Source organism: Sebastes fasciatus, chromosome 23, assembly GCF_043250625.1.
Source record: "Sebastes fasciatus isolate fSebFas1 chromosome 23, fSebFas1.pri, whole genome shotgun sequence".
Taxonomy (NCBI): Eukaryota; Metazoa; Chordata; class Actinopteri; order Perciformes; family Sebastidae; genus Sebastes; species Sebastes fasciatus.
Genome location: NC_133817.1, coordinates 23,028,280 through 23,316,637, shown reverse-complemented (window position 1 = coordinate 23,316,637; position 288,358 = coordinate 23,028,280). Strand labels below are relative to the sequence as shown.

General features: G+C 40.9%; 2 protein-coding genes across 8 annotated transcripts; one reads left to right on the top strand and one right to left on the bottom strand.

The window, feature by feature from the left end:
• The first annotated feature begins 49,253 nt into the window (after positions 1–49,253).
• LOC141761967 (uncharacterized) lies at positions 49,254–96,111 on the top strand. 6 transcript variants are annotated; one of them, XR_012592676.1, is made up of 8 exons: positions 49,516–49,649; positions 50,354–50,520; positions 54,515–54,667; positions 61,169–61,264; positions 64,129–64,197; positions 75,727–75,878; positions 88,241–88,332; positions 95,891–96,111. XR_012592676.1 is itself a non-coding variant. In XM_074625670.1 (7 exons), the coding sequence occupies exons 1-7, from the start codon at positions 49,548–49,550 to the stop codon at positions 90,585–90,587; spliced, it is 729 nt and encodes a 242-aa protein (XP_074481771.1). In that variant the 5' UTR covers positions 49,515–49,547; the 3' UTR covers positions 90,588–90,665. The 6 variants fall into 6 exon arrangements, 3 of the variants coding, with proteins under 3 accessions (XP_074481771.1, XP_074481770.1, XP_074481772.1); XR_012592677.1 differs by lacking the exon at positions 95,891–96,111 and adding an exon at positions 90,538–90,665; XM_074625670.1 differs by lacking the exons at positions 75,727–75,878; positions 95,891–96,111 and adding an exon at positions 90,538–90,665 and having other exon boundaries at positions 49,515–49,649.
• Positions 90,602–285,246, bottom strand: tafa5a (TAFA chemokine like family member 5a). 2 transcript variants are annotated; one of them, XM_074625673.1, is made up of 5 exons: positions 284,464–285,246; positions 163,896–164,045; positions 110,216–110,343; positions 98,209–98,419; positions 90,602–91,950 (listed from the first exon to the last, which is right to left on the bottom strand). In XM_074625673.1, the coding sequence occupies exons 1-4, from the start codon at positions 284,573–284,575 to the stop codon at positions 98,411–98,413; spliced, it is 399 nt and encodes a 132-aa protein (XP_074481774.1). In that variant the 5' UTR covers positions 284,576–285,246; the 3' UTR covers positions 90,602–91,950; positions 98,209–98,410. The 2 variants fall into 2 exon arrangements, with proteins under 2 accessions (XP_074481774.1, XP_074481775.1); XM_074625674.1 differs by lacking the exon at positions 284,464–285,246 and adding an exon at positions 211,065–211,854.
• Between the last annotated feature and the right edge of the window lie 3,112 nt (positions 285,247–288,358).

Genomic DNA, 288,358 nt, shown 5'->3' with positions numbered 1-288,358 from the left:
CTGCGCTGGGCTGCGGCGCTCCTGGGGGGATGAGACAGACCCAGAAAGGCATTATCACCTTTCTGCCAAAGCATAGGAATTCAATGAATTATTTACGTTACAGCAGGCGGGCCCCTAGACAGCTCAGAGACTGAACAACACAGGATTCAGTTAGGGAACCTGGAGGCCAGGGGCCAGCTGGAGAACCGGGGGGAATCAGTGGGGATCCCGAGGTAACGAGCGAGGGGAAATTAAATGACAAAAAACAGAAAGGAGGTGTAGAAGCTAGGGAACGGAGCGTACATTCATACACAGATTTGTTGAATGTGTGTATGTTCATGCAAGCATTTACCGTGGATACACACACATGCACAGATAAACTCACGTAGGAATACACATTTAACTTCTCACTGATCCATGTAAACATACACACCTAACACACATAAAGAGATATCTAAGAATACATATAATAAGTTGCTGGATTCCACACACACTCGTACACACGCACACCCCAACTATCATCAATCTCAGGCTTCAGAGCCGCTCCCCCCTTGAGTCCATGGCTCTGTTTTTGGCTCTGTCTCCATGCAGGTAGGAGGTCTCCTGATACTCACCACTGGGTTAGCTCACTGCACATTAATGCAACACACTACCCCATTAAGAACCCTATATGTGCCTCTGTTCCTTCTCTTCAGCACCACAGAGTCCGCCTATAAAACTAAATCTAATCTCTGCTTGTACAAGTACACCTAAAAGACTGATGGTGAATCACGGTTCGAGCCGACTTATCTTTTTTATTTGAATAAGACATCAGATGTATTGTTTGTGACTGCGCTGTGTTTTCATCTAAATGTGTACCGACTCAGAAGCCAGTGGAAGCAGATTCCATGTTCAAGGACCACACTCCATATCCCTGTGGAGTTTTTCAAGGGGTTTCTTTTTCTTTCTGTGTGCAGGGTTTTTACACTGCTGGCCAATGTTCAAAGCTCTCGCAGCCAAAACAAATATGAGGAATTCAAATAGGGGGCCATGGATGGGGGTTGCGCCATTTCCTATCAAAGTAAAATAGAGAGGAACATGTGATAACCTATTTGGGTTTCTACCAAAAGCTCCCGTTTTTTTCCCAAGCGTCTCTCAAAAACAAGGTGACCTGTGTTGTTTGCTGGTAGTGAAATCAGGACATGAAACAGCATCCAAATGTTTGTGAGAGATACACACTGAAGGATATTTTGTGCCAAATTAATTCTAAGTAATTAAAAGCAGCAAAAAAAGAAAACTATTTAGAAATTGACTCTGTGCCAAGTTCATCAGACGGCTAAATGAGCAACATTTCTGCCTCCTCAGATTAATTACACAAAAGTCTGTCCACAACATGTAGCAGCAGATCGATGCGGTAAACATTCATGTTAATCAGGCAAGTCAATAAATACCTTATAGGATATGTAGTGGACCTGTTTTGAGTTTTTTTTCAACATAGGGCTGGGCAATATGGCCAGAATCTCCATATAGGTCATTTCATATCTCGATAACAATATATATCAGGATATAGCGTGTTTTCTATAGATAGTCTGTATAACCACATGATGAAGCCTCTTTTTGTATATTCCTGTGTGAATTATATACTTGACAAACGTGCTGAGCATTTTGTGATTTTAAGAACTTGTCGTGCAAAATGAACATAACAGTAAGTGAAATATATATTATATAGATTAGGCCTTCCTAAAATATAATTTTGAGGATATACAGTATATTGTCATATTACCCAGCTATAGTTCTATTTTAAAACACATGATGCATTATTACAGATTAAAGGCCCTGAATACTCACACCGCTGTTTTCACTGATTGTGGCTGATCAGACCTGCTCAGGTTGGAGCTGCTATGCCATGATTTATGAAACTCTGTGTACCAATAAGAATATTTAAATTGTAACAGAAGTGGCGCCCTGGTGGCCATGGGACTGAGACATTTGTTTATTGTACAAGTTGATGTCTTACTACATACGTACGTACGTACGTACAAGTACAAGATATAAAAAAAGAATCTTTCAGCACTTCGGGGGCTCCGTAATTTAACATTCTGATTCGGGCTGGACAATAAGACCATATGCAGTATATCATCAAGACAATAAAAAATGTCTTATCGTATATATTTTTCTATATGGTTTCTATCACAATACAGGCTATATGCATATATCCATTTTTTCTCTATAATTTCACTTAAAACTGTTCATTTTGCACTCAAGTTCTTAAAATGAGAAAACACTTAGTACTTTTCATTTGTCAAGTGTTTAATTCACACAGGAGTTAACAAAAATAAGCTTTACAATGTGAATATTTCATATAGACTGTTTATTTATTGAATTACCATAAAACACACTATATCCTGATATATATCGTTATGGAGATATAAAATGACCTATATGGTGATTATGGTGATTTTGGCTGTATTGCCCAGCCCTAGTTCTGATACTACTACTAATACTTTTCTTTTACTCAAGTAGAATTATCAATGCAGGACTTTTACTTGTAACAGAGTATTTTTACATTGTGGTATTGCTACTTTTACTGAAGTAAATGATCTTCTTCAACCCCTTTATTACTTCAAAACATTTATTACTGTAGTTTTAGTTTTGTATTCTTGAACTTATAGTTAGTAGCAAGTAGCAAATACGAAGCAAAAAACAGTTAGTAAAATGATATTTTTGACTTTATTATAGAGCACTATACAAAGATGTAACATGTAATTGTTAACCAAATTGTTAAAAAAATGACTAGTAAGTTCAAATGGCACAGCTCTGTGCAGCAGGTGGCCTCATTTGCATTGTGGCAACATTTTTTAATGCAAAATGTTGAAGCACACTTTGTATCTCTATTTTTAACATTAAAAGTAGCATGTTAAATGAAGTAGGTTGTTAAATTCACCACACCTGTTCCAAACACATTATACCACTTTCTTCTTCTAATGTCTGGATGTTTAATACTGTTTTATGCTGTCATTTTTTTCTGAAGAAAAAGAAATCAAAGCAAGTTTCCTCTCCCTGATGAGTGATGAGAGAAGAAATATGACCAGTAATTTAAATTCATATATATGTATTTCCCTGTCTGACTCGTCATATGGGGACATTTCCTTTTCATAGATCTTCTTTTCAGTAATAAGAAAATGTGTCAAAAGGGAACTGAGTTTCTGTAATATTGTTGGTACCACAAATGCACACAAATGAATTGATACCAATGTTGAATGTCTCTTGTCAGCACCCAGCCTCTATAGGAAGGTCATGGAAGAGGTAAACACCGCAGTAGGGCAGGTGTTTGCCAACCTGAACACCTGAACCCCAGAACACTCCATTCAAAGCTGCTCTCATACTCACTGCACGACTGCATTTTTTTTCTTTTTCTTCACCTTCAGAGTAAAACAAGGTCCAGAGGAAATGGGGCCGGTGAATAGTAAAGGGTGTAGTACAAGCCTGGCACTTTGTTCTCCACAGCTGAGGCTTTCGTCCTGCTTTCAGGAGCCTATTCCCAGATCAGCTCCGTAGTCTCCGCTGCACTTCCCTGTCCAACTACTGACACAAAGAAACTTTCCTTTTACACTAAGGTTTTACTGACTTAAATGGCATAATATATATGCTGCAAGATAACCGTTATTTGTAATGTGAAAGTAAAATTCATATAATTAACTATAACTTAACTGTAATATATACATATACTGTACGTATATGGAAGTTATAATTACCAAGTAGTTGAAATTGAAGACAGATTGAGACCAATCTTGTGTCAGCCCCATCAAATAGATGATTTATTGTAACTGAAATATTCCAGGGTCTTTATCTGATTTCCTCACACGTTCTTTTTTGTTAATTTATTGTTTTTACTTTATTACTTTTTATAATGTTCAAGTTTACATTTTACATTCAAACTAATAATGTTTTAAGTGCTTCATGTGGCAAAGCAAAGACATTTGATGATATCACTTCACTTATTCATGAAAACAATTAAATAATTTTGTCAATCAACTCTCGTCACTGGTTTACCACCTGCACTGGTATCCTGTCGGTCTGTTAATTAGTACTAACCAAATAGTTTTATTACTCTTTTACAAAGATTCTGCCTTATCTATCTATGAGCAAGTCCTAATTTCATCTGTAATAATCTCACACTTCATTTGAACCTTCTATGCAGCATTTATAAAGAGCATATAAACAATAAATAGATGTTTTATAATAAATAAATACATTTTTGGTTATATTAATATTTCCAAGGTCAATAACTAACCTTCACACTCCACATGCCTTCAGGAGTTTTGAACACACTTTTTAACTGTTTTAAATCCGTCCGTGAATGATTTGTACAGGTATATAAAGGGTTAATAACTGATCACTAAATATGGTTACAGCTTTTATCAACGTTTTATCAGTCATTTATTAACTACTTATACAACAGTTACAGATGGGTCATATTTATGTCATAATTGATGTAAAAGGAGATGTCTTATTTTTGAGGAAGTAGGGAGTCAAATGTGGACTGAAGTCAGTGAAGCAACACAGATGTTGTAAATAGTTTTAATATGTTAGGGGCTCAATCTGGAATTATATTATTAGTAACTTTAAATATAATCGCAAAGACTGAGTAAACATTTAAAACTACCTTATGTCATCCAAACCACAGTTTAAATGTATTTTGTTAATAATTTCCATATATTATGGAAGGTGTGGCATGTTTCACATTAAATCTGTCGAAAACATATATATATACTGCTATACAAACATTGTATTTATACATTTCTTTGTACTTCATAATTTCTGTAACCCTCAACTTAAAATCAATGTGTAAGTGTGGCCTGTGAAACTGGGGCTGGTGAGCAGGGAGAGGCAGCGAGTAGTACAAGCTCTGCATTTTGTTCACTACAGCTGAGTCTCCGTCCTGCTTTCAGGCTATTCCCAGGCCAGGCCTGCCTACTGCGCTGCACTCCCCTGCCTGCCTATGATTTGTGGAGCCCACTGGGGAAGAAGCGAGCTCTCCCATAGGTTAAAATCTGCAAACAATGAGTCCTGTGTCCGTGACGGATGGCCTACATCCCTCCCCATTTGTCTGCGCTTTATCCCCATCTCCGAATCAATTGTTAAACCCCAAAGTTTGCTTAACATGCACTCCCTACTATGCCGTAGAAAGGAGAAAAAAAAGCTGGGGGGGGGGGCAGAAAATAGAGGCGAGAAGGAGAAAGAGATCAATGTTGTCCCGAAGTAGAGGAGTGGATGAGAGGGACTTTCAGTGTGACTTTCAGGGTCCTAATTAGGGACAGGACAGCGAGCTACCTCTCTCTGTGACATTTAGCTGGACATACTTGATAAATGTCACACTGCTGGATACAGCCACGACAAATGGATGCATCAACAACGGCTTAATAACCTTTACTGATAGTCCTGCCAGGAATTCAAATTCTTTATCTGCTCTCCCTTGCATCCCTAAAACACTGGGCTCTAATAACCAACACTGTGTATGGAGTGTGGGGGTGGATGTGCTTGCGTGTTTGCGGATTTGCCCGTGTTTGTTAAGCCAAATTAAGTGTACCGGGAGGCTGCCGGCATGTACCCTCGCGCCGCATCAGTGTGTGCGGCTACGTGCTCGTACGCAGTTGTGTGCGAATGCCAAATTATCTTGGCCAAGTATCTTGGCCAGGATAGCGGCAGTGAGAGGGAGACCTTTGTAAGCAATCAGAGAAAATGGAGAGTTGTAGACCTCCCTCGTATCTTTCTAAACTTGTATCTCTGCTAGACATGGAGAGGCCAGCTGAATTAATCAGCTCCCAAGACAGTAACAATCGGAAAAAGAAGAAGCAGAAGATTGAGCCATTTCTCAGTAATAAGATCATTCAGGAAATAAATGTCATGTACGTCATGTGTTCAAAATTCATAATGTAATAATTAAAACATTGCTTAAATGGGACAAACAATGCTGCTTGGGACTAACAGAGTCTCAGAAATCCTCAGAGGTGTTTTTAAGACTTATTACCAACGCGAGCCTGTCAGAGCTTTCACTCCGTTTGCTTCATTTTTAATGAAGAACACAGTGAAACTTCCACTGTGGCGTGTCACTGTTTACTGGATCTGTTTGGTCCCATTTGGAACTTGTAATTGGCCTCTGATTAGAAGTGACATCCCAGCAAGTAGCTGGGAGACTTGATAAGCGCTGAGTGTTTACGCCAGGCCCGGGCCAGTTGCGAGTCAACTGACAACTACATGACACATTTAGAGCAAAACACAAATAAGTTGCCATCGGTCTTTTGGTCCATTGTCTCGGAGAGCAACTGAGTCGGCACTACAAAACTTCCGCAATAAGAAGTCGGCAGCTTTTACACAATGAAGCACTTTCTTGTGTCTTTTCTCTTTTCCTTTGTGATACTTCTGCTTAGGCCAGTTCTTATTTTTAAAAGAACAAACCCCAAATGGACATGCTAAGGTTGTCTTTTCTTTTGAAGTCTGTCTTTGATATGGAGAATAAGTACACAGATTTATATTTATGGTTCTCTCTGCATATGAAATAAAAACATTTATCTGATTAAATTAAGCGTCTAAATATACACTCCTTGGTTGTTTCTCAGATTCTTTTATCTGTGTGCACTGCTCTCCCTGGACCTACGCTCCTGACTGATTATGCATGGTATGTGCATGCCCTCATGTACCGTATGTGTGTGTTAGCGTGCCTTAAGTGCATTCACACGCACCCAAGTCTTTGCGCATACCTGCGTTTGCATGTATGCGTGTATGTGTGTAGTGTTCTTCACATCATGCAGCCTTAGTGCTGCGTGGTGGCTAATTGCCTCTCCTGAGGAATAATTATGTGACAAAAGCAAACGTAATGGTGCCTCGGCTGCAGAGAAAGATGTATGTTATGTCTTGTGTGTGGTTCAGCGTGCGCAGCCATTTGTTTGCCGGTGGTAAGGATAGGGGGAGAGGACGTGGCAGAGGCCGTACATTTGGAGGCCAAAACCTGGAGAAACAAAGATGGTGCAACAATTAATTACGGCTAATTAGATGTATCCGTTATATTTACTGGGCCAACAATAAATCAAACGGTCAAGCTATTTTTGTCCTAAAAGACTTTTAACTAACGCCCAGCCAGTGTGTGTGTGAATATGCTGATGAGGGGATGCTTGTGTTTATGCACTGTGTGTGTGTGTGTGTGTGTGTGTGTGTGTGTGTGTGTGTAAACTGCTATTTACTGTTTGCTTTCCAGGTGTGTTCAGAGCTGGGTCGCCGCAGACTCCCTCCTCTTAGATTAATAATCCATTAGTAATCCATTTCACTAATGAGCACTCAGCGGAGAGTCGGGACCGAGGGGGACACAGAGACGGTCAAGGGAAGCCAAGTGAATAATTAATGTCTCAGCCAATCAGATGTGCTATTACAGTCGCTCCCCGCTGGAATGAGATGTCATCTGTCCAATGAAATATGCGTGTTTATGATCTTTTTCTATTGAGTGAAAATATTAGATTATGAGATAAAGTATATTGTCATTTCTGAAACGATGAATATTATTCGTGTGAAGAGGCAGAAACACAGCACAGAGTGATCTCCTTTTCACAGTCGGACTGAAGTTTGAATTCCACACTTTCTTTGTAAGGAAATATAATCTAAAATGATACTGCAGCTATTGGGCATAATTGTCCATAAGTTTACGATGGCAGTGTTTGACTGACATTTGAGGGCCGGCGTTGCTAGGATACATGTTGTCAATTTGTGTGGTGCACTACTGGCTGGAGCACGTCAAAGCCCTGTTACCTGTCAGCGTTGGTACAGACAGGTTTCCCCTTTTCAACAAGCCCATATAGCGTTGGTTATGTATCCTCAGTGATTAGAACATTAAACATGTGGGATGGCACATCGTTCTGTTCAGTCTGTATTGCACTCAAAGTGGTGGTTAAATGCTACAACGGGACTAACAGCAAACAATGTTGACCCCCCCCAGCTGACTAACACGCCTGTGTGGCTGTTGAAACTTAGTTAATGATATAAAACCATATTATTAGCTTTTTTAGTTCCCATCTACACAGATATTGGACCAATCAAATTATAGTATTGAAATCTTTATTCAGGATCAAAGAATCCCTCCACCTGGAGAACACTAACATAGAGGCATACAGCAGGAACATTAAGAAATAAAGTATTCCTGTCAACACAAACACCAAGGATGTATGTTCTAATTCTTTTCATTTTAGTTGGACTAAAAGTCTGTGTGAAAGCAGTGGATTTAGAGGTGACTTTTTAATGATTCTCAGGCTCAGCTCCTCCACTCAGGGTATGCAGACTTGATAAGTGTGTGGCTGTCACGCCGTGAAGAGCAAAGCGCTGTTGTGTGTTTTTTAATATAGTTCCGGTGGAGAGGGGGGGAGGGCTGTGGCACCTAAAAGCTGTTACAAGGTCTGGCACATCAAAATGAGCTGGTAAACACAGAAGATTCTTCACAGCCACCGCCAATCCAGCACGACTACACCAATCTAGATCCTGTGTTTCAAGCCTAAACAGAAGATTTCCCCAGCGCTCCACCTGGCTTCCCCACGGATCTCCTCTCTGCTGCTTAGCAGTCAGAACATGATGGAGCCTGACAAAAGAGGCCGTTCAAAATTGAACACCTTAAGTGGGAAAATATGGTAGGCGGGCCCATTGTTACCTCCACCCACATGCACGGGTGAAATGTGACACCCTGTTCTCCTCTCACTCCCTCTCCATCTCCTCTGTGCTGTTCTCCGGGCCCTCCCCGGGGGAAGCCCTGGATCCCATTCATTCAATTGCCCTACATGATGGATGTGCAGTGTGAGGAATGGGCGGTCCCGGGGGCCATGGCGTCGTTTCTGGGTTAAACAGCATCCTATATCAAACCCATCTATACCTTCACAAGCAGGAAGCCTGTTTACTGGGGCGGGAAAGCACCACAATCCATTTCTTGTCAGGGCGTCTCGCAGATGCAACAAAAACTTGGACAGCCACGGCTTTGGGGAGTGTTGTAAGACGGAGGTGGTGATAAATATGTGCTGTGGTCTGGGGAGCTGTGAAGCTTAGGAGCAACACACACATCTGCAACGTCACTGCTAACATCATTTCAATTAACCTTCTGTCAAACTGTCCAGGGAGTGTTCAGGATCAAATGTTGCCATTTCATTTGACTTGATTAGCATTTTATATATCCATTTTATATTTACATTTTATATATGCATTTATATCTACATTTATATTTACATTTATATCTACATTTATATCTACATTTATATCTACATTTATATCTACATTTTAACACTAAATCTGGGAGGGTAAAGCTTCATACCAGTATTTTTGCACCTTTGACCTCAACTCGTTACTTTCCAGTAGCTTTATTTCTGTTGTAGCGATAGCTCGATGTTTCCACTCTGATGCTTAACCTCCAATGATGTAGATTATTAAGTTATTGACATAATTTGCATTATTCACAAACAATAAACTAGCAGATTTTTTGCTTTTTTTTGGTCTGAAAACTATAAATATATAAAAATAACTTACCCAAGTAGGCCAATATAATATATATTTAGATTTATGGATGTATCTTTTCTTACATCCCAGCCATTGATTTCCATCAATATTCTTACAAAACTATTAGCAGCCTCTTGAAACTTGCTTGAGTCAGTCTGCACATTAATGATATTACTATGAAACAATAATGTAACTTTTACAAAAATGAGTACCGACTTGGCAATCACTGTGATGGTTCATTTTAATATTGCAAATGAAAACAACTGCTTCCTGGAGCGATGGGAAAGAGAGGAAGTATATGGGATCTGTTGAAGTCAGTCTTGTCTAGAAAGGTCATATTTATTAAAACAATGGGAAAATAATGCATTGCAATGCAAATTTTACATTTTAAGATTTCTTTCTAAATTGTAATTCAGAGACCGACCTTGTTCTTTCTTTTTTCAACATGTAGACACTCATTCCTTAAAACCAATGAAACAAGTTGAGTCCTCATTTATTGTCTAAAAATAAGATTCAAATATTAATTTAATCTATCTATCTATCCATCTGTCTATCTGATAGACTGTATAAAATATGGACGTCACCCACAGGTCTCTGAAGAGCTGTTATGAAGCTCAGAGTGGGGGGGGGGCTCCGGCCGTCGCCATCTTGGCACCAGCTAGCGGCTGGCGACCTGGTACGGCATCCACCTGTCACTCAAAGTGGCCACGCCCTCAATTAGGCACTAGCCTTTATATAATTCAAACGGGTGAATTATATAAACCCCCCCCCCCTCCCCTTTCTGTACCAGGCTGTAAACATTATTTCTGCTGTAAAGTTGGGCATTGTAACACGGGGGTCTGTGGGGATTAACAGACTCAAGTGGCCATTTATTTGAAGAACTGCAGTTTTTGGCTCTTCTGTTTAGGCTTCATGTTTCAACTCCGGAGGCTGCCTTCATTCTATCTCATTCTGCAGTACAGTTGCTACAGTATCTAATATTTGGTTGTGTAATTCTTCTGTGTCCTAATTGATAAGCCATTGGCAATTCCACCAGGTGCTGCGTCATCATTTGAAAAACGGAACCAATTGTTGTGTTGCTGATGGTTCTCTCCGTTGAAACCTCACTAATTAAATCGTGTCTGGATACCCAGTGGCTGAACACTGTGAACGTCCCCTCTGTTATCAACACATTTTCAATAACTTATGTAAACCAAAATGGAAATCAAGTCATGCCTTGTTATGCTAGTATATATTACTAAGATCTTTTTCTTTGGATCTTTTGATATCCTGCAGCAGCCTGGGAAATAAATTTAGGAATCACTTCTTTCAAAATCTTCCCAACAATGGCAGCCCAGGGATCCGTAGCGTATCATATTATTGGTAGCGTATAATATTATTTGAATACTTGAGATAACTCAGTACAAAGCGTGAGTGCTGCCTGTATATATATCCACCTCCCTTTGAAATGCTGAATACACTCAACCTTTCTATGTGTGTGTGTGTGTGTGTGTGTGTGTGTGCATCCTGGAAGATTCACATGTGCATGTATGTAGTCGAGTGTGTGCACATGTGTTTATGTGAGTCACTGTGGCATGTTTCCTAGAGATAAGACTGCAGTGCCTGGCCCTCTGCAGCCTTCACCCCGGGCAAACAGTGATTAGAGGAATCTTTGATTCTCTGCAGGGCATCCCTCTGCAGTCACAGCCAGCAGCATGACACCCTTAATGTTCACACCCAGCTACAAAGGGCCTGTGGTTGCTGATTTCATCTTGATTTAAAATATGATTTTGAGCAACTCCCTTACTGTTAGAAAAGTGTTATGAACATCATTTTGCCATTACTAGTGTTTGGAGTGATAGGATTAAAGAGTGATGATCAAAAGAGAGCATGCATCCCAGCTCTAATTTGCCTCTTTTCAATTTCCCGTGTGTCTAGTCCTCTTTATCCCGCCAATAGAGGGGAAGACCTGAGAATTTAAGATGATATTCCACTCCATATTGTGCGTTAAATCCAAGCTAATGCAGTGTGGGCTCACCTGTGCGCTGTGGGAAGATCAGGAGTCAATTAGTGGGATTGGTGGGCAGCCTCGGCCGAGCCGTCCGAGCCGGTGACAGTCTGTGGCGGACCACCACACGGCGTGAGCCAGGTGAGGAGCAGGGGAGCCTAAATGAAATGCTAATACAGGCCGCATAAGTCAGGGCTCTCTAATTGGAACACAGCTGCTGCAGGGACCGAGTATCCCATGAAGCGCCGCAGAAGCAGAGGAAGCAGTGGGTCACCGTGATCAGGTCAGGTTCCCTCTCTGTGTGCAGCTAGAAATACTTCGCCTGAAATGGCTGGTGGAAACCTCAGGAAGGGAAACACTGAAAGAACAAAGAAACTTACAGGAAATGTTGCTCGGCATTCACATCTGTATCATAATATATCAAATTAAATGTCCGATAAATCAGGATATTTACATTAATGTCCGTTTTATATTTTTCAAACTACCAGTTAAAGGTAGTGTTGTTGCTGTATTTGTTATTTCTCCCAGCAGCTGCTAGCTTGACAGCTGTGAGTACGAACAGTAGCCATGTTGGTTGTTTAAGTTCATAATGATCATGTTGGGGGAGTGTCTTTGGAGGGAGGCCTGAAGAGACGGGCGGCTACTTTCATTGGAAAAGAGTTGTCAACACTGGGCTGGGTTTATAGGTTAGATCATTTTCAAATCTAGTGTACTCTTGCTAGTTTCTCAACATTACCGACCCTACCTTTAAAGAATTGTTTGACATTTTTCGGAATATTCTTATGTACTTTCTCGCTGAGAGTTCATATCTGTCCGTTCCGTTAGTTTAGCTTAGCTTAGCTGCCTGGCTGTGTCTAAAGGGAAAGAGATCGGCCTACCAGCATCTCTGAAGCACAAACACTGCTGTTTGACCCAAACCTGTCATGTTTGCATTTTCCTTTTCATTTCATTTTTGTACGGATTAAACAAATTATGAATTACTTGCAGATGAAATTACAGATTAAAAATAGCCTTTTGGGAATCTGGTGTATTTAGAGTGCTGCGCTCTCTCCTAGCTTTAGCACCATATTGAACTGACAGATATGAACTCCCAGCAAGAAAGAACCAAATGTCAAACTATTCCTATTTGTTTGTGAAGCACTGATCACTACTCTGATTTATTTGACATTTAAATTGAGATTTTGTGATACAGCATTTATCACAAGTTCATTGTTCTTGTTGTTCAGTGTATTCCTTTCTCAGGTTTCCATTATCGACTTTAGACAAAGTAGTTTGAATTAGTTTAGTGTAGTTTAGTTTATTTGAAAAGGGACAGTGCAAATTATGAAATACACATTGTATAACAAATGCCAGAATGAACCAAAAGGCTATTGTTCATCTGTTGTCCCTGGCCAAGATGTTACAGAAGGCTTCCTAAAATACATTAAAACAAAAAAACATAAAATCGGACGTGCAGTTTAAATGTTGTAAAAGGAACACAGTTAAAAGCCGTAGACACATTAGTGACATTTATACATATGAAAGACATGCAGACAAGCAGGACGCATAGATAGAAGCAACAAAAAGAGAGTTTAGTGCTGACGTGTATGTATTAATCATTCATTGTGTTGATTGCTACTGACAGATTTAAAGGCGTTTAGTTTGATGTGAATCTGTGATCTTAACTTTAGACACATCCAGGCTAACTGTGTGTCCAACCTTCGTGCTAAGCTAAGCTAACTGTCTCGTGGTTGTAGCTTCATATTTAGAGCACAGATATGAGTGGTATTAATCTTCTCATGTAACTCTCAACAAGGAAGTGAATACGCACATTCCCAAAAATGTTGATTTGGCCCTTTAAGCTAAATATTGTCATTTTTCAGTCTACACTACTTAAGCTCACAAATGACAAAGGTGATTAGCAACAATTTATGGGAGGTAATTTGGCTCATGGGGATGTGCTAACACAGAGACAGATGTGCTTTTAAAAACCGTCAGCTACTTTCAAAAGATTTACACAAAAAGGAAAAAGAAGCCTTTCCTTTCAGGCTATGGCTCTGCAGCATGTACTCCCATATCTATTCTTCTTCGCTCGGAGGAGAGGATGTTGATGAATCACAAGCCAAGCTTGAGAAAACCTTTTCTTAGATTTTAAGCTTCTTTTTCATTACAAGTGCTGATATCAATGCTGCATGGCACCACGTAAATTCATATGAAGACACGATTAGCTGAAAAGAGAGTGTACAGGATGGCATAAGTCAAGCTGAGGGGGAACTAAAATGCACACTGGGAGGAACAGAGGAAGAAATAAAAAAAGACAGACTTCGAGAGAAGTTGAAAATTCAATAGTCAGTCATCTCTCGCTGCATTTCACGTGCACCAGACTCTATCCACGAGCTGTCTTCTTCATGTTTCAAGGCCTCCACCCTTCTCTTCAAACGGAAAGGGAATTTGCGGAAGAATAATGCATGAGCTCGTCGTGGGCGATGGACAGGAGGCTTCTGCCTCAGAAGTCTGCCTATCTTATAGACGGCGGGGCGATTGACATGAGCCACCCAAGAGGGAACCTCAGGTGGCGAGGTGTCTAAAGCCCTCGCCTGTAATAATGAGGCCATCTCCCACAGTCACATAAGCTTAGACACTGAGAGAATTAATTTTTTTAGATTGAAAATCCTAAATGAAAGCTTAAACTGTCGGTTAGCGCTGGTAAAAATCAATAACGCGCTCCTATTTTTGGACGACACCTAACACATGCCTGCTTTTCTTCGAAGACATCACACCAGCCATACGCAGCCTGGAGTGAGACTAATGTGGAAGCACCAGTACGCCTACAAGACTCGCAGTTGTCCTCCGCCTTGAGCTATTCCTACTGATTCAGATTCCGTCTCCTGAGGGGAAGAGTTGCTGATCGGCTTTTACTCACATTCATCCCTGAAATTCTTGAAAATGCTTTTCTTGTAAATAGAAAAAAAACAAAATCATGAAGCGATGCTAGAATAGACGTAGAGAACAAATGTAATGTGTTTCACAGAAAAGCTGTCTTTCTCGTTTTCTCTATCTAACGTACACAGCATGAGTTGTCCTACAAAAACTGTCCCTCACTGTCATTTTCCTCTCAACTCAATAATTTCGCTGTCTTCCCCGCTGTCAGCGTTTATCAGCCACTTCCAGCCCCTCAATGTACCCTGCCTGGACACCTCTATACGCAGGACACAAAAAACATGCGGCAGCGGCTGACAGATAGAAAACTGATTCTTTACAAGTGAGGTCAGAGGACTGTATCCAAACCGTCTGGCAGAGTACACTAATATCCCCGTGCTGAGCAGCGTGGTGCTATTGAGCGCGACCATGCGCGTCCGTCTCACTCCGCTGCACCCAATGAGCCGAACCCGTGGAATTGATGGGCAATGGGAGGGAAATAGGAGAAAGGAGGAGAGGGAGCGAATGATGTGCCGCACTCGCTAATGCGCATTATTCCGTCACATAAACATCGCGATTTTTTGAAAAGGAGGGGGTGAGAGATTTTGGCTTTATTGGACAATTCTCCGGGCCTGGATAGGAGATGTGAAAACTGTCGAGCTGAAAGAAAACACGTCTCCTGGCTGTCAGCTGGAGCTCCTTCTACCTGCTAGAGCTGGTTCATTATAGCAACAGCCCCGACCACTGCATTACTACACTCTCCCTCTCCTGGCCACACAAACATCCTACCTTTCTCTTTTTTCAAGGCGCCCTCTTCTAGCTTTGAAAACCATAAAAGTCTGCTGTGTTGTATCGTCAGCCTCCAGTGACGTTTGATGGACTGTTGGATTAAAAGCGCCTGCAAGTGTCTGCGGGGAGAAAATAGCAGCGGCAGGAGTGGGAAGTCAGTGTACCCAGTGATGATGCGATGTTCTCTCTCCTTCCACATTATCTAGTCCGCCTGACTTACATGCAGTAAAAATGCAGCGCTGCAGCTTTCATTAGTGCACAAAGATTATGGCTCAATGCAGGGCTATGAATTATGCATGGGCTATGCACTGTGGTACGGCGTGCAGCAGCCCTGCTCATCCTAATATGAGGAACACACCCACAGAGTATTGCTCAATCACACACACAGTGAGTGCACAAACATTCAAATTAGCGTCGGCTCGCGAACGAGTGAAAAGACGTGTTTCAGCCCCGGAAAGAGCAACGAAGGCAGTCGCTGAGTCACTCCCACAGGCCCTTTCTGTCAGTGCAGGAGCTGCTCAGTTATACTGCCGACTCTCACTTCACCTCCTGCACCTTTTGATGACGTAAACCTTCATTCTTCCTTGAGTCATCTCACTCAGGTAGAAGAATCCATAGAGGTAGCATCACTTGGTATGCAGCGGTAGGGCAAGGTTAGCACAGCCTCACTCCAGTCTGTCTGCATTTACAGAGGCTTTGCAGTTGACTGACAAATTTGATTGACATCAACGAACAACAGCAACATTAAATATGTACACCTCAGATAGTGTTAGTATAAAAATCAATTCACTAACATGAAGGGAAGAAAAAACTTGGTAGCAACCCAGGGATTAGCCCCTTAGGTCAGACCGTCATACCGTCTCTCCACAGCACCGAGCTTTACCCACTTTAGAATATTTATGTGAAATAAAGTTAGTCAAATGTTTTCAGCTCTTAAAGGATTATGTGGAGGGGATAGGATTAACAAGAGAAGGATCATGGATGATTAACATTTGCTTTTCCGTTTGATTCCCATCTCATTCTGAATTGCATTAACTTTATGGCTATTAAAGACAAAACTTGTAACAGGAATATGATCTCAAAGGTTGTCCAACTGCTGTTGAATACAATGCTGCGAGCCAAAGGCAGAGGATATTTACTGTCGCTGGAGGTCTGTCTGTTTAATGACATTTAGACCTCCACAGCAGATGGTGGACGTAACAGAAGCAGTGATATTAGTGAATCCAAAACAAAGACAACACCAGCCACACTGATGAAGTTACACAAATGATTATATTATATTATATTATAATATAATATATTATATTATATTGTAATATATTATAATATATTATATATTATATTACGACAAATAATACAGAAAAAGGAAGATTTTAACAGCAATGACAAACAAAACGCCCACTCAGCCGCTGCAAAAAGCAAAGTAAGCTAGCTAATCAAAGCTAATCAATAAGGTTATGAATAATGTGAATGCTAGCACTAGCTGTGCTAAGTTTGGACCTAGGGTTAGTTGAAAACATTTTTGAAGTGGGGTTGTACGCATAGTCCCATGTCCGGCGAGGTCAAATCATTGCTTTTGTGAACGGAGTCTGGTGGCTGAAGACCGCAATATAACGGATTCAGTTCCTCGTCGGAAAGGGTTGTCTGACAGCGAGGTGAAGCGGCTGTGGACGGGAGCAGCAGAAAAACATATTAATCGTATATCAATATCATATTAAATGTACGCTATATTTAGAGTGTTTTCACCGCTTTACCTCGCCATCAGACAGCCCTTTCCGACGGGGGACTGAAGCCGTCATATCGCTGTCTTCACCAGACCAGACTCCATCCACTAAAACAGTCATTTTACCTTGCAGAACGTGGAGACGCTGGTCTACCGCTGCATCCATCGGTTAGTTAGTGTGACTTTTGGATCCAAACTAACGTGGCGTCCACACAGCGGTACAGTGCTTAGCGTCTGTGCCAGTACTCCTGTCTGCTTCTCCAAACTGGGAGCACGCCAACCGCCATCTAAATTACTGTATATAACGTTAATACACACTGACTATAAGGATGTCTATACATATGCTGTACATGCAGCAGTGTTATCATGCAGAAACCTACGTCACGTCAAGTGGGAAAAAGTTTGTAGAAGGGCTTTGGGAAATAGCATTTTGACAGTAAAACATACAGACTTTGACCAAAATTTGAGTGTTGGGATTTGAATACATGAGGAACACCCCTGAGATGCTACAGAATTATATACAAATAAAAAAGAGCAAAAATATTGGACACACCCTTTAAGTTTCATGCAACAGATGAGGGAGGAGGATGATGATGAGGAGGAGGTTCACTTCTCCTATTAATAAATGTGTGACCTCTTTCATTAAACATGCCCCACACACAATAATCCACCAAAGAGCGACTAAACTGAATAAAACCATAATCCTAAAAAATACGCTTAAATACCTGCATGAACCTTTCAGGTTAATAGAGGGAGAGGATTATCAGCAGTCCCATTTAGCATGTATAGAATCAGTGGTGACTCAGGCATGTCATGGCTAGAACTAAACCCTAACCAGGCACTGCTGGTTCCCTTCAAACCAACGGCAATGCCCCTGAGCAATACTTGTACTTAGAGAGAACTGTATGAAAAAAAAAAAAGAAATGTGCAAATCACTCCAAATTCAAAGAAAATAGCAGTTTTAAAGCAAGCTATCATTTTCAAATTGCATCCTCTATTACCTCACTCTTGACTCTTCCTGTGCAAATATTGTTTATGTAAGCAGAGCATGGCTTTGAATGATAAGTGCTTCCTTTAATCAGTCTCTCTGTAAACTATCAGCGACTTGTTTACCCGCCTTCTCAGCCCTTTATGCTAAATCAAAAGCTGGTTGTATGTTTTTTCCTTGCGACTCCTGCAAAGCTCTTTGTCCGTCAGTCTCGTAGCAACCCTGAGCATGTGCACCTTCCTCTCTGGCCGTAACACACATGTAGAAACACACATGAGTCTGCTTAGATAACCTAAAGGCTCCAGGCTGCTCACAATATTGCTGCCACCATCGTTTTCCCATCGCATATCAGCCTGATCTTCAAAAAGCCCTGACAGCCTCCCTCAAATTTATGACTCAGTCTGTTTACATCGAGGTTTTCTCATTTTCAGCAAATTTCCCTGTGTGTTTTATGCCAGCAGTTATGAGGTGGCGATAAAGAATAAAGTGAAGGGAAGAAACAACAACATTACTTCAAGATTTATTTTTTTCCTCCCCATTTCCTAAGTTGCGTCCCGTTGACCCCTGAGCTCTTGGCAGGCTGGTCGGTGTTGATTTTAGCCCACAATCAATTCATTTTAATCACAATGGGCAGCACGGGGAGCGGCGCGCTAATTGATTGGCAGGTATTTGCATATACAGTATGCAACAAAATGTCACGACCGGCCTTGGTGGTGACCTGTGTGGGCTGCTGGCAAAACAAACTGATGAGGGTAATTTATCATGCGGCTTGCGCTTTGCTGAGCGGGGGGGGACGGCTGCACCCACTATTGTTAACAACGCCAGTCACCTGTCACGCCACGGCGGGCACGAGGAGAGGAGAGACAGGAGAGGAGAGAGGGAGGAGGAGCTGAGGATGGAGACGTAAATATGGAGAGGGGAGAGATGAAGCGCCGAGGGGAGAGGCAGATGAGGACGATACTGTCGGTGGAATGTCAGACATTCACTGCGGCTGCCGATCAGTGGATGGAGCACGCATGGATGCTCCGCCGTGAAAATATGTGGTTGTGTTACAGATTCATGGCTGGTTGAATGGAAGGATATATGGATAAATACAGTAGTTTGACCATGAACAACATCAGTCCACCTCAGTTATTTTGATTTCAAATAGAGCTGAGACAAACGATTATTTTCTCATTTAATCGATTATTTATTTGGTCTATAAAATGTCAGAAATAGGTGAAAAATGTCGATCAGTGTTTCCCAAAGCCCAAGGTGACGTCCTCTAATGTCTTATTTTGTCCACAACTCAAAGATATTCAGTTTACTGTCAGAGAGGAGGAAAGAAACCAGAAAATATTCACATTTAAGAAGCTGGAATCGGAGAATTTTTAGCTCTTTTCTTAAAAAAATGACTCAAACCTATTATCAAAATAGTTGCCGATTATTGATTATTAATATTTGATATGATAGTTGACAACTAATCGTTTAAGTGATAAATCTGTGCAGCTCTAAAATAAAATACAAGGTTCAGCCTCGCTCTCCACACAAATCATTCTCCTACAGTCCCAAATGACTCAAACTGATTGATCGATTATCAAAATAGTTGGCGATTACTTTAATAGTTGACAACTAATCGATTAATCGTTGCAGCTATAATTTAAAATATCCTCAAGACAAGAAGCAATATCTTCATGTTTCTCGACTAAAATTAGGATCCTAATGGAGAATTAAAATAAAGATTTTCAGGGACACATTTAATAAACATATTTACAGTATATCCATATTGTCTTCATGCAAACACAACAAACAAAATGTCTTGCACCTTTTGAATGTTTCCCTACATGCATACAATTAAAAAAAAATAATCTAAAACTAAAACTAACTAACAACGTACCTATATCCAGATGTAACCTGTGGAACTAAAGCACTGATACCTAGTCCAGTTAGGACGGGAGACAGCTTTCCCAGTGTTTGATCCATTGTTGTTAACAGCAGCAGGTCTGACCCTCCTCACAGAGAATCCAGTCTGCAGGTTCAGGCTGTTCATGATGAAGTCACGACTGATACCAACAGGCTCATAGTTCAGCTTGATCATGAATCTGAAGTGGCCTCAATTTTTGCATTCCTGCCTCGACTGCTGCTCGACACATAAAGCGAGACTATGTAACCTTTGACAGAAGAAATAACACAACAGGCTTCATGCAGCAACATTCTTTTAAATCTTTGATATTTTCTTCATTTTCTGTTAAGAGAAAAAATCCAACTCCAGATGCACCCAACATTCTTAACCATCCAGATTTGCTCTCACACAGGTGTGCTGAATGATGAATCCCACTCCATCAATAACTGGAGGCGTGTGGCCGATGGAAGAAGAAGAACTTCAGCAGCAGTGAAATCAAGTAACACTTAAATAAACTTAAACAAAGTAAAGGTGATTTTCCAGAGCGTCAGCACTGGCCTTACAGGAAAATCAAAAAGCCTTGAAGAGCTGTATGTAAACCATTCAGAGGCTCACATGCAATAGCATCTAAGGTGTTTTATAGTCTTAATTGGAATCAGTGGACCAATAGTATTTATTTAGCCCACAAATGTAATAATCAAATCGTACTAATTTCTCTAAATCATATCATAATCTAAATTTGATTATATGATATTTATGTCTTTTTTATGTTCCTCAAATTTAAAACAAATGTGTCTTTGCTTTGGACAAACAACTATGAAAACTGTAACTGGAATGTGAAAACAACATGTTTTTTCTTATCTTGGTGAGAGTGCTCTCGACCACATGTAAAATGTTCTTTTCACTAAGAGAAGAGCAACAATAAGGAAACATTAGTGCGTGGATACAACAAAAATAAGAGGACATTTGATCTCATCTGGCTTCCTGCATGAGGCCCGTTGTTCCTCTCAGGGCCCAGACACACAACAACCTGACATCAGAGAACTAGCAGCGATGAAGGCCACCAGTTGAGCCGCCTCACGTCGCCTTTGTCTTGGCCAGAAAGTTGCACTTAAACACACCGCAGAGACTACAGCTGACAGCCAACTACCACGAACGTTCTGCGTCTGCATGAGATGAAATAACACTCCCTACCAGCAGGTGGCGGTAGTCTGTATTTGTCATTCAAAAAGGGAAAACGGAAGAACGAGCCGTTGTTATGATACGTACATGAAACAAAGCGATCATTTTCACACCACTCTCACTCACCACTTAGCTTCATTCCAGATGTTCATGTTGATGTGAAAATATCCGTGTGTTGGAATGATCAGATGAGATGAAGATGAAAAATGAGAAGAGCCTTCTGTGTTTGTCTTCTTGACTTTACTCGTTGGCTTGCTTTCCTCACGTCTGTTTCTCTTCTCGTGCTGGTTGGTTTAAGCTGAACAGCCAATCAGAGTGATTTCTCTCACCGACGAGCTCAACATGCTGAATCGGCCAAAAAAACTCCCGACACGGGCAGACTAGAGCCGACGGTGCGGGACACACCAAAAAAGCTAGGTCGACAGATGCTCAACGACCGCCCCAAACTGTCCGACAGCCATCCGTCAGCTTGGTGTGTCGGGACCTTTACTAATGGAAAGTTGAATTCATAAGCAGTATAATGCATCCTTGCTCATTTCAAATCACTGAGGGATTTTACTGCTACTGCCTTACTTGGTTTGGCCACTCACTTTTATGGTAGATAATGTTAGCAAAATGAAGCTAGATATTGTTTTATAACTAGCTCTTCTTGACACATTTTGCCTCACCAGTAACGTCATTAGTTAATACAGCTTAGGGATATATTGGGAGCGTTTGGTTTCGGAAATGAGATCTCACAGATACTTGAATCAAGATGTGCAGCTCTATTCTGCACAAAAAATGCACCTGCATATCAAAGTCATATTCTGGCGCTGTAGCTCAATATATGTAAAGTGACATTGACAGGGTTAAAGCTGAAGTACGCAGATTGGAGCAAATATGATTAAAAAAAAGTTATTTCTATAAAACGGTCGCTATATCGTGACAGTAGAACATGAAACAAGTAACCTGCACAAAATCATGTTCCTCTGTGTCCTCCGATGTCCTCCAGTGTCCTCCGGTGCTCCTAACGGCATCTGCAAGATTTCACAGACCGGAGGAAAACAAGCAGTAAGGGCTGATCTGTGGTCTGCTGTCCATCTGCCGTCTATGAGAGCCGGCAAATATATACTACCTCCTTCCACTTTCAGGCTTTGATTCCCTTTAGCAGCGTCATGTCCAGCAAACACAACATATTGTTGGCCCTACTGAACTGAAACCCAATGGGATCAGAAAATCCTTCCCACTAGATTTCCTTTAAATCTCTTTATAGGTATAGGTGAACGCGGATCAATAAAAGTGTTGGATGTTCTGCTGTGAAATAAGTGAGCAGCTGAGGCTGGGTGGCTGCATCATTACTCTCACTGTTAATACTACTGTACAGAGTGTGCAGGAACCCTCCTGTGTACAGACTCTACTTAGAAGGTAAACATTTGGTCATCATCACCATAATTATGCCCAAGTACAAGTCCCCATGCACAGCCGGAGCAGAAATATAGTTAGGGGGCTAAAGGGAGCCAATGCAACTCATTAATAGTGTGCCAGACTCCCCGCGATAACATTGGATCCAATTCCTGAGAGAGGTTTTATTTTTTGACCAATTAGCTGACTGAACAACCTATTGGCCATGAAGTGATCTCTGCTGGGACTTTATCAGACCATGCTCTATTAAATCAGCTCTCTGGCTGAGCAGTTCTGTACCATCACAGTGCTTAGAATGGCTGGCTCTGATTGATGTCACTGCCAAATGCCAAGTAATAGCGGCTGTTATTGTATGTTTCCATGCTGCTGTTTCCTTATGGATGCTTTGTGTGTGTATATGTGTACTTTCAGATACAGACATAATGGCTGATTTTGTGTGTGTGTGTGTGTGTGAGATCGCCCATTTTCAGCGATATGGCTGGTTGAAAAGATTATGATAATACTGAAGGGTGGGAGCTGTTCTGAATGTGAAATCCAGTGTTCCAGTATTCACAGTATGTCTCCAGGTGGGTCAAAAGGCCTGGCAATAGGTGCTGTATAATTTAGGCATGTGGGAAGTAATCGTAATGATTTTGGAAACTCTGCATGAATGCACCCCCCCGACACGCCTGAGTAACTCCAGGTTTGGGGAATTACTTAATGAAGCATGATAATTGTGGAGAACTTATGAATGCAGTAGCTATTTTAGTTGTGGGTCAGTTGCATCATTAGTTGGTGTTCAGACTGAAAAAATGCAAGGTGCTCTGCTGGTTTTGTTGGTACAAGTAACAGGTCCAGAAAGGCCAGTTTGAGTGCAACGATGCCAGAACTCTGCACTGCAGTTTGTTTATAATACCAGACAGGATTTTATATAGTTTCTTTTACTTTTTTATCCATTAGTTAACTTTTCAATTCAAAATAGAGATCACTGATGTCGGCAGGGTTATAAAACCTTCTCCACACTGCCAGGAATACAACTCTGGTGGAGGAAGCCTTCATTTACAGTATGTATTATTTTGTTGGCTTAAAGGTCCCATATTGTAAAAAGTAAGATTTGTATGTCTTTTATATTATAAAGCAGGTTTAAGTGCTTTATAAATACTGTGAAAGTATCGAAGCGCTCAATATACAGAGAAACACACACAGCATGTATTCAGAAATTGTGCGTTTAAAACAAGCCGTTAGGATTTCTGTCCATTTGTGATGTCACAAATATACAATATTTAGACCATTACACAGTTTTAAATGTAAACATTCTAAATGTGTCCCAGTTTATTCCTGTTTGCAGTGTATGTTAATAACATCAGCTGACAGGAAGTAAACATGGACCCAAACTGTTGCCAGGCAACGCATTTCCGTTGCAATTCCGTTGAAATGCACTAAAACGGAGCGTTTCAGACAGAGGGTAAATACAGGTATATTCAGGCAGACAGTATGTGGAAAATAAAGTTTTTTTTTAACATTACAGCATGTAAACATGTTCTAGTAGAAACACTAAATACAAGTATGAACCTGAAAAATGAGCACAATGTGGGACCTTTAAAACTAGTCAAATGTTAACACATTGAGTCAACCCGTTCTCACTCCAAACTCATCAAATAGTGCACTCGGTCAGTGCCCCTCAGCATCAGAAACCGACGCACGGAGGCACCCTTTAGCGACTGTATGCGACGCACCGGGCTTTCAAGTAACTCCAATACTAACCCACCCCTGACATTTTTTGACGGTTGGAGCAACTGATGTTGTATAAGGAGCGTGATAGTCAGCTTAGGGCGGTAGGAGGGGTGGATAGGTCAAACAAACACAAGACTCTCAACCAGGAGACTGCTGTTCGTGGCCCGTGTGAAACTAACAATACACTTTTGTTATACATTTGTTAGTCATGTCACTCGTTAGTATCGTGAGTCACGTGAGTCGTTAGTCACGTTAATCACGTTAACGTCAACCACAATTTTTTCCTAACCCTAACTAAGTGGTTGTGTTGCACAAACCTAATTTCCTGTGAAAACGGAAGTTTATTTTGAAAAGACACTATTTATGCATGTAAGAAGCATATATTGGCACGCCGTCTCTGACACGTCCAAAACTAACGCTAGAGGGGTACCTGGAGCATTCTAGTTCAAAGCGTAGGGCAACTGACCAAACTCTGGTATCTGACCAGTCGGAGTGAGAATGTGTTGGTTAAATCTAAAGATACTGGAATCAGCTTCTAGAATAATGTCTAGGATTTTCATTATAGAATGTGAACTCCCCCCAATTACTAGAAAGCCATGCACAGATTCACAGTGCTACAGCCCTGAAAAGTACTCTAGCAGGAATGAGTGTTTTTTTTTATGTATCGCTATTGACGGTCCAAGCCTCAGTCCAAACCTCTAGTCATATTTTGGTCATCCAGTTCCTGTGTTGCATTTCTGGGTTTCTCCCTCCGTCTGAACCACCTCAGCTCTTTGCTCCTAATCTGAAGCCAAGACCAAAGCCAGCCCTTCTGGCTATACAGACAGCAAGCAAGCCTTGATCCTTCCATATGAAACACGATGAGAGGTGGCTGGCAATAGAGGGGTTGGACGGGGTAAACATTTTAACCCCGAAACATAAATCACACCGAGCGGTGAGCAATACAGAGTCCTTATATAACGCACCTCGAATAGTGTCTTCTTGTCTGCATGTTCATTACCTTCGCCCTCTCTGTGCTCCGTGTCATGTGTAAGGTTGGCACTTCTAAGTGCAGGCAGTTCTAAACTGCTATCATTGTTGTGTTGGCAGTGTGAAGGCACTGATCCCTTTGAGCAGGATGATAAAAATCTGTCACAGTCCCCTGCATGGAGGAGCCCATTGTTTTGGGGATTAAGGAGGATTAAGGGCGGATGCTGGCGACCGAGGGGTTTGAGCAGTGTGACCCTTTCACTAATCATTATTAGACAGATACAGAGCACTCAAACTCTTAAAGCCCGAGATTGCATTGGATTATCAATTATTCATGGCTGACAGGAGCAGAGTGCGTATGGAAGAGAGGCAGAGAGTATGGGAATGTGGTGACAACTGAAAAGGTCCCAGAGTGAAGTGCAAGAAGTGGCCAGAAATAAGATTTATAAATCAGTTTATAAATGGGGCTCCTAGTTGGCTCATACTGTATGTGCATCATTACGTTAAGTTTTTAATCTGATCAACATGCTGAGTTATAAAAATAAAAATGCTCAGTGCAACAGCCCTCCTAAAGGGTCAGCATGCTCTCATGTTCAGCTGTAAACTGGGCTAGTCCCTTTAGGTGAAGTGAGGGAAATAACTTCAGTGATTAGAAAGAATCTCAAACACAGCTGATTGAATACTGTAAATGATGAGGAAAAGATATTCTTATATTTTCATATTAACAATGGAACAAATGACTATATGGTATGTGTTGCTACAAACCCACATCAGTATTATCACTCTGCAGTTCCCCTCTGCTCTACGGAGCTTTTTAGCATCTTTCAGCTCATTGTTTTGGTTTTACTGGCTACAACTTTACATTTTTGGTTCACTCTCACCGCTCTCATTCATTTCTTTGCAACTACAGCAATAAAGCTCTGATAAACCCACTGTAGGCCACATGCCCAGCACCAAACCACAGACAGACAAGGTTAGCGACTAGCTGGTGAACATAGTGGAGCATTTAGCAGCTAAAGAGACAGATATGGTGGAGAAAAAAACTAGAGCTAAAAGGAGAGGGAATATTGGACTTGCATTCGTTGAACAGCCAGAAAAGCATCTCCAGATGAATGCTAAAGTTGCTCCATGTCGGCTGGATGAGTGCTAACGCATTAGCCATAACAACTTTATTAGGTGATAATATGTCAGTGTTGTGTTTCCTTCTTGTACTGCCTGTTCACAAATTGGCCAACAAAAAACAAATGAAATGAAATATAAAGCAACATGTATCATAATCAGATGTTTGAATAATATGGCAGCCAAACATCAACATAATGTGTGATTTGAGTCAGATGCTGTGGCCTTCACAGTCACCAGATCTCCACCCAGCTGAACACCTATGAGGTGACTAAATGAGGGAACAATAATCTTCATCCCTCCAGTAGAGTTAAGGAGACTTTGAAAATCTAGGACAAATTCATTTTAACACCACTAATTTCTTTAACGCATTAACGCAATCGATCTTTTGGAAGTTGTAGCGGGCTCAGTTTTAAGCTAGAGTGAAGATACCGGTATCATATGAAACTAGAAAATTTAAGGAATCCATTGGTACCAATCATGTCACACTAGCCACATTTACGCTAAATGTTGGTGAGGAAAAACTGGCATGACTATTTTCAAAGGGGTCCCTTGACCTCTGACCTCCAGATCAGTGAATGTAAATGGGTTCTATGGGTACCCACGAGTCTCCCCTTTACAGACATGCCCACTTTATGATCATCACATGCAGTTTGGGTCAAGTCATAGTCAAGTCAGCACACTGACACACTGACAGCTGTTGTTGCCTGTTGGGCTGCAGTTTGCCATGTTATGATTTGAGCATATTGTTTTTTGCTAAATGCAGTACCTGTGAGGGTTTCTGGATCAATATCTGTCATTGTTTTGTGTTGTTAATTGTTTTCCAATAATAACTATATGCATAAATTTGCATAAAGTATGAATATGTATCCACTCCCATGTTGATAAGAGTATTAAATACTTGATACTTGATATAAATCTTGATATAAATCTCCCTTTAAAGTACATTTTGAAAAGATAAAAATGTGCGATTCATTTGCGATTCATTTATATTTATATTCCATATATTAAAATCAGGTTGAAAATCAGGTTACCCCTATTAGAATACAGATAATGTGCTGCTTAAAAGAAAATAACATGACAAAAGCCCTGTTCAGACCTGGAGATCCTCAGTGATTGGATCACAAGTGGACAGCTCTAAGTACAGGTGTGAACGCACTCAAGTGCACATGGAGACGCATTCTAATGCCAGGTGTTATCTAATGCCACTTGTGATCCCATCACTCAGGACGCATGTTAATGCCAGGTGTGAACCGGGCCAAAGAGTCTACAGCCTTGTGAGCGGCTCTAGGAAGCTGTACTTTGTGCTAAATGCTAATGTCAGCACATGTTCACTATTACAATGCTAACATGCAGATGTTTAGTAGGTATGTCCGCCGTGTTTACCATCTCAGGCATCTTGGCATGTTAGAATGCAAACATTTGCTAATTAGCACTAAGTCCAAAGTACAGCTGAGGCCGATGGGAATGTCATAGTGTCATAGTTGTCATAGTGTTTTTTACTCAAACACAAAAAGAAAAGCCAGCGAGACAGACCCTCACTGCTCTCCTTCAGTATCGTACAGCACGTACCTAGTTCCCCTCCCACAGGGGACATTTGTTCTATGCATAGCCTCCAGATATGCATTTCCTTACCACTAGTGATTACATGAAGTAAACACATCTCTCATGCCGTAGGGGAAAGAAAACATCATGACATGCCTCTCTTTGGCATCACTGTATGTCTTAATTGAGACGAATGTTTTCAGTGTCTGTCAGCGATGGCAGGTGGGTGACAGCGGTTGCTGAACGAGCCAAATGAAGTTCATGGTTTTGCGGTTTCTTGGGTGGGTGTGAAGACTTGAATAGCATGCTGCAGTCTCTCCCGTTGTGAATATCGCTTTTGATTCCATCCTAAACCGTTAGCTAACAGTGTCTCAGCGGTCTGCACGCTTTCAGCTTCAGTACAGTGTTTTACAGTACAGTCAGCAGGGTGGGATAGGAGACACACGGCTAATCACAAGCTGCACCCGACCTTCAGGCAAGGCCTTACTGGTATACTCAGTAAGGTAAAACCTTTGCATTTGAAATGTTTCTTTTCAGCCCACAGCTTTAGATAAATGTTACTGACCGCTGTTTTCACGGCTTTGAAGAAATAATGTTAATACCAGTAAGGCAGAGTGTGCTTTCCTATAATTAACGGCGGACGGACTCTCACAAACACAGAACTGTAACTGTTATCCACAATTGCTTGCTGGCTGTATGAAGGCCTCTCCATTCAGCTGACTCAATCGCTGCATCTGGAGGTGGCACAACAGGCCTTTGTGTTCTTTAATTAAAGCACAGGCAATAACTCATCAAATTAGTTGTTTGAACGTGGTAGTCTACCTGTCATAATTGAAAAAATATTTAAAGTTGTTTGTATTCCATTCTATATATTCTCCTCCAAATAGGTTGTTACCAGCGTGAAGCCACAATCATCATGTCCGTCTTGGAGATGAACTCACAGATTATAAAACGAATTAAAGGCAACAAGCAAAAATAATGTAGCTGTTAAACGACTTTTATTGTGCTCATTTTATTGAACTACAGAGACACTGTCTGCAAAATAAAAGCACACATCATCCCTAGTGAAAAACATGGCACCTCACCTGGATTTATGGTGCCATAAATATTTGTGTCTTGCCACTTTATACCTCCTGGTTATCAATGTTATTTTTCTCTTCTTTCATTATGTGTCACAGTGATTGACATGGCTGTTACAGAACAGTAAGACATGACTAATGTGACTAAGGACATAATGATTAAACACAACAATAGTTGTTTATATTCCATTTGACCTGCCCTTTCATGCATAGTGTGCATAGATGCCTGCTGCACGTACGTTACAGATAATAGCTCCTTATTGCTCTGCTTGTTGAGATTAAAATAGAGCCTGCTGTTCTTACACAAAGTTCAGATTCTTTAGACGCACCTTCACCTCTTGTTCGAGGGCATCAAGTCCTTCATAAAGGTGTCAGGGTGCCACGGCACCAGCAGCAGCCGTGCTGTGAATTGTGTTGTTGGTGGGGGGTCACGCCCTCCTCCTTTCAGTCTCCTCCCTGAGAGAATTCCCCTCCTACTTGTGTGAAACTGTTAGTGTGCTAATTGCTACGGCCCCACTCCATTATCAAGGTGCCGTGTGCCTCGGGGAAGTGCAGTCCCTCACTTCTCACCTGCTCTGTTGGGAACAGTTTGAATAAGTCGATGAGGGCTGCAGGAAGATATAGAAGAGATGTGACCGTCTTATCACAACCTGCCCAATCATCCACGTTGTGCTTATGAACCGCAACAACCTGCTAATCATTTTAATAAGAAGAATATGTTTTGCTTTGTCTCAGTGGAATAAATATAGTGTTGCATCAGTTTGCTTTGTGTATCGCATTAAATGATATGTTCACAAATGTTCACGTCTGTCAGCAGTCAGGTGCCCATACAGTATGAACACTGAAACAGTTCATGCTTGCTAAAGTTGTCACTGCTTCAACAGTCTTTTGAGTTTTTCACTAAAGTCTTTTAGCCATGCTAGTAGCGCGGCTCAAGGGATGGCGATGTTGGTCTGTGTGTCAATCCACCACCTTAGTCCAGACTGAAATATCTCAACAACTGTTGGATTACTGGTGGATTATGATTACATTTTGCACCAACATTCATGGTGCTGAGATGATGAATCCTAGTGATGCCCTGGCTTTTCCTCTATTGCCAACATGAGGTCATTTGTGCTTTTGAGAGAAATAACTATTTGTTACAGACATTCATCTTCCCCTCAGTATGAGTTGTAACGGCTTTGGTGATCCATTAACTTTTCATGTATCACCATAATCAGTTTAAAATTTAAATTTACCAACACTTTGGTTTTTAACCAAATAACTGCAAAACTAATGACAATCAGCCTTGGCTGTACTTTGTATTTAGTGCTAATTAGCACTAAAGGTAGCATGCTTAGATGCTAAACTAAAATGGTGAACATTGTGAACATTACACCTACTTAAGTCTATTTTATTGTGCGAATGCTGATTCAGCATTCCCAGTATTGTTCTTTGAATCTTTACTGTGGGAATGCTGATCACAGAATCCTTAATCAACTTCAACTTCTTCTATTTCTTCCGTAAATCTTTTGGACTTTAACTACTCCTGCATACTTTCAGCTACATAAACAGTTCAACTATCAAAATATTCAGATCTTTAAGGACATTGGTGCTATATATTTTCTTGTTTCAACTATTTATACTTTTTAAAATATTGAGCTTTTTCCAAATTGTGTTCTCTCTCTCTCTCTCTCTCTCTCTCTCTCTCTCTCTCTTTTAGTGTCTCCCTTCCTCTGTGTCTCTCTCTCACATAATTTTTTTTTGGTGGTGTCGTTCCAATATTTGATATAATTTTCTTTTTGTTTTGAGATGTAAACTTTCAAATCTTCAGTAAATGGAAGCCATAACACATTACAGGCTATGTCTATAAATAATCACATTTAATCAGATTTTCCAAGCTAAATATAGCCTACATCAGAGAGAAGAAACATGGTGGAGGGAACGGAGAGTTTAGGGGTGACCATAAGTGAAGCAAAGGACATAATTGACTGTGGGGAAAGTGGACCAGGCAGAAAGTGTCTGGTCAGTTTCCTCCCTAAAACAAGACTGATGAAAAGAATATGAAAGCTGGATAATGTAGGAGTTAACTAACTCTGAGGGCGGCAGATATGCAACATCACAAATGCAAGCTGCCGTTAAACACAAAAGAAGATTTTCCAAGCTTTTTGCGCTTGACACCAGAATTTCCGAGTGCCCCTGAACACCTTAATCAAATCTAACTGCGCTACACCAGCTGTGTCAGTTTGTCCTGAAGTCTTTTCTGGTAAATGGCAGTGAGACTCTGCTAAATGTTAACGTTTTCAATATGTGAAATACACGTTTAGAGTTTTAAAAATGCATTGAAATTGGTTTGTAACTCATACAGAACTCAAACATGAATGAAGGATCAGACAAAGGACTTGTCTCTGTACTTGTCTTGTTAGATCTTAGTGCTGCTTTGGACACCATTGACCATCACATCCTATTACACCTTATATATGCTTCCCTTAGCCAATATTATTAGAAAACACTCCATAAACTTTCATTGTTATGCAGATGATACCCAATTATATATATCGATCAAGCCAGACGAAACAACCCAGTTAACTAAACTTCAAGCATGCCTTAAGAACCTAAAAACCTGGATGACCTGCAATTTCCTGATGTTAAACTCAGACAAAACTGAAGTTATTGTACTTGGCCCTGAGCGCCTCCAAAACAAAATATCTAATGATATAGTTACTCTAGATGGCATTGCCCTGGCCTCCAGCACCACCGTAAGGAATCTGGGAGTTATCTTTGATCAGGATATGTCCTTTAACTCTCACATAAAACAAACCTCAAGGACTTCCTTCTTTCATCTACGTAACATTGTGAAGATCAGACACATCCTGTGTCAAAATGATGCAGAAAAATTAGTCCATGCATTTGTTACCTCTAGACTCGATTACTGCAATTCCTTATTATCAGGCTGCTCCAATAAGTCTCTTAAGACTCTCCAGTTGATCCAGAATGCTGCAGCACGTGTACTGACAAGAACTAGAAAAAGAGATCATATTACTCCTGTATTAGCTTCTCTACACTGGCTCCCTGTAAAATCCAGAATAGAATACAAAATCGTCCTCCTCACCTACAAAGCGCTAAACGGTCAGGCCCCATCATTTCTTAAGGAGCTCATAGTACCCTATTACCCCACTAGAGCACTGCGCTCCCAGAATGCAGGGTTACTTGAGGTTCCTAGAGTCTCCAAAAGTAGAATGGGAGCGAGAGCCTTCAGCTATCAAGCTCCTCTTTGGAACCAGCTCCCAGTTTCAGTCCGGGAGGCAGACACCGTCTCTACATTTAAGAGTAGGCTAAAAACTTTCCTCTTTGATAACGCTTATAGTTAGGGCTGTCTTTGAACAGCCCCTAGTTCTGCTGCTATAGGCCTAGACTGCCGGGGGACTTCCTATGACACACTGAGCTCCTCTCTCCTTCTATATATATTCATGTCCCATTCATTGTTACTAACTTCATTTCTTCCCCGGACTCTTTGTGCTTTCTCCTCTCGCAGGTAACCATGGATCGGGGTTACACCTGGATCAGGGTTACACCTGGATCTGGATTACACCTGGATAGGGGTTACACCTGGATCTGGATTACACCTGGATCGGCTTTACACCTGGATATGGATTACACCTGGATTGCGGTTGCATCTGCTCCCGTGTCTGCTGCCTGCTTGACACCAACTGCTACCATCATTATTATCAGCCTTTTTATTATTAGTAGTATTAGTTATGTTTCTATTATTATTACAGCTATTAATTCCGATAGTTGTATTATCACTCTTTTACATCCACTGCTATTGATTATTAGTCTTACTTGATCTCTAAACTATAGAATACGGTCTAGACCTGCTCTATATAAAAAGCATCTCAGGAAATCCTGTTATGATTTGACACTATATAAAAATATAGATTTTGTTTTTCAGGAAATTATTCAACATACAATAGTAAGACTTCTTTCAGAAAATTTTTCAACATGCTATATTATGACTTTTTTCACTAAATGTTTTGACATACTATAATATGAATTTTTCGACATGCAAAAAAATTACTATACTAATAAATTAGTATACTATGATTTTTTCACTAACTTTTTTGACATACTATACTATGACTTTTTTTCCATGAAATTATTACTTTTTTGCAACAAAGTTTTTGATATACCAATCTATGACTTTTTTTCAGGAAATTTTTCAACAGATAACATAGCATGACTTTTTTCTAAAAAAAATGTTGACATATGCTTTTTTTTCAGGAATTTTTTTTGACATATTTATACTATGACTTTTTTTCAATACATTTTTGGACATACTATATTATTACTTTTTTTAATGACATTTTTGGTCATACTATTGTACAACTTTTTTTAATGAAATTTTTTGACATACAATATTAGGACTTTTTTTCAGGAAATTGTTCGACATGCTATACTATGACTTTTTTTCACGCAATTTTTTGACATGCTATGACTTTTTTGCCGGAAAGTTTTTGACATACTAAACTATGACTTTTTTCATTAAATTTTTTTACATTCTTTATAATGACTTTTGCAGTTTGCCATGTTATGATTGGAGTATACATTTTATGCTAAATGCAGTACCTGTGAGGGTTTCTGGACAATATCTGTCATTGTTTTGTGTTGTTAATTGATTTACAATAATAAATATATATATACATTTGCATAAAGCAAGAATATTAGTCCACTCCTATGTTAATAAGAGTATTACATACTTGACAAATCTCCCTTTAAGGTACATTTTCAACAGATAAAAAAAAATGTGTGATTAATTTGCGATTCATCGCAATTAACTATAGACAATCATGTGATTAATCACAATTAAATATTTTAATCGATTGACAGCCCTAATAAAAATATAGTATGTCAAAAAAATATCAATGTAGTATGGCATAAAAAGTCAGAAAAAATGTTGTGAACATGACATGAAATGCATGCATTATATTTAATCATCTGAGGTCCGTTTCATCACTTCCAGTAGATTACATTTAATACACTACTCGGCTACTGCGTCAAACTGTGCCACCCTAACAAACGTCTGTCAGGTTAGGAATGACAACTTGTAGAAAGCTACTGGTTGCATGGCAACTAGAGGCATCTCCAGTGTTGCAGGAACTTGGCAGTTTAATGCGGAAGTGAGATGGAAAGATGTTTTGTTCTATGTGTTCACTTTTCCTATATGGCCCTCAATCAAAACACTGACAACCCCTGATTTAGAATTATCTTAGTTATTATATTACTATAGTAACGAAGACAATAGATATTATAACTGAAAAATGAACATTTGATGTTCATCACAGTGGACCAGTGGTATAGGAAGTAAAAACATTAATACCACACAGCAAAAATACTTACTTCAAGGGACTGTTTGTAACTTCTTACTCCTATAAATCATTGTGGGTCGGTGTCCCATGTGCGCTTGCGTGTGTCTACGCTGTTCAGACTCAGACTCCAACACAAACTACACGGAAGCACCAAAACCTCTTGGTTGTATCTAGTGAAGCCCGTCTGTTAAACAGTGTTGGCCGCGGTCGGAGGACGCGGGGGAGACCGTAGCTTTGGTCTCCAGGACCGAAGTCTCTGCTGTACTCTGCTCCTCTGCCTGCCTTCACTCACACACCGCGCTCGTTCTCGCGCTTTCGCTCCACCTCTCACGTGCATGTGTGCACACTCCACACTGCAGGAGAGTTAGTGTAGCTCTGAGAATATCTAGTGAATGTACAGTGACGTTTGTGAATGCACAGTGGACGTTTGTGCAGAAATAACTGCTGCAGCTCCTCCAGACCAACAGAGGTTTCCCGTGTCTTGTGAAGTGACGGGGCTCCGCAGAGAGAAACGTTATCGTCTCCGACCAAAACTCCGGTGTCTCCCGTTCCCTCCGGCCGCGGTCGGGTGGCTGAGGCAGGAAAAGCCAACACTAGGATCAGCATTGATTCATGGAGAGACCTTCGTCTGGTCAGCTAACATTACTGCCAAGCAGCTGAAATATAGAGTGATATTGTGCTTTTAGCTGACGTGTGTCTCCTCACTGTGTTGAGCGATGCTCCTTCATGTCTATGTAGAGCGAGCACAAGCACAAGCGCCAGCAACAGGACGCTGACTTTAGTTGACTTAACGACCACAGGTGTCGCTGTTAACAAGACATTTCTGATTCTTACAAACAGTCCTTTTAAAGGGGAACAACGGCCATTTGTAAAACATTGATATTATTCTGGAGGCTATATAACATGATGGATAAAATACTGCAGCTTGCTCATGTACTGTATGCGCATATTGCGAGGGTGCGGTGGGAAACCACAAGGTGGCAGCGTCATCACGGTAAACAGTAACTGCCTGTCAGTGTCGATATGAATGGAGTATAGAAATTCAACAACATTTGCAATCTAAATAAACATGCTGTCACTTTCTGAATTTGTTTTATGTTAACAATAAACATACATACATTTGTATAAAGCAGCATATTTGTCCACTCCCATGTTGATAAGAGTATTAAATACTTTACAAATCTCCCTTTAAGGTACATTTTGAACAGAAAAAAAAAAATTGTGATTCATTTGCGATTCATCTCAATTAACTATGGACAATCATGTGATTAATCACAATTACATATTTTAATCCATTGACAGGGAGACTGTGTCATACCTGTCTGACATCTTTTGTTTTCCAGTGGTTATAGTTTATGCAGGTGCTGTCCACTGGAACGGAGAGATCCATGAGAGGATGTCAGCACATGTTGTGATGGTCATCCCGCGGATAGCCACCATGCTAGCAACAGGCACAGCATATTAGTAGCTAGCTAGTTAGATAGTAGATAGTAGACTGCTGCTGGCCAGTGGCTAATGCTGTGATGCTAATGTGACGGACAAGAAGAATTCATTTTCAGGCTTAATTCTTCGTTGTAGAGTCCGTCTGTTCCGATGTCGTTGACATTGAAGCTAGGAACTGTTACATTCATATCTGTGTATGCAGTTGTTGATTTTATAACTGTTGGAGGTGTACATGAAAATACATTTCATAAGAGACTCTTAATAAGTCTTGTATTAGAATTAAGAACATTTAGAAACAGTTAAAAACATAATTTAAATGGTTTAGAGGAAGTTAAAAATGTAATTGAGTCATGATCACTGTGGTCCTGAAACTGATTTGTGATGTCTAAATGGATGAGTTTGGTTTACGTTGCATTACATTTCAAATGTAATTTAATACAGAGACGAATGAAGGCAAGAGCTTCATCCTTCTCAATATTCCCCCTGTTTAAGGTCACAACACTAACACACGCTAACTACTATCGGTCACACCGGAGGAGCGGACAGGCCAAGGCTCCCATGTTTGGAATGTGGACTGCAGTACCCATTTTAAAACGCTAGCTGTCAGTACTACATATTGCCCCTTTAAATGTGTATTTATGTAAAGTACTTGAGTAAATGCACTTAATTACATTCCACCACTGCAGTGGACACAGGGTCTGAGTGGGGTTAACTAACATTACATATGGTGCCTTCAAATGAAACTTGTGAGCCTGTGTTTACACGATGGGAAGTCGTGTACACAATATACTTGGCATTCAAGTGGTTAAAGGGGACATATCATGCTGATTTTCAGGTTCATACTTGTATTTTGTGTTTCTACTAGAACATGTTTACATACTTTGATGTTTAAAAAACCCTTCATATTCCTCATGCTGTCTGCCTGAATATACCAGTATTTATCCTCTGTCTGAAACGCTCCGTTTTAGTACATTTCAATGGAATTGCAACAGAATTGCTTTGTTAGGCAACAGCTTGGGTCCATGTTTACTTCCTGTCAGCTGATGTCATTCACATTCACTGCAACAGGAAATAAACTGGGACACATTTAGAATGTTTACGTTTAAAACTTTGAAATGGTCTAAATATTGTAGATTTGTGACATCACAAATGGACAGAAATCCTGACGGCTTGTTTCAAAAGCTCAGTTTCTGAATACGGGATGTGTGTATTTCTCTGTGGATTAAGTGTTTCAATACTTTCACAGTATTTATATAGAACTGAAACCTGCTTTATAGTATAACAGTCATGAAAATTTCTCTTTTTACAATATGGGACCTTTAAGTTGTGAGAACACTGCTGCTAAGCAACAGCAATATTAACGTTACTGTTAACTTAAAAATGAACTTCCATTGCCTCTGCCGTTTCTGACAATGTCAACAGACATGTCACAACTCGTGGACTCAGAGCTTTCAGAAACGTTCCACTCACAAGGTTATGAATACCACAAGAGGGGGGTGTTCACATGGACTCTTCTCTTGAACACGGTAAACACAACAACATTTGAAGGCACCAATACAGTACGGGGTCAGGATGGTAGCATCACTTTTGAGTACAATTGGCGACGCAGATGCACAGTGGATAAAACTAGCTTTTGTCAAGCTACTTTGTGATGTCTGCCAGGTCAAAGAGACGGAACAGACAACTTCAAACACTGAGGACCAAGCTACTTTGTGCACAGTATCTTTACTATAGTGAAGCGATGTTGGAGCGGATATACACATCGGTGGTTCTTCAGAAGTAACTATACACACTGCACACTGGAGAAGAAAAAGACTATAGGCACATAGGTAGGTATATGCAAGTATTTGCCACAGGTATTTGTTATATCCTACATTACACCGATGGGAATATGTGTGAGCCTCCTCAAACAAGAAGCAGAAATCCATCTGAATCCCTTCTGACTTCAAGCAGGAAACAAAGTCTTTTGATTCCACTATAAACACAGAGAAGCAAAGGTCTTAACCCCGGCTTCTCTCGCTAAATCCTGGTTTGAACCATTATGCTCACCCACACTTGACTTTTACTCTGAGAGCTAACACAGCGATCTCGCCGGATCATTGTGTGCACTATAACTCTGTCTACAGAGGAAAATCTGACCTCAAAGTAACCGAGGGTTGTTATTTTTTCTCTCCGTAAGAGCCCGGTTGTCGGGCAGGAGTGTTTAATTACATCAGATTGAATTCCAATAATCTGTTCTATATCCTTGAGGTTTTTCTGACAGCGTTTGGAGTCATGCTTCTACACGTTTTAATTTGATTAGGACAGGACAGTGTGGGGTTTCCTGGAGCCACGACTGCACGAAGCAGGTGCAGTCAAAAAGGAGCCCTGCAGAGTATGACGACACAATTGGGGATTGAGATTGGGGGAAGCTATTATGGAGTGAGTAGATTGGTGCCTTAGGTGGGTTTTTTCTCCTTTTTTTAAGCTTCAAAGCCTCGTGTATCTGCATATTTCTAGGGAAAGATGGGAGAGCACGCCTGTGTGTTTGCATTCCGGCACGCTTCTGTTTATTTGTCGGTCGATGTTGCCTGTCAAAGAGCACCGCCTGCAGAGAGTACACAGGCTGCACGCAGCTCTACAGCCTGCAGTAAACCCTGAGGGGAAAAGATTCTCCCTCCGTTTACAGCCCAGATAAATCTCACAAATACCAATACTGCATCACACTGCACAAAATATTATTATTTGCTTTGATGGATAGCATTTATCTGCTAATTCAAATTTCATACTGTGAGTCTTTGTTTACAATATAAATCTAATTAAGTGCAGCCATCACGGCACAAGGTGGATCGATACACAATATGGCCAGCACAGCTGCTTACCTCACAACGATGCCTTCCCCTGCCAATATTTTCAACCTATAAAACGGTTCGGGTTTTCTCAGCGCGGCCAATAATCTGTCAAGGTTAGGGCAATGGTAAAACATTACCTCAGTGGGTGACACGCTGGCTACATGAGAACAAATGACTAAACCAGAGTGGTGTGCTTTTAAGACGGGGTTTATCTATCATTTCTTCTCCTTTAATGGCAGTTAATGAAGACTTCACCTGCGTTTTCATGTTGTTTTTACACTGTGATTGAGAAGGCATGCTAATTAACAGAAACATTTAATGTTTTAAAGCTGCTATAATCAATATTTTTTATTACCAAATAAATGCAAGTAATGTGAAAGGGGTCGCTTGTATAGGCAATCCCACAGATAATTATCACCCAACTCTGCACTTCTCTTCACCTCTACTGAGGGTTGTAGCTTCTTTCACTTTATTGCTTTGTTTTGGTTTTATAACCAGCAGCTTTACGGTGTTGGTTCACTCTCACCGTTCTCTGGGATTCTGGGTATTCTGTGTAATGTTTGGTTGGCCATCTAGTGATTGTTTTGTGAATGTTTTGGCCATCCTTTTGACGGTTATTTCAGTGCCATCCTCATTTCTGTCAATCCCTAACACAGCATTGTTTGTAAAATGTATTATTTATCGCAGTACTTTCCTTAGTTTCAGGATATTTACGTGATGAAGCATTCTCAGTTATTGTCTCAGCATGTAGCTGTTTGTTAGCGATATTGGCTCCCTAGTGATGTCAGCTAAGCAGCTAATATGGCTATATTATAGCTTGCTAGTGTGATTGTGCTAGCAATGTGTATTCTTTGAATATTCATGAACTCATTATTAAGTGTATGTTTATGCTCTGTTTTGCAGTTTCACACTTTACTCCATGAAACTCTCAAAATGCACCACTGCCTGTTCCTTTGGAGGGCGATGGATGGAGAGTTTAACTTCACTGAATAGCTGAGCAGCCCGTGATCAGTGAAGGCAGCACGACGTCCAAAGCAGCTGTTGCGTTACCTGCCCAGCACCAAACAGCAGACAGACAATGCTAGACGCTTGATGCTAGCCGCTAATTGAGTTTGCCAGATCAACTTAAAAGGTAAGTTAAAAGGTGTCAGTGTTGCGTTCACAGCTTTGCCCCCAAGTGGACACGGAAGCAGGTTAACATCTTCATTTTTATTTTACATGCAATTTATCTATGGGCATTTTTTTTGTGTGCATGCTAACACTCACAATTTCCAGTGATGAGGTTCTATCTGTGATCTGGGAGTTTTGAGATATTGAGGCTCAAAGTTTTCACATCCTAGATATGAAAACTGGCATGCAGTAAAAATTATCTTTCATTCGTCGAAATAACCGACACCCTAAAGGTTCTCTAAATATATAATATCAAAATTCACAATCACACATTTTTAAATTGGGTTTTTGAGAGAATCAAGTTAAAGAATGGCTTTGGAGATACAACCTTTGTGTCCAAATTATAGGTCCATTAAAGGGTCGGTAATGCTGAGGAACTAGCCAGAGTACAAAAAATGATTCAACTGGGAAAGCAAGCCGAGTGTCGTCAACTCTTTACCAATGACGGTAGCGAGCAGCACTAGCTAGTCAACTCACAATTTGGAGCTCCAAAAGTGCCTAAATCTAGCAAGAAAGCAGCCAAGTGGGCAACACTGACAGCCCGTCCCGTCAGGTCACTCCCACAAAATGATCATAATAAACGTAAACAATGACCATGGCTATTGTTCGTACTCACAGCTGTCAAGCTAGCAGCTGGTGGAAGACTCCAGTGACGCGCAAATGAATCATTTAATTCGGGCCGAATAAAATGATTGGACAAGTTTATTACATCCTGTGACAGCCAAAGATACCAAATTGTTTTAATCTTTTTTTGCAGAGCATTTGATTTATTGATTGCTGTCAGGATGTAATGACAATTTCAACTAATATAACAAAAAAAAGTCTCAAATCTTCACCAACCCTACCTTTAATGCATGAAACTAAATATAAACGCACAGTATACTAAATGTTAATAATCTGACAAAGAATAGTGTTGTGTGACTAACTAATGTTACAATTTGTTTTCACGTGCACGATCTTCAGCAAGAACATCATGTATGCTGCAAATACAAATCATTATCATATTCATCTAAATTTCTTTTATCAAACATACAATTAAAGGGACTCTATGTAAGAATCAGAATTGTCTTGTTAACAGCGACACCTGTGGCCGTTAAGTCAACGAAAGTCAGCGTCCTGTGCTCGCTCTACATAGACATGAACAAGCATCGATCAACACAGTGAGGCGACACACGTCAGCTAAAAGCACAATATCACTCTATATTTCAGCTGCTTGGCAGTAATGTTAGCTGACCAGACTAAGGTCTCTCCATGAATCAATGCTGATCCTAGTGTTGGCTTTTCCTGGGAACAGGGGAGACAACGTAGTTTTGGTCGGAGACGAGAACGTTTCTCTCTGCGGAGCCCCGTCACTTCACAAGACACGGGAAACCTCTGTTAGTCTGGAGGAGCTGCAGCAGTTATTTCTGTACAAACGTCCACTGTACATTCACTAGATATTCTCAGAGCTAAACTAACTCTTCTGCAGTGTGGAGTGTGCGCGCATGCACGTGAGAGTGAAGGCAGGCAGAGGAGCAGAGTACAGCAGAGACTCCGGTCCTGGAGACCAAAGCTACGGTCTCCCCCGCGTCCTCCGACCGCGGCCAACACTGTTTAACAGACGGGCTTCACTAGATACAACCAAGAGGTTTTGGTGCTTCTGTGTAGTTTGTGTTGGAGTCTGAGTCTGAACAGCGTAGCCACACGCGAGCGCGCATGGGAAACCGACCCGGATTGATTTATACGTGAAAGAAGTTACAAACAGTCCCTTTAAAATACTATATGGTGGTTTATCAACAACAGTATTTAAAACCGAGCCTGAAACACTATCGGTATCAGAAGCTTCATTAGTGTATATCTATCCAGCTGTAGTGCTGTCCTCACCTTTTGCTCCATCGAGCGCCTCGCTGCTGTGTGGAGTTTGACACGTGAAGCCTCAGGTTAAGCTCCAGAGCTCCAGGCCCGAGCTCTGCCTTTACTCCCCCCGATCAACCACTCTGTGGTAGATGTTTCATTGTCAGCTGGGTGTTCAAGCTCCATTTAACTCTAACTAACTGCCTTTAGTCATTATCGCTGCTCATTAATGCTGCACTGGTACTGCTGAGCAGCCCTGAGAGCATCTGAGTGAGGTGACTGCACCATGTATAACTGTTAAGACCATGCAGGGGCTGTGTATTCCTTTTTAATCATTTCATTGTTACACAATTAATGGCATAAACATAATCCTATAGTGTGTTATATTGAGGTTATTTGCCAACATTACCTTTATTATAATGTGGACTCCTGTAATCATCTTAAGAGCTAATGTTTATTTGTGCATGCATTTCATGTCGCGCACTTTGACAAAAATATGTATTATACCATGATGATATGATGAAATATTTTATGACCGTACAAAAAAATACTCTGATGTTTTCTGACATATTTATATTATGACATTTTATCACTTTTATTACTTTTTTTAATGGCATACATATATATTATGAATTTATGATTTTTTAATTGCATACTGTACTATGACTTTTTTATGACACACTATAACATTTTTTTTATCACATTTTTAAAGGCATGCTATACTATGACTTTTTAATTCGTTTTTTTAAGGCATACTATACTTTGACTTTTTTCAATGACATTATATATACAATGACATTTTACCATGTATTTTTATGTAATTTTTATGACAATTTTATGGCATATTAAAGTATGACTTTTTTCTGACATTTTAAAGGGACTGTTTGTAACTTCTTCTACATATAAATCATTGCGGGTCGGTGTCCCATGCGCGCTCACGTGTGTCTACGCTGTTCAGACTCAGACTCCAACACAAACTACAGTGAAGCACCAAAACCTCTTGGTTGTATCTAGTGAAGCCCGTCTGTTAAACAATGTTGGCCGCGGTCGGAGGACGCGGAGGAGACCGTAGCTTTGGTCTCCAGGACCGGAGTCTCTGCTGTACTCTGCTCCTCTGCTCCTCTGCTTGCCTTCACTCACACACCACGCTCGTTCTCGCTCTTTCGCTCCACCTCTCACGTGCATGTGTGCACACTCCACACTGCAGAAGAGTTAGTTTAGCTCTGAGAATATCTAGTGAATGTACAGTGGACGTTTGTGTAGAAATAACTGCTGCAGCTCCTCCAGACCAACAGAGGTTTCCCGTGTCTTGTGAAGTGACGGGGCTCCGCAGAGAGAAACGTTCTCGTCTCCGACCAAAACTACGTTGACTCCCCTGTTCCCTCCGGCCGCGGTCGGGAGGCTGAGGCAGGAAAAGCCAACACTAGGATCAGCATTGATTCATGGAGAAACCTTGGTCTGGTCAGCTAACATTACTGCCAAGCAGCTGAAATATAGAGTGATATTGTGCTTTTAGCTGACGTGTGTCTCCTCACTGTTTTGAGCGATGCTCGTTCATGTCTATGTAGAACGAGCACAAGCGCCAGCATCAGGACGCTGACTTTCATTGACTTAACGGCCACAGGTGTCGCTGTTAACAAGACATTTCTGATTCTTACATAGAGTCCCTTTAACTGTATACGAAACCATCAAATTTTTTTATGACATAAGATACTATGTTTTTTTAAATAACTTTAAATGGGACATACTATACTATGTGTATTTTATGACAATTTTTATGACATACTATAGTTGAAGCTAAACGTAATGGATAAAGAGTTTATACAACTAGATAAAAGTAATGAATAAAGAGTTTATAAACTTAGCTAAGTAGTGGTGATACAGTTGGAGTAGTTCAGTAAAAGTAATGGATAAATGGTTGTATGTTGGTTATATAAAAAAAGTTGTATTAATATACACTTTTAAATAATTAACAGTGTTAAATAATATCCATACAATCCGTTCATAAGAGCAAGTTTGAGTGGTGTTGAAGGGTTACTTTAATTCAAATGTACCTATACATCATACAAAAAAGGTTGGAAACCCCCGTTCTATACTACCTTCTACTCAATACAGAGGAACAGGAAAGAAAATAAATAATGAATGACCAAAGAAAAAGACATAGAGAGACAGTCTTTATGTAATCTGAAGACTGTCTAATCCTTATATGGCATTAGTAATCAAGGTTTGCTACTGTACGCTGAGTGCCCCTCCATATCCCCGGGAAAGGCAGGGATGCAGGGTGACAGCTGGGGACCAGGCCAACACACTGGACCACTAAATGAGAAAAATGACCAGCTTTCACCAGCTCTTTTAAAAACTCATTTACATCCTGTCAGATTCCATTATGGTCGGGGACCTGCATCGGAGTTGCAGGACAGGACTGAGCCTGAGTGCACCGACCGTGCCGTCCAAGCTCCTATCAGCCTGACCCGGCTCACCGGTCCAGTAAACGGCTGATTCTCCTGTGTCAAGGTTTTTTGGCTTCTCTCCTCCTTTTTTTTCTCTGACTCTATTTTCCACAATACCTTTGGTGTGCTCTTGGCAAAGAGTAGGTGATTATCAGAGTGCCTGAAACCCCACTTTTGCTCTTTTATGCAATTACTGTACAGTATGTGCACCTAAAAGCATCAGCAGAGAGGATTAGGCCTGCTAAATGCTGAGCCTTGAATAAATTATCTGCTGGGGGGGTTAGCATTAAAAGAAAGAAGGAAAGTGAGGGAATGTGAAAAGAAAGTGGATGCAGCTTCTCAAAATACTGTACATTAAAATTACACTTCAATTTCAGCTCATTTTACTAAACACAAGTGAAAGTGTGTCTCATTATCATGCCCGTGAGTTGTTTCAGCATCAATTTGTGCATACTTCAATTTTAAAAAAGCTGACACTAAAGCAGCTTCAGGAGTTTGCTCTTGACGTTACTGATTTACTTTCCCTATCACTGCACGTATTCCACATTTACCAATGAGCCGCAGAGCTGAAATCTCTGCGTCATCTGCACACATTAACAATACATACAACACAGCATGCTACAACAGCAGCTCATAATTCAAAAAAATATGGCTATTCAAACATTCTACAAGTGCACTTTGGGTGCAAGAGCCTTAACAGCAGTTGAACTCACAGGGGTCACAGTCTGTGGTCATGCACTAAGCCACTTGTGTGTCTCATTCAAACTCCAAGCATGTATGCAGCCCTGTGATCTGACGCATACATCAAAGCCATGGAGAGTACCTCAGCACACACTAGGAGCTCCATCAATCCCCTCCGGCCTGCAGAAGCTGCCTTTTCCTACACAGTCGGCCATCAAGGGTGACATCCTCGAGGAGGCGATACAAACAGCGTCTAATGAATTTTTAACGACGAGCGTTGCGAGCGGCAAAGAGAAGGGGAGCGGGGAACCAGGGGCGGGCGAGAGAGACCCCTGCTGAATGCATTACAGTGATTTGTGGGCTCACCTTTGAGCAGGGAGTGAGAGGCCACCCGCCTCAGATCATCGGGGTGTTAAGTGTGCTTGGTGGGGGAGCCTCTCGGCACCGCATTGCGGGCCAAATGATGTTTGAAATGTTTTAATCAAATCCTGTCTGTTCATTAGACTAACAATAGGCTTCATGGGGTGAGCACTCAGTGGTTCAGCTTCTTATTGCCCCCAGGGGAACCCTCCTGATAGAGTAACTCCCCTAACCTCCCGGCGACAAATTTCAACATGACGCCCCTCTATACATTTAAATGGGCCTTTATCAGTGGTGGCTGCTTGTCATGCAGGGTGATTTATCTGAAAAAAAACTCTCGGGTTCCAGTTGCAATCTGTCTTCTTGAGCGGCATTTACATCTACGTGAGATTATGTGTCAACGCAATGTCGCCTGGATATGTATATGTTGAACTGATCAAGTAGACATAGGTGACAGACAGCTGGCTGCTAATGGCAGCAGACTACCTCCTCAAATAATCTCCAGGGCTTTCTGTCACATAGGAAAGGCTTTGTCAAGTGCGACACTCAAGAATATTGTTTGTGGGATTGTTTAGGATTAAGCTAGAATATCAATCTAAGTGTCTTAAAGCCCTATGACTTTCCTGTAGTACTTTTGCTCAAATCCCATGTGTTTCAAGGAGGTTTAAGTAACATATAGCTTTGACAGGTTAGTTTTTTAACTGTGGGATGCCCCTGTCATTGCATGTCTTGGTGCCATGTCTTTGGAAAATTAATTTGAGGCATCCTTATCAAAAATGTTTAAAGAGGACCTATTATCTTTTTGTGCTTTTTCCCTTTCCTTTAGAGTGCTATTTACAGTATTTTTTGTGCATGTAAAAGGTCTTAAAGGTCACAAAGCCCAAAGTCCAAAGTGAGTTACTCTCCCCAAAACACTGCTCCTAAACTGCCTGAAGTCCCGCCTTTTCTTACGCAATGTGGTGATGTCACCAAGTAACACATTTTTATATTACCTGCGTAGCGGCTAGTTTGGCACACCTTCAAACAAAGCTAGTTAGAGCGGAGCTGGAGCAGAGTCCGAAGAGTTTGGTTCAATTGACCAATCGCTACAGAGTGGGCTAGCCGATCATAACATCGTCTAGTAAAAACAAAATACAAGTATGCACCTGAAAATAAGCATAATAGGTCGTCTTTAAGTACATTTTATATGTATGTATAACATACTAGTGGTTGGGCATATTATAGGCATCTAAAATTTATAAGCCATTGAGCATTTATTTCCCTGTTTACATCCCTGTTTACATCCTTTGGTCAACCATTTTCGGAATAAATACACAGTCACTCTATAGATTATCATTGATGTTGTATGTATAGTATACACCCCTGAAGACAAATGGTCCTCGATAAGCGCCTCTTTCACTTGAGCATCTTCTCCGACGGAATATGAAAATTGATTGTTTTTTTTGTGCTTTTGTGCTTTTTAATACATAAGTGTATTTATTTTCATTTTTCATTAGCATATTCACCAGCAATTATTTAAAAAAAACTAAATGAAAGTCTATTGGAAAAAATAAACTTTTTTCCCGTTCATTTCTTTTGGGGAAACAATACGCGGAAATAATTTCTTACATGTTTGGTTTTGCCTGCACGAAGATGGTTGGATGTGGTGGATCATGTAGGATGGACCCACACTCATTAGTGCCCACAGGATTTTATCTAAAGAAGAAAGAAGGAGGACAAACCGCACATCATTTTTGGCCTTTTTTGGGATATGTCTGTGCCCAGATGTAGGCCAGCGTATTCATGCCATTGTAGGAAAAAAAATTGTTATTACGGAGCCGGGGGAAAGGGGTAATATTCCAAGAAAAAAAATCAGAATGTCTGAGATCAAAGTCATAAATTTACAAGAAAAAAACGTGGCTATTCTATGAGATTAAAGTGGCAAATTTAAGAGAAAAAACTCACACATTTGCAAGATTGTAAAGTCATAAATACACAAGAAAAAAGTTTTCTCTCATGTTCTTAATGTGTTCTTTTATGAACATAAGTTCTAATATTGTAGAATTTATGTAGAGATGAACAACTTCTATCTTTGAATACACAAAGTAGCATGTGTCTTTTATTTCAGAAAATGCCCCTTCGGTCCGGCCAGTTTCCTCTCTGATCAACCCAAGTGGTGTGACCACGGGGCAACAACATAATCTTACCCTCACCTTGCCTGTCCACTACTAAACACATCCATGTTGTGCCTGTCCAGAATAACTGACAGCCACACTGCCGATAGATTCATTTAATTTGATTTCTACCAGAGAAGTATGTATTAATTACTTGAGGTGCCTAAAATGATCACACACCCTCCATCCACTTCTTCTTCTTTAATATTAGATTCATTATTTAGTTAAAGAACATCCTGCATCATATTTTTCTAAGGTGGGACATGTGAAACGGTCTAATTCAGGATGCTCTCGATAGCAGTGACAGTGTTTTACTTCTTCTTTCAGAACACAATGCAGCAGCCTTTAATCTGAAGTATGAAATGTCCCCACATTGCTAGACCACTAAATCTACTTTATTGTGTTATTTCAACCTGTCAGACCTATCGATCAGTGGATTAAGACAAAGATGATGTTTTAAAGCTTTGACTGAGGGTTTCATGGCTGTCCTGAAATCCAATACCAATAGGGGTTCATAGATCCTGGCCAGGATTTACTGCTATAGGCAGGATTGATGACATGGAGGCCGGGCGTAATAGTGGTGGTGCACGAGCCCCATCCTTCAACATAACTCAAGATAACAGCCGGCTTTTTATTTGGTTATTAGAGTCATTCAGTTGTCCAGTTATTTAAAACATCTAGCATGGCACGTCACAGTGTGTGTCTCTGTGGTAAATAATGTCATGGTGTCGGCTCTTCTCGCGGGGAGAATGGATTTGTTCTGAAACTACTGTATTAGCCTACTGATTACTGCAAAACTGCAACCAGTTTTCAACCAAGCCATATTACTCAAAGTCAGTGATGTAATCAAATTCGATTATTTTATAGGCTCGAGACAAGGTTTGTCAGTGGCACCAGCACAGGATTTATCACCACTGTAAACTCGGTAAAGCCACCTACAGCTTTTCAATATACGCAATATTAAATTTCAAGATGAGCGTGGCTTCTTCGTTTGGTCTTTCAACTGTAATCAATTGTTACTGTAATATACGATAGAAACTAGAAATGCAACATTCACAAATGGCAAAAAAGTAGCAGAAATCAGACCAATATTGCTGGACTGCCATTTCAACTTTCATCCAATAAATACCAACAACACAAAAGAGTATTGGGAAAACAAAACAATAGAAAAATGAAATAAAAGCAATAAAAGCTGCCTGACGAATCTCCTGCCGCACACTAAAGTGGATAAAAACTTACAGCCCAGACTCTGCTTGATTTTAGGACTGGGCAGCCATCTTTGACTCTCTGAGTGTTTTATCATAGTTGAGGCTAATCAGGGCTGAAAAAGAGATAGTCAACAGCTATTTTACCCCAAAACAACACTGTTGACTTCACTCTCAAGATAGTCTCTTTATTGAAGCTGCTGGCTGCTTTTTGTTTGACCTGTTTATTAGTGCTGGTCCACACTTTACCTGCTGTAAATACTGCATGTTATAAATAAGGTGTACAGACTAAGACTGCGATTCATATACCATCCAACTGTTTAAATGGTCTGACCGTTTTTTTTGTGTCAAAATATAGATTTCTTCAGTAAGTAGCCGTGTAATAAGCGGGATAATGTACAGCGAGCCGGTCATTGTTGTGAAAGAATCCCCTTCAGGGCGATGAGAGACCCCTCCGCGAGCAGCATCGCCCTGTCTGGGATTCTTTCACAACAATGACCGGCTCGCTGTACATTATCCCTTACTTATTACACTGCTTTGCTGAATACTCGATTCTGATTGGTCAATGATGGCATTCTATGGTCTGTTATTTCTTTATAGCAGACCGTTGCTATGGACACAGCAAGAGAACTCTTTTTTTTTTTAGTGGAAGAAATAAAATCATTTTTAAATCAATATGTTGTGTCAAATTATTGATTCAGGTGTTCATTTTGCAATAATGGGTTAGGGTTAGGGTTGTACTCACTGTACATTATCCCTTGGTTAGCAAACTGTAGTTAACATTTGACCTTAATAATAATGTAACATCAGTAATGGCCTTTGGGTTTACCCTGATGCCTCAGAGCCTGCCAGTTAAGTTCTGTAGCTGAATATGACATTAAAATCAAGTTTTTAGTCTTAAGAAGAGCCTGCAGTCCTCTGTTGTCTTGGTATAATTAGGCAAATCTAAAACCACGGTTACAACAATATAAAGTTAAATCTACCAACTCTTTCGGCTAACATAAAAATCCTTCACTTGTATGAACAGATATGTCTATGGTCAGTTATTAGTCACTGAGTGTTGATCATATTGAGAGGATGAAAACATCACAACAAGCAAAACCACGCAAATTGTACAAAAAGTATCACAAGCCAACAGAAACCATTTTTGTCAGCCCAATTAAATAAAAAGTAGGCCAGTGGCAGTGACAATGAATGTAGCTTTATGCTAGGGAGATGGTTAGTAATATTGCTACTGACTACAAGCTAGGTATTGCTAAGTATTTTAGGCCTTCTAAAAGGGTTGAAGCAGCTTGATGAATCCACATATTCATGTGTTGTTATGTTGTTTTCACTCTTTGATAATTGGCTTTATTTAAATTGCTGTTTGGAACATTCCATTCCACGATATGATAAAATGGCTCACTGCTCAAGTGACGACATGGTAAGTTCATTCATTTGGTGGATTTGTTTGTAAAAACAAAAACAAATGCAGTCTCTTTTTTTCTAGTTTGTAGAAGTTATCATACTAATAAAAGTATATGTATCTATTGTCTGACAACGTACAACAGCATTTGAACAGGAAGTTAGAAATGTCAGTGTCAGTTTAGGTTTCTTAGTTTACTGTATGCTTTTGTTAGTTTTTGTTAAAGGTCCCATATCGTGCTCATTTCAGGTTCATACTTGTATTTTGTGTTTCCACTAGAACATGTTTACATGCTGTAATGTTCATAGAACCCTTTATTTTCCTCATACTGTCTGCCTGAATATACCTGTATTTACTCTCTGTCTGAAATGCTCCGTTTTAGTGCATTTCAATGGAATTGCAGTTTGGGTCCATGTTTACTTCCTGTCAGCTGTTGTTATTCACATACACTGCAACAGGAAATAAACTGGGACACATTTAGAATGTTTACGTTTAAAACCGTGAAATAGTCTAAATATTTTATATTTGTGACATCACAAATGGACAGAAATCCTAACGGCTTGTTTCAAACGCACAATTTCTGAATACAAATTAAATATTTACTTTTGTTACTTTTACTTCTACTCACTTATCATATTTTATACAGTGATAATATTTCAATTCACTTGTATTTAGTTCTTTATGGTAAAATGACCTAATATCCAAACCTCCTCTCTTTGTAGGATTGGGATGATGTAGATGATCCTATTGAAGAATGTTCGTCTACCTTGGCCAGACTGTCCATAAGTGGACAGCAGTGTCCAACTCTACATGCAGCCCACAAGAAAGATCGTAAAATAACCCAGAAAGCCCGTCTGTCCAGGCTCCCTGGAAACATTGAGGATATTGGGTAGGTGTCCCATCACTTCCCTTTACCGACGATTAATGATTAGGGTTTAAGTTTGGAGGGAAACATATTTTGTTGTGGATAATGTCGTATTTGACGTATCACAAATACGTTTGTAATGAAAGTCCGCGGAAGGCCGCAGCAAGTGACGTAGAGTGACGCGCAGAGCAGGTGACATAGTATAATGCGACCGTTTATGAAAGTTATGTGGAGTAATAACGTTATTGAAAGTTACTTGGTGGTTGGAGTATAAGAAGCGAGAAAGTCCACTACTGGTGGTGGTGGGGGGGGGGGGGGGTGGACGGGTCAAACAAACACAGGCCTTTCCCCGAGGAGACAGCTGTTCGTGTCCTGTGTGAAACTAAAAGTTAACGTTCACTGACGTTCATTTTAAGCCAAACGATGAGGATGTTTTTTACTAAACCTGATCAAGTTGTTTTGTTGCAGTTTTGTTTTGTTTCATTTACAACATTAACCACGTGTTTAAAATAGTTTCAAACTGTGTCCCCAAATATTGTACAGAGCAGTGGTTCTCAAACTGTGGGGCGCATCCTGCTTTCTCTCAAACACACAGAGCGAGCAACGTGGCGCTTCATCCGTCTCTGTAGTTGGCTTCAGTCCAAAAGTCCAAATTTATTGAAAAACGAGAAAAATTTATTTCCAAATTCCCTACATGTTTTTATTAACGAAATATTCAGCTTCAGTCCATATTTTCTGTCGTTCAGCCTTTCAAAAAAACAGTTTCACAGCAGTTAAAAACTGTTTTCTCTCCCACACGCACCTGTAACGGGGCGGTCTAGTAGCAATCCAGCAGCAACATAAATTACATTTATAGAAATATAAATAATAATAATGAAAGCGGTGGGAGATGAGGAGAGAAAAGTGTGTATTTCATGTCTGAAAACTCTGGCAGTTGACAGTATGAGACCCAACAATTTAAGAAGACATTTAGAAACATTACATCCCAGTCACGTCAGTTTAACCTTCATCCTACCAACCGATTTAACATACAAGGACTACCGACTGGGAGGGCGTGAACATATTTATTCCTCCAAAGGAGTGAATGACAGAAAAGTTTGACAATCACTGGTATAAAGTAACCAAGCTGACGTCACCAAGTGACAACACGGCGTTGCTGGTAGGTCAAACACAGGCAGCGCCAATAACTATACTATAAAAACTCACCCTGATCAGCCTTGAATCCCCATACAAGACGCCCTATAAATGGACTTGCATTTATATAGCGCTTTTCTAGTCTTCTGACCACTCAAAGCCAGTATCCAGAATGAAGCAAGGTCTACTTGTGTGAGCTGAAGCTTCAGGCTGCTGTCTGCTGATAGTTCCATCAGTTCATTTTCCAACACAGTGGAAAATATATTGAGCTGATATATATCTGATAAGTAGGCCAGTTTTGCACAAAAGTTACCATCAGTGTAATGCTCAGCAAGAGGGGAGTGCTGCTCTTCCAGAAATATGTGCACTTCTCATATTTCCTCACCACACGCTTCGGAGCTTTTACTGGCGCAGGGTTGTCTCCCACATCACTTTTCGCTTTAAAAACCGATCCATTTTGTCTCACTGCATCCGAGAACGTTAGCTAGCTAACAGTGGCAAACACGTTTGTCTCTACCTGATGATGTTTGGTGTTTTTACACAAGGCCTATTGAAGGAGGTTGGGTCACACTTAATCAACGCGTCTTCGGGGTACCGCACATGCGCAGTAATATCTGCTCTGCACTCGCCGAAATTGAGCCGATCGCAACGCACGACCGCAGCTCCAGTTACACTGCGCATGTGTTATACCCAATACAAGACCCGTGTCCGCCCGTGTCTCAGCCTCCTTCAATAGGCTTTGGTTTTACGGCAGCTGGCATCTTACCTCCTTTAGGTTTTACCTGTTCACTTTGCTAAATAATAATAAAAAAATAATCTAGTACCACTGCCTCCGCGGCACACTAGATGGTGCTCTGCGGCACACCGGTGTGCCGCGGCACACTGGTTGAGAATGGCTGCTTTAGACTACATGTCAGTATTCACCCATTCACACACACATTCATACACTGATGGCAGAGGCTGCTAAGGTGCCAACTTTGCCCATCAGGATCTAATCTAAAGACTCATTCACACACCGATGGCTATGCCTCCGGGAGCAATTTGGGGTTAAGTGTCTTGCTCAAGGACACATCGACATGTGACCCGGAGCAGCCGGGGATCGAACCACCGACCTTCCGATTGGTGGAAGACCTGCTCTAAATATCATTATCATGACTTATTAGTATGAGATTAGTTTATTATTATCACCTGTTATGAAATGGGTAGATCATCTATAGGTGTGATTTGACTTGGGGGGCCAAGGTCTGTGGTAGTTAACACTCCTGTTGGAGTTTAAGTCATTTGAGCCCACTTAATGGCTGTCGCTACACCCGTTTCACTTCAATTCCTCAGCTGGCAGAACATCAAACTGGAGACTTTGATGTTTGGTATGTTATTAGTAACACTAGTCACACATTAGCTCTTTGTATGTTGATGTCACGAAGAAAATGATTTTAATTTGCCGCTTTCCGAGCAGTTCTTTGCACTGCAACAGTTTATTGTTTCTACCTTGAACTAACACGCATCATTAAGGTGAGACAGGATAACAGTTAAGTTACATTGCAGTTTAAATACATTTAAGGCTAATCATGACATCTCCCCTTCCCCGCGAAGACGGAAGATATAGGGGCAGGTATACACGAGACCTCTCACAGCTCTAATAGTTAACGAGCAAACAGCAAGCTGCTAGCCCTAGGTCGAAAACGTAACGCCAAAAGTCAATACAATATTGCAGATTATTATGTTCTCTTTATACATCCATGGATATGTCCAACTGAAAACAAATGTTAGCTTGCATGTAACGCTTGTTGCTGTGACCTCGGGGGGAGTAACGTTGCGGCATACCGGAGTGAGCTTTCCCCCACGCCGTAATCTCCTACAACAATTTAAAGCCTAAACTAAGTCTTGCATCACTTTATTCTATTTTCTTAAGAGTATGGGTTTTTCACCCTTTTGTTGATCAGTTCAATTCCATCAATCTGTGGAGCACGACACCTCGTCATGACCACCCGCTGCTTTGCTAGCTCTGTATTTTGTGTGGAGAGAATGACACTTTTGCCCACCAGAGGCCTGGACTACGAAGCAGGATTTGGGGTAATCGAGGTAACTTCAGAGTTAACCCTGCCGGGTTTTCCGTCCTACAACGGTGGTTCTCTTCTTACCGGGGTAGATCGCCATGGTAACTTATGCTGAACAGCTAACCTGCTCCAGAGCAGGTTATGTTCCAGATAAGAGATCAACTGGAATACAGTAAAAGCACCGCCTACTGACCAATCAGAGCTGAGTGCGGTGACTGTATGGTAATATTACACACATATGAAGAAGTTACAGTCATAATCCAGACTAAAAACAACACAGTTTAAACTGACAAATACAGGAAGGACAGCTGGATTTATGCTATGGGTGTTTATCGCCTTGAATTATTTTTTATATTTATGTTTTTACTTGCTTTTGAGTCCGTTTCACACCGCCGGAGACGGGACGCACCTGAGAGAAGGTTGAAATAGTCATACACGTTGCGTTGTTGTTGCTTGATTAGGTGTGATCGGCCTGTCTGTCTGCCTATCAGTAGACTTGTCCATGTCTGTGATTGGTCAGTAGACTTGTCCATGTCTGTGATTGGTCAGATGCTGCAAACACCGCCCCGTTCATTTGAGCGCGCTCATAACGAGATTGAGAAACCCTGGGTTGATTTACCCAGTTGATAACCAGCGTCGTAGGACCGCTTAGCGTGATCTTGTTTGTTAGGGTTAGTGAAGTCAGATAAGGAGAAGATACCCTGGGTATGTTGAACTGGCTTCGTAGTACAGGCCTCAGTGCTATGCGTGTGCGTGTTACTCCTATACGTTTACCTTGAAACCTAATTGAGAATGCAGTCTAGTTGTATGGGAATGTCATTTTGTAGGAGACGGGGTTGGAGCAAAAGGAAACTAGCGCTCTTGAGCATCATCCCAGAAGAGCCTGAGCCCATCGACCTACAAGAGGAGGAGAACACTGAATGTCAGAGGACACTGAAGGCAGAGAAGTCAAAGCTCAGACGGGGTGGAGTAATACACAAGTAGGTTCTCTAACCGCAACAATCATACTTAGCGTGAATTTATTTTGAATAAGCTCCTCAGAGGGTGTCTTTATCGAGTGAATTACAGCTTGAGTTCACTTGTGTATATGAAATGGAATTGACCAACAGCAGGAAGAATATTTGCTGCCCCGCCCTGCCATCAAGTCGCTCTCTGCCACTGAGCCACAGGGACCTGCAGATGGAGGACATCCATGCCGCCGGGTGTTCCCTCTGCCCCAGATCCTATTAGATGTAAAGGCTCAAGCCACCACTGCAGAAACGTCATTGTACCAAATAAATGACTAATAATCAGAATCACTGATGTTATTGCCACGGCTGTTGACCAGGCTACCATTGAATGTCTTCAGTGTTAACAGGACGGTTTACAGGTGCTTTTATGATGACTTAATGATACTTCATTGATTAACTTGCAAAGAGTGTGTATGCATATATTGTACAGTTGAATATAAACAGAACTGATCCCAGAACTGCAGGCAGGTTGGGACATAGGCTATATAAAATTAAGATTAAGTGATTTGCGTTTTTAAATGTTAAACTTCTTGATAAATCAACAGAGAAACGGTCTTTTTTTAATTTAATGTGTGTGCAGTGGATATCTTCTCCATAGTTACAATAAAACAACAACACACAAGTAATGTTATCATATATTTCTAAATTGCGTGTTTGGTGTCTCCTCTGAAATAATTAACTTGGCATATAAACTTTATTAATATTTTGAGAATGGTCACACGAGCAATTTACTCAAGCAGCGTGATTAAATATATATCTTTGAGTTACTTTACTTGACTTCATTTTATGCTACTTTATATTTCTGCTCCACTAATTTGCAGTTACTTTTCACTCCCCTAACTATATCTGACATCATCAGTTACTAGTAACTTTGAAGTGTACAATTGATTTACATACACCAAATGATGGTCATCTGATGAACGATGTATCACCTCCCCAGCAGTGTAAAGTAGGCTGTCACAGCCTAATTAGCACCACTAGAACCAGCTAAACATGAAAATGCTGCTTACACAGTAAAAATAATCTAACAATATGAACCCTCTCACATGTGCCATTCTGCTGCATTATGAGTACTTTTATTTGATACTTTAAGTACTGCTTATACTTTTGTGCTACAAATAAAGGACTTTTGCTTGAGTATTGTTTAAAAATTAAACACTATTATTTTTGTGTGTGATATTGCTACTTTTAAGTAAAAGATCTCAATACTTCTTGCACCATTGCTGGCCCAAAAATCAACAACAACGTCACTGAAGAGCATACAGAACATAACAGAGCGCTGGTCTGTATTACTAACATACAGAGTTCAACATGAAGGTGAAAACATGCAGTCAGTTCAGACAACATCAGCTTCTATTGCTTCCTACCTAGTTTCAGTCTACATTTACACATAGGCTGTCAGTGATGCTATGTGTAGGTTCTCAGTTTACATGATGATAGGAAAACAAAATGTATACAAATTTACAGTGAATATAATAAAAAATGTAATTATATATATTTTTCAAAAAAAGAGAGAGAGAAGGAGAGAGAAATCAGCACAACCCCTCCTGGCGATCACACATTCCAGGTGTTTCCCCGTTCCAGCCATCAGGTGACGCACACATAGGCTACTGTATACATAATGATTCAATTGAGGGTCATAAAAGCTAGCATAAATTCCTGCATAGCTGCTCTGACACCCTTAATCAAATATGTTATCATCCGTGCAGTCATCTGATAACAGACACTTTTTTATTGGTGACCTGATTAGGCATTGTTCTAATTGGATCGCATTAGGTGACATGAATAGTTGAAATGTCTCACTGGAAAACCTCTGTAGCTGATTGTATTGTTTCTTTGAGATTACTGCAACACTGTTAACTTTGTTTTTACTCCTTTATAATGGAATTGGACATGGTGGGAAGATGAGATATTTACATTATTTGCAGGTACAGACACTGGGGATTGCATACATGGCTGCACAAGTCACACTCACTCACTCACTCACACACACACACACACACACACACACACACACACAGACCTTTACACAGTTTTTATGACCTAATGTTACTTTACACAAGAGAGCAACATCAATGTGAAAATGGAAGGACTAGCGCAATAAAAGCCGACCTGGAGCTACAGCATGAGCCCTTTACTTCAATAGAAGTCTGTAAATTCAAGCTTCAACCACTGTCAATAGTCCCCATGAGCAAGGGCAAAGCGTTCTAAATCACATTGTCATTCCTCAGTGTTTCAAAGGGATTAAAGTTTGTTAAGAAATTCCAAGCCATAATGGGGTCAGGAGCTTGACAGCTCTATTTCGGCATTGTCAAACCACCATAATTACTTCAAAGCGCGTCCTCGCATCAAGTTGTCATACACAGCATGTGTCACCGCGCTGAAGAGAATCTCTGCATTATGTCTTTGTAATGGCTTATGGAAAAGAACGGTCCATCAGCGCGGCTGTTTTCAGTCTTCGGCGAGAGCGACAGGCAGTCCGTGTTCCTCTCTGCCTCTGTAATCTCAGTAATTCCATATACGTTTCTTCATGCAGGAAATTTCATATCAGACTTTAATTCACTCAGTTGTCGTGACGGTTTGTGCGAAGCCTCGAGGCTCTCCGCCCTCTGGACGTTTGATAGCTAACTGCTCATTCAACACAATATATGTTTTTCAGCCTAATTTGATAGGAGAACGCCACGGGGTTTATAGTATTCATTTGACACAATAACAGAGTACAGAGATCCAATATCATTATTATCATCATCATCATCATCTCCCTCTCTGCTGGAGACTGGCAGCAATATAGGAAAACAGAGGCCTATATGTTAAACTATTTTCATACCCATCCTGAAATGTACTTTTTCAATCACTTTCACTTCTGATTGCTTTCCTCTTTAATGGTTATATGACTGTAATTCCATTTGGTAAAATGATAAAGCAGAGTTGAGCTGCATGTTCTTTAAATGTCATTTTATGGTATTTTGAGATTCCAAGTTATGCAGACCCTTGCCTCGCTTTTTGAATTAATCTTCCCCGACATGCAATATGGTACAAGTAGAGGGAAGAGGGTGTCAAAGGATAGAGTCAAAGTTTTAAGACAGTACTCACATGTCCGTATGTACAGCGTTTGCTTGCTGTAGTTATAAATCTGTTCATATTGGCAATTAATTTTTTCCTAAAATTCACATTCTGTGGAAAAAATGTATTGAAAAGTTTATCTGAAGTTAATGCTAATGGCTTTAGAAGTTTGAGTTAATGAAATAAAGTGAGTGTGTTCCAAATTGTTTAGTATGGTATTTTGAATTTTGTGCATCAAAACGTATGGAAGAATGCGTGTGAATGCTGACAGCTGAATTAATTGCAAGGCATTGCTGAAAATGCAGAAATGTGAAATGACTTGCCTAAAAATGTTTAAGACCAAATGCATTGCACTGCACTGCTGAAAACCCTAGAAGTTGAAATGTACAACTGGCAGAGTTGGAAGCTGAACTGCATCAGCTAAAGAAGCTAAGAGCTGAAATACATTGCTAGAAAAGCTGGAAGCTAAACTTTAATACTGTCAAAAGTGGTACATTTGAATTTTCCTGAATAGGCGGAAAGAAGAAATGCTTTGAATGTATATCAGACAGATGAATTGCATTGCTAAACACAAAGAGAGACAGAGAGAGAGAGATGGAGACAGAGAGAGAGACGACAGACAGACAGATAGACAGAGAGACAGACAGACAGAGTAGTATTAGTAAACCTTTAAAACTACAAGTCATTAGACATAAAGTAGTATTTGGGTGAAATAAACCTTTTAAACTACAAGTCTAGAGAGAGCTCCATCAGGCAGAGACTGATTAGAGAATCAGCCAAACAGAAACACCTGCTTGTGTCTGAAAGTGCTGAGTCATGCAATGACTGGTGAAAACACAGAGAAGGTACTACCTGAAAAAGAGACCCTTAGTTAAAAACTGCAAATTGTATAGCTGAAATCTCTTCAGTTTAAGCACCTCGAGACTTTGATGAAGATGTTGATGTGCCATTTGTGTGGATAAAGTTAAACATGACTGAGAACTTTCAGTTTAAAAAGTCTCCGTATTTTAGTTTTTGTTCAACTTTCAGAGATGAATTAACATTGCAGCGGGTGAGAGAGAGGAACGGATCTCTTGGTGCTTTATAGCAGATAATTCCCAGACTGTAAGACCTATTGCTTAAATGGGCACATCCTATGAAAGAAGACAAAAATATCTAAGTGTTGATGTATTAATTGTGTATGAGGATTGGAAGTTATGGAACCTACAAGGTTTTTTGCCAAACGATTTTGAAAAAAGAAAAAACGCAGAGAGGGTTAGAGTGTGAGTGATGTCATCACTGTAAAGCAGCAGTGCTTTGGAGATTTTCTCCGTTGAGTTACATTGTAAAAATAAAATGTGGAAAAAGCTTAATATTTTAAAAAGTATAAATAGTTTAAACAAGCCAAGTCATAGCACTAATGTCCTTAAAGAGCTGAATATTTTGATAGTTGAACGGTTTCTGTAGCTGAAAGTATGCAGGAGTAGTTAAAGTCCAAAAAAATGTACGGAAGAAATAGAAGAAGTTGAAGTTGATTACAGATTCGAAAAACAATGCTGGTTGTTAATCTAATCATACACCTAAAAGCTTGCAATAAAACAAATAACCAATAAAAAAAAATAAAAAAGAACATAGAAAATACACAAAAACGGTACTTGCAATAACAAAACCCAGAGTGCCTAAGCAGTCATTTTTTCAAATAGTTTTATAAGGCAGGCAGGGCTCAACAATATATCTTCACCATCAGTCGTAAGAGGTATCTTTAAAAGATGCATTGTTGGGTAACTGAAATCTGTCCACACAACCTTCTTTCACCCATAATTTTCGCCCTATTTTTTGTTTTGTTTTATGATAAGCACAGTACACAAATGATAGTGTGTTGCTCAAGAGCTTTAGTCAAGATTCATGGGTAAATATTAAAGGGATGCATTGTGTGAGGATTGGGCAATGACACCATTTAACATATTTCATGCCTAAAAACACTCCAGAGGCCTGGACTAGGAAGCAGGATTTGGCGTTAGCGAGGTAACTTCAGGGTTAACCCTTCAGAGTTTTCCGTCCTACGAAGGTGGAAGTTGATCTCTTATCTGGAACATAACCTGCTCCGGAGAAGGTTATATTCCAGATAAGAGGTGCAGCTGAAAGAAGGTTCAAATAGTCATACACGCCACATCTTAACCACAGGGTATATAAAAAGTGTAATCCATTCATCCATTACACCTCTCAAAGATATTTATATCTACACGACTATATGACTTTTGAGTGTTCCATTTAATTAATAAGTCTGTTAATTTACGTATTCACACATCGGGAGTTTTTTCTTTTACCAGCTGTCCTTCCTGCATTTGGCAGCTTCAATTGTGCAAATTTTATGCCTGGATTAAGTGTTTAATTTCTTTGAATTTGTCTAATATAGTTTCATCCTTTGTTAAATGTGTCTCTCTGCTTGTCTGTCTGTAGTCTGTAGACTTGTCCATGTCTGTGATTGGTCATATACTGCAAACACCGCCCCGTTCATGTGAACGCGCTCGTAGCCAGACTGGGAAACCCTGGGTTGATTTACCGAGTTGATAACCAGCTTCGTAGGACCGCTTAGCGTGATCTCGGTTGTTAGGGTTAGTTGAACCAGATAAGGAGAAGATACCCTGGGTATGTTGAACTGGCTTCATAGTACAGACCTCTGGACTGACAGCCATGTCAACACTGTCATATCATTTAATTCAGTTTACTGAGGTTCACTTAAATGAAGGGTTATTGGCTTTTAAGAAACATTAGAGTCACTTGTGTGACTTCAGGTTAGAAGACGAGCTTGGGAACAGATTTCTCAATCAAATCGTTTGACAAGGCTCATTGAACCAAGTCATGTTGTTGTTGTGGGCATACTGAAGACCTTTAACCTTCAGCTTGGATTCCACAGTTGGAACACTGGGCTTATATACAGTCTATGATAGCTTTTCAATAAGGTTTAGATTAGAGTGTACACATGTGAAAGCATTTAATATACCTACCAGCTGAAACCCCACACTAATGATTTATTTTTTCTGTCCTGTTTTCCAGGTTAATTAGTCATGATGCATGTAGCAACTGAAGTAACTGGCATATGTATCCCTTCATCTGTCACTTATCTGTGAGAAAATATACAGATAGAATGGGAAGGATGACGTGAAACATAAATAAATGAAATAAATGATATAAATTGTGATCAAATATAAAATAAACATACATTGTTGGATCATATAAGGTGGAGATCAATAAAAATAATAATACAAAAAATAAATTGTTGTTCAGAAAGGCTGTCATTCTGTCCATGGGTCAGTAGTGTATGTTGCTGTTTGTTGAATCTGTCCAATGTTGGCATAAACCAAAAATGTCAACGGAGCACAATGTCAGTGTAAAAGGCTGTAACGTTATGACCTTTGATATTTCCAGTGGCTGTAGAACTGCTGCTTCCAGTTATCTCAGTTATTGGTGTGAGGACAGCATCCCTGTAGCGACATGGAGGAGGAGAGGCTTTAAAAAGAAACAGTAAGAAACTTTATTTCTCATATTCCTGAAGTTGTTAATGCAAATATAATAATATAATATAAATATCACACGCAAACCGTAAAGCCAAAAGTGTTTTTTTAGTTACGGTCAAAGAGAGATTTTGTATTAAGAGAGTAAGAAAAATGTTACGTTTACAACTCGTTTAGGGAGGGGCTTGATGCTGAACGAGGAGGACAGAAAAAACTGTTTTTTTTTGGTTACATTTTTCCTTATCCGATGTGAGGGTCGTACTGTAAAGGACAGAGAGTGTCGTATCCTGTACAGATTGTAAAGCCCCCTGAGGTAAATTTGTGATTTGTGATAAATTTGTGATTTGTGATATTGAGCTATACAAATAAAATTGACTTGACTTGAATCAAGGCTGAAGCTTTTCTGTTTGCTGCTGCCTTTTATTAAATCAAATCATTAGTTTCTTATACTGTACTGTAACCTGCATTACCTCCGCCAAGGCCGAAGGCCTAGGAAGGAGGTAATACAGGTTGGTTTGTTGGTTTGTTGGTTTGTTGGTTTGTTGGTTTGTCCGCTTGGATGATTACTCCAAAAGTCTACGATGGATTTGAACAGTGGCGGCCGGCCAATAGAGGGCCACGGGGCCTGGCCCCACCCACCTTGAGCCACCAAAAAAAAAAAAAAATTATTAAAATTATAAATTATAAAAATTATAAAAATTATAAAAATTGTCAATATGTGTGTTTTTGACCTATGGAATATACCCGTAATATTTGTAAAATAGGATAACTGCGCCAAATATCTGCTTTCCTCCTTGAACTCTCTGCTAGTGCACCTCTCAGCTGCTCTGCTGCACGTGCACTTTCTGGGGCCAAATGGATTTGGCCCAAGGAAGGCGGGTCTAATAAGCAGTACAGCCAATCACTGATTAAAGATATATGATTACAAGCATGAATGACATACAATTCATCCAATCAGCGCCGTAAAAAAGACTTCTGGGAGGGCCAAACTGATTTGGCCCATGGTGTGCGCGCGCACGTTCACGTGTGTCTCTCTCTGTTCTCGTCAGGGCTCATGTCAGTTCTCGCGTGATCTTGTCTTCTCGTCTCTCGCTTCTCTCCACTTCTCTTCTCTCACAGCCCATTTTAACGGCATGACAATGGAACAGCCAAGCACTAGTAGCGCTACTCTTGCAAGACTCAACCCTAACTCGATCAAATCTCTCCTCCAAGACCCGTTTGAGAGAAGGACTTTGGCGGAGAAACTCCTGGTGAAACAACTGGGCCCAGATCAACCTCCTGGACTCAGCATAAAACAACAGACCGGTGTTTGTTGAAATTGATTGGCCCTACCCAAAAAAAAATCCACCAGCCGCCACTGGATTTGAATGACATTTTTTGGAGGGGTGGAGTGTGGCACAATAAACAATCCAGCAGATGTTGATGGTGATCCGGATCATGATCCGGTTTTGGGATTTTTTTTTTAATAACTCTGCTCAGCCTGTGAATTAACACCCCAGGCTTTAAGACATGCGTATTGTAACTGATGACGCGTTCATGACGCGTCACCCTGCCTCTTTTCTTCTGCCTGCAGAGAGAGGGACAGACAGAGAGCAGAGGGTGGAGGGAGGGGGGAACAACTGTAGATTCTGTGTTTTTTTCACATTAAACTAGGTGAAATCACAGTTGAGTTGGACCAGAGCACACTTGGTGATTGTTGGAAAGAGTAACGACGATGGTTTAGGTGAGTTTTACTTTGTTTCTGTCCAGTTTGAATGAAGTGTTTTACGATGCTCCGCTACATACAGCTGATCTCAACATAGACAAACATACACGTGGATGATGGCGAAAGCTGCACGGAGAGGTGGGTTGGGGGGGTGGTCTGCGCTCTCCGAGTACCATTCTAGTTAGTGTATGTTATACCTGCCTTATTCTATTTTAGCTTGTTTTTATTTATATTATCTTGGTCTTAAAAGCAGTTTACCGATTAGGCAATGTATAACTTAAAGATGGAGTGATTTGTAATTCAAAACACTTTTTGTTGAATTCAGTGAATATCTCTTTACGGTCAGCTGGTTGTCCGTTCTCTGCATGTACTGAAAAAAAATCGGATCCACAGGCCTGGTTCTGTAAATGGGAAACAAAGAAAGTGGCTCAGACCGAGCCACTAGGGCTGAACGAAATTTTCTTTTATTCAGAAATTGTTTTCTACATTCAAAGCTTCTGTTGAGGTTTTTGGATGAATGTCTGTTAACACAGGTGCCAACCTTCCTTTCTTTGCTTGTGGCAGCAAGTGAGAGAGCAAACAGTTTTTGACCAAAGTGAGAATGTTGTTTTTGAGAGGCTAAATGCCAACAAGGATGAAGCAGAATATTTTGTTAGATAAAAACATGCCAGCGCATATTGAGGAGATATTCGCTGAATTTGACAAAAAGTGTATTGGATTAGAATCACTCCTTAAGTGCTAGAGATAAACAGAAAAAGTAAATGAATTACAAGGAAATATCCTAAACAAATAAAAATGAAATAGGCATAAATCCCATAATTTGTTCTCAGATCATTGCTAACAAACTAGGTTAACTATCAATTCAACAAACATTGACAATAATAATTAGACTGAAGTGAATCTACTCTTAAGCAGATTTATCTCTCTCCATCTGTCCATTGTTCACACTGAATCTTCCATCATTTGTCAGACAAACAGAAGCACATGGCTACGTATTATGCAGAATGATGTCATCGGACCTTCCCGGAGCAACTACTGTTGGACCTCGTTGTAGAATATTTAATCTAACATTCTTGGTTGGCATCGTGTAGCATTCCATGCAGCAGTGATATGAGCGAGGGCTATACTCAATATAAGTCAATAATATAACATCCTTGATTTTACTTTAGGTCCTCTGGCTACGGACTTTTTGAAAGTCCTTCCCTCGGATCCTTTCACGTCAGTCAGGCAGTCAGTCGGTAAGACAACAGATCTCAGTCAGCTGCTAAGAAAAACGTTTTGTTTTTTTCTCTCTCTCCTGGCAGGTTGTGTCAGAGTAAAAAACACCACCGCCGTTGCGTCTTTACGCATGGAGCCTCCCGTTGCGTGGAGTAAAATACACCATGGAGCATCCCGTTGGCCTGTGAATTCTATTTTTATTTTCCTTCCCCCGGGGGCTTGAGCCCTGGTTAGCCCGTGCATTAAGACAACGGTGCAGGGAGAGTGTGTATTGTCGGAACAACGGGATTTTGGAACAATGGGTGTTTTTTTTCGGGATAATGGGCTGTCGGTCTAATGGCCTTTGGGTCCAGTGGGGCATTTGTTGGAGTATTGGGTTGTCGGAATAACGGGTTGTCGGAACAATGACATGACACCGAACAGGATCCGTGTGAAAGGAAAGTCAGATGAGTTGTCTGAAGCAGACCGAGCTTTGCTGTCACAGAAGGCTGCATGATGCTCAGCTTCTTTTACATGTTTAGCTCTCTGTGCAGTCCTGAGTGTCTCCTCTGTGAAGTGAAGCGATCACAGTGGAGGAAGATCTGGAGGAAGAAGTTGATGTAAATGACAATGTTATACTCCTAGTTGTAACATCAGTGTTATCAAAATTGTTGAATTATTATAAAGTGAATACATGAATGAACACACAATTAAAGCAAAAAGTTGAATTAGAAAACAATTGTGAAGAAACCTCGGCATTGAGACACAGGTGTCCCGTCCAGGTAAAAGTAAACTTAACATTACAGACGACACAGGAGAGCTGTGTCTCCCATCCAGGGGAAAGTAAACTTGAGTTATACTCTCTAGCAATGCCACCCTCCCTGCTAGAGTGCATAGTGGGAAATTAGGTGGGAGACAGAAATGTGGGATTTCAGCTGGTAGGTATTCCAGTACACCAGAAAGTATGTGTTACATTTAGAACACATGCTTTCTGATGTATTGCAGCTCCTGTACACAGCTGCTAATATTTTTGGCCTGTGCATTTATCAACCCTGACCCAAACCCACCCTGATAAATGCACAGAGATATGATATACAGACGTAGGCAAAGTTGTTGGTACCCTTCCGTTAAAGAGAGAAAAACCCACAATGGTCACTGAAATAACTTGAAACTGACAAAAGTAATAATAAATAAAAATTTACTGAAAATGAACTGATGAAAATCAGACATTGTTTTTGAATTGTGGTTCAACAGAATCATTTTAAAAAACAAACTAATGAAACTGGCCTGGACAAAAAATGATGGTACCCCTAGAAAAGATGTAAAATAATGTGACCATAGGGACATGTTAAACTAAGGTGTGTCCTGTAAATAGCATCACAGGTATCTTCAAACTTGTAATCAGTCAGTCTGCCTATTTAAAGGGTGAAAAGTAGTCACTGTGCTGTTTGGTATCATGGTGTGTAACACACTGAACATGGATCACAGAAAGCTAAGGAGAGAGTTGTCTCAGGAGATCAGAAAGAACATTATAGACCTTCATGTTAAAGGTAAAGGCTATAAGACCATCTCCAAGCAGCTTGATGTTCCTGTGACTACAGCTGCACATATTATTCAGAAGTTTAAGGTCCATGGGACTGTAGCCAACCTCCCTGGACGTGGCCGCAAGAGGAAAATTTATGACATATTGAAGAGACGGATAATACGAATGGTAACCAAAGAGCCCAGAACAACTTCCAAAGAGATTAGAGGTGAACTCCAAGGTCAAGGTACATCAGTGTCAGATCGCACCATCCGTCACTGTTTGAGCCAAAGTGGACTTAATGGAAGACAACCGAGGAGTACACCAAATCATAAAAAAGCGAGATTGGAATTTTCCAAAATGCATATTGACAAGCCACAAAGCTTCTGGGAGAATGTCCTTTGGACAGATGAGACAAAACTGGAGCTTTTTGGCAAGTCAAATCAGCTCTATGTTCACAGACGCAAAAATGAAGCATACAAAGAAAAGAACACTGTACCTAATGTGAAACATGGAGGAGGCTCGGTTATGTTATGGGGCTGCTTTGTTGCATCTGGCACAGGGTGTCTTGAATCTGTGCAGGGTGCAATGAAATCTCAAGACTATCAAGGCATTCTGGAGCGAAATGTGCTGCCCAGTGTCAGAAAGCTTGGTCTCAGTTGCAGGTCATGGGTCCTCAAACAGGATAATGACCCAAAACACAGCTAAAAACACCCAAGAATGGCTAGTGAAGTGGCCTTCTATGAGCCCTGATCTAAATCCTATTGAACATCTGTGGAAGGAGCTGAAACATGCAGTCTGGAGAAGGCACCCTTCAAACCTGAGACAGCTGGAGCAGTTTGCTCACGAGGAGTGGGCCAACATACCTGTCGACAGGTGCAGAAGTCTCATTGAGAGTTACAGAAATCACTTGATTGCAGTGATTGCCTCAAAAGGTTGTGCAACAAAATATTAAGTTAAGGGTACCATCATTTTTGTCTATGCCAGTTTCATTAGTTTGTTTTTTTAAATGATTCTGCTGAACCATAATTCAAAAACAATATCTGATTTTCATTAGTTAATTTTCAGTGAATTTTTATTTATTATTACTTTTGTCAGTTTCAAGTTATTTCAGTGACCATTGTGGGTTTTTCTTTCTTTAACGGAAGGGTACCAACGATTTTGCCTACGTCTGTATGACCCATAATATTATCCAATACTGTCAATAGTTAAGATTACCAAACAAAATGCCATTCTACTTATTAAATCAAGTCCAACAATATGTCGCATGACCGTATAACTAGGTTTTCTTTACATAGACAGTTAAATAAACCGAGACCAACACAAATGTAGTAACCTAAATATGATGCTCAGTGGATTTTTGAGACCTTTGGAGGAATGTAGACAGAAAACATGATTTTGACAACTGATACCAGAATGGAGACATTGCTGTGGTGGAGAAATACAAATGGGGTCCAGCAGTGTGTTATTCTCTCAGCAAAAAAAGAGGCCTTGCATGTCAGTTCTATTTCGTTCTTCCTGACTGCCAGAGGCAGTGTTTAACACTGGATGTTATCCATCTCGCGCACGCGCAGGTCGAGTATTTAATATCAACAAAGTCACATGTGACCTGGGATGACGTAGTTTATATAAGCCCACGTCATCATCAGATATGTCCCTTGAATCTTCTCGCGGCAGGTAATCCGCGAATGCAGGTTGATTAAAAGAGATAAGCCGTTGACTTTTCGCTGGAAGCCCTGCAACCGCATGGTTGGAGCTACGGTTTCGTCCTCCAAGGGCTGCGATTAGTTAATCACGGCTACACTCTAACACTTTAGACGCTGTAACACCGGTGTTTTCGCCGGTTCAATTCAGCGAGGCTAACGACAGGTGAGCTAGTATCACAAGGTGAGTATATCCTCCCGTCGTTAGAGTTTAAGTTACGTTTGTTGATAGGAGTCTGTTTTCGGTCTCCTTTATTGTTTATGGCCGCCGAGCTAAGTGTTTGCGCTACAGTATCGGCGAGCCTCCGTCGGACAACGAGCCCGTTGGGCTGTTGTCGGCTAATTCATTTCCTTTTACTGTTGCTCAGCAGCGAGTGATTTCGCTCGTTAAAGCAGACATCTCCTTTGTTGATAGATAGAGCGACCGCTCCCCAGTAAGTGATTTCGCTTGTGGGTTAACTTATTTTGTGGCTGCTGTTAAAGGGGAAGTTATTATCTTCCCTGTCTTTTGTATAATAACAGTCCTAGTTCAAAGCTAGTGTCTAGTTACTGAGACAGTTTCCTGTTAAGCAACTTGATGTAATTTTTTCTCTCTGTTACTAGAGAGTGCTTTCACTCCAGTGTAACCAATGAGTTGCATAACAAAGTAAACACATTATATAAGTAAGATAAATACATTATTTAATTAAATATAAGAGTATAAAATTCATACTACGAATTATTATAAATATCAGCAGCACCATGTTAGGTGAGCATGTTTGCCGTGCCTGCATGGCTCCACTGCTAGCTACTGATGGCCATGATGAATGCCCCACATGCCTCGGTGTTGTACACCTGAGGGAGGGGCTGTCCGACAGTCAGTGCATGAATTGTAGTTTTATGCCACGGGAGCTGAAGATAGCTCGATTAGCTGAGCTAGAAGAGCAGCTCGAGTGCCAGTTGCCCCTATCGGGTGTACCTTCACGGAGTGGGCGGAGACGCGCCCCACCTGAGGGGGCCCCACCTACAAAAAAGGCACGGAAAGTGGACTGTTTGGCAACTAAGGTCGACACGCTAACATCAGAGTTTGCTGAGATTAAAGCGCTGCTCCTTAACCTTCAGCCAGGCAGGGTGAACGCAACCCAGCCTACCCCACCGGGATGGGATGAGGATGCCCTGTCTACGAGGGCTTCCTGTAGCCAGTTCTGTGAGGACCGGCCTGGACAGGGAGAGCTGGTAGCCTCCTCCCACGCTTCTGACACCTGTTCCCAGCAGTCAGGAAGTGGGTCCAGGGCAGGCTCAGAGTCTGCTCCAGCGACAGTTAAGCCAGTGGTCCGTATGGCTCTGGCACGCTTAGGCGTGGATGAGGCCCCGACTGCGGGCACCTCATCCAGTGCATTTTTTAGGTGGGCCCCGCCCCTGGCGGGTTTCTCTGTTCCACCCTCCCAGCCATACATTGAGGAGCTCCACAAATGCTGGCCAGACCCGAAATCGCTTTCCCACCACACCACTGACGGCAGGGCCTTAGCTTCAATGCAGAACGCTGACACTTACGGACTGGGTAAGATGCCAGCAGTGGAGCCATCTATTGCCGCCCTTATTGTGTCTCCCAATGAGGTCTTGAGGCCTGATGCTCGCTGTCCCAGGCCCCAGTGTCGCATCACAGACGACTTTCTAGTCAAGGCTTATGAAACAGCGGCACGCATGGGCCGTCTTGGAAACTCTCTTTCCCACCTGATACTATCCTTGTCCCAGTCCCTGCAAACTGCTGGCGTGGATGCTTCCGTCCAGAGCCTCAGTGATGCATCCCTGCAGGCGTTCGGTCTTATCACAAGGGAGCTTGGCAGACTACTGTCGACCCTTACGCTGACTCGCCGGCAGGTATGGCTGGCCCAATCTCCGCTTTCGGAGCCGGGCCGGAGGGCCCTCCGCACTCTCCCCGTGGTTCCGGGGGAGCTGTTTGGCCCAGCAGCACAGCAGGCCTTGGAGCGTGGAATCCAGGCGAACCAGACTCGGCAGCAGTTTGCTAGCTTCCGGGAACCTACGCCTTTATGGCGACAGCGGCCCCCACAGGGTGGTGGTACCAGTCGCCCTCGGCTTCCAGCTCGTCCTGATACGTACCCGAGGACCACGCAGGCTCCGGCACAGCCGGTGCCTCAAGCGAGAAGGGGTCGGGGGTCAGGGTATCGCCCCCCCAGGTACCCAAAGGGCCAGAGGGGAAGATCCTGATGCCCCGGGGCCGGCAGTCGGACGCTTCTCCCAGCAGCAACTCAGCTGCTGGGAAAGCAGCACTTCAGACCCTTGGGTGGTGGCTACGCTTTCCCAAGGGTACAATCTCCAATTCCGACGCCGGCCCCCAGTTTTCAGTGGGATCAGACTGTCCACGGTCAGAGATCCCACAAAGTCCCAGGCACTCAGACAAGAAGTAGCCACCCTCCTGGGGAAGGGTGCCATCGAAGAGCTGGGGCTAGAGACACAGCAAGGTGGGTTTTACTCAGTTTATTTTCTGATTCCAAAGAGAGAGGGTGGGTTTCGCCCTATACTGGACTTACGAGGGCTGAACACATTTCTGAAGGTGTTGCCCTTCCACATGCTGAGTACAGCAGATGTGCTCCAAAACGTGACACGGCACAGTTGGTTCACATCCATCGATTTAAAGGACGCATACTTTCACGTCCCAATAGCACTACCTCACAGGCAGTACCTGCGCTTCGCATTCGAAGGCAAGGCCTTCCAATTCAAGGTGCTCCCATTTGGTCTTTTCCTTGCCCCACGGGTCTTCACAAGGTGCATGAGGGCGGCACTCGCCCCGATGCAAGCCAGGGGTATACTTATCCTCCCATACCTGGACGATTGGCTAATTTGTGCTCTGACCAGGGAACAGGCAGAACGGGACACTGCGTCCCTTCTGCATCACATGACGAGGTTGGGCCTTACCGTCAACCATGCCAAGAGTTGTCTCATACCCAGCCAACGGGTAGTGTTCATTGGTTTAACTCTGGACTCCCGCCATATGCTGGCCTTCCCAACACCAAGACGAGTAAACGCCATACTCCAGCTCCTCCTCCGGTTCCGGAAGAACAGGAGGTTGAGGTACAGCCTGTTTCTCAGGCTGTTAGGTATGTTGACGTCAGTAACATCAGTAGTGCCACTGGGCCTCCTGTACTTACGGCCATTCCAAATTTGGATCAATGGTCTCCAATTAGATCCAAAGTCCCACAGATCCAAGAGAGTCAGGGTGTCCTGCCGATGCCTCCTTGCTTTGCAGCCATGGAGAGCCGGGGCATATCTGGCCAGGGGCATCTCATTGGGTTCGATTCCCTCACGTCGCGAGGTGGTGGTGACCGATGCTTCGCCCTCCGGCTGGGGGGCAGTATGGCAGCACAGAGCGATAAGGGGGCTCTGGACAGCACAGGAAGCGGCGGAGCACATAAATGTGCTCGAGCTCCGTGCTATATATTTGGCACTTCGCAAATTCCTACCACAGTTGAGAGGCAGGCATGTTATTGTACGGTCCGACAACAAGTCAGCTGTCTACCATGTGAACCGGCAAGGGGGCACCAGATCAACCCGGTTGCTACAGGTGGCACGGAGACTTCTGGTATGGGCTTTCCCTTGTTTTTCCAGCCTCAGGGCCATGTATCTGCCAGGGCCACAGAATGTGGTGGCAGACTTTCTCTCCCGCCAGAAACCCCCTGCGGGCGAGTGGAGGCTCCACCCAGAGGTGGTAGAGGAGATATGGCGCAAATATGGCGCAGCAGAGGTGGACCTGTTTGCCTCAGAAGCCTCAACGCACTGCCCTCTTTGGTTCTCCCTGACGGAGACAGCAAGCCCGTTGGGACAGGAGGCCCTGGCACACCCATGGCCAGATTGCCTCCTCTATGCCTTCCCACCATTCCCACTGATAGCAGTAACGCTACACAGAATACAGCACGGCAACAACAGACTCCTGTTGGTCGCCCCAAACTGGCCGGGGAGACCCTGGTTTCCGGGGATGCACAGGCTTCTGGACGGAGTACCATGGTGCCTGCCCAAGAGGCAAGACTTGCTCTCACAACTGGGGGGCCGCATCTGGCATCCGAACCCGGATCGCCTACAGCTTTGGGTATGGCCCCTGAGGAGCCGGACCCACTCCTAAGGGTATGTGACCGGGCGGTAATTCAAACCATTTCTGACTCAAGAGCACCCTCCACCAGGGCACTGTATGCCAACAGGTGGAAAATATTCTCAGAGTGGTGTAAAGTGCATGAGGAGGTACCTCAGAGTGCCTCTGTGCCAATAATACTGAGTTTTTTGCAGTCTTTGCTGGAGAAGAAACTCTCTCCTTCTACCTTGAAGGTTTATGTAGCTGCTATTTCAGCCGGGCATGTCAGAGTGGATAACCAGACCGTGGGGTCTCACACTCTGGTGACCCGATTTCTTAAAGGAGCCCAGCGGCGGAACCCCCCGCAGGCTGTCAAGGTTCCCTCGTGGGAACTGCATCTGGTGCTAGAAGCCCTTTGTCTCCCCCCCTTCGAGCCTCTGGAGCAGTCGGGGCTGGAGTGGTCTTCAGTAAAGGTTGCTTTCCTTTTGGCGATGGCATCAGCAAAACGTGTGAGTGAACTTCACGCCTTGTCAGTGAGTGAAACGTGTATTCGCTGGAACTCAGATGGCACAGGGGTAGCACTTTGGCCTAACCCATCATTTTTCCCGAAGAGGTTGGCTCCGACCCACTCTAATCAGGTCATTGAGCTGGCAGCTTATGACCCTTCATGCCTACAGGGGGAAGATGCTAAGTCAGCGGAACTGCTCTGCCCAGTGAGGGCCTTAAGGCATTATATACAGGTGACTGCGAGCTTTCGCCGCTCTGATAGTCTGTTTGTCTGCTATGGGGGCCATAGGAAAGGGCACACCCTGTCCAAGCAGAGGCTTTCCAGGTGGATTGTTCAGGCCATTGAGGAAGCATACAGGTCAAAAGGACTGCCTTTACCTCTTAATATCAGAGGCCACTCCACCAGGAGTGTCTCCACTTCCTGGGCAGCGCTACGGGGGATCCCCCTAAGTGATATCTGCGCTGCGGCCAGCTGGGCTACTCCATGCACCTTTGCCCGTTTTTACAGGGTCAATGTTGCTGCTCCCCATGCAATAGCATCGGTGGTCTTTCAGGAATCCACAGGCCGTTCCCGGTGAGGTGGGTTTTCCTCGTGACTACGTTGGTAGTAGTCATCCAGTGTTAAACACTGCCTCTGGCAGTCAGGAAGAACGAAATAGAACGATAGTTACGTATGTAACTACGGTTCTATGAGTTCTGGATGACTGCCAGAGTTGGCTGTCACTCGGAATCTTGGCGAGAAGATTCTGGAGGGACATATCTGATGATGACGTGGGCTTATATAAACTACGTCATCCCAGGTCACATGTGACTTTGTTGATATTAAATACTCGACCTGCGCGTGCGCGAGATGGATAACATCCAGTGTTAAACACTGCCTCTGGCAGTCATCCAGAACTCATAGAACCGTAGTTACATACGTAACTATCGTTTCTCTTATGTTCATTACATCAGTAATACATTATAAAGTTATGAAGAGGGGATGACCTGGTCCTCCTCAGGCAGACTGAGGCAGCCTGGCAAGGTGTTGAAGCCTGGCTGCACAGGGGATACCCCTCCTCTGGAGAATTGTAGACCATTGTATTTGTAATTTAAATCTCTGTAAGGGGTTTGTCATATTCTCTACACCGTTCTCAGTAAACATATTCATCACAATATACTCTGATTTTATCATTGTGTTGTGCCCCTTAAACAGGGGAAATAGTGAGAGAGAAGGATGAATAAATCACACGCAGCTCTTCCCTTCACTCGTCTCTGTATTGAGTCACATTTGAAATGTAATGCAATGTAAACAAAACTCATACATTTAAACATCAGAACTCAGTTTCTGGACCACAGTAATCATGGCTTAATTACATTTTTAACTTTCTCTAAAACATTTAAATTATCTTTTTAACTGCTTCTAAATGTTCTTAATTCAAATACAGCATGAAGTCTCTCTTATGAAATGTATTTAAACTTTTAGCTTTTTAACTTTTTTAGACACATGAATTCACCTTTAAATGTTATAAAATCAACAACTGCATACACATATATGAACGTAACAGCCTAGCTTAAATGCCGCCGACAAAGTAAACAGACGACGGGACCACGATGCATCCGACAGCTAGCTTACATAGCAACAGCATTAGCTAGAAACTTTTAAACATAATACAGAGTACAAAATGTACACTTTTCCTCTACAATGAACAACAACAACGTGTAACGAATTCTTAATAACATGTATTTACAACGTTATAGTGTTTTGTGGACGTTATTTACCTTAAACAGGGGAAATAGTGAGAGAGAAGGATGAATAAATCACACGCAGCTCTTCCCTTCACTCGTCTCTGTATTGAGTGAGGAAGAGGAGCGCGATCCCCCTACTGGAACCCCGAGGCATTACCAACAGATCAACGCACAATCAACCCACACACACAAGGATCTGCATCACCTATCTGCATTATTCCTCTTTCTGGTTCACTGCATATGTGCTGCATAGTCTCTACAGTGACCAGTTTTTATGCATATTTACATCCAAAAATTAAATGACATGTCCTGAAAATGATACAGTAATAACTGAGACAACAAAGAAATTAGCTTTTCTCTAAATAAATGAATAATGCCTGAAAAATTAATTATTCTTGCATTATTCTTGCCTGTCACAATTGCACGTTTCAATAGTTATTATATAGTCAATCAATCAACATTTATTTGTATAGCCCTTTACAATAACCAAAAGGTACCCAAAGTGCTTCTCACATTAACATCAAGAAATAACAGGAATAAAAAACATAACATATCATAAAATCATAAGAAAATGTACATAAAAAGCACAGGGAAAATGGCATAACGCTACTAAGTACTAAAAGCCAATCTAAATAAAAAAGTCTAGAGCTTAGATTTAAAAAGTACTAGGTCAGTGATATCAGTGATATAGTGCGTATATTCAGGGGGTAACTGGTTCCATAGTTTAGGAGCAACGACAGCAAAAACACAATCACCCCACAGCTTATACCTCGACCTCGGGACTTCTAAAAAAAAAAAGTTGACCACATGACCGCAAAGCCCTGCCGATTGAGGAAGAGCTTTACTTTAGCCAGAAGACGAAGCTGGAAAAAGCTCCTTTGAACAAGAGTCAATCTGTTTATGAAATTTCAAACAGCTGTCAAATGTCATCCCCCCAGATTAATTACAGTTGGTTTGAAGAAGCCAAAGCACCAAAGCTTGAGACTGCAACATTAGTCATGCACGACATACCAAACATAATGCATTCAGTTTTACCTTCATTTAAATGAAGGGCATTTTGTGACAGCCACTGCTTTATGTCACTAATACAGTTCAACAGAGAGTTCAGTGCATCACTTCCATCAGGCTTCATAGGTAGATAGATTTGTAAATCATCCGCATAACAATGAAAAGACAGATTGTGCTTGGCTATAATTGACCCTAGAGGCAGCATATATAATGAATAGAGAATAGGTCCTAGAATAGTACCCTGTGGCACCCCACAAGAGAGAGAAGTATGTGATGAGGAGAAGTCACCAATCATCACAGAAAAGCTCCTGTCGGCCAAATAAGAGCTAAACCACTTAAGTGCGGTGCCGCGGATGCCTACATGTTGATTAAGGCGAGAGATAAGGACTGCATGGTCCACCGTATCAAAAGCAGCTGTGAGGTCCAACAGCACCAGCACAGCAGGATTCCCAGCATCAACAGTTAAGGCGATGTCATTGTGCACTTTTAACAGTGCTGACTCAGTGCTATGTCGTGATCTGAACCCAGATTGGAATTTTTCAAGAACAGAGTTATTTTCTAAGAAGGACTAACTGTATAAAAACCTTTTCCAAAACCTTAGAAAGAAATGGCAGATGGGAGACAGGTCTAAAATTGGCCAATACTGAACGGACGGATAGATTTATCTATCTATCATTCACTTTTTTCCTACATAATTAGTCTATACTTAATTGTGGTATGCTTTATTAAAATAAACTTTTATGCTGTACTTTTTTTAGACAAAGTTTTAACAAAGTATTTTCTTAATCTCTGCACTGAAGGTATTAGTTTAAGTTTAGTCACATTTGCATTGTTCTTCATCTTTAAAACTCAGCTGACAGCATTATGTACTGTTAGAGGACATGACGCAGTATACTGTTGAGAGATGGAAATGAGGTCCAGCAGTGTGTTCTTCTCTGTGGTTGCAGCAGTGATGAGTTGTGCATATCCCCTGGACTGAAACAGCTCAAGTATTGGCTTACTTGCGTTGGATAAGAGATTCTCATTGAAATCACCACAGACAATGATGGGGTGACAATCCATGATCTCCAATGAGTCCAGAAGGCTTCCCAGGTGTGACAGGAATGATCTCACATTGTAGTCTGGAGGTCTGTCTACAGCTGCAATCAGTGCACTCACCAGGGCTTCAACCGTCAGAGCCAAAAACTCAAGGTCAGTTACATTACTACTACTGACTACTAGTTACTACTGTTTTACACGCACTTGAATGTTGCTTTTCACATAAATAGCAACTCCACCACCACCTCTGTTGGCCATTTGTGGAACATTAGTGTAGGACAGGTGTCTGTTGCATTTAAACATATTGTAGCCCTCTAAATGGAGACTGTCTGCAACAAAGGAGCCTTGTAGGTGAGTTTCTGCAAGACACAGTTCATGGTGGCTCTTGATGTCTTTGACATGAGATGGCAATCCTTCTGTGTTATGATGAACAATGGTCAGAGTGTCATATCTGCTCAATGTTTGTTTGATATGAAGTAGAGGCTTCATGTTGTCCAAGCTGACTTGTCTCATGGTCTCTAGGGCTCCAGGGATTTCTGGGTTGGCATATATTTTACTCTCATCTAGATCCAGCATGTGCAGTCCACTGAGAGAGGTCACTCTACTGACAGCTACATAAGCCATGCCAGGTTCAAAAATGTGTTTCAGAGAGACTACAGCTGATGTCCTTGTCATACCTTGAACCTTATGTATTGTACAAGCAAAGGCAAGTTTAATAGGAAACTGTCTGCATACCACTCCTTTCTGTTTCAGATTCTCCTCTGCTCTCTCTATGTACACTACATCGTCATGTCCTCCTGGTGCTCTATTACGGTAATTCCTTCCAGCTGTTTTATCATCCATCTTGAGCCCAAGCATAGTGACCTGTGCAAAACCATTTTGTTCAGAGGTTAGTACCCTGACTAATGTACAGAATGATCCATTCACCAAACCTTGAGACACATCAATGTTTCTGGTGAGCATGGCACAAGCACCCTCAGCAACATTTAGAGTATCTGGTAACTCATTTCTGCCTCCTTTACATGGATTGCCTTGTCGTGCCATTCTTCCAGTTCATGGGTCCTTTTTGTAGTCATCTGCATCAATGTTGGTGTTATGAGAATGGAGCAGAGCTGAGTTGTGGGAATCAACTTGTTTATTAGTTGCAAAAATGTACATGACATCAGTTGGACAAAGTGCTAGTTCAGTGATGGTCTATGACAGCAAAGATTGGTCTGCTTCAGACAACTCATCTCACTTTTCTTTCACACGGATCCTGTTAGGTGCCTTGTCATTGTTCCGACAACCCGTTATTCCGACAACCCAATAGTCCGACAAATGCCCCACTGGACCCAAAACCTGTTAGACCGACAGCCCGTTATCCCAAAAACAAACACCCAGTGTTCTGAAATCCTGTTGTTCTGACAATACACACTCTCCCTGCACCGCCGTCCTAATCAGTGGCGGCACCAGAGATTTTCTTTTGCTGGTGCTATGGGGTTGCTCGACTCTCAAGAGAAGGTGCTCTGAAAATTGGGGATTTCATGTCGGTCGTATCGGAACACCCAAGGCCCACGTTCACACTTCTGCGCAGTACCCGTTCCGCAACTATTACTCCTAATGTTTTATGAAAGATCATCACATAGAGATGACTATAAGGAGCCAGAATTTCTGCTTCTTCAACCACCAAATGAATTAAATTTATAATAGACAACAGAGGGGGAAAATCATGCACTTACCATTAGACGTCTTCACGACAAAACAATACGTCTGTTGTTGTGATGAGTGCGAAGGCATCAATGATTTTGAAGCTGTCCAGGGTCCTTGTTCTCAGTGTTTATAGCCAACGGTGCCAGGTTACTAGTCCGAGTGTCCCCACTGCTGTTCCTCAAGTAGTTTTTCAAACGGCGCAGACAAGAAAAACTGTGCTCACAGCTCACTGATGTGACAGGAAGTGTCAGGGATATGCATATCAGTTTGTACAGGTCCATAAATGCATTTTTGTATGGCCTCATGAGGGATAGGAACTCCTGTTTGCTGTGGATGGTATGTCCCTGTTCTTCTTTCCTTTGCAGTAGCCGGTGCACCTGGTAGAGCTCTGCTGCTAAGTTTTCCTCACTTACACCATAATGTCAGGCCATGGGCAGTATACGTTGTTTGTCCAGAAAAGATGTGTGTTTTGGGCTTAGAGCTGGCACACCTCGCAGTACATCATTTGTCTCTGTTGAAAAGCGCCGCTTCAACTCCATTAACAACCTGTCTATAACAGGATAGAAAGAGGGCATTTTCAGGTCATCAATGTTGTCTATGCGTGCTCTTTCTATCGGGGCCTCCATAACAAAACCCTCCAGATGTCGGGCTGTTTGGGCCTGCCTTTTCTCACTTAATGGAGTCTGTGTTGCAATTCCTGTGTTTGCACACAGGCTCTCTGCTTGCTGTCGGATTTCTTTCCACTTGTCGTCTGTGCGCTTCTCTGAGAGGGCAGTGATTACAGACTGGGCCAGATAATCTGCCGCAACAAGGTCAAAATTGGGAACCTGTAGCTGATCCGACAAGAATTTTGTTGTTCTGAACACATCCTTAAAAATAATGACATGCAAACCAAACTTCTCATCAATGATGGCAATGATGGCTCTTGCCTCTGCCCTCCAGTGCGGGTTTGAATGATCGATAACGTCACGCAGGGTATCCCGGACTGCAGGGAGTTTTCTGATGGCTTGATTGCATTATACCGGCAAGCCTATCGCGTGTCACACAGCCTCTTCAGTTCCACGTGCTGTGCTGTTGGCTCAAGCTCTTTTTGATTTTTCATGAAAAGGTCGTGCAACACAAAAAAACTTGTAGAGAATTTGTAGTATCTCAAAAAACTGCTGCAGAGTTGACATTATGCACACAGTCCACCAACACCAAGTTGAGCTTATGTGCATGGCAATGTATATATATATCCTGCGGCACCTCTTTCCTGAATTTTTCATCAGTGATATAAAGTTATGAGGAGGGGATGCCCTGGTCCGCCCTCCCTCCCTCTCAGCCTCAGAGAGACTGAGGCAGCCTGGCTGCACAGGGGATACCCCTCAACTGGTACCGATTTATCCTCAAACTTAGGAACCTTAGAAACAGCTATACAACCTGATATATATTTAGACTGCTTTTCTCCCATCGACCTCCACAAATTGACTTCAGTGATCTCTTCATCTAAACCATCTACCTGTCTCCTAGACCCTATCCCAACTAGACTGCTCTACCCTTAGTTAGCACCTCTTTACTGGATATGATCAATGTGTCTTTACTAACAGGCTATGTACCACAGTCCTTTAAAGTAGCTGTAATTAAACCTCTTCTTAAAAAGCCCACTCTTGATCCAGAGGTCCTAGACAACTATAGACCTATAGTTAACCTTCCCTTCCTCTCTAAAGTCCTCGAGAAAGCAGTTGCCAGTCAGCTGTGTGACTTTCTACAGACAAATCATTTATTTGTGGATTATCAGTCAGGATTTAGAGTGCAGATGAAGTGAAAATTACAAATGACCTTCTAATGGCATCGGACAAAGGACTTGTCTCTGTACTTGTCTTGCTAGATCTCAGTGCTGCTTTCGACACCATTGACCATCACATCCTATTACAGAGACTGGAACATTTAATTGGCATTAAAGGAACTGCACTAAGTTGGTTTAAGTCCTATTTATCAGATCGATCTCAGTTTGTACATGTTAACGATGAGTCCTCCATGCACGCCAAAGTTAGTCACGGAGTTCCACAGGGTTCTGTTCTTGGACCAATTCTATTTACCTTATATATGCTTCCCTTAGGCAATGTTATTAGAAAACACTCCATAAACTTTCATTGTTATGCAGATGATACCCAATTATATCTATCGATCAAGCCAGACGAAACCAACCAGTTAACTAAACTTCAAGCATGCCTTAAGGACATAAAAACCTGGATGACCTGCAATTTCCTGATGTTAAACTCAGACAAAATTGGAGATTTTGTACTTGGCCCTGAGCGCCTCCGAAATAAATGATCTAATGATATAGTTACTCTAGATGGCATTGCCCTGGCCTCCAGCACCACCGTAAGAAATCTGGGAGTTATCTTTGATCACATAAAACAAACCTCAAGGACTGCCTTCTTTCATCTACGTAACATTGCAAAGATCAGACACATCCTGTCTCAAAACGATGCAGGAAAATGAGTCCATGCATTTGTTACCTCTAGACTAGATTACTGCAACTCCTTATTATCAGGCTGCTCCAATAAGTCTCTTACAACTTTCCAGTTAATCCAGAATGCTGCAGCACGTGTACTGACAAGAACTAGAAGAAGAGATCATATTACGCCTGTATTAGCTTCTCTACACTGGCTTCCTGTAAAATCCAGAATAGATTTTAAAATCGTCCTCCTCACCTACAAAGCGCTAAACGGTCAGGCCCCATCATATCTTAAAGAGCTCATAGTACCCTACTACCCCACTAGAGCACTGCGCTCCCAGAATGCAGGGTTACTTGAGGTTCCTAGAGTCTCCAAAAGTAGAATGGGAGCGAGAGCCTTCAGCTATCAAGCTCCTCTTCTGTGGAACCAGCTCCCAGTTTCAGTCCGGGAGGCAGACACCCTCTCCACATTTAAGAGTAGGCTAAAGACTTTCCACTTTGATAACGCTTATAGTTAGGGCTGTCTTGGACCAGCCCCTAGTTAAGCTGCTATAGGCCTAGACTGCCGGGGGACTTCCTATGACACACTGAGCTCCTCTCTCCTTCTGTATATATTCATGTCCCATTCATTGTTACTAACTTCATTTCTTCCCATCCATGGATCGGGGTTATACCTGGAGCAGGGTTACACCTGGAGCAGGGTTATACCTGGATTGTGGCTGCATCTGCTGCCACGTCTGCTGCCTGCTTGACACCAACTGCTAACATCATTAATTAATTCTGTCTGTACGAGGGACTACCAAGGCTAACGAGGGACTACCAAGGCTTGGTGACAATGTGGCAGCCTGGAGAATGAGACTTGTCGGTCACTGCCAAAGACATCTAGAACTCCCAGCAAGCATGCTGATGATGCAGGAACCAACGTACGGTCATCGATCACGGGGACGTCCCACACCAACATACATGGACGTCCTGAGGAGAGATGCTGGACAGTGCTGGCGGGCTAGCCAGTTGTATGGAGGACCGAGATAGCTGGAAGCTCCACTGGAAAGCCCGTCTGAGGACGACCCAATGATATCAATTCCGATAGTTGTATTATCACTCTTTTACATCCACTACTATTGGTTTTGTGTTATTAGTCCTACTCTCTCTCTCTCTCTCTCTCTCTCTCTCTCTCTCTCTCTCTCAACCCAACTGGTCTCGGCAGATGGCCGCCCACCCAGAGCCCGGTTCTGCTCTAGGTTTCTTCCCGCTAAACGGGGAGTTTTTCCTGGCCACAGCGCATTGCAATGTTCTTGGTGGGATCTCTTGTTGAGTTTCTAAACTATAGAGTACGGTCTAAGACCTGCTCTATATATAAAGTGTCTCGAGATAACTTCTGTTATGATTTGACACTATATAAAAATAAATTGAATTGAATTGAATTGGATAATTGTAGACCATTCTATGTGTAATTTAAATCACTGTAAGTGGTTTGTCATATTCTCTACACTGTTCTCAGTAAACATATTCATCACAATATACTCTGATTTTATCATTGCACGTTTCAATAGTTATTATATAGTGTTATTAATACATCTATCACTCACTTTTTTTCTTCTCAATTAGTTTATTGTGGTAAACTTTATTAAAATAATCTTTTATGCTGTGACAACAGCGATTTAGATCTACTGTATATTACACTGACTGAGTGTGTGTTTGATACTGGCTAGTAGTGAGCCTGCATCTAATACATCTGCTGGGGTGAAATGCAAAAAATCCTCATGCACTTTTCCCTCTGACTCTGGCTGCAAATACCGCACGATTACAGAAATCTGCTCCTTTTTACTAACATCTTTACTTTCATCCACCAAAACAGCAAAGTGCTCTGCATCTCTCACATCATCACTCATCTCCTTTCGTATCATATCAGCCATTACAGTAAATATCTCATTTTGTATGTCATGGTGAGTGTATTTGGCATTTGATGGGTTGCTGGCTAACTTCTTGTCCACAGCATGGCATTCACCGTGTATCCTCGTGAGAAATGAATGCTTTCAAGAGGAAGAAACTTTTAATTTCCTCCACGGGTAATACCAAGGAAGAGAGCGTCCATTTTCCTGACTTGACACAGTAAACGCCATGTTGGTGCAAGTTTATAGAGATGATACTCTGACGTCCTGTTCCATTGAAGGCAGCATATGGAGCAGCTACAGAAAGCTGACAGAAACACTGAAGTAAAGAGTCGTTCCTGTGGAAATGATACACCGTCTCATCTAGTTGCATTGGTGTAAACTGGCAGGTTTTCTAATGTTGCAGACCACATTCTATTGCAAGTAGTTACAAGTTTTAACTCGTCTTGCCATGAATTTTTGGTGTAAAGTTCAAAGGCCCCCCAAGAACACGTCAACGCCCCCCTTACAAAAATATTGCTTGCAGCGCCCCCAGGATTCTGGGGGTCGGTACCGCCCCCGTTGAGAAACGCTGGTCTATACTATGGAGGTTTCCCTTTCTGGACAAATTAACTAAGCTAGTGGACTCCAGAACCGCACTAGCTATCGATTTAGCAGGCTCTCTTATCACCTGCGACCTGCCGAGCGCTGAGTCTCTAGTGTTAAACTCGCTGTAAGCACCTGTCTATATTCCTAGACAGAATAGCGGCGCCTGCTCCAGTTGGAGGCAGGCCGTCCGCTCTCAGCAGCTCGGGGCGCCCCCCAGAAGGAAGGCCAGTTATCAACAAAACCTAATCCCTGCTCCCTACAGTAGCACGCCAGCCAGCGGTTCATTGCAGTAAGCCTACTGTACATCTCATCATTCCCCCGCACAGGCAAGGGACCAGAGACAATTACTCGATGCCGACCCATCTTTCTAGCGCAGTCCAGTATCCTACCTATGCTATCAGGTATGCTACGCTAGACAGGGCTAATAGGAACAGCAGTAGCTGACGTTACCGCCAATGCTAGACGTTTCAGAACAAATAGCAAATCAAGAATGATATGAACTAAATACAGATTCAAGTTAGCACAGAGAAAAAGTGGGCAGCAGTGTACAATCTCACGGAAATTTTGGGAAGCTGTGTGACAGGAAGCTGCGTCACAGGAAGCTGCTTCACAGGAAGCTGCTTCACAGGAAGCTGCATCACAGGAAGCTGGTCATCTTCAGGATTCTCTTGGTCCTGGTCTGTGACCACGAGCAGTCAGTATCGTTTCCGGGTTCCACACGTGGACGTTTAGGAAGCAAAAAACGATCCATATTGATAAATTCACTTTGCTAATGCTATCTTGCTCAAATTTTGCGGTCTGGTTACCAGTAAGCCGACATAAGGACAATAGTTCAAAGCGTCCATTGGGCGAAGCTGATCACCTGTTTTGGCTTTATGTTTTTAGTCTAAAAACAAACTTTTTAAAAAATGTATTTATTTCCTAATGGTTAAAATTATAAATAAGACTATTCACACATAAAAAATTAAAATATATATACAGTATTAACCACAGTAATTTCTTGGGGTTGCTGATGGGGTGCTCTGGCTATCCCAGGGGTAGCTACAGCACCACCAAGCCCCTCCATGGTGCCGCCTATGATGAAAGGGAACATGGTTTTATCAGATTTCACATTAGAACTGGCCCCCAAGCATCAAATCTTCATTCTGAGCTCAATTTCTGTAGTGTAAAACTGTAGTGTTCATCACTGAATTAGCTTGAACTGTCTTTTTCTCCGTAATCCTCCCAGAATCGAAACACTGAAAAGTGGATTCATATGAAAAAGCTGTCATTTCGTCATTAAACCTCACAAAAACACATGTGATCTTCATTCTGAGCTCAACTTCATGTAAAACTCTACATTTCATCAATGAAAACTGTCTTTTTCTCCCAAAACGACCCAGAAACGCATTTCTCCTCAAGAAACAATGAAAAGTGGATTCATATGAAAAAGCTGTAATTTCGTCACAAAACCTCAAAAAAACACATCTGATTTTCAGTCTGAGCTCAACTTCATGTACATTTTTACATTTTATGACTTGTTTTAGTTTTTTTGACATACTATTCAGTGACTTTTTTGACATACTATACTATGACTGTCGAAAAAAAGTCATTGTATAGTATGTCGTAAAAAATCATATTATGTTGAAAAAATGAAAAAAAGTCACAGTATACTATGCAGAAAAAAGTAATTGTATAGTATGTCGAAAAAGTAAAAAAAAGTCATAGCATAATATGCTGAAAAAATAAAAAAGTCATAGTATAGTATGTCAAAAAAGGTCATAGTATAGTATGTCGAAAAAAATTAAAAAGTCATAGTATAGTATGTCAAAAAAAAGCCACAACATAGTATGTTGAAAAAATAAAATAAAGTCCTAGTAAAGTATTTTGAAAAAAAGTCATAGTATAGTATGTCAAAAAAGGTCATAGTTTCTGCGTTGGTCTTCTCCGTCGGTTTGGTAAAAAGAGACTGTCGTCTTTTAAGCGTTGTTTTCAGCTCCTTTACCTTCTCTGTTCGTAGACTGCTACCAGCTGCAAAGTCCCCTGAAGTGTTGCCGTGGACTTTGGTGAAATGAAAGACACACACCTGTCATTCACATTTGTGTTAAAGAAACTCTGTTTCCCATTCCTCATGAAAAAAGTATGTTTTTTGCCTTTTCTTGGCCTGGCTATTTTCCGTGGTCATATCTAGTGTGTGCTTGCTAGCCGTAACATTGCCTAATGTTAAGGCGTCCCTGATGTAACCAAACTTGGCAGCAGCGTAACTCGTTTAATTAACAGCTGATTGGCAAATAATCAGATGGATCAGAAGGGGGCGGGATGTCTGTGAATTGGATTGGATAGAAATTTAGGTTTACCAAGTGACTTTGTCTTATCAAATTGTGTACATATTCTTTGAACCTTTTGCAAGCAACTCAGAAATTAGTTGCGAGCTACTGCTCGCTCGCGAGCGACGTGTTTGGAGACCCCCGGTATAGCATGTCGGAAAATTTCCTGAAGAAAAATCTTAGTATCGCATGTCGAAAAATTTCCTGAATAAAAGTCAAAGTATAGTATGTCGAAAAAAATCATAGTGTAGTATGTCAAAATAAAAAGTTATTGCATAATAATGTTGAAAAAATAAAAAAAAGTCATAGTGCAATATGTAGAAATAAAGTCATATAATAGTCTGTAAAAAAAATAAAAAAGTCATAGTATAGTATGTCAAAAAAAAGCCATAATATAGTATGTCGAAAAAATAAAAAAAAGTCATAGTATAATATATACAAAAAAAGTCATAGTAAAGTATGTCAAAAAATAAAAAAGTCATAGTAATGTATGTCGAAAAATAAAAAAGTCATGGTCTAGTATGATGAATAAAGTCATAGTATTGTATATCAAAACATTTTAAAAAGTCACAGTATAGTATGTTGAAAAAAAGGCATAGTACAGGACATACTATACTATGTCTAATTTAGTGAAAAAAAGTATAGTATGTTGAAAATTTCCTAAAAAAAAGTCATGGTATAGTATGTCGAAAAAATTCATGGCAAAATTCAGTATTGTATGTCAAAAAATTTCCTGAAAAAAAGTCATACTATAGTATCTCAAAAGATGTGGTGAAAAAGTCATAGTATAGGGTGTCGAAAAAATTGGTAAAAAAAAATTGATTGGTATAGCATGTCAAAACATTTTCTGAAAAAAAATCATAGTATGTCGAAAACTTTTGTGAAAAAAAGTCATAGTATAGTATGTTGAAAAATTAAAAAAAAAAAATAGTATAGTATGTTGCAAAAATGTCATAGTATGTCGAAAAAATTGAAAGGTCATAGTATAGTATGTTGAAAAAAGTCACAGACTTTTTTGACATACTATACTATGACTGTTGAAAAAAAGTCAAAGTATAGTATGACAAAAAATAAAAAGTCATAGTATATATATAGTATATTTTAATTTTTTTGACACATATATATATATATATATATGTGTCAAAAAAATTAAAAGTAATTTCGAAAATTTCATGAAAAATAGTCATAGTATTTTATGTCAAATCATTTCCTGAAAAAAAAGCATAGTATGTCGAAAAAAGTCATTGTCTAGTATGTCAATAAAAAGATATAGTATAGTGTGACGAAAAATTAAAAGTCATAGTATAGTATGTTCAAAAAATTTAGGAAGTCATTAAATAGTATGTCGAAAAAATCATAGTATATTATGTAGAAAAAAAGCCATATTATAGTACGTCTGAAAAAAAAAGTCAGTACAATATATACAAAAAAAGCCATAGTAAAGTATGTCGAAAAAATAAAGTCATAGAAAAGCATGTCAAAATATTTCATGACAAATAGTCATACTTTAGTATGTCAAAAAATTTGGTGAAAAAAGGTCATGGTATTGCGTGTCGAAACATTTCATGAAAAAAAGTCATAGTATAGTATGTCGAAAAATGTCATGAAAAAAAGTCAAATAAATTCATGAAAAAAAGTCATAGTATAGCATGTTGAAAAAATAAAAAAAGTTATAGTGTAGTATGTTGAAAAATGTCATTAAAAATATTCATATTATTGTATGTCTAAATATTTGATGAACAAAAAAATCATACTTTAGTATGTACAAAAATTTCCTGAAAAATAGTCAAGGTATAGCATGTCAAATAATTTCCTGAAAAAAAGTCATAGTATAGCATGTGGAGAAATTTCCTGACAAAAGCCATACTATTGTATGTCAAAACATTTAATCACAGTATAGTATGTCAAAAAATGTCCTGAAACAAAGTCACAGTGTAGCATGTCGAAAAGTTTCCTGAAAAAAATTAATAATGTAGTATGTCGAAAAATTCCATGAAAAATAGTTATAGTATAGCATGTAAAAAAAACACGAAAATTTCATGAAAAAAAAGTCAAAGTATAGCTTTGTTGAAAAATTGAATGAAAAAAAGTCATACTATGGTTTATCGAAAAAGTCCCTGAAAAATAGTCACAGTATTGTCTGTCGACAAATTGAATGAAAAAAAGTCATACGTATGTCCAAAAAAAAAAAAAGTCATAGTAAAGTATGTTGAAAAAGTCATAAAAACGCTATAGTATAGTATGTCGTAAAAAGTTACAAAAAAATCATTCTATAGTATATCGAAAGTCATAAAAAAGTCATCATATGGTATGTCAAAAAAAGTCAAATTATAGTATGTCTAAAAAAAGTCAAAGTATAGTATGTTGAAAAAAAAAAAGTAATAAAAAAGCCATAGTAGAGTATGTCCTAAAAAGTCACAAAAAAGTCATACTTCCGTATGTCGAAAAAAGTCATAGTATAGTATGTCATAAAAAATCACAAAAAAGTCATACTTTAGTATGTCGAAATAAGTCATCCTATAGTATGTTGTAAAAAGTAAAATATAAAGTGATAGTATAGTATTTCGAAAAAAAGTCATTGTATAGTATGTCGAAAAAGTCATCATGTAGTATGTTCTAAAAAGTAAAAAAAAGTCATAGTATAGCATGTCAAAAAAAGTCAAAGTATAGTATTTCGAAAAGTCATAATAGTATGTCGAAAAAAAAAAAAAGTGATAGTATAGTATGTCGAAAAAGGTCATAGTATACTTTGTAGAGAAAGTCATACAAAAGCCATAGCATAGTATGTCGAAAAAGTCAAGAAAATGTCATAGTATAGCATCATAAAAAAGTCATAGTATAGTATGTCGAAAAACATACTATACTATGCCTTTTTTATTCTTTCAACATACTATACTATGCCTTTTTTATTCTTTCAACATACTATACTATGGCTTTTTTTTTGACATATTATACTGACTTTTTTATTTTTTTGACATACTATACTGACTTTTTTATTTTTTCGTCATACTTTACTATGACTTCTTTCGACATACTATGACTTTTTGACTTCACTTCGTTTCTACCTTAGCTTCCAATGCCTTTCGTTGGTCGCTTCCGCTCACATCAAGATCCAATTCTCTATACTACAACTTTTTATAACATTTACCATGACTGTTTTTATGGCATTTTTTAAGTGTCACTGAAAGCGATAATGAGCTTGACTCAACTATGTAGCCTATTCTGTAGCAATACAGTCATTGCTGCAAGTGCCATCCACTGAAGTCTACTCACTGAACTAAACTTGTACAAAACACTTTTGTAGAATGCAAAATAGCATAATTATATCGCTTATTGCTTTCAACTGACTTCTTTCTTATTATTCTTACCTGTTATTGTGTTGAAGTCCTCTCAAGCTTGTGTCAGTCATGATAGGGGCCACTTTGTCTCAGGAGGTAGAGTGGGTCATTTACCATGTATTCATATTTATAGGACAGGATTTTCATACTTTAATCACTTATTTTGATTGTGTTGGGTCAGGAGTCACTGTTGATGCAGACCTGTAAAGCTTATCAAACATTAATGAGATATTTAATGTGCATGTATACTCTTTCTGTCCAGGTGTCGCTGTCAGTGCTGTGATTGGCTGAAGTCTCCCGTGACCCACGACAGGATGAATCATTCAACCCTCCGACGGTCTTCTCTGCTGTTTCGTAAGGCACAGTTTTTAACACCTTATTTGAAAAAATTAACTCAGCCTAACTGAGCCACCTGTACCAGTCTGTTTAACTATATTAGGCCCAAAACCAGAAGCAGGCTTTTTCATGTGGTGTGTTTATGATGACATTATGATGGGTAATCAGAGGTTTTTGGTGTAGTTTAGTTTCAGAAGGTTTACAGAACAGAATTATGTATACCCCTCAAAGAAGCCCGATGACTTTGTAATTTTAAAAACATGCTCTCCTCATTGGTTGAGACGCCTATACTACACTATCATACTATACCATACTATACAATCGTTTTTTTTTTTTTGACAATACGGTAACTAATTAGACGAATCCAGGGAGATACGGATACTGGTAAAAATGATCCCTTTTTGGTAACACTTTATAATCATTTATAAATGGTACATAAATAGTTAATTTACTTAATTTTACTGGTAACAAACAATAAAATGATAATTAATAATGTTTACTAATTAGTAATCCTATAATTTATGTTATGTTGACAGTTTATTGTTGCACATATAACATTTTATATATTATATATACAAGTATCTGTTAATGATTAAGATATTATTTGTAAACCTTAAAGAAATTCTCTGTAAAGGTTCTATGAACAGTATTTAAATAGTTAACACTTTGTCAATGGTTAATAATTAGTTTCTATGTAATGGTTATAGATGTTTTTACAAACAATGTCTTAGAGGTTTACACATCATTTAATAATTAACAATTACTCAATATAGTATACAAAATGTTATGTGTGCAACAATAAACTGATAAATACTTTACTAATGTAATTAGATTATTGTTATCGTCTCTTATCAGCTATGATACAATATATAATTTATAAACTAATTATTTCATTACGCATTACACAAAGTAATAAAGTAAAGCATTACTAATAACTAGTAAACATGAATTATCATTTTGCTATTTATAAATGATGGTTATTATAAAGTGTTACCGTTTTCTTACTGAGCTTCTAAGGACGTTGAGTCAGAAATCATTGTGTCATACACCGACCTGAGGTCTGTACTACGAAGAGAGTTCAACATAGCCAAGATATCTTCTCTTTATCTGGTTCAACTAACTCTAACAACAGTGATCACGCTGAGCGGTCCTATGACGCTGGTTATTAACTCGGTAAATCAACCCAGGGTTTCTCAGTCTGGCTGTGAGCGCATTCACATTAAAGGGGCGGTGTTTGCAGCATATGACCAATCACAGACATGGACAAGTCTACCGTCAGCAGAGCCAATAGCAAACTAGAATATTAGACAAATACAAAGAAGTTAAACACATAATCCAGACTAAAAGTAACACAGTTGAAGCTGCCAAAAGAAAAAGTTCCTGATGAGTGAATGTGTAAATTAACAGACTTATTAACTTAACGGAATACTCAAAAGTCAGATATAGTCATCTAGACTGGGCAGTGATATATAAATAACTTTCAAAATAGAATGGATGAATAGATTACACTTCATTATGCCCTTTGGTAAGGATGTGGCGTGTGTGTGACTATTTCAGCCTTCTTTCAGCTGCGTCCCCGACTCTGGCGGTGTGAAACGGACGTAAGAGCAAGTAAAGAAATAAATATAAAAACATAATTCAAAGCGGTCATCACCCACAGCATAAATCCAGCTGTCCTTCCTGCATCTGTCAGTTTAAACTGTGTTGTTTTTAGCCTGGATTATAATTTATACTTCTTCGTCTTTGTGTAATATTATCATACAAACCTCGCACCGAGCTCTGATTGGTCAGTAGGCGGTGCTTTTATACCAGTTGATCTCTTATATGAGCAGGTAAGGCATGCAGCATAAGTTACCATGGCGATCTACCTCGGTAAGAAGTGAACCACCGTCGTAACACTGAAAACCCTGAAGGTTAACCCCGCAGTTACCTCGCTAACCCTAAATCCTGCTTCGTAGTACAGACCTCTGATCACCTGGGGAAGAAAAGGAAACTTTGAGAACACAGTCATTAAAAGTAAAACCAGAATAAGATCATTTGAATTTTCCTTTGACGACCTTGAACATCAAGACCATCTAAATTTGCCGGGGACATTTCTTTTCATGTATTTAATTTATTCTTAAAATATTTCATGATAAAAAATGTATGTAAATGACTCTAATACTTCTGCAATGCTTTCTCTTTTTCTCTCTCTCTCTCTCTACTCGTATCCGTCGCCGTCAGAGAGACGCCGGATTTGTGCGAGAACAAACACAAGCACAAAAATAAATTAAGAGATCAAAACCCATAGAGAGGAAATGAGTCAGTATTCCACACCGTGTACAATACAATATCATAGCAAATTAGCAGATATCAATGGCTTCCACTGACTACCATAGATTTACAATGTTCAGTTGGCTGCAGATCAGTCCTCAATAAATTGTCACTTTCCTTTTTTTTTCATTAATGGTTCTGATAGACAGTGACTTGTAGATGACCATGAAAAGAAAGCGGCTACTGAGGTGTGAACAGAAAACCTGGGACTACGAGCTAGCAGTAATGAGAACAACAGCATTTGTTCACATTCTACTAAACTGCCATTGTGACCACATTTTAAGTCCAATAAGCTTCTCTACAAAGGTACAACATATAAAACTGTTAAATATATAACTTTTTAGGGCCTTTCAAAATACATTTAATGACATTTCTTTACTCCTTCTTTTCAGACTCGATAGCATTTATACTCTCTGTAGATCTCTTCATCTCTTTGATATGATTTGCAGTCCTGATCCGTGACCAACTCGACGATGCTTCCTGCCAACTGTCCCAACCGTAGCTACTGAAAAATGCAAATCAGATTATTTTTTTTTTGATACACAGTTATACGTATGTAGTACCTATATCTCCAGTTCCAAAATACAGTGGTGGGCTTAGTCTGAGAAAAAATGTCTGGAAAGTTTTAAAAGTACTCCTTCGGTTGTGTCCGGTACGTGTGCCACCGGACGCAAGGTTCGGTTTGTGTCGGTCCGTTTGTGCACCGTATCTCTGTGGGGGGGCAGTCGTTGGTCGGCGGCGACACAAACAGTAAGTTCACTAAGTCTCTGCGTTTCTTTGCCACATGGTCCACTCTGTCATAATGATCGTATTTGTTGTTTTGCTCTTTGGTCTATAAAAATATGGGAGGTTTACTCCAGCAGAAGGCCTATTCACAGCAGAGAGCGCTCAGTTCGGTTTCTAACGGCCTCACGAGGTGGTCCGAGAAGCAACAGGGTCCGGTCTGTAATGATCCCGTCTTTGCTCTGGAACTCTAGAGGCTAAGAGAGAGATGTGGAGAAATCCCTTTTTCAAAGCCGTTTCAAACACAGTACTTCCAATGAGGCAAAAAAACATTCATGGGATTTCCAAGGTGTCCGATTCTCCGTGGCACGAGCAGGCGCTGCTAATTTCACAGAGCAGGCAGATAGAGTGGAGAGGAGGTGGACGCAACATTTTGACCCAACGACAGTTAGCAGGAGGGAGCAGTCACAAACCTGGAGGGGCCGGTCACAGGAAATGGAAAGTGTTTTACAGCGAGTAGTTTGTCCAGCGTCCAGGGGAGAGTTCGCTCCCTCAAACAGTCACTCCCTGGTTCTCCTGTCTCTGGCTGTGTTAGGAGACCTGTGGAGAACAGAGCAAACATTAGATGATTGTTTTAGCACAGTCTTCTCAGCTCCTGGAAGAAGTTTAATCACTTCTGAAGGTGTATTTATGCAAAAAAAATAAGCATTTTTATAATTACATTATCTTGATGCATACATGTAGAAGCAAAGTAGATCTTTTGTTCAACAATTCAGAAATCAGAAGTCTTTGGAATTGCAGGAGCGTCTTCAGGCTGTATGCTAAGCCCCCCCTCCCCACTGTCTCCCTCTCTCTCGCTCTCTCTCTCTCTCTCTGGTACCTGATTGTTTGCACACCTGCAATATTATTTATGTGTTTATACTATGTTATATTATGTTTTGTTTATATCTTATATTGTATATTATATATTGGTAGCATTTTTTTATTCTTCTTTTATTCTAACGTTTTAATTATTTGATTGTTGTTTTTACTGCTTATTTGCACCAGCGGACAAAAGCAAATTCCAAGTGTACACCTGATACACCTGGCAATAAACAAAGATTCTGATTCCTTATGCTAAACTAAGTGGCTGCAGCTTAATATTTCACAGACAGATATAATGTTAAAGCAAAATGTTGAACTATTGTTTTAAAAGAAATGAACAACTACTTTTTCGGGGAGAATCAGTGCATCCTCTGTGTGTTGCCTTGAATATACCCATTTCTCCCTACCAAACGGAGGTGTTAATTACAGCACTCTGGTAGAATCATAAAAATAAAAACTCAACAGCTTACTCTCTGTCAAAGTAAGTTGTTTTGCCAGTCAAATATTTAGAGTTCTTCAGCGGGTGTAACCCAATAACAAAGCGAGTCTCGCAGTGCAGACACTGAGAAACAATAAATCTACCAACAGAAAGACAAATCTGGAAGCATCCTCACCATCTGGCCCCCGCCAGTCACACAGCCAACTTGATGGAGGCGCCGACGCCTTCCAAGACTGCTGAAGTTTAATTCATAATAATGAACTCTTGATGATTTAACAGGGTGCAAATTGCCATGAAAGGGGCAGGTGTTGGACGGAGTACTAGCATGTATCACAGATGACAATGTCTGATGCTCCGGGAATAATAAACATCTCAATGAGCTCGGGGCTTAATAGAGATAATGTCATGGTTTTTGTTGGTGCTGGGCATGAAATGACCCAGAAGTATAACAGCTTAAAGCAGGGGCGTGACTGTGTTAACTCCTCGGCTGTGACCGCGGCCCAAACAGCTGTTTAATCCCTATCTGGACGCCTCCTAGTGGGCACACTGAGATTACAGTGGCACCGAATGGTCAAAGAGCCACAGATCAAATGGAAGCAGGACAGAATCACTGCATAGAAACATTGTTGTAGAAATCTCAAGAGGAATGGAAATGCAAATGAATTTAAATAGACGCACATGCATAGGCGGTACAAGGTAATTTTCTTATATTCTGTCTTCTATGTTCCTCTTCCTTTTTCTCACACCCACACTGTGGCAAATGGTTCCCCATAAATCTCGCACACAAATCTCATCTCAGGGAAATGCAAGCCTTCTATTAAAAAGAGGAACGAATGTCAGATGAATATGAGATGAATTTGCCCTATGAATAAAATTCACAGGCCCTAGGTGATTATTACTTCGGGTTTATCAGGAAACGACCATATTACTGTATTTTATATCTTATAAAATCAAGAGAATATTTTACATTCTTGCGGCAGAGGAATGCAGAGATGAATGAAATGCGATGCAGAGCCCGTGGTGGACAAACTGTGAGTACGGTGGGGTCTGGCTATCCAAACAAGACCAGAAACACAATTAGACGTTTCAAGTGAGACTGAGAACTGCTGCAGGTGTCATAGGAACAGATGTGGACAGAATCCATCTGTGGTAATCTGTGCAGACTTCTCTTGTTATGGAGCTAGCAGCCAATCCACTCAATACATATTGATATGTACCCAGCAGCATTCAATTGTGGACAAGGAAAACATTAAACATTAGAGTTCAGGGGCGTTACTGAAAGCTTCCTGTCTCCGGGCAAAGCTGAAATGCTTTGATGTATAAATGAGCATGCATTTGCGCTGGCTTTCATATGCATTTTGCATGTGCAGTCAAGCGAAGGCGCATGCAGCCACATATGTCGGAGCTAAAGGAAATTATACACAATACATATGGTGTCGCTCTCCAGCTGGGAGTTAAAGCGAATGCACCCGAACACATGGCCCCGGCTTGACATTTCCTCTCGCCTTGAACTCTCGCTGACTCTCTTCAAAATGTCACAGCGGTGTGACCCACGGTGAACGTGTGAATGGGCCACGCATGAGGGGAAATTGATCTGCTTTGCCTCTCCAAACTCTTTATCGAGAACCTGATGGATGTGAATAATGCACCATGTCAGGAGTATACGGTTGATGAATCGATTTATGATTGATTGGATGATTTTGCTCATTCGCTGGAAGCTTTTGCTACACTCCGAAGAGGGCGAGGTGCTGCCCAAACATCAGCTAGTGGAATAGCACCTTTTACTGTCATTCTAAAGTGCTCCTGCTTTTCGCATCAACTGCCTGTTTCTAATACTTGCTCCTGCCCTCGCTGTTTAATGCTCAGCCTCGTGCAGCCGAGCACGCTTCCTTTCGGATCGGAGCGCGCAAGCAGCACAATAGCCCCGCCAGATGAATATTCATAAGTGAACTTGTAGGTTAGGAATGATCCACAGGTTAATAAGGGATGGGAAATCGCTCATTACATGCTGTGAAGTCGGATAATGCCTGAAGCAGACGCTGAGATCAAAATACATGAACATGTATGCACGGGCCTCCAGACACTAGGCCTCATTCCACATTAAGAGAGAGTTCAAAGCTATCTGGGGTTTTATGTCATTATCAACCCTTTCATACTGCATTTCTTCAGAACATCAAAGCAAACACAGCGCACTATCTGCATTCTACAATATGATCACAACTTTAATGCTCCAGAGGGAACATTAGAACAGATTTAACATCGCACTCCGACCAGAAAGGAAGAACAAAATGTCGCTGATTTGTTTTAGATACAAACAACTTGAAATGTTCCCCCCTGTGCCTCAATACACTGTAATGTGTAGATTATATCTGGTCATGCAATGTAATGCATGCCACAGTATGGGGCCAGATGATTGCCGGCGATATAGTATTGTTTGCCTTTATAGAGCACATTATGGGATCAAATCTAAGATAGCCTTCTCCCTCAGTAAATAGACAATAATCTTCTATATGATGCTCTGTGAGGGATGTGAGTTCACAGCATGCAACCCACCCTGCGTCTATTTATAGTTTTAAATCTACTGAAGACTTGCTGTCTGGCCCGAAAAGCAGCCGGATCAGATTTTTTTCTCTCAAAGTGAATCACAACATGGGCCATAAATGCTGACAATATTGACCGAGAGAAGAGCCTGGTTTTTAGAAACTCTATGAGAGCGGGCATTTTTATGACTTTGGCCTCATCCATTTTATGGCACTGTACACTAAATTTACTACATGGTTGCTCTCTGTTTCCCAATCACATGCATTAATATCTGTCTGGCGCCTTGTTTTATTCCAGAGCACAGACGCCATCTGACACAATACTTTAAACGACAATATACAAGGCATGCCAGCGAAGCAGAGCAAAAACAAGCTGGAAATAAACCGATGGCTTTTACTGGTATAGCTGCACACATAGATTTTTTTGTGGTTGAACACACACTGGGGACCTTGTGAGCTTATGGAAAAAATGAGCGAGCCAAATGAAGACTTCACGGTTGTTTAAATTGTATCTGGATTTATGTGTTTGACTGCGCTTCCTGTTGTTTGCATGTTCTGCTAAAGCCGGAGGATGATGTGCTTGTGGACTAATAAAACTATAATATTGGTTTTAATGATTTTCATCAGATTCTGAAAAAATACAAAACTACCAGAGGGATCAAATCCAATCACTCATTTGATCTTGTTTTCTTTGCAGGTTTGGTGATCCCCTGGATGTTATCAGGGAGGGCTTCACGGTGACGCTTAGTGCCTCCTTTACACAGTCCTTTACCTCCTTTGATTTTTTTAAAAACAAAAATCTTTATTGAGTTTAACAATTATAAATGTACAAAAACAGTTCAGTGCATAAATATAAACATAGTGTCAAAATATGCAAAGTGCATAATAAAGTCCTATGTGATACAGTGCTTCAGAGATATTGGTGTCATGTATTTCCTTATCAAATGTGCAGTATGCGCCAGGGGAGACGCTGACATTTATCTAAACTTCTCCTCCTCCAAAGGTCAGCTAGTATGTATTTAACCACCATGTTGCTGTCTATCAGGATTCTATCTGGATTTCCACATTTCTGTACAAAGTAGGCTGATTATTAGATGGTAAAGGAGACTAAGGAAAACAGAGGAGACCTAAAAGTGGTCCAGCTGGATTTGGCAGGTACAGATCAATCCCTCCTCCGTGCAGCAACAAACTACCACCACATTCCTCATAACATTCAGGGGATGATCACCAGCTACTTCGGCGGAATCGAGCAACATTTCAAATCAGGCCAGTTCACAACTCAGTGGCAAGACCTGGAAAAAGGGACTGGGAAGGGCTCTACAATCTCCCCATCCTCTTCATCATGGGAATGAACCTGCTCATTGCAGCTGCTGGGAAAGAAGCCAGAGGGCCAAAAATTGCATCAGGGGTTAGACAGCCCCCAGTAAGAGGCTACATAGAAGACCACACTATAGCACCCACAACCCATGTGGAGGCGAGGTGGGTCCTAACAACACTTGGTGACATGGCAACAAGGGCCAGGATCAAGTTTAAGCCTAAGAAATCAAGGAGCACGGAGATCAAGAAAGGGAAAATAACCAACAAATTCAAGCTGCAAATCCATGAGGGAGGCCATTCCATCAATAGAGGAGAGTCCAATCAAATGCCTCGGGAAGGGGTTTGACTATTCCCTGTCTGACAGAAACAGAGTTCAAGGTGGCAAAGTATAAGGTCATGATGACCGCCAGAGATTCCCAGGACCAACAAGTCAGAGATGCAGGCACCACAACAAGATCAGGGCTGAAGTGGGCAGCTAATGCATCAGTGGCCTAGGCAGAGAACATGTTAAACTTCAGGTCATAATCGGAAACCCATGCACTGGAAGACGAGGCCTCAGACACAGGAGAGGAGAGCCATGATCCAGGCTGAAGTGTGAAATTTGGAGGAAGAACAACGGTTGTCAAAAGCTGTCGAGCTTTGCATTCTAAGCACGAAATGGGACCTCCCCGAGAGAAAAGTACCATGGGCGAAGCTACGGAAACTGGAATCCTTCCGCATCTCCTTCCTACTGCGGTCAATGTACGACCTCTTGTGCTCTGCAACAGCCCATCAGCAGGTGCTGTTGTGTCTCATCTTCCTTACAGAAAATCATTGGGCATGTTTTGTTGTTACATAACAACTCCCAAGATCACAGGAAGTCTGCCAAGAGAAATATGCCACCTGCAATCTGTAATGCTCTTAAAAGGTGCTAAATGGGAGATTGGGAGCGTTTCTATTGCCTCCGCACGGCTCTCAACATGGCTTGCTGCTAACGGTGCTAACAGCGCTAACAGTAACAACAAAAGCAAGAGCAAGAGCTAACAGTGGAGGGCGGGTGCTACGTTTCTGCAACAGCGGCATTGGTCGGGACGGCGTTATCAGCTTTAATCGCAGTATGAAAGCAGTGCAGAGCGGCGGCCGTGAGCTAGCCAGAGGGGCACCAAAAGGCCGGCCCAGCTACGTCAACAAAGCACAAAGAAGCTCTGATTACAACACACAGGTAGACATTACTCCACTATAGCTCTACATAGACAATACTGTAGTTGTTGGCTGTTATATTAATGCTCTGAATATCATATAGAGCACCTTTAAATATTTTTACATATTTGTATCACCTCTATATGTATTTATTATCAGTTACATTTATTTATTTAATCAACCCCCCATGTTTCAAATCATTCATTTTATTAAAGATGATTTTTCTAGTTAAACGGCACTAGTCTATCTGTACATGCTGGTGTTCTGCCTCTACCTACTTTATCAACCCCCTCACATAAGAAAATAGATTTTGGACAACTTGTATATATGCCGTGAAGGTGAAGATGACCACCAGGACATATGGTCACTTTTATTTTATTTTTTTAAATAAAATAACTGATTGATAGACATTTGGCTAGGCATAAGAGAAATGTATGACTATCTCCTTTTTCATAACTAGCTTCTCTACAAGCACTTCACAAAGTAAAGGATTAAAGGGGAAGTGGTTTTGTGTTGTACCTTGCTGCCTCCCTGAGGCCCTCGGTGCTCTGTAGCTGCTTGTGTCGCTTCCTGCCTTTGCTGAACCAGGGTTTGGGTGAAGTTGTTGTGATGTTGGTGGCGGTGGTGATAGGGTGGTGTTGGCAGATGTTTTTTGGCTGTCTGTCAAGGGGTCATCAATGCTCTCCATAGTGCAAGAGTGTCGAGAGGGACTCTTGTCGCGTCATAGAGCCTGGGGGGAGAGAGGAAGAGGGGAAGGCGGGATGGTTATCAAGCTCATAATGAGGATGCAGTGTTTTATTTTGAATTTAGTTTTTTTACAGATTTAGACACAGTCACAGTCACAGCACCATCACCACCACCAACATTATCAATTTGTCTCACGAAGGTGTCTAGAAAATGTGCCTGCTTGGCTTTGTACAAACCCGATGAGCTGTTCTGTGCTTGTGTGTCACAAGGAAACTGCATATTAAATATAGAAGTGTGGGAGTAAAACAGAGTCGGATTTTGCGTAACAGTAGCCCACATGTAAGCAAAACACAAAGAGGCTTTTTGTTTGTTGTCTTTCCAGTGATTCTTTTTTGTTTGATCATTGCTTAACAAAGCAATACAATTTAATAAAATGACAATAAAATAAATCACAAGTTTATTCACAATTCATTATTTTAAGGTCATTTGTAATTTTCCTATACTACTAAAATAGACTAACATATCTCAACAACTATTGGATGGATTGGCATAACATTTAGTACAGACATTCATGATCCCAGATGATGAATCCAACAACTTTGGCCATCCCCTGGCTTTTCTACTATGACCAAATACCTGCAAAATGACATTCCATCAACCTCAGCTGTACTTTGTGTTTAGAGCTATTTAGCAATTGTTAGCATGCTAACACGCTAAACTAAAATGGGCAACATACATCAGACCGGCAATACGTCATCCAGAATAGGCTCTCATGACCACGCCCCCTTTTGGGGGAAAACAACCCTCTGTCCTGCAACAGAGGAAACAGAGGAAGTTGAAACATGTCTCCAAACTTCTACTTTAAACTAACCAGTAACAGTAATAACACTATGCCCAAGAGTTGAGGTGTAGTTGGTTGCACCAACAATTAATCCCAAAACGCTGACCTTCGCTGAACGGCTAAATGATGCTGGTGACAGTGACTAGCGTGGCTCGCTAACGTTAGCTTGAGTGGGAGGCTGCTGCAGTGATACAGTCATGTATTAACGTTCTAGCAGCATCAGACTGTCGTCTCCAGCCTATAGATCAAACAGTTGGTTAACAGGTTGGTTATTTACACACAACACTTAGCCTGACGTGATTCAATCAGATATCTAGAGATGTCTGGATCAGCAATATCCGGCCACTGTGTTGGACGGGGGAAGACTGAAGGGACATGATGCCGATCAACCTTCATTTATTAAGGTATCGCAAACGCTCAGGTTCAGGCAAGTTAGCAAAATAATTATTAGACTTGTGTATACAATAAACGCTTGTATAACAAGAGATGAATGCATACGAACTGGTCAAAATTACAATCCAAACAAATTGTATTGAAGTTTATGGGGTTTTCTCTCCCCCAAAGGGGGCGCGACCTTGACTTGTTGTGTCGTATGTGCCGGTCTGATGTATGGTAAACATAATACACAAGTAAAGCCTCACAATGTTGCTAGTATGGCTGTAGACTCTTCATATGTCATTAATTAGCATCACTGTCCTATGAAAACCTAAAAAAAAATGGGGATATTGCATTTTTTACATATGAAGAATTGAATATTACTCTATAGATTGACAAAAGTCTTGACTTTCTAAGCTAAAGAAACCGTTTAAAATCCATTGGACTATCTGAAAAAATGTATTGTGACAAAGCTGTTGTTCTTCTTAGCTCCTGAAAAGATGATATTTTTTGGGGGATAGGCCTACATGGTTTTCAGCAGCAACAATATTCTGTATTTACTCTTGTGTGCGAGTGTGCACATTGTCTTTGCACGTGTGCTTTTGTTGTTGCCTGTTTGTTGGAAGAAACCTGCAGCTCTTCTAACTGGGCTCTGCTTACTGTGTGAGCACAAGCCAGCAATCACTCCCTGCTTTATGAAGTCAATTACCTTTTCTGGCCACATGGAAATGGCTGAAATTGTGATACTGGGCAGTGTGATACAGGTAGGGGTGCTTTCGTTGGCTAGCAGAGGTTCTGGCTCACTTAGCAGATCAATCCCACAAGCTCTTAGGCTGTAAATAACAAACTAAAAAGGCAGACTCTCTCGTCCTTGTCGTCTGTCCCTTTCTCTTGCTAACAGTCCCAGCTTCCCAAAATGGAGGATTTGGTATTTTCCAAGCTGAGACTATGTGCTGACTTGGCTCCCTCTAGAAGGAAGCTGGCAGACGCAGCTAATGGTTAGCAGCAACAGGGTCTCTTTTTCTTTCTCCCTTTCTCTCCTGGCCTGTCTGGGGTGGCCAAGCAGCTGTCTTCTTAGTGGTGATTCTGTTCAACCCACTGTTGGATGTGCCTGGAGGGCCCAGAGGGATCAATTACCAAGGCCGGTACCGACCCAAAACCACGGGGGGGGGGGGGGGGGTTGATGGTGGGGCATTGGGGGATTCCATCAGGCCCAGCCTGAACCGGATCCACAGAGGGAGGGGGAGGAAGAAACAGAAAGGAAGTGATGGGAGGGGGGATATCGGAGGGAGGCCTCAGCACTTGCTTACATACTCCAATCGAAACAGCTTTTTCATACTCTGCCGAACACACGCTGTCACTGGCAGATGTATAAATGAGTAAAAACTCTCGGACAGTCATACTCAACTTATGGCTCGTGGGCCAGATAGGGTGCCGGGTGGCCCACTGACCATTTGCTAATTCCCAATGTATATAAATTGATTCACAATGTGATTTTTTTTGTACTTTGAATGTAAATAAGGTGCCGAGTGCATAAGAAAGCACCAAAGTAGACTAATAGTGCTTGTTCATTTACAGTTTTTCCTCATTTGCTTTGGCTCAATTCTCAAATGAGAATTATTTGTTTCAAAACAAGTTCAGATCTCTGAACAACTAGTTTGTTGTTCACAACAGATAAGATTTTCTCATTCATTCAAGAATATTGCATGTGTTTTGGCACCTGTATGCACAAGAAGAAGTACAATTGTCTACAATTTGCACACTAACCACGTGCACGTCTTGCTGATCAAAACTGATTTGATTCTCAGTGAAACTGTCGAACTCTTCACAACTTCTTAACACTCTTTCATCGTTTGAGCTGTCACATGCAAAATAATCCATTCAATTATCAAAATCTGTCAGACGACATGTATATTGCATAAATATCTCTGACATGGTGTTACGTACTGGGAGGAGGTACAACTTGTTGTTTTTTACTTTACTTATTTTTGACATGAATGTCAATTTGTGGCAAATTTTCTGTTCACTGTATATGATATATCTGTATATATAACACATTGCTACTCAAATACATTGATTGTATACATACAAATGTGCATGTCTTTTTTCTGTGTACTATTGTACAGTATTGACTTTTCCCTGTAAACTTTGACCGACTGTAAATCTAAAAAGCTGAGCGCGATACACAAAAGCATTCCGCTAGTACAGTAAGTAGTCAGTGTCAACAAAAAAGTAGAACAAAACCGAAATTAGTATATCAGAACCATTTCCAGGGATGACTATTATGGTTAAAAAACATCTAAACACTTTGTCTAGTACGGCTCACACAATGACAAAACAACTTTTCATTTTGGTGCCGTTCTGCAGACATGCAATTGAGTTGTGATGCCCCATCAAACAGTTGTGACAATTGCACTTATAGTTTAGAGAATGTTAAGACTGTTTCAAAATATGAGCCAAAGCGATTGAGAAAAACTGGTAGGATCGGGTAGGATCCCCCCCCCAGAGAGGTCCAGGCTAAGCCCCGAATGTCTGATTGAAAGACTGGACCCAGGATTGTCATGTGTAATCATCACTCAAGGTAGTAAACATTATACTGTACTCTTGCTCAAACACATCTCCATATCCTTATTCCTTTCTCCTCTCCTCTCTGAAAAAGCCTTGATTACAGTAATCACAGTCTTTCTCTCAGGAGGTGCCACTTCTGTTCATCGCGCTCTGTTCACAGCCTAAATACCCCAATCAGGACCGACCTAATGGAACGTATGATTAAGACCTAGTTACACATTTAAGGATCTTTAGTCATTTCAATTGTTCCGGCTTCAGTGACATTTGAGTCACTGTTTCCTCCAAGGTGTGTTGTATCATTACACGTGAAGAGTACGCTACTCAAGACTAGGAATTTCAGGATAACAAATGCTCTTTTTGCTGTGTAGAAATCATTTGAGAACATTGGCTGCAGCATGTGTAAACAGCATGGCAGCCGGGAAATATCTTGACAGTGCAGTTGGAGTTTGTGCAATTATAACTTAGTGAGAGGAAAAAAAATACTTTTGAAAGGTCTTAACAAGCACTGAAGGGCTTAACAACAAGAGCCACTGTTTGACGCGCACCGACCGACTTAAATAATGTTTTACGATGCTGTACGTCTGACTGGCCCAAATCTCTTTCTCTGTCTTTCACTCACACCGCTCTTTTCTTCCCTTGCACTGCTTTTCTGTCTCGCTTTTAAATTGTTCGTCTTATCGGGCTGTCACAAAAGCCGCCAGATAACCCGAGGTGATTTCGTTTTCTCCTCTAATGGCGCACTCACTCTGCCTCTTTCTCGCCGAGCTCCCCGCGTCGGCACATGCAGAGAGAGATAGCTCCTTGCGCCGTTTCATCTGCCAGTCTAAAATGGTGGAGGGCACAATGCAGAGCATCCTCCTCTCTGGAGAGAGACGGCAGTAAGCCTTTCACTGAGAGACGGAGGTATAGGAGACGACTGCTGAGACTACACATCGCTTTGCCAAAAGTGAGCGCTTTGGAAAGGCAGCAAAGGCCGCATTTGACTGTGGTAACTGTGTGATAAAATGTAAATTCAAATCATTTAGTGTCATTGGGGGAGGAAAGTATACTGGGACTGGGGGATTAACCCCTGGTTGCTGCGTAAAAATGTTTCTCTATCTGGTGATTTATAGCAGATGAGCTCTCCAGGGAACATGGCATATTGTGTCGTTGTGACGCCGTGAATATTACCCTGAAAATGGTGTGTTAGTTTATCAGACATGTGAATATTGTTACTGCAGAGTAAATTAGAAAACAGCACCGTGTTTTGTTTGCACTACAAATTATTTTGCACCTTGGGCACCTAGAGGTCATATAAACTGTTTTCAAGTGTTTTTAACATCCAGTTATAATAAATTGTACATTCAGTATGAAAGACAATCTCCTCTACCTGACCAGCCCGTTCTCATTCCCATGGCGTAAATTAGCGACGCTTTGTTACGCCCATCGACCAGCGCGCAAAGTACCCTTTAGCGCTTGTAGGAAATGCACTGGGCTTTAATTAACTACATTGTAAAACGCTCCGCGGCATTAGTTAACACTCAGAGTTGTGCACCAGGAGTGTAGTGACTTAATTTGAAGGGCAGGCGGGAGGGTTGGTGGATGGGTCCAACAACACAGGGTTTTCATCCTGGAGACCGCTGTTCATGTCACGCACATTAAGTTTCACTTTCACTTTACAATCAGCTGTTCGTTTGTGTTCCATGTTCCCAAAGTTAAGTCTCATTTTCACTTTAAAAACTTAGTAATTTTAATTTTAATCATGTTGTTTTTTCTTAAACCACCCGATGCAGTAATAGTCCATGGCGAAGCAAAACTACTGGACATTTTTTTTTTGTTGAAAGGCTAATTACCAACAAATACAGATTGCAGCAGAATATTTCGTTAGATAAAAACATGTTGTGAATTTTTTAAATGGTTACATCTATTTTTTATACATTATGACTTTTGGACTGAAGATGGACAATTACAGAGGGAGGACGGTCGCTCACTGTGGGAGAGAGAGAGACCGAGAGAGAGAAGGTGGACTGCATGCAGTTATGTAAGTTATTAATAATAATAATAATTCAAATGTCAACATTATAAATAAAGTGTCCAACTATTCGGTAAAGCCCTTAAGTGTGTAAATCTATCTAAGTGGTTTTGTTGCCTAAACCTGAGCAAGTGGTTTTGTTTCATTAACAATGTGAAGCAGGTGTTTACTGCGATGGAACAGTGACGCCAAAGGGTCTGACAAAGAGTATGGGATATGAGTTGGGATGAGAACATGTTGACCTGACCCCTTAGTTACTTTTGCTAGATTTCAATTCTAGCCTGGCAAATATGCACTTTAAAAAATTACTACAAATTTCCAGTGGCAAATCTGCCATCATTTTAAACAATTGGTATTCGATTTTACAAAAGTAAACAACAGCAGGCTTCTCATTTCAAGCTGATGACTGTGAACTTCTTTCGGCTGAAACGAGGACTCTAGTCTGCGGAGTTAATCAGCTGTAGCTAAATTTTAGCGAATGCTAATGTTAAAACTCAGTGAGTTGTTTAAAATACCAGACTTTTTCATCTTTCCAGCTGACTCGATTAATAACATGAACCTTGTTTAAGGTTCTGAAATATGCACATGGTGACTACATACACAGTATGACATAATGCTAAAAGACTGAGCTAGTTAGTAATATTACAGTACAACATCATAAATAAAGATATCATTGAAATGTTATTTGTTCTAACATAACCCTTGGATGATTTGATAGCTTACTATAGAAAAATATTGTTTGACAAGCAACACAGTGGTTCGATCTGTGTTTGTATTTTGAAAGAGTTTGCTTCATTTCTCCAAGATAAAATGGGCCTACTTACAGTTGTTAAGCTGTTGCTATCCAGGGGCGGGGCTGAGCGAACGGTCAATTGCCAGAACATTTGAACATTTATCATGTTTTGACAGATCTCTCCGGCAAGTGATTATTTATAATTTTTATGCCCATAAGGGTTGCCATAAAGCATGTTTCTTGGCAGACATCTGCTTTTATGTACTCAGGTAAAACAAGAAAATAAAATAAAGTGGTTACTGATGGACATGCAGTTGAGTGTCCCTGTGCATTTTATTGTTTCATTAATACAGTTAAGTGAACCCAAGGAGCTCATTTATAGTCTTAGAGCTTGATATGGTTCATCTGACGAATTCCATTTTCTGTTAGGTCAATCCGTTAGAGGAGAAGCTTGTCACTGTATTGGCAAGACTCTTGATACTGAAATAAATGATGTGCTATGGCTTCACAAGTGCACCTCTCTTCTTGTTTGATACGTGTCCTTTCCAGCCGCAGTTGTAGAGCGCTGCTAATAAAAGTAACCTCGCTCAAAACGTCACTGTCGACAACAAGCAATGTACATATCAATCTTCATATGTTTCTTCTGGAGCCGACCGCAGAAAAATCCATATCGTGTTTTTATTGACAGGAACAACATGTACTCTGCAAAGCAGGGTCAGACTAAGATGAATGCATGGAGAGGGGGACATGGAGGAGGAGAGGAAAAAGTGAGAGACAGGGAGGGCGATAATGTGAAAAAAAAGATGGCGAGAGAAAGTGAAAAACACTGAGAAGTAGTCGAGCAGAGAGAAGGAAGTTATTTTTAAACAGAAGCCCATCAAATGGTGGCTGCTGAGAGGTTGAGGAAAAACGCACAGCTTATCTGCCTTGCAACTCATACCGAGCCGTGTTGCCGACTACAGGTAGAGAAGAGGTCAGCGGTGTCATCCTGAACAACAATCTCCCCTCTGTTTGACAGAGAAAACACAAACTCTCAAACATTTGACTAATACACGCAAAGCGCCTCCTGACATTTGTCCAAAATAGCCCTTTATAGGGCTGAGTCAGATTGACTTGGCTTAGTCAAATGCCCCGAGGGACATGTCTGTTTGTCTGCATTGATGTTTTCGCACAAACACCTGACAGACAGGCCGGACATGCTCACTGGACTGTGCACAGCCAACAGTCATCCTCGGGCGATATCGGGGCGGCTGCGGTTTGGGTTTAACCTTGAAAAGCCTTAGGGGAAGGGGCCATTTGTTCAAAGTTAACCAGAGGGAGGCGGAGGAGTAAATTGTTTGTTTTGCCATCATTCTCCCTTGGGTCAGCAGATAACAAGAGGTTTATGTAATTTTTGCTTCGGAGAATCGGCTTTAACCTTTAATGCATTTCAGGCAATTTTGGGTTTGGCGCTCGGTTGTGAAGTGAAAATCTTCCAGACCTTTCTCAACTTGCCCGAGATTACAGGGAGCGGTTACGTGAGGCCACCTCATCCATCACATAAATGAATATTTTTAGAAGAATTTTAAACAATGACCTCGAGTCTGCTTGTTGCAAGTTATTAGAATCCTTGACAGTGAACGCTGCTTAAACACACACACACGGACAGGCACAGATGAGTGCACAGAGCTGTCCAGCCATTTGACTAGCTGTCACCAAGCTTAAAGTAGCCAATGAAGCAGGCAAGAAATACCTGTCACGTCTCACATACTGTCAGCTTAAGCTGATGAGATGTACATTGACTGACGTCCTAAGCAGGATGTGAAATGTGCATGTAGGCCGAGGAGTACGGGGCCACCCTTTGCAGGAAAGCAGGAACACATATTCATAACTATGAATATGCACACAGTTGAAAACACCAGTAAGAGCATGTTAACGTACACATGCAGCGCATCTATTAGCCTTGGAATGCACAGTGACTGACACATTTACATACTCAACCCCCCTCCAACACACATACAAGCTGTTATATCTGTCAAATATAACAAATGGATCCAGCTCTATGTTGCCAATGAGTGTGTGTGGGCTATCTGCCTGCCCAGATAACAAATTACACTGTAGGTGGAACATGTCACAGCTGTCACCTCGGTCTCTACAATCAGGTATGTTTAGGTTGGAGTCAGGCCGCCGAGAGACTCACAACACAGTAAGGCAGCAGCCGACTGATAACAATCCACATCATCTGGGTTCAGCGTGTGTATCTGCTACGTGTTTGTGTGTATGCATGTGTTTGTCTTTCAGCAGGAAGACATAAACAAGTTAGTCAGCTGATGACTAAATCATGACAGATGCATTAATGATGCCCCACCGGTCCTCAGTGTTCACCCATTGACATTCACAGATAGGGCAGCTGTGTTATGTGTGTGTTGTGTAACACGTTTCTAAATGGAGACCTCTATAATTGCTACAGTATAGACCGTGCATGCAGAGCAACAGCGTTTTACGTCCCTTGTAACGCAGTGGGAGGATGTAAGGCGGTAGGAAGGTGTGTGTGTGTTGCAGTTGGGGGTGAAGTGGAGGGGAGGAGAGCTGGAGATGGGGTTTGAAGGACGGGCGGTGAATGATTGGGCGGCATCTTAGCGAATACAAGTGGTGGCTCCCCATCTGCTGCTATCGTTAACATTAGGAACGTCCCTAATTCAAGCTAATTGCTGGTGACGAGGAAGTAAACAAACACGGTTTGTGGAGACGAGCTGGAGACGAGGAGGGCGGGACGGAAACATTTTCAGGGGATTTTGAAGTGAATGCTCAACTGGTTTTCTTGCTGTTATCATGGTACTTGTGGCTGACAGTGTGCAAGCTGTTCCAAAGTACAGTGATGAGGCAACAGTTGGAGATGGAGCTCAAAATGTGCAATCAAAAAGAATGAATATTAAATTTTCTTAAATTACCCAAGAATCTCCTGAGGAGGTTGTTTAAAGCAACATATCCTCATGCAACAGTTCATATGATATCTGTGTCCAGCTACACGGGACGCACGTGTCAATTTCCGCTTGTTACATGCATACAGTCTTTTCAAAATAAACGTCCGTCTTCACAGGAACCAACTTTGTTAGGTTTAGGCAGCAAACTACATGGTTAGGTTTAGGAAAAGATCATGGTTTAGGTTAAAATAACTCAGGAAGCAGTGTAACTTAAGTTAAGGGAAGTTATGTGACAAATCAACATTGACTTCTGGTTTCACACGGGATACGAACACCAGTCACCTCGGCGAAAGTCTGGTGTTTTTTTGACCCGCTTATCCACCCCAGCCTCCTCTCTTTGTGTTGTTTGTCATTCTTTTTACTTCCTGGTTCACAATTACTTGGATTATATACAGTACAAATTTATTTCATGGGATATAAACGAAGTACAGTGCATTACTTTTAGTAAGTATAGTACGTAAGTATAGCTACGAACGGTGTATGAGAACAGCCTGTTTGAAGCTGCACTAGCCAATACTTTCATATTAACAATGGGTCAAATGAATATGTGTATATAAAAATGGTGTTGCCCATTAAATTCAATTGAGAATTTTAGCATCTTTCAGCTCATTGTTTTGGTTTACGGCCCACAACTTTTCAGTGAAAAAGCTCCGATAAACCCACATATTCTACGTGCCCAGCACCAAACAGCAGCCAGAAAAGGTTAACGTCAAGCTGGTGATCATAGCAAAACATTTAGCAGCTAAAGACAGTTTTTCCTGGGATTCGGTGGAGACCAAAACAGAGCTAAAAGAGAAGTGAATATTAGACTTACACCCACCGTTTGGCCAGAAACATGAATCAAACTGAATTCTAATGTTGCTCTGTGTCTGCTAACTTGTTTGCCACATCAACTTTAAAAAGTGATAATCAGTAATAGTCAGCAATTTGACTTGTGATGTCAGCACAGCAATGTTTATCTAAATCTACCATAAGCTGCCGGTCATACCAGACCAAGTGAGGCTGTAGCAGCAAAACCCATGAGGTTATTGAACTGAGTAAGGTTGCCTTGTATCGCTTATACATTTATCTATTCATTTGTAAGAGGCAGACTGCATTTCTTTCATCTCTCAATCAGTAAAAATAATAATAATATTAATCTCTCATAATAATAATCTCACTGTAAAGGTGCCAGATGCAAGACCGTGAGAATGTCTATTGCCTCCACACTGCTCTCAACATGGCAACGGCTGAGCTGGCGGCTCGCAATTAATGGTGCTAACAGCGCTAACAGTGAAAACAACAGCAACACTGCTGACAGAGCTAACTTTCTGTGCCTTCCAATACCCATACTACCATAATATTTAGAATGCCAGAAAGACATTTATGATGTCCCAAAACATAGTCTGTCAAATGCAGTATGCCAAAGACACCAGGATGTCCTACTACATCTGGTCACATTTTGCAGTATGCAAGCCAGCATGCTTTTCTGGCTATTCTGACCCACAATCCTCTGAGCAAGAGCGTCAAAGTTGAAGGTGCAATGTTATGATGAAGTAGTATGTCCTAATTGTATGCAGCTGCACTATGTACTAAAAGTAAAAAGAAAAAGTATGTGATTTGGAACGTTGCCACACCTGAGGGGGAACCGGAGGGTGGATACTACGCTTCTGAAACGGCATCAGCGGTAACAGTACAATACAATACAAGAACAGTGCAGAGCGGTGGCCATGAGTGGGGCACGCTCAAATGCACAAACACCCACTAAAAGGCACGCCGCGGCTGGCCTGGCTACGTCAACAACGCAAGGAGAAGCTCAACACACAGAGGGAGAGCGACTTCATTCTCTGCATTCTCCTCATTCATACTATAGCATATAAAGCACCTTATGTATATAGTGTTTCACTTCTCAACATTGTGCAGTCTCTAAGTACACACTGTCATGTCAGGTAGTTTGAGAATTAAAATGTTTAAAACCAAATAATCACAATCACTGAAATCACCACAAAATTAGCCGCTAAATCAGTTGCCAAAAACAGCCCATTAAAATAGGCTTTTAAACCGTATGCCTGTAGATGAGATGAGATAGACGAGAGTTTTTTATGGGCGCCAATACTCAAAAGTTGTTTTATTATCCTGTACAATGATTCAGTTTGTTAAAATGGCCTCTAAACGAATGTTTGGCAAGAAAAACTGTTTAATCATCATAAGAAATTACATAAAATGTGTCCTTTGTTTTGGATTTATACCACAATTGATTTTTCGATGCAAATGCTTCATTTTCAGCTCTTACAGTCATGTTGTTCTCAGTGCCAATGGTGCATTAAGTCCATACACCTACTGGTGTGGGGGGGTAAAAGAGAACTCACCGTGGTGGTTTTGACTCGGCCTCCGGGCTGTGTACAAGTCCAGCCAGATTTATTGACTAACAGGTCACAGCCTTCGTCCTCCAAACATGGCACCATCTCACACCACTGCTTTTTCCGAACAATACCAGCTGCAGAGAACACAGGAAAAAAAGAGAGGAAAGAACGATTAGAGAGGTGAGAAAAATAGCAGGAATAAACAGATGAAGCGATAGAGAGAGGTGGATGCAGAGATGTAACGATTAAAATAGAGAGAGTGGGTTGAGGGATGACAGATGGAGTAAGACGGATACGGGAGAAGATTTAACACGATGGGAAATGATGGAAAAGGGGAGATTTGAGAAAAATGTTGAAATACATTTAAATGGAGTGTAAAAAGATAGAGAGATATAGCGGGGTGGATTGGAAGAGAGATGAGGAATGCAGGTGGGTGAAGAGCAATGAAGTAAAGAGACAATTGAGAGATATGGGAGCGGTGGATGACAGGGAGAGATGAGGGGAAGATGGAGAGAATCAGACCGACGGAGAGAGATGGAGAGAGCAGCGATCATTCAGGTAAATAAAATCAAACATCACAAATGATATTTAGCAAGTTTACGGCCCTTCTTTCATTCTGCGACATTTTAAACTGAATGAAATATGTTGTAGGTTCTACTACAAGGGACAAGAAATACTCATATTTCATAAGCAGTTTTAAAAATCTGTGACATTTAATGCATTCCACAAGACTTTGTCGTAACATGTTGTAATTTGTACTTTTTTGAGTTGGAACGTTGTCTCAGTCAGCTCTGCTGTATCTCACTTTCTACATTTCTTTTTGGTTTTGTGGATCATTACCAACCTCTGTTGTTGATGTGTTGGAGGATGCACATTGCCATGCGATTCCTACTTTACACCTGAGACTGAGCTTCTTTTCATCTAACAACAGTTATAGATCCTTGCCCCACTGAAAAATCATTCAAACCAATCAGTAGGAGCTGCTAGTGCAGGGACAATGACAACACCACTTGTGAATGCTTTTATACATTTGTGCGTGTTGAGCATACTCTATGTGCAAAACAGTAAGCTCTTTGATTCTGCAGAACATGAGATCAACAGCTGACATTTTGTTGCTCTAAGCACCTGAAATCAGTAATCAAATATTACGTAAAAACATAACGCCATGTAGACAACTACTGTACGTTGTCTTTAGAGCTGCCAAGATGAATCGATTAGTCGTCAACTATTGACGATGCATATCGCGAAATGTCGCGATATAAAAACGTGACGATATGCATCGTCGAGACGAAAAACTGAATCGTGATATCAGGGCATAATAGGTACGACATACATACAGGCTTCGGGCAGCTGCAGCCTCTTCCGGCTGCTCTGCAAGGTCTATGGAAGGAGGCTGAGTACGCGTCATACCTTTTGGGTACAACACATGCACAGTAAAATCTGGTCTGCCATCGCCGAAATTTAACCAATTGCAACGCACGGCGGCAGCTTCAGTTACAATGTGCATGTGTCATACCACCGGAGCCATGTCGGCCTGTGACTCAGCCTCCTTTAATAGGCCTTGTCGGAGCTCAACACACATCAACACACACAGCGCAGCCAGTGAACAGCTGATCAGAGAGGCCGCGGTGGAGAGACGAGTTGACGCTACGCTCGTTGCTGTAAGTTAGTGCAATAAAACTTTGCAAGTGTAAAGCCATGATACGTTATTACAAATGTTCAACGAGCATAGACACGATGAAACGGTTAAACATGAAGGAAAGAAACGTTTAAAAAATACAGTAACAATATCCTCTTCTCTATAGTCAACGGTAGTAAATATCATTGCATTAGAAATCACTTCAAATAAACTACTTCTGGAACACGACAGGTAGTGTCAATGAAAAATTGGGAGCCACTGCTCTATTGTCACCACATTATAGTCCTACTAATCAGCTATAATTACAGTATCTCTATAGCAACAGCAGTCAACTAGTAAATTAAATCAGACACGATATATGCAGTTTGTTTGTGTGAGAAGCAATGGGGTAGAATGAATCTTTAATGAGCATTTGAAAAAGTACGTCAAAGGATCACAAATTTACATTAAACCTGTGCCTCTATAATACATGTCAGCACTAGACTACATAATAAGCCAGAATGAAGGTGCAAAGCAAAATATTAAAAAACAATCCTCAAAGGTACCCTGTGGAGATTTAATTATAAACAAAAAAAATTTTAAGCAAATATTATTTTGCTCTACGTAAACTCTACGTAATGAGTTGCTTTCTAGTCTAATAAGAAACCCTTTTAAAGATAAAGTGTCTAAGCTGGGCCCAGTGTCTCGGGCTGGCTCACAATCACCAGCATAAAAACACATGACCACCTGAGTATGTAAATCAGAAAGACAGAAAAGGAGAAGAGATGAACTGAGATAGAAGCAGAGCGGATGAAGACAAAGTAAAGGATAAGCCTATCAAGATAACATTCTTGACCATTACAGAATATGGGCAAGATAAAGGAAGACAGATACAAGCATTTATGCTCATATTCGTATACATTTATGGATGGAATATAGCATTCTTTTAATGGATAACAGTGGAACTCAGAATGAATTATAGGGCATACATACATCATATTCTCTTTGCCATGGCGCTCATGGCACGCTGGCTCTCTTATAAAGCATGTAGGAATTGTGCTTGGTTCCATATCTATAAATTTGCTCTAAGGGCACCTTCAGTAGCTATCGTAACCTCACATATAGATCATCAGTGAGCGCTGTACCCAATGCTAATATCTGTTCACCATAAACAATATCTATATATCAATCAATCTATGAAATATGTATACCTTCTCAAGCACCTTCTTTAGCATGGCTAAATAATGAAAGTACTATGAACACTGTGTCAGCACAGTAAAGAGTGAGCTTGAAATTGACACCAATGTAGAGCATTATTATTGTTGAGTGCATTTTGCTGACATGCTACTTGAGGTTGAATTGCTTGGTGCTACTGTAGTTCGCCTCAAAGCTATACGCACAAAAACAATCTGAAACATGAGTGACTTGAATATTTTCACTTCAGGGACAAAGTTACACGTGGCGAACAATGCAATTTCAAATAGATGAAAAATCTGAAAACTAGAAAGTGCCATGCCGTTTAACCATTAAGCCAATCACTGGCTGTCCATTTCTGGATATTCAGAAATGCTAAGCATTTGTCTGTCCTGAATGCCAGCCTCTATCTGGTCCTTTGGATTAGGGTGTTTGTAATGCCACCATTGAGTTTGCATCCCTAAGAAACCCCCTTCCCCTCGCACCTTTCTAACATCGGAATTGGAGAGCTGCATCAACAATGTCTGTGACTTTCCCAAACCAACAACTTGAATAGTATGCCCACTTCATGGAGCTACTGGCCAGGTAGATGGGCAGGGGTTTAAAAAGTAAGCACGATTTGAGTTTCTCTCCCAAGCTCTCTTTTGCCATTCCTCGCACTACTTCCATCACTTTTTGTGTGTACAACAACATGAATGCTTTCGAAAAAAGATTGTCCGAAAGTGTGTGCCATTATCCCCATTTGAACAATTGAGTGTCACCCCTCTCTCACCCTGCCTTCGAGTGTGGCCGTTTGAAACAACAATGAAAACATTTGTAATCAGATGTGGTTAGACAACACTTCTTACAAACCAGTTTGGTTTAAGTATACCCTGGCCTTAAAGCAGCTGTAGGCAGAAGATTTTTGGCATCATTATTTGGCAAACATTCCATAATAACCTTTCAGCATATTGAAATTCAATTCAATTCAATTTATTTTGATATAGCTTCACATCATAACAGAAGTCATCTTGAGATGCTTTGGAAAGTTCAAGTGTTGTGAGAGAAAACTAGACTTTTGCTCCTCCTCATGGCTCTGTTTTCAGGCTTTAGAAAATCTAGCCTGTGATGGGAGACTTTGACCAATCACAGGTCATTTCAGAGAGAGAGCGTTCCTATTGGCTGTTCATTCAATGGAGGCAGCTGTCAATCACTTGCAAACTCTGATCAAACGGTCAAACTAGGCAGACTTTCTCATTTTACAGCTAAACAGTACAATACAAGATGATTATGAAATGAAAGAGGCATTACAGTAACAGAATGTTGATTCATATTTGATCAGCGCTGCCTAGTTTGACCGTTTGATCAGAGTTCACAAATGATTGACAGCTGCTCAGAGACAGCAAGGCTCCACATCAGGTCTGATTGCTTGTTTTCCTCCAGTCTGCGAAATCTTGCAGATGCCATGAGGAGCACCGGAGGACACCGGAGGACACAGAGACACATGATTGTTTTTCAGATTACCTGTGTGATGCACTACTGTCAGGATATAGTGACTGTTTTTTCAATCATATTTGCTCCAATTCTACCCAACTGCAGCTTTACCACCCCACCCAACCTAAACACAAGTGTTCCTCAGGGATGCGTTTCATCTCCCCTGCTTTTCTCCATACACATAAATGCAGTGCACTATAAAAGCAGTGATCTCTAACTCATAATGTATGCTGATGATATTATCCTAGTTGCCAGCGGGGCGTACAGAGAACCTCCTACTGACAAGACATTGTTAGCCTTCGTAGATCCCAAAGGTCACGAGGAGCTCTATGGAGAATACAGAATGAGGGGAGATAGAATAGGTTCTACCTACAGTACGATCCGATCAACATCAAAGAGCAGGGGAAGAAGCTGGTCGCTGGCAACGGTAAATGAAAACAAAATCCACTGGCCTGGGACAATGTTGATAACATTTTCACATTTGACCATTGAGCATGTTCTTATCTCGGGATTTCATGATATGGAAAGATCACAATCAAGAAAAAAAAAAAGAGAGTGAAAAAAGCAATCCAGTTTTTCGGTGACCCCACCCTTTCTCTGCCTTCAAGCCACACACTTTGAGTCCCAAGTTCAAGACATCCTTTATTCAATTCACTGGGACTATTTTCAACAAGCGTCTTTAAAGCTCTTCGCTCCAACACCCACACACACTATGACTCCGCTAGCCCTCAGCTTCTCCTTTTTAAAGAACCAGTTTTATCTTTAAAACATTTTATCACATATTTATTTATTTCTTGAAATTGGTCTTTTGTGTGGTTTATCCTGATATGTGAAGTATGTAAGTGCCAAAGACGAATTTCCATTTTATGTAAATCTAAAGGACAAGAAAGTGTTCTGAACCTGCATCTACAACCAGCTGTACCTCAGCAGCAGTAAGTGAGGGAAGAAGATGTAAACTCGGCTTTGTAAACCGAAAAGGGAAGTAAGAGACCAGAAGAGAAAATTAGAGGACGTATCGAAAACACACCATTAACTGAGGTGAAAGGGAAAAACGTGTCAGTTGTAATAGCCCGAGGTTTGGCGGTGTTCAAGATTTTTTTCCCTTCCTTTTCTTATTTAATCCATTACTGTGAATTTATCACATTGTCAGCAAGGTCACTTATACAATTCACTAACCAGTTTTGTTTTGCTTCTAAATTACCATCCAGTGGGGTGACCCTCAGCTGATGAAGATGTATAGTGGCGTCAGGTAAATAATATTAATGAGGGAATGAATGCTGTTCTGACTCGATTCTCAGTCTTTAACTTAGTCGCCGTCTGTCCGCTGTACCTTGAATGCAACTGATCCACAGTTCTAGTTTTACTACAATTATTTCTACATGTAGATATTCTACATCCACAAGCCCGTGATAAAACGAACATCAGGTTGCTGCTGTGGAGACCTTAATGATCACAGGTGTGTCAGATGAATGATATTAAATGTAACCGCGGAGATATCTCATGTTGACAGAACAGATTTCCACATTTGTGCTACTGACATTGTAAAGTTATAACAATTATAACACCACAACTTAAAGCTGCTATAATCAATCTGTTTTTTAATATCAATAATGGAACAAATGACCATGGGTAGTGTACAAGTTGTTGTTTTGTTGTGTCAAAGGCACAAACAATTATCATCCAACTGTGCAGTTCCCCCCAGGTCTAATGAGAATTTTAGCATCTTTTAGCTTTTCGTTTTGGTATTTTAGCTTTTACCGTTATGATTCTGTCCTACCACTCTTGACATTGTCATTTCCGGTCACATCAACTAACTGTTTACAGCGACAAAGCTGTGATAAACACACACGTACATTACCTGTCAGAAACAGCAGACAGACAGAGTTAGCGACTAGCTCATGAACATAGTGGAACATTTAGAAGCTAAAGAGACAGATATTCCCTCACGAGTTGGTGGAGACCAAAACTGAGGTAAAAGAGAGTGAATCTTGGACTTAATATTACATTTGCCAGGTGTCCAGAAACACAACTCCAAAAAAATGCTAATGTTGCTCCGTATCTTCTAGATGTGTTAATAGGCATTTGTTTATTAACATGTAACTTTATAAGTTGATGATTTGTCATTTACAGCTTGTTTGCGCTTCTCACAAAATTAAATAATGCAGGTCCTAACTCTTGTAATCTGAAATTAAAGCTATTATTAGTGCCCTACATTGATTTTGTCATTATAAAACTACTCCACCAGTAACACACATTTTAAGTATCAAACGCTCACACCTGTAGACTTGAAAGGTGGCTACGAAAAGCTTGTAGCTTGCTCTGTTTTGGATGATGTCAGCTGTAGTTAGCTTGAATTCACAGAAGTTGCAAAGGATTCCAACTGACCCAGTTTCACAGTGAAATAAAAGTAGCAAAATCCAAAGAAACTTCTCAAACTACTTCTGCAGCATAATCCACTTCTTTGCTATCCATCTGTATGTTCAGTATTTCCCAACACTCACATTTCAACCAAATCATGGCTAAATATGGTTGAAACAGCCAACTGCTCAAGTGACAGATAAAAGCTTGTATTTAACCATATTTTGTCAATGTGGAGCTTTAATATTCAGCTATGGTGGTTCTTGGATCAATCTCAGATCCAATTGTGTACAACATACCCCAAAGACAGTGGTAAAACAATGTATTAGCGTCAACAGATTGTAAAGCTACTATTTGTTGCAAGATTACAACTCTACCAGTCACACTACTTGACTCTCACCATTTCTTTGTATATCAATATGTTGGTTTTAGGGGTGAGAGTCACAAGAGGCCCCACGATACAATATTATCACCATACTTAAGTCATGAGCAGTTTGTCAATATCCGTTTCATCTAATAAGATACAGTTTTCACTCTGTCTCATCTCACTCCAATCATTTTTATTATAGCAGAATGGGATTGTCATTAAAGCAGATAGACTGACCTACAGTCATAAAAACAGAAATGTTGCATCAAGCACCTGGAAAACTGAACTGTTTATATTACAGTCTACATTGTATTTGCAATATTAATAGTTTATATAATAAAAGATCAATACTTGACGTCTGTGTATAGATACATTATTGCCAATGCAAAATACTGCGATACTATGCTTTATTGATTATTTCCACCACCCCTAGTTTGTTTAAATTTCTTTGGACTTCATAGCCAGATAGTGTAATTGAAAATGCAAAGAATTTGTTGAGGTGGATTTTTTGGCTAACAGGCGACTGGTCCAATTACTGGGATTTACCATGTCAAGCAATCACAAACTGTAAAAACAAGTTAAGACACATCTGGATCCACGCCACTAACTAAACTCATCTCCCAGCAACATCTTCTGATAGTAGGGGTGAGACCATTCATTCAGCTCACGATACAATACACCATATTGGGTTCACGATACGATACGATACACAATATTGGGTTCACGATCACGATCTCGATACAATATGATATTATAACATTAATTTATCACTTAACAAATCTTGAATGATGAAAATATATGACTGAAAAAGTAGCCTTTTATTCAAAAGACACAAAATGCAAAACAATGCTGTTGTTTGCCCTATAAATCCATTTGTTATGATATCAGTCCTTCCTCCTGGTGGATGAGAGACAGCAGACAGAGCAGATTGAAACGTTGCTTTCCTTCATGTTTAACCGTTTCATCGTGTTTATGATTGTTGAACAGGTGTAATAACGTATCTTGGCTTTATACTTGCAAAGTTCTATTGCACTTACAGCAACGGGCATAGCGTCAACTTGTCTATTAAAGGAGGCTGAGTCACAGGCGGACATGGCTCTGACACATGCTCATTGTAACTGATGCTGCGCCGCGCGTTGCGATTGGTTCAATTTCGGCGAGGGCAGAGCAGATTTTACTACGCATGTGTTGTACCCCAAAGATATGACGCGTACTCAGCCTCCATTCATAGGCATAGAACAGCAGCAGGAAGAGGCTGCAGCTTCAGCCCAGGAGCCCGTATGGACGTATGTACGTATGTACGTAGTACCTATTATGCCTTGATATCGCGATTCAGTTTTTTGTCTCGACAATGCATATCCTCATGTTTTTATATTGCGATATTTCTTGGCACGACATTTGGTCACACCCCTATCTGATAGCGACACTATCCGTTACCATTGGACCATATCACTGCTGTGCTGGTGTGAGGGCAGTGGCTCGTGTTGAAACTTATAAGATTCAAGGTTGATATGAAATAAAAACATCCCCTAAACACGCAGGCAGCCGGGCACAAACACACCAGTGGGCCCAAGCAGGCGTGTACAGAAATAAACACACACACACACACACACACAGGTTTGATGCAATGTGTAAGAGAAGGTATCAGCCGTGGTTTCATCAGCAGGAGATAAGGAGTAGAGAGGGAGAGAACATTATTACACCCTCCATGGGACACTTATCTTCCCACCAAATGGTAGATCACACTCATGTCAACAGCCAGCATCTTGGCCTAATAAATTCTGTCTAATGCCATGCCAAGCCTGAGATGGCAGGAGAAAAATGTGTTGGTGTGTGTGAGAGAGAAGGAAGATAATAAGAAAGCAGAGGAGAAAGACAGAAAGTAGACCTAAAGACAGATCCCATCTGGTAATAATGCAGTGCAGCACTCTTCTAGAGATGGTGCTAAGATAAGAAGATCTGCTAAGATAATTACAAACTGTGTAGATCAGATATGGTCGGGGGGGCAAGTAGCAGAATCAGCAGTGTGTCAAAGGGCTGCTGATGTTGGACACCAGATATGGTTGGACTGCACATTCATTTAAAAGAAAAAAAATTCAACACATTTTAACACATTTATGTGAATGAAAATGTGAGCATAGTTATTCTTACTTATATTTCTTTATTTCAGTCATGTGCAAGATTCTTTGAGTCACAATAAGCCGGGCATACACTGAACCATTTCAGCCCGTTTCTGGCCCGAATTTTGAGCCGCACGACTCATTTTATAGTTGGACAGAATTTCAGCTTTGTCAGGCGTAGTTTGCCATGCAGCGTACAGGAGGGGACGAGGACCGATGTACTCCTCCCGACCGGCCGGCGGACGAATTTCTGACATGTGGGTCAGCCGTCCACAGGCTCTCGCACAGTTGAAGCAGAGCCAAGAGCCGATTCCCTCGTCATTCCAACGTCGGTACCTTTTTTCTACTTTTTACAGTAATCAGAGCGTAGCTATCAAGATATCAATGTACAATAAATATCAGAAAACGTAGCTAGCTTATCTCCAATTCGCTCTGCAAATGGACAAGCCATACTGTCCACGTCTTCCTAGCAACCTGCGAGTCCACATACGCCAGTACCTCTTTTTTTACATGTTTCAGCAGACATGAATGGCCCAGATGATCACGGCAGCATGTTTCTGCCTTGTTAGCATCGTGACCTGTACAGACCTCTGCTAGCAAACAAACTTTACCTGCCTCGGAGCTTTCAAACTCATTTTTATTGACAACTGTCAACAGCCTGAGCGGTCCTCAGGGGCCAACGGGCCGTGTTTTTTTCTTCTATTTCCATGTACAGTGTAACCGTACAGTGTGAGCACATAAATGGTGAGCTTTGGCTTTACATCACAAACGATGTACTTATGTAGGAATTACACAACTACATTTCTAAAACCGTACAGTGGAAGCCCAGCTTTATTTAGCGTGGTGCTGCACAGCACCCTGTATGCCCGTCCGATTGTGTGCAAGGACTGAACTGCTGTCTGACAGAAGCAAATCAACATCACTCCTGATTCACTGCAACGAGCTGGTTGCAAAATGGAGCGCTCTCACACCCCTCACACACATAAACATTCACACACATTTTCTTTCTGCTATTTGTCAATTGGCTGCCACTTCTGCTCACCTTGGCCTCTCTCTAATGCATCGATGTGCTGATCGCCCCCCCGCGCCCAGTAATGGCGAGTCAAATAGCCTTTTAACAAATTCACCGTGTCCTCATTTCACAAATTAGTACCATGAATCTGTCAGAATTTTCTCCCCATGTAGTTCTTCTTACTTTAAGTGTACAAATGTCCCTGCAGCGCATGAAAGCGTGTGCACCAAAAAAAGCCTCCTTAGCCCTCTATTTGTGGTTTCTGTTATTCTGCATGGCACTTCATTTAAATTGGTGGGAATAAGGATGTCAGAAAAGCTACAACACACATGCACACTACTGTATAATCAGCATTTGCACTGTACATATGAAACACACACACACACACACATACACAGAGATACAGTATACACACAGTATAATCTTTTTGCTGACATGTCAGGCAACAAAGTCAAACAAAAGACGGCTTGAAAAAAGCCCAACTGAGTGCCATTAAGACTCTGAGATTTGCTTTCATCATGGAAATCCCCTCCCATGTCTCCTTTTACATATCTCAACTATCTGGATAATTAACTGCACTATCTGACCTGCCGTGGTAGGCAGACGTTCCCTAAACCTGAATCGAGCCTGGCAGGAATTAGGAGGAGGCTCAGAGGGATGTGCGAGGAAAAAACCCCAATGCAAAGAAATAAATCCCTCCGCTTTGTAATTAGCCACCAGCTCTCTATCCCCTTCCCTCTCAGCTCATCTCAGCTCATTTTCCCTATCTCCCCCTCCCTCACAAACACTGTTTTCTCCTTCTGCGCTTTTATGTCTGCCCTCTATTTCTACTCCTTCCCTTCCCTTCTTCATCTCCCCTACTCTGTTTTTCTCCTCTTTTCTCTCCTTCCCATGCTTGTTCCTTTCCAGTCTATTGCCTTGCCTGATTTTCATAAGATTATTCCACCCGTTTGGCGGCCTTGATGAGTATCTGCACACTATGAGCTGTCAAGCCCCTTTTTTAAAAAGCCCGAGGTTTTTTGGCGAAGTGAATTTGTGTCCCAAATAGCTCCTCTGCACTCATGAAACTTTAAGAGGCAGAAATAATGAGATAGCATGCTGACTGACATTTCCAGACCTCAGCCCTGTGTCTGTGTGCATGCATGTATGCTTGTGTGGGTGTCTCCGGCTTTGTGTGTGCATAAGAGAGAGGCACCTAATAATCTTTTACCGCCATGAATATAACATCTATGGTAATGAACACATGGGGGTGCATGTTATATGCCTCTTTTATGTATCTATGCTATTTTAAAACTTTGATAGTTCAAACATTTTGAATAAATAAAGAAAAGGGAACGGACGCTTTAATGTGAAATTCATTGCTCAAATTTTACAAAACAGATAACTGCTTCGTCTAAACTGTTTGATGTGCTAAATGATCTTTAATAGGAAAAGACGGTAATGCTTCACAACTGGGTTCACTTTATAGACAAGACTGAAATTAGAGTTCTGTTTTCAAATTAAAGTTAAAGTCTGCTACACATTATTATCTCTCTGTCTGTCTCTCTGTATTTCTCTTTTTTTCCCTTACTTCTTTCCTTCATTCTTACTAAATAAAAAATGATTAAAAACGGTCATATCAGTTTGCTTCATTCTACCGAGACAGATGTTTCAGTAAAGGGCCACTACTCCTGATGGTGGCACTAATTCATTACAGGAATAGTTCACTTTTTTTGCAGAGAGTTAGATGGGAAGTTCTCATTCTGTCCCTTAAGTACGAAGCTAGACACAGGAGACTATTGGCCTAGCTTAGCATAAAGAATGGAAACAGGGAAAACAACTAGTCTGGCTCTCAGTCAATCTGCCAATCAGCACCTCTAAAGCTCACGAATTAACAACTTGTATCTCATTTGTTTGAGGCTAGCTGTTTCCCCCTGTTTCCAGTCTTTGTGCTAAGCTATGCTAACCGGTGGCTGGCTCTAGCTCCATGTTGACTGTACAGACAGGAGTGGTATTGATCCTCTAATCTAACTCTTGGCAAGAAAGAGAAATGTCAACTATTCCTTTAAAGGTGCAGTGTGTAGGATCTGGCGGTATGTAGCGGTGAGGTTGCAGATCGCAACCGACTGAAACTTCAACCGTGCCCCGAGCGTGTAGGAGAACTATGGTGGCCAATGCAAAATGGTGAATAATCCTCTCTAGAGCCCGTGTTTGCTTTGTCTGCTCTGGCAGCCAGCTCCATGAAGAGGACCCGCTATGTATGTAGATATAAACGGCTTACTCTAATATGTCAAAAACAACAATTCTTATTTTAAGTGATTATACACAAAAGAAAACATACTTATTAATATTATATTCCATTTCAGCCAATAGGTGCCCCTAAATACTACACACTGGTCCCTAAAAAAATCAGCCTTTCATGCAACATGTTGGTGGCAACTTTCACCGAGATGTAAGCCTGTTTTGGAGGAAACTTTTATACAGTGCAACATAGGAGAAATTTGTGCCTATTCCTTTTTCTCATTAGTGAATATAAAAAAAGTTTTTTTCAAGATACGTGATTACCAAAATCTGTGTCTGTGATACTGCATTTAGCATAAAAAAAGCTCCAATCATAACATGGCAAACTGCAGCCCAACAGGCAACAACAGCTGTCAGTGTGCTGACTTGACTATGACTTGCCCCAAACTGCATGTGATTATCATAAAGTGGGCATGTCTGTAAAGGGGAGACTCGTGGGTACCCATAGAACCCATTTACATTCACTGATCTGGAGGTCAGAGGTCAAGGGACCCCTTTGAAAATGGACATGTTTTCCTCGCCAAAATTTAGCGCAAGTTTAGATTGTTATTTAGCCTCCTTCAAGACAAGCTAGTATGACATGGTTGGTACCGATGGATTCATCAGGTGTTCTAGTTTCATATGATATCAGTATCTGCACTCTAGCTTTAAAACTGAGCCTGCTGCAACTTGAAAATCACAAGTTCCGTTAATGCATTTAAGAAATTAGTGGTGTTAAAATGAGTTTGCGTTACTTTGACAGCCCTACCTTAGATATATACAGAATGATAAATATATTGATTATGCATTTTATTATGAATAACCTGAAACTCATGCCATAATAAGTGCCCCTTTGTTCTCCCATGTCTGAAGCTCTACACTGAAGTCCAGTTGCCACATTGCTGCCTCCAGCTACATCCTCCTTTCCCAGCGTACTATTTATGCTAGTTGCCATTGTGGTGCATAACTGGCAGGTTTTGTGGCGTGCCATTGCTCCAGGCTTGTTTTTCTTCAGTGTGTATGTATGTGTGTGTGTGTACAGGCCACCAGGTACTGCTGATATCGTTCATTCGCAGATGTGCTCTGACATTTACTCACAGCTGAACGCCAACAGCAACCCCTGATTTGTGGACGTACACACACGCATACACGTGCGTCCACCAGACACACATGCACACAAAGACGGAGAGCCCAAAGGCACTGTGAGCAAGAGGAGGAAATGTCGGAGCGAACAGGAGTCTGTGGGAAAGAGATCATTTCACACCAGTGTCTACAGAGACAGCAGTACATCAGCAGTGAATGGTAAACCCCTGACACCTGGAAGCAGCTGGCAAACACAAATGTACCTGCTCAAAACTCCTATACAGAAAACTATTTGCATTACATTTGATATTTGAACCAAGTGATTCTGGTTCAGTGATTAACAGATTAAATAGAAAAATAAAAAAACATTAAGTTAGAAGGAAGAGAAACCGACATAGTACACGCCAAGCTGTTTACGCATCAAGTATAAAAACAACACATAACTCAAATGGGCTCCAAAAATGACCTTTTCTACGACAAATTTAGCCAAAATTGATGAATGTAAATACAAGGACGCCAACTACACACTACAGCTGGTTTCGACCGGTAAAAAAGCGGAAAACGGGAGCCGCTATATACAGTAGACGTTAAATGGTTACAAATGTAACTATGGTTCTATGAATAGATAGATATATAATATCTGGGCATTAAATTTGTTGAAAAAGGTGTCAGGTATCAAGTAGTGTTTTCAAGCTAAAAGAGGGACTTAAAGGGACTGTTTGTAAGAATCATAAATGTCTTGTTAACAGCGACACCTGTGGCCGTTAAGTCAACTAAAGTCAGCGTCCTGTTGCTGGCGCTTGTGCTCACTCTACATAGACATGAAGGAGCATCGCTCAACACAGTGAGGAGACACACGTCAGCTAAAAGCACAATATCACTCTATATTTCAGCTGCTTGGCAGTAATGTTAGCTGACCAGACGAAGGTCTCTCCATGAATCAATGCTGATCCTAGTGTTGGCTTTTCCTGCTTCAGCCTCCCGACCGCGGCCGGAGGGAACAGGGGAGACGCCGGAGTTTTGGTCGGAGACGATAACGTTTCTCTCTGCGGAGCCCTGTAGTGAGCGCCCATGCACATGAGAGTGGAGCGAAAAAGAGAGAAGGAGCGTGGTGTGTGAGTGAAGGCAGGCAGAGGAGCAGAGGAGCAGAGTTCAGCAGAGACTCCGGTCCTGGAGACCAAAGCTACAGTCTCCCCCGCGTCCTCCGACCGCGGCCAACACTGTTTAACAGACGGGCTTCACTAGATACAACCAAGAGGTTTTGGTGCTTCACTGTAGTTTGTGTTGGAGTCTGAGTCTGAACAGCGTAGACACACGCGAGCGCGCATGGGACACCGACCAGCAACGATTTATACATGTAAGAAGTTACAAACAGTCCCTTTAAGTTGCACTTTAAAACCTGAGAAAGTACAAAAAAGTTGCTTCATTTGAACACCAAATGAAAAATGGATGTCAAAACTAAAGTGACACTTCAGCCCATCACCATATCATTACTATCTTCAGTTATTTTTTTCCATCTCAACCTCTCGGAGGCTCAATACCTTGTGTGATGTGCCACGACTGAACTGCTGTCTGACAGAGGCGACTTTAAATAAGCAGAGAAGAAACCAACAAGCCCTGTTTGCGTCTACTGCCATTATCAGCAGCTGAGTGAACACGTCGTAAACAACGCAAGGAGCAAGGAAATTGTGACAAATGGACACGCACGGCAGCATGATAGCATGGTGCGGTAATGATGGGTTATGATGACAGTTGTGATCGTGATGTGGCCGACGGTAATGAAGGTGACTACGTTGAAGTTGATGATAAATGACATAGTGACATACTTAGATTAAAGTAGAACAATGCCTTGTGGCTGCAAACAGAAATAAACACGCTGACATAATTAGTTGCTATAGTATGCCTTCTGTTAACTGCTCGTGTGCATGCTGATGTATGATTAAGGTGTGTGTGTGTGTGTGTGTGTGTGTGTGTGTATGAGTGTGTTAATGTAAACTAATGCATGCTCCTGGATGCATGGGAGCGAGCCTTAGCGTCTGTTAATAAAGAGTTTGTACAGCTGGTGGAGGCCCGGACCCTCAAGACACCCCTTCTCCTTCCTGGATGTTGATGATTCTTGTCTATTTAGCCTTATTGACCTCTACATCCAAACTAATCCGCCTTAAATTATGCATAACCTTTTACTTGGCAGAGCTCCCCATAAATCTGTTTATTCCCTGTTTACTCCCTTACAAAGCCCGCTAAACAAATTCCATTAAGCAAAACAGCAGTACAGCATGAATGATAATTCAACTCAGTCCAGTCCCCAAAGCAGATAAGAGCATAATCATTGCTGTTATGTGTAAGGCAGCTTATAAAAGACGATTTGGTTTCACTCCAATCTGTTAGTGCTCATTATTTTCAGGTCATTTGGTCTTTGTGAATACTCAGCGGTGGATGTATGTGCACGTGTCCTTGTTTATGTATCCACGTACATGTATGACTATTGTTTGTGCATATGGATATACACATACCAGGAATGGTGGACTCTGCCACTGACAAAGAAAACTACTATACAGAGAGGTAATTAGAGAACGTAAATACACTGAATAACTATTACAGAAAAAATGACATGTATAGTATCCAAAATGGGGTTTTATTTCACCAAAATCTTAGGGACCACATGAAAGTTCCTGGGGTGAGGAGGGGGGGTTAATGTTATATTTCCGTTTATTATTTTTTGTAAAGCAAAGCCCACCCATGATTATAAAACAAATGTTTTCACCCTATACACTGAGAGAAATAAACTGCCACACTCTTCCCTTAATAAAAAAATATATAAATTAAGAAAATATAAATAAATAAAATTATATAATATTAAATTATAGCACTGAGTTGGTACAACTTGGGTCACAATTAATAAATAAAAGAGGCAATGCAAAAAATAACTGAAGATAGCCTAAGCTAATTAAAACCTTATATATATATTAATGGAAAAATATTTTTTACAATTGCCACCAATGCACACATTGGAAATTAACTTCCAAATTTATGGAAAATACAACAAAATGATAAACATTTTAACACCTCTCATCTTGACCTTTCACTATTTATTTTCTTTTGGTAGACGTAATATACATAAAGATCCAAGTGATCCAACTGAAATATTGGTTCTAATTGCCAACTGACAAAAATAAACCCGAGTCAGAATTGTTGTCCTCTGTATATGGCAGGGAACTACTGCAGAGCCATCATTTGCAACTATTTGATCGTTTTTTTTAATAAATCACAGGTGGAGGCTGAAATATTAAATTTGGATGTGAAAAAGTTTAAAGACCCTTCTCTGCTCTCAAAAAAAGTCGACCCTCCGTTCAGCAAAAACAATGCATACACAATCCTCCCCCCTTTTCTGTAATAATTCAACCTAAGACAATTCAACCTAAGACCTAAGACATATCCTAAGACAATAATATGTTATGAAAGGTTATTCCACACTTTTTGTGCGTTTTCCTACAAATGTCCAGCAAAACGTGTCTATTTCCTCTTGTTACATATGCAGTCTTTATAAAATAAACTTTGTGGTTTAGGTTAAAATAATGACGGAAGTGTCGTAACTGAAGTACAGAGTTATGTGACAAATAGATCACTCTTGACTTCTGGTTTCACACGGAATATACATGGTTTCCTGGCTGAAAGTCCGGTGCTTTTCGACCCACCCATCCACTCTGACCTCCTCCCTACACAGCGTTTGTCGCTCCTTATACTTCCTGGCTCACAAATATATGGATTATGTACGAATTGATTTTGTGAGACGTATACAAATTACAGTGCATTACTTTTCGTATGTACAGCTACGAACAGTGTATGAGAACAGCCTGAATAATTTGTGTACAGTCCCTTAAAGGTAAACGATGCAGGATTTCCCTAAAGACCAATGTATAAACTCATACAAACATCCCTCTCACTCATCACGACCAACTAGAAGTGTGTGATGATGTCTGTATCTGCAGAGACCCTGCTCTCTGCCTGGATTTGTATTTTGCTGTGTTCGGGATATTTCTGGGCGTCAGCCTTTGGGCACAGGGTGTGTAGCCCCACGCATGTGCAAGCACGCACCATGAAGAAACTACGAAAATGGCGGACACAGCTCAGAAAAAACACAAATATTGCGAGGCGAAACACAAATCAGACAGAACTGGTTCCTAAACCCGAGTGAATGTGGGGTTGGCTTTCACTCTGGCTGCCGTCTGTGATGCTGGGCTGTGTTCAGGGGACGTGGACTTCTCTAGTCGTTGAGCCGCGAGGAAGAGGGGGCAATTTAATTTTGAATGTTGTGTTTACAAACGGTAAGCCACAATTCTTGCATAATATGCCTTTATGGTTTATAACCAAGGATCTGAATACTTCTTCCACCGCCGGGTCTGATCGCTTCTAATTCTGCAGAAAATCTGTCTTTGACCAAAACTGTTCTCTCACTGCAAATTGTTCTCATTCAAATTGTCAGCTAAATGCTAAACAAAAATTATATGTAAAAGATTTATAAAACATATTTATTATAGATAGTCCCAAAAAAATGTTTAAAGCTTTGCACTCTGCCTGGAGCTTGTGGTGTCATTTCCATTGTGGCTGCAGGCTGGGCAGTGTGAGCAGGGACAAGCTGCACAGTGGATCTGGAAAGTTCTCTGCCTTCAGCTTTTTTTGTTTTTTATTTGCCGCTAGCTATGAACTCATTGACTATTCAGCTGCTACAGTGTATGATAATTTAATAATTAGAGCAAGAAAACAAAATGAAATAGTAATGGAATATGTGATGTTTTGAGTCAAAACACTTTCCCGCTTTAGATAATTACCCTGATTGAAAAAAAGAAGTTCACAATATGTCAGGCACATAATAATCTTAAACTGTGATTATGAAAAAACAGGAGCAGCAATGACTCTAAATGTTATCAGGAAATTGGCCGAACAGAATCTCATCATATAAAAAGTAATACAGTGAGTAAGAACAAAGTTGTTGCTGTATTGTTGTAGGTTTGATCATCTTTTTAACTTTTTTATTGAATTTTGTTATTAAAGTATTTTTTTTTACATCATAAATCACAGTTTGGATAGTTTTCCTTGTAGAAAACGCATTCCATTTCTTTTGCTGAAATACGGCATATTGTGAAGGTATGCATGCTCTTCTGAATGCATGTACTGGTAGTTTAAGATTGGAGTTGGACTTCTTTTGTATTTTCAAAAAAGGACCACAAATGATCCGTCATCATCCCTAACCGACTGGGTTTAAGAAAAGAACTTTTTCACAGCTCTCTGGCTGTGGTTGTTCGGTTTATTTAATGCTGCCTTTGAGTGTACTTTTCATGATAATTCATTTCATTTTTTAAAAGGCCCTTTTCTTCCTCTAGCAACAAAGACTTATCAGGCTTCATCGTCCTATGTACTTTCAAAATTGCACCTTTTTTTCTCTCCTCTATTTTCCATGTTATTAAATTCCTTTGACAGAAGCTAGCATGGAAAAGGCCAGGGGAAAAAAAGAGATTGTTTTTATTTGAGAAACAGCAGCTTGTGAGGAACATCATTTCATTGCCATGTAAGTAAAGTGACTCTTAACATGTCACTTTGAATGTAAAATAAACCAACCATTGTGCCTAGGGCTGTCAAAGTTAACACCATAATTATGCAATCAATCTTTCGGAGTTTGCAGTGGGCTCAGTCTTAAAGCTAGAGAGATCCTGGCATCATATGAAACTAGACTGAAGGAATCCATTGGTACCAACCATGTCATACTAGCTTGTCATGAAGGAGGCTACATAACACTCCAAAGTTACATCAAATTTTGGCGAGGAAAAATTTGCAACGCCATTTTTAAAAGGGGTCTCTTGACCTCTGACCTCCAGATCAGTGAATGTAAATGGGTTCTATGTGTACCCACGAGTCTCCCCTTTACAGACATGCCCACTTTATGATAATCACATGCAGTTTGGGGCAAGTCATAGTCAAGTCAGCACACTGACACACTGACAGCTGTTGTTGCCTGTTGGGCTGCAGTTTGCCATGTTATGATTGGAGCATATTGTTTTATGCTAAATATAGTACCTGTGAGGGTTTCTGGATCAATATCTGTCATTGTTTTGTGTTGGTAATTGATTTACAATAATAAATATATACATGCATTTTCATAAAGCAGCATATTTGCCCACTCCCATGTTGATAAGAGTATTAAATACTTGACAAATCTCCATTTAAGGTACATTTTGAACAGATAAAAAATGTCTGATTAATTTGCGATTAATTGACAGCCCTAATATATACATACATTTGCATAAAACAAGCATATTTACAAATCTGAGAATTTTTTTTTTTTCTAAGCTTCAAACAACGTTGAATATTTTATATAGTTGAATAATACCCAGAATGTATGACATATTTGGGACATTTTAAAGCGTGAATGGAGTTCCTAGCTGAAAGTATGAATGAGTTGTTGAGAGAATGAATGAATGAGATGTTGATAAGAGTATTACATACTTGACAAATCTGTTTTTAAAGTACATGTTGAACAGATAAAAAAATGTGCAATTAATCGTGATTAATTTTGATCGATTGACAGCCCTAATTAAAATGAATAATTAGAAGTTAACATCAAAAAGAGGGTATTGACTCTAGCACAAGCAGTATGCGCCAGGTGTCCTTCACTAGGCCGCATGTGTGCATTTCAAAGGATAAACGGTCCAAATATATCTGTCCTGGTACTCTGAATTTCCAAGACCTCTCTCCATTAAGTGTGAGCGATAACAGGGCCCCAGCTGTGCTTTCTGCCACCACCGTTGCTCCGAAGACGGAGAGAGAGAAAGAGAGGGAGAGAGGTTGAGCTGATCCCCCCTCTCCCACTCTCTCCCTTTCCCCCTCTCCACCCCCACCCCAGCGGTCTTGACCCAGTTAAGACGGTTCTGTGACTGATAACCGATGCAGAGGCCGTCAGACAAGCTTTATTGAGACAATAAATGAGCCGGGACTCTAGTTGCACCGCAAGGAACATTAGTTATGTATTTAGAGTACTGCTTGGCTGAGCTCTGGATCCATCCTCCACCTCCCCTCCTTTTGCCCCTTTCCTCTCCATCCTTTGCTCCTCTGTTCTTCTCCGGCTATTCCCCGCACCTCTCTACTGATGCCTGATGTCATTTCCTCCCAACCTGGCATGGCAGCCGCATCAGGAAGCAATCTAGTTCTCACTCCTACACAATTCCTCCATCCCCGCACCCTCACCCTCACTCCGTGCCAGAAAAGTGCTGAGTTACAGATCAAAATCTGGCCAATCTGCCTTTACTCTTGATTCTATCTTTTTACCTTTTAGTTTTTTTTCTGTATCCAACTGCGAGGTTTAGATTAATGTCGGAACTTTCCTCACACTCCCGATTTTGATGCATTTTTGACCTCATATGGCCCGTCATTGTCTTTGTGCTGCAGGTAACTCGAAGTAGAGATGTAGAGAATGGGAATGTTTCTTGCTTGGTGTCAAGCGAAAAAGGCAGGAATTATTTGCAGTGGTTGAAAGTAACTAAGAATATTTACTCAAGTACTGTACTTAAATCAACTTGAAGTATTTGTATTTTACTTGATCATTTCTCCTTTCTGGTACTTTGTACTTCTATAGTCTTCTATTCTACTTTTACATGACAGCTACAATTAGTTGCTTGTGAAACTGCGGTCGTCCCGTCTTAAAACATAAATATATTTCCCTTGTATTAACCGTCACAGGCGCTGGTAGTAACGTCACTACCGGTAAAACGTGTGTGACACGTTCAGTTTAGCTCTTTTCTGTCAGCATGTGTGTATGTGTGTGTGTGTGTGTGTGTGTGTGTGTGTGTGTGTGTGTGTGTGTGTGTGTGTGTGTGTGTGTGTGTGTGTGTGTCGTGCAAGCGGCATCGCGGCCCTCGTAGTTTCAGCAGGTAAATCTGTTCAAGCAGCGGAACATATCGTCATTCAAACCCGACAGAAACAAAATAAAACTAACCAAAACCATCCTGGTCTGTCTTTCCCCCGGCCTCTTCCACTGTTCTAACAACATGGTTGAAATAAACTCTTAATCCACGGCGTTAGATGGAAAATGTGCTGACCCTACATGCCGTTTTCCCCAACTGTGTCTCTCTCTCCCTGCGGAGCAGCTGCTGTGACGATTTTTGAGAAAGAATCGACTAATTCCCAGTGATTTTCTATTTTTCCCTCAGAATGCACATCCCTAATAAGGATGGCGTGGCGTTACCTCGGTTTTGCACTTGGCAGCTCACATCACCGCAGTCTTGGAAAGGGCGGAGTGAGCAAAGGGTAGTCAGTTGGTTGCAATCTGCAACCACACCACTACATTACTACACACCACATTGGTCCTTTTAATAAACAATGAGTGATTATGATTTAAGATGAATATAAATTAGCCATGGAATCAATTTCTGCACTATTAGCTTTTTAATATCTTCAAATATGTAACCACTTGATATGATGATGAATGAAATTACAAAATGTATCCAGAAATGTTCTTATAGTAGTATAGTCATATAAATCAAACCACCAGTTAAAAGGCACCAGAATACAGGAAATGACATCAGACCTGTTAGATTGTCCCACCCACATTTTCAATGCTTCCTACACCCATGTTAGCGCTTATTTATCAGAGGTATTGTTTACATTAAAAAACATGATAAGCTGGTAAGATACAATGTATTGTTAAAGGTTAAACCAGTAGTTCCCAACAAGGTGGGCGGCTGTTGGTCAGGTGGTGGAGCAGGTTGTAGTAATAGTCAGGTGGTGGAGCAGGTTGTAGTAATAGTCAGGTGGTGGAGCAGGTTGTAGTAATAGTCAGGTGGTGGAGCAGGTTGTAGTAATAGTCAGGTGGTGGAGCAGGTTGTAGTAATATCAATCTCTTAATGTCATACATGATCATTTATCAATCCCAGCAGCCATTTTTCTGGAGAACGAGTACTTTTATTTTTTATATTTTAGGTACATTCAGCTGATAATTCTCTACTTTTCAGTCAAATTCTGAAGGCATGACTTGTAATGGAGTATTTTTTTTACATTGTTGTAGTTTTACTTAAGTTAAGAAACTGAACACTTCTTCCACCTCTACATAGTTGTTGCTGTGATCTCCCAAATGAATAAGGCTGACCCCAATGCTTCCAAGCTTTGACCGGTGCCATGGAAAAAGACCTCCAAATCGGTATTCCAATGCTATGTTGTTGTTGTTGTTCTTATATATAATTATGTAATAATAATGTATAAATCCCCAAATAGCACATGGAATAGGGAATAATCCCACAACATTATTCATAATAAATATATTCAACATTAATTATTATTAGTTATTCTCAGCTGGATATGGCTGTTTGTTCTGTGTAGAGGAGCTATGTGGCAGCGGCGCTGTCCCGAAGCTTCCAATACCTTCGAATATTTCTCACCGAAGCTTTGAAGCCCAAAAAATTGGTATTCGGGACAGGCCTAAAAATTGTATTCCAATTATTTCATCCCCACCATTAGCATTTTCTGATTAGCCTCCACTACTGACACAGTGCCTTTGAGCCAGACACTCAACCTTAAATGGCTCAGTCAACCATTCCATATAACACCCTTTTGAGAGACCCACATGCAAATGAGGCAATGTTGCAAGTGTGAGTATGTCGGAGGAACAAAAAACAAGACTATTTCACACAGTCTTGTGTAAAACGGCCAATAAAGTAATCTCCCTTGCAGAAGCCCATTGATGGTAATGAACAGTGTTATGAAGACACGGAAGAATAGACGGATGATTACGAGGCTTATGAATTATTTCATACCCGGAGACATCATGCAATACACCAATAACTACCGTAATTAGACGTACTCGACACACAATAATGTTGTCTTATAATTACATTTCACAATGAAATTAGGTTAAAGAAATCCCTCCCGTTCCCTCGTTCTGTATGTGTGGGTTTTGTCTTGCATGTTTGTGTGTGGGCGCTGTATTTAGTGAGTGTGGCTGAGGCTTGGAGTTTTTAACCTTGACATTTCCAGGGATCAGCGAGGATCAATAGCAAAGGTCAGGGAAACAGTAACCTCCGGCTTGTTGTGAGGCTCGGTACAGGAAGTCTGCCCGTGGCTGTCGATTTCCTGACGCCTTTACAGTATATCCTTTATATCTGTCGATCAAAAACGATGCTGTGTTTGGATTCAACAGACAGGCGGACGTTGAGGATGTTTTGATCCTGACATCTTCCTAGTCTTCACTGAAAATGGCAAAACATTTGCAGGGCGCAAGCTGTTGGGTTTCTGAGAATAGAGAAAGAAGAAAAGCGGCCGTTACTTACAGTAGCTACAAGTGTTTGTGCCACTCGTCTTTCTAAAGCTACTTTTTTCTCAGCTCAAGTGGAGTTCCTATCTGAATCGCCTTTGTTTGTCATTTTACGTGGAGCAGAGTGCCTGAGTGTTTGACATAACAACAGGGCTTCACATTGAGTACTGTAGTGGGCGTTCTGCAGCACGGAGAGCTGTCAGTTTGCAACTAGCGGCGATGGTAAACCTAGGAGACCCGGCCATTATGAGGTCCATCATGCGCGCTGAGGGGGCATTGTGCACCCCGGATTGTAAACAACAAATCGATAGGCTCATTTGTCATTTGGTTTGGAAGGAAACAAGTTTTTTGGGGGGGAGAGATCCACTTTTCCAATCCAAATGAACCGATCAATCTCGGCTCTCTCCTGGGGCCTCCCCGCCAGCGAGCAGGGTGGGGAAGGTGAGGGGAGGGGGAAAAAAACGCTCCGTCTCCCTTTTCTCACTCATTTCTTTCCCCGCATCTTATCTCCTTCCCTTGCTCATCTCTTTTCCACTGTCACTAATATTCACTCTGCCTCTACAGCATCTTTCTGTCTGTTTCCGAGTTTGTCTGCTTCTCCTGTCTCTCTGCAACACCACCCACGCTGCTTTCCTGTGATGCATTTGTAATCCAGAGAGGAGGAGGAGGAGGAGGAGGAGAAAGAGTGGAGAGGAGAATGGGTTCTACTGTTCCGCACTGATGGTATTTTGTGTTTAAGTGGGGGGCAGAATGTTCCTGCCAGAGTGCTGCTGATGCTGAACGGGACTGGCAGGTGGATTATACCTTGTACCGCTTTGTCCCTGGACAAATTTAAAGGCAACCCAACAACTCGGCACCATGGGAGAATGTAGGTACAAGGGAGGTTTGGTCTGTCTCTCTCTTCACTCCCTCTTTTCTTCCCCTCTTTTCCTAAGGCCGAGCAACTTTTAGCACAACTTCTGAGGTTTATATCTTTTCTCTCTCATTCTCTGTTTTACTTGCAAACAGCCGCACATCTAATATGTTTTTCCACTTCCTGCTTAAACTCTCTTTAAAAGGTACAAAACGTTAACTTCTGTTAGTTTGTAAAACATAAATCAGACTGCACTCTAGTGTGTTCTGAGCATCTGCTTGGCTATCTACATAAGAGCTTGTGGGGGCCGAAGTCAAGTAGCAGCGGATGAACAGGACGTTCAAAGATAAACCGAAATACTTGTAGTGCTCTTCAGACACAACAAGTACTATGCATCAAGTGTCGAACATCCAAAGAGACCGCAAAATCCAGGCCGTTATAGTGAGATGAAACCATTCCTCTGATTTAAGTGTTTTTTGTGATTCTTCAGCCAGGGAAGATTTTGGAAAGCAGGTGGAACTGTTCTCTGTTAAACTTATAATCATTCATATTTTCATGAAACCAAACCCCAATTGTGGTCATTATTTTTCTGCAAAGGTCATCTGATGTATTTACCTTATGTAATTACCTCTCTGTATGTTTGTATGATTAGTGGCGGGGTCCGCCTCACTGTTTACTGTTGCAATTATCATTGACTGATTTCTTTATTAAAACAATGGTTTGTTTGGCTGCATAGTAAACAGATACACTAGTTGTTGTTCAGTTGTAATTCTGACGAAGCAGCTGCTCAAGGAGTTTTTGCTGTAGTTTGAACCACGCTTCTCATTACCATAATAATCACAGGTATCGCCAAATCAACCAGAAGTGAAATCTTTAATAGATGTATAGTGTAAATGTCACCAGAGTTTAGTCATTCATTTAGCAATGTCAAAATGTCTACATTTTTTAAAAAACCTTTAAGATGATAATGGCGACGGCTGAGCTGGCAGTTCACAGCTAACGGTGCTAACAGGGCAAAATACGGCAACAGTGCTGACCGAGCTAACGGTGTTAACCTGGGTGAGGAATCGGAGTGTGGGCTCAGTCGGGACGGCGTTATCAGCTGTAACCGCCACGAGAGCAGTGCAGACTGGTGGCTGTGAGCTAGCCAGTGGGGCCCACTCATATGCACGAACATGCACTAAAAGCCATGTGCGGCCGGCCCGGCTAAGTCAACAAAGCATGAAGGAGCTCGGATTACAACACACAAAGAGGGAGAGAGACTTCATTAACTGCTCAGGTAGACATTACTCCTCTATATCTTCACATAGCAAATAGTTGTTTGTTGCTATATTAATGCTCGTATAGAGAATACAATGACTAAATTTCAGCATTTTAGCAATGCATTTTTAATTATATAACACATTTTGATGTTGATTTTATTAACACTTGCATTGAAGGGTAACAGGTTTTTTTCCAGCCCAAAAGCATGGAATTAGCTGAAGTGAAAAGATGAATGTCACAATGAAAACTCACCACTATAAATGTCTCCAGTAAATGATTTTAAATAATCCCATTAAATAAAAACATGATTCCCTCCCTGCTATTATTGTGACATAATTTGACCCCTGTTTCTGAAATATGTAAGTCCCATTAAAAAATATATATCTGTGTCAGGTATGGAAGAGCAACTGCAGTTGTTTTTTACATTGTAGATGAATCATGGAGAGGCAAAGATAATGGACTACTAAGAGTCTGTATACTGTGAGTGTTTGTACTCAGAGTGAATCACCTAAACAAGAGGCTTTTAAGAGCCAAAGCCCACAGTGATTATAGCAAAGAAACATCACTAGGAACACATCTGTACAACCCACTGACACACACACATTGTACCAAGACACACAGGAGGGCCGAGAGACTGACAGACAGATACACATGACCCATATGCACAGACACATCACAAGATATATTTAAACTACTATTACTATACAACCTCTAAAGCTGTATTTAATGTTGTCAAACTATAAAAAAATAACATAATTGCTGATTAATTGATTAACTGCGTATTTAATCATATTGAAATTTGAATATGTTACTTTAACTCTAATAAGATTTATTTACAATTAAAAGGAATCTGATACTTTATGCATAAATACAATAAATAGTGTGTGTTTATCCATCCATCCATCTGCAACCGCTTATCCCGTTAGGGGTCGCGGGGGGGCTGGAGCCGATCCCAGCCGACATTGGGCGAAGGCAGGGTACACCCTGGACAGGTAGCCAGTCCATCGCAGGGCTGACACATAGAGACAGACCTACGGGCAATTTAGAGTCCACAATTAACCTAACCTGCATGTCTTTGGACTGTGGGAGGAAACCGGAGTACCCGGAGAAAACCCACGCTAGCAAACTCCACACAGAAGGGTCCCAAACCGGATTCGAACCTGCAACCCTCTAGCTGTGAGGCGCCAGTGCTAACCACTGCACCACCGTGCAGCCCCAGTGTGTGTTTATTTAATTTAAAATGTCCCTTATAAAATATGTTACAGTACTGTTCTTCTTTTCCTTAAAGAGCTCCAAAGAGGTCGCTTTAAGTGCATGTAAATCATGAGATGAATGAATAAATTAAATGTCTACCACATTTTAATGATGCTTTTACTTTCAATAATTCTCTATTAATATGAAACTACTAATGTAACTAAGTAGTATTTTTGAATCTACATATCTGCTGTATATTATATGTAATTAAAAAAAACAACATATTGAATAACTATCAAATAACTAGTATTTTTTTGTTGTAATATTTTGGTGTAGCGATTGAAAACATTTAAGTACATACTTTGCTCTTTGAGAGGCTCTAGCGGTACTTTCCCTGTTGCTAGTGTTCCCTATCAATACACACATCCAGGAGTACACACTAATACTGTAATGATAGCTTTCAAAAAAGTCGGTTCCCAACGGTTTTGGAAAAAAGATGGCTTCAAATGCTTGATTAAACACACAACAACTCAGCAGCAAAGGAGAATTTATCACTCCCATACCTGTGCATGTGCAGGGTTTTATGCAAACCAACAGCTGTGCGCACCGGAACAAAACAATTGTTGTCCTGCTCGTCCTTGCATTATCTCGCTCTCTCTCACTTACACACAAACACACAAAGTAAAATCTCTCCTCCTTCCCTCCCTATCTTTATCCGTCGGTATAAGTCCGGCCTCTGGTGGCCTGCTCCCTGTGGGCTCTGTGTTACTCTCCATATTGACTTTGTCCTGTCTCAGGAGATGATCTCGTCTCCCACAGGAATCCCACTTCTTATGCACATCCACATGCACCCATGCACATTCTGTATCGCAATAACAGACACACACTCTCTCACACACACTAGGGGAACTGTAAATTCCTGTTGGATTCAATTTCACAACACCTTACAGTATGGCAATATTGCATTTTTATAAACTATTACAGTATTTGCTAGGGGTAAGACAAAATATCATGCCACAAAATATCATGTCACGAAATATCGCGATATGAAAACGTGACGGCATCGTCGAGATGAAAAACTGAATCGCGATATCAGGGCATAATAGGTACTACGTACATACGTACATACGGGCTCCGGGGCTAAAGCTGCAGCCTCTTCCTCTCCTCAAGTGGATCCTCTATCATCACTTCTCTCTTTTTTCCAAATTCATTTAAGGGAGAATAGTACAAAATAAAAATAAATAAATTACACTACAATTATTTTACAAAACACACTGTGAGTAACTGCGGTGTGTAAAAACTTCTTTTGTTTTTAGTTTCAATGACCTTCGTCTCTTATCCTCTTCGCTGCCTCCAACATGCACACGTGGCTCATAAATAGCATACATTCTGTCAGCATGCAAATAAGCTCGTTAATATTAATGAGTGTAATTAGTGCCAATGATGAGGGGGTAAGGCCATTGGCTGACTCATTAGCTCCATCCTACACAGCTGGACTCCATATAATAATATATACACCTTTGTTTGTGTGTGACTGTATCCATGTACTTTCTATTCTTGTGAGAACCTTTTTTGTATTTTCAGATCTTCAAACTGAATGTGTTTTTGGATTATGTTATGTTTCAGATAAATTAAGCATGTAGTGTTGATAAAAGGGTAAGGCACGCAGATATGAAATGGATATAATCAATAGAGGATCCTCTTAAGGATACAAGTACAAGAGTGTGTGTGCGTACATGCTTTAACATTCTCTATGGGTGATGTTGAAGCCGTGGAAACGGAGGCCATTTTGGATAGATAAGAGGACACGCAAGAGTTATTGATCCCTTTTCTAATTGCACAGGGCTCGGTGAATACTTTGTCTGTGCTGTCTTGTAGCTGTCGAGGTTGAAAGCTGATTTGCGAGTGTGATTCACTTTCCAACCATTTACAGACTGAAGACTTACTGAGACGGTGCTCCTTTCTAAGAGCTTATGGGAGTGCTGGTGCCGGTGTCATTCATTCATGTGAAGACAAAAATAGAAAAAGCATGTGAATGTTAGAAGCACCTGCCTGTATGTTCTTCTTCATAAATACTGCAACGTCACTTTTTGGAATGGAAACATTCTTATATTTGTTCATGCATTTGAACCCTTATCAACTCATTCATACTTTCAGCTAGGAACTCCATTCACGCTTTAAAATGACTCCAATATTTCATACATCCTGGGTATTATTCAACTTTATAAAATATTCAACGTTCTTTGAAGCTACAAAAAAAGACCTTCTCAGATTTGCTAATATGCTTGTGTGTAATGTATGTATATATTAGGGCTGTCAATCACAAATTAATCTCACATTTTTTATCTGTTCAAAATGAACCTTAAATGGAGATTAGTCCAGTATTTAATCCTCTTATCAACATGGGAGTGGGCAAATATGCTGCTTTATGAAAATAAATGTATATATGTATTATTGTAAATCAATTAACAACACAAAACAATGACAGATATTGTCCAGAAACCCTCACAGGTACTGCATTTAGCATAAAACAATATGCTCCAATCATAACATGGCAAACTGCAGCCCAACAGGCAACAACAGCTGTCAGTGTGTCAGTGTGCTGACTTGACTATGACTTGCCCCAAACTGCATGTGATTATCATAAAGTGGCATGTCTGTAAAAGGGAGACTCGTGGGTACCCAAAGAACCCATTTACATTCACACATCTGGAGGTCAGAGGTCAAGGGACCCCTTTGAAAATGTCCATGCTATTTTTTCCTCAGTAAATCTTACTTACTTACTTAAAAAATAGAAGTTGTGTTCATGCGTGAAAGAAATTAGTGCCGTTAAAACAAATTTGCGTTAATGTGTTATTGTAGCGTTAACTTTGAAAGCCCTAATAATTTTAGATTTGAGTAGGAATGTAGGAAAATTTGTGCTCGATGTATGGAAGCAAACAGACATACACATTTGGCCAGGTGAGCCTGAAAGTGACAGGAGTGCCAAGGAACTCTTAATTGATTCCCATGGAAACTAAGACAAGACATCTCTGTAGGAAAGCAGAGAGTACCAGTTTTCTAACCTGCTCCCATTCTCACATATTTGACACCACAAACTTAAAATCTACATCAATGTGTTCAGCAAGACATTTTCTCTCTAATGATAATATTTTGATGATTGGGATTTTATTATTATTTATTAGCCAGCAATCCAGTTTAGCGTCAGCTTTTCAACAAACCTTAAAGTATTCCACATCTTTCATACATTATTGGTATTATTCAACTTTTAAAGCCAGTAATTAAGCAGTAGTTAAGCGTCAGGTTTTCAACATCCAGCATTCACCCCGCAATTTCTTCAGAAATTGCCTTCTCTAGTTTGTTCTGTTAGCCTTTATTTTTAGTGCTTGACATCAATTAGTCACTACCACATATATTTTTAAAAAGTAATATAATTACAAAGACCATTGCCAGGATAACCTTTTTTTCTATTTAGTGGCACCAGCTACAATTTCAAAGGGCATCGGCTCACTTTTATGGCAATTATGGCTTTCAATCCAGGCCTTCAAGACGCAGAGGAGTGCTGCAGATTTTTAGCCTATGATGGATAATTGCTTTCACCTGACATCCCAGGTATAAAACAGTCCCTGATAGGACGGTTAGAATTGAAACCAGCAGGACTCTGTGTCCTGAGGCCTGCAATTTAAAAGTGACTTGTTTTATACAGTACCACGAAATAGAGAGAGTGTGGTTTTCTTCGAGCACAAACAAAAGCTTTGAAATTGTTCAGAACGACTGCAGAGAAATATGAAAGTTAATTTTCAATATGTTTGTTCTCTTGAGTAAAGCACTGTAAAAAAAAAGGAATGTAGTGTTTTCCATGGTAGGACTATGAGTGCTCTGATATAAACCATGGGTTTATATGTTTACAGCAATTATACTAGTATCTAGTACTAGTAGTAGCAGTACTAGTATCTAGTAAGTATCGCAAATTCATGGACAATGAATCATTGATGTTTTCAAATGCAATAAAGGTACATTTCTATCCTTCAAAAGTCTATATCTGCTCATCAAAGCAACACTCTACAGCTTCAGTGTACAAGTTAACATTAAAATTAGATTTACAACAATGGCCTGTTACAAAACCAGAGAATATAAAATCAGTATTTGGAAGAACCCATTTTGGTACACAACCCATTTCAACAGCCCTGGCCTTTAAAGTGCTATATCCACGGTAAGTGCTCATACAAAGTGTTGTTCCCTTTGGGACCAAACCTCTGGCCTCTGTTAAGACTCAGAGAGATTTGCGGGGAGCAAGGTTTGCTTGCCCGCGGGTGTGCATGCAACACACAATCGCCTGATGTGAGGCTTTACCTCTTCCTCTTCCATCTATCAATCGGGACGTGCCCTCTGCACCCTCAAATCAGTCTAGCCTGGTCCCATTACACCACAGTTTATCCATTTTTCAGTGAGGGGAAAAAGGTAGCGGTTGCAGCATTTTTATGGGTTCAGAGAAGAAATGTTTCAAAACTTTGGCTCACAATTTGTAACCTTAGATGTGATCAATATTTTTGAGTCAGGACCGTTTCAATTTATGTCAACCAGTGGGGTAGTAATGGTTCTATCCATTACAGTCGACTCTTTACAGTCAGAATTATATATGGTTACTTCTTCTGGGACATTTGTGTTTATACCCAGCCAGCATGTCCATGTAAGTGTTGAACAAGTCCATGTGGTTTGAAGGTGTGTAACAACTGGGTTTGGGCCTGAAATTGTCAATTTTGTGCACCTTAAAAGACTTTTGGTTAGAGTGCTGGTTGACAACTTAATATTTTCCCTATGTTGGAAGCTTTAAAATGCTAATAGACGGCAGAGACTGCCTGCCGCAGCAACAAACTGGTTTTGATGTGATTTAGTGGTAAAAACTGTCCTGAGACCCATTAGCCTACATTTGTAAGGGACACAAAATATGGGCACAAAGGGGTCTGAGCATTATTGCTCACTTGGGCCCCACTTATAGTCCACATTGTCCCAGTCATTACAAGTCACAACCTTGTGACACATACACACCCTCACATGCACCCATTCTGCCTTCTTATGAATCATCCACTCATACAAAATCCCATTTTTAAATTCCCTCTTCCTCGTAGTAGCCTGTCCTCTACCTGTCTATGGACAAAGTGTCCAGTACGTCCTCACATAGCCTCACAGCTGTTTCCTCTCCAGTCTGCATGTGTTGGCTTATCTCCATATTTGCATGTTCAAAGTGGTGTCAGGAGATTTTTAATCCACACTAACATCAAGATGGAGTTGATGGAATTAATCAAACACACGTAGATGGACATGGGGAATCATGTGGATTACAGCATGGATTACTTGCGCCAAAAGCGGACCATCAAATAGGCAAGTATGTGCCAGGGTACGGAAGTTGTGTTGTAAATAATATAAACACAAAGAGCGGTGACTACAGGAGGAGTGACATTTAGAAAAAGGGTTTAATATGTAGAAAACATATAGTGAGGTTGTACTGACATCATTTTGTACCCGTTTTGGTGTATATAAGACTTTAAAAAATGCAGATATTGCATATGAGATTGCTCTCTGCCTTTGGACAATCTTCAGAGGAAAACAGAATCTACAAACAAAATCTCTCATGTTGATTTGAACTAATTAGTGTTAATATAATGAGCTTTATTCTGATTATTTGAAGTGGCAGATATAAAACTAATGTATTGTTGTTTGGCTAGGTGTCTGACTTTCTATCAGTATTTACAGTATACTCAAGTCAATAATAAATTAATCTACATTTTAATACATTTAAATATGTGATTTAGCATTTTGGCTTTGTAGTAGTGATGCACCGATACCGATACTGGATGAGATATCGGGCTGATACTGACTCAAATAGCTGGATCGGGAATCGGTGACAATGGGGCCGATCTATGCCATTCAGTTCTATGTTTATGTTCTATACACATTATATGCTGGAATTTGTTGTTTAAGTTTTGACCAACTTGTTGCTGCATTAAAAAGATCTACACTTGAATTGTAATTCCTGTTCATTTTGAATTTTTTTTTACCAAGTTGGTACAATTTATTATTTTAATAACAACAATTCAGTAAAACTTTATCTATGTACTTATTTTTTGCATTTTGTTTTATTACATTAGGAAAGCAATATTTAAGTCAAGTCTGATGTTTCCTTACACACAAAAGACTGATTCCAGTCACCTCGACACAGTGAGGCATACATTATTAATTAAACACTGGTAACGGATCGGTACTCGGAATCGGCTGATACCCAAAGCATCATATGCTGTATTTGCATATGAAATATTAAAGGGTCTAATAAGGTTTATGTAGTAAATTGAATGGACACTGATAACTATTTAACTATTACAATTGCTAGTTTTGGACCTGACTTGTTCTCCAATTGATAGTACCCTTAAAACCCTGAAAACACCGCCTACAGCAGACTGGTTCAGATGGGAGCTCTGCTGCTAAAATGGAAACCGCTGTTTCAATTATTTTAAAAAGCACTGAATTACTCACGCTATCACTACAGCAGGAGAGCACTTCAGCAGACGTTTGAGAGGTTTATTTGTGCGTGTGTGCTCTTTAGTTGCCTGCGGACCACATGAGTAAACATAAAGGCACAGTAAATCGAGGAAGCAAACACACTTAAAGCATCACGTACAGGCATCCCACTTACATAAGTGAGATAGCAAGGTCCGCTGCATTTGTCCACAGTGACATTCTGACACCTACATACAGTAAACACCTCTGCTTTCCCTCTCACCTCTCTCAGCGCATTATTAATACAGAAGGACACTCTGTGGCTAACTTAATCAGATGAAGTGAGTCGGAGAATGAAAGGCAACAAAAAAGAGAGGAAGAGAACGAGAGAGTGTGTGTGTGTGTGTGTGTGTGTGTGTGTGTGTGTGTGTGTGTGTGTGTGTGTGTGTGTGTGTGTGTGTGTGTGTGTGAGACGGCGACAAAGAGAGAGAGAGAGGGTGAGAGAACACACCACATTAGTCCACATATGATTTATTCCCCCCTCTAGGTGAAGGAGACACCATTTGTATTCATTTGCCTTTATTTTTATCCTAGATTCATCTTGCCTTCACATGCCTGTCACCACCATACTAATATTATTTTGGCCATGTGATGTCCTATAACTGGCTCTTATAAAAATTGCCCCAGCGCAACAGGAGAGGCTGGTGCTCAGGGAGCCGGGGGGGGGAGGGGCTCTATTTTACTACATTCATCGGATTTTATTCTATTTTTTTACAGGGAGATTAAAAGGTTCCCCTGGATGGGATGGTGTGAAGGGTGGGGATAATGATGTCTGTCCTAGGGACACACTAACACACACGCATGTGCACACACACGTTTTTATGTGCGTGCACACTTAACAGAAGGCCTGGCTTTTTTTTTCTTTTTTTTTTTAATACTGGCAAGGTGAGCCAGTGGTGCTCCAACCCAAGGACAAAGACAACTGTGACCACAATCCTCCTCGCGGGGCTTTGTAGAACAATTAGATGAGAGCGGAGGGTGACTGCAGTTGGCTTTCAGGACAGTACGCACACACACGCAGACAAATACACAACACAGATAAGGACACAGGGCATGTATAAACTGAAGCAGACTCACACAACACACACACGCATATCAAAAGGATTGTTTGACCTTTTGGGAAATACGCCTCTCCGCTTTTTTTGCCAAGAGTTAGATGAGAAGATTGCCATCACTCTCATGTCTGTGCATTAAATATGTAGCTGGGGCCAGCAGCTGGTTAGTTAAGCTCAGCATAAAGACTGGAAACAGGGGGACCAGCTAGCACGGCTCTGTCCAAAGGTAACAAAATCCACCCACCACTAACATAGAGCTCTATAATTAACACATTCAATTTTGTTTGTGTAATCCGTACAGAAATGGAAGTATAAAAAGGACAGTTTGCATTTCTTGGTCAGGACCAGTAACATCCTGGAGTCTCCGCTGGTCGTCTGGGTTGTCACACCTATATGGCACAGTCGGCACAGTCACACATGCGCGAAATTAACATTTGCCTCCCGTTCACTTGTATTCTATGCAAGCAAAGGGGCAACAAAACATTTGCTTCCAGCAGCAAAGCAAATTTGCATCTTCGCATGCGAAGTGGAGTTCAACTTTGGGGAACTTTCAAGCAAATACCGCCTCAGAAGGAAATGGTGACTCGCCTGCATTCGTGAGTGTGTGTGACTAAAACTGCAAACTGTTGTTTTTGCATGTCAGCTTTTGTGCTGGTACACATTTTTTTTTTTTAACCTCTGGACTAGGCTAGGGCGATATAACAAGATTATCGTTAGACACAATATTGATTAGCCACAATCATAGTCCTCACGTGTCCATGAAAATGGAACAATATTCAGTTATGTTGAATACAGGGATTCCACCAGTATATTGTAAGCCCGACGGGTCTGAGATGACTCATCGGGGAATTATGTATTTTTTAAACTAAAATGTATTATACAAGTAGCAAACTGCTTTAAGGAATAACTCAGTACGGAGGTTGTGTGATTAACATTAGCGAGTGTTGGTGTTTGCGGTCGAGAGAGAGAGAGATAGAGAGAGTGAGAGACAGAGAGAGAGAGTGAGAGACAGAGAGAGAGAGAGAGAGAGAGAGAGAGTGCGTGCGTGCGTGCGTGCGTGCGTGCGTGCGTGCGTGCGTGACGGAGTGACGGAGTGACGGTGAGATGAAGTCAGCCGTAACTGCAGTGTGTGTACAGTTCAGGCTGTCTGTGAATAAATGCTACAACTCCTCAAGACACAAGCCAAGTTCCTGTGTCTTGTAGGATTTTTCCATTAATGACAAATATAATATAAAATATAAATATCGTGTAATATACAAATCTCCACTCCCATCTTAAAACTCACCATCGAGAATACACGAGTCTGCCACAGACTCCCTCCACAGAGAGCACCAGGACCAAAACTCCTCCCACGGAGAGCAATCAGCCCTCAATCAGAGGTAACAACATATAAACGGTGGAGAGACTGTGTGAGGACAGTTACTAGTCACCAGCTCATTGATCTGATTTATTGATCTCAGCATATCATTGTGTAAAATTGCGCTAAGTGTCTATATATTATGGCCACTTATGTATTGCAATGTATGTGTCTCCAGTCCACAAATATTTATATCTCTTCAGCTTTTTTTGGACGATAATATCGTATATTGTCTTTTTTCTTAAAGCAATATCGTCAGTAGGGAAATTTCAATTTCTCCCAACCCTACTCTGGACAGGGCCAGACTAGCTGTTTCCCCCCCGTTTCCCATCTTTGTGCTAACCAGCTGCTGACCCAACCTACATACTGTATTTACTGTACTGACATGAAGTTACAAATCTTTTCATCCAACTCTCGGCAAGAAAGCGAAAAAGTTTAATTCCCAAATTGTTGAACTATTGCTTTAAACTAGGGCTGGGTGATATGGCCAAGGAATGAAAATCTTGATGTTTTCAAGCATGGGGATGAATGAATATTTTACTTTTTTACTAACGTGATGGGAACTTTTCTATGAGCTCATGTGCAAGATAGTTGAGCAAGAATAATAAAAGACCTGCACCACCTGCAAAGCTGTCATAGTTGCGTATACTCAAAATGTGGGTTTTCCCATACAGCTACTGTCAAGTGGCAGATGCTTCAACTAAGTAGAGCATGGTTTAATAATCTGTTTCAGTACAGATAGAGCAAAGAAGTTGGCACACTAATTCTGGCTGTCTAACTCAGACAAGAGTCTGAGCTTAGCATTAGCTATCTGGCTACATGGCAGGGACAAAGTAGAATGCTCAGTGGCCCACCGTGGCTTCACCTCTTATAACAAGTGGTACTGTAGCACCTCGTCAACAAACCAAGAGCGCAGATCAGAGTCTTTTATCAGTTTGTTCCTCTAGTAGATGTGACTGTAAAATTCACTGCGTGATAGTAAGAGCCAGCCAGCCACCTGAAGCCATGACAGCCCTGTAAACTGCAGCAGGTGTGCAAACGGTAAAGCGTAACTATTCACATCACAGTTTAGAGGACTGTCAAAATTCAAGACCATGTGGCCAGCTATCATCTACATTACGGTTTGACTGAAAATAATCTTTTTGTGCATGTTGTAATAACTGGATTAGACATTTTACACAATGTGCAACAACAAAAAAATTGTATTAATTAAATTAGTTTGATATATCACCCTTTTTAGCTCAAAGAATCTTTCCCTCTTCTACTTTTGTTCCCTGTTTGTCTTTGTCTTCCACACCGAGTCCTCGCATTCAGCTGGTGCATCCATCCGGCCGAGTGCCCCCAGCTGCACAGCAATTACAGGTGGGGTTTGGAACGGTACACAACAACAAGACGCATACATTATTAAATGAACCCATGTTCAGATGAAATTGCTAAGCCAGCCAATAAAGGTAAATTACCAAAGACAAAATGCGGCGGCAAGAAAGAGAGAGGGCCCTGCCCCGAAATTGCATTGCATTAATGAACAACATCATTTCTGAAAATGGAGAGGAAACACAGAGTCGCACCTATCAGCACAAGACAGAGCGAGGGGGAGAGAGAGATGGAACACAACATTGACTACCTAATTATGCATTTTATCATTTCAGTCACAATAGAGTGCCTCCCTTCTTTAGTTGCCCAGTGTACCCGTGCAGTTGTTCCTCTGCTGCTTTAATGAGGAAGATAAAGAATAATCACAAGCGTGTTATATTTACATCTACCGACCACCAAATTACTTCCTGCTGCAGCATGATACACACACACACACACACACACACACACACACACACACACACACACACCTCCAAATCACGAGAAGGCCCCGTAGACTCTGTTCCCTCATGTTTCAAGCACCAACATAGAAAAATGTGTAAAAACAATGCAGTTGAGCTTGTTATTGTCTATCGTTAAAGGGCACGTGCTCTTTTTATGCTCTTTGTGCAAAGCAAATTCCCCTAGAGGCAACAAAGGTTTTTATTCATCCAACTGTGCTGAAAATTAGCCAACATGAGCTTAAAGCTGGGGTAGGCAGTTTATATTTAGGCGTCATTGGGCAAAAAATCCATAATAACCTTTCAGCATATTGTAATTCATGTGATACCCCAGTGTACGCCGTTTTCAGGAAAAGGAAAAAAAATGCCAGAATTATAAACTACAGCCCTCCCCTCTCTGTCCTAACCCCCCCCCCCCCCACCAGACGAGCACATGCACACGCTTCATACAGTCACCTAGTCGTTCATTTCAAACATCATCCCGATCATCATTGTGATCCTGATGCCGTTATAAAGCAGCAAATCTCTGACAACTACCGTCCTGTTTACTTTGCAAACTTGTGGGCCTGTAAAGCAGCTACCATATCAGTGAAAGACTTCAGAGATAGAGAGAAAATGTAGCTAGTACTTTAACCTTCAGCTAACAATAGCTATTGAGCTCACACAGAAGGCTAAACTATTAGAGAGATGGAGAGAAAATGCTGGTAATAATTTAGCCTTCAGCTAACCATAGTCGTGAGGTGCCCTGAGCTAGCTGCAGCTGTGAGCCATGAGCTAGCTGCAGCCGGCTACGGTTAGCCTAGTCAGTCTTCCTTTTTTGGGTTGCTTTGCAGTGCAGGCAGTTGATGCAAATGCTGGAATAGCATCTTTTCCTGCAGGATATTCCGACGTTGAATCAGGCTTTCACCATCTGAAGGGACGTGCACGCGCATCTGTGTTTGTAGAATAGCCAATAGGAACGCCCTCTCTCCAAAATGACCTGTGATTGGCCAAAGTCTCAAAACAGAGCCAAGACGAGGTGCAGAAGTCTAGTTTCCTCTCAGAACACTTGAATTACAATATGCTGAAAGGTTATTATGGAATTTTTACACAATGATGCCAAAAATATACTGCCTGCCCCAGCTTTAATAGCTTGATACAAGCCAAAGGAGTAATGCATTCACTGTGTCGTTGCTTGTGTTTTGACACTGTAGAAATACAGACCAGTGAAGATCACCTCCCCTTTTCACTCTCCTATTGACTTTCCCCTCACGTCCCTGGCAGTCCAAGCTAGCACAGATCCTTGACTCCCGACTGAGCTGTAATACCATGTTGCTGCTCCGTCACGTTGTGTCCCCTGCATCCATCCATCCATCCATCCGTCCATCCATACATCCATATTTAAAAAAAAAACAGGGCCCCGACCATCTGATTCCCTTGGGCTCTTAAAAAAAAGAAAAGAAAGTATCTGTAATCAAAAGGACGAGATGAAAGGAAGATAAGTGGGTGCAGGAGAGTGCAAGAGATGTACACTGCGGGGCTCCGACACCTATCATATGGAATCAGCACCTCGTGAGTAATGGAGGTTAAAAAGGGAAAGCACTTTCTCTCTCAGTGCCAGATGGGCTTGTGTGGGTTGGATCGGGGCTGTGAAAGAGTGAGCGAATGAGTGAGTGAACACTCGCAGCCCTCCGTGGCAGCCCCTCTGTCGACAGCAGAAATCAAATGGCAAGAGGACCAGAGAGATGATTGTCCCACGTCGTCCGAACTCCGGCATGGACATGTTTCACCCAACATTGTCACAGACTGACATTTAGACAAATACAGGGAATTACTGGAGGACAAGTTGTCTTTTTACATATCGCAGCTCCATGTTTGCCAGAAGAGGAAATATTTACATCTACTGTATGTATGGCGCTGAGAGATGCTAGCATTTTCAGGAGTCCCTAATGATGTCTGAAATGCTTGTAGACACGGTCTGAAACTTACCCGCCACCCACCAAATGCGGGTAAGTTGTTGGCAGTTGCAGTATTAACGTTACCAGTTAGCTAACATTAGACTGTTCGATGTTAACGGTAACGTTACATTTAACGCTCGCTTACCAGTTGGCAGCCGACATTTGTAATTACAGTGAGTGAGCTGATAATTACGTTATGTTAACTATGAGGAGTCAAAACTGTGCAACAGCTCAAATCATGTTACTAATGTTAACCACTTATTTACTGACCTCCTCTTCTCTTTGTCCTCTTTGGGTAACAAGGCTGCAATGAATGAATTTTGTCCGTACCAACATGCTGCATCTCTCCTTGTGACATGAGCATCTCCAGCAGCTCCTCCAGCTTTAGGAGAGCAGCTATCAGGGCCGGTTCCAGCTAGCAGGGCCGGTCCTAACTTTTTGGGGGCCCTATGCAAAATCTTGTTTTTCGACCAAATGCTATTTTTTTCCCAGCAATATAAAATTGATAATAGAAAGGGAATTTTGATCTGATTATAAACAATATACTTAAATAATCGATCTTTTGAATTGTGTGTTTTTATGCAAATAACTACTGGAGATGGCAATAACAAAGTACAGTACAGTACTGTGTAGGCTGCAGTACCCTCCCACCCCCCAGAAACAGGGCTCCCCCAGAAGCTACGTTGTAATTTGAACACTGTAATGTACCATGTATAGAATGCTTTTCATGTAAAATATATCTAACAATGAATTACATCAGATCTAAAATGGTATTGCTTCATTTAGCACAGAGATTTCAAAAGTGGCAGATACAATTTCTGAGTGGCAGACAAAAATAAATACTTACCTGCCACAGTGGCAGGAAGTGAAACAAGTTAATTTCAGACCCTGGTTGTAGATGACAAAGTGATTTAATTTTTTTCCTGGGGGGATTTCAAGGAAATGATTGGAAAATGGAAGCTGTCAAAATAGTTTTCTTTCCCCTGTATATTTGTAGTTAGTGCTGTAAATTAGCCTCGGGTTTATTGACATTTTATCCAAAACGATAGCAAAAAGATGCAAAACATTCATACATTTTATTTTGAAAGACTGACACACTCCAAAAAAACAACGTGCCTGCTGCATTTGATTTGTTGTACGTTGGCCAAAGCATTCATTCTTTCATCATTACTTAAGATTTTTGCCAGGAGTGACCTGCATGGCACAGGCTACCATGAACAACTGCAACATGTCATTAAACATTCTCATATTTATATTCCATATTGTTTGACCTTCATTTTTTCTTTTAGTATCTCGGTATCATCACTCAGTATGCTGTTGTTTTCAGTCACAACCAGTGCTAATGGCAACAAGGATTTAAATTGTATATGAATGGAAGGCGACTGAGAGAACGCAAGCCTTCTACAGCCTACAGAGCTAACATGTTAGCATGGAGCTACATGTGACGGTGTGTAAACACAGCGAACATCAGGGTGGAAAATAGAAGATGTGAAACAGTAGTCAGTTCATTATTTCGGTAAAAGACATCTGATAAACGTAGTAAAGTAATCAGAGTAATGGTATATTATTTACTGTAGGAGCTGTCTGACTACAGACCGATTAACCGATTAACGTTACACTCACCGGAGCTTACCATGCTGAAATAGACTTTATCCTCTCTGTCTACATAACTGAAGGTGGAATTACAGATCTTATAGAAAGCTGCTCAGTAACCACAGTATCAGCAGCTACTGGGAGGACTTACGTTATGTTACGTTTCAGAGTAACGCTTTTACCTGTCAGACAGTTATTGCCATATTTATGCTGTGAAATGTTTGTCAAAGCTGCAGGTTATCTGTTCACATTCAAAACGCTGTGTATAATTAATATTGTCATCTGTCTACTCAAAGTTTGACTGTGAAACAGAAATGTGTTGTGTTGCTTACAGTCACTATTTACTACCTGTACTCTTCTACATGCATGACATCAAATTAATGTTTCATATCAGCTGTTTAAACAGTGTAATTACATAAAGCCTTTGTGAAAGAACATGTTATATTTAGATGATGGGAGTACATGAAGACTTTTCTGCTGGTATGTAGACTAACAGTAGTAGGAGCAGACTTTTCTTATAGTTACGAGGCGGACGGCGAGAGAGCCAGTCTGTGGGCGGGGTCACTTAGCTAGAGGTTTATTCTACCTAGTTCTAACCGTTCCACCAGGAAACCCTTATATGGCCTGAAAAATGTTACCAACGTCACCAGCTTAAGGAAGTGCTGATCAGCGATTTTTCAGACCCATTTTCTGAGAGATGGAGCAGGAGGAAAAGAGAGAGGATGGTCTTTTATGATAGTATGGTGGCCTGTAGACACACTGGGGACAGATACTGATGTTTAAAAGACATGGAAAAGTGCATTTTACATAATAGGTGACAGTTGTCATGGTGATTATTGCATGTTAATTGCTATCACTTTTTGATATGACACGATTCATACAGTATGTTATAAACATACATTATGTGAAGACAATACAGAATAGAGAACAGAGCCAGCAGAGTTTACTCCTCCAGTTTTTCTGCAAGTCAAATTTGTATCACAAGCTTGGAAAAGAAGGCTACTGAATTATTCTCATTTCTCTACTGTTATATAATAACCATTTTTGTCAGTGATTTATGCATTTCATTGTAGACAAAAAGATCTAAAAATTTGATTGTGAATTTTTTCAAAATTTTCTTTGGGACTTACATGATTTTGTGACGTCTCTCTCTCAGTCGAGTGAAACGGAAGTTAGAGCGTCTTTAGCTTCTGTACTGTGACGTTTTCCCCAGTGAAAAGGAATATTTGAGCAGTGTGCCGTTACAAGAGGGATTTAAATCAAATCTTTCATATTTGATTGGACCACTAAAAAGTGGGCGGGCTTGGAATGTAGCGCGATCCGGAGCCTCCACACACACCTCCCTTGTCACTAAAAGTTGCTGATTGATTGATGGATGGATATCATGATATTATTGGTTGGTACTAGCTTATGTAAGCACAAGTCATATTTTGTTTAACAGGATGAAAAGATAATTGGATTTCGATATAAAATTAAAGAAAGTGATTTATTTTTTTGTAATTTCTTTTGCATGTATTGTTAAATAGCTGCACAATATGACCGGGGATGTGATCTAAAAGGGTTAAAAAGGCATTTTTCATTTAATCTCAACCTTAAGGTCATATGGGCTGGGCATAGTTAATGACAGTAATAAAATGTCATTCATATGTAAAATATTTTATACTTTTTTATATATATTATCTTAAAGTCAGTACTTTATTATATATTTTATTTTTATAATTTAATTTTTTTCTGTTTACTGTTTAGGTTTATTTTTTACTCATTTATCTATTAATAAATCCTTTGCTGCACAAAACATGATGTCCAGCAACAGCCAAAGCGAGTTGTAGGAAATCAAAGAAGTACTAGCACGTTAGCACAAGCAACAACAGCCACTATGACACAAGAAAAGAGTGGACACCTAACGAAGCCCATTAATATCCACACTGTTGGATTTACAGGCAGTGCATGCAACTGGTCACCAAGATAAAAAAAAAGATGTGTTACAGAGAGACAGTTTAACAGTTATGCAATCACAGTGGTTCAGCAATAGTTAAGCCTACAGACTCACTTGACGCCCTCCTCCTGCTCTAAATTGTAGCCTGGGCCCTGAGGGGGTCCGTAGAAGCAGTAATTATTAATTAATTGTTCATAGCCCGTAGCCTCGCGAACAGACATAGCCCCTTGGACATGCGTTTCACGGTGGAGGAACTTTTCTCTTCCAATTAGACCAGTGAGGTGGAGAGGTTGAGAGCATGGACCATCAACCACGGCAGCGCCGGCGAGCGGCCTTGTGGGATACGGGGAGGACAGGCGGCAGGCGTTTAGGAAGGCGCGCTGCGGTGTGCAGAGCCAAAAGGCTCCGTGGGCCTCCTCGCCGCCCTCCACTGCTGACGAGGTGTCAGAGATTAAGATACAAAGAGAGAAAAGGAAGGACTTGGAGACAATAAAGGGAAATGGAGAGAGCGCTGCACATATTATTTCATGTGTGCTTCCTAAGTATAAGTGCATATATGCCGGTGTTATATGTCTGTGTGTTCCGAGAGGATGTAAAAGGCGAGGCGGGAGTGAGTGACAGCTGAGCTGAGACACATTAGCTCTTGAGGATTTATACGGCCGAAATGTTAGGATGACTCTGATGGGCTTACCAAGTGATTGGTGCGCTGGCCTTGCAAAGAATCCCGCTCTATGAAGAGCTCCGTAATACTTCAACACAAGGGCCTCGAGGCTCATTTGAAAGCCAGACGCGGCGCATGAAGTCAATCTACCGAGCCAACATCCCTCTTCATGAACACTTAGTGCGGAGTTGATCTTCAGCTGAATGATTTGGCATTAAATCAGCACAGAACGTAGCGAGAATTAGACATAAATTATCCCCCCCCCCCTGCAGAACAAAATCACCAGTGGCTCACGATTGCTTAGGTAACACCAACTTTCAAAATTAAAGCATGAAAAAAGTGAGTGAAAGCTTCAGGTACAGGCAGGGAGCATCTTTAACTGATTTACATTACATTCACATATGCTTATCAAGCGCTTTTCAAGAGAACTTTACTGGCCTCTTTCTCATTCGACCCGGATTAATTATAATAAAACACAGAGAGCAAGATGCACAACAATGGGGCATCAATAACCTCTGACGTTATCATCAACTCAGAACCTTGGAACACCTGGGTCCACTTCATCACCTTGCGCCTGTAGATTTATGACGCAGAGTGCAATGGGTTCTGGGCAGAAGGGACATGCGGATAACGCAGCTTCATTAAGAAAGAGCATAACGGCCCGCCTGAATGCATTATGGCATCTGTATGAGCTATATCATCTGGGATATTAAATATTTACAGTCAATGTATGCATATGGAATAACTCCTGCAGCGGACTACTTATTCATCTTTGGCTGCATTAGCATCCATCAGCTGGAGGAAGAAGGAATGGCAGCAATCTGTTTTTACAAAAAATGGTCGAGTGCATCAAAGTAAGACATGATGAAACAGCTCAGTTATCAGCCACTTAAAGTCTGTGGCAACAATTTTGAGCAATACATAACCTCATTTTTTTCTCTGGAAGCTGATGTATGTGAAAGGGAATTTAAAAATAAATACATACATTCAGTGTATACATATATTTTGTGAGGTCATTTTTTTAAAGTACCGTGAAATGGATTTTCATTATTGAGGAATTCATAAGGGAGGAGGGTTATAAAGCAATACAGCGCAAGGTTAATGGATGGAAAACTTACTGTAAGTCTGCCGCAGAATGAAAGCAAGAGCAGACACTCTGCATTATTTTTATGCTAATGCGCACCACTCGTCAGCTATTTCACCCTGCGGGGAAAACACAAGCTTTCTTTGTATTATATTTCTACTTGTCATACTGCAAAAACACAAACCGGCTCAGTATTTCTGTGCATGTAAACCCACAAAGAAGCTGCTTTGATATCAGTCACTCTGGAGGGAGAGCTCCGCATTAATGTTTCCAAAAATTCAGAGTGCCCAAAAGGAGGGGGAAAAAAAACACACAGACACTCGTTTGGTTCTCGTTCTCTCTCACACCGTGTAAAGGCGAAGGCTTGACAGTTGGAGCAATCTGCCTCAATAATGTTCAGGGAGTGTCGGGGAAGGAGAGAAGAGTTGTGAAAAACTGCAACTCATCTTCCGTTCTGAGTTTCTGAGAGCTCCTGCCGCTTTGAAAACAAATAACAGAAACAACAATGTAAGGGAATGTTACCAAATTACTTGTTTACGTCCTATTATGTCAAAAAAGAAAAATCAACCCAAAAATAAGCAACATAACTAAACTATCCTTAAAAGGATATTCTTTTCTACAAGTATTATTAAATAACCCCGCCCTAAGATTATGACCAAAATAATAATCACAATTATTTCGATCAATATTAATATCACGATTATTCATTGATTTTAGCGACAACCTATTTTTATTGCAATTCACATTAAAATAAAAAAGTACTGCTTTCCCCTCCATGCTGTGCTACATTCACGGTAATGTACAAATTAGGGCTGCATGACTGCAACTGACATTGCACTAAAGTTAAATGCTTCAATCTGGTGCACTTCGAGAGCAAAATTATCAACATTAAGAGCTAGATCAACAATTTTATGCTCTCAATTTAATAATAAACACATTGGATGTATAAATAATATCAATTCCCAAAAGTGAAGCCAAAACATCTGGATCAGCGGCTGGTGGCTGGCTTGATTTGATATGTAGCAACGTTTTCTATGAGTATTTTAAACATCAATATCGCAGTCGATCATGTTCATTTAATTGTGGGAAGCCAAAATCTTGATCGCAATTAATATTCTAATAATTGTGCAGCCCTACTGGAAATAGGAAAAAGCCTACATGTAAAAAGTACCTGATCATAATAAAAGTTTAAAAAATTTGGGCTTTTGACCAATGCAACAGAAATTGAGTTCTTGGAGTTCCTAAAGTTCTTAAATTAAAAACCTTGCAGTAAAAATGTAATCTCTAAATATCAGTGCCTGGAAGCACGGCTGGACCTTTCTTCATCTCTCTCTAACACTTTATTCTCTGACCTAATTCACAAAGGGAACATAAAATAGAGTTCTTCCTTCGAGAAGGTTTTATTTTTAGCCTATACCATCATGTTTAGTGTCACAGTGTCCAATCACAACTGATCTGTTGAAGTAGGTGTAAGTAGCATTTATATTTCAGTCTACAGTGACACTACAACCAGTCACATGCAGCCATTCAAAATGTTTCCTTTTGTTATTTTGCCTACCGTGTCATATATTGTCATTTTTTTTTCTTTTCTTTCTCTAACTGCAGTTATTTCAATTCCGGTTATTTGGTAAAAGCATTTCCCAATACCACAGGCAACATGATGCTGATAGATGCTTTCACACCTCATAGAAACAAAACAGATGCTGGCTCCATTTACAACAGACTGATGTCAAAATGAAAAACGTTTGGACACAATTGCACTTTTTACAAAGTGATTTCTGATATGGAGAAAACTGAAAAAACAAAGCCTTTAGCTAGCAAAGCTGTTATACACATGGATCAAAGATTAGAAGGAAAGGGTTCGTATCTTTTAACACAAGAAAATCAATCACACTGCAACTGAAATATCTCTTATTATGCCAGGTTGGATATTTAAGCAATACTGAATTATAAATTGGAGATTTCTGAAGTGGGAAATGGCATTCTGTTGACAGCGGCAGCTCGAAGAAGAAAAAACAGGATGCAAAATAAACAGGAGTTGTGTATCCTGGGTGTGATCTGTATATAAAAAGTGCCATGTGATTTGTGTCCCGCTCCAGTTTAGAGGCTACAGCCTCCAAACCAGCACACCCAAGGAGAAGCAACCCACCTCGGGCTGCGGTCCCCATCTGCCTGCCCTCTCCCTCTACTCTCTCTTTGACAAGGCCGCAGCCCGTGGTCATCAGTCTTCGCCGTACGTGCGTGTGTGTGAAACAGAAATAAAAAGGCCAAAAGAAAGAGAAAATAGAGAAAAGGAGCGACATTACAGATTCACCACAGGACCATCTTTCCCAGTCCCCGTCCCCCTGGACGGCGCTGCGGTAGCGGCTAGCTTGCTAACTGGCTGCCGGAGCTGACATGACATGTTTCCCCAACAGACCGCGGCCCCCTCCGCTCCTCCCTGGATCAAATCAAGCCAGTGGGCTGATGCAGTATGATTGGAGCTCTGGTACTGTCTAATAGCCCAGAGACTGAGCCTGACGCATACTCTATGTCTCTATCACTGCCTGATTCACTGGAACAATTCCTCATATGCAAGCTACCCAGGGATGTGCATCTAGCGAGATGAGGGTCATCCTCATAGCTTGATATGCAGCTTCACAGATATGACAATGCAAGTTATGTGTTAGCAGTGTGCAATACCAGACTGTGGAAATACTCCGTTACAAGCAAAAGTCCTGCATTCAAAAGCTATTATCCGAATTGATTGATTGCTTGATGGAAAATGTTACTGTTAGAAAATACTTGAAACAGCATAGAAAACAGGTCAAATATTCTCACTGCACTGACTTTAAAGCTGCTATAATTGATATTTTCATAATAACAATGTATCAAATGACAACGTGAAAACAATAATGTGATATTTATGAACCTACAGAGAATTATCTCCTGAATCCTGAGAGTGTTTTAGCATCTTTCAGCTCATTGTTTTGGTTTTCCAACTTTACTGTTTTGGTTCACTTTCTCTGCTCTCATCATAGTGTTGTTTTCAAAAGCAAAAAGGCTCTAAAAACCCACTGTCCACACATTCAGCTTGCAAACTACATACAGACACAGTCAGCAACTAGCGGCTGAACGTAGTGGTGCATTCAGCAGCTAAAGAGCTAGATATTTCCCCCAGGAGTTGGTGGAGACCAAAAACAGAGCTGGAAAAGTGTGAATGTTGGACTAATACTACACAGGTGACCAGAAACACAACTTCAAATTAATGATAATGCTGCTCCTTAACTGTTGGATGTGTAAATAAGATGAATAAATAAGATGATGTCAATGTTTCTGCTGTCTTTCTGCAGTCTTGATTTGTAAAGATCAGCAGTAAAAGATGGTTGTATGCCCTGACAACTGTCATTTACACTTTCAAATTCTTCTTTAAAAGGAGAACTGAACTCCCTTTTTATTTAGAAAGTGTTTCAAAAATTAGACTACAACAGTCTACAATATAAAAAGCTGCATCTTTTCAATATCAGTATCTGTGTGACCCACCTCAGTTCATAATCATTACAAAAACACAACAGAAATCCTTCTGCAGTGCATTACAAGTGTACTGTAATCTACAAAAATATGGTTTGTTGTCATTTACTGTCGCGCTTCTCTCCTCGGAAGAAAAAAAAATAATCGTCGATTCTGCTTTTGTTTTCAATGATCGAAGATCAGAAGCTAATTTCAATCAATTTCCGATTTAGAATCAAAATCGTGACACCCAATTAAGTACATACTTGAGTCAATGTACTTAGTTCTTTTCCACCAATGTGTGTTAGGCTGCATTCACACCAAAACAGGTGTTGCGGCGATTAACGCAGGGTGGTGCGGCAGTGTGGGAGTGTCACTTAATGTCCATTAAACACTAAGAAACGGTACGACAATTAACATTTCTACAAAAGTCGATTCTGTTTCAAGTTTTCACCGGAGGTGGCTGCATCGCTGCAGGTTAAACTCACTACCCCCAATTTAAATGAAAGGGAGGACTGGCGTTTTCACTGCAACACCTGATTTGGTGTGAATGCAGCCTCAGCATAACATTCTGTTTTTCACACATTAAGGAGCTCACTGGTTTTTCACTGTTTTATCTGTGGGCCAAAACTGGTCACCTCTGAGGCTTTCATTAATGTCAGCAATCCCACCAAAAGGAGACCAAACACAAACACCTTCACCTCAGACGGGGACTCCCCACTGAGCTATCACCGCCACCGCCACAACCCGTGACCCTCAACCAGCTCCTCTATGTCTCTGGAGTTGCCCCTTCAGAGGCTGTGTCTCTCTTTCCCACAGCCAACACGAGTAGGTTACTCTCTGTTTCTCTCTAATAGCCTCTCTCGGTCTCTCACCCTCCTAATAAGAATCAATATCAGCTCTCTTTAAAGTCATCAAGCACAGAGGTAAAAAGGCTCAAGAGCATGAAATTGCAGATGAGAGAGGGTGTACTTATGTAACACTAGGCTGCGATATAGGCCTAAAATGGGTAGACCCATCGAAGACATACAGTGAAGAGAGAAAAGACTATAATAGTGTGTGTGACAGTGAGAGAGAAATAAGAAAAAAAACAAAGAGGAAAAAAAATCAGAAATGGAGAAAGAGAAAGGGTCAGAGAGAGACATTTCATGCCGCAGAGATGTGATTCGTGAAGGTTTTGTTGTCTATTTTTCCAAGCTAGTCTCCTTATGGGCATCAAACAGCGCAGCGACGGAAAGCTTATCATGTCGACGGCTTATCTCCCATTTTCACCTCCTCAAAGCAATAAACACACAAAGAGCAACTGGAAGATGGGAAATGCACAACAACAAAGAGTGACTCTTCAGGATCAACGGCACTACAGCGCTCTCTCTCTGTTTTCATTACCACATGCTGTCCTGGAAGCCAGGTGAGTCCGCTGATGGAGTTGTGGATTATCCCGCATGCATGGGATGCAGAGTCTGAAGCATGAAGGACACGGATGGTGTCAGCCGAGGCAAAGGCATATTACAACAGAGAGCAGACCTCAAGGACTCAAGTAGATTAAAACAGATTGAAATCCCATTTGTGGCGTTTGGGGTCTTTTATGTCGGCTTTCTCTCCTGCTCCCGCTCTTTTTCGATGTCCCCAAAGTGAGCCAAGCCCGAGTCTGAATAAACAAATAAGATTGCATTTGTGGAGACAAGCGTCTCAGATTTGCATGGCAATAATATCGAGCTGTGGGGTTTTGTAATATGAACGGCAATAAAGGTGTGTGGGCGTGTTTTTTTTGTTTTTTTTGTTGGGAAGGAAATGGTAAATGACTATCTGACATAGAAAAATATGCACACACACAAGTGCCTATGTGTACATGCATATGTTCAATTCTCATAACCAAATATGAAATTACACTTTATATAGTAAGATTTAGTGTAAACTAAATCTTACTCTGCAAAGTAACTGGTAGTGGTCGAATATATTTAGCTTAAAAAGTACTAGAACTGCAACAATTAACCTATTAGTTGTCAATTATTAAATTAATCGCCATCTATTTTGATTAATCAGTTTGAGTAATTTTATAAGAAAAAAAAGTAAACATTTTCTGTTTCCAGCTTCTTGAATATGAATATTTCTGGTTTCTTTCCTCCTCTATGACAGTAAACTGAATATGTTTGAGTTGTGGACAAAACAGGACATTTGAGGACCTCATCTTGGGCTTTGGGAAACACTGATCAACATTTTTCACCGTTTTATAGAACAAACAACTAATCAATTAATGGAGAAAATAATAAACGGATTAATTAACAATGAAAATAATCGTTAGTTGCAGCCCTTAAAGGTACAATAAGTATAAAGTGGCAGAAAATGGAAATACTCAAGAACAAGTACCTTAAAATTGTACAGCATTTGAGAGCGCTTTAGTGTGTTTGTTTCATATTTGTAGTTGTGTGTGCGCGCACAATTAGCTAGCTATTAGGGCTGCACGATTATAGCCAAAATAATAATCATGATTATGTTGATCAATAATCCATGATTATTTATCAGGATTATTCATTGATTTTACAGACAAAATATTTTATTTTCCCACATTTAAATAAACAGAGCACTACTTTCAATGCTCCATTCTTGCTAATAAAAAAATATTTGCATCAAAATAAAACTTGTCCTTATTCACAGTGCATCTCCTAGAACAAAATAAAATTATACCAAAACTTTTTTCCCAAAAATGAAATCAACAGAGCACTGCTTTCAGAGTTTATCCTGAAGACAGCTCTTCTCCTCACCCAGGGTGATACACTGCCTTGAAGGAAGCTAAAGTCAAAGAACAAAAGTCTCTTTTTACAGTTAATGGCATCAATTTCATGACAGATTGTGACATGACTGACTGCAAGTTCACTTTATTTTTTCTGATTTATAAAAGAAAGTAATGTTAAATGAAAGGTTGTGTATTATAGTAAGTAATAATAAGTAATTCAAATATTTTGTTCGAATTAAAATGTTCAAAAAACTCATACAACAAAATTGTAATTATACAACCAACAACCTAATCTAACAATCTAACTTTCTATTCCCATGTAAACCCTCTCGGTCTCTCAGGTCATCTGGTAGTCTGCTAACTCGTCCCAGAGTCCAAATTAACATTATCAGTATTACCTGTCTGTTATCTATTCCTCTGTTTTATCCTTTCAATTTCTTTTAAATGGTTTTATTTGCATTTTAATGTTTTATGCTGCATTTCCTTTGTGTTTTTATTGCATTATGTCAAGCACTTAGGAATTACTTTTGTGTATGAAATGTTAACAAATAAACTTGCCTTGCCCTAAGTTCATGACATCACTTCATTGTCATGTCATTATTATATATAGTATTATACATTACATAGTATTGACAAAACTATGACATTTATTTATTTTTTGTTCCGGTAGTTGGCTGCACTGCGAACCTCGACAACTGCCGTCCACCTGCGCAGGTCTCTAAAGAGTCAGCTGATAAGCCTAAGCTCTCCTCAGATAAAGACGAGTATCAAGCCCACACAAAATGCCACAGTGCTCCATGGAGCCCACGTTGTGACAAACACCTCCTGATATCATCTGGATACTGTGGATTTATGCAGCATCCTTACAACTTATTCACTGGCAAAAATAGGCATGTGTAAGAACGGCAAAGTGACTCCACAGTGCAGGTGGGCGTGCATGTGCTCGTGTCTACAAGATCAGATTGTTCTTTATAGGGCTCAGGCAGAGTGCGTAAATCTCAGTGTGAAGCGGTTTGGCTGAAGGAGGAAATTTAATTTGGAGAAAATCTCGTTGTCATGTTCATCTGTGCCTGCCACCAAAAATAGGTATAAGCCTCTGTCCACTTACACAAAGCCCTCTTCTCATATGATCAGCAGGTAAAAGCGGTCAAACAGCGCTCTGAGGATGGGCAGCTCCTCCAATCGGAGACACAACTGTGACGGTGCACTTGAATCACAAGCAAAACAAATGTACAGTTCACTGCAGGTCTTTCCTAACTAACAGAGCTGTATCTGCCGTCACCTGTGCACATAACCTCCCCTCCCACCTCAGGCTACAGGCCACATCCTGACTCGCTGACAGGCACCCTAAGAGGCAGTAGGGATGGCGATGAAGATGTCATAAAGAGATGTAAGAGTCACAGCATCGTTCAACCCCATCTGAAGATTCTTTGAGCTGTCATGGAGGCAGAATGGTGACAAGAGAAACGACTCAAAGGCTCAAGAAAACACTTTTTTCCCATTAGATGTATGTGAGGAAGCCATGGCAACAAACAACTAATGAGACTCTTCCTCTCCACTATACACAAAGTGCAACATTAATATATATTTTTTGTCACTTCTCTCTTCATCGCTGCCCTGTGAAAACTATGCATCTCCAAATTTGAATATTTCAATAAAACTTAGGCCCTGTCTACACATACGGATATTTTGATCTACGTTTTGGCCTCTTGTCCACACGCAAACCGAGTTTTGGGTCACAAAAAGGAATATTTTTGAAAACACCTTCTTAGGTGGAGATTCTTTTTATTACGGTGAGCGTTTGGAATTGTTTTGATTTAGATTTTTATTTTAACAAAGGGGAAAATATTTTTTTAAATATCTGTATACGTGTAGACAGGGCCTTATTTAAGTGTTACTTTAAGATACATAAACCATTGAAAAATAATAATACAAAAGCACTCTGTGCCGAAGCAGACACTACACCACAAATAGTGTCTCTATTCCATGAAATATGAGACCATCTGTTGGAGGGGGATTTAGAACCCCCCTGCAGCCACTTTTTAAAAATGTTTCAACTGTAAATTGATTTGTTGCAGGCTTTACTACCATTACAAAGACAGCCCTGTGATCCACTTTGCTCCACATTGTAGGTTTATCCACCTTAAGCCCCTTCTTACAAACAGCCCAACCCTAACTGCCCTGATGACATGATTCAACACTTTATGGCTGGATTTTACAATTAATTTTCTTCATGTGCTTCAACAGCGACATAATCCAATGTAAAAGTCAGACATGCCTCGGGGAAAAACATGCTCATATTTGAGTAGTTTTCACTGAAGTGGCCCCTTAAAGCGAGCTGGCTAAGCCGGGATCCCCCCGCACCCCCTCCTTCTCTTACCGTCCACACAGGCAGGTCTGGCTCTTGTAGTTCCAGCGATCTGGCCCTTCTTACAGGCGCAGCGGGCCGTCTGCCTGGCGATGGTCCGCCGTGGTTGGCTGCTGTCCCTGTCCAGCGTCACAATCTCACATGTTCCCGCTGCCAGCTGGCCTGGAAATGACATTGCACCACAGGATGCGAGGTCAGAGAGATGCAATCATAAACAGGACTAAATAAACTAGTCTGTCTCTTCTGTTGCATGTTTATTCCATCACATAATCAGCGGTGTAGCTGATATTTTTCATAATCCTTTGGAGCTCATTGGGCATGGCATGAACATTACCAAATTTAAGGGAGTCTGTCTCACTGGAGCCACTGACACAAATGCATGAGCTATATGTATTATCATATACTATAATCGTCTACTAAGCATTCATTTTAAACACATAAACAACTATTTACGTTAGACACAACCTGTCTGTGCGTCAGGCGGTTTGGAGAGGCTGAACAGCAGCCATTTTGTCAACAAGTGGCATACTGAATTTCACTTAATTTTCATAAATACTCTTGAGTCAGTTGCTTGTTTTGCTTTTGTGAAAACCACTGAAATGTTTATGTTAAATATGGTGTAACAGTAGAGTCATGAATATCACAAACTGCCTTTATAATGTCAGTTACAGGAAAAGCTAGTAGCACCCTGCAGACAGAGAGACAGAGCAGTCCTGCAGACAGAGAGACAGAACAGTCCTGCAGACAGAGAGACAGAGCAGTCCTGCAGACAGAGAGACAGAGCAGTCCTGCAGACAGAGAGACAGAGCAGTCCTGCAGACAGAGAGACAGAGCAGTCCTGCAGACAGAGAGACAGAGCAGTCCTGCTGCACTAAGTAGATTGATGCGTTCAAGGTCAATTCAGTAAAAAGGAATATTAAGCAAAGATAAATAAACATTGTCATGATGTGTTCAAATGTATAATCTTGTACAATTGAGTTTATGGTGAGAAATTTGAATAAATCCAGGTGTTTGAATGAGTTATTTTCACAGCAACATAGAATAGATGTTAGAGAGGGAATTATGACCTGTTTAACATCCCAACACTAGCTCTAAGCAGTTTACAGTATAATACACAATTAAAACTACACATACCAAGTTTTTGTTTTAATCAAAGCAAATATTTAAAATAAAAATACAATCATTTATTTCCTAATCATTTGAGTTGTGTATTTATACAAATAACCATTATAGATGACATTAACAAAGTCAAAAGTTAACATTTTGAGTTTTAGACGGTTTACATTGACTTCGGGACGGTAGAAATTCTTTTTGGGGACGTATGTATGTACTCTTTTTCCACACAACAATTTATCAGGAATTGATAAAGAATGTTACTGATAAGAGGAATCGATAATGGAATCGGCATCAATAAAATATTTTCAGTCTGATCCCTATCCAGGAGTAGAATTTTATTATTTCATCTTTCAAAAGTTAAAGCTGAAGTAGACAGATTGGAGCAAATATGATAAAAAATAATTATTTTTATAAAACGGTCGCTATATCGTGACAGTAGTACATGAGACAGGTAACCTGAACAAAATCATGTCCCTCTGGTGTTCTCCGGTGCTCCTAAGGGCATCTGCAAGATTTCAGACTGGAGGAAAACAAGCAGTAAGAGCTGATCTGAGGTCTGCTGTCCATCTGCCGTCTATGAGAGCCGGCTGTCAATCACTCACCAACTCCGACCAAACAGTCAAACTAGGCAGCGCTGATCAAATATGAATCAATATTCTGTTACATTAATGTCTATCTCTCTCCTCACATGTTCTCAGAATCATCTTGTAGTGCACGGTTTAGCTGTATAATGAGAAAGTTTGTGACGCCGCCGCCATTGTAAAAACTGTTGAAGGAACGCCAGGTTCCGGTCACATGACCCGAGCACAGCCAATAGGAACGCTCTCTCTCTCTAAAATGACCTGTGATTGGTCAAAGTCTCCCGTCACAGGTTAGATGTTCTAAAGCCTGAAAACAGAGCCATGAGGAGGAGCAGAAGTCTAGTTCTCTCTCAGAACACTTGAATTACAATATGCTGAAAGGTTATTATGGAATTTTTGCCCAATGATGCCAAAAATATACTGACTACTGCAGCTTTAAATAGTCTCACTTTAATGACTTGGTTGAAGATGTGAAAGGCATGGCAAATGATGTGATCCCATTAAAAAACAACAACACTTAAACTGACTTCAACAACATTGGATATGCAGTGAGGATATTGTTTTTAAATGTTCACATTTATGTCAGAAGAGAAATGGGTTCTTTGTGGTTTAACAGACCCTGCAGTTCCAGTGGAAGTGCTCAGAGGCCGACAGAGGAGCACCGCGGTGGCATTAAGCAGCTCACAGATGTGACTACATGTGTGAAGGGACTTTAAAAGACAATGAGGAAATTACTTTTAAATTTCAGCAACCTAAAGACTACCCACAAGCTATTTCTCATTAAGGGCCACGTCCCATCAGCTCACCTCTTTGAAGGTAAAGAACCCATTAGCCATAAATGAAACACATGAATACTGATGAACTTTGTAATTGCTGCCAAGCCCCCCCATCTTACACACACATGCTTCATGTATTCAATCAGGTGACCTTCGGCCTCGTAGCCGGGCCCTTGCTGCTCGCAAATTAACCTTTGTCTGTGTGTGGAGGCCCTCGGGTGCCATCCTGGAGAGGCTTATCAGGATCTAATTGTGATTGGCAAGAGGATGGAAGTTGTGATTAAATCTGGACTTGAGTCCCGAACACTTGGGTGGCTGGCTTAATGAACTGAGCTGTGAGGGGTCACACCCGGGGTAATGGGGATCTATCAGGATTCATCCACACACTGTGTTGGCCAAGGCCACAGACGGAGGAAATGTCTGTGTGCATTACAGTGTGTAGACATTTTAAAGGTGAGTATATGTTTAAATACACTCTCTGCTTTACCATATCTTTGATGGCAGAAAAACAAAACATCACAAACTTCATGCAACTATAGTAAGATGAGCTATAATAGTTGGCCTATTTATCCTGCTCTAACTCCCCATCCATGTTGTTTACGCTTTTGCATCTATATGGGAAAATAATAAAGGAAAAAAAAATCATACAACACTAACAAAACACTGATAAACCATCACAACAACACATAACATAAGTGGTGGATAGGGCGGGTATGGGAGGAACAAATACATAATCACACATAATCAAACATAATACAACACATTTAGTTGATTATGTGTAGGCCTGCTGTAGGGATGCACCGATCCCACTTATTCAGTCCAGATACCGATAGCGATACCTGGGCTTTGGGTATCGGCCGATATCAAATACCGATCTGATACCATTGTTTAATAAATAAACCGACTGCGATCATTCTTTTTATCTGTATACAAACATAGAACTGAATTGAATAGATCGGCCCCATTGTCACCAATACCCGATCAAGCTATTTGAGTCAATATCGGCTCGATATCCAATCCGGTATCGGTATTGGTGCATCCCTAACCTGCTGGTGATCAGAGGGTGTGATGCTTCTATGTTTTGTCTGTGGCATTCCACAAACTTACTTTTCTCACAAATCACACACACATGAACATGCATATTATTATAATTCTACACCAAAGCAACCTAAAACTTATATCACATTGCTGGCCTGTGAAAACCATGTATCTCCAAAACGGAAAGTTTTCACAAGCTAAAAAAAAAACAGCCCTGTTCAACTTTGTGACAATGCATCTTCAGATAATCTGATGGCAATTTAAATTTATTTATCTTAATAGGATTTTTTTTTCAGCCCATGAAAAAAGACAAAAAATGACCATTTACCAAAATTAGAGATACATGTTTTTCACTGGACAGTGAAAATAAATTGCGTATTATGCTTGATATTTTTTCATTCTTATTAATACTAATTTATTTTGTTTTGTGTTGAAAAAATAAGGTACGGAGGGCAAAAGTAGGTTGTGTATTTACAAGTAAACATAGTGACTGAAAGTGGCCAATTGATTGAACCACGGATGTGATCACCATGTCCAAGTGGAGACTAATCTTCAGCCACCTCTAGCTCTGCTGTAGTGTCATATGAAAATTACATTAGAGATTTTCTCCAAATTCAATTTCCTCCTTTGGTCACACTGCTTCACACTGAGGTTTGTGCGCTACACATTAGTGGTATACAAGTGTGTCTATAAATACAACTGTACTAAGAGGAAGAAGGGAAGGGGGGTAATTACAAATGTGCTGAAAGATGTCTTAATACTAAATGTCTTTGCTTGGAAATGCATGCCAACAAATCCAACCTGTCGCACGCTTGAGAGATCAAGACCAAAGCCCCCACCTTCACCACCCCTTTCCACTGCTCTCCTCCTCTTCCTTTGTCCTCCTTTTCTTTCTTTACATCGCTTGCTCTTTTCTCCTCCATGCCTTCTCACTTGACTCCCTCTTGCATCTCTTCTGTCTCCTCTGGGTTATGCCGGATAATGACTTGTCATGTAAGCTCCCGCGTCAGTTCATGTGTGTATGTGCCTTGGTTTACTTCCTGCATCCTACCCCACCCACCATCTCTGCAGATCATCTCCTCGCTGCCTTCTTCCTGCTTCCTCTCTTTGTCAGTTCCTTCTCCTTTGGAATTCTTCCATTGCAACAAGCTGAAAAGACTTTTTTTCGGATGTCTTATGTAATATGTGTGCGGATCGCTGTGGCGCCGAGGTACCATGTGTGAAGTCAACAAGCTCAAAGACGGGTTGATTTGACGTTGTGATTCTCTGATGAAATGTAGGCAATTAATGAGCTCAATCGAGTCAAGAAAGAAGAACAACAAACAGGGGCCTTGCTTATACTGTCACAGCTGTAGCGGCAGAGAAACTGAATTCATTTCATTTTCATGTTGTCTTGCAATATATATTGTCGTCTATACAGATGCACTGACTGATAAATAATCTTCTAATTTTAAATCCAGTATGAAAACAAAATAATTGTGGTATGCCTCATAAAATACTACAGTTGCAACATCTCAACAATGAGTGTATTCGCTATGCTAATTCTGCTGTTAATCACTGTTCTGTAATGTTGAAACTCAATTCTTTAAATCAGATTGTCAAATTGTTGTTGAAATTGTTAAACTGCTATGCAAGGCACATGGGAGACATTGATTCATATAATGATACTTATAAGGCTGAAATAATTTGTGCAACAGGTTCTTGAGCTAGCATGCGTTATAGAGTTTGGTCAAAGTCATGATACTTCATCAAGACTAAAAGTCTACTGCCATGCTAGCTTAGAGAGTTAAGGGGTCACCAAAGTTATTACAATCCACCCTAAGGGGAACATGAATGGCTGAACCAAATTTCATGACAATCCCTCCAATAGTTTCACTCAAACCCAGTCAGATATTTCACTCAAACACACAAATGTCAACCTTAAGGTCTTTGCACACTAAGTCTCTTTTTTTCAAATGCGTTTTTTTAATTCGTCATCGGATAAAAAATGTTACGTACGGACAGAGACTTCGCACACTGACTCTGATGCGTTTTATTATTCTACTCGTTGCGAAAATTCGCAATGACAAAATTGAATTAATTACGTGGGTGCAATGTATAGCGCTCGTCCCAAACGGGGCTAATTAATAAATAACATTAGCAAGAAGCTATCACTTAGCTGCCTAGAGCACAACCACTACTGTCTTATCTTTCCTACATCCTTTGTTTCACAACCATCCCCGATTCCAAGCTCCTCTGCAATCATCTGCCACAATTTACCTTTAAATTTTGCATTACTGTATTCTTTTCATTCTTTATTGTAAAGTGCTTTACGCTGGGAGACGGAGTGAATGTTTATCAGATGTCATTTTGAATGATGACATTTAAAACGGACGGTGGCTCTGAGTGGTCAAACATCCCTCTTTTGCCTTTTGACAGATGCGAAAAAAGGCAGAAAATTCAACCTGTTCTGAAAACTTTAATGACGGACGAAAGTTTCGGAGTTGGTGTGTAAACGTTATCGACACAACGTGAGGTCCTGTTTATTTTTAAGCGTGAAACAATTTTGGACGAAGATGATGTCAGAAGAAATAGCAGAGGATCACCAAAAGTCATTAAGATATACCCTCAGGGAACCATGAATATCTGTACAAAGTGTTGTGCCAATTGAAATATTTCACTGGACAAATGAAAACTCTGACCTGCTGGTGGTGCTAGACAAAAAGTCAGGGGATTACCAAGGTCAGTAGGAGTCATCCACTGAGGACCATGAATGTATGTACTAAATTACACGGCAATCTATCCAATAGTTGTTGTGATACTTTAGTCTGGACTAAAGTGGTGGACCAACCGACCGACCAACCGATCAGCCAACCGACAGACCGAGATTGGAACCATGCTGCTAGCATGGCTAAAAAAGCTAGTATTAAATCAGTGCTATTACCCTGAGGTATGACTTTATCTCGTCTTGACTCTCAAACAGGATGAACATATTGTGCCCTTCTTATGTCTAATATTTAGGGTTTGAATCTCAAGTATTTGGAATGATAGACACTTATGTCCGTAGAGAATTGCTAAAGCATATTCAGAGTTTTTAAACAGTTTTAAACAAGCTGGTTTCAGCTGCAAGGTGTTTTGCAGTCTTTCCAAATATTATGTGAGAGATTTTGAGGACAAGCTGGTCTCAGTCCTCTAATAAAGCAGGAGTCGATTCCTTTTTTTCGAAAGCAAATTGCTCCAAGCGTCCCGGTGGCTCAGCCTCCAGAGCACAGTGCCAGAGAAACCATGTACATTGCCGCTATTAAACATAGCAAAACTAAACAAACAAAGGAAAAAAGAAGAAGCGAACTGAACCGAACCTCCCCAACACAAGAACGTATTCCTCTTCCTGTTGGCCTAGAGGGATCTGCAGAAAAGTTTGGAAAATATTACAGGATTCACAGCTCCAACAAGGCAGATCCCAGCCAAAAAATAATTTTGCTCAGAATTAAAATTGCGTAGTATGTTATACAAAAGATGCAAGATGTAGTCCAATCTCTCCACAGTCATCCCGTGAAGAAATTGGACTGTGAAGAGAGGAAACAGTAATCCTGTTTCCTGGAATAGCCTCATGAATAGTGGGAAAAATCTAAAACTGGCAGGTGTTCTCAGAAACAAACCCAAAGCTTGTACCAGTAGCGCTATGATTTATCATCACCCTTATCAGCTTCTGTTGTCGAGCAGTTGTCAGCTTGGCCAGCCAAATGGCTGATTAAAATGTATGTGTGGCCACTCTAGAGTGAAATGAAAGCTCTGACTGTGGCAGAAGATGGATTCATGTGGCAGAGCGTACGGCTTAATACAACGTAATGTTATTGACATGCTCCCATGCTTTATTATTTCTCCCCCCCCGCTCGCCAGCACATTACAATTACTCTGCCATACACGGCCATTTGACAAATGTCCAGCACAGCTTCAACACAGGGAGACATGACATTTCCTCCCCCCCTTTTATTTTAAGGCTGAGACCATGTATTTTAAGAAGCTCTTTTTCATTCATTTTTTAGATTTATTCTTGTTTTTGCTGCTCAAGACATCCTAATACAACGCTGTTTCTCACAGTCTCAATCTGCTGAATCAAATGCTTTACAAATGTGTGGTTTAGACTTGGTAGGAGGGGTAGGTGTAGTTTATTTATTCATTTTTGTCCTTTGAAAATCTGCAGTGTGCTGGAGCCATGCTGGGGTTGCATACTGTGCTGCACAAGAAACAGCTATTTCAAAAGTATTTCTGAATGTCCTTCTAAATTTGACACAAGATGCGTTCTGCCATGAAATTTACTGAAGAAGAACTGCAGAATGAGATTTTAATCAGCCCTCATTTTTACAGTAATAATCGTAGCAGCATAAGAAATATCAGGGCTCACATTCCCAAAAATGGCAAAGAAATGTTTGATAATGGTAAATCAACACCGCAGGTTCTAAACAATAAATGATATGTATTTGAGTGAAAATAAATACTCTCAGTTGATCCTGGCTGTGTAACTACCAGACTTTCTGACTCTGTTTTAGAGCAGTCTACTGCTAAATCCTCTAAATTATAAGGAAAGGAGCTTCAATGCTCCTTTATTATCTCCTTTAGCAGAGGATACTCTGGACCATCCTTTACCAAAGGAAAAGAAAGAATAGAATCCCACAATTCCTTGCGGCCGCCGCATTTAAAGTGACGCACCGATCAGCCGTTCATAATAACAAACGATATGCTTAGCTTGCATATTATTTTCATACACTAATTGGGATTAATGTTTAATATGAGTGGACAGTGACAACCATTTCGTTTGACTTTATTTTTAATTAATTATTTATTTGGAACAAAACAAGAATAACTAATAAAATGAACAGTAAAAAATCAATTAACAAATAATCTATGCTACCTATGCTGTAAGAGGTAGCCCACAGCCTTTCTATAGGATATGGGATCATGGATACCTCATATAGAATCGTTTTAACCTAACCTTTCTATGGTATTTACTTAATTATTAATTATTATTTTCTATGTGCTGTTTTTTTTTTACATTTATTTAATTAATGAATTAATTTATTTATTTAAGGTTTTTATCTTACTACCATGAATTATATTACTGTAGTACTTATTACTTTTAATTCTAACTAACTAATTCAATTATTTTAAAAAATATTTTTATGTTATTTTTTTCTGTAACTTTACCTCTAAGGGTGGGAGGAAGGCTGGACCTGTCTCTGTGTGGGAGTGGGAGGCGATGTGTATGTGTGTATATATGTATGTACAGTACATATTAAATGTTGAATGTAAGATATCATTTGTTTGTATTATGGCACCGGTGGTATGTTTTGTTATGCTATGTTTGGAAAAAAAGAAATAAAAATAATTTTCCAAAAAACAAATAATCCACATAAATACTGTAAATATTACATGTCCGAAGAGAAGTTGGAAGAAGTATATGATCCTACCCATCCTCCGTAACTCCAAAAATTAACTAAATATTTATCATATATTCCTTTGTTTATTTCAGTTCCAACTGTAGTAATGAAGTGATATTTTCCAATGGTTGTCCATGTTAGGTCAGATGATTCTTTATTATCTGTTGATGTAAAGTGTTCCAGCAGCAGGAAGACCTGTGGTATCTCTCCTTCACACACCGCGGGTGAAGCAGTCTGTCATTGAAAGACCTATTTAACAATGCACGGGGGGAGCAGCACCTTTTGTAGTCCGTCTTTAGAACAATGTAGTTTCACCACGGCAGACCCGCGTCACTAACACGCCGCCGTCGCATCATAATTACGGAGCCTATATATATTATATATTTTGGCTTCACTTTTGTACAGTGGGAGGAAGTGGAGACACGTCATCCATCTTTATATACACTCAATGATTCCTACCAATACACATTAAACATTGAAAGTAATGTTAATGTTACACCCCCACACACAGTATTGCTCTGGATAATGGTATGTTAACGTCAGTTAACCATTTTGTAAATGTTGGCATGTTTGCTTAGTTTATCATAGCTGTATTGTCTCTACTTCCTGTCTAATTTTAGTGAGATTGTAGATGGATTTGATCCATGAATTGTTACTTATTCCTTCCAATACAACAACAACAATTAGACTAAATCTAGAAGAAAGAATTCTGTTGTGAGCTTTTTCTTAGAAATGCTTTATCAAAGCATCATTTCTGAAAGATTTGAGAGTGGACTGATGGGGGACAATTTATTGACAAGACCAGATTAAAAAAACATGCTAGCAGCCCTTAGGAGCCATGCTACTTCTAACAGCCAGACCAATGTGAAGTGACTGACATCGGCATCCTTAGAGCACTGTGATCTCGCTGCCAGGGCTAAAAATATGCAGTGTAAGGTGAAGAACATTAAATGCTGAAATATAAAGTATTGATTTGTGTATTAAGCAAACAATGTTGTCATGGTGTCTCTGAGGAACTGAATGACTTGTGTGTGTGTTTGGCTGTGAGGCAAAATGAATTATAAGGATGCCAACGCACGGACATGCTCTTTTTCTAAACATCAAAACGATGCATGTAATAGCTAAAGCCTTACTAACACAAAATGTTCTTTTCCACATATTCTCCACTTAACCCAGAAACACTACATGGCAGCTAGATGTAGTTGGAAACTAGCATTACATCTGTTCTGCTGGAGAGGACAGAGTGTGCATGTTAGACATTGCCAGACTAAAATGCTATATCACTCCAGCACACTACAGCTGTTCGGAATGAGAGAGGAGAGTCCGGCGCTAAGACTGCTAGCCTGAAATCGCATTTTGGATCCAAACGCTGCATTAGTAGAACCTTGATGTCATCCCTCTACCCTGAGGCCTGGCAGGCTAGTTTTTAAATGAATCCTTTTAACAAGCCTAATCAGAGGCTGAAAGAGCCAGCTGAACAGCATGTGGTGTAGCGGGAAGGAGAGCGGAGCAGACGAAATTACAGCTTAAGGTAAAAAGAATCGTCGGATGATGTAGGGCCGGAATGAAAATGACCTGTACTTGAGCAGGAGGAGACTGAGGACCAGAAACAATGAAGCAAGCCACTTACATGGACTGCAATTTATTTGGTGTCTGGACTGTAATTGAAAGCAGTTTGAAGATGTCCTTGATTTTTACAGGCGTGAAAAATGATGTTCCAGTTCAGAGCAATGTGTTAGGATGAATAGAAATAATATGAAATTCTGATTTCTGAAATAAAAGAAATTGTGATCAGGCTCCATTTGATGAATGATGTATAATGATTTATACAGTGGCAGGAGGGCCTCATGTTTCCTGCAGCATCCATTTCTAGTTTTGACAGGGCAGTTCAACATTCTGAGAAATATCCTTGTTCACTTTCTTGCCAAGTTAGATGAGAAACTTGCCAATCTGGTATCTGTGCGTTCAATTTGTAGCTGGAGTTAGCATCTGGTTAGCTTAGCTATCATAGAGACAGGCATCAGGGGGAAACAGCTAGCCTGGCTCTGTCTGAAGGTTACACAATCTGCCTACCAGCAACTCTGAAAGGTCCCATATCGTGCTCATTCTCAGGTTCATACTTAAGCCGTACAAAAACACTTTGTGCTGGACATGACAGCTCCCCAAAAGTGAAGGCAAAACATCTTGATCGCCCCCTGGTGGCTGGCTGCAGTATAGGTCATAAATCCCCTCCATGTTAGGAAAGGACATGGGCCAAACTATAAAGTCTATGTACACGTCAAATACATTTTTGTTTTCTGTCATTTTAGTTAATTCCTTTTATGTATGTTCAAATGTTAATTTTTCATGTTCATGTTTTTAATTAGTTATTCGAAGTTAGCTATCTGCGGCAATGCTTGGCTTGTGATTGGCTCAGGCAGGTGTGTGGATGGGACCTTGATCACTACTGCGCAGACTCTGGCTCCAAACGACCTCAAGATGGCAGCTCCCGTATCCGGGATATTGTGGCTTCACTTTTGTACAGTGGGAGGAGGTGGAGACGTGTCGTCCATCTACAGATACAGTTTATGATTGGGAGCAGTAACTTTCTGAACAAATAGTCTGGCGCATGCACTTCACAGCTAGCCTGTGACATCCAAAACATCCAATAAATGTGAGACCTGGAGGTGGTGCAAAGCAGATTTGGTTCCCTTCAAACAGAGCCAGGCTAGCTGTTTCCCTGGTTCCAGTCTTTAAGGTAAGCTAAGCTGCTGGTTCCAGCTTCATATTGAACGGACCGATATGACAGTGATATTGATTCTCTCATTTTACCATTCAAACAAGGCCAATACTGGAAAAATGATGATTAAACGAAAAAAAGCTGCAGACAATGTTCCTCCATCTTGTATTGTGTAGTGGGTCTATTGTTGTTAGAGGGAATCAAACTCCCTTCAAACTGCTTGGATTCAAAGTAGACATTCATTTTCCCCCTCCAACACTGATAGAGTGACCAAAAACTCATCATAAAGCCAGCCTTGAAATTATTAATACCCTGCCCATGCTGCCATGAATCAGAGAAAGTTCTGGAGACAATTCTCATTGGGAACAGTGTCTCATCATGACGAGGGAGGAGAGAGAACTGTGGTCTGGTCCATCTATTTTGGGTGAAGCAAGCTTGTCTGAGCTCTTCCCTTGCTTTGTGGAGCCACTCTGAAAAGTGATTTGATTTTCCCTTTCTGGCCCTTTTTTCCTAAAATGCTTGGACAAGCAGCAGTCACACAGAAGCACTATCACACATGCACACACCCAAACATAAACATGCACTTATAAGAGAATAGAAGCACAAACGCAGCATATAAATGCCAAATATAACCACAAGATAGACGTCAGTCCCCCTCCCTCATACATACGCACACACACACATTAGCAAAGCAAAGGTTGCCAAGCAACCACAGCTACAACTAAACTTCTTCTACCTCCTACGTAGGCCTACATGTCTCATGAACATAACTCTCTGCTCCTATCGTGTTCTAAAAAGGCCATTTTAAAGCAAAAGCACACAGGATAATACGGTGCTGATGTTTTCATTTGTCTGTGGCTGTGTTAAATGCTAATTAGCAAATGTTAGCATGCTAACATGTAAAATGAAGACGGTGAACATGGTAAACATTATAGCATACTTCCTAAACATCAGTTTGTTAGCATTGTCATGGGGATCATGTTAGCATGCTGACATTAGCATTTAGCTCAAAGCCCCACTGTGCCTAGGGTTGCCAACTGTCCCGTATTAGCCTGGGACGTCCCCTATATTTGGATGAATTGGTTCGTCCCATATGGGACCCCGCTCTGTGCCATGTTGACTGCTACTCTAGTCTGATCACCAGACGGTACTCTTACAGATCCTAGATATGATACAACAACAGTAGAAGATCATGTGCTGATCACACGACGGGTGCGATCACCGTAATAAAATCACAGGCCCCCGTATGCGCATCAGTTGTAGGTAGGGCTGGGTATCGGTACTCCATACTTTTATGGTATCGACCGAAATAACCCAGTACCAAGTAGTATCGAAACTTCTCCAGTCAAATGATACCTGCAATCCATCTTTTGTGCCCAGATCTAGAAAAAAATTAGCAAGCAGTGTCTGAAATTAACTTTTTTCACTTCCTGCCACTGTGGCAGACAAGTATTTTGTGTGTCATAAATAATAAACATTATATGCATGGTAAATTACATTGTTGGAATTACACCATAGCTTCCGGGAGCCCTATTTTTCGGGGGAGGGAGGGTACAGTAAACAGTACTGTACTGTACTTTGTTACTGTCATCTATAGTGGTTATTTGCATTAAAACACACAATTCAAATGATTATGATTATTACTAAACTGTTATTTGCTTTGATTAAAAAAAAAATGTGGTAAGTTGTTATGAAGTTAAACAGGTCATAATTCCCTCTCTAATATCTAATATCTAATATGTGAAAACATCTCCATCAAACAAATGGATTTATTCAAGTTTCTCACTAAAAAAATAATTTATTATTACGAGATTACATTTGAACACATCATGATAACGTTGTAATTTACTTTCGCCCAATAGTCATTTTGCTGAGCAGACCGTGAACGTATCATAATAATAACAGCGCAAACAACAGCAACAGTGCTGAAAAAGCACTGGTGTAACACTTCTGCGACAACACTCCCACTATCGTGAGTCGGGGTATAGCTGTAACCGCTGCAAGAGTGCTGTGCAGTGCGGCGGCAATTAGCTAGCCAGCGGGACACACACAGCTTCTATTCACATGATGAGTATCGAATGAAGTACTCTATTGGTATCGGTATCCCTTTAAGGGTACTGATATTGGTACTGGCATCATCATTTTTAAAATAATACCCAGTCTTAGTTGTAGGTATAGTGTAAATGCGCTAATTCCTGCAAAAAAAATAAAAGCTTGGAAATGTGTGGTGTTGTCCGGTCGGTTTGGCATGTACAAATATGGACAAACCTGCAAAAAAGAAAAGTCTTCTGTGCAGCTACAACAACAACGGGAGGCAAAAATGTGTAAATGTAAGGACTTCTCTCTGGCTGTGCAAAAGGACAAAAGACTGCTTGAATCAGTCAAGAGCAGCAAAAAATATCCATGGAAAAAGAAGACTTGGTGAGTCATGCCTCTCTTCTCCTCTTTTTGTTGTTGTTGTCTGTTTTTTTTGTGTGCCAAATAACACACAAATAAGGTGTGTGCACCACCTTATTTGGTGGTGAGAAAGTTTGCAACCCTAGCTGTGCCTAAGTAGGCTACAACATTACAGAGTACTAGCATGGCTGTTGACTGTTTTGTAAACCTGAAATCCATTTTTTGTCATTTTTGACCTTCTTTAGATAGTGGTGGAGTGATGTTTAAAAAGACACGGTGAGTATGACAGATGAGGGATGAGAGTAGCACCGGAATGATAACTTGAATGACAAAAAAAAATCAACAATTTTGATTATTAATTATCAAGAAAGAATGCAGTTGGTTTGTTTTCAAATGTAAGGTTTTCCTATTTTAGAACCTTTTCAAATGTTAAGTCTTTGGGTTTCGGACTGTTATTTGGACAAAAAAGCTATTTGAGAACCTTGGACTCTTGGAACTTGCAATGGACCCTTTTTTTTTTTTTTTTACTGCTTTCTGAGATTTTTTAGTGTAAGCAATGCCCTAAGGATGCCCTTACTTTCGTTCAATTGCATTCCAGATACAGAGGCTTTGAGATGCATTGACTCATGATTAAAATAAATTCAACTGAGTCCCCGTGTAGCTTAATAGGGTTTTCATAATGAAGCTAGGGCTCCTTTATTCCTACTGTGACCTTGTGTAAAGCACGTAAAGAATGGTGTTTTCCCACGAGACGCCCTCTTTTCCCCAGTGTTAGTGTTTTAGAATAATGAACTCTGCTTAATAACAGGGTGTTGGCGTGAAACAATGAATGATCATCAATTAAAACGGCGGGAGAAAAGAGAAAACAAATGACCCCGGTAACCCTTGGTAACACAGGAAAGCGTTATGTGCATACACACATGAGTACCACAGTGCCACTTCACTACTGCAATTAAGCACATTTTCCTCCCCCAGAGGAGGCATCGCAACAGGGCAATGATGATAAGGTGAAGTCCCTTAAATGTTGCTAAGATTTCGCAGGCGAAAGACCCCCGGGTGAATGAGTGGAATTCCAATCATTTCTCTCCGTCTGCATCCTTAGGGGACAGAGGCAAGGTATGTAGGTGTTAGGCTCCTGATCAGGGCCGGCTGGGCTGCAATGCGTGATAATCTATAACATAGCATCTGTAAGTGTGTGTGTTGATATGATTATTTCATGCATGTGTAGGAGAAAGTTATCTTAACAGTCTTATTGATAACACTTTTATGCAGATAAATACAATATATATATATATATATATATTACATCCACAGAGTCTTTAGTAAGGTGCCAAATAAAAGTATGTCTTTTTCTGAAAAAAAAAAAGATCCTGATTGTGAATTAATCATTTGAAAAATGTTGGCGGGTCCAAAATGAATGTTTTGTTTATCTCTGTGGAAGATATCTGACGTTTGATTCCTACTTCTAACAAGGCTTGTGAGCCAATAGTGAAACAACGTTGGTATCACGTGGTATCTCTGGGTCGTCAGTTAGTGCGGAAAAAACGGATAAATAGCTGAGATTGACGGTGGGTGCCTGGCAACGACTTGTTGTGAAGTAAATGCAATGGAACGGGGGAGTGAGAAAGCGACATCTAGTGGCTGAATGTTTTCAATTGTACCTTTAACTGCAGTTGCCATTTCACTTACTTTCTGCGTATTTGCGCTTTATTTTTCTCAATAAAATGTTGTTGTCCTGCTCTCTCTTCCACTTATTCTCACTGGCATACAGAGGCACTCAGCGGGGGGGGTATTCACAATTTACAACCTCTCAGGCTCTTTGCCAACAAAATATCACTTGAACAAAGCATTTTTTTGGATGGAAAGTCTTTATCCCCACTTCAAAAAAGGTTTAGGCTACCATTGTTGTAGGGGGTATTTGGGATTCGGAGTCAAACGTGACGTGAAGAAGAATGCGGAGCTACAGTGATGGCCAGGAGGAAACACAGCAGACCTTACAAGTCACAGGCACATAGGAAGAGTGATGGACTTCTGTTTCTGTATTATGTGTCTCAGAGGCTCTGCAGCTCTGCTGGAGGCACCGCCGGAGAGCTGAGGAGGAGCAACTCTTTCAAAATGGAACTGCAGCTCGGGGCTACGAGGTCCGCAGACATGGAGACCACAAAAACTGCGATCGGTCAGGTCGAGCTGCCCCTGTTTTCTCCAACATGTTTCTCGTGCCGGCAGAGATTGTGGGTAGTGAAGATAAAATGGAAAAACTTGTTTCTTGGTAGTAAAATTCATATTTTGTTATCTTGCAAAGCCATTTCAAGTGCAAATGTTCTCCTCTGTTGACTGTCGCTCTCAGTTTCAAAATGAAAAAAGCGATGTAAACATAATTACATTAGGTATGTACAGTAATTAATGCATGACATCACCTGAGGGTATGTAACACAAGGGTTCCATACCGGAAATTGAGATCCGGTATTTCCTGGAAATTTTCTTCCATAATTAGTTCCTATTTTACAGGAGAAATTATTGTTCTTTTAGCATGCATTTGCCTGTGTGTGCAGCTACTGTAGAATATCAGAAGTACTAAAACAAAAATGCCTTCCCCATGCCAATTACCTTTCATTCGTACGGCCCTTACTGTAGTACTGTGGTGGTGCGACAACAATCAACAGGTGAAATCTGACTCTGAATTATAAATAAATCTGTTGCTACGCTAGAAGCATACGCAGCCGGAACGCCTCGACAGAGACTTATTTTCAAATGAAAACTGAAGCTCCAGTGATTGTGACATTAACCAGGCTGGTCATATTCACATACTACTCAGAGTATTAGTAACAATGAAGTTGATATATTTAATATAATTAACATAACGTTGAATCATCAATCTGATATTTTCTGATAATCGTATAAGGTAAAAATGTGATCTCACGCCGGCACAAGTGCGCAGTCTGTGCACTTGTGTATGGAAGTAGCAGGGTGCATGGCTCCTTTCACTGCAGCTTGATCAGCATGCAGGCGGAGGTGTGTGGGAGAGCGGTGATTGAATACAGAGGCTGCGGGACCCGGCACTGCCTTTAATCTCCCCTCCCCATTTAACTTGGCCTCTGTGCTGCTGCTCTGCCGAGGCTCAGCTGGGGCATAAAGACACATACACACATACACACATCGCCGCGCCGTCCGCCTGCCTCTCTCGGTCCTATCTGTCTTCTGATCTGTCCGTCTTTCGGTCGGTGTGTCCCCCCATCTCTACCGTCTTCTCTTTTTCATTCGCTTTTTGGCGCTTTTACATGTTTCTGTTTGTCCTCTGCATAAACAAAGAAAATAGCTTACACCTAAACTGGAGAAATACAGGCACCACGGGGCACCTCAGTGCAATGACAGAGTTTTCTTTCAAGGTATTATTGTAACTTAAGTACATGTCAATGCCAATTTCAGAGCGTGATCCATTTTATTCTATAAGCCAAAGGGGAACATTGTAGACTGCATATAATAAGATCAGTGAGTGTGGTTTGGGTTGGGTTGTAGTTACAGTTATCTTTAGCAATAAAGCACTCTTTTATAGGATTTAGAGATGGTCTTATTGCCGTATCCAAACTCCTGAAATCTCATCATTTCAAAATGAACTCTTCATCCTGGAGCACGAGTGTCTGAGGCGCAGGAGCGGCAGGTTTTGACTTTAGACTTTTGAGGTGATATGAGGCAGGTTAGAGAAGTGTGTTACAATGAGTCTCTTCCTCTAAATATCGCTGTTGTAAGAGTGTTGTCGTCTTTCATAACGTGGATCCTTAAAAAGAGGAATAAAAATCAAGCGAACCGCTGCTGTACAAGGCCTGTTTTTGTGTGTTTTTATTGCTGCCGTCCTTGGAGCAAGTACAAAAAGGCATCTTTTTTTTGTATATGCAGATCCCATTAACTGTTGAACCTGATTCATTGTGGTGGCATGATGACAGCGAAAAATACAGCTTGAACCTTATTCAGTTTTATTTGTATACTTGTTGCTTGAGACGACACACCTGACAAAGTGCATCTCTTTTGGAAGCGTTCACAAATGCTTGAAAGTTAATAGTCAGGTCAATCTATCGAGGACTATTTCCCCCCCCTCATTGCTTTTTCAATGTGCATAAGACCATATGTTTGCTGAAGATGGTGACCCGAGCAGGCAGAGTGAGAGGATAACGGTTGGCTGTTTAATTATTTAAAGGCATAGAGTCAATATATGAAGAGGCAACCCCGTACTTCTTGCCCACAAAGAAGAAAACGGCTCCAGCAGGCAGTGTGGATGCAAGGGCATTTCTAATTTACTATAACTGCAGTCTTAGAGAGAGAAGGAGTAGAGGTCTACGGTATAGTGCAATAACACATTGAATGGAAGAGTAGTCCCTGGTTTTTGGGAAGAAAAAACAGCGCAGCCAGAGGAAACACTGGACAATTCTACAGGCTCAGCGTAACACGTTTAAAATAGTCTATCAGGTGACTGACCTCCAAAGAAAAACAGGAGTAGCAACGCTGCCAAAACCCACGAGATGCTTGTCTAAAGCAGTCCCGGTGATGGACAGAATGCGCCGTTAGGTGCAGGAAATTGGCAGCCACGCCAGGCTAAGAGTTAATATTTCTGAGTCCCGTTGGGAAAAAGAGGCTGTAAGCACAACTTGGGATCGGCTACAGGAGATGAAAACAGAGAGACGGCACCCATCAGAACCTCCACTCTCGCTGATGGGTCTCGGCTGTTGGCTGCTTGTCAGGTGAGCCGTTCCAGCAGCGGGCCTGCATTTAGAAGCACTGAGGGCGAAGCATCAAAATTGAAGAAGGGCCTACTATTTTGAAATGCTTTGAATATACTGTCTAGCATCTGTATGTATGCAACACGTTATGTCAAACAAGGATTGGGGCTGTAGTAAGAGCGGAACTCTACATTTAAAGCAGACTGTGTGGACGTAGTCACCGTGACGTCACCCATTGGTTTGTGGACTATAGGTTTGAAGCCGGCATTATGGCCGTCGCCATCCTGTTTTTTTGCAACCAGAAGTGAAAGGAGAGGGCGCAGCTAAGTACAACCGAACGCTGAACAAGACATTTTTAACCAAAATGTTACAATTAACTTTCATAAACTGAAAACACACTGAAAGGGTTAAAGTTGTAAGACGAAAACACGGACGCCGTGGTAGCGACCCGTCAACCACCAGGTAGCCCCGCCCTAAAGCATCCCCTGCTTTATGGTCTATCTGACTCTAAATGGGACCATCATTTACTAAATGAACATCATGCTGTGTTGAAGAAGTTTGAAACTAGCGATTGAGACCATAAACTCATGTTTACAATGTTTACTGAGGTAATAAATCAAGAGAGAAGTAGGCTCATTTTCTCATAGACTTCTATACAATCAGACTTCTTTTAGCAACCAGAGGAGTCGCCCCCTGCTGGCTGTTAGATAGAATGCAATCAAGAATGCCCCATTCACAAATAGCACATCCACTGTGTAGTTTGGAAGCAACACATGCCAACCTGAGATCGTGCTACGTTTGCTAAAAACATAATTTAGTCTTCACACATAAACTGGGGAAGATGTTGCTTTTTTGCTTGTCACACAGCTTGACAGCCCGGACACACCAGGAACATCAGCAGCTCGTGGCAGCTGCGTTACCTGTGTTACCTGTTGTTTTTTATTTCGGCATCCGTGTTAACAGGTTAGAGCAGCCACACTGCCCGCCTGAGACGCGCGTCTCAGCTGCGTCTCTGTTAGAGAATAGTGGTCTCGCCTATTTTTGATGCGTGCCACGCGTTTCACAGCAACAACAGTCAGTGAAAGTGATCTATTGACTGTATATTGACATCATACAAGCTACATTACTACAGTTTCGATGTCTATCTGTAGAATATGTTACGGAGATGAAAAAAAAGTAAAGACTTATTTTTAAATCAACACTTCCTGCTTTCATTTCAAAATAAAAGCCCTCATGCGTTTTTTTCTGTAGACAGAATTTCTTCATTTATTAACACGAGGCTTTTATTTTGAAATAATGTGCCGGACAGTGTTTTAGAACATGCAGTGACTTGGAGAGCTCCATGAAGGAATATAGTACGGAGTTTTAATTGTGGATTATTACAATTAATTACAAATTATCACACATTTCTTAACCTTTCTCTGTCTAAAATAAATATAAATGATATTTATAATGAAATGAAATGGCCATTAAAAGGCAAACTCTATGTAGAAAGAAAGGGCTGATATTTAACAAGATTCTTGTTTTAAAAAGTCAGCTTGAAACAAAAAGTCAAGCTAATGATAGCTTAACCCTTTAAAAACGGACCTGCATAATCCTGTTTAAATTGATCTGAAATGAAAACCATAATAGCTGGAGCATTCACTCTTTTTGCAGCGGAAAGCTGAGGTTTTCGTCTATCGCATCATGTTATACACTCGTGATGACATCAGTACCTTACTATCAAAACGCCTTCGCACTTCGATCTGCTCATAAAAAATAAGCATATCTCAAAAACTACACAATTTGCATTGTTTGTTTCAGTAGAAATGTGTTGTTCATATTTCTATGTTAAGAACTCTTTTAGGCATGTTTTGTGTGTTTATTTAGTCATTTTTAATGAAAAAACAGGGACGATTTTTTCATATTTCTATATATGACACAATTTCAATACTTTTGTTAATTCTTATGGTTTATTGGTTTACATAACCTTTTAGATTAATTGTACAGGTTTTTAGGGATACGACGAATTTGAAGATATTCAGAAATTACATCACAATAAGCAAAAATGCCAATATAGGCACTTGCGGACTGTTTCTATTGCAGCATTCAAAGGGTTAATTAGCTGGCTAGCTAGCTATGGCAAAGCCAGCAACAGTTGTCATTTGGACTTATGTAGTCATTCCAGCCGTTTTACATTCACTGGCTAGAAATGAAACATCTGCCTTTGTCTACCTACGTCTGAAATCCCGGACCAGTTGTTGAGAAAGTTGAGAATTTCCACTGATAAATTTGATATCACTGTAAACTGCACATGTGCCACGCAAAGGGAAGCTTGACAGGCGTAGAAACACTAACTAAGGGGGGACAGGGTTTAGCAAACAGTCAATTACCAGATGCTTTCAGTTGTTTCATGCTGGAAAATAGTCATAAAAAAAACAAAAAAACTATGCCGTGCTTTATTAGCAGCTCACCCAATTACCGTTGCGCAAAGTTAGGGTGCCAATAAAAGCCGGGCAGACAGTGAGAAGGCATGCAGCTGTCACTTCCTTCAGACTTCAAAGTTTGCAATTTGTGTTTCTATGTGTGGAGTGTCACTGTGTCTGAGAGGAAGGGCAGGAGAAAAAGAGAGATGATGGACAGAGAGAGAGAAGGCAAGTTAGAGATAGAGACAAAAAAATGTAGCTGAGGAAAATGAGGGAGAGATGGAGCGGAGACAGACGAGAGGGACAAAGTGAGGGAGGGAGAAGAAGACAAAGGAGAAACAGAAAACCAGTAAAAAAATAACTACGGCCTGTGCCCTGACCTAAGTCCTTCAGCCAGATTCATCAGTCCATACTCCTCCTCTCCTCTCCAACCCCTCCCCCCCCCCAATCCTCCCAATGAGCTGAATAGAGATGATTCTCTCATCTGAACAAAAGGCCTTTTCCTTATCATCGCAATAATGCCGCTGACAGCTGACTGACTGACAATGAGACAACTACTCAGAGCATGAAGCACATAGCTCATCTCATGTCGGACCATTGTTAGGAGTGGCTTTCATTCATGTACACACACACACGCACGCTCGCGCATGCTACGCTCCCTCAGAGCTGCATGTCAGCGACTGCGACAGATTTTTGGCTTGTTAGAAACTGAATTACCCGTACTCAGGAATGCCACCTGATTGAAAGAGAGGAAGAAAGGTATCTGCTCCTCTGCTATTTCCTCCATTTCAAAATGCTCCACAGATGAATAATTTAAGTCCGAATGATGCCCGCTGGGGAGGGGGGGCATGAGGGACGTTAGTCTGTCAGACGCAGGGACAAGCTGTCAGGCATTTTGTCAGTCACACAACAATATCCACGATCTTAATTTTGGAAGAAAAACTGCGTTTCTGTGCTGCTGGTGCAATAAAAAAAATAAACCATGTGGCCTGTTGGTGAGAGTGACAGTTGAGAGTGACAGTCACATGGTGGTTTATATTAAAAATTGCTAAATATGTTCCAATATGTTATTTCCATGGCATAGAAAAGTGCAATCAATATTTGTGAACATGAGCTCCTCTCTCTCAAAGCCAGAAACCAGAGAAGTAAGTCTTAAACTTGTGATGTCATAGGGTATAAAGTCTGGAGCTGCTCCATAGACGATGAATGAATGACTGATTTTGTGGACCCACAGATTTGTTTTCTTTTTTATACCTAAATGAGATTATGGAAAACAACAAAATAAGGTACCATAATATGCAGACGACACACACATTTACATAACGGTATCACCATGGGACTATGGTCCAATACAAGCACTGAGTGAGTGCATTGAACAAATCAACGATTGGATGTGAAAGAATTTTCTTAAATTAAACAAAGACAAAACTGAGGTTTTGGAGCGAAGGAGGAACCATTAAAAGTCAGCGCTCAGCTTTAGTCGGCATTGTTAAAAACCACAGACCAAGCCAGAAATCTTGGTGTAGTCATAGACTCTTACATGAATTTCAACAGCCACATTAAGACAATTACAAAAGTCAGCCTTCTTACTATCACCATAAGAATATATCAAGGATTAAAGTACTTATGTCAGCAGGATTTGGAAAAACTCAATTCATTTATCATCAGTAGACTCGACTACTGTAACGGTGTGTTTACAGATCTCCCTAAAAAAAGTCGGTTAGACAGCTGCAGCTGATTCAGAATGCTGCTGCTCAAGTCCTCACCAAGACCAAGAAAGTGGATCACATCATTCCAGTTCTGAGGTCCTTACACTGGCTTCCCGTCTGTCAAAGAACTGATTTCAAACTACTACTGTTGGTTTATAAAGCACTGAATGGTTTAGGGCCAGAACACATGTCTGATCTTCTGCTACATTATGAACTATCCAGACTTCTCAGGTCATCTGTGACATGTCTGCTTCAAAACCAACACCAAATATGGAGAAGCAGTTTTAATGCTCAACATACCTGGAACAAACGCCCAGAAAACTGCAGGTTGGTTGCAACTCTCACTTCTTTAAAATCAAAGCTGAAGACTTTTCTGTTTGCCGCTGCCTTTTATCAAATCAAATTTATATCTTACACAGCACTGAAACTTTAATTTGTGTATTTTATCTTGTTTTTTTATTTTTTTATTCTCTTGGCTTTTAATTACTATTTTTTAATTGTATTTAAATGTCTTTTATAATGCGTTTCTTTTGCTCTTTGTCTTGATGCTTTTAAAGTTCCATGTAAAGCGCTCTGAATTGCCTTGTTGCTGACATTTTTTGGACTGGACTTATTGTACAGTAAGCTGAAATTGGGATCTTGCTCCATTACATCACACGTTACTTAGAGAAGTGATTACTGAGCTGACACCTTACCGACCAACACTGCAGCGCAGTACTTACTGTGGTATCAATAGCCTGCAATGAAGTAGTAAAGATAAAACTGCTGCCTTTGATGCAGTTTCCCGAGCAGAACTCCTTGTGGATTTACAGCCACTTGTGTATAAGCTTAACTTGTAGCAGTGGTTACAGTAATATAATTACACTCAATGAATTATAAACAATGTTAGATGACTGTGTTATATACAGTATATTGTACTTTATGTTGGAGGCTGAAGTAAAAGTGCAAGAAATAGAAAACTCACGGCATATTAAGCATCAGTAGGGAAGAGGCCATTAATGGAGGAATTCCCTCAAGGCCTTTTTTTTATTTTTGCACAGCATTTATAATTGGGTTACTTAGCAGTTACCCCAATTGTAAAAGCCCAGACATTTTGTTCAGCTAAGCTTGAATCATCAGGTTCGCTAAAAGGCGCTCATTTATCAATATCCAGGATGTCCTCTGTGTTGTAACCAAGAGGAAGAGCTGAAGTAGAAGGCTGGACGACCACTAGTGTTAATACAACACTCTGAGGACAATCTAAATTGCTCTTAATTGGCTCCCTTGGCAACACAGGAAGTGCTCACTAACTCTTGTATGGATCATTATTCCTAAGGTTAAAGACGCAGAGATAAAGGTTAGAAAGTGGAGTACTGCTTTAAAGGGGACATATCATGAAAATCTCACTTTCTCATTGCTTGTGCTCATACATTTGATTTTGGTATCTAGAGTGCCTACCAACCCACAAACTGTGAAATAAGATGACCCAGTCAGTTTTTTTTGTGGGCTGCCTGGATCAGAAAACATGTGATTCAACAATCCGTTCAGATTTGGCTCCCCTTCCTATGTCACATGCAGGTTCATTATATAGAGAGTTTGCAGGGATGATGTATTTTTGTAGGCCAACAAGGAAGTTAGCATCACCCTGGGTTCCCTCAACAAAAAGCCAATGGGATTTTTCCATTGGTGTTTTGGATTATTGCAGAAAATGAGTTCTGTGAAAAACACACGTTTATGTTACTGTCACGTTTTGTTCAGCAAGATAATCTTCACAGATGAACACCACTTTTATGATTTATGAAGTGTGAATGCAATCACCAGAAGTAAAAAGCTAATGTTAGGCTATAAATGAACTACACCACGGTTGCATGAGTGCGATGGCTGTGATGGTGGTTGACTCGGCGTGATGACGTTTAGCAGTCTCATTTAGCTACTTGTTAGCAACTGCCTTTTTTACACCACATTAAGTCTTCAAAATTCACGAGTGGGGTATTTATTGATGCATTTTATGTCGTAGAACAGAACGTTAGCATTTATTCGGCTTATGTTAACCACAGACCTTATTTCAGGCATCTAACTAAAAACGCATTCATAAAAAACATTGACTTCCAGACGAAGAAACCAGAAGAGCTAAAATGCTAACTCATTTCCAGGTTTTAGGACTCATTCCTGCAGCACTCTATACCACCCATGGCTTGTGAACCACCTTTGCAAAGGTGCACCATATTTTTCTCACAAGTCAATTGGAGCTGACTTTTTTGGCAGGGGGTCTTATAGAGACATGCGCTAAAACGGAGCGTTTCAGACAGACGGTGAATACAAATATATTCAGACAGACAGGATGAGAAAAATAAAGTGTTTTTTGAACATTAAAGCATGTAAACATGTTCTAGTAGCAACCCCAAAATACAAGTATGAACCTGAAAATGAGCATGATATGGCCCCTTTAAGTAAGGTTTAAATGGCATTGTGGATATCCCATTTAAATGTCTGCGTGCTGTGACTGACTCTGTGGTATACTTTTGCAAACACATTGCAGCAAACACTTGTAGCTAATGGAAAAATGACAGGATTCTGACAACCTCTTCCAATGTATGGCATTCCTCACCTCTTATTCTCTACGTCTGCCATCAATCTGCTATCGAGTTATTCATCCAGAGAATAGCCGAGGTGAATAAAAGAGAGGAAAAACACTTTCACCCTCTCCTAGCTGTATTGTTTTTTTGATTATCCGATGACATCTCTGAGACATGGCGTTCATCTTTGTCTAATTCTCTAATGGGAATCGGAGAGAACCATGGTCAATGCACTTACATTACTTTTGATTGCACTATTTTTGCAAAACTAGAAGTGATAGAGAGGCGTTTGCAAGCGAAATGCATATTCACAAGAGTGGTAACAGAAAGCATTAAAAAGTAGATTTTACTTCTAGCAACACAACACTGTTCAATTAAACTTGAAATGTATCAGAGGGGCACTTGATTTCAACTGAAAATACATAAAGTTTACTCTTTTGTTTTGCTTGTAAAAAAAAAGGAAGAAAAAAAAGCGGTAGTGACGCATCTCTAATTTGCATGTAATATGTCATTTACTGTTGTAACCGTGATGTATGGGCGCCATCTCTGCAGAATAAACCCATCAAAAGTTGTTACTCTGCTCATTTTTCACTTTCAACTACCAGCCCCTGGACAATTTTGGAGGAAAAAAAAAAGCGGGAACTACCTCGGCGAACTCGTCTGCATAGTCGGAGGGAAACTTCTGCGCCCATAATTCTCCTTCAGACATGCAAATACATCATCTCCTCCAAAACTCCCCACCCATTGCCACAAACAGCAGCGAAAACAAGCACATAAAAAGGCAAACTGTGTCTTATATTTCACTATTCTGGCAGGGGAAGCTGTTTGGCCAGACATTTGCTCATGAATATTTAGGTAGTGGCGTTATGAATATGCATTAGGACGCCAGAGCAAGCGCTATCAGCACACAGATTTATGAGCTAGTGTAGGAGATAATGATAAAGGAGGAGATAACCTGGCTACTGGTATGACGAACAGAATGCACACAGCAAAACAGAAGCAAACAGGGTATATACATGACTAACTATGACTTTTTTTGTTAAAATCAGCCATCTGGTCTAAAACAGATTATTGAACACAGTTAACGTGAACAAAACCAAAGCAAACAGAGCTGAACTGTTAGTGGGAAATAATATGAAATGGTATTTCTGTCACTTCCAGGGTGCGACTGTGTGGTTTGTTTCTCTTCTGCCCCCGAGGTACACCGAGAAGGAGAGTCTCACAATCTTTTTTTTTTTTATCTGTGCAATGCAGTACCTGTATGTGTGTGTCATTTGTGCATGTGTGGTTCCCCTTAAAGTGTGTCAACAGTGATAACACACCTTACTGCCCACCCCGTGGTTGCAGAGATATCGCAATCTCATGCCTCCGGTGCAGGAAAGCCAGGAGGAAGAAGAAGAAGCAGAAGAAGAAGAAGAAGAAGAGACACATATGGGGAAATACGGAAATAGTTTGGAATATTCCCCCGCAGGAGAGAGATGCAGATTGGCATGGACACCATGCTGCAACCTCCCGGGATACAATTTCATTTTGAAGGGAAGGTTTTGTTGTGTACAGTTCTAATTTTCTGGGTAGCCAAAGTGCTGCAGTTACTGACAAATCAATTTTTCTGCATTACAACTGAGCAGGTTACAAAATACAAAAGCATGAGGCAATAATACAAGCACTGTGGCAGGCATGCTGTTACCTTGATATTCACGTCCACACTGCTAAATATTAAGGGTATATGCATGGGGATATACTCCATAGGGCAACCAATAAAAATCACTGCTAAATATGTGACAGAGCTAATTAAAGTCTTACCATTGCAGCTCGGGAGAAAAAAAAACTGCTCAACTTAATTTCTCATGCATGTGAGTCACTGTGAAATTATTTTACTTAGCTTACGCAACCTTGTTAGAGGCAGCTGATGTGAATCCCCTCCCCACCCCCACCCCAAAAATGTCAGAGGAATTCAAATTTGACTTTCAAAAACACCCCAATATTATCTAAAGACTGCTGATCAAACATACAGAATAACATACCGGTAGAAGTGTAATGAGGAGTTAGCGCTGTAGCACTGGAGTGTGAATTTAAGCTATTAAAGGCGCCATATCATGCTCATTTTCAGGTTCATATTTGTATTGTGGGTTTCTACTAGAACATGTTTATATGCGTTAATGTTCAAAAAACACATTTGTTTTCTCATCCTGTCTGTCTGAATATGCCTGTGTTCACCCTCAGTCTGAAACGCTCCGTTTTAGCACCTGTCTCTTTAAGACACTCTCCCCTTCCTCTGCTAGCTTCCCAGCTGGAAGTGGGCCTGAATTACACCACAAACAATATCATAAAAGAGGCTGGTGACACATCAAAGTCAGGACTCAGTAATCAAGAATGTGTGCAGGAGCATATTACCTGTCTGGATAATGCTAGCATTAGCCGTTAACACTACTCCCGAAGCCCCACCACTCTCCTTCCGGTTGATCAATCAGATTATTGACAAGGACATGCACTGACATAGCGATGTTGAAACAACTGATTTAGGACCATAGATATGAGGATGGCACTAACCTGGGAACAGACCTAAACCATGCCATGTTTATTTATTCATTAACTGATTCATTATAGCATGATGGTCTCTAGTTTCTAAATCTTCACCAGACTGACACCTAAGGGCACCATTTCCACTTCATTTCCTTTTTCAGTTTGATAGCTAAATCACTAAAAACCTCATGCCCATCTGAGCCACATTCCATATGTGTCCCCATTTATCTCCTGTTGCAGTTTATGTGAATGACATACGCTGACAGGAAGTACACATGGACCGAAGCTGTTGCCTAGCAATGCAATTCCTTTGAAACAGTCCATTGGTACCTGCAGATACGCCAAATGCCTCAACGGTAACTACAACGGTTGAATGGTCTTTTTTTGCTTAGAAAGGTTTCTAACTAAGTGTAATGACCCGGAAGTATTTAAGTGGTAGCAATGATAAGAGCTGGTTGAATTCTCTAAATGCTAAGCAAAGGTGCTTCAGTGCTTCCTTTCTTATCTTCTTTATAATGCCGTCCCACAATTCCTTTAGATTTAGAGCTACGGACCATTCGGGCGTCAATAACATCCTATGTTGCTGTTTAATTGTACAAAAACATCCTTCTTAGGAGGTGTGATTCTGTTCTGGACAGGAATACTTACTTGAATTGTACAGCACTGAGTTTGTCACTGTACTCATTTTCTATGTGTTATAAATAAAGTTGCTTAAAAAATAGGGCTGTCAAAGTTAACGCAATAATAACGTGTGACGCAAATTCGTTTTAACGCCACTAATTTCTTGAATGCATTAGTGCTAAGCTAGAGTGAAGATGCTGCCATCATATGAAACTAGAACACCTGATGAACCATACTATGTTGGTGAGGAAAAACTGTCACAGCCATTTTCAAAGGAGTCATAGTCAAGTCAGCACACTGACACACTGACAGCTGTTGTTGCCTGTTGGGCTGCAGTTTGACATGTTATGATTGGAGCATATTGTATTATGCTAAATGCAGTACCTGTGAGGGTTTCTGGACTATATCTGTCATTGTTTTGTGTTGTTAATTGATTTACTATAATAAATGTATATATATACATTTACATAAAGCAGCATATTTGTCCACTCCCATGTTGATAAGAGTATTAAATACTTGACAAATCTCCCTTTAAGGTACATTTTGAACTCGTAAAAAATGTGAGATTAATTTGCGATTAATCACGATTAACTATTTTAATCGATTGACGGCCCTAGTTTATAAACACACTTTTATACAGTTTCATCCGGTCTCTAATATGAGGTTCAGACGGCTAAAATATTTTTTTCCTCCATTTTTGATTCAACAACGTTGATAAGAGTATTAAATACTTGTCAAATCTCCCTTTAAGGTATATTTTGAACAGATAAAAAATGTGCGTATAATTTGAGATTAATTGAAATTTAATATTTGAATCGACTAACAGCCCTATTAAAAAAACAAACAAACTACAATTACTACCTCGCAGTTGTACGCCTCCGCCAACCAATGAAGTTGCAGTTTACATCCATGTCTGTCCAAAATGTCATCACTTCATCATTTTATCCTGTTAGATATTTGTGTGAAATTATCATATCTCCCCCTCCATCACTCCCCCCTCACATCTAACACTCTGGCACTCTTTAAAACTTGTTTTTTTTGTCCTCAGATTCTTGTCTTTGAAGCCAATATTTCAGGCCACGTTCACGTTTTTTTAACGAAAGAGAAGCAGCTGTTTTTGTTTTGTCTTTATTTTGTTTGTTTTGGAGACGCAGTAACGTGGTTACGGTAGAATGAACTAAGCGGCGTAGCGAAGCCGTGCAGAGAGGTGAAAGAGCCTCGGAGAAAATCCAGAACCACAAACCCGACGTGACTGCACCCGTCTGTTTCACAAACTGGAAGTTCCTTGTGCTTTCGAGGACTGTGTCCGCTTGTATTACCCATCATGCCTTGGGGACATGCCAGCTACTTTTTACGGTTTTCAGCCAGCTGAATGTACGGCTACACACTGTAAGAGCGCCGCCGTCCTGGGGCGTTCTGTTATTTCTTAATGTTTAAATCAAACACGTTGTCAGAAACCACACAGTGAAGGAATCCTCTCTTCTTTTCTCCCAAAGCTTCGAGCCCAACACATAAACGGCAGAGGAAAAGTATTTCACCTCTCTTCAACAGTATTCTCACCTCCAACGGCTTGTTGTTGAGTAAAGCCACGCCCACTCTGCTGGCGTATATGAAACATCTGAAGTCCAGAAAAAATATTGTTTTAAGTCTTGTGCACATAACATAACTGATCTTCTTGTTCCTAAAAGATATGGATCTCGGGTAGCTAGATCTTAGAAGATATGGCCGTCGCCATCCTGGTTTTTGGAACCAGAAGTGATAGGAGAGGGTGGAGCTAAGTACAACCGGACGCTGAATAAGACGTCGTTAGGCGACCAAAATGTTACAATTAACTTTCATGTTAATTGCCTTCAGTGCAGTCTGATTGTCTTAGCACCGCGGTCATCTTTAAGTCCTTATGAATTCTCTTTTACATCTTTCCCTGACGTTTTCCATCGAAGTCAAGGAAATGGAAAGTGGTTAGATTAGGAAAAGACACAGGACGTAACTTTTTTGACTATTCAACCTTGTACTCAACTCAAGTGGTGTTAACTAGAGCAGAAATAAACCATTTAGTACTTTATTTTAATAAACAAGGATCCTGTCTGCAAATTGGAGGTTTTGTTCGCTCCCCATCACATCAGTTTCTACAGCCACAGAACTCCACAGAGCTCTATAAAAGTCTGACTACAGAGTGATGCTGGAATCTTTTAGCTGAACTTAATCCCACATGTTAACCTGCTTACTGCAGAAAAAGACATATTTTCATTCAACAACAACACCGTCAAACACGTGGGAGGAGGAGGACAATCATTTTCGATGCAGCGGAGAACGATGTGCACACACCTCATTCCACAATAGCTGGATGAGCAGGAGCTGATGGCTCGGCACGGTTGCTGCTTTTCAAAGCTAACAAAGTCTTTGTGCCAGTAACAAAGGTAAATTGACTCCTGCAATAAAAAAGGGGGAAAAAAAATACTGCTGCTGCCATTGACAGAAGGAGGCGAGAGAGATACAGGAAGGCGTTGTATATCACAGCAAGTAGTGGCACAATGTTAGTGTTCTGGGAGTTAAAGAGTGCACTGCCTCCTTCATTGTTGCTCGTCTCCGAGGACTCCAGCATATCCACGTCCATTTTTTTTTTTTTTAAGAGTTCATCACAACCTGAATCCTCATCCCGCACCAGTTTTTGGCAACACACACACTGCTGCTACAGAGGAAGCAGCAACACTATAGCAACAGCCGTTTTGCATAACAAAAGAGAAGGAAATAGGGAAGCAGGAAAAAAGGAGATGCGAGCATGTCAAGTATGTAGAGGAAGCTCTCCATTTAATACGTGTGTGTGTGCCTGCATTCAAATGTGTCTATGTGTGTGTGTATGTGTGCATTCGTAATAAAGCCAGGGGGCTAGAGCCAGAGCACAGACAGTCAATGTGCTTTAAAGGAGACTATGTGCTCACTGCGGCGCGGCATGAATGATAAATTATTCATTGGCTTCAACACCAGAGCTATCATCAGACCTCCGCTGTTATTACCAGCCGATGGTCAGCCGTCGCTTTAAGACGCAAAGGGAAAAAAAACTTAATAGAAAATGATTCTTGACAGTATAGGACAAGGGGGGGGGGGGGCGTTGTTATACTCACTTTAGAGAATGAAAGGTTGTGGACAGTGTTGATAGAGTTAAGTGCCAGTTGTTTACTGCTCCAAAACTCTTCCTTTCCTCCCCCCCACACATCCAGTCCCTTATTCTGCTATCTTCTCTTTCCATCCCCTCTCTGCCCACTCCCACTTGTCCTTATTCTATATAGTCAGCTATATCCACTCTGTCCCCCCTCGCATTCGTCTCTCCCTCTGTCCCCTCTCTGCTCCACCCCTGCCCCCCCACCTCATCTCCAGCGTCGCTCCGTCTTGCTCTCACAACCCCTATTTCTGTCTCTATCTCCAGTGGAGGAGGTGCCAGGGCAGTGTAATTGGTATTCAGGCTCTGTCAGAGCCAATGCAGAGCCCTGTTAGCAGAATCAGAGTGGAAACATCCTTATCTGGATTTCCACGGTAAGGGCGGGTGTGTGTGTGTGCGGGGGGGCCTCGGCTACACTTGCTGCTCTTATTATTTCATATTTCTCTTTAGTCTTGTTTTCCCTCTTGTTTCCTCTCATCGTCCTCCCCCTGCTGTCTGGGCTAATTATTGACTGCCGTTGTTGCGGGCTTCTAAACGTGCACACACACACGCACACACACACACACACACACACACACACACACACACACGCACGCACACACAATGAGATTGCACACATTTGCTGGAGTCACATAACTGCATCTAGGCACACATATACGCAAGGAAGCATGGATGAACACCTGCCTGCACACACACACACACACACACACACACACTACCACAGACGTTACACAACCAAAGCCCCCTACGGAGGCTTTCACTGGCGCAGTCTCCCCACATCTGCATCTACCGTACACTACTCACACACTCACACACACACACACACACACACACACACACACACACACACTCTCACTGTGTCCTCTCCTCTATCTCCTCTCAGTTCCAGAGGGCTACACTACAAGACACATGTACTTGCACAGCACCATTATGGAGCTATTTTGAGGACATCGAGTAAATGCGACCGGCTCTCGACTCCGACTGCTGCATCCTCACGCGCACTAAAAATGTGACCTCAGCTTGAATGAGAATTCATTAAAGCAACTATTTATAGATTGGCTTTTAAAACAGAGTAAGTACTGGTATAGTAGAAGGCTTACTCAGTGATCAGCAACAGGGAAAAACAGCCAGAGATTAAAGGGACTGTTTGTAACTTCTTACACTCATATAAATCATTGTGGGTCGGTGTTTCCTATGCGCGCTCGCATGTGGCTATGCTGTTCCAACACAAACTACACAGAAGTGTAGTGTTCCATAGTCCCCCCCCCCCCCCCCCCCCCCGACTATGGAACTTTTTATTGTACTTTATAAGTTGTAATCCACAGAGGACATTCCACAAATGTGTACCATGATTTCCAAATATTTCACTATCCACAAACATGTATTTTTGTATTTGTGTTGTGTAAAGTCAAATCCACAAAAATAAAGGGTGATTTGCAAATACACATAACTTACTCTGTAAATGCGTATTTTAAGGTTTACATGTAAAGTGATATACACGCATTTGTGCATCTATTTCTACATGTGGAATGATATTTGCGCATTTGCAGATGGCTTCCTGTGCATTTATGGGCCACGTGACATTTGCAACTTCCCTCCTGTTTGTTTATGGAATTTTGTCCAATTGGTACTGCAGCAGATCTATATAATAGATCCCATTGCTCCTAAAGTAGTGTTATTATGGTATGGATGACCTCTGAGCGAGGCCAACGACGTTACCACAGTTTTGCACTCGATGGCTCACGTTACTGCAGTCTTGGAAAGGGTGGAGTGAGCGGATGGGTATTTGGTTGGTTGCAATCTGCAACCACATCACCAGATGCCGCCAAATCCCCACACTGTACCTTTAAAGCTGTACATTACAATAATCAAATTTACAGCAAACTCATCGGCTCTACATTTGTATCGGCAGTGGTGGAATGCTACTAAGTACATTGACTCAAGAAACTATTTTTGAGATACTTGTACTTTACTTGAATATATCAATTTCATGCTACTTTATACTTTTTTCTACTTAAAGCTACTATCTAATTATTTCAAGTTTTTAAGACAAAACATATGATGATCTTATAAAATATGATGCACTCTTTTAAGTTAAACTACCTAACAGTATACATTTTAAAATAGTTGAAATTAGCTCCAGCTCACTCAGCTACAACAGTAAAATACTACATATGCATTAATGCATCAGCAATAGTAATCCAATAATATAATATATAATAGCATAGCAATCACAGGGGCCCTTTTTATTAATTAAGAGTTTTACTTTAAAGTCACATGAAATGAAAGATGCCTTTTTACCCCTTTTAGATCACATCCCCGGTCCCATTTTTATATCAAAATCTATTCATATTTTCTTCCTGTAAAACAAATATGACTTGTGCTTACGTAAGCTAGTACCAACCAGTAATATCATGACATCCATCCATCAATCAATCAGCAACTTTTAGTGACAAGGGAGGTGTGTGTGGAGGCTCCGGATCGCGCTACATTCCAAGCCCGCCCACTTTTTAGCGGTCCAATCAAATGCAAAGGATTTAATTTAAATCGGCACACCGCTCAATATTCTGTTACTCTGGGGAGTAGTCACAGTACAGAAGCTAAAGACACTTTAACGCCTCCATTTCACTCCGACTTTAAGTACATCTTGCTAATAATACTTTTCAGTGACATTCTCAGTAAAGGACTTGTAATGGAGTTTCCTTATATTGCAGAATTACTTCTTTTACTTAAGTGAAGTATCTGAATACTTCCACCACCAGAGTTTAAATGTAAAAACACAGGGAACATTACCTATTTTTAGTAAACTGCGCCAGCCTACAGTTTTAAGTTATTCTGACTCCTGGTTGGCAGCGATTTTGACACTGAGCACATTAACATCACAAAAAAGACAAAAGCTATGACCTCTGCCATGTCATTCTCAACATAATGACAGCGATTAGCATCTCTTATCTGAACTCTCAGCACAACCAGTATATTGGCTTCTCTTGCAGAAAGGTAATGACGGAAATTGAACCAATAATCTCAGTTTTTATCCCTCCAATGAAGTACAGTACTGGAGAATCCCAGAATAGTGTACAATCCTACTTGGATAGAAACTGTACACAGAATTTGGATGATATCCTCTTTCTCTCTCTCTCTCAGCGCTGGTGCAGGTTACTAGTACATCCAATCCCTGTCTGACGTTACCTGAGTTGCCATGGTAACCCTCCTCCAAAAATAATTTATTTCAGGATACAACCCATCGGCAACAACCTGTGACTCTCTCTCTCTCTCTCTCTCTGTCTGTCTCATTCTCTCTCGCCTCTTCCTTCGTCATCATTCTACTCTTTTACTCTCTTTGTTTATATATATATATATATAGTGCGTCTTTTCCTTTTTCCCCTCATCTTCCTTTCTGCCTCATTTGCTGTCAGAGTCCATATTCACATCCATATTCAGCCACTGAGTTAGTTCATTTGTAGCTCCAACCAGAGGAAACGGTGCATCAGGCTCCTTCACTACGCTGTTATCTGTACTCAGGGTTGTGTGTTTGTGCTCGAGTGTGCACAACAGAGCGCAAACCTACGAGAGGTCTGCCTCCGTGCACGTGTGTATTTACGTGCATTATAGAAATTGTATGTGTGCACGGGAGCCCCGCATGTGTTACCGTTTGTGCCAATTATTTCATTACCAGCTGACAGATTTCTCTTTCCACTATTACTGCTCCCCCTAGCCACAGGCAGCGGCACAAACCTCAGCACGCACACACTCACACACACACACACACGAGCTAGCACACACAAACCAGTTCAAGTCCATCAATTAAGGAGGCAATTTGCTCAAGTGGTTCCACCTGGGCCAAAAGGCAGGTGGGTGGCTATGCTCTGTTTACCTATCAGACACTATTAAGGGCGAGATGTCACTGGTTCTACTTCTGCCCTGCCGCCATGATGTCAGCTCTGCCTGTGTGTGTGTGTGTGTGTGTGTGTGTGTGTGTGTGTGTGTGTGTGTGTGTGTGTGTGTGTGTGTATGTGTGTGTGTACGATGATATCAAGTCCCTCAGATGATAACTGGAATGTATTGTATCTGTCAATGTGTGGCAACCAAATGACAGATGATGCTAACGTTTGTGTGTGTGTGTGTGTGTGTGTGTGTGTGTGTATGTTATGTGTCAGGTTATCAAGCTGCTGACATGTAGAAGCAGCAGCAGATGTTTTTTTCCATTCACACACATCTCCATCTTTGACGAGATTGCTTTAGTGACGTGTGTGTGTGTGTTGTTTTACTTGACTGTGCTTCGATGTGGACCGTGCGCGCGTGTGTGTGTGTGTGTGTGTGTGTGTGTGTGTGTGTGTGTGTGGCCTCTGCAGCAATATCTCATCCTCTCCAGAGTCCCATAAGAACCCACCGCACTGTGTGGGAGACTGACCCTTTGTGGCCATGCATGCATATGTATACCCGGCTGCCTCTGTGCCTGTGTGTGCACATCATCTACACTTGCTCGCAGCATTTATTCGCTATCTGGAAGAGAAGGAGTGTGTGTTCGGAATGTATGATGAAACTTCACACTCGCACAATCTCTTTGATAAATTAGACTTGGAGCTGCAGGAATTTGCTTTGCAACGTACTAAAAGCAAACAGCAGATAGCGCGTACAGTCTGTCAAGCTCCGGCGTATATTTGACAGAGTGTGTGTGTGTATGCATATGTCTGCATTTTGTATTTGTCGCCACACCTCTGCATGTTAACGCCACGTCTGCGGCCGCGACGTTTATCTGCTCAGAGAGCGAGGCTGCGTGTTTACACGCCGACCCCGCCGCGCTCCGAGGCGCATGCGGGAGGTAAATCGCACCAACAGGACCTACATGTCAATGTTTCCTCCTTCTGCCGTTTGATTTAAGCAAGGGCATTCTGGTTTCCTGCATCCCACAAGCCCCATTTCCTTTCAACTCATTGGATGTGGTATTATCCTTGGGCTTATGTGGCGGTGCACAAGGTATAATTTATTGTCTGTTCAGCAAGGCAAATGTGCAAGCCTGGCATATTTCATTTGCTGAATACATATCATTATTAAAATGTGATTTTTTTTTTTTCCCCACCACCTTTTTTTGTGTTTGTGGTGAAATGCTATCGAGGGTCTGATTCATGCCCTTACTGTGAATTTCTTGGTGATAATAACCTCTGAAATATGGAATAGACTGTGAGAGGCTATAGCTAAGTCAATGTTATGAAAGGGAAACAATGTGAGGCCGAGTCAGATCACATCAATGCATACCAAATAGAAGGATGTGCATTACTTCTCAGATGATGAAACACTAAGGTTTGAAAAAGCAGCGACCCACCTGCCCCGCTTATACAGACTTCTGTTGGAGCTCAGACAGACAGCTGGTTTTAGCACCCACAGCGGTGAATCCGACATGACTTGTCAATTATTGTGTACACAGTTTTGTATACGATATGTATTACTTTTAAGTGAAGAATGCAGCCTTTAAAAATTCCCTAGCGGCAGCACTGTAAAGAAACAACACGCCACGGAAGAAAGCTTTCTGTATTCATGAGTTTGGATTTAACAGTCCCTGCAGGTACAATAATGAAGTTCCTCTCCCCCATGTGGAATGGACCGTAATGATTATGATGAAGCAGAATCGCCGGCTGTTTCCCCCCCCTCCCCTCCCTCTGCTGTTGTATCGACAGAGCTGTAAACATAAGCATAAAAGTATATGTAGCAATGGTGTAACTGTAAAAAAATGGCTATTAACAGATGCAGAGAGAGAGGGGGAGCAGAAACAAGGAGATTATGTGCAAACTCGAGCTATTCTACAACAGATGCGCAAACAATTGCATTGAGATGTATTCACAGCAAAGGCTCAACAGAGCAGAACTCCAAAGTCCTTTTTCCCTATAGGAAAACTTTAACGGTTTACATAGTTTGTTGTACTGCAGGCCTGTTTCATTACTCTTTTGTAAGGGCCAGATTTGAAAGTGGAAAGGGGCCGGACATTTTCATTTCATATCTAATCTTCAAAGCTAAGAATTTAAATCTGAAAACAATAAAACACATTGTTGATTTTAAAAATGTTTTTAATTCAGTTTGACTCCTCTAAATGAATTTAATCAGCCTTGGTTCAAACTATTTAACAAAATAAATATTTCCGTGCTTTGCAAGACATAACTAATGAATGGGCTAATTAAACTTGGTGTTCTGCCAGCAGGTTATTTAAATAAAAGACAGGGCTGTCAAAGTTAACGCGATAATAAAACATTAATGCAAATTTGTTTTTAACGCCACAAATGTCTTAACGCAACTTGCGATTTTTAGGCTGTAGCAGACTCAGTTTTAAAGCTAAAGTGAAGATAATGGCATCATATGAATCTAACCTAAGAATCCATCGGTACCAACCATGTCATACTAGCTTGTCACGAGGGAGGTTAAATAAAGCTCCAAACTTACGCAAAATTTTGTTGAGGAAAAACTGTCATGTCCATTTTCAAATTGGTCCCTTGACCTCTGACCTCCAGATATGTGAATGAAAATGGGTTCTATGGGTACCCACGAGTCTCCCCTTTACAGACATGCACACTTTATGATAATCACATGCAGTTTGGGGCAAGTCATAGTCAAGTCAGCACACTGACACACTGACAGCTGTTGTTGTCTGTTGGGCTGCAGTTTACCATGTTATGATTTGAGCATATTGTTTTATGCTAAATGCAGTACCTGTGAGGGTTTCTGGATCAATATCTGTCATTGTTTTGTGTTAATTGATTTACAATAATAAGTATAAACATACATTTGCATAAAGCAGCACATTTGTCCACTCCCATGTTGATAAGAGTATTAAATACTTGACAAATCTCCCTTTAAGGTACATTTTGAACAGATACAAATATGAGATTATTTTGCGATTAATCGTGATTACACATTTCAATTGATTGACAATCGTATTGCTTTTAATAGTCTGTAACAGCATCAATAGCATGAGAGGTACCGTTGATGAACAGAAATAAACTCTCTTATTGGAAGAAATTATTATTATTATAATTCAAATACTTTTTTTTCATATCTATAAATCATCAAAGGTCTGGTTTGAGGTCGTTAAAGGGCCAGATTTGGCCCACTGGCCAAACATTGAAGAGGCCTGGTGTACTACAAGAACCATCAATCAATTCTGGAGTCCATGCGTCCATACGACGGAATCTGCGTTCAGAATACCTTGAAACGTCTTAAGACAAATGAGTAAACGAGATGAAACATGCAATCATTTGAATAATGTTATTCAAGCAACCTGTTGGATTACAATTTGACACCGTGATCCTCTGCAGCCACGTCACTTATGTCAATGATGATCACCGTAAGTGCAGCGAACGCATCGAGTTATCTCGCTTTGTTGCATGACTAACACCCATGTCAGCACCTCTCCCCTCCGCACGCTATAATGGCATTAGGAGATTAAATGAGTGGCACCGCTCGTTATGACCCATAATGTTATGGCTTGTCCTTTACAGTGAGCTAAACCCATTTTCTCTCACTGCGTTAGGTCGAGAATAGGAATTGAAACCCCCACAAGCAATCTATTCAAGGGTGCAACAAGCTAAGGGGATGTGACGTGCCAATGTTTTTTAGTGATTTTCATTATGTGTCATTCTATTCTAATTCATTTTCAATTGGGCCATAAGAGCCGTCGCCGTGAGCAGTACAAAAAGGCAGGAGCGAACGGAGGAGGATCTTGTTTAGCTGCGAGACATCCCGAGAAAGAAAATAATGATCTTTATGAAATTGCTTTAGACACAATCTGACAGCCGAGACAAAGCAAGTGGCTGGCCTTGTTCCAATCGATAAAGCCTCCATTAGTTTTCTAAAGAGTAACATGCAATTTGTTTTGGTGGTGCAGCATAGCATCGGTAATATTCTGCCCCCTTTGACACAAAAAGCTAATGCGCTACAGCCAGAGTAATGCGAGATTAAACCTACATTTCTGTCAGATGGAAATGGGAAAAAACGCTCCGAAACGCACCGGATCCATAAAGCATGACCGAGCCTGTTATCACAGACACCACATTTGTGTCACCGCGGCCTCCAGGGCCGAGCTTTTGTGAAGACAGAAAAAGCCTTGTTTCTAAATCCGTTCAAGTGACTGTGATCTCACGCACAAAGGAGATCAAACTTCTTAAGTAGCTTATTGATCAGGCAGATGAACAGAGACGTGACGATTGATCGAACCGGAGGGATGACCTCATCTCTACCTTTGACACGGCGGGAAATCACAGATTGAAACTGCGGAAGGGTGAGCACACTTCTCGCCCATCATTTCCTCGAGAATGTGTGGATGTATCACACTCGAGCACCCTAGCGGGTCACGGGATCGATAGACTGGAGAGGTAGTTTATGAATAGAAGGGACGGGGGCTCAGATCCCTTAAATCAGCACTCTTTGAGCTGGTATATCTTGATGAATACACTATAAGCTTAGATCATCCGAAGGGGGAGGGACCATCTCTTTGAGAGATGGTCATGATGGACGTGTTGCCGGTGTTGCAAGAATGAGCCCGGAGGAATCCGCCCTTCCTCGGAGGAAAACGCTGATCTGAGAGGATCCTTCTCCCACCAGCTGACAAGCCGATAGACAAATGGTCTCGCTAGTCTCTAACCTCTCAAACTACTGGCCCTCCTTTCTCTTGTCCTACTCCTCTGTGTGTGTGTGTCGTCTGCCAAACACTCCTCCTCCTCCATCCAATCTTGTATATGTGTGTACATGACTAATTTATAGAGCCGAGCTCTATCGCAGTGACCAGAACACACTCCCTGGCTCCCGCACGAGGTTTTAATTAAAGATACAGCTGCAGTTATTAAAATCACTCGATCCTTAATGCATTTCCCCCCCCCCCCACATCTTACATCCAGGATGAGCAAAATCTGGCAATCTGCGCTCGCTTGCTGATCTGCTCCACAATTTACTGCACACATTTTATCAGCAGCATCTGTGTTACGTTGATGTGCCTGAGGATGGAGCGTCACACGTCCTTGCTGATTCAAGGTTTTTTACAGAGTAGCTCAATTCTGTGTCTTCAAGCTTGGATCGGTAGGGCCTCGGGGAGTTTCAGACGGCACTTCATGGGTGGAAGGGCAGGGATGAAGTATGTTAGGTCGATGTCTTTCTGACATCACTATTTCCAAAGGCCAATCTCAAGTAAAAAGTGGAACCTAGAGAGGATCCTCACAGCCAGCTTTTCATTAGAGTCTAACCCCAACCACTGGCTGTTTTTATTGTCCCACAGCACTGCCAAAAGCGCAATCAATAGGACTTTAGGAAAACTCGGTGCAATAGTGCACAGTTTTTACTGTCCCACAATCAATAGGAACCGTGAAAACAGTGCAATGAGTAAATATCGGAGAATCCACACACACACAGATGAAAAGTGCCCCTGGACGCAGGACCCGAGGGGGTCGTTCGGAGTACAGGCTTAGATTACCTTCGAAAACCACCACAGGTTTCTGCTCCAAGCGTGATTGATTCATCGAAGTGAATTAATTAACAAACCCCTTTAAGTAATGAATCAATTAAGCAATTGATTAATGTGCATTACTCTTATGGATTACAGCTGATACTGACCATTAAAGATAAATTGTGCTCAATTTAAATCAGTTTACAGCAGATTACATACGGAGAGACGCTCCGCTTACCTCTGCGTGCACTGTTGCTGTGAGGGATTTGACATCGCTGAGGATTTGCCAAGTAAAACACGGTGATTGTGACATCGCTTCTGTATGCTAAAGGGGTATTACTGCGGCATTAAACACATGAATACATTATCTTTATGTCACTTGAGCCTAAAGCTGTGCCGTGGGGCTAAATTCCCTAAAATCACTCTTTTCTACAGATTAATAATAGATGCTGAAAAAGGGAGAAATACTTATTGAGTCAACTCTCTAAGTCATATTCAAGTCAGAGCTCATACTGCAGCTCACTACTGGCCTCAACTTTAATTAAACAAGCAACATCTTTTAGATGCAGGTGATGCTTGGCAAACAACTACGCCTTTTACGCCTTTTTACTCAGCATTCTTCTTCAGCACAAACACAATTAATATTCTGCCAGGAAAATGAAACATAGAAGGCACGATGAAATGGGAAAAAAAACTGGAAAACAAGATAATGTTGCATAAAGAGGGAAACACTAACAACTGTCAGCAGAAACAACAGTTGGGTAGTAGTCCTTCAGTAGCTTACATCGACAGGTCGCCACCACACCGTTGTCCGGTCTGGGAGTCTTTAACCCTTTCACAATGTGTTTTCAGAACATGAAAGTCAATTGCATCATTCATATTCCGCGTTCGGTTGTACGTAGCTCCACCCTCTCGTGTCCCTTCTGCTTGCAAATTACCAAGGTGGCGACAGCCAAAAACCAAGATGGTGACAACTTGGCTTCAAAGCAGCTGTCCACAAACCAATGGGTGACGTCACTGTGACTACGTCCAATTCTTATATACAGTCTGTGAACTAGTCCCAATCTACTGGTCAATGGCTGGTTATGGGGTCAAATCTTGAAGACCTGCACCTGACATAGACTGTAAACCATCTGACAACATTCTGTGAAATGACACAACCTATAGGCTAAAGAAAATTCTGTCCGTTTTCATTTTTTCCATCAGTTTTTTAGGAAAAACTAACCCAGAAATAGTGACAGACAGAAGCTACTAGGGAGTGCAGACACGAGGTGTCTTGCATGTCTAAAGACGTGACAGGGCTTCCCCTTCTCCACGGGCCACGTACGTGCATGACACCAAGCATTTGCCACCGCTTGACCCAAATCTGCCTGAGGCTGCCCCGAGCAGAGCTGTCACGCCACAGAATGCCATTCTGATCCATATCTAGAGGATCCCCTGGACCGCGCTTCTGTCTGTGGTAAATGAAACTGATTTTGGTGGCCTGATGTCAGGCGCAGTGTATGAATACACATGTCTCAGTCACTGTGGTCCATTATGGCTCAGCCTGTGGTTTTACCTGAGGATCAATAACTGCCTTCGTCAGGCAGACTGGTGGCCCGTTTGAGGGGAGGTAGAGGATGTTACGAGGCCACTCGGGCGTGCAGACACAAGGCTTTATGAATGAATAAAAAGAAAATATGCGACGGTACTCCAATTCAACTTGTCATTGCCACAGAGACGATTTAGGCAATATGCCTCTCTTTGAAGTATGAAACAGCGATGGTGTCTACTAGTAGCAAATTGGGTACAGTTAAAAGGGATTTTAGTAGAGGGATTTACTCGGGATTCTCTTCATAACACCACATCATCTAAAATGTGCTGGCTTATTTGGAATCTACTTTAAATCAAATTGTGTCTTTTCAAGCCTGTTTTCTCAGATACTTGCGTAGGTGTTTATTCCAAAAAAACAAAGCACTAAAATTGATAATTCTTTTTAATAATGTTCTTCATTGAGAGGAAAATATTGTAATGTTTTGACAATATAAAAATAAATCTTGCCTGAACTATTGAGGTTTTAACTTTTAATTGTAACCCACTGGCTGCCTCAATTTCATGCTGCAAAATATTTTATGAACATTGAGTAACTTTTCATTTTTGGAATGAATCTCTTCATTATTTTTTAACCTTATCAAGATTGTTCTGGATTCACCGGAGAATTCCCCGTACCAAGAAGCCATTCCATGAACCTGTCAGACTCTCTATTGCCATGTGACAAATATCTTGGCCGATAAAGAGCAAAATTGGATTTGCTCCGTTGCCTGAATTATTGAAGTGGACAGTGTGAGAAATTCATTGCCAAAAATTCATCCACATTCCCTATGCATGATGTTTTAATATATTTCCCCATTCCCAATCCAACCCTCTCCGCATCCTCATTTCTCATCACGCAAGATCCCATGCCACATTATGCAAAAGAGGGCTGACACGACGGGGCTCTCGCTGGCGTGTTTGGCTATCTAACGGGATAGAACGCACCCACCGGACGCGGTTAGATTTAGGCATGAGGAGTGCGATTGGTTAGGGTAAGTATATCATGGTTAAGGCTGTGTATTGGCATGAATCTGGGCGATACGATAACTATCATGATACAGGGGTTACCATTCAATATATTACGATGTATCGCCATACTGTAAGCAAGGCGATATATTGTGTGTTTTTTTTTAAAACTGTCATCATATAAAGAACACAAATCTGAGTGTTTATGCAATAAGAACAGAGGGATCATTTATCACAGTCCCTGTAACATCCAACATCATAGCACTACTTTGAGAGGGCACATACACTGAGAGGACGCATACACTGAGAGGACACATACACTGAGAGGACACATCTCTTTGCAAATGAAATAATGTATTGACTAAGTTAATATTTGTATGTTAACTATTAATTAAAAATTGTGTTTTTGAGAGTCAATGTAATATCTCAAAACATAATATTGCGATACTTGATCAGAAGTAGGAGTGTAAGACAGTATTGATACACATGATATCGTAATATTATATTGTGCGATACTGTGTCGATTCTCCAAAACACTGTATTGATTTTTAATCAAACTCTTAAAAATCCAACGGCCCGCTGTCAGGCCTGGCCGCTATTCCATATGTTGGAGGTCGTAGTGGGCTCAGTTTTAAAGATAGAATGAAGGTGCTGGAATCCATTGGTACCAACCATGTCACACTAGCTAAACTACCACAGTTCTGCTACATTTTGACAAGGAAAAACTGGCATGGCAATTTTCACAGGGGTCCCTTGACCTCTGACCTCCAGATATGTGAATGTAAATGGGTTCTATGGGTACCCACGAGTCTCCCCTTTACAGACATGCCCACTTTATGATAATCACATGCAGTTTGGGGCAATAATTATGCAGTTTTTTGCATGCAGTATAAATGTGTTCTTTTTATTTCTGGTGTGTTCTGTATACTATGACGGTTTTCCTACAATTTAATTTCAAAACATAGCAATTATATCTCCTTGCTTACAGTATCGCAATATATTGAATGATTACCCCTGTATCATGATAAGTATCGTATCGGTAGATTCTTGCCAACACACAGCCCTAATCAGAAGCAGAGTAGAACGTTGGTACATTCTGGCATCTACCATCTAACGGGTTGGCGGAGGGGTGACATTTTGTTTCTTCAGGGGCATTCCCAATACCAAAATCACCTTACTGGTATGATAATATAATAAAAGAATGTATGCTGTCGACAGGCTACCTCCACACATGCATATAAACACAGATAATCAATCGGTGGCCTGATAGAGAGGAGACCAGCGCTGGGCAATGTGGAGAAAATCAAATATCACAATATATTTGACCAAACATCTCGATATCCATATTCAGACGATATTGTAGGATTGACCGTTGGTGCTTTCACAAAATATTTACACTTGATTTTTGATTAATAGTCATCAGTAATGTGGATATAATGACTAAGTGAGTGAAGGCAAATAATAGAACCGCTTGAACAGTCTGGTAAGTTCAGAACATGACATTCACTATAATTCAGCCTTTTAAACCAGGAAGAGTTCTGCCATATTACAATATCCAAAATCTAAGAGGATATATCTCATATCACTATATTGATATATCGATATATTACTGAGCCCCTGAGGAGACTAAACATACACTATTGCTCTCTCTTTTGTTCAGTATCTGTGATTCCCATTGGAGAGGCTCGTCTTGCACCACCCTGATGTTCTTATGAAGGAATATGTGAGAGAAGATTAAAAGGGGGTCTGTTCTTTTTTAAGGCCCCTCGTGCACGCCTTTCATTATGCTCATCCCCCAAAAGATTGTCCCTAATGCAGTCTTTGAATTCATTTTATCAGTTCCGTATTATTAGCCCTCACAGCTGGCTTTGACCTTGGCCATTCTCGTAGCCTAAAGAGAGCAGATTCTCAACCCCTCCTTTGTGCGCCTTTCTTTCCCCTCCATCTCTCTCTAGTAGATTTTAAACAGGGACCTCGTGAGCCATAATGAACTTTAATTGCATCTTCTCGCCACCGAGAGACCGGCAACCCCACAAAGTTAAAAGCTATTCGGTGTCAAGTTTGAAAGAAATGCAGGCTTAGGGGGAAAAAACACCTCGGTGTGAAAGCACAACATGATACAGACAAACAACTGAAGGTCAAAAATATTGCCTTGCCAGTCAAACAATGCTGATGGCCTGAATCTAATGAGAGTCCCTCGCATTAACACAGCCTCCAGCAGCACTTTTTTTTATTATTATTTAGATGGCCACACAATCCTCTTTTTGACCTCTGTGGAAAAAAAGGCTAGCATGCCAGAGTAAATTAAAACTCCAAAGAAAGGAAGGCTTCGGGACATGTGCCAGTACAGAAAACCCTCAACTCCCCCCCTTGTCTCCCATTTTGGCTGACAGACAAGTTTTCTTCAGTATGGCTGGACATTCTCCCACCCCGCAGTACTCACCATGGTGAGGAGGAGAGAGTGTTTGCCACTGCTTGACCTGATTATTTGCCCAGAGGCCGGAGGCATGGAGGGGGATAGCAGGCCATTCCAAGCCACGCTTCTTGAAAAAAAACGGCACAAAGGATGACAGTTCCTAAGTGCCAAACAGACTCTGCTGCTCGCCCAGGGGTACACATGTACAAAGGGAATATTAAGTGCTGTTTTTTTGCCCGGTTCATACAGTACAGCAATTCCCTCGGTTGCACCATGAGGAGTTTGAGCAGTAAGTGTACTCAACCTCTGTGTGAAGATCTCCCAACAGACAGGTGTGCTGTGTATTTATTATGCTAAATTGTAGGTGGAATTAATGATTTGTAGCACATTAGGGTGGATTTGTTTCCACAGTCATTCATTCATCTGAATGTCAGTGAATGCAACTCGGTTAATTACCCTCCAAAAAAGCTCAACCACTTGCCACAATGCAGCCATGCCTGCAGGCTGTGTCACCCATACATACAGTCCAGCCACGGTGCTTCAACACACAGTGTGTTGAAGCAGCGAGCCTCACTGTGATGTGTGTGGATGATGATCAGGACTGAAATGTATCCCGGCTTTAACATAAATGGGGCAGAGAACACAATAGCAGGTAAACCTATTAGAACCGCTTGACCTCAATGTTACCCTACAGCTAGACTCTAGTGCCATCTATTGAGAACGTTTATCAGGATTCTATAGAAACACTGAACTGATGCTTTTAATACGGATTATTTTTCCTGCACATATTTCATGTATTGATCAGAATTGATCATCCTCTGGTGAATGACTTGTTGATAAGGGGAATTGCAGGTGAGGAAAATCACATTTGTTCTTCATGGAAATGAATGTGCTTTGTTGTTGTTTCCATTGGATTCTCATTTTAACAGAAAAAGCAGATATTTGAGTCTGACTGCGCCGAAGCCACTGACACTCCGCATTGGATTTACTGTTGCGTAAAACTTCATATAAACTACATGGATGTGCGATTGCGCATTAAAATAGTGTAACAAATCATGTAAATTGTGTGTGAGTTACCTTCTTTGAGCAGGCGGGAGTGAATGAGCAGCAGGAGGAAGCAGCAGATCGCAGCTCCAGTCAGAGCCCACGCAACTCTGAGCAGCTGCATCCTGGAGGAGGAAGCTTTAGTGGCGGACAGAGAGACAGCCGTGCACGGGAGAGAGAAGAGACACTCCACCTCAGCTCACACACACGCGCTCACTCATATTCTCATTCATCCCTTTCATGCAAACCAAAAAAAAAAAATCCTCTGTTGATATGTCCGGTTTAGATCTGATCAGAAGAGGAGCTGTGGATTCCGAAGAAACAACCAAAAAGATGCGCTCTGGATTCGGCTCCGGTGCGTCACAGAAACACGCAGCGAGATTAACCCCACAGCGAGGGCTGACGGGATGACATTTTATCCACACTACACTTCTCCTTCTTCTCCTTTTTCTCTCCCTCCGGTTCTCTTCAGGAGTCCGTGGTCTGCTCTGCGACAGCTTCTGCGGAGCGGGCTGCGCCCCTCGGTGCGTGTCTCAGTGCGTCTCTCGGTGCGTCTCCTCTGTGTTGGAGTGCGCGCGGCGGCGGCGGTCCACGGCGATGCAGCGCGCAGAGGATGATCAGCGCTCTCCGCTGCATGGTACGCACATCTCACATCCCACAGACAAACACTGGACACCAACAGCCTTACAGACCCTCTCTCTCTCTCTCTCTCTCTCTCTCTCTCTCTCTCTCTCTCTCTCCCTCTTTCTCTCTCCCTCTCTCTTTCTCGCTCCCTCTCTCTCTCTCTCCCTCTCTTTCTCTCTCCCTCTCTGTCTCACCCTCTCTCCCTTTCTCTTTCTCCCTCTCTTTCTCTCTCCATCTCTCTCTCTCTCCTTCTCTCTCTCTCTCTCTCTCTCTCTCTCTCTCTCTGTCGCTCTCTCTCTCTCTTCTCCACTATATTGCTTCGTTGTTCCGTCACTTTCCCTCCCTTTCTCTCTCTCTCTTTCCTTCTAGATTCAGTCCAATGCAACGTTTGCCATTTACGCACGAGAACTGCCAGTTAATCCCTGTTCTAGTTCATGTGCGCAAAAAAGAAAAAACATTTTTGCTCCAAATCACTGTGGATGGAAATTCGCGAATTTTTTTTTATCTCTGTTTAGCGCCAAGTTACGTCACAAGTCCCCCAAATAATCTCCTCCAGCTATACAACGCATGAGACAGTGCTGCTGTGGAAGGATGTTTCCACTGATAACTAAGAGAGCAAACTGTGGGGCTGCAGGTGATCCTCATATCCTGAGTTAGAGTGGCTCATGTGCCGATTCCACTGTTATCAGGCCATTAAACAGGCTTTATTGGTCACTAAAAGCACCAGATGTGGGTCAGTAGGGGATGACTATATGACTACGACTAAAACTGGAAGAGAAACTTAAAAGCAACACATTCTGACACATTGTGAAACTGAATGAATTGTCATATTTTCAACACAAACAATACGGCTTCTTTAGGTTTAGGCAACAAAACTACAACTTCTTTAGGTTTAGGAAATAAAATTGCAACTTCTTTAGGTTTAGGCAATACAACTACAACTTCTTTAGGTTCAGGCAACATAACTTCAACTTCTTTATATTTAGGTAATGAAACTACAACTTCTTTAGGTTTAGGTAATAAAACTACAACTTCTTTAGGTTCAGGCAATATAACTTCAACTTCTTTAGGTTTAGGTAATAAAACTACAAATTCTTAGATTCAGGCAACAAAACTACAACTTCTTTATGTTTATGTTTTGGGTTAAAAAAAACTACAAACACAAAGACAACTACACGTTGTTGGTTTCACACAGGATAAGAACTCCGGTCTCCGGTGAAAACCCTGTGTTTTGGGTCCCATCCATCGTCCAACCTCCTCCTCTTATGGAGTTTCACAGCGGCTATACTACAGCGCCTCACTTCCGCTTCTGTTCCTGTCACAATTACTATGGTCACTAGAGGTCGCTGGGGCCCTATTGACCCTCATCTATGGGGCTTATAGCGACTGATAATGCCTATGTAAAAGCCTGACAACAGTCTAATCGGCTGTAAATTGTAACCCCATTATATTAAAATTATGTCATTTCTGGCCAAAAGTGGTGCAATTTCCATTCAAGAAATTTAAGAAACGGTGCTGATTTTAGGTGGATTTCCTGCACCTCATCCCTAGATATTGCACAAAATGGAAACAAGTGTGCTGAGGAAATTCTGCACCTCCATAAGCCTCCTGGTTATTGAAACGAGCAATAGTCTTAGCCCAGCCTGAGGCTCATTTTCAAAGAATATTCAACACCCCCTGAAACCTATTACACATGTAGCCTAAAATGTCATCATATTACGAACATAAAGAATTGATGCCTTTGCAAATTCGGCATATTCTGCCCTGTTCTCGGTTTGATGTTTAAAAAGGATATCTGGATCCTGTAACTGAAAGCACTGGAGGAGGACCAATATTGAATAGCAAAACAATAGCTTGTGTAATCCCCCCTCCCGCTAAGCGTCATTGTCTCTGTTTTATGTTAAGTCTCACATGACTTGGGATAGTCATTTATCCAGCCAGTCAGTCATTTGGAAGAGACTGGTCAGTTTGTACACAATAGCCCATATGGAAGTGATTGAACAGCATTTGAATGCAGCATTTTCCTCCTTGGGCTACTTGGGAGTTTTATCCCTGCGTCTGTGTATTTATAATTGAATCAGAACGACGCGGTTGGACGACTGACGGCGCCACTCAAACCAGAAAGCTGTCATTGCAGTGTCAATAAGGTTGGCCCCTGCAGCTACTAGCGCTAATTAGCTGATAACAGTCTCTGCTGGCTGGCATGTGTGCCAGACTGTGTATGTTGTTTGTGTGAATGCTTTGGATGTGTGTGTGAGTGTGTGTGCGTGTGTTTGGATCATGTGTGTGTGTGATGGAGAGGGCCTTTTTTTTTTCTTTCCTGACACCTCCCAGCCCCCCCTCTCTCTCTCTCTAACGCTGCCTGTGATCCATCCATCTACTGCATGGAAAGCAATTAACAGAGACTTGACCTCTACAAGGATTTGGGGTGGGAAGGCTGCCATGTGTGTTCGTGACTACGTGGGTGTGTGTGCATGTCTAACATTATCATCTGCTGAGCCTACATGTATACTTCTATAGTCACCACCCACCGAAAGAGCGGCAAACTAAATATAACTCTGTGCATACAGTATAGCCTAATTAGGAAACAGTTGGATACACTGAGACAGGAATGATACAGTTTGGTATGCCACTGGAACCAATTACAACTATTCACAGGGTTGCCGTCTTTTTGCGCTTCTGACATCTCGCCTGATGCACTTGAACCTGTAAAATAGTCCCAAAGCACCCACACCATATGCACAGCCATTTCTTCACAACACTTTAAGGTGACGACATCAATTTGTGTAACTGTGTAGAAATATTTAGAATGAGAAAAGACTGCAGCTTCTACACCTACCAGTAATTAGGCTTTTCTGTTATGTTGGGCCTATTTATAAAGTGGAAATGTGTGGATCAGCGTTCGCTTCGCTCGGCACGCAACAACCTCCACAAGCAGTGCACCCACGGCTACAGTATATACTGTAAGGTCGAGTGTGGAGAGAAACCAGAGTGAATGTTGCTAGAATTGTGCTCCTTTGATTCAGAGCCTTTTCCTTATAGGTCAAGTGTCACCACGCATTTTCAACAAAGATAAAAGCAACAAAAAAGGCATGCGTGGATTTCTTTATGTTGTGCATGAAGCAGAATGAAGCAAGTTTTTACTTTAGTTATTTAAATTGGCCTATAAGCCCTTAACCTTGTTTTTTGTTGACATTGAATTTACTTCATTATTGCTGCATGTGTAAACTAAAAAAACTATTATACTTGCAAAATCCACCAATTATTTTCCTTTTTCCTGCAGCAATACAGTATTACAATCATACCCGCTTCGAATGTTATCAGCCGATTGAATGGGCGTTATCAGCGGTTAACAGCCTCACAGATATGGGTCAGAAGGGGCCTGCTACACCTACTAGTAGGTTCAGAAGGCCGTTTTCGTCCATTCACATGGTTGATACAAGAAGACGACGCCGACCTCTAGTGCCCGTAGAAATTATGACGGGAGCAAAGAAAGAAGTCAGGTGACATAGTATAAAGTGCGACAAAGTCCACATGGACTGGTGGTTTGGGCCGATGATGGGTCAAACAAACACAGGACGTTCACCTGGGAGACCACTGCTACGTGTCCCGTGTGAAACCAAAAGTCAACGACTTATTTTACCAGACTTTACTTACGTGCTGTTACATAACAAGCGTTCTTATTTAAACTCAAACCACGATCTTTTCCTAAACATAACCAAGTTGTTACCTAAACCAGCCTCTGTGTTGAAAGCTCCAGAAATGTGTGATCCTACACTTCCCATAATCCAGCTCAGTAGCATCTTTCAATATTTTTCAATCTTTGGGAAGCTCCCTTCAAAGCCACATAAGATATTATACAACTGTTTTTACACGCTGCATGGTACTAACATGTATTGTGATGAGTTAACTGAACTTAATGCGTGAAGTGCTCCTTTAAATATTTATTTTCTTTCTATTTTCTGTCCTTATTGAAATCCAAAATGTAGAAAAGTATTCAAAACCACTCTCTTTGCTACAAACTGAGCATGCACATTCGATGAAGGTAAAAAAAAATATGGAAATGACTATAAAGCATTATTATTATATGTTATGCATGAACAAATATATATTCCTTTTGGTTGCCAAAAAGTCATTCACAGACCAATAAATGTACAATATGTTGTGCTACGTAGCGATGTTACTCATATTTGGGGTAAATTAGCCCCTAGAGAGGTCTGGACCTCCAATGTCTGCAACATGTCATCAGTCCAAAATCATATTCATAAGCAATTCTCCTAAAGTAAGGAAAACTCATGAGGTATCAAGCTGAAAAAACAAAGTTAAGTTTGTTTTTTGCCATTAAAGAAGGCCAGTGTCTCCTTTTATGTTACCTGTATAACTAGGTGAAAGGGTTAAATCAGTGATTTTTAAAGTGGGATCCGTGGCATTCTGCCAGGGCGTCTGTGAAATAATGTTCTATAAATTATTAAATTGTGCTGTATCATTAAAAAGTGCATATCTACAGATGGGGACCATTTACGCAAATAAAACATATTGTGTCCATAACTCCCACCCACATTAGCTTTGAGCTGATAGAAACTGATATGATTTAGACACATCACATCAAACTGTCATGAATCAGTCACTTTGCTCACTCTAATGCAAATATTCCTATCAAAGCTGTCTTAAGTAACAGGCTTAATTACTACGATGTCTTCTGTAACACTGTTATAACTTCTGTTATGATTTGTTCACAGCTTTCTGCCAATGATTTGAAATAAGTTCATTATTTTTAATTTCAAACACTTACTGAAAGTCATCTTTAAACTGGTCATTTGAAATGTCTGGATTCATTAGGACTATACCAGTCTTGCCAATGTTCATTTTCTGAAAGCTTTTAAGAACACTTGGAAAGAATAAATGCTGTCAAGTTGAGTCCAAATGCAATTTGTATAAAATGGCCCACTGTTTAAAAGTATAGAAGTCGTATTAACATGATTCATATTGAAATGTGTTTCTGTTTATTGCTATGAAACAGGTCTGATTTAGGTTGAAAAGTTTTACAATGGTTCTAATGGCATCTGAGAGCACAAATGGTAGTAAGCATTTGCTTAATTGTGGATTATGATTAATTGTTACGGTTATGAGGGGCTCCTTGGAAGGGCTTCCTGACCCCAAAACGTTTGAGAACCCCTGCGTTGAATTCTAAATATGTGTATGTTAGTGTTTTATATCCCTGATTCAACTCTGAATTATAGCTTTAAAAGTACACAGGGGCTCATTTTTGTACTGCTGCCTTGGGGACCAACTATTCTGTCTAGACACCATTATAAATCCCTGTTAGATGTTTGCCTGCATTTTTTCTAACCCCCTTTTTATATTACAAGGATAGCAAAAATGTTTTGAGATGTTTTGGAGCACTGTGGAATTATTTTTTTTATTGTTTTTTTCTGTAAATTATTAAACCATTTCCTTCCCCTCTTTCCTCACACCACCCACCTACAGAGCTGCCACGTCTCCTCTCTCACTTTCTCCTCCTCTATACTGCCACCCCCTCAACGCTGCTTTTTCCTTGCCAGGAGCCAGGAGAGGCGTTACTTGCTTTGTCCTCTGTGCAGGTCACTGGCTGAGTGCCAGGCAGAGCCCATGCCAATAAAAGCCATGAGTAATGGCCTAAAACTTAGACATTCGCTGTGTTTCCCATTATTTCCCATAGCCAATAAATTTGAAGGAGGGCTTAATCAGAGGGAAAAGCTGGAACATACGGCTCATGTCCAGCAGGGTGTCAAACACAAATATTCTTACAGTTTAATCAGAGATAAGAGTTGAGGTGGCAGCCACCAATATGGCTTCCCTTGTGACCCACTTTGTCATCTGACAGGTGGAGCCATTATTGTCTGGGCAGATGAACACGCTCCTGCTGTCTGTCATGAAACAATGACTGCCTCTGGGCCTCTGGGACGAGGTCGACTAAATAAAGTCCTTTAAGAGCCCAATAGACAGATAATTGAATAAACATTTCATCATCCATGAATTACTCAGTGAAGACTCCAAGTCTCAGAGCGGGATTGAAGTCAGTATACAACAATCCAACAGGATCTAGTAGATAGATATTATATGCAGAATTTTCATATGCACTTCTTCTTTAACTTCATTAAGGATCAGAACATTTTGTAATCTAACTACATTTTCTTAACACTAAAACTCTCATACGTCTTATGAGGTTCAATATATTCCTTGAAACAATCTTATTATTGTGCAACTAAACTTATATATTCCTAATTAGGGCTGTCACAATATCACACATTTGGCCACATCATGGCCAAAATAATTCACAATAATGATATTATATCTACAGAACATTTGAAAAACAAAACGTTAGCAGTTAAATTCATTTTTAAATTTGTTTATTGCACATTTTGTCTCATTTTTGGCAAATTACTAGCACTCAAAAGACAAGTGTAGGGAGGTGGAGCGAGACTGTAATCATAACTGTATGTATAAAATGATTTAAGAGGCGCTGGATTATTTACGTCTACTGCTGCTGGACAGGACGCTATGAGAGCTACGAGAATGAACCAAAACATTAAAAGCTGCAAGTTGGAAAATGAAAAAAAAGGCTGAAAGACAACAAAATGCTGAGAGCTGAGACGGGTGTTAATTCTCTTTGGGATCATCACTACGAGCAATCCCTTCACATAACACTTAGTCATGTGATCTATCACTATTATAAAAATATTAACTACAGCAGCTTTAAAGGAACAGTGTGCAGGATTTGTCAGCATCTAGTGGTGTGGTTGCAGATTGCAACCAACTGAGCACCCCTCCGCTCATTCCTCCCTTTACAAGACTGTGGTAACATGAGCCGCTGAGTGCAAAACCGTGGTAACGCCGTTGGCCTCGCTCAGAGGTGCCCAATCCATAATAACACTACTTTAGGAGCAATGGAAGTCAGACGGCGGCTGGCGGTACCACGGCTTCACACTCTGCGGCTCACGTTACCTCAGTTTCACAAGCGTGTTGGAGAACTATGGTGGCCTTCAGGTAACATTAAAACATGAAAGTCTCTCTCTAGAGCCAGAGTTTGTTTTTTCCATTCTGGGCTACTGTAGAAACATGGCGGAGCAACATGGAGGACTCCGTGAAGAGGACCTGCTCCCTATGTGAAGGGCTCATTCTAAGCTAATGAAAACACAAAGATACTTAGTTTCATGTGATTATAAACTAAGGAAAACATAGTTATGAATATTACATTCCATTTCTGCTAATTTAATCTTTCAAAATGTTACATACTGTTCCTTTAAAGGTGCTCAATACGAAATCCAGAGCACATCTATTGCCTCCACACGGCTCTCAACATGGCGACGGCCGAGCTGGTGGCTATCAACTAACAGTGCTAACAGCGCTAACAGTGCAAACAACGGCAAGAGTGCTGACGGAGCTAACAGTGTTAACCTGGTGGGGTACCAGAGGGGGGGTGCTACACTTTTATTTTTCATAATAGAAACATCAAATCACTGTTACAACACAGAAGTAAGTTAGTTGAAGGGATTGTCTTTTTAATCCAATATCTGAGGTGTCAAGACCGAGACTTTAGACTTGTGTCAAGCCAACGATAGAAACCAGACATTAACAGACAAGCGGAAATGGAAAAAAACATGGCATGCTCACATGAGGTCAATACACCGGTCAAGTTTCTGTTCTCCTTTACATCTGTACACAGATACCGTGGATATGTGGAGATATCACGGATCAATCTTCCTCCTTCTCCAGCTTCACTTCTCACTGTCAAACACAACTCCACTACAGACGTAAAAATCACCCGAGTGAAGTAATCCATCACAGTAAACACAAAGCACCAATTTGCCTTTGTGAGACGTTCTGTTTAATCAGTATTTCATTGTGCTAAAATTCAGCGCTCTCATATTGCATTGTGTTTCTTTTTGCTTATTGTCAATCACCTGACAGCCACAGGAAGGAAACTAAGTGTCTGCCAGGAAATAGTCAATCAAAAACAGGTCACCTCAGACATCTGTCACATCCACGTCTTTGTATCTAAGAAATATTTGTTAACTGAGACGTCAGGTAATCATCCACATCATAAAGATTTGTGTGAATATGTCTAATTTCAAACATTACATAACGCAAACTGATGTGCCGAAATCTAAAGATAGAAATACTGTATGAGCTATAAAGAACATACCAGTGTCATTTATGCCTCTTTTATTCCTATGAAGGGCTTATTATTAGCCTTAAAGACAAGACAAATGACTTTTATTAACCTTAATTCTATTCTATTCTTGGGGAACGTGTACTGTGCCTAATCTAAAAAAGGTTTCAAAAGTTGATAGGACATGTATGGAGGTGTCTATCAAGGCTTTTTAGCCTAGTTTCTATGTGTTTGACCAGCATGAGATGCATGAGATGCATGAGATGCATGAGATGATGGTGTTCAGCTGCATATATCTGGTCCGTACTTATAAAGACTAGGGCTGTCAAAGTTAACGCGATAATAATGTGTTAAAACTAATTTGTTTTTAGCGCCAATAATTTCTTTAATGCAACTTGCGTTTTTTAGCTTGGAGCAGAGTCAACCTAAACCCCCAAAACTAAAGAATCCATCAATACCAACCATGTCATTCTAGCTTGTCGCAAAGGAGGTTAAATAACGCTCCAAACTTACGATACATTTTGACGAGGAAAAACTGACATGACCATTTTCAAAGGGGTCCCTTGACCTCTGACCTCCAGATCAGTGAATGTAAATATCTTCTATGGGTACCCACGAGTCTCCCCTTTACAGACATGCCCACTTTATGATAATCACATGCAGTTTGGGGCAAGTCATAGTCAAGTCAGCACACTGACACACTGACAGCTGTTGTTGCCTGTTGGGCTGCAGTTTGCCATGTTATGATTGGAGCATATTGTTTTATGCTAAATGCAGTACCTGTGAGGGTTTCTGGATCAATATCTGTCATTGTTTTGTGTTGTTAATTGATTTACAATAATAAATATATACATACATTTATATAAAGCAGCATATTTGTCCACTCCTATGTTGATAAGAGGATTAAATACTTGACAAATCTCCCTTTAAGGTACATTTTGAACAGATAAATAATGTGTAGTTAATTTGCGATAATTAGAGATTAACTATGGACAATCATGCGATTCATCGCGATTAAATATTTTAATTGACAGCCCCAATAAAGACGCTATGTCCAAATCTATATGCCAAGAATTTTGAGGAAAATGTTATGTAGTTTGGTATGGTTTCACTCTTTTTGTTTCTGATTGGATGTATGGCTCATAAGGAGAATTTTATTTTAGTAATTTAATACAGGTGATGATATATTAATTTCAATCTAAACATCTTAAATGCTTAAACGCCCTGCTCTTTTTAATTGGAGGCAGTGTCACTCACGCTGACTTCAGCAACAAAGTTATTATACTATTCATTATTAACTGTACACACACACACACACAGCGCACATTTAATTAGGTCTTATTATAGGAAATGCAATATATTGAGCTGACAAACACAAGATAGACTCATCCTCTTGAGTCCCTCACTAAGCTTCTTACATTTCCTGTAGTCGGAGAAAAACAAACAAGCACTCACATGCACCCACCGAGGAGCTTCCTCTCCATTTAGTCTCCATTTGCCTGATCTTCATTCATCCATCATCCCTCTGCATTGAAGGCTCACCTGGCCTGATTCCATTAGTTACCAGTTAAGTGCTACATTACCGCCGAGAATATCTGGCATTATAGGCTGTATTAAGTTTACTGTAGTATTCATTATTTATTTCCTTTTCATCACGTTTCACCTGCCACATATCACATAAAGTGTGGAAGCGACTGCTTTGTCAGCGATGTGAATCTATGGCATTGGAGTCAACAAAAGTGATACTGTGGGTAAAGAAAAATAAAAACCAAGCAGACTCTCTGTAAACACGGCAACTTATGTTCCCGGTTGAATTAGTAGCTGTGTTGGCGATCCAAGCTTGTTTGCTTACACACAAGTGACTGACACCATTTAATCTTTAGCACTGTGTTTCTCTCAGCCTTTATTCCTTTACATACAAATTGACAATTGTGGTTGCTAGAGACAACGGTGTCATACTTTCCAGCACCAATCCTGATCCAGATGTGACTGCAAACGCTTCAAAGATCAGATACTACACCTCACTGGGAAACAGACACCGTTATACTAATGGTGATATTAATATACTCAGAGATCAAGTTCTGTTAATAACTCTAACTCCCAAGTGAGTTTAATGTACAGCTACTGAACGTACATGTATAATGTACTCCACTTAGAGTATATAAACAGACATTCAAATTCAAAGTTGTGAAGGTGTAACATAATGAGTAACCCAAACTTTAGGTAACATGAGTGACAGTTCTATGGACAAATTGAAAGGCAAACTGAAAAAATTAAGTTAAATTGTCTAACTCAAAATGCTATTGACGATCGTTGCCTTGAAATGTTTACTTTTCTCAACTCTTTCATTTCATAGTGTGTCTTTAGAGAATGCACTATAATTTGCATCTAGCTTTGCAAATAAGCAAACTTTGTATAGGTAACAATAAAATGCCTAAACAGATAAAACAAAGCCTAAATGGATAGCTAATGAGGAAATCATCTCTGGCTGTGCAGCACTCTCCTGCTGCCTGTTTATCTGCCATCTCGGTGGACAAAAGACAAATAAAAGCAACGGCATTGGCAATTAAATATTTAACAAGAAAAATCTCAGCAACATCAAACACAAGTGTGTCTACTGTTTCCATTGTCCCCAAGGAGAGGTGTGGGTAATGGTACCCAGAGGACAAAGTATGTGTCTTAAAGTGCTGAAATAACTAGAAATAAAAAGTCACAATGACACAGGAGAACTAAATAAACAAAATTGTAAAGTTAACCAACCAAGCGTATTTGTTCTTGCCACTAATCCTTGCTTGCTTTTTTTTAACATGGGAAATAAAGATCGTAAACATCGTCTTGGAGATTGTAATCTTTGCAAAACAAGACGATGGCCCGTGTGGTCTGATCCAATAGAAGAGCTACTGGAGCTCAAACTGCTGGAAAAGTGAATGCTGGTTCTGATAGAAAGGTGTCAGAACACACAGTGAGGAGCAGTTTGTTGCGTATGGGGACCGGTCAGGGTGCCTATGCTGACCCGTGTTCACGGTCAGATCGGTGTATATACAGATCTTAAATCTCTTATTGTATGAATGTCATTTTCCTTCCTGACAAATTGCCAAAGATTTGCTTAAAGAAATAAAACATTTTGCAAGATGAAAAACTCTCTTGGTACAGTAGATTAGAATATACTAATCAGTGTTCCAAGTGGGCCGGTACTCACCGGTACGCAGCACATCTCCATTTTACTCCTTGGCGTACCGTGACTTTTTTTGCGTACCGGCACTTTTCACAAGCTGCAAGTCCTCTTTTCTGCCCTCTCCACATCAGGTTCTCTGGGAGATTCATAAAGGCGATTTATAATGGCACTGTGCCAGCGTTTTAGCGCCGCGCCTCATAAGCGCCACATGAACATGAAAAAAAGGTTGAGACGAGCCAATGCGCTGGGGGAGGGTGCTGTAAGTTATCAATACAATGTTCACATCCTTTTTGTAAAATCAGTAGTGAATTGTAATGAATATTTTTATTTGTGAACAAATATAATTAATGCAATTTAATTTAAAGTTTTCTAAATCTGCTCTTTTGATTTATAGAATATGATTTTACAGGCCAAACATTTGCAGAAGAATTTAATGTTCAGATGAAGGCTGTGATATGTATAAACAATAAAATAAGTATTTAACTATAGCAAGTTTTTTCTTTAAATTTTTTGGACGTTATTTATAGTAATAATAATGCTCTAAAATTATGTACAAATGCATAAATCAAAAACCTTCAAATGTTCTTTGGGGAGGACCCAAACCCAATATCTCCTAGTATCTTTTATTCACTGTAGAAATTCAGAATGTGTCTCTTTATCCTGCTGCATAATACAGTATGTACGAACATCCTGACTGTAACACTTAGCTCAGACATCTCAGCTCTGCATGCATACCTGCCTGTCTGGCTGCTGTTGATTCCAGGCTATATGCATCCTATTATATATTATAAAGCAATACTGTAGGCTATAGATAACACAGGAAAACACTTTAACTATTAACACTATGGGTAGATATGCAAACACACCACCTTAACCCTCTCAGTTGTCTCAGTCGGTATATTATAGTATATTATTTGAGCATTATAGGCTTACTATAGAAGATGTAGGATAATATATAGCAATAAAATCAGAACTAATTATGACTGACACAGTATAAAAAGCTTAAAGAAATAATACATAAATAAATAGGAGCAAGAGATTGCTGATACCGGCCGATACACACGGCAACATGTGAATAAGAGGAGTACTGGCACTTTACCACTTCAAGCACTGATATTAATGATGCCTTATATATCAAAGAATGTTTGTTATTAACTATTTTGCTTTTGTTTGACTTTAAAGCCAAACACTTGCCATCACTAATAGGTTGCCTTGATTATGGAGTCCACGAAAGTGTCTCACATCAGTGTCGACGTCTCACCGGGGCTGACTTCAGCTCACGTTCAATACACAAGGCAAAAATTGACTTTGCGTTTGTTAGGGATGCACTGATACCACTTTTTTCAAACCGAGTATGAGTACAAGTACTTACATTTGGGTACTCTCCGATACCGAGTACCGATATGAGTACTTCTCTGTGCCAAAAGACCCTCGTTAACAGCCAGCTGGAGGGTGTGAGCGACACACGGCAGGCTGGGGAGTCCCGCATACGAGGAGGTGCGCCGCGACCGGCTCTAGGTCAGCGTGGAAAGGCTCGGGGCAAAGGTGGCTTGCGGCCGCAGCTTTACAGCGCTCCCCGCCCGGACCTCGACTGTGACAGTCCGCCCCAACCGCGTCGTGCCGCCAGCGCGGGGCTCGGCCCACGTAAAAGGCGCCAGGGGTCTGTGGCGATGTCTGCAACCCACCCGACCCGTCTTGAAACACGGACCAAGGAGTCTAACGCACGTGTGAGTCAGAGGGTGCAAGCAAAACCCTGTGTCGCAATGAAAGTGAGGGCCGGCCCAGCGGAGTCGGGCACACCACTGGTCCGTCTCTCCTGCACCGCCGGGGAGGTGGAGCGTGAAGACCCGAAAGATGGTGACGAGAGGTTAACGTCACGCTGCCGTAGAGCTGTTTTTTTAGTACGAGTACATGAGCACAGTATCGGACCTGATACCCGATACTGGTATCGGTATCGGTGCATCCCTAGCGTTTGGTGTGAACGCAGCATAACTCTTGGGATATTTCTCTAAGCATATTTCCCAAAATGTCTAACTATTCCTTTAAAGAACCAATCCATAATGTCTATAGGCACCTTGCATTCACACATGACTGATTTGTCGATTAAAGTGTCACTCTGTTAGTGACGATATGTAACTACGGCCCATGAGCTTCACAGTACATGCGCATTGATCATGTAAAAGGTGTGCTAATGACTCTTATTCTGAAACGTGACAGGTGAAATCCGGACATTAATGGAAATATGTCAAACTTGTATTTTATTTTTTATGCTTGGTGGGTCATTTACTGTACACCTCGTATATATTTCAGTGTTGCTTTAAGCCCATTGTGAATAAATGATGCACGGCGGGCTCTTTGTGCCGTACCTGCTGCGGAATGAAAAGCAATACAACGGAAATTGAAAAGCAGCAATAGCTTTAAAGCAGGAGAGGCTGCGGCCTCTCTGGCCAAAACAAAATTCAATTGTGAAAATAGAGTAGATGATGATAATATTTGGTAGCAGCATTGTCTGGCAAGGCAAAAAAGAAAAAAAGAAAAGAAAAGAGCAGCCTCCTCTCTCTCGATTGCTGTAACCTTGAGTCACCCTGGCATGCCTGCATTCATCCAGGAGAGAGAAAAAGGAGAGGCAATTGAAAAGAAATGTGATTATTAGATGAGGACATGTAGAGAGAGAGAAACAGAAAAAGGGAGGCATGCTGGAGAGGAAGAAAAAAATCAGACATAGAAAAAAAAAATTTTGTATTTCGGGGCACGAGGACGACAGCGAGTAAAGCGTATGGAGCGACATGAAGGGCGGGATGATTCACAATTTTGCAGCAACGCTTGAGCAGAGAGAGTCAGACGCTAACACAGTCTGTCTGTCACCACAGGCAGCTGATGGACACACATTACTGGCTCCACATACCACCTCTTTGCTTTGTTGCAGCCCTTCACTGTATAGACGCAGCCTTTATTTAGTTTAGCAGTCGGGGATTGTTCGGGGATAAAGGCGTACGTGGTGAGCTCCATATTAAATGGTGAGAAGAGAAGTAATACATGTCTCTGTGTTTTACCCTTACTCTACTCTCATGTACAGTATGTTCTCTGCTGATGGCCTAACAAACCAGTCATCCTTACTTTTTAGGATAGAAAATGCAATGTATTGCAGATGAAATTGTAAAATGAGTTTATGCATTTCTGTTGTGAGGATAGCAAATATATTCACATTACAGCCTGTGTTGTATGTTTTAGCCAATTTACCACAAAACACAGGTTCCTTAACCAACATAAATAGATTTTTTTGGCAATGTTTTAAGTTCGTACTAAGAGAAGTGACCACATCACACCGATCCTCGCTGCCCTTCACTGGTTACCTGTGAGTTTTAGAATTGATTTTAAGATTTTACTGCTTGTTTTTAAAGCCTTGAATGGTCTGGCTCCTGCCTATATCTGTGATTTGCTGACTCCCTATGAGCCTGATCATTGCCTGAGATCCTCTGGCAGGGCTCTACTAACAGTTACAAAATCCAAACTGGTCAACAAAGGTGACCAACCGGGCTTTTGCCGTCCGGGCCCCTGAGCTGTGGAACTCCCTACCTGAAGATCTCAGGCAGGCAAACTCAGTGTCTTCCTTTAAATCTCTTCTTAAGACTCACTTTTATATTATGGCTTTTTCTTAACTGATGGTGCACTGTTGTAACTATTTATATGATTTTATTTTGTATTTATATGATTTTATTTTGTATTTATATGATCTTATTTTGTATTTATATGATCTTGTTTTGTATTTATATGATCTTATTTTGTTTAGATTTTAAGTTCTGGTGTTAATTATTTTATCATGCTTTTATTGGAAAGCATTTTTTAACCTTGTTTTGAAAGGTGCTATATAAATAAAATTATTATTATTATTATTATTATTATTATTATTATTATTATTATTATTACTACTACGATACAATACAACTTTATTGTCAGTTTGCACTGAAATTCATTTTGCATCCATAGGCAGCTCAGTTTGAGAAAAAGTACATAATTCTAATTATTATTAAGTTGATATGTCTAACTTGTTAGCAAACAGTTGCTGATTTCCACATCCAATAGATACTGTACAACATTATCATTCATTTGGAGTCGTGTTTCTGGCCACCAGCCGAATGTAACTCCAAAACTAGAGACATTCTTGCGATGGGATCACACCTGCCGCGACGCCAAATCAGGCCAGGGGTGTAAAGTGGGGGGCCAATGAAACCTTCCTCACGTCCTGCCCCTGTACTTCTGGTGCCCTTGCTTGGACTACAGCCATCTTCGTACTCAGCATTCATTTTGATCTCAACTACACACCTGTAAAGTCGGGTGACTGCATTTTGCACGGTTGTGATATTATTGCGGTGACAATATCTGTCCACAGACACACCAACCCAATCTCATGGGAAGCCGTGTAGAAGCATGACATTTCCATGTGCCATGATAACAAATTTTAGGCTTTTCGGGTGTCATTTAACGCCACGTCATTACCGTAATACGGTCGCAGTTATGTTTAGGCAGTAAAACCCCAAAGTTAGGTTTTGGAAGAACATCACGGTTGGGCTTAAAATAAGCACATAAACTAAGTAAAATACGTACGTAACATAAGCACGGAAAACACGCCACAAACGTCACTAACGTAACTTCAAAGTAACTCAACAACACTTTGGGACACAAACACCGGTCTCCTGGTTGAAAGTCCTGTGTTTGTTGGACCATCCACCTCCCCAAAATGACTTACAAAATAATGTGTCATTCATACGCCACTTGGTGAGACTGGGTTGGATACACATATAATCTGGCAAAGTACTCAGAACTACTTCTGTGTTAGTTCCTGGTACAGTCAGTGTCTCCAGGAATATATTTTGCCATGATGACACACATACAGACTCACAAAGTGAAAACAACACCATCCACATGCTTTCCCGGCTGGTAATTAACTCCGCTTTTAGCTCTGTTTTTGGTCTCTGCCAACTCCTGAGGGAAATATCTGGCTCCACTTTGTTCACCAGCTTTGTCCGTCTTCCATTTGGTGCTTTGCAGGTAGTGTACAACGGGTTTATTAGAGTTGTTTCATTGAAAAAGAAACTGGGTCGATTAAAGTGACAGGAAAGTTGCGAGCCGTAAAACCAAAACAACAAGCTGGGAGACGCTGAAACGAGAGGAACTGCAGAGTTGGGTGATAGTTCGTCACTACGAGTGACAATTTTATTACAAATAGCCCTTTGATCCATTATTATTAATATAAAAAATAGTAAGTATTGCAGCTTGAAACCAGATTACACCTGTGGTCTTGCAAGTTTTAGCTCATTTACTATAAATCACTATCACTATTTTGTAAAGAATACCGCTATTTTGGGGATTTTTTTCCCCCATTGGTTTCCATTCCATAGCCGACTCTTTCATTTCAATTCAATTTGTCACAACTTTATTTATCCCTGGAGGGGCAATTGTGTGCAGCAGTTCGCCAGCCAGGTCAACAAATACACAAAACAACTTGCTTGAAACTTACTTGGGCTGTCTGTTCTATGACAGAGAAGATAAAGATCAATTCATTTTGGTCAAGGTAAAAAACAAAAACAAAAACATAAAATCTTGTAAATATCAGCAAATAATGTATGTATACTATACATGATATTCAGTTACTGTAATGAGCTAAAACATGCAAACACACTGGTATGGTCCTTTTCTGTGAGTTCATCTTAAAGAGACAGGCGCTAAAACGGAGCGTTTCAGACAGAGGGTGAATACAGGTATATTCAGACAGACAGTATGAGGCAAATAGTGTGTTTTCTGAACATTAAAGCATGTAAACATGTTCTAGTAGAAACCCCAAATACAAGTGTGAACCTAAAAATGAGCATTATATGTCCCCTTTAACCCATTGGTGCTCAAGGACTATATTGAGTGTGAAAGGAAAAATGCCACAACATTTGTTCTGATTTGGTCTAAAGTCTTGAAATTTGGTATGAACATACTTTGGGCAAGTTTCTAAGAGTAAAACTTTGAAATAAAAAAATTAAAATCGCTTTTATTAATAGTCAAAGTCAGGATTTTTTATTGTTTTCCATATGTTGTTTTTTTGAGTTTTTTTTTAACACTACACGCATATGTGTGCATATATTTGATATTGAACTTGTTATGAGTTCATAGATACCAATACTTGATTGTGCTCCTTTCTGAAATACAGCCATTTTCTTATACTAGTCTTTGGGCACATGGGACTAATGTTTTATTCCTAAAATATAATGAAGTGTATTGCAAAAAAAAGTAGTCCCTAATCCTAGATGATTAGAAAAATTTCAGTTTGTGGTCACAAATGGGTTAAAAGATTGTCTAACGGGGAGAAAAAAGACGATGAGAAACAGAAAATAAGAGAGCGTGCCAACGAGAGAGAAAGCTATGGGAGAGAGGAAGGACAAACAGATGGACATGGACATAGAGACAGAAGAGATTGAGGGAATATGAGAACGAAGACAAACACTGTAAAGATAGAGCACCATCCTCTGGCCTCTCAAGGACTCAAACTCCCTCCGACAGCGCTAAAAAGACGGGGGATCAACCCTGATTCCAACCAGGCTTTGTCTCTTTACACCGTGAAAATATAGCCTGGAATCCCATTATCCCCGGCTATAGAGATGCGAGGGCTCCATTTTCATCTCTTATTCCACGGCACAGAGGGTATGGCACCACCTGCACTGTATATATCGAAGCTTCGACGAGAAAAAAAAAGGGCTCTCACCCATTCTCACCGGCTCTAGAGGCTCTTTAGTTGAAGGGCAAATAGAGCTGGAGTGGAGAATGGATGACACTCATTTCAGGCGGCGGCAGCATTCACAATCGTCTGGAACTTCGGCATACCGAACGAAAACCGCAAACCAGATTTTCTCGGGAGTAATGTGCGGAATGGGAGCGCACACATGCATGTTCATTCCCACATGCATGTTCATTCCCACATGCACTTTGTGTCGCTTTAAAGCACACACGCACACACACACACAATCACTTAGAGAATTGAGTCGGTGACAAGAGCTAGATTTGATTTTATCCCCTCTCTGCCTTCTCGGCTCCCCTCGGGGCCGTCGCGCAAACAATCTCCCGGCAGCAAAAGTAGATATGAGATTAGTTTTGCGGGGTGTTGGCAAGTGCCACATGTTTGCTGGCTGGCCTGCCTCCCCTGCAACCTGTATCTCTGTATGTGTGTGTGTGTGTGTGAGAGAGAGACTGTGTGAGGGAGAAAAAAAAAAAGACACACGAGAATTTATAGATCAGCGCTTCCGCCCAGATGCAGCGGCACACAAGGTTGCATCTTGCAGGAGTCAAAGGCAGCCTCTCACATATTCATCATTACATCTCTCCTACACACACACACATACAGTATTTATGGACACACACACGCACGCAAACACCTCAATCCCTGATAATCATCTCCCTTTATAGCCGCCAAGGGCACAAATGTCTGGTCTTGCTTTCACTGCAGGGGCTGATCCATGAAGGAGTCAAAACGGAGTCAAATGTTTGTTGATGAGGCGCACACACACACACACACACACACACTCTCAGTGCAGGAAGGTGCAGGTTTTACATGAACCGCAGGAGTGGTGACAACAACATACTGTTAGTGTGACTGGAGTCTGCGGGCTGAAAAAGAAAAGTGGTTTGTTAATTAAATGTATGAAAGAGGTAGAGAGGAACAGATTGAGAGAGAGAGGGCGACTCAAAGAGAGAGAGAGAGAGGTTGATTAATTGAAAGTGAGAGGGGCAAGCTGATTAAGAAGAGAGAGAGAAGAAAAAAGGGAGTTCATGTCATGAAAGCTTCCTCCAGAGGAGTGCTATCAACCAAGGCTCCGACTCTGATCACTCATGTGTTTGCATCTAAAGTAGGCCCAGAATGCTTGGAGGGCAATGGCGATGTTTCACAGCAGCGCCGAGCATTTACATATTTATCCGACGACAATTTTATGCCCACAAATGCTCGTTTTCTTTCTCCCCCCCGCCCCACGTTTGCTTTATTTATTGATTGATTCGAGCGTAGTAAGCGTAAAAAAAATGCATAAAAATGAGCTGAGGCCTGAGTTTTCTCTACAAAAATAGCATTTGCATTCCAACCACCCCTCTCCTCCCTACTGTACTGTTCAAATAACCCCCTCCCCATATCTCTGCAAATCCTACACACACACACACACACACACACACACATACACACACAGAAACGCTGTGGGCTAAAAAATCCAATATTCAGATACACAAACTCATAAACACATATTAGCCCAAACACCTTAAAGTCCCAACACATGCATCTTTCACACACACACACACACGATCTGCGGACTACTTGGCTGGTGCCGGGCGGCGTTGGGCTCCGTCTGTGCAGGGACGTTGGGTGCCTGGCAGCCTCATCGGGCCGCTCGGCCATCCATCCCTCCCTGTTTCCACCCCATTTTCTCCCCCGAACCGCAACCATTTCCATCCTGCCTCCTTTCATGTGAGGAGCGGAAGTGTGGCTGGCATCCACTGCTGTTGTTTGATACAGTGGCAGCGTGATGCCTGACTGCCTGCTTGGCTGACACACACACACACACACACACACACACACACATGCATAGAGACACACTGACACGTACGCACACACGGGCAGTTTGTGCCGGCTTCATGTGCTACCACCTATTGAGCAGAAAGCTCTTCTATGAGGAGGAAAACTGCTTTAAGGTTCTCATGTCAAACACGTATATTGTGCAGTAAGCTGTTGATGCACCAACTCTGTCTCCTGAAAATTACACTTTTATATACAACAAATCTGCATTAGCATGTACATTTTGTAGCAATGCTGTCCGGATACGGTGTTTTAAATAATTTTCAGTTTTCCTTTCAATATTCACACCTTGCAACTAAAGCATGATTCATGTTATTATGGTTATGTTTAAGCTTGCAGTCTTCATTAAATATTGAAAAACTCTTTGCTGACAGGAAAAACAGTCTTTCCCTAATCTTATCCCAAATGTTTTAGTAGCATCAAAGTGTCAAAGTCCCCTGCTTTTGACCCCATCCTAACTACAGAGGCCTAAAGTGCTCAATATTAGTTAAATAAATAAGACTTTAAGGAACCAATAATCATATGAATTATATACAGACAAAATAAATGAATATGCATGAAATTGTGAGAATAATGCAAAATATGTTTAAAACTCAGCTCAATATTTTATTTATTAGTTTATACATTATTTCATCCCAGCTCTTTTTGCATTATCAAAATTTTATTACAGATAATTTTGTTGTTGATTTTAGCAGTTTTTATTTTGAAAATGTCCTTTCTACACAGGTCTGAGAAGTGAAGCCAATGAGGAAGTGCTTTAAACCTGCATTCTTTCTAACAGCCAGCAGGGGGCGATTCCTCTGGTTGCTAAACGAAGACTGTCTGTATAGAAGTCTATGAGAAAATGAGCCTACTTCTCACTTGATTTATTACCTCAATAAACATTGTAAACATGAGTTTATGGTCTCAATCACTAGTTTCAAGTCTTCCTCTGAGTTTAATTTTGTGTTGCATTATTTGACTATTTTTCATAATTATATTATTTGTCTCTATTTAGTCATGTGATTATATATTTCATATCTTATTTTAGGGCTGTCGATGTTACTCGACTAACAACATTCAGACAATTTTGTTGACTAAACGATTAATAGATTTATTCAACAGATCTGTAAAACTGAGTTTCTCCACAGAGAGTCATGTAAAAGCAGCACTTTAAATGTTGTGTTTCCCAGAGATGTGCTCATAACTTTCTTTGAAAAAAGTCATTTAGCATGAAAAATGTCGACGACTTGACTAGAGAAATCTCAGTCAACCAAAAGATAAATTAATCGACCAAGAGGGGGCAGCCCTATCTTATTTATCCATCTAATATCGGCAACTCCGGGCTTCCATATACAACCTCCGATCTCTGACTTCTATCCAGTATAAAAATGTCAGAGTTACTGGATTAGAAAACCCACTGACAGCGATCCAGACAGCACTTTGGTTTCCTCCAAAACATATGAATGGTATATAATGTATTTTATAGAAAACAGGCTTGTTAAACACACATATTTGACATTTGTTGGAACCCATGAAGAAATTTTATCAGTTAATCTGTCACATTTCTACCTTTAGTTTCATTGTAAACTATTTCTTGAAGCAAACACACCTTTACAGTTGCCTTGGATGGCCATGGAAGAGCAGTAACCAACTGACTGTTATTTATAATCCATGCCACGAGCTTGCCTTTAAGCGTGTCAGGTTGTTCCTCTGGGGGACTGGGGAGGGTCCATAATCAGAGTAACTAACCTGTGATTTACTGAGCCCTGGGGTAAACATCTGCCGCCTGTCATCTGGACTGCTTACAAAACACGACTATTTACATGCGTTTAACGGCGGAGGGCCTTTAAAAAAAGAAAAACAGGTGCGAGGATTTGTGGGTCCTCAGCAGTTCTTGCCACTACGCTGCCAACCTCATCACCACACCCTTCTGTGCCTGGAGGAGAGGGAAGACGATGAGAGAGAGAGAGAGAGAGAGAGAGAGAGAGAGAGAGAGAGAGAGAGAGAGAGAGAGAGAGAGAGAGAGAGAGAGAGAGAGAAGAGATGCAGGTTCCACTGCCTGGTCCCTGATTCATCTTTGGGTTTATTACCACCCTCCCCCCCTTCCTGTTCCCTCCTCCGCATCATGCCTCTCAATCACCTGACAAGGCAGGGGAAGATAGAGACAGCTTCTCAAGTGCCAGAAGAGGAGAGGAAAAAATGAGAGAGGAAGGGAAAAGCAAAAAAAGAGAGAGAGAGAGAGAAAAGAGGAGTATAGGAGAGAAAGTTGAGGTTGAGGACATGGGGAAATAAATAAAAAAAGAAAGAAAAAAGAAATGAAACTTCTCATAAAGTATGTAAGTAGGAAAATGGCACAATTCAAACATAACCTTTGCTAAGACGCCATTTTCACAGCGTTCTTGTAAGGGGCTGTGTGAAAATGATTAGGGGATTTATTTTTGTTGTAGTGAGAGATTTTCTTTTTTTTTACCACATATTCACATTTTATTTAATTCCCTCGTAAGATGTATTATATAAAAGAGATCAAATAGGTCTAGCTATGTCAAATAATGTCTTTCATGTGCCCCGTGGCTCGTCATTCACTAAAGCTAACAGGACTACTATGTTATGTTTTGTTTATTAACACAATAATCATATTTGATTATTACATTTTAAGTTGTCTTGGGTGTCCTGAAAGGCGCCACCAAATAAAATGTATTATTATTATTATTATTATTATTATTATTTGTGATTAAAAATTATCTCAAGCAAAACCCATAGGATTATTTCCAAAGTAAATGTATGTTCTCTTAGATTATGAGTCTTTGTTTTGTTTTTAATATTTTGAGATATTTCAGGGAGGGTGTTATAGTTTTGTCTTTATTGTGGGGAGAGCCTTGCTGTTTTTTAGAAAGTGAAACATTAGGTTCAACCCCCCCTCCCCAAGCCAATAATTTGATGACAGTCCCTAATAAAGCAAAGTACCTTCTGATTAGGGGATTCTTATCGTTTAAGATTCTGAATTGATTCACTTAATTTGTCTACATTCGATGCTTTTACTACCGCTGCTGTCTGCCTTGCACGCACTAAATGCACCACATGACGGGGGAACTCTGCTGCCCGGATCATCACCTGCACCAGATCCTCCGACCACATCACCCCCATTCTCATCCAACTACACCGGCTCCCTGTTCAATACAGGATTGACTTCAAAAACCTTCTGCTCGCGTACAAAGCCCTCCACAACCTGGCCCCCACCTACCTCACTGACCTCCTTCAGGAGTACACCCCCTCCCATTCCCTCCGTTCATCTTCAGCTGGTCTTCTGACCACTCCCACCTCACGCCTCAGCACCATGGGAGCAAATCCCTCCTCAGAACTCACCTGTTCAAACTGGCCTATTCTTTGTAGTGTCCATCAGTTCATCATACGTGTCTGCCTTAATGTGTCTCTGTCATGTCTGCCTTAATGTGTCTCTGTCATGTCCGGCTGTTTTTATCTGTCTATGTATAATTTTATCTTTGTAAGGTGTCCTTGGGTGTCCTGAAAGGCGCCACCAAATAAAATGTATTATTATTATTATTATTATTATTATGGAGAGAACAGCAACACTGAGAATTGAGAACTTTGTAGTAAAATGACTAGAGTAAATGTTACCTTTTGCCTTTGTGTGATTACATCATTACAATCAGTTGATATCACTTTTTCACATATTCTTTCACACACACATACGAGCATTTGGGGTCCCTGCCATTGTTGTTGGAGGTGCAAATATGCATTGTAGCAGACCGTGGTCTGCGTAGAGCATGACGTCACTGTGTGAAAGAATAAAAACTCCATAATCTTTACTCTGTTTCATGCCATCATTTGCCACATCAGGATTTTAAATCAGGAATCGACACAATGATTGACACCCCTACTTCTGATCATACTCTATTTTTTCATTCTACTATCATGCTTGATTTCTTCCTCTCTTCTTTCTCCTCTGCGGATGCCTCACCCTCTCATCATCCTCACCCCACGTTCCCTTCATACTCCCCCCCCCCCTCGTGTCCTCTCACTCACAGAGCTAATGGTGACAGATAGAATGAAGGAGGGCTGCCACCAGCTAATCGATAATAGGCAACTCAATTACCATCGCTACTGCCAAGCCCCTGGCTGATGGAGCGCACCACAGTCAACAGAAGTAAAGGTGGCGGCTGGTGGGGGGGGTTGAGAAGAGAAATTTTGATGAAGTCCCTTTCAAAGCTCGGCGCTGAGTTGAAAGCTTTTGATAGCCTCTCTCTCTTCATTGATTCCCTCTTGATTTCTGGCCTCTCCCTCTCCTTCCCTTTATCTTTCTGATTAACTCTCTTGCACTTTTCAGTTGTACTTCCCACCAAGCTCTGTCTTTATTTATGTCTCCGTCTTCGCCTCTCTCTTAATCTTTTCAACCACTCGCGGTGTAATCAATCTCAGTGTCTGCCGCGGATGTGTATAACAAACACCTATCAGTTTGTGGGCAGATGAGCGATACGACGCGCGCGTTGTCTAATAACCCGACCGAAGGCCTCAGCAGCATGACATAATCCACACCGCCGTGGGCAAAGTGACTCCCACATTTAGATAGATTAAAGCTAATCAATTAGTACACACAATCTTCAAAATATAAATTAAATTAATCCCAATAAAATGAGCTCAAATCATTAGCTTTCTCCCCCTCTAGGCAAAATCCAATAATTATAATTGTCAATTTGCAAATTCAGAGGCCGAGAAGTATTTAAATCATGTAGGAAAACACTCGACGGGGAGGGCCAATTAATTAAACTATTTCAGCCATTTATTTGGCTCACTTTAGTTGAAAGGACAACCGTGAATATGAGTTAAGACCAGCTTGCAGATGGTGAGCCTCTATAGGGAATGCTTTCTCCTAAAAATGACCATCATATGCTACAAAAGTGTTTGTTTCCAAGTGCATTTTAAATGGAATGGAATTGCTTTCTGTATTCAACAATCAACCCAAGTAGAGGTCATAGGAAACATTTTCCTCATTATCTTGATATAAAAGTGTAATGCAATCCAAACCTTTTTGCTGTTGCAAATGAATACAGTAGAAACAGCTTCTAGTGATCACAGTTACAGAGATCGACGGCTTATATGGATCAAAAAGTTACAGACAGAATTGCTCTTATACAAATGCTGTTTAAATAATTAGCTTATAGTAATCAAGTAGTGTGCTCACAGTGTTCATTTGGGCTCTTTTTCATACATGACAACAGATGGAAAAACATTTTAAAGCTACAGTAATTCTATTTCTTTTATTACTTGACTCTCATGATGCTTTGCCTCGGCTACCTGTGTCTGGTGCTGCTTGCACATTCAAATCATGATGGAAAAAAGAGTCATTTTCTCTCAATGAAAAACGTCTCCTTGAAGCTTCTGACAAACCGCCAGGACCAAGCCAACGAGATGCAAGAGTGAAACTGTGTGTTCCTCAGGCTACCTTGTGTCATCTACACAAATGTCAAGAAACAGTCGTGGCTACTAGAGATAAAGACCGAAAATGAATGCGCACGGGCAAAGCACCTTTGGTTGAGGCTGCCTTCACATAATCCCCCCTTGAGTGGGCCTACAGTAACCTATATTTTATATACAATACTGTACTGTATTATAGTGTATTTGAATGATACACAGTACAGTCATTTAATTTGTACTGTAGGCTACTGTAATTTGAACATTTGAATAAAATTCAGTAAATAGCAAAGCTGTCCGTTCCATTACTTTATATTCATGTAATACATATACATCTCGTCAAATAGATGGTAAGCTGCATGAGAAATAAAAAATAAAAAATATAATATAATAATAATATAATAATCATCTGCTTATAGTGATCAATTTGACCCGGACAGACTTGATTACCATGTGTGGTTTCCACTGTAGTTCATGTAATGTAACACGGTTGCCAAACGACATGAACGGTTAATTATCAAAGCCATAGAATCTCTGGTATCCTTCTGTCAATTACAGGGTTAATTCACAACAAGAAATTCCATAAATCTCTATTGTGGTATATTGTGGCGTATAGGCACAAATCTCAGAGACTGATATTTCAAAACCTGGGCACATAAAACCCAAACTATCTGACTCAATAACACTTGAAGTGAGAAAATATGTTTTTTAAAGGTCCCATATTGTAAAAAGTGAGATTTTCATGTCTTTTATATTATAAAGCAGGTTTAAATGCTTTATAAATACTGTTAAACTATCAAAACGCTCAATATACAGAGAAATACACACAGCCCGGATTTAGAAATTGTGCGTTTGAAACAAGCCGTTAGGATATCTGTCCATTTGTGATGTCACAAATATACAATATTTAGACCATTACACGGTTTTAAACATAAACATTCTAAATGTGTCCCAGTTTATTTCCTGTTGCAGTGTATGTAAATAACATCAGCTGAGAGGAAGTAAACATGGACCCAAACTGTTGCCTAGCAACGCAATTCCGTTGCAATTCCGTTGCAATTCCGTAGTGTTTCAGACAGAGGGTGAATACAGGTATATTCAGCCAGACAGTATGAGGAAAATAAAGTTTTTTTTTAACATTACAGCATGTAAACATGTTCTAGTAGAAACACTAAATACAAGTAAGAACCTGAAAATGAGCATAATATGGGACATATAACTACTTTAAAGGTGCATTGTGTAGGATTTGGTGGCGGCAGGGTAGTGGTAAGGTTGCAGATTTCAACCAATTGAAACTCCTCCCGTGTGCCGAGCGTGTGGGAGAACTACAGTAACTGACGCAAAAACGTTTATCTAGAGCCAGTGTTTGGTTTGTCCGTTCTGGGCTACTGTAGAAACATGGCGGGCGGCTCTGTATGGAGACATAAACGAATCATTCTAATCTAACAAAAACACAACCATTCATATTTTCAGGTGATTTTACACTAAAGAAAACACACTTATTAATATCATATTCCATTTAGATCCCCCTAAATGTTACACACTGTTCCTTAGTAACTAGTAGAATATGCAGACAGTGCTATTGATTATTACATGTTATATAGAAGTAGTCATAATAAAATAATAAAAGGAAAATAATGGACAAGATATACCGTAGCTGTTTTTTTTAATCTATTTTTTCTATTATCCCCCTCCCCCCTTCTGTCAGCCAACCTCATCCTTCTTTTCTTGGCCCAACCCTGAATGCATGCTGGGAGCCGCGACCTGCACCTTTATCAACACAGAGCCAGGTGCACTCTGGGAGCTTCCTGCTTGCCCTTTATCAGCACTGGCTACAGAGATGGAAGTCTGGTGTGTGTGTGTGTGTGTGTGTGTGTGTGTGTGTGTGTGTGTGTGTGTGTGTGTTTGCTGGACACGGGAGGGGAGGGGGGGGTAGATCATATTTTTTGGGTGCTCGATTGAGCGCAAGCAGATTATGTTTTTTGCAGATGTGAATATGCGGAATATGTGTGTATGTGTGTCCTGGTGAGTATGTGTGTGTGAGCGGAGGGATCAGATCCCAAGCCTCTCCCAGGAGACTCAGGGAGCCTGTCACTTCAAAGGGCCACGGGGCCCGCTATGCCAGCCCTGCCCGCCAAGGGGGGAAATCCTGTTTATGTGGCGGGGGCCTCGCTTGGCAGAACCAGCGACCATCGTGGCGCTTTGCACAGACTTGCCACCACCCATGCAGGTTTAAATCCTGCACCACAATGTGGTGCCACAATCCAGCCTCTTCCCTCTTCACAGGCGATGTGTCTGAATTAGAGAGGATAATATTTCAGGACGGATTCAGCGCTTTGATTTGAGACCTCGACCTTGTAAACAAAAGGAATGAATGGCTTTCTTTCTGAATGTTTAACAATGAAAATATCAGATGTGGCATCAGTTCTCGTGTCTATTACAATGACTGTATGATATTTTGCCTGGTGGCCTCTTGCTGCCTCACGCTGTGCTTGCAAAATGAGAAGCCCACTTTCACACCCTCAGTGTAGTCAACAAAAGAGAAGAAAAAAGAGCCCTAAGCCTTCAAAGTGGCTGACTGGGGAGACGGAGAGGGAAACAGCTTTGCCTTTAAAACGTTTTGAAACACTTTTATCTCATCAAGCTCGGCTGATCACAAAGGAAATTGATCTGTACTAGGGGAAGAGGTTCTTCAATGCACTTTGTGCTCCTCCGTGATTTGCTTGACAGGCTCCTGCTGAAGGACTTAGTTTGAAGAGGGTTTTGTTGAGGCCGGGGGAATGATGTTGATGTGACGTAAATGTGTCAGACTGGGGTTTTTTAAGTAGCGATTGAATGACTTTTGGCGAGCATTTTAGCTTCGGATCCTCTCAAGTCAAATACCAGAAGACAAGTGTTTTGTCTACAGGTATTTCCACTTGATTTTAGCACAAAATTAGGGCTGTCAATCGATAGAAATATTTAATCGTTATTAATCGCATGATTGTCCATAGTTAATCGTGATTAATCGCAAATTAATCACACATTTTTTATCTGTTCAAAATGTACCTTAAAGGGAGATTTGTCAAGTATTTAATACTCTTATCAACATGGGAGTGGACAAATATGCTGTTAAATGCAAATATATGTATATATCTGTTACTGGAAATTAATTAACACAAAACAATGACGGATATTGATCCAGAAACCCTCACAGGTACTGCATTTAGCATAAAACAATATGCTCCAATCATAACATGGCAAACTGCAGCCCGACAGGCAACAACAGCTGTCAGTGTGCTGACTTGACTATGACTTGCCCCAAACTGCATGAGATTATCATAAAGTGGGCATGTCTGTAAAGGGGAGACTCGTGGGTACCCATAGAACCCCAATTCACTGATCTGGAGGTCAGAGGTCAAGGGACCCCTTTGAAAATGGCTGTGACAGTTTTTCCTCGCCAATATTTAGCGCAAGTTTGGAGCATTTTTGCAGCTCCTTGGCGTTAAGCTAGTATGACATGGTTGGTACCGATGGATTCATCAGGTTCTAGTTTCATATGATACCAGTATCTTCATTCTAGCTTTAAAACTGAGCCCGCTACAATCTCCAAATGATCAATTGCATTAATGTGTTAGAGAAATTGGTGGCGTTAAAACAAATTTGCATTAATGCGTTGTTATTATTGCCTTCACTTTGACAGCCCTTTAATAGATATATTATTATATATATTACCAGGGTGTGATATAAGCAGTCAAACAAGATCCTGCTCCATTGGGCAAGCACATGTCTTTTTAACCGTCCATATTTTGGTCGCTGACAAACAGCTTTTGGCACCATCTAAGAAATAGCATTCTTTGAATTACAGTAATATTTGAAAAGAAGAACACAATGAGGCAATGAAGCCCTCTGTGGTGCATATTAATAGCATGACCCAGTAATGTAAAATTTTTTTCAACACATTTTAAGGAGGTTTCCTATGGCACCTAAACCATCGGGAGGATCATTTATGACAACTCTGGGTTACAATTTTCTACTTTGAACTGCCTTCTGCTACCCGCAACATTAACAGAGACAGAAACTTAGTGGACTGCAGACATCATTATGAGCTGGACTGCACGATGCCTCTCTGCTCATCAGGGTCGTACTAGAGACAAGCGGACAACACTGTGTCGATGTCTACTGCCTGTGAGTTAGTTAATTAGAACTCTACAAGATTTAAATGGACAGCTGTTTCTAAATGACACCACAACAAGAGTCACTGAAACAAAACCAGTGAAGTCATTTGCTGTGAATTGGATTTCTACCTGCCGGGATAATCTGGGTGCAAAACCTAAAGCCTCGGACACACCAGGAACGTCAGGAGCACGTGGCGGCTGCGTGATTCACGCGTCAGGCGTTCACACCAGTCGGCTGCGTTTCTGCTGCTGTAGCTGCTGCTGTCAGCCCTTTCTTTCTACATAGAGTTTGCCTTTTAATGGCCATTTCATTTCATTATAAATATAATTTATATTTATTTTAGACCAAGAAAGGTTAAGAAACGTGTGGTAATTTGTAAATAATAGTAATAATCCACAATTAAAACTCTGTACTATATTCATTCATGGAGCTCTCCAAGTCACTGCATGTTCTAGAACACTGTCCGGCACATATTTCAGAATAAAAGCCTCGTATTAACAAATTAAGGAATTCTGTCCACACAAAAAACGCTTGAGGGCTTTTATTTCTAAATAAAAACAGGAAGTGTTGATTTAAACCCCATACTTTATCAATTCATGGAGCTCTCCAAGTCACTGCAAGTTCAACAGCACTGACTGCTCATATTTCAGAATAAAAGCCTTGGGCAAATGAAGGAATTCTGTCCATAGAAAAAACGCTTGATGGATCTTATTTTGAAATGACAGCAGGAAGTGTTGATCTACAAATAAGTCTATTACTTTTTTTCATCTCCGTAACATATTCTACAGATAGACATGTAAACTGTAGTAATGTAGCTGATATGATGTCAATATACAGTCAATAGATCACTTTCACTGTCTGTTGCAGCTGTGAGACGTGCGCGTCAAAAAAGGGCGAGACCTCTATTCTCAAGAAGAGACGCAGCTGAGACGTGCGTGAGACACCAGTGTGGCTGCTGTAACCTGTTAACACGGACGCCGAAATAAAAAACAACGGGTAACGCAGCCGCCACGCGCTCCTAACGTTCCTGGTGTGTCCTAGGCTTTAAGTGCAGGACTGGATTCCCACAGAGGGCAAAAAAATAGGAATCAGCTCAGTCAACTTCGACCCCAGACAGCCAAAGGTGGGCATAAACACAGAACACAGTCAACCCTGACATTACGACAGGAAAACAGGTTTGAAACATGAATAAATCTCAATAAGAGAGAAGTGGAGATGGTGGCTGATAAGAGTGGACATGGGAGTATTATGTAGAGTGCTAGCCGACAGAAAAAAGCAAAAAAGTGACTCATGTGTAGCAAAATGGGAAAATGGATTGATGCACCATTTTTGTTTCAGTCTGGAACCCCCGTCGGCCAGGCCTGAGATGATGCACCCTGACACACAGCAGCCTTGGTGTCAGCATGTTGACAATCAGCTCATGGATCAGTCTCTTAATTCCTCCTCCCTTCCCTCTCCACTCTCCCCTGCCTCACCCCCTTTTTGGGATTCACTGATAAAATGGAAGCGCTGGTTAAAGCTGCACTTTATAACTTTTATAAAAATAACTTTTTATGATATTTGCACAAACTGTCACTTTATCCTGACAGAAGTACTTGAGACAGATAATCTGTGAAGAAAAGACGTCAACCAATCAAAGTTGAGGAGTCTCTAATGCGCACACAGGCCGGAGAAAACTTTCTAATTTTACAGCTAAACCGTGCACTACAAGATGTTTCTGAAAACAGCTGAGGAGAGAAATAGACATAACAGTAACAGAATATTGATTCCTATTTGATCAGCGCTGCCTAGCGCTGCCTAGGAAATGCCCAAAATTCTGTATCGGGCATCGGCGAGTACGCCAGTTTATGTACCGATCCGATACCATCATTTATTAACCCAGAAAAAAATCAACTTGTTTAACCGGAAATCAATTTTCCTCGCTGCTCCATAACAGCAGCCTTCACTGTGCTGTCGCCCTGGAGGTATCATGGCCGCCGCTGGCTACTACTGTTAGAGCAGTGAAGAAGAACTGATTTATATTATAATATAATTTATATGATATTTTTAATCACGCCGGTATCGGATCGGTATTCGGTATCTGCCAATACCGCAAGTTCACATATCAGAATCGCGAAGAAAAAAAATGGTATCAGAACATCTGTAATTGCATTAGAGACCCCTCGGCTCTGATTGGTTGTCTTCCTTCGGGCGCGGTGGATTCTCGGTTCTGATTGGTTGTCTTCCTTCGGGCTCGGTGGATTCTTGCTAATGCCATTAGGAGCACTAAAAGGAGGCAAAGGCAACATCTTTTTCTTCACAGATTATCCGTCTCAAGTACTACTGTCAGGATATAGTGACAGTTTGAGCAAATATCATAAAAAGTTATTTCTATAAAAGTTATAAAGTGCAGCTTTAACGCTGGCATGAAATTCCCCCCGCGGTCACTGTCACGTCGCCTTCCTCCACCACAACTAAGCACGTTCTGTAACACCAACCTCGCTGATAACAAAGGCGACATAATGAAAGAAAACCTCTCTCCTGCCCGGGCTGATGAGACTGATAAGGCCAGCAAGGTCACCAAAAGTTTGCTTCATCAATCTCCCCCCCATCTCACCTCTTCTCTAACCAGCTGAGATCAGAGATTAAGTAAGTGCATGTGATGTTAATGGACGCCACTAAGCTGCACTGCCGCATCTCCAACAACCACCATTCAAATCAACATGAAACAAATGTGCCTGGCATCAGGGCAGACATGAGAGAAGATGCCCAGGACAGACAGGGTCCCTCTCTCACTTCTAACCCCCACAATTCAGAACATTACAAAAGCTGTCAGTTCCTCCACATTAAGTATAGGATATCTTCTGCAAATAGTCTGTGCTCTACTCTCAGGCTATTTCCCACAAGCTCTGAAAACTAGTATCAAGCCATTCTTAAAAAAAATTAAAATAGACAACTCACTATTGAACAATTACAGGCCGTTATAAAATTTCTGACTTTTAGTAGAGCTGTTTTTTCTTTTTAAGACAAAAGACAAACATATACACACATACATTGTTTTTTTTTTTGTTTTTTTTTTATCTTTTTTGACTGATTGGCCCAGCTTTGGCCCGCCCCCAGACCCTTATAGGAGAGGGCTGGCCCATTTTGGGCATGATCCCTGACCCTGTTTATCGAGGATGGGCAGTCATGTGATCTGGATGTGAAAAAGGGGAATAAGTTGACCCAGCAAAAAGGCTTTTTTTCAACAGCTTAACATCCTCTGGGTCCTAAACAATTGCTTCTAATGTTTTCAGGATTTCGACCACAGCACAGCGCAGACACTGCTCTTGTTAAGGTCTTGAATGAAATCTACTTAAGCACAGAGAGTGGAATAGTTTCAGTCATGTAATATTACCACAATATATTACTATTGCACATTGCTAAACTGGTTTCAATCCTATTTCAAGGGCGGATTACTTTGTGTCGATTGGTAATACAAAATGACTTGCTGAGTCCCCAAAGGCTCCATTCTTGGGCCTCTTCTGTTCAACAAGTTCCCACTAGCGCAGATTATGGAAAACAACCAAATATCTTACTATCATTATGCAGACGACACACCGATTTATATGATGATATCACCAGTTGACTATGGTCCGATACGCGCACATCAAACAAATCAATGTTTGGATGTTCCAACATTTCCTCCAGTTAAAGATACAACTTAAATGATTGTCCTTGGACCTAAAGAAGAACGATTAAAAGTCAGTGCTCACCTCCAATTGTAACAGTAAAGACCACAAAACGTGCCAGAAATCTTAGTGTCCTAAAAAAACATCTACATTTAAGACATTTCCTCTCTGAGTTTGTAAAACCAACTCTTAAAAAAAAAAAACTTAAAAAGTTATTTTAAATCTGAGCTTAAAACTTTTCTGTTTTCCAATGTGCCTGTGTTTCACAAGTCCAATTTGGGACTATTTATTCATATCGTGCACTGCACTGCGGCTGCATTGTAATTCTCATTCTACTGTTCGATATGTTTTATTATATTTTAGTTTATTTTCATCTTTTAATTTATTTCATTTTACCTCTTTTTAAAATCCTATTTATGTGTCTTTTTACATTGTCTTGTGTTTATTTTCATCTGTTTTGAATGCCTCTCTGTGTTATGTAAAGCACTTTGAATTACCTTGTTGTTGAAAGGTGATATATAGTAAAATTGCCTTGCCCAGAGTTGGAGAAGAAATGAAGGCAGCAGTGTATTGTTTGGAAACAAAACCAGCTGCAAGCTCAAAAGAAAACACAATAAAGTCAAATTAAATTAAAAGTCATGCAAGAGCGCAGCCAAGTATGGTCGGTCATTCAGTCAGTCCAACAGCCACTGAGAGGAGAGACAGTGAACCCACTCAGTTAATATACCTTTGAATATCAGATGGCTTCTGGATTATTACAATTTTACCGCCAGGGCGGTCAATTGGGAATTATTCTAAATCCTGTCTCTGATTTTCTACCTGTCCCCTCACCATCATAAATATGCAAAGCACACAAGGACACACTCAAGGCAAAAATCATAAAATGAAACCTTTTTCAATTTCTTGTCCTCCCCTGCCCTGTCCTCCTTTGTCCTGACTTGTCCTCTCCCACCCTTTCCTGTACCTCAGCTCCTGTATTATCTCAGGGACACTGACATCAGCCATCTGGGTCTTTTGTTTTTGGCAGGGTTTCTTAAACTGGGACACTCGGAGGCCACCAGGACTGAAGGCTCAACTCTGATTTTCAACGCTCAAGATCTTTGTGTCTCTGCCAGGACACCTCAAAATATGTAGAGAGGACCAATGGGACGCTGGATTTGAGTTCCCTTTCCGACATTGCACAGATTGCTCGGGGGTTATTTTCACCTCATGAGCAGATACTGAAGCCGGGAACCTTATACGGCTAAATAGTAGATGGGTCTCAAAAGTGCATGCAAATGGACCAAGGAAGCTTTTTTTAGTTTCTTTGCTTCCCACCTGTGGAACAAGCTTCCTGAATACTTACAGTTTGCTAAAACAGTCAACTCATTTAAATCAGGGCTTAAAACTTTGTTTACTGTGGCTTTCCAATAAATTAAATACATAACCTATGTTTAACTTGCATCTATTTATTTGCTGGCGTTTGTCTGTTTATTTTTATTGCTTTTTAAAATGGAATTTATTTCTAATCTTCAACTACTTATTTGCCTGTTCTTGCTTTTTGCTTTATTGTCCTTTAAATGCAATTTTAATGTTTTCTTAATATCCTATGTTTAATATATTTCTAAGCACTTTGAATTGCCTTGAGTCTGAATGGTGCTCTATAAATAAAACTGCTTTGCCTTCACATGTCGATAGGGTTCTCTTTTCTTTAATAGACATTTCAAACAAAATGTATTTTTAACTGGACCATCTCCCACTGCATGTACAATCTTCTCTTAAAAAAACAATACCATAGGACCTGTTTTTTCATTATGCAGACTTCAGACCATCTTCACATTCATCTTGACCGCCTCCAATTATATTTTATAATACGTTATTTTATAGACTTTTATTTTACACGACACACTAACACACTAATCTCCTGGTCTAGTTTCTCTTTTTAAACTACAAATCATGTTTTATTATTAGATTAATTCAGACACATGGTTAAAATATGCAATCCTGTCTCCTGCTAAATTACGTTGCCATACAAGTTAATTACATTCTCAATTAAGTTTCAAGGGGAAACATTTTTTCCCGGATTACGATAACACTTTTGAACAGTTTTAAACATGTATGTAGTAAATTGAATCAAAACAAAACAAAAAACGCTAGAAAATGACTTTGTTATATTTAGTAAAAAAAACCATCATGCTTAAAAAAAGTGAACGTTCACTTTTAGTTTCACACGGGACACACACACAGCGGTCTGGTTGTTTGACCCGTGCACCTATCCATCTACCTATCCGGCCTCCTCCGTACGCCGACTTCCACAGACTACAAACATATTTGTGATACGTCGAAAGCAAACATAATTCGCGACAAAATACGTTTCCCACGAAACGTAATTCACAATGCAGTTTGTTGTATGGGAACGGTATTTTTAGAGACAGGGCTGAAATATGACATTTTGTAGGCATGAGAAGTATAAATGGCAGACCAAGCATTTTTTAAGAACATCCAGTGCCGGTATTTTCCAAATACAAATATTTTTTTGACATAAACACGGATGCAGATAATATCCTAGTATATGAGGTGCTGAGTCAACTGGAGTGTGTAGAATATGGTCTTGAAAACACTGCAAAAATGTATAATGATAATAATAATAACCCACCATATATGGTGTCTTGCAGGCATGGATGTTCTCAGTGCAAAGGCACACGATGCTCCCACAGGACTGAAAGGCCTCATCCTGATCCTGGTCAGCATGTCTTTTTGCAGTGTATGAGAATAAATAAAGTGCTTTTTAAAACCAAAAGGTCACCCTTTGCTGTATTGTCCTAAACTCTCCATATGTTAACATCATTCTTCTAATCTCTCCTCTTCATTTCTTTTTCTTTAAATCCACATCTTTCACTGCCTTTCTTTGCTTTCCTTTCCATCTTCCATCCTCTACTTTCCTCTTATCTCATCTTCCTCGCCATCACTTCCCCCTCTCTCCCCTCTCTATCCACTCTGCTGATTTGGATGAAGGGATAAATAGAGAAAGAGTAGACAAGGGGGGGGCCAAGGTTCTTAAGTAAGCCTCTGAACACATTTCCTCTCCATTTAAATCACATCAAAATTGCTGCCCGAGACAGCAAGTGATGTTTTGGACCGTGATTGTGACACATATTCTAACTGCATGACTAGGCAAAATTGACCAAGAGTTGTTGGGGGGCCAGAAGCCATACAGTAACATCGAGCACTTTATAGCTGCTGTCTGCTGCTGCTGATGGGCCTGTTACAGCTGCAGTGGGTAGAAATGGAGCAAATATGATTAAAAAAAGTTATTTTTATAAAACAGTCACTATATCCTGACAGTAGTGCATGAGACAGGTCATCTGGAAAAAATAAATCATGTGCCTCTGTGTCCTCCGGTGCTCCTAACAGAATCTGAAAGATTTCACAGACCGGAGGAAAACAACCAATCAGAGCAGCTGTCAATCACTCACCAACTCTGATCAAACGGTCAAACTAGGCAGCGCTGATCAAATATCAATCAATATTCTGTATTGTAATGCCTTTTTCTTCTATTTTAGAAACACCTTGTAGTGTACTGTTTAACTGTAAAATGAGATAGATTATTACCCAGCCGCTATTTTAAGATCAGTTGAGGAAATACCAAGCACCGCCCACCAGCTGGAGCAAACGTTCTCATTTTACAGCTAAACAGTACACTACAAGATGATTCTGAAAACATTTTATGCGAGAAATAGGCATTACTGTAACAGAATATTGATTCATATTTGATCAGCGCTGCCTAGTTTCACAGTTTGATAGAGTTCGCTGTGATTGACAACTGCCTCCGTTGAATGAACAGCCAATAGGAACGCTCTCTCTCTCTGAAATGACCTGTGATTGGCCAAAGTCTCCCGTCACGGGCTAGATGTTCTAAAGCCTGAAATCAGAGCCATGAGGAGCAGAAGTCTAGTTTTCTCTCAGAACACTTGAATTACAACATGCTGGAAGGTTATTATGGGATTTTTGCCCAATGATGCCAAAAATATACTGCCTACTGCAGCTTTAAGCAGTAGGAGAGATGGACATAGACAAAATGAAGCGGAAAGAAAGATCAAGTAATGTAAAATATGTAAAAAGTAATTGACAAACACAACAAAACAAAGTAAAGTTTCATGCATCTATCAAAATAAAAGTTATCTCCACTAGCCACATAAGCTCCGAAGTGTTATTCACTTTCACATGTATCAAGCTCCGGGGGCAGCACCTATGAAACCACAGCTTTTATTTACACAAAGTATGACTGTTTATTCCCATGGCAACACGCTATCTTGGCTGCCATTAGAGAATTTGCTTTTCATTGCAACCCTGTATTTCAAAACTCACTCCCACTCAGTTGAGGCAAAGCCTATTAGGAGCCTGTTGTCTGAGAGTGCAGTGACTTACTGGAAATGCCCCTGCAGTATACACACTATATATTCCACCTACACCATCTCAAGGGAGCCACTTATTTGTCTTTATTTAACATAATGAAGCGTGTTGCATGCGACTGTATGTTTATGTGTACATGCGTGTGCTGTTTCTCAAAGGGAACAAAGAGTACACGCGTACTGCCGGAGGAGTCGCAGCTTGGAGGTGCGCGCGCTGAAAGACGTCGTGTTTATCTTTCTGCAAAAAGCTTCTTTTTCTTTTGTGGCAAGCTCACACGAGGAGGTCTATCTGCCCACCTGACAGTATGGCTGTGTTCCTAGTCATTGTCAGTCAAGGTAACCTGATATACTGTATGTGTGTGTGTGTGTGTGTGTGTGTGTGTGTGTGTGTGTGTGTGTGTGTGTGTGTGTGTGTGTGTGTGCAGAGCAGTTAAAGAACAGCTAAGCACTCACAAGGGACTGCGCAGCCAGCAAACACAATGTCTCCCGCTGGCTCAGAGGGCTCTTCACAGCCGGGGCGTTGACTTCAGATCAGGCTCTTCTTTTGCTATTATTTAATGATGCAACCATTAAATGGTTTTAGTAATATCACACAGACCACAGCCTTCTAAAGGACTTTGCAATAACATATACGATAATACAATAATACTTTTATTGTCAGACAGGTCTGACATTTGATTTGCATCACAGCAGCTCCATTTGCAACATCACAGAAAGGACAAAAAAAAAATCGAGACAAAAAACAAGGAGACATACATTTAACATTACAATCACAGAAGACCATATTCAGGGCACTTCAACTTACATTTGATCTGGGATTAAAGGGACTGTTTGTAAGAATCGTTAAGTCAACTAAAGTCAGCGTCCTGTTGCTGGCGCTTGTGTTCGCTCTACATAGACATGAACGAGCATCACTCAACACAGTGAGGCGACACACGTCAGCTAAAAGCACAATATCACTCTATATTTCAGCTGCTTGGCAGTAATGTTAGCTGACCAGACAAAGGTCTCTCCATGAATCAATGCTGACCCTAGTGTTGGCTTTTCCTGCCTCAGCCTCCCGACCGCGGCCGGAGGGAACAGGGGAGACGCCGGAGTTTTGGTCGGAGACGATAACGTTTCTCAAGACACGGGAAACCTCTGTTGGTCTGGAGGAGCTGCAGCAGTTATTTCTGCACAAACGTCCACTAAACGTCACTAGATATTCTCAGAGCTAAACTAACTCTTCTGCAGTGTGGTGTGTGGAGCATGCACGTGAGAGTGGAGCAAAAGAGTGAGAACGAGCGTGGTGTGTGAGTGAAGGCAGGCAGAGGAGCAGAGTACAGCAGAGACTCCGGTCCTGGAGACCAAAGCTACGGTCTCCTCCGCGTCCTCCGACCGCGGCCAACACTGTTTAACAGACGGGCTTCACTAGATACAACCAAGAGGTTTTGGTGCTTCACTGTAGTTTGTGTTGGAGTCTGAGTCTGAACAGCGGAGACACACGCGAGCGCGCATGGGACACCAACCCGGAATGATTTATACGTGTAAGAAGTTACAAACAGTCCCTTTAAGCTCCATATTTAGTTTTAGGATTGACTGGTGTACAAAAGAGTGCTTCAGTCTAACCTTATTAAATCATGGAACCCTGTATCTTTGATTTGATGGTTACAATTCATATTCACTGTTCAAAACATGGTTGGGGTCAGAGACAATGGTGTTAGCTAGCCTTAATATGTTATTATGATAACATATTACCAAAAGACCTGAGAAAGTAAATTCTTTGTTTTGTCTTTTTACAGACAAATGCAATGTGGTCTTTCCAAGATAACAGATGGTCTATCATTACGCCAACATATTTACATGAAAATACCTGCTGGATTTTATCGTTATGAATAACGCTAGGAAATTTAAGAGAGTCAGATGGTCAACCAAATACAATTTCTTCCGTTTTCTTTGTGTTAATCTGAAGAGCATTACTGTCACTCCACTCGACCGTTTTGTTCACACCATGTTGGTGCAGCCCAGGGTTGTCCAAGTTACTTAATGCCGGGATCAGACTACAGGATATTTTTGTCTTTGACGATGGTCATCATGTCAGATCTAACGATCACAGAGCCATAAACTCTTGCAGTGTCTTGGTCGGGTGACTGGCAAGACTACACGTATGACCACGACCAATCACGGCACATCGTATTCCGCGATCACGCGCGAGTTCAGACGTCATCGGGGAGGCGGTTGAAGCAACTGTCGATCATGGCAACAGAAGCGTTGTGTGTGATGCTGGCGGTCTTGTGTTGCGAAAAATATAGGCGGGGTACAGTTGCCACAACTCAAGGAATTTTTCGTCACTTTCATTGTCCCACCTGACCAGCAAACCTGGCATCCCTCCTCCAAGGAACACGTCGTTGGAGATGTCACACTAAACGTGTCAAGACGAAAAATTCTGACAGGCTAGACTTTTCCTCGGGGTGTGGTGGGGCGTCCCAGACGTGGCGTCGGTTGTCGTGTACTATGACTCACTACACGAGATAAGAGGAGCGATTTTCGCACATGACACTCATTTATCGTTCCCGATCCCCTACGACAGCCGTGTCGGGCTGTAATCGGGCTGATATTGTGTAGTCTGAACCGGGCATAACAGAGATATTAGAGCTGTATCATTAGAATACTTTAGAATGTATTGATTTGGTGTATCTGTATGTCATCGGTATATAACGTGAAAAGCATAGCTGAACTCACGCAGCCCTGGGGGGCCCCAACATTGGTCGTGATGGCAGTTGAAAGGGTTTAGTTTACTTTTACAATCTGAACTCTGTTAGTAAGAAAAGAGGCAAACCAACCAATCAAACAGGGATTCAGTTCCTGGTGGACCATTTTGACACCAAGATGTCTGTCTGTGGTGTAGTCTCCTTAACTGCTTTAAAGTGAGTACTAACATCAATTTTGAACAGTAAAAGTAAAAGTAATGAAAAAAAGAATGGTAACACTTTCCTTAGTCTCCCTATATTTAGCCTTTAGAAGCACTATATAAACATCTAAAAGAACCAGTGTGTGGGATTTGGGGCATTTATTCGCAGAAATGGAATATAATCAATATTCATCATTAATCCATGTTTTCAGTAATCACCTAAAACTTAAAACAACTGTGTTTCTGTTCAGGCTTTTCTCACACACCATTCTTGGCTTTACCAATGAACAGTAATGCACTTTAATTTGTATATTCCATAAAAAATAAATTTCTATGTAATCAATGTAGTTGTGAATCAGGAAGTATAAAGGGAAACAAACGCCGCATAGGAAGGAGGTCGGAATGGATGGCTGGGTCAAAAACCCCGGACTTTCGCCCGGAAGACCGATGTTCGTACCCCGAAACCACAAGTCAACATTGATTTATTTGTCACATAACTTCCGTACTTAAGTTACGCCACTTATGTTGTTATTTTTAACCCAAACCACAATCTTTCCCGAAACCTAACTAAGTAGTTTTGTTGCCTAAACCTAACCAAGTAGCCCAGAACCGACAAACCAAACGCTGGCTCTAGAGAGGGCCTTTCACGTGTTAATGCTAGCTGAAGGCCACCGCATCTTTATCAGGATAAACTGTAGGTAGCACTTCTTTTCAGTGTAAAGTTCATGTAAAATTTGCTATTTCAAATATGTTCTTTGAAAGAATATAGAATAATTTATAATGTTATACAAATGTGAATTTGTTTTCTAAATATATTACTGGAAGAAGAGTACGCTTTGTAAAATAGCTGTGTCTTGTGATCCCATGTGGGAATGAGTCAGGCGACCAGGAAGACAAGGTCATTAAGGTCATTAAGATCATTAAGGTCATTAAGGTCTGGAACACTAAAATCCTGCAATTATGTTCTCATACATGTGAAATGCACACACATACTTCCAACACCAAATTCCATAATCGAAAAGGAACAGGGAGAAGGGAACTCTTTAGGGGTGTGTGGGGGGGGGGGAGACGATACAGCATATTGCGATATTTTGCATGCCAATATCTTATTGATACACAGACATCAAGTATCAATCTATTTATTATATAAATTATTAACCTTTTAACAATCTGACGGCCCAACCGCTATTCTGTATTTCAGATGTGGTAGCGGGCTCAGTCTTAAAGCAAGAGTGAAGATACTGGTACCATATGAAATGGAGACAACTGGTACCAACCATGTCATGTTAGCTTGTCGGGAAGAACGCCAAATAATGCTTCAAAGTTACGCTAAATTTTGGCGAGGAAAAACTGGCATGGCCAAATGGCCATGCCAGTTTTTTTTAAAGGGTTCCCTTGACCTCTGACATCAAGATATGTGAATGAAGACTCTGAGATCAACAGAGTGAAAATTGTGTTATTAGATAAAACAGATGTAATTTGCTGTTGAAAAAAGGCATTAAATCGCAATATATTGCAATATCGCAAAACCCCGCATATCACAAAAATCGCAATAAGATCGTATCATGACTTACGTATCGTGATAATATCGTTTTGTGGAGCCTCTGATGATTCCCACCCCTAGAAATCTTACCATTCCCCTTCTGCTCACACACAATAAGGGTCTGAAATTAGCACCCGCCACCCGCCAAATGCTGGTAAATTGTTGGCAGTGGCAGGTGAATTCATCAGGACACCCGCCACTTTGGCAGACAGGGAAAACGCAAGTGATGGGAATAGAGAACCGTAGTTGTCCACTTTCTCGGCATCTCATGCCTCCGTGACTATCGATTCCTCTTATAGATGCTTTCCCACAGTTACGCTGCACAATGACGCATACGCACGCTGTATCATGTTGCAGTTTGTTTTAGACCGGAGACATGGCGGAGAGAAGAAAAAAAGCGCTCAACAGCGTGGTGCTACTAAACCTGAGGGGGTGCACCCTATTTTACCCTGATAATGCGACACTGTGAACAACAACCCTGTGTTTAAATCAACAGGAGGAGAGTTAGTGACGTCAGCTGTTAGCAGCCGGTGGGCTAACGTCAACGGAGGTGCCATTCAGTTATTATTATGAGACATTCAAAGTCTGCTCAGGAAAAAGGACTATTGGACGAAAGTAAATTACAACGTTATCATGATGCGTTCAAATGTCATCTCGTAAAATTAAGTTTTTGGTGAGAAACTTCCAGCAAATCCAGTTGTTTGAAGAAGATGTTTTCACAGTAATATAAAATAGATATTAGAGAGAGAATTATGACCTGTTTAACTTCCTAACACTAGCTCTAAGCAGCTTGCCAAGATTTCTTTTTAATCAAAGCAAATATTTAAATAATCATAATCATTTGAATTGTGTTTTTTTGCAAATAACCACTATAGATGACAATAACAAAGTACACTACAGTACTGTGTAGGCTACACTAACCTCCCTCCAAGGTGTAATTCGAACACCATGTATATACTGTATATATTTTTTTATGTAAAATATATCGAACATTGAATGACATCAGATCTAAAATGTTATTCCTTCATTTAGTGCAGAGATTTAAAAAGTGGCAGATACAATTTCTGAGTGGCAGAAAAAAAAAATACTTGTCTGCCACAGTGACAGGCATTGAAAAAAGTTAATTTTAGACCCTGCACACAATACATATGTGCTGTACATATAACATAAAACTAGGCACACTATATACACTCCATCAGTTATAGTGCCCACACACTATCAGACGCTGATACTTTGACTGCTTTACCCCGGAGCCACCGTTCCATTTTTGGCAGCACTGGTGGTCCCTTCCCACTTTTCCTCTTTGCAACATCTAGGGCTATTCAATAAAGAAGCTTCGGGGAGCTCGGAGGAGCAGGATGGAAAAAAATAGAGTGAGCATTCAATTCTGCCTGAATTATCCCAGGGTTTGTATGCTTACCCCGATAAAAGAACAGAGAAGGAAATCTATGGCTTATTTAAAGGCTTCTGCATCATGCTCAGTACTTGAATTTTGCATGCCCATGAGGGAGCGGCTCTGGCGCTTTACAGAGTAGCACGGTACATTGTTAAGTGTGACACCGGGTGTTGGGACGTCTTGTTGTACTAGAGCAGGGACGGGCCGCTGTCTGAAGTGTGGCAGGGGTTGACCGAGTGCGTGTCCTCATACAGAGTTTACCAGTGTGAACACGCTCCTATTTAGAGCACAAACTGTTCATTTAACTACATCAAACAACAGATTTCTAGAGTTTTAACCTCTTTCCATTCCGCCCTCTTTTTTTTAGAGGGCTAGGGAAGGGGGACAGAGGATGTTCAGGGATAGATAACAAGTCAACAGTAGATGTCTCATAGAAGTGGTGAACATCATCTGAAAGCTGGAACCTGAAGGTTAATTTGAGATGCAGCTCAGCACTGTGTGTCAAGTTGTTCTAGTCATTAATAAGAAATACAAATAAATTAACTAATCAATTAAAATAAATTGTGAAAGTGTATAAGAGCATAGAACATGATAATATAAGCTTGTGATGGTTAACTACACTCTGTTATGTCTCATACATTTTTGCAGCAACTTTTAAGTGGATGTCATTTGTTACAAAGATTCTGGTGCTAAATTTAACAATTTTTTACCACTTGAGAATTGATAAAAATGATCAATAATCCCTACAAAATACCAAATTAAGCCATGCTGTGATTTGGGATCAAAAACTTTTGACATTTGGAGATTTCTGCAAGAATTTCATTTTTCGGCGATTTCGGAGACTAGAGACCTCTGAATGCTCTAGGTCTCTAGTTTAATCCATCCATCCTCTGAATGCTCTAGGTCTCTAGTTTGATCCATCCATCCTCTGAATGCTCTAGGTCTCTAGTCTGATACATCCATCCTCTGAATGCTCTAGGTCTCTAGTCTGATCCATCCATCCTCTGAATGCTCTAGGTCTCTAGTCTGATCCATCCATCCTCTGAATGCTCTAGGTCTCTAGTTTGATACATCCATCCTCTGAATGCTCTAGGTCTCTAGTTTGATACATCCATCCTCTGAATGCTCTAGGTCTCTAGTTTGATCCATCCATCCTCTGAATGCTCTAGGTCTCTAGTTTGATACATCCATCCTCTGAATGCTCTAGGTCTCTAGTTTGATCCATCCATCCTCTGAATGCTCTAGGTCTCTAGTCTGATACATCCATCCTCTGAATGCTCTAGGTCTCTAGTCTGATCCATCCATCCTCTGAATGCTCTAGGTCTCTAGTCTGATCCATCCATCCTCTGAATGCTCTAGGTCTCTAGTTTGATACATCCATCCTCTGAATGCTCTAGGTCTCTAGTTTGATCCATCCATCCTCTGAATGCTCTAGGTCTCTAGTCTGATACATCCATCCTCTGAATGCTCTAGGTCTCTAGTCTGATCCATCCATCCTCTGAATGCTCTAGGTCTCTAGTCTGATCCATCCATCCTCTGAATGCTCTAGGTCTCTAGTTTGATACATCCATCCTCTGAATGCTCTAGGTCTCTAGTTTGATACATCCATCCTCTGAATGCTCTAGGTCTCTAGTTTGATCCATCCATCCTCTGAATGCTCTAGGTCTCTAGTCTGATCCATCCATCCTCTGAATGCTCTAGGTCTCTAGTCTGATCCATCCATCCTCTGAATGCTCTAGGTCTCTAGTTTGTGGTTTTAAAGTTTAATGAGGCTGTGATTATCCTAGAGGTCACCACAGGTCATTTTATACAGGGAGGTCGAATTTAAAAAAAAGTTGTCACTCCAATGAAATGTCTCCTATGGGGACTAGCATCATCCCACATGAATACAGTTGGGCTTTTTGAATCCACGAGACTCAGCTCTACAGTGAAACCCAATTTATGTAATTCCAAGACTGTTTAGGGACCCCAGTATGCAGAAATATTCAAACGCACCATTTTAGTATAGGCTTAATTACCAAATGTATACTGCATTCAAAAAACTACATGTGATTACCATGAAGTGGGCATGTCTGTAAAGGGGAGACTCGTGGGTACCCATAGAACACATTTACATTCACATATCATTACATTCACATATCATTATTTTATTATTTAGCGATCTTCCCGACAAGCTAACATGACATGGTTGGTACCAAGATTCCCTCGGCTTTCTAGTTTCATATGATACCAGCATCTTAACTCTGGCTTGAAAAGTCAGCCCTCAACAGCCTCTGAAGAATCTATAGACAGAATATAGAAGGGGTTAACTTAACAATGTCACACAACAGATTTCTGGAGTTTTCATGAACCTCAAGCGTAATGTTCTCTTGTGGTGAGGAGGAGATTACAGATGGGAGCCATTTGGTGCCTTTTCTTTGTTGTGAAAACCAGGCAAGCAGGAGGAATAAGGCATAATTTGGGCATTTCTGGAGATGACACAGCAGAGAGGAAGAATAAGGAGGAGGCAAAGGAGGAGGGGTAAAACACTGCAGATCAGCTCTTTACTATTAAAAGAGAAGCATGCAGGAAAACAGCTCCCTTACTCACAGTTTACATTAAGTGGTCTGTGCACAAGAACACCAGTGATGTATAACAGTGGACCTTGCATTTAATTAAGCAGGTCCCCTCAGCCTCTTTCTTTTTTTTTTTTTTTTTTCTACCTGCTAGCCTGTATAATCATTTCATATACGCCGTGATATCATCTGCTTAATGCGCTATTTTGCCATACAGTTAAAGCTGGGCGATAAATCTGGCCGTGCTCTCCGTTAATAGATGCAGGGGCCTCACTGAATAATGTGTGCATTAGATTAGTAGCACTACAGAAGTGAACCACCGCGGAGAGAGAAATACTCCACGTTAATCTCTCTTGGTGGTTCCCCGAGGGAGGAGGACTTAGTGGCCCCTTCCTGTGGCTGGAGGTGGAGGGTGGAGGTGGAGGTGGAGGGTGGAGATGGAGGTGGAGGTGGAGGAGGTGTCTGCACGGGACAGTGAGAACAATTCGAATGGAGTAGAAAGCATTCAGCGTTCACTCGTAAGCTTCTGATAATTCGTTTCAGTCACACAAAGCGTCCACATGCTCCACCAGCACACCTTAACAAAACCGTTTTCACACACACACACGCACACACACACACACTACAGCCGGATGTTCAAACGAGCGATTCGCGCTCAATCCGAGCTGGGTGCCACGGGTTAAAAAGCACAGCTTCTAAATGGACACAGTTAAGATTGGCCCTCGAGAACCCCTCACATTTATGACATTACATTTCTCTCTTCTTTTTCTCTCTTAACATACTCCTTTTCCCTGGTTTCCAGCGGGTGAGGAGCGATTTGAGGTGACCTCGTTACGGAGGATGACAATACAACAAAAGAGCGGGGGGTTATGAAATGGAGAAATTCTATTTCAACCCTCCTGGCCATTCATCTCCCTGCAATAGTGGGAAGAGGATTCATTATTTGGTAACCTCTCTCCACTAACTCATTTGCATACCCTGCGTACGTGAATGAGTGTGTGTGTGTGTATGTGTGTGTGTGTGTTGGGGGGGGGTACGTGTGTGTATCTTTGTAGTCACGTTTAGCTGTACTTGTGAGGACAAAGATTAAGACTGTAGCTGGGGTGAAAAGTGGGGTTAGGCTCAGGTCAAGGCCAACCTGCAGCATATTAAAGGTCCCATATTGTAAAAAGTGAGATTTCCATGTCTTTTATATTATAAAGCAGGTTTAAGTGCTTTAAAAAAGACTGTTGAACTATCAAAACGCTCAATATACGGAGGAATACACACAGCCCGTATTCAGAAATTGTGAGTTTGAAACAAGCCGTTAGGATGTCTGTCCATTTGTGATGTCACAAATATACAATATTTAGACCATTACACGGTTTTAAACATAAACATTCTAAATGTGTCCCAGTCTATTTCCTGTTGCAGTGTGTGTGAATGACATCAGCTGACAGGAAGTAAACATGGTCCCAAACTGTTTCCTAGCAACGCAATTCCATTGCAATTGCATTGCAATTCCGTTGAAATGCACTAAAACGGAGCGTTTCAGACAGAGGGTAAATACAGATATATTCAGGCAGACAGTATGACAAAAATAAAGTTTTTTTTTAACATTACAGCATGTAAACATGTTCTAGTAGAAACACAAAATACAAGTATGAACCTGAAAATGAGCAGGATATGGGACCTTTAATGTAGTGTAAAAACAATGTCCTCACAAGAGTAGTAAAATGTGTGTATGGAGGACTGAGAGTGTGAGTGAAAATGAGAAAAAAGCATCAATAAAAAGAGAGTCTAAGCGAGCGAGTGGGTCTCTGCAAATGCATCCGGTTGTGTATGAATGTATACATTTGTGGGTGTTCAAGAGAAAGGCTTGTGCCCCCATGAACCAGCACTCTACTCACTAACCTAACTGTTAATGCTTTACGTTCCTGTAAGTCGGCGCCATGACAAGGGCAGCCCCAGTTCCCGGCGAGGGTGAGTGGACGTTCAGCCCTCCAATCAGACGCTCAAAGCTGAGTCAACTAAAGTGCAGGCTTAAAAGCGAGTGCTAACCCTGAGGCCCAGAGTCATCAGCACAGAGAGACAGAGTGTGTGCCTGCATGTGCTGTATGACACACGTGGGTTGGTATTAACTACACAGACATTATTTTGTTAAAGTCAAAATAAAATATACATATTTTTCCGTTACAGTTCCATTATATTCAAAAGAAGGCGGACTCTATGGCCAATGTCACCAACACTCGGCAACTCCCACCAGAACAATCTGGATTGATAAATAGCACAACAGGTAAGAGGAAAAATATGTATTTTTGATTTGGGGTTGAACTGTCCCTTTAAAGGTCCCATATTGTGCTCATTTTCAGGTTCATACCTGTATTTTGTGTTTCTACTAGAACATGTTTACATGCTGTAATGTTCATAAAAAACACATTATTTTCCTCATACTGTCTGCCTGAATATACCTGTATTCACCCTCTGTCTGAAACGCTCTGTTTTAGTGCATTACAATAGAATTGCAACAGAATTGCGTTGCTAGGCAACAGTTTGGGTCCATGTTTACTTCCTGTCAGCTGATATTATTTACATATACTGCAATAGGAAATAAACTGGGACACGTTTAGAATGTTTACGTTTAAAACCGTGTAATGGTCTAAATATTGTAAATTTGTGACATCACAAATGGACAGAAATCCTAACGGCTTGTTTCAAACACGCAATTTCTGAATACGGGCTGTGTGTATTTCTCCGTATATATTGAGCGTTTTGATAGTTTAACAGTATTTATAATGCACTTAAACCTGCTTTATAATATAAAAGACGTGAAAATCTCACTTTTTACAATATGGGACGTTTAAGCTACATGATTTGTAGGTTAAAGCTGAAGTAGGCGAGATTTTTATAAAACGGTCGCTATATCGTGACAGTAGTACATGAAACAGGTAACCTGAAAAATGTCATGTGCCTCTGTGTCCTCCGGTGGTCCTAACGGCATCTGCAAGATTTCACAGAGCGGAGGAAAACAAGCAGAAAGAGCTGATCTGAGGTCTGCTGTCCATCTACCGTACATGAGAGCCGGCTGTCAATCAATCGCCAACTCCGACCAAACGATCAAACTAGGCAGCGCTGATCAAATATGAATCAATATTCTGTTACATTAATGACTATTTCTCTCCTCGGATGTTCTCAGAATCATCTTGTAGTGCACGGTTTAGCTGTAAAATGAGAAAGTTTGTGTCGCAGTAACCATTGTGATTCTCTTGAAGGAATGCCAAACTACCAGTCACATGACTGGAGCACAGCCAATAGGAACGCTTTCTCTCTCTGAAATGACCTGTGATTGGTCAAAGTCTCCCGTCATGGGCTAAATGTTCTAAAGTCTGAAAACAGAGCCATGAGGAGGTGCAGAAGTCTAGTTTTCTCTCCGAACACTTGAATTACAATATGCTGAAAGGTTATTATGTAATTTTTGCCCAATGATGCCACAATTATACTGCCTACTGAAGCTTTAAACCGGTGAAATTGCAGGAACGCTTGTATCAAATGTATTTCTGCTCTTGTTCTTCATGAAATTCAATATCAACTTTTGGCCAATAATAATAGATTTCTCAACACATTGAGAGTTCACAAAGATAGAATAAACAACTATAAAGGAAAGAAAGAACTATTAACCAAATAGTAAAGAGACAAAGGGGTACTCCAGCAATTTAGCACTGCCTTTTCACAAAGGTTGGGAGCCTTGCAGAAGACACATTCTAAATAAAATAGTCAAAATTGATGCAGCAGCGTCTTATTGCTAGACATTGGAAAAGTGTTTGTTGTCCATCTTTGAACCTTTTGAACAAAGAGCTTTTTTTTTGCATAACGATTGAAAAACTTACATATACAATCAAACAAAAAAGTAATATCTTTCATAAAATATTGGATTTATACCTCACATTTTTGGAATCAAGACCTAATAGCGTCTTCTCATTTTGTAAATGATCATTTTTGTAGTTATCTACAACGAGGGCTTAGAGTTCATGGGTGGGTTTATGGGTGAATGGGGAATGTGTCTCAAGGGAGACTTGTAAGATGTAACCAACCCATCTTGGAAAGGTGATGTTTTATGTTGAAAATCAATAAAGATATGAAAAAAAAAGATTTGATGCCACAGAGGCCGAGATATGCTCATTTTCAGTCCCTAGTACAAGTCAAGCTTAAAAAATGCAAGATCCTACATTTCTCACAATGCAACTCAATTGCATTGTTACACTCCCTCTTCCTGCTCAATACTCGTCTTTAAAGCGAATATAACCAACATTTTTATGAGACAATTTGAGTGGGGTTGGTGAACCTACAGAGGATCAGCTCCAGTCAGCATTACGGAGCTTTGAAGTGAGTTTCAGCTCATTGTTTAGCTGTATGGCCCGTAATACAGCTCTCAGATGGCCTCTGTTTTCAGTAAAAAGGCTCTAAAAACCCACTGTATGCTACGTGCCTTACACTAAAAGCCAGACATACACAGTTAGAGACTAGCCGATGAACATAGTGGAACATTTAGCAGCAAAAGAGCCAAATATTTCCCTCAGGAATTGGTGGAGACCAAAAACAGCTAAAAAAGAGTGAATATTAGACTTGCATTCATCAGGTGGCCAGAAACACGACTCCAAATGAATGATACTGTTGCTCCATTACTACTGGATGTGTAAATATAAGTCATGATATGTCAATATTGTGTGCACAACTTGTTTCCATTTCCCCCCTTTGTAACACAGGCTTTGTATTAAAAATGTTATAATCTCCAGGCCAAAGCCAAGTTAACCCTGGTGACCTCATCAGGGGATAATGAATCTGCTGTTAGAAAGCTCTATCGAAAGCCATAAAAAGCTATATCACATCTGTTTTCAGAGGCTGAGTAGCACTTCCCATGACGGGTAAACTGAACTTAATGTGTAAAATCAACGGAGTGCCCCTTTAAAGATCCAAAGAAAACAGATAAACTAAAAAAGTGCACTCAGTAGAGTGCAGATCTCCACCAGGTGTGTCTGCAATGACCACTGCTGTATAGTTTGATTGAATACAAACCATAAATGTCTAACCCCTGTCTCGCGTCTCAGCTGTGTCTCACGGTCGTAACTGCGACCTGAAGCACTTATTTAGGCTTCAAGTGTATTTTTTGCGACAAAACGCCCGTAAACGCAAGTTTGATGCCCAATAAAATTTTACAAACCAGGTGGAGCAGAGTGTGGTGTCTTTGGACTCTGCTCCGGTTTATAATCCCACAGACTGTCCCTTCACATTAGTCCAGCAGCTGGTAAGCAAGACACGGCAACTTTTTGGGTATGAAGGAGTGTTTTTGCACCGTTTATTCAAACTGTAACTTACACTGTGCATTTACTGCCACTAGACATCTTCACTGCTAACCTTTCCCTCTGCTCCGATTGCCAACACCTGTCTGCCGTGAACGCAACCACCATCTCTCTCTCGCTCAACCACACACATTTGCAGTGCACACACACTGAGCACTGCCCCATCATAGAGCCATGATCATATGCATGTGTTGATGGGAAAATAGATCCGGAATACTACTGGAACAACATTTGTGGCTTACTTAGGCGTGCAAATCTGACTAAAGCAGTTGTTGATCAGTTGCGGGCCCCATCGGCCGGTTCAGAGGAGTGAGGAGTCAGCAGTCAATGACGGTATAAAACAGTCAATTAAATATGTTTTTCAAAAAGTGTGAATCACCGCAACCACGAGAGGTCCTTGAGCATACAGTCATAAATGACCACAAAAAATAATAGGCTGATGTGGCCAATAGTATGCGAGATTAGCCGCGAACAGACAGACACAAACACGACCGAACACATAATCTCCTCTCAGACTCACAACTGGCGGAGATAATGAGGTATCATCACAACTGCTGAGAAAATGGATTCATGATTATTACATACTCCTCTGATGAAAAATGTTGAAATATTCAGTATTTACTATTATCTGGTTTATCAAAGCAGTTCTACGATGCCTCTGTCTCGTCTCAGCTGATCGCTGCTGATGACATAGAGCGTCAACAGGAAGAGGGAAACCAGTCACCCCACCTCCTCTCCGCCTTGTGTCTCGCACTTTGGTTTCACTTGCACTCATGTGTCACTCCGAAAGCCCGGGATTAAGAGGCGGTGGCTTGCAGTGCGGGGAGAGAGTGAATGGTACTGCTACTGTAGTTGCACACACACACACACACACAGACACATGGACATACTAGTAATATGTGTATGCTTGTGTATTGAGATTCTGACTGTGTATGATCCAACAAAACATGTCCCTCCCCTCCTGCAGCCTCTGAATGCGAAGACGTACTTCGACATCGCCCAAGGATTTGTTAATTAGCTTGCTAACATCTGTCCTCGCGATGCGGGATGGGATTAGAATACAAAAAAATAACACCCATCGTCTAATCAAGGCCTTTCCGCGACAGCACCCATAACAACAGATGTCAACCCCCCCCCCCCCCCCCCCCCCCCCTACATAAAAAAGGCTCATTTTTTTATGCGATCCTTCTTTAATTGATGTTAGCATGTTGTTGAATAATGCATGCCCTGCTTCAGGACAGTATACAGCAATCATGTGTGTGTGTGTGTGTGTGTGTGTGTGTGTGTGAATGGGGGTAGTGTCTAGTTTGATGTTAAACTCATATCCTGCTTGTAATGTCCTCCACGGGCCAAAGGGAATTGATGAAATGATAACTTGTGCTCTTACGGAATGATCATAGCTGTGATTAAGTTGTACGGGACGGACCCTACAGGAGATGAGATGAAGATGAAAATGGGGCAAAATGGCGAAGAGTCCTCTCTATTCATTTCTCCACTGGAAGCGTCAGGTGCACGTGGGGCTCGACGTGGCCTCCCCAGACGTTGACAAATGAAGTAATTACATTTATGTGAGTGTGTAGGATTGATTCATCAACCGACGCTCGCTACCAAGAGCTTCAGATTTAATTGGGGGAGCTAGTGACACATGCATCTTCCTGTGATAACACATCATTTTTTATCAAAATGAAATCACCCCCCCAATATTATGTACGGGATTCGATACTGCCCCGTGCCGATGATGCACAATTTGGTTTATTTTAGACTCTATCTATAGCAATTATTCATAATTTGAGAGTTACAAGAAATATGTTTGTTAATTAGTGTGCGAGACATGACACAAAATCTGTAGAAATACCTCATCATTGATATTTCAGTTGTTAATACAAAATGTGCACACTGGTAAAGCATTATGAGATGTTCTGGGGTGCAAATGTTCAGTATTTGAAGGACCAATTCACCCACATTATGAAAAAGCATCATATTTTCTCACTAGTGCAACCCAGTCTCCTAATATACTACTTACTTATAGGATCAATTTTGTCCCCGGATTACATTTTTTAATTGATATTATAAAGTAAACTTTTGTTATGAACATGTCTGCAATGTCCCAAAGTATGCATATTGAACATATCTGCAAAACTATCACTGACAGTAAATTTGACTTGTTTTCTCTACCATATGGGATTGTGGACACTAAAGCATTATTCAAATTTTCATGGCTGCATCGAGTAGTTTAATTTCTAATAATACATCATAATTCATATATTTTGTATGCAAAATCCTAATTTATGAAGTAATTTGTAACTACAGCTGTCTGGTAAATGTAGTGGAGTCAAAAGTATAATATTTTGCTCGGAAATGTAGTGGAGTACACATATTAAAGCTGAGGTAGCCAGTCTTTTTTTGGCATCATTGGGCAAAAATTCCATAATAACCTTTTAGCATATTGTAATTCAAGTGTTCTGAGAGAAAATTAGTCTTCTGCTCCTCCTCATGGCTCTGTTTTCAGGCTTTAGAAAATCTAGCCCTTGACGGGAGACTTTGACCAATCACAGGTCATTTGCTATTGGCTGTTCTACAAACACAGATGCGCGTGCACGTCCCTTCAGATGGTGAAAGGCTGATTCAACGGCGTAATATACAGCAGGAAAAGTTGCTATTCCAGCATTGGCAACAACTGCCTGCACTGCAAAGCAACCCAAAAAAGGGAGAAGGACTTATCGAAAAGGGAGTCTGACAATATCGGCGAAGCGTTTCAGAGATGTAAAGTAAATGCAAGCAAAGCTACGCCTCTGCAATTTTGGACTGAAAGCGGCTACCGGATGGCAGTAAAACGTCCGCCTAAAAAGTGCCTTACAAAAGTAAAACAAAATTATTTCTATTCTATTGTCATATTTTACTGAAATGGCCTGTGTAGATCAATAAAATATTAGAAATATAATAAGTCTTTTCAGTTCAAAATGGCGGCAGCCGCTGTTGTCCAAAAAACGCCGGAGTTTCGTCTCTTTGCTTCTATACACCAAAGGCTCACAGCAGCGGCTAGGCCACGGCAGCTAACTAAATTCTGGCGTCTTTTTTCCTGTTCCAGAAACCTGCCTACCCTGGGGTACCACTTGAATTACAATATTCTGAAAGGCTACTATGACATTTTTGCAAAATGACGACAAAAATATACTGCCTACCCCAGCTTTAAGTCAAATGAAATGAAAAGTATCTCAAATTTGTACTTCAGTACACTTAAAGGGAAAGATCATGGCCTTGGTTAAAAATGAGTGATGCACCGATACCGATACCAGATCCGATATCGGGCCGATACTGAATCAAATAGCTGGATCGGGTATCGGTGACAATGGGGTCGATCTATTAAATTGAATCCTATGTTTATATACTATATACATTATATATTGGAATTATAATTAAGTTTTGACCAATTTGTTGCCGCATTAAAAAGGTTTACACCTTAATTGTAATTCCTGTTAATTTTGAAGATTTTTTACCAAGTTTCTGGTGTACCATTTATTATTTTAATAATAAATAACCGTTCACAAAATTTATATCTATGTATTTATTTGTTATTTTTTTTTTTACAAAGTTAGGAAAGCAATGTTTAAGTCAAGCCCGATGTTACCTTACACATAAAAGAATGATCCCAGTCACTTCCACACAGTGAGGCATACAGTTCATTAATTAAACACTGGTATCGGATCGGTACTCGGTAGCAGCCGATATCCAAAGCTCAGGTATCGTTATCGGGACTGAAAAAGTCGGAGCGGTGCATCCCTATTAAAAATTTTAAAATGTATGCTGACTCGAAGCGCGAGACATGATGTGTTTAACCCAAACCGTGAACGTTCTCTAAACTTTACCAAAGTTTTTTAGAAGCCTAAACCTAACCCACACATAGGATTCGCTCCATTCTGAGTTCTGGCTCCAGGAGGGGGCCCGGTTTCCGGGAAAGGTGTTGCAGCTCCTTTTTGGCTGATCTGGTCTTTCAATTGCTCTTACTGTGGTCCCTCACCTGCAAGGTTGAGCTATTGCCCCCCTGACAGTACTGCACAAATCCATTATGATAACATTCAATTCTCAGAGGGAGGATGAAATTATAAAAGTTAAAATAATTTTTCACAAACGGCGCCAAGCTCCTACAATCAGCCGCTACTGCCATTTAAATATATTCCAAAATGATATCATGCATGGAAAGAAACCGGGCAGAAAATGTGGGGAAAAAGCATGAAATCAAAAGAAACCATGTTTTCCTAACATTGGTCTGGTGTAAATGCAGGCCTCCACATGAAATATGGGGTTTACCAGCTATAATGTGAGTGTTATATAGCACAAAGGGCAATATCCAACAGTATTATTCATAACAGAGTGCATTTGCATGAATTTCACTGATTGTGTCACATGCACATAACATATATTGTTGCCTATAGGGTCCCTGCTGAGGAGTCGTAATGAGCTCTTCAACCCTGGAGAGGCAGACATAACTCGCATGTTCTGCTGTCACTGTGACAATGGAGGGGTTTATCACTACCAAAGGCTCGGGGGGGGGAGAGTGTGAGAGCGGGAAGCGCCGGGGAGATTTCAGGGGAAGGGAGGAAATACTGTACACAAAGAGAAACTGAGATAGCATGAGAGCACGAGAGTAATAATAAAAAAAATGGCCTTCAAATCTGCCATGTATGCCTAACCGAAGCATGTTTCAGCATGTAGAGGAGGATCTGCTGGAATTACACTGCTGCAGCTCGCTGAGCAACTCTCAGGCAACATTTGTATCCCCTGCAGCAACCCTACGTCCCACCCCTCTGCTTCTCACACTCTTCTTCTGGGTTTCTGTCTTGCTTTCTCTGCTTCTATTCCTGCATGTTGTTATTCTCTCCCTCAGACTGTGTCAGAAGGGTAAAGAGAAAAACAACAGACAGGGATCATCTTCACCCCCTTTCACACAACAGACCCCCGACTAACAACCAGTTATAGAGCCGAGGAGTGTGTGTTATGTTGCCTCAGTAGGGCTGCAGGGATGACGTATTCTTGTAGGCCAACCAGGAAGATAGCATCGCCCTGGTTCCCTCGACAAAAAGCCAATATTGGATTTTGGATTATTGCAGAAAATCAGCCCTGTGGCAAATACACGTTAATGATACTTGCACGTTTTTCTCAGCAAGATAATCTCCACAAATAAACATCACTTTTATGATTTCTGAAGAGCGAACACAACCGGCAGAAGTAAAAAGCTAACGTTAGGCTATAACCAAACTACACCGCGGTCACATGAACGCTAGTATAAACAACGAAGCTGTAAAGGAGGACGAGTCGGTGTGATGACGTCTTGTAGTCTCATTTAGCCACTTGTTAGAAACCAACTTTTTTAAGACACATAAAGGCTTCAAAATTCACATATCTACAGACATATTTTATATCTTAGAATAAAACGTTAAAATCTCCGTAGTTTGTGTTAACCACAGACCTTATTCCAGGCATCCAACAAAAAACTAATTAAAAAAACCTACTGACTTCCAGACGAGGGAACTGGAAGTGCTAAAATGCTGACTCATTCCTGGGTTTTAGGACTCATTCCTGCAGCTCTCTAAAAACCTTTAAATATATCAAACATTCAAGAGCTTGAATGTGCTTCACTGTCCTTAAAATATTAAGTTCAAATCATGGAGAGGTTCTACTTTTCGTACTATGACAATAATGTTGATTCTACTTGGGATTAATTTTCCAGTAAAAACTGGCATGCTATCAGTTAAAGTGGTGGACTGACAGCTGGTTAGACTGTCAACAGTTATAGACTGTTATATTAAATGGGCATTATCAGTGGTTATAAACCTCATACAGTATATGAGGGTCAGAAGGAGCCTGTTACACTGAGTAGTAGGTTTTATCATCTATGCACATTGGTGATCACCGAAAGAAGGAATAAGAGAAGACGACAGCGACCTCTAGAGACTGTAGTAATTATGACAGGAGCAAAAACAGAAGTCAGGCGCTGTAGTATAGATGGCAAAAAACACAGGGCTTTCACCCCGGAGACTGGGGTTCACATCCTGTGTGAAACCAACAACCAGTAGTTGTCTTTGTGTTCACAATGTTAAGTTTCACTTTCACTTTACAAACAGTTATTTTAAGTCAAAACATGATGTTTTTCCTGAAACCTAAACTAGGTGGTTTTGTTGCCTGAACCTAAAGAAGGTGTTTTGTTTGCATTAAAAATGTAACGTTTCTTGCAGTTTTACGTGTTAGAACCAAGCCCCCAGGAAGAGCGCCGGTCGTCGATCCGAACTTTCGTAGTGGTCAAACTGCAACTTCCGTGTCCGTCACGTGATGCATTGGGCCCAAAAATACTTTTTCCCATAGACTTACATTGGGAAAGAGACGTCTGTAACTCAGCGGATAATCTCTTTTGGAGGTGAATCAACTTCCCAGTATGAACACTCTAACAGTCCTTATTTAAAAAAATGAAGTTTTTAAAGTTGTAAAACGCACTAATAGCTGAATCCAGAATTATTTCCCTTCCTCCGTTCATCTGAATGAGACCCAGACTGAGGCTGGAGCGCAAGCCGTGACGACGGCGTGACATTGGGACCCACTGACCAAGTCATGTCCACCAATCATCTCGTACTCCGCTAAGATCCGGGTACATTTCCAGACGGAAGTCGAGCCATTTAGGCTTCATGCACCAATGAGCAACTCTCATAGGAATGACCGGGGCCCCGCCTCCAACGCTGCATCCAGTTCTCCTTAAAGCCTGGAGCACACAGCGCGCTTCATGCTCGCGTGACGGCAACGTCGCGTGTTGTTTTTTATTTCGGCGTCCATGTTAACAGGTTAGAGTGGACACACTGCCCGCATGAGACGCACGTCAGACGCGCGTCAGACGCACGTCAGACGCGCGTCTATTTTATAGAATAGAAGGCTTGCCTATTTTTCACGCTAGCCGCTTACCTCTCGGCTGCGTCTCCCAGCAGCAACAGACAGTGAAGGTGATCTATTGACAGTATATGAACATCCTACCAGCAAGATTACTACAGTTTCCATGTCTAGACATCTGTAGAATATGTCACTGACCATCAATATTTTACACTTCCTATCTAGATTTCAAAATAAAAGTCCTCTAGCGTTTTTAGTGCACAGAATCATTCATTCATTAACACAATGCTTTTATTCTGAAATACTCTAAATAAAGCAGTTGTCTGCTTGCAGGTTTCCATCAAGTTAATATAGTACAGGCTTTTAATTATGTAAACACTGTAGTAGTCATAGCAGAAACCCTACATATGCTATAAATATAATAGACTGGGTTAATAGGTTATAAGAACATCAGGTGATAGTTGGCAGTATTTTTCCGATGCTCTCTCTCTCTCTCTCTCTCTCTCTCTCTCTCTCTCTCTCTCTCTCTCTCTCTCTCTCTCTCTCTCTCAACAAACACCACGTAACTTTATTGTTCTTTCTTTTAGAGGTGTTATTTAATTTTTTTAAAGATATTTAATAATAATTTTCGTTTTCTAAAGGTTAACAAATAACGAAACTGTTTATTTTGCTTTGTTTTATAATAATAAAAAAAAACCACTTTACTTATATTTATCATTCTGAAATACTTCAGGTGTTTTTCTCCATCAAGGCGCAGTTCAGCAACAAGGTGGTGAAAAGCTCCAAGTTGCCTGAGATGTCGGAACATCAGCATTTATAATGTAAATTGCTGTCCCGCCCCAGATGTAAATTAAGTCGTTTTCGATAAAAGCCGCAACCTGGAATGCTGTAGAACAGGAACCCGAAACCCCCTGGAAATGTTGTTTAAAACTGTGCCAGTCAAAGTGAAGAGGGATTGCTGTAGGCTCTCTCTTACTACTAATGTATTTATTTATTTTTTTGTATTAATATATAGCCCACAGAAATCCCTCTTCACTGTCAATGAAGAGGGATTTATATATATATATATATATATATATATATAGCCCATAGAAATCCCTCTTCACTGTCAATGAAGAGGGATTTATATATATACATATATATACATATATATATGTATATATATGTATATATATAGCCCATAGAAATCCCTCCTCACTGTCAGTGAAGAGGGATTTATATATATATAAATCCCTCTTCACTGACAGAAAAGAGGGATTTATATGGGCTATATATTAATATTTATGTATGAATTTATTTGCTTGTTTTTAATAATATTTACAAATTACCACACAGTTCTTACCCTTTTTTGTCTTAAATAAATATAAATCACATTTATTATGAAGTTAAATGGCCATTAAAAGGCAAACTCTATGTAGAAAGAAAGGGCTGTCAGCAACAGCAAAAACACAGCTGACAGGTAGCTCCGAGACGCTCCCGAGACGTGGGTAACTCGCGTCTAGTGTGAACACCATAGGTGGGCATGACGCGGCCACGACGTGACGCTGCCGTCAGGCGAGCCTGAAGCGCGCTGTGTGGCCCCAGCGTAATACATCCATGGTTAGAACGTTTTGCTTTTAAGTTTCGCTTTAACTTTTACAACGTACTAGGCGTAGCAGGCCCCTACTGATGTCTGGGCTTATAACGCCAAATGATAATGCACATTTAAAGACCTGATAACAGTCGAATCAGGTGCAGCGACTGATCTTGCCATCCCTAGCCATGCTGCCTGTCTTCTAGAAAACCCCAAATGTATGTAGGTGGCAACATAACAGCAGTAATAAATACAAAAAATTATGGCCATCGATCGATTCAAATATTTAGTCACGATTAATCGCAAATCAATCGCACATTTTTTATCTGTTCAAAATGTACCTTAAAGGGAGATTTGTCAAGTATTTAATCCTCTTATCAACATGGGAGTGGACAAATATGCTGCTTTAAGCTTTATGGCAAACTGCAGCCCAACAGGCAACAACAGCTGTCAGTGTGTCAGTGTGCTGACTTGACTATGACTTGCCCCAAACTGCATGTGATTATCATAAAGTGGGCATGTCTGTAAAGGGGAGACTCGTGAGTACCCATAGAACCCATTTACATTCACTGATCTGGAGGTCAGAGGTCAAGGGACCCCTTTGAATATGGCCATGCCAGTTTTTCCTCGCCAAAATGTAGCGTAATTTTGGAGCGTTATTTATATGATAGCTGTATCTTCCCTCTGGCTTTAAAACTGAGCCACTACAACCTAAATATCACAAGTTGCTTTAATGCGTTAAGAACTTAGTTGTGTTGAAACAAATTTGCGTTAACGTGTTATTATCGCATTAACTTTAACAGCGCTACAAAAAGATACGATTAAAGTATTTAAATCATCCGCAAAACAATGAACATGAACACACGCTAGTCAAGATGGCGCCGCTCTAGTGGCAGCTTGTTACAGCAGCTCTCGCTCATTGTTAAGCTTTTTCTCTTTTAGTTTTGTTGCTTGTTTTTTGCACTATCCCCTTTGCTGCTGTACACTGCAAATCCCCCCCACTGTGGGACTAATAAAGGAATATCTCATCTTACTACAAAACTACAGCAGTGAGTCAAACTCCTGGCTGCCTGGAACAGGCCAGCAAGCACTGAGCTACTGTCTGATACCGGTACATGAAAGAGTCTGGCAAGCCCCAAATCCCCCAAGCTGTATCTTCTTTATTCTTTGTCACTCTCTGCCTGGCATACAGGCAGCAGTTTTGCGGGAAGTGTCAAGGACAGTGAGTATGTACAGGAACTTGTATCACCGGCAGCCCAGTCAAGTCAGGTCAAGAAGAGTATACAGGTTTGTAGCGCTGCTGCCTGGACTGCTTAAAGCGAGCTAAACTTTGTCACACTGTACTGGAGTGAGATTGTTGCACTGTTTAAAGGTCCCATATTGTAAAAAGTGAGATTTTCATGTTTTTTATATTATAAAGCAGGTTTAAGTGCTGTATAAATACTGTTAAACTATCAAAACGCTCAATCTACGGAGAAATACACACAGAAATTCAGAAATTGTGCGTTTGAAACAAGCAGCTAGGATTTCTGTGCATTTGTGATGTCACAAATATACAATATTTAGACCGTTACTCGGTTTTAAACATAAACATTCTAAATGTGTCCCAGTTTATTTCCTGTTGCAGTGTATGTGAATAACATCAGCTGACATGAAGTAAACATGGACCCAAACTGTTGCCTAGCAACGCAATTCAGTTGAAATGCACTAAAACAGAGCGTTTCAGACAGAGGGTAAATACAGGTATATTCAGGCAGACAGTACGAGGAAAATAAAGTTTTTTTTTTAACATTACAGCATGTAAACATGTTCTAGTAGAAACACAAAATACAAGTATGAACCTGAAAATTAGTATGATATGGGACCTTTAAGGTTGCTTCCATCTCGAGCGCTGGCAGTTAGTTTGGTAATACATAAAACCAGAGTGGGCGGGAGGAGGCAAGAGCTTTTGTCAACTTGAACTTGAAAAAACAAAAGTCAAAATGATTTGTTCATTTTTTGCCAGCGGTAGAACCAGTGGTGTCTGATGACTGGTGGGACTACAGGCACTGAGGATGTCTAGACTGTGGTCCCTTTCAAAATATTCCCATTGCCACGAACTAAAACCTTAAATTCGTACAGTAAGTCTGCTGCATTTACTCCCATCAACACAGTTTAAATTTAGAAAAGTAAACACACTCCATCTATCAAGCTGAGATAGGATCTTGTAGCGAGACTGTGTTAAAGCTCTAGAAGAAGCTAAAACTGTAACATTTCAGCTCAGCTACTTATTTCATGTGACTGCCTTGTCTCCTTCCAGGCAGCAGCTTCCTCCAGTGTTTTCTGTCATATAGCGGTTCGCTTTTCTGCCGCTGTAGTGCGAGATCAGGCTTATCCAGTTCAAGGATTTTTAATCTTAACTTCTCCTCCAACATCCTCATTGCCAAAGAAACTTGCACAAGCGACTTTACTGAGTTTTTAAGCTTTGATGCCACGCTAAACTTGTTGCTAATTATAAACCACCCTGCCGTTTCCGCGTGAACTTTTCCACTTATGATGCATCACCATCTGTTGGATTAGATAGTTGAGTTCTTAATGACTAACGTAAGGCAAAATAATATAACATATGCATCAAAAGGTTTGGTATGGTAAAACACTTGGTGGCCTTCTAAAGAGATGAGTATTTCATACCATAACTATACTAACATATATGTATACTATAAGAACATATAAATTATATTATTCCCCAATTGTTCCGCTAATTGTATCCCAGCAGGTACTTCTACAGTTACCAGGGAGTACATAGACAGATTGTGGAGTAGAAACTGCAATAAACAAATACACATGTTGAGTCAGTTGTAACACTGGAACACTACATAGTTAGACATAGGTCTAAACAGTTAGCTAAAAGTCATGAATAAATAGTTGAAATAGTTAGCTAACCGTAATAAGCAGTTGAAATAGTTAGCTCATTGAAAAAGATTAAAGTTTATGGATAAATGGCTAAAATTGTTAGCTAAAAGTCATGAATAAGCAGTTGAAATAGTTAGCTAATAGTAATGAATAAACAATTAAAATAGTTAGTTAAAAGTCATGAATAAGCAGTTGAAATAGTTAGCTAATAGTAATGAATAAACAATTAAAATAGTTAGCTAAAAGTCATGAATAAATAGTTGAAATAGTTAGCTAACCGTAATAAGCAGTTGAAATAGTTAGCTTATTGAAAAAGATTAAAGTTTATGGATAAATGGCTAAAATTGTTAGCTAAAAGTCATGAATAAGCAGTTGAAATAGTTAGCTAATAGTAATGAATAAACAATTAAAATAGTTAGTTAAAAGTCATGAATAAGCAGTTGAAATAGTTAGCTAAAAGTAATGGATAAACAATTGAAATAGTTCAAAGTTATGTATAATTTGTTAAATAGTTAGCTGAAACTAAACAGTATAAATAGTTAGCTAAAATTAGCCTGATGGATAAACAATTGAAATAGTTAGCTAGTTGTAATAAGCAGATGAAGTAGTTAGATACAAGTTAACAGTTTAAACAGTTATCTAAAAGTATAAACAATTGAAATAGTTCAGTGAAAAAGATAAAAGATTATGGAGAAAATGTAATTATACTAAAAATATTGTATCAATATCCACTTTAATAGTGTTAAATGGCATCCAGTTTAATATCAGATCACGACATGTGTCGATAAAGGGGTACTTGAGCCCATCTGACAGGGATGTGGTGGTTCGTCAGACAGATGTTGGGCACCACTGATGCAGGTCATAACATGTACAACAATAAGGAAAATGGAATGTGTTGTGTTGGCCAAATAGTAATAAATATAATACAATAAATGTGTGCTATGACCCACAGAGGATCCATCGTCATGGGTGAATGTTAGGTAAATGGTGGTTTTACAGTCATACATACATACATATCAATTATTTAACGGCATTGTATTATTTATTTATGTATTCAGAGCTACATTCGACTCATCCGATTAGTGACATTTGTCGCTTCTGAGACTTCGTATGTGCCTCTAGAAATATTGAGGTTACTGCTTGTAGTCACAGTGGTTGTTTTTCCATTAAAACAGGAAACCTTCCTTCTCCTCTGGGCTATACAGGGTCTCAAATCAAATCTTTACAGTATATCCCTTTTGCTCTCTACAACAGCAGCCACAAATCAGTTCATCGTTTCTGCATCCCAAAATGGTTGTTGGAGCAGCACCAAGCAATAGTGCAAGATAAATGAGGGCAAGCGCATTGTAATTTCCATATCAATCACGGATAGTGTCAGCAGCTTAACTTGGGGAGAAAGAGAGAGGGAAGGGAAAGAGAGGAAGAACGAGAGGCGGGGAGAGAAAGAAAATAGATGCTTTTGTTATTATGAACATTCTACTCCAGCTATTATTTAATGAAGCACATTTCATATCGCGAGCCAGGTAATGCACCTTATGGCAGCGAGCCAGAAGCATACTGACTGACTGACCAGGTGACTGACTGAACAATCCTTGAAACCGTTTCAGAATGTCAACCGTCTCTGACATCCGGGGTGCAAGCAGAGTGCAGCTGTCATTTAGGCCATAAATGTCCGGCGGATTTATCTTCCAGCGACATTAACATTGAATCGTGGCTGTCAGCATGTATGTCAACTGGGCCTCGATGTGGAGGAGGTGCTGCTGACAAGCCGGCAGGAAGGGAGGATGAAAAGGAGGCGGGAAAGGATGGAGAGAAGGAGAATGAGGGGAGGCCCTCAAGGCCCCATAACAAGTTCTCGAGAGTTGGTCCGGCGAAACTTTGCGCCGGCATTATCTCGTTAAGTGCTGGAGTCACTGAAGGACACCAGACAATTGATAGAACGGAGTTGACTTCAGCACAATTTCCTCCTTGTGGCGACATGTATCAACCAGGCCATTGGTCCCTATATTCTGCAGCTTAACTACCTCTCAGGCCTCCCACTGTGACAAATGGCTTCTGTCTCTTCTAATGTAATATTTGTTTCTACTTCTGAGAGCCTCTCGGCTACTCCGCGGCGAGTCTGTCTGCCGACTGCTTCATTGTGTTAGCCGACTTTATTCCCCAACCGGCTGTCAATTGGTGGACCGTCTGAGTGTTCTCGTCTGTCTGTCTTTTTGTCTCATTGCCTGGGCTGTCCTTTTTTTCCCTCTCAAGCTCTTTCTACTGTTCCCTCGTCAACCCCTCGCTCTGTCTCGCACTCACCATTCCTCTGCCTCCCTTGTGCTCTCTGTCTGTCTCTCTTCCATCTCTCATTCTCATTGCCTCTCTTCCATCCACCTCCTTTTCTCTCTCTCTCTCTCTCTCCACTTTACCGCCATGCCTTTGCTCCAGATGCTAGCTGTCTCAGCTCCGTGGGCCGCGTCTCAGTGATGGGCCCCTCCAGGAATTCAAAGCACCATTCTGGCATTTTCTTCCAAGCAATTGCTTTTTGCAGTAATAAAGGGGGAGTAGCTTTAGCATCTCTCTCTGAATGGACTTACTGGCCCCGGGCAAAACACGCACAAGTGCACATCCGTGAATCCTCTCGAGGCGGGAGCACACCGCAAGTCTCTGTCCGGAATCCGACCTAATTGAGCCGTCTCACATAATTCACAGGATTCGTCCTCAACAACGTACCATTAATCACGCTTTGCTTTGTCAAAAGGCTCCGACTGAGGCTCCTGAATCTTAAATTCTGTGTCCGTACTTTCATTTTAATAAGAAAATCCTGTTACACACAAACAATGTCTGTTCTTTGACTGCGACCTGTTGAGCCCCGCAGTCATACACCGCTAACAATACGATATGTAAATATTACACATGCCGTTTTAATGGTAATTAAAGTCACATTGGCACCAAATTAATTCACGATGGGACACGGAGCATTTAAGGTGCAATTAGCCATGGAGGCGGCTACGGCGATACTTTGCCTAACTGCAAACTCCAAACACTTCACAATTTGTTCTCACATTAAGTAAATGTCACAGCATATTAGCATGCTATTATGGCATCCATGTTTTTTTAGGGGTTTTTTCCACAGTAGGGTCTGGTTACCAAAGAGCAGGTGGAAATGACTTAAAACCCAGAGAGAGAGAACAACAACTGAGGAGAGGATGAAGGGATGAGGGAAAATAGAATCAGTGAGACAGAGAAGCGGCTTTAATGCAACTTTTACTGCATCTCAGTGTAAACAAGTGCACCAACTGTTGTAGCTGTTAACTGTTGTGAGACAGTGGAGCAGCTGGGGAGGAACAGGCTGTGCGCTGTTTCGCTACAGATGAAGCTATGATAACAAAACTGCAAAACACAGGCGTGATGCTGACTTGTAGGATTTACTGTGGCTACAGCAGGGAAGCCGGCTGTACTTGCCACTGTCTCTTTGCCAGGGCTGTCTGTGTATGGACCGTGTGCACATATTATACATTGCCACAATGAATGTCATTAGATCCTTCTTTTATTAAGCTGTTATTCCTCATGTGTTTACCCACAATCAATAACTTTACCAAGAGGCAGGCACACACACATACAAAGTGTTCATATTGAAATGAGAAGCACTGAGGCTGTAATTGATTGCATACCTGCATTTATTCTTGTGTGTATTAGGCTTGTCAAACAAAAGGCCAGCATTCATTGATTCCGTGAGAGAACAAAGCACCGCTCTCTGCAATGTCATTTCAAAATAATTCAGTTTGACCTCTATGTTGTTCTTTTCCGTTTTTTAAAGAATGTAGAGACGCTGCTTATTTTCAACATGACTGTGGTCCAGTATAGGACAAGACTGAGTGTCTTTAAAGGTGCTAAATGCCAGATTGGGAGAATTTCTATTGCCTCCACACAGCTCTCAACATGGCAACAGCTGAGCTAATGGTGCTAACAGCGCTAACAAAGGCAACACTGCTGACAGAGTTAACTGTATCAACCTAGGGGGAACCAGAGGGTGGGTGCTGCGCTAACACAACGGCGCCGTCGGTCAGGACGACGTTATCAGCTGTGACTGTGAGCTAGCCAGTGGGGCACGCTCACACGCACGAAAAGGCATGCGCGGTGAGCCCGGCTATGTCAACAAAGCACGGAGAAGCTTGGATTACAAAACACACAGAAGGAGATACTGTATATATCTATATATTTACATAGCAAATAGTTGCTATATTAATTCTCTGGATATCGTATAGAGCACCTTTAAGGCTGTGCTTTCAGCTGAATGCTAACTGCAGCATGCTAACATGCAGATTCATCATCTTAGTTTAGCCTGTTAGCGTGCTACTATTAGCCAATTAGTAGAGGTGTTCAGAACATGTACGAACAAATCTTTAAACTTAATTTACGCATTTACGCATTTTCAGCAGTTGAGCCCCCCCAGAATATGTGAGAAAGACTGCTTATGGCGGGCGGGAAGGGAGGTGGAAGGGTCCAACACACACAGGACTTTCAACCAGGAGACCGAGGTCGGTGTTTTGTTAGTGACGTTTGTGACTTGTTTTCCGTTCTTATGTTAAGTTGTTTGTGTACGTATTTACTTAGTTTATATACTTATCTTGTTTTTCCCAAACCTAACTAAGTGGTTTTGAAACCTAAACCCACGTGAGGGGTTTTGTTGCCCCCTGGTGGTAAACGCGTGTAATATTCATGTCTCGGCGAGGCAAAACATGACATCGATGCGCTATCCTCTGGTGGACAGGCAGGCCCTTTACACGCTTTGTCGTAATACCAGGTTGAACCTTACGTACAGTGCTTGTATAGGCTAGTTTTGTACTTACTGACGTCCATACTGAAGTACATTAGAATGGTGATGCTACCGCTTGTCTTAAAAAGAGTAAACAAACTATAGTAGAGTGACTGTGAATCATTGAACTGAACTGAACAAAGTTAAGCCGATTACCATCAAACACAAAGCACAGCTAAGGCTGAATGTCATATTTATTTCAGGTATTTGGTCTTCAGATTTTGAAGCGATGATGGTGCTAGATGAAAAGTGAAAGGATCGCCAAAGTCGGCAAAATTCATCATTGAGATATGCAGGAATGTTTCCACCAAATTCCATGGTGATCCATCCAAACACTGTTGAGAAATGTTACTAAAAAACAAAATGTCAACTGAAAAAGATCCCATTGCTGCTTAATATTTCATCCCGCGACTCGCAAAAATCGTAATATTCCTTCCTGGCCTTACCGAACTTGACGCTTTCCATATGCGGCATGCTCATTACGCAATAACAGCAACCCCCCCTCCCCTCCTCCTCAAGTGACGCTCATCATGGTGTTTAAATTTGGCAAAGCCATCTTCCTAAGAAGCTGCTCAAATATGAATGCGGTCTCTGGCCCCATTTCCGGGGGTCCGTAGTGTGGCTTTTTTCGCTTTCTTGGTGCTCAACAAGTTGACTCCCTTTATGAATTTACGTCCCCGGGCCATCGCCAGCCCTTTCTGCCGCTTCCTGACAGCGGCTCCTCTCTCCGTCTCCCTCCCTGCAGAGGAATATGCTCGAGGCTATGCTGAAAATAAGATAAGATATTCAAATATGTCCGTGCGTTCACCTACAAGTTCTTGTGTTTTTCGAGGTCAGCCGAGTCCCCCTTTTTTCTCGGCTGGTGAATCAGACATCTCAGATTGTGTGTGTGTGTGTGTGTGTGTGTGAGCGGATACGAGCCTAGTATCACTACGTTACTGTACTATATGTGTGTGTTTTGAGCTCTTTGGGCGACGAGGTGAGATGCCCGGGCGCGTCAAACCATCTTTTCTCCGTGGATAGCCGCGAGCTGCGATTCAGTCAACAGTCAGCAATCCATCGATTGAGCCGCAGAACAACAGCGAGTCATAAACAAACAGGCAGGAGGAAACACAGGAGAGCACGCTGAGAGACAGAGCGGGGACGGCTTTACGCAGCAGCAGCGGCGGCGGCGGCGGCAGCGGCGGAGAGCTTTTGTCACTGACAGCAGTGGAATGTGTGCTCCTACATGTGTGTGTGTGTGACCTTATAATCTTACGTATGTGTAAGAAGAAGTAGATGATGGGAGTTTTCTGTATGACCCTCAATAACTTGCTTTGATGCCGTTGTGCTCGTGTGTGTGCATCAGTGTAACCTGCTCTGATGTTCTGTTCATTAACATCTCTAATGTATGTGTTTGCCCTTGAGTGCTTCTATCTGTCTGCGCATGTAGGTGTGTATATGTGCACACATTGAAGGCTCGAATGAATCAGCCACATTTTTGACACTGACGGTTGCTACAAGAAAGGAGTTGCACATGACCTCTCCTCCTTTCTTCTTCTCCATCACCTCCTCCTCCTTTCTCTCTCTCCGTTTGCAGTTGAAACCAGGAGCCCGAGCCATGGCTACATTCCTTAGCTATCCCGAGCTAAGATTAGCATACTGATTAGCAGCTTCATGAATACATAATGGCACCGTCGGCAAACAAATGCACGGCTGAGAGCTTCCAGAGGAGGGAGCTAGTGTACAAAACACAATGATTTCTTTTTCTTTTATAATGTAATCAGAGGGTACTGAAGCATTCTCATGTGATTAGTTTCCAACACGGTATGAGCGCTTAAATTGTTGAGCTGTTGCCATTTATGTTTCTCTCTCTGCACTATGTTTGTCTCCTTCTTCCTTAATCTTTTCTCTTTCCTTTACCCATCTCCTTTCTCTACCTCTTCCTCTCTCTTCTAAAATCTCCTTTTCATGAATCCCTACCTCTCCCCCTACATTCCTCCCTTTCCTTTCCCCAGCCCTCTCCCTTTTCTTATCAAGGCATCGGTGAGGATATCAAGCCACCTCCTGCTCTCACCTCCTTTCAATGCCACTACTTCTATCCCTCCCTCCTTCCCTTCGCCAACTCTCTCTCTCCGTCCTCTTAAATCTCTCCCCCTGAGAAGGGCCGAGAGTGAGGACGGCAGATCGTGTGAAGTTGGATGTTGATTCTAGGTGACAGGCACCATATGAGTCATAGCCATAATCACAGAGCTCCCCTCAATCCCCCCCACCCCACCCCACCTCTTTTGGCTGCACAACACAGCAGCACTGCAAAGCAAAAAACTGCCCTTGGTACAAACAATAGCTATACACCATGCATGTAAATTCATACAATCTGTACAATATTTCTTCTCTCACGCCAACACGTACAGCAGCAGTCATTCAGACTAGTGAAAAGTGCATAAAACACAAATAATGGCCACATGTTCCAGTAGGAGTGTATGGAAGGACTTCAGATTTGCATAAAAGCACATAAATGTATGGGACAGATTGAGAACCTGTACATATGCTGGACCATTTCCCTATCCATACAGTATGTATGCAGCATACAGTAAATACTATATGTTCATATGTACATTTGTACATCCATCTTTATAGCCAACTCAATGGCCAGTTTAGCATCTATGGTTTCCTACATATGCATGTTTTAATAGAATTGAAGAAAACACGTATTGATGGCCAAGAATATTTATGAAAACATTTATAAAAACACTATAAACTGTAATATTATTGCAAATGCAAAAATATTGTGTGACGAAATACAGCAAAATGCAGTAGAAGTGCTCCGATTAATCAATTAGTTGACCGAAGGGAGAAATGACTGATTTTCCTTTATCCTACATGATAGTATACAACACCTTTGGGTTGTAGACTGTCAAACTCAAGAGGTTTGATGACATCACCTTGAGCTGTCGATGTCTGACTGGCATTCCCAGGCACTTTTTCACTGTTTTCTGATGTTTTATAGACCAAATGATTAGTCAATAAAATGATCGGCGGATTAATCAATAATGACAATAATTGTTATTTGGAGAACTAAAATGTAGATTTTACTGTCTGTGTCAATATCCAACATGGGAAAAGGACAAAAATTTAACAACTTTCAAATTTTCAACAAGTCCAAAAATGTTCAAGTCATCAAATTGTAAATATATACAAAAAATCTGGATATTTCTGGCATAATTTCTTGGACTTGGGAATGCTAGTGTTGTAAAAAGAAACAATGTATAAGCAGGTCTAAATGATAAGATAAGATAAGATAAGAGGTCAGCAGTTGAAGAGGACAGGAGATGACGAGAGAGGGGCGGCAAAACAACCAACCTGCTGAGAGCAGAGACCTCAGTCAGAATAACATATAGGAACGTGCAGCGTTCAGCGAGGCTCAGATCTGCACCAGAAAACAGACCCAAAAATGAAAGGATGGGAAAGAAATTGGAAAGAGAGGAAGAGGATGAAAGAACATGTGCGACAAAGAGAAAGAGGAAAACTGAGCATTAAATGGAGGATAACAAAAAAAGAGTAAAATAAGGAGGTATGTAACATAACAAAGGGGAAGTGGACCGGACAGCTGACCGGGACATCGAAGGACACAAGAACAAAGCAGAGGAGAGGGTGATATAAATATAAAAAAAGGACAAAACTGAAAGACAGCCCGCATGAGGAAGGTCAAACAAAATGGAAATGGATGAGAGGGAATCTAAAAGAGAAAGCATGTGAAATATTCTGGGCTGCGAGTTCAGATGCTTGGAGGTTTATCAGCCAGAAAGACCACAAGCTGAGACAAAAGGAACATCTAAAATAGGGAAGAAAGAGGAGCCAAGAGGAGGAACCAGGAGGCTCTCTGGCTTTAGTTTAATATTCAAATAGTGGTAGTAAGAATAAAGAAATGTTGGACTGGACCATTTTTCTACACAGGGAAAACACCTTACAAGAAAAATAGCATTTAAAAGTGACAAACAAAAACAAATCAAAGAATCACTATGTGTTAGATTATGAAGTTCCAGAAGGGGTGAGGTGTTGCCAGGCAGGAGGTAGAGGTCCTTGGGGGGGGGCTCAAAGACTGCTGACTGAAACAAACACCCAAGCGCCATTGATTGGACACCAGCAGAAGATCAATCGACATGGCCGAAGGCACCGTAAAAGAAGAAAAAGACCCCTTTTTGCTCTTAGAAACCGAACCCCCCCATTGATTAACCTGGGGCCTTTATGACTGCAAAACAAACTCAATCTTCTGCGTATTGTAGAAGAAGAAATCAGGAAAGAGAGAGGGCAGTCGCCGGAGCTATAAGGGAGAACTGATGGAATGAATGTGTTCATTTCTCCTCCACACCAGCATGTTGCTGGATGATCATACTAATCATTAGCTCTGCGGCTAATGAAATGAAATAGTTTTTTTTTTTATAATGAGCTTATCATGGCTATTGCACATAGCCTCCCTTTTTTTATTTTTTTTTTCACACATAGCAGACTGGAGCACAGTGTGCCAGCTGGATGTCTCCTCAAAAAGTGAGTCAGAGAAGGGAAGCGAGAGGGAGCGAAGGTGTGAGGGTGCCAGGGAAGGAGGAATGAAAGGGGCCAGAGAAGGAGCTGCAGAGAGAGAGAGAGAGAGAGAGAGAGAGAGAGAGAGAGAGAGAGAGAGAGGGACCATGTGACCATGTGTGTGTGTTTGTGTGCGTGTGTGTGCATAGATTTGCCTAATAAGGTTACCCCTCAGGCAAAAGCTGAATTACGGCCTGGAGGAAGTCTCACTGTTTGTCCAACTAAAAGGAGCTTATTCTTCTTCTTTAGTGTTTTTCTACCGTACTGTGTGTCTCATGTGGATTCTTTCTCTCCTGCAACCATTGAGACAATATGACAGACACATGACTGTCTGACCTCAGTAAGTGAGTCTGACAGCCCTCAGGACACAGATATGTGTGTGTGTGTGTGTGTGTGTGTGTGTGTGTGTGTGTGTGTGTGTGTGCGTGTGTGCGTGTGTGTTGGTGAGAGAAAGAGAGGGAGAATTAAAGGGAGCCACGAGAGACTTAATTAGACCTCTGGGACACTTTGGGTTCAAACTGTCCACAGAAAGTGTTTTCACCAAGACAATGAGACATGTCCCTCTCTCCCATATCTGTCTGTTTAAATGAGTGAGAGCAGAAGGAAAAAGATAGTGTGTGTGTGCGCAGCTGGAAGTGCGTGTTTTCCAATAACTGTGTACTACAAATGACCAATAGGCTAACAGTGATTTACAATAGCAGAGTCAACCCCCCACCCCCACACACCCGCACCATGACACGGTCCCCCGCTGCTCACCAGTTTGCGCCCTAATGCCGGTATGTGTGGTCAAGGAACAATAAATAGCGCTTCGTGCCGTGCCGTGCCGTGCCGTGCCGGCCGGCGGAGACTTACCGCAATAGAGGACCAGCAGCGCCGTCAGAAGCATCACAGCCCAGAAAGTTGAGGACATCCTCGGCCAGCGACCGGCATCCCTGCGCCTCGCCAACCTTGACACCGAAGCCATCGAACCACCGGGCAGCACTTCCTCTCTGGAGAGACAGACGGATACAAAAAGCAACAAGATGGTATAATCTCACAATCCAGCTCGGGTTCTCTCTATGCTCATATCTCCGCGTGTAATCCCACAAAAAGACATGTCCACATGGAGACAGTGATTGAACAGCCGCTGATCGCGCTCCTCTGGTCGGATTGGAGCCGGTGCGCAAAAGAAGAAAAAAAAGGGTCACATCTTCCTCCAGGAATCCAGTTAGGAGATATCTCTCTCTATTGGTGCACAAACACAAGTTGGTAAACGTCCCTTTAGTTGTCCCAAAGTGTGTCAACTTCAATATCGTGTCCGATATTTCAGTAAAAAGGAAGAAGATTGAGTTAATGCTCAAAGTGTTCAATCACTAACACCGCAGCGTCGTTAAATCTCCTTCACCTGTGGTCGGTTCTCTCGGTTCTCTCGGTACTCTCCAGACCCGACGGCAGAGCCCCTAACACCGAGGAATAAACACGGTCCTAATAAATCCTCCTGGATGGATGGATGAAGGAGGGTTTGGTGGTAAAAGTCCTTTGCGCTCTCTGGTTTGGTAACGCAGTGGATGACGATCACAGCATGCTTAGCAGGAGGAGGATGGAGAATGGTGGAGAGGAGAGAGGAGAGAGCGGGAGGAAAAGTGCGCACGAAGCGACTCCAAGGGATTTTTTTTTTTTTCCCAAAGTGAAACATTCAGATAATCGATATTACGTCAGCAATAAGCCAGTTGAGGTCTCGGTTTACAGTGAGATCACAACAGCTCGATGCTGGACACGTCTCACATCATACAAACGCTGTTATTTATTGATCTGATATATTCTACATGCTGCTGTTTGATTGTTTAATCAATACTGACTGAGTGAGATTCAGACATATATTCCTCAATTAGAGACACATGATTCGTGTGAATTGTGATTTTATTTCTTCTGTAGCAGATATAGAACACTGATGTGGCTGAAGCTGCATGTTGGTCACGTCTTTATTACTAAAACCTTCACAATAAAATAATATTGCTGAAAGATTAAAACTGCTCTGTTAAAGAAGTGCCATCGAGGTACTTTTACTTTACTTACTTACATTTTATGCCACTATATTTCTTCTCCACTACATTTATCTGACATCTTTTATTTTGTAGATTAAGATTTTACAAAAACACACACTGTGTGATGATCTTATCAAATATGACACGTCATAGATTAAACAAACCAAACAGCATTTAATTAGTGAACATTATATCTCCACTATGACCCAGAGCTTCTATAATACCCAAATACTGTATAACAACGTTTCTGCACAAGGATTACTTTTACTTTTTGATACATTGTACATAATATTTCTGTACTTCTAGGTCAGGGGTCAGCAACCTTTACTATCAAAAGAGACATTTTAGGCAAAAAAAAGAAGAAAAAAAAATCTGTCTGGAGCCGCAAAACATTTGATCATTGTGATGAAGGTAACACAGCTTATAGTCTAAGTATATAGTATAAGTCTAATGCAGTGAGGGCCAAAGAGCAAATGTACTACGGAGTATTAGGGCCACATTGAGGGAAAAAACATCTGAGATTTACAGAATAAAGTCATAATATTAAAGTCATAATATTACGAGACTAAAGTCATAACTTAACGAGAAAAAAGTCATAATATTACGAGATTAAAGTCATAACTTTATGAGAAAAAAAGTCATAATATTACGAGAATAAACTCATAACTTTATGAGAAAAAAAGTCTTAATATTACGAAAATTAAGTCATAACTTTACGAGAAAAAAAGTCTTAATATTACGAAAATTAAGTCATAACTTTACGAGAAAAAAAGTCTTAATATTACAAAAATTAAGTCGTAACTTTACAAGAAAAAAGTTGTAATATTACGAGAATAAAGTCATAATATTAAGAGAAAAAAAGAAAATAAGACATAAAATTACTACTTTATGATATTATGACTTTATTCTCATAATACTACAACTTTTTTTCTCGTAAAGTTATGATTTTATTCTCGTAATATTAGCGCTTTTGCCATGAGTCTGTGGCCATGAATGTCTATAGAGATGTCTGTAAATCAGAGGGTAATTCTATTTTCGGTAAATCAACAGTACAAACATGGAAATAGCCCTCATTTAAATCATTGTGTAATAGCTGTTGTAAAATTACCTAATAGCCGAATCCAGAGTTATTTTCCTCGGCATAATGAACGGCCATCAGACCCATGGGACTGTACCGCCCTGCACGCTCATATGACATATCTGGTTCTGCCAGCTTCCTGCTAGCTGTATGGGCTGTAATAATGGAGATATTGGCTGTAATTCATCACTTTATTATCTTCTAATACACCCATGGGCTGTATTCTTTCCGCCTGTACCGTGGTGGATGTATTAACGTCTCTGTTCCCAAACAACCGGCTATCGGCCAGTAGCTAGCAGCGCTAGTAGCATGACATCAACAGAGTTTAATGGAGTTGTAGGCTATTTACTAACACTCAGGACAAAAGACCAGGAACCAACCTCTTCTACATCCATGGTCTGTGGTCTACTGGACCCTCTTCTACATCCATGGTCTGTGGTCTGTTGGACCCTCTTCTACTTCCATGGTCTGTGGTCTGTTGGACCCTCTTCTACTTCCATGGTCTGTGGTCTGTTGGACCCTCTTCTACATCCATGGTCTGTGGTCTGTTGGACCCTCTTCTACTTCCATGGTCTGTGGTCTGTTGGACCCTCTTCTACATCCATGGTCTGTGGTCTGTTGGACCCTCTTCTACATCCATGATCTGTGGTCTGTTGGACCCTCTTCTACATCCATGGTCTATGGTCTATTGGACTCCATTTTGGATCCTTCATATGAAAAAGTTTGAGATTGCTCACAGAATCTGTGTGCTGGATTTTTCTAACTTTATGTCCATCGCTCACGTTATCCTCCTCTGGGAAGCGGCGGGGTAAACATTTTGAAAAAATAAGTAAATAGTTATAACAGTATGCATATGTATAATACTTGTATTGCTCAACACAGGCCATTTCGGTAAAAACATTAAAATTATGGTACGACGGTACAACGGAGTATTAGGGCCACATTGAGGAAAAAAATAAATCTGAGATTTCGAGAATAAAGTCATAATATTACAAGAAAAAAGTCGTAATATTACAAGAATAAAGTCATAATATTCGTATGTATATGTATAGTAGTATAATAGTAGTGATTTTACAAGTCTTTATTCTGGTAATATTACGATTTTTTTCGCGTTAAGTTATGACTTTATTCTCATAATATTATGACCTTTTTCTCGTAAAGTCAGCACCAGGTCCATAGTCAGCCCAATGAACTAACACTATGGAGTTACAGTACCATGGACAGCACCAGGTCCTACCCTCAGCCCCGTGAACTAACACTATGGAGTTACAGTAACATGGACAGCACCAGGTCCTACCCTCAGCCCCGTGAACTAACACTATGGAGTTACAGTAACATGGACAGCACCAGGTCCATAGTCAGCCCCGTGAACTAACACTATGGAGTTACAGTACCATGGACAGCACCAGGTCCTACCCTCAGTCCTGTGAACTAACACTATGGAGTTACAGTACCATGGACAGCACCAGGTTCTACCCTCAGTCCTGTGAACTAACACTATGGAGTTACAGTACCATGGACAGCACCAGGTCCTACCCTCAGTCCTGTGAACTAACACTATGGAGTTACAGTTCCATGGACAGCACCAGGTCCTACCCTCAGCCCTGTGAACTAACACTATGGAGTTACAGTACCATGGACAGCA

Bases quoted from the DNA above. Each gene is read 5' to 3' on its own strand.
- tafa5a (XM_074625673.1), bottom strand. From the start codon at position 284,575: ATGGCTTCGGTGTCAAGGTTGGCGAGGCGCAGGGATGCCGGTCGCTGG. The intron at 164,046-284,463 runs GTAAGTCTCCGC...TGTCATTTCCAG, and splicing joins GCTGCTGGTCCTCTATTGCG to GCCAGCTGGCAGCGGGAACA. The intron at 110,344-163,895 runs GTAAGAGAAGGA...TGTTCTCTGCAG, and splicing joins CAGACCTGCCTGTGTGGACG to CTGGTATTGTTCGGAAAAAG.
- LOC141761967 (XM_074625669.1), top strand. From the start codon at position 49,548: ATGTTGTTTTCACTCTTTGATAATTGGCTTTATTTAAATTGCTGTTTG. The intron at 49,650-50,353 runs GTAAGTTCATTC...CTCTCTTTGTAG, and splicing joins ACTGCTCAAGTGACGACATG to GATTGGGATGATGTAGATGA. The intron at 61,265-64,128 runs GTAAGAAACTTT...ATTTTACTTTAG, and splicing joins AGAGGCTTTAAAAAGAAACA to GTCCTCTGGCTACGGACTTT.